The sequence below is a fragment of the Bos grunniens genome, chromosome 23 (assembly GCF_055505025.1).
Source record: "Bos grunniens cultivar Pamir isolate PY7600 chromosome 23, Bosgru_T2T1.0, whole genome shotgun sequence".
In the NCBI taxonomy this organism is placed as follows: Eukaryota; Metazoa; Chordata; class Mammalia; order Artiodactyla; family Bovidae; genus Bos; species Bos grunniens.
In genome coordinates this window covers 20,406,664-20,695,021 of record NC_141187.1, presented here as the reverse complement: position 1 = coordinate 20,695,021, position 288,358 = coordinate 20,406,664, and the positions used below count along the sequence as shown (strand labels likewise).

At 44.1% G+C, this 288,358-nt stretch overlaps 3 protein-coding genes, 2 long non-coding RNA genes and 1 other non-coding gene across 11 annotated transcripts; 3 read left to right on the top strand and 3 right to left on the bottom strand.

The window, feature by feature from the left end:
• The first annotated feature begins 8,163 nt into the window (after positions 1-8,163).
• ENPP5 (ectonucleotide pyrophosphatase/phosphodiesterase family member 5) lies at positions 8,164-19,948 on the top strand. 2 transcript variants are annotated; one of them, XM_086371972.1, is made up of 4 exons: positions 8,164-8,221; positions 11,166-12,029; positions 12,769-12,945; positions 17,311-19,948. In XM_086371972.1, exons 2-4 carry the CDS (start codon positions 11,201-11,203, stop codon positions 17,736-17,738), a joined length of 1,434 nt encoding a protein of 477 aa, XP_086228098.1. In that variant the 5' UTR covers positions 8,164-8,221; positions 11,166-11,200; the 3' UTR covers positions 17,739-19,948. The 2 variants fall into 2 exon arrangements, with proteins under 2 accessions (XP_086228098.1, XP_086228097.1); XM_086371971.1 differs by having other exon boundaries at positions 8,164-8,361.
• A 2,313-nt stretch (positions 19,949-22,261) lies between these two features.
• On the bottom strand, positions 22,262-37,372 carry ENPP4 (ectonucleotide pyrophosphatase/phosphodiesterase 4). Of its 2 annotated transcripts, none has more exons than XM_086371973.1 (4): positions 37,140-37,372; positions 29,603-30,459; positions 28,779-28,949; positions 22,262-25,762 (listed from the first exon to the last, which is right to left on the bottom strand). In XM_086371973.1, the coding sequence occupies exons 2-4, from the start codon at positions 30,426-30,428 to the stop codon at positions 25,398-25,400; spliced, it is 1,362 nt and encodes a 453-aa protein (XP_086228099.1). In that variant the 5' UTR covers positions 30,429-30,459; positions 37,140-37,372; the 3' UTR covers positions 22,262-25,397. The 2 variants fall into 2 exon arrangements, with proteins under 2 accessions (XP_086228099.1, XP_086228100.1); XM_086371974.1 differs by having other exon boundaries at positions 36,979-37,147.
• LOC147346890 (uncharacterized) lies at positions 37,224-38,352 on the top strand. Its single transcript, XR_015153260.1, has 2 exons — positions 37,224-37,487; positions 38,067-38,352. It is a non-coding gene; the product is annotated as an uncharacterized LOC147346890 (long non-coding RNA).
• A 33,435-nt stretch (positions 38,353-71,787) lies between these two features.
• On the top strand, positions 71,788-241,194 carry CLIC5 (CLIC family member 5). Of its 3 annotated transcripts, none has more exons than XM_086370715.1 (6): positions 71,788-72,549; positions 189,454-189,563; positions 193,603-193,728; positions 202,179-202,285; positions 230,159-230,343; positions 236,351-241,194. In XM_086370715.1, exons 1-6 carry the CDS (start codon positions 71,932-71,934, stop codon positions 236,516-236,518), a joined length of 1,314 nt encoding a protein of 437 aa, XP_086226841.1. In that variant the 5' UTR covers positions 71,788-71,931; the 3' UTR covers positions 236,519-241,194. The 3 variants fall into 3 exon arrangements, with proteins under 3 accessions (XP_086226841.1, XP_086226843.1, XP_086226842.1); XM_086370717.1 differs by lacking the exon at positions 71,788-72,549 and adding an exon at positions 126,374-126,438; XM_086370716.1 differs by lacking the exon at positions 71,788-72,549 and adding an exon at positions 126,939-127,072.
• On the bottom strand, positions 123,013-126,904 carry LOC147346888 (uncharacterized). 2 transcript variants are annotated; one of them, XR_015152745.1, is made up of 3 exons: positions 126,769-126,904; positions 125,519-126,012; positions 123,013-124,569 (listed from the first exon to the last, which is right to left on the bottom strand). It is a non-coding gene; the product is annotated as an uncharacterized LOC147346888 (long non-coding RNA). The 2 variants fall into 2 exon arrangements; XR_015152744.1 differs by lacking the exon at positions 123,013-124,569 and having other exon boundaries at positions 124,818-126,012.
• Positions 123,045-123,148, bottom strand: LOC147346889 (U6 spliceosomal RNA). The gene has a single exon (XR_015153335.1). It is a non-coding gene; the product is annotated as a U6 spliceosomal RNA (small nuclear RNA).
• Positions 241,195-288,358: the final 47,164 nt, after the last annotated feature.

The following is a 288,358-nucleotide window of genomic DNA, read 5'->3' as shown; positions in this document are numbered from 1 at the left end:
TTTCTGCTCATTTTTATATCAAGGTAATTCATGATCAGAGCATAAACAGCTCTCCCAATATAGCCATGCAGCCATGATCTAGAAAGCCAGAGGCTTCACTGAACATCATTTATTTAAAAAATGAGAATTTCTTTGGCCAGTTTTGGAAAGCAAAATGCATCAGTGGCTATTCTACTTGATAATGCTGAGATCCCACAGAGGAAATTCAATGTCATGAGATGCTCTTTTTTTCTTTTTTTTTCAGCAGCTATCCCAGTTATCATTTTAATCACCCAGGTAACTCCTATGTTTTATGTCCCCTTGTCAGAATGCCAGTTGTTCATGTTTTCATCCACTGAAATGTTTTTGGTGACTAACCTTCTATCTTGTTTTTGATTACACAGAACTCCTAGAGTTAAGTGTTCTAAAAATAATTCATCAGCTCTGCTCTTTACCCATTATACTGGTCCTGTCTTCTCCCTCCTCTTGCAGGGTGTCTGTGCTCTTCCTGTACAGCTACAGAGATGACTACTCTTAATCATGAGAGTTGGTAAGAGTGTTCTTCACAGAGTACAGGGCAGCATAAAGAGCATCACAGGAGAGCCACGTGAGAGAGAGAAGGGCACACAAAGGGCATGGTCCTGTGGGTAAGGGGAGACCTCCCCCTCGATGCCTCTTGAGTTCTGCAGTTGAACTAATAATAAAATTTGTACACAAGACAAATTAGCAGGAGAAAAAAAATAGTAATTTTAATTCATGCACACAAGGAGGCCCAATCACCTTTCAAAAAAAATACCCATCCACCACTGACCCATTCCTCTAAAGGCCTTTTCAGATAGACTTAGTCACACATACAGGTAAACCAAGGGCTAACAGAGGTAGATCTAGCATCACTCCTGGGAGAAAAGTTTTAATGCAAAGAGATGAATTTCCAGGTACAAAATTGTAGCCATTGAGAAATGGAGCAGGGAGAACTCTCCCATAGTTTTTCCCATTTTTCCACATCAAGAAAACATAAAGCCATAAAAGTAGTTTCTACTTGCTTTGTCTATTCAAAAATTGTAATATTTACCAAAAAAAAAACCAGTGTCCACTCAAACTATAATATATAATAGTGCAAAAGATGTTTGTAGTCCTTGTTTAGTTGCTAAGTTGTGTCTGACTCTTTGCAGACCCCATGGACTATAGCCTGGCAGGCTCCTCTTTCCATGGGATTTCCCAGGCATGAATACTGGAATGAGTTGTTATTTCCTTCTTCAAGGGATCTTTTCAACCCAGGGATTGAACCCATGTTTCCTACTCAGCAGGTGGATTCTTTACCAGTGAGCTATGTGGAAAGCCCTAAAAGATGATTAAGTGTACATTTTAAATATAAATACCTAGGATTTCCCTGATGGTCTAGTGGTTAAGAGTCCAAGCTTCCAATGCAGGGGATGTGGGTTCAACCCCTGGTCAGGAAATTAAGATCCCACATGCTGTGCAGTGAGGCCAAAAAAAGAAAATTAGACAAATAAATATAAGTACCTAGAATAGATAATATGTCTTTTTGGTCTGAGAATAGGACAGTAGGTTTAGATCCTCCTAGACTTGGAATAAATTAGCAAAATTACAATACCCATGGTAAGCCAATACATTTCAAAATAAATAATGAACTTAAACTAAGTAGTACTTAAAGGCTTCTAAATGATATATTCTCCATGAAGAACTGAGACTGTGGTTTCGACTAAAGGTTTTCACCCCAAACACCACAAATATGGGTGCAATTTTCTATTTGACTTCTGAGAACTTCTTCTTTCAAAATAGACCTCAAACCAGATACCAAAAGACAACTCTCCCTCCTGTCTGCATTGCTGCTAAGTAGCTTCAGTCATGTCTGACTCTGTGCGACCCCATAGACGGCAGCCCATCAGGCTCCTCTGTCCATGGGATTCTCCAGGCAAGAACACTGGAGTGGGTTGCCATTTCCTTCTCCAATGCATGAAAGTGAAAAGTGAAAGTGAAGTCGCTCAGTCGTATCCGACTCTTAGCGACCCCATGGACTGCAGCCTACCAGGCTCCTCCATCCATGGAATTTTCCAGGCAAGAGTACTGGAGTGGGGTGCCATTGCCTCCTCCACCTGTCTGTATTAGACACACTCTAAACTGATTTTATTATTCAACAAGTGACATTAAGTTCCACCCTAGTAAATAATAGTTTATGGTTAACTTTGCTGTATAGTTTGCAGACTTTGCTTCATCAGGTGAAAGAACATGAGAACCGGCAAAGCAGGTGGCCCCAAGGAGTCCCCAGACTTGTAAGTTCAAGTTCTTATATGCTGCACACTGAGCTGATTGGCTCATGGCTACACACAGAAATGTGACCACTAAAAGTCAGGCTTCATTAGGCCTCATTCATGAATGTTTGTGGGGAAAAGCACAACGCAGGGCTTATTTTTTATTGCTGTTGTTTTTGAGGTGTAATTTACATACGATAACATTCAGTGTGTGTTTTCAGGTGTATAGTTCTCTGGATTTTGACAAATTTGGTCAGGCAACCACCATCACAGTCAAAAGTCCCTGACATCAGAAAGTTCCCCTGTGCATCTTTGTAGCCAATACCCCCAATCCCTTCATTCCTAGCCCCTGGAAGCCAGCAACCTGGTGTCCGTCCCTATCACTTTGCCTTGTCAAGAATGTCATATAAATGGAAACATGGAATAAATAGGCATTTGTATGTGACTTCTTTCGTTTAACAAAACGCGTTCGGGACTCCTCCAGGCTGTTGCATGTATCAATACTTCATTCCTTCTTATTGGTGAATAATCTTCCATTTATGGACATTCCAGAATTTGCACATCTATGCATTGTTGAGGGATATTTGGGTTGTTTCCAACTTTTATTTTTCCTTTGTCCCCCCCACTTATGTATTTATTTTTTAATTGAAGGATAATTGCTTTACATAATTTTGTGGTTTTCTGTCATACATCAACAAGAATCAACCACAGGCACACCCAAGTTTTTTTTAAAACTTTTTGACCTTGTCTTGCAGCATATGAGATCTTAGCATCTGGATCAGGGATCAAACCCACATCTCCTGCATTGGAAGCACAGAGTCTTCACCGCTGGACAGCCAGGGAAGTCCCATGGTTCTAGTTTTTAATGCTGATTACAGCTATTAAAAATTTGCTTGTAAGTTTGGGAGTAGATATCTTCATTTTTATTGGTTGAATACCTACAAGTGGGATTTCTGAGGTATATGGTAAGTGTGCATGTAATTTTTTTTTTTTTCGTGCATGTAATTTTATAGGAAACTTCCAAACTGTTTTCCAAAGTGGCTGTACCACTCACATCAGCAATGTATCATCACTGCAGTTGCTCTGCATCCTTGTCAGTAATAGACATTGTCAGGACTTTGGATGTAGGCCGAGCTATAAAATTAAACATTCTGCTAGCCACATGTACTGGGTTGAATAGTATTCTCTTCAAATTCACATTCATCTGGAACCTCAGAAGAAGACCTGCTTTGGAATGCAACTGTAACTTTTTTTTGCAGCTGTAACTAGTTAATATTTTTAGTGTTTTATTTATTAAAAAAAATTTTTTTAATTCGTATTAGAATATAGTTGATTGGAAAAGACTCCGATCCTGGGAGGAATTGGGGGCAGGAGGAGAAGGGACGATAGAGGATGAGACGGCTGGATGGCATCACTGACTCAATGGACGTGAGTCTGAGTGAACTCCAGGAGTTGGTGATGGACAGGGAGGCCTGGCGTGCTGTGATTCATGGGGTCGCAAAGAGTCGGACATGACTGAGCGACTTAACTGAACTGAACTGATAGTTGATTTATGACCCGGATTTGATCCCTGGGTCCGGAAGATCCCCTGAAGAAGGGAATGGTCACCCACTCCAGTATTCTTGCCTGGAGAATTCCATAGACAGAGGAGCCTAGCAAGCTACAGTCCATGTGGTCACAAAGAGTTGGACATGACTGAGCACTGAGCAGCAGCATAGTTGATTTACAATGTGTTAGGTTCAGATGTACAGCGAAAGAATAAGTTATACATATACATATATCCACTCTTTTTTAGATTCTTTTCCTATATAGGGCATTACAGTATTGGGTAGAGTTTGTGCTATATAGTAGGTCATTATTAGTTACCTGTTTTATATATAGTAATGTGTATGTGTCAATCCCAGTCTCCCAGTTTATCCCTCCCCACTTACCCCTGGTAACCATAGGTTTGTTTTCTACATCCGCAACTCTATTTCTGTTTGGTAAATAAGTTCATTTGTACCATTTTTTTTAGATTTCACATATAAATGATATCATATGATACTTGTCTTTCTCAGTTAGACTAGTTAAATTTAGATAAGGTCTTACTGGACTAAAGGGGCCTTCATTCCAGTGACTGGTGCCCTCATAACAAGGCCACGTGAAGACATAGAGACTTACAGAGGAAAACAGCATGTGACGATGGGGGCAGTGACTGGAGCTGAGTTGCATCAGGCCCAGGAATGCCAGAACCAGTGGAAGCTGGAAGAGACAAGGCAGTATTCTTCCTTGGAGCCTCTGGAGGAGGGTGGCCTGCCAATATCTGGACTTCAGACTTCAAGCTTCCAAAGCTGTGGGAGAATACATTTCTGTTGACCTAAGCCATCCAGGTGGTGGTGATTTGTTCCAGTAACTCTAGAAAAAATAATATACTATGAATACAATTTGCAAAATCTGGTCATGCAAAGAAGTTTACAAGGTTATATTTGACTTCCATAAAGCTTTCTGAGGGTAAAGCATACTAAATGTGTGGAAATAGAGTCCTATTAGGTACAAATATAGCATTAGCAGCCTAAATTACTGATAAGCATAAAAATACTTGGACTAAATCTTTAAATAGTCTATAATTTAACTTTTCTTTCATTGGGTTGTACTTCTGCTGAGTACAGTGAAGTACTACTATTTATCAAGTGAAAAGTCATCCCTAGAGACAGCGGATAATCAGAAATTAGGGCTAAGTCAGGAATTTGGGATTAACAGATACACATTACTATACATAAAATGGGCTTCCCTGGTAGCTCAGCTGGTAAAGAATCCATCTGCAATGCAGGAGACGCCGGTTCAATTCCTGGGTTGGGAAGATCCCCTGGAGAAGGGAAAGGCTACCCACCCCAGTATTCTGGCCTGGAGAATTCCATGGACTGTATAGTCCATGGGGTCACAAAGAGTCAGACATGACTAAGCAACTTTCACTTACTTATATATAAAATAGATAAACAACAAGGACCTACTGTATATCACAGGGAACTATATTCAGTATCTTTTAATAACCTATAATGGAAGAGAATCTGAAAAAGTATATATATATAACTGAATCGCTCTGCTGTACACCTGAAACACTGTAAATCAGCTATACTTAAATTAAAAAAATAATTAAGGTCAGTTCAGAACCAGAATCCTTATTGTTGTTCAGTCACCAAGTCGTATCCTACTCTTTGTGACTGCATGGACTGCAGCATGCCAGGCTTCCTTGTCCATCCCCATCTCCCAGAGTTTGCCTAAGAGAATCCTTGTGATTCTTAATCTATGGCTGTTCAATATGTGAGACTCATATTTTACAGAATGTTCTATAAAGGCTTAAGAGATAGACTTTGCTTTAATTTATTGTTGTGATGAAGTATATTACAACCCTAAAGATTTTTTAAATTTTTGTAAAATAATTTTCTCATTCACCCTACCATGGTGTATACACTAGTTTTGAAAAGAATACGACTGTTGCAGAACCAGTCTCGGCTATTTCATTAAAAAAAAAAAAAATCCTATTTTAGTTTTAACTCAAACCTCTTCTAGCTCCTCAGAAAGAAAATAATTCTGCTCTCAAACCCCTATTAGACTTCTTTAGATAGGTAGAGGAATCCCCATCTGTACCCCAAAACCCTTGAAAGAAGCTGATTCTTCTGTTATACCATTATGCATAAAAATGTTACTAGCTCAGTCATTATATTAATCAACAATTATATTAATTCAATAATATAAAACAAAGGAATAGCAACAGTCAACCAGTTTGTGGTTTAGGCCAGGGGTCCCCAGCCTCCAGGACCAAATGCCTGATGACCTGAGGTGGAGCTGATGTAATCGTAATAGAAATAAAGTGCACAATAAATGTAATGCATTTGAATCATCCCTAAACCATCCCCACCCCACCCTGAGTCCATGGAAAAATTGTCTTCCACGAAACCTGTCCCCAGTGCCAAAAAAGTTGGGGATCGCTAGCTTAGGTGACCATAATTGGCTGAGTAGTGATGGCAATTGGACAGAGCTCAAGGCAACAGACAGGGCAGAAGGGCTGGTACAGATGTGGAAGCAGGATTTCCATGTTTTTACAATCATTCCTCTATCTCTACTATGTAAGCCAGGTTTTTTCCCTATTAGCAACATGAGTTATATCATTAGCCTGCCAGTTGACTCTAGATGTCATTACATGGAGATCTGGGCAGTGTCTCTGGGCCCCTCGCCGGGCCCCTCATGAGTCATTTTCCGTGCTGTGCATTGTGGTTAACAGCTGCATCATGCCTGTGTCGCAGAGGTGACTTGTGAATACAATCTTGTCTTCGTAAAAAGTTTGCAGAGCCAAGCAGTGCCATCTGAACAGACTCCAACAGTATTCAGCGATCCATGTAAAAGACAAGCCTGTTTTCACTACTCTGCTCTCTAATCAGCATATGCTGTTCTCTGAATGTTTTGGGAGAACATAGGGTTGGTCTATTCTTGGGGGACAAAGACTTATAATATTGGGCCACCCTGTTCCAAGTTGGGGCAATTTCAAAGGACAGGGCTTTGGGGACTTGGAACAACCTGTTCAGCTTCACTGCAACTGAATCTGGCCAAACACAGACATCAGTCTCCCTCTCAATCCCCATCCCACGTGTGGAAAACCATAAACTCAAGTCATTACAAATAAAAGGCTGTGGAAGAGTGCCCAGATCCCCCTGTGGGTGGTATGACGCTGTGGGAAAGGAGCCATTGGGGTAGGGACTGTCCCTCTATGGGAAGTTGAGAGAAGGAGAAAAAACAATGACCAAAATGTTTGCCTTGTTTAATTAACTCTCAGCAAGGCTGTCTATTCATTACAGTTCTGGTGTACCAGGGAAGTGAGCTCCAGGGGACCCAGAACTACTGGTTCTGCTCTCCATTTTAACCGCTAATTAGATATTTACATTTAAGTTGCAACAACCAGCAGATATTATTGCCCATTGCAGGGTGGTTAGAATTAGGTTTGGGAATTGTGTAGATGGACAAATTTTTTCAGGGGAACTGGAAGTCACTGCTATAATTTATGATAAATATAGCTGAGATCATATTGGCAAACTAGGTACCTGTCTGCACTCCTTCCCGCCTAAAAATACCATCCATTACAAAACAAAACAAAACAAGACAAAAAACACTAAAAAATTAATTCATTTCAGAATGGGAATAGAAGAAACAGGGTCAAGAAAGAGGAATCAGATCCAAAGTTCAATCCTGCATATTTAAAAACAAAGCTAGGAGCAGAATCTGGTGCCTGGCATAGCTATTCAGCCTCGCAGCGGGTGCAGATTAACCCGATTCTGAACCTGGCTTGGTGTAATATGTGCATTCTCAGGAACCACACTATTGCAGATTCCTCAGAGACCTGACCTTGCAAAAACCAGGACGGTAAAATTAAATCCTTTTAAATTAGATTTTGCATAGTCCCATTGACCTCCCGGGGTGCTCTGGTGTTCCTCGGAGCAAAGTCCAGAGTATGGTGCTACCCATTTGTGATCAGAAAACAGAAGAAAACTGGAGATGAGAAATCGGGTAAGAGAATAGTAGCTTTTAACGAAAACAGTGTTGAAACACATCAACCACTATTGGGAGTAGAGCCCTATGACCTCTCTGCATCACTGCCCACAGCATAACTGCCCGTCTAGAAAAGGCACAATGCAGAATGTTTCTGTGATCCGGCAGAGGGGGCCTTAGCGAGCCCTGGGGCTCCTTCTCCTTCCTGCCCCCTGGAACCTCCAGGCTGGGTCCAAGTCACCCCTCACTCCCCTGACTCCCGCCGGATCCACCCTTCAAATCCCGCAGTGCCCGCCCCACTGATTGACAGGCGGGGCAGCCACTCCCAGGAGCCCGGCTTTCTCTTTGTCCCGTAGCCAATAGGAGCCAAGAGGCGGGGCCTGCGGCCGGTAGGCGGTGCTGGTCAGGTGCAGTGCTGGTCAGGTGCTCTGCGTTGAGTTGGCGAGCAGGTGAGCAGCTGTGGATTTGGGGGGCACCCTTTGCTCCCGCCGGCTCCTGGCTGTTGCCCCGGGTCTGCGGGAGGGATCCCTTTCCAGGCCTTCCCTCCCATTGCCCCAAACCGATGCGGACTGAGCGGATCGCCGCGAGGGTAAGAGTCGGGGAAAGTGGGAGGCTGGCCTCCTCGAGACCCACCTGCCTCTTTAGGGACCCCCAAACTATCCTTCCTCCCGTTTCCACTGCACACTTGTACAGAGCCCACGTTAGGGCATCTTCTGGCCTCGGTGGGCGGGCTGGAGTTCTACAAATTGGGAACGTACCCTACGCCGAGATCCTTCCCGGAGCTAGGATGAAATCCCGGTGAAAACGATGGGGAGACGCATCACCATCCTCTTGACGTCTGTTCGCTCTACATACACCTTCTCATCCTTCACTTTCTCTCCTCTCCTTTCTTGGCGCCCCTTTCCTCTAGATTTCCAAGGCTGTAGGGGAAGGGCTGGAGGGGCGAGGAATTGGAAAGCAGCCCAGTGAAATCTGGACCCAGAACGAGGGATTCCACAGCGCCATGAAGCACTTTGTGTTGGAAAAGAAAGAAATCAGATTTCTTCCATCCCCACCCCCGCTTCCCTGTTTGTTGCTTTATGTCATCGATGTGATAATGTTGGTTCCTCTTACCAAACATTCCTAAGCTTGAGGCAATGGTTAGCCTTTGTTTATTTGCGTTTGTCCCAGGAAAGCAGTTCGGTCCTGCTTATTACAGTTGCTGAATTAATTTACTACAATAGAGGAGAAATCAGATGTTTCATGTCGTTGATTCATTTTTTAGCTTTAAATTATATTTGGTTCATAGTATCCTTTCTTGTGTTAAGAAAGTGAAGGACAAGAGAGGAAGAGGAAGAATCACCATTCTTAGCTAGAAATGTTAGTAAATATTTTTGCAGTTCCTTATTGGGACTGATTATTCATGTTCCTTCCAGAACTGGGTAGTTTCTTGCCATTTGAAGAATAGTTTTTTAAATTTAATTTTTGAGCCATTGTCTGGAGATCAATACCTACAACAATTTCAGTTTAAGTAATGTTCTGGTATGCTGAAATCATGGTTAAAAAAAACAAACAAAACAAAACAGAAGCAGAATGCTTGCCCCTGGTAGCAAAGCAGGCATGCCAAGCAGTTTTTATTTACCAGCACTTATAAAATAGGAGGGCAAGACAGGTTCTTTTTCTGAGGTTTAAAAATGTTTTCAGCATATTCAAATTAGGAAGGTGTCAAAAACTGAATTCAAGAGATTTCTTGGCACAAAATATAGTTAGATCCAGGTTTGGTGGGCTTATAAATAACTTCATGCAAGAATGAAGAGCAGAGGGAAATCCTTACTGGATTTGCAAACCTAATGAGAACTGACAAAATTTACATATGTATTGTTTTTCGTATTATCTCTTATTAGCTTTCTTGAATAGAATAAAAGCTTTTTAGAAATAGAGGCAGGTGAACAACAGCAATTACAACTGCTTTGATCCCAAGAGATTTATTTAATCCTGGGAAGTGCCTGTTCTACACACACCACTGATAAGATTAAATGTTGATGAATTTTAACATTAGGAAAAATGAAAGTGAAAGTCACTGTCTTGTCTGACTCTTTGTGACCCCATGGACTGTAGCCCACCAGGCTCCTCTGTCCATGGAATTCTCCAGGCAAGAATACTGGAGTGGGTTGCCATTTCCTTCTCCAGGGGATTTTCCCGACCCAGGGATCGAACCCAGGTTTCCTGCATTGCAGGCAGACGCTTTACCAACTGAGCCACCAGGGAAGCCACTAACATTAGGAAGGTCAACATCAAATTTCAGATTTACACTTCTGTTATACTTAGTTCCGAACCTAACTGTTTTATTTAAAGAAGACTATGTTTTGATTGAGGGCAGAAGGAGAAGAGGGCGTCAGAGGATGAGATGGCTAGATGGCATCACTTATGCAATAGACATGAACTTGGGCAAACTTCAGGACATGGTGAGAGACAGAGAGGCCTGGTGTGCTGCAGTCCATGGAGTCTCAAAGAGTCAGACATGACTTGGTGACCAAACAACAACAACAACATGCTTTGATTATTTGGAGAAGGAAATGGCAACCCACTCCAGTATTCTTGCCTGGAAAATCCCATGAACAGAGGAGCCTGGCAGGCTGCAGTTCAGAGGGTTGCATAGAGTCAGACATGACTGAAGCAATTTAGCACACACACATGCTTTGATTATTAATACATGAATACCGATTATGTTTCACAAATATATTAGAATGTCACAGTTTTCATGTCACTTCAAGACACCAAGTTAATCTCTTACTATGATGGACCAAACATAAGGCCTTGCCATTGAAACATGGAGGTTTACCTATGTATTTTTAAACAATATTATTTTTGAATTTGCTAGTGCTAATTCCTGTTGCTAGGTTCCTACAGCATGTCGAACACTAATGATGAATGTGTCCATAGGTATTTCAGTTCAGTTCAGTTGCTCAGTTGTGTCCGACTCTTTGCAACCCCATGGACTGCAGCATGCCAGGTCTCCCTGTGCATCACCAGTTCCCGGAATATTTGGACATGTATAAATGTCCATGAGCAGGAGCCAGAAGTCTAAGTCAACCTGAAAATGTTTCTGAAAAGTTGTATGCAAATTATTTCATCTTTTAAAATAATATTTGGGGATATAATTTACATAATTTCTTTGAGGAAATGTTTTGGTAAGTTCTTAGAAACTAAAACAATTTCTAAAGTGTGAATATATTTCTTAGCTTTGTTATAGAGAGCCCCATGTTTCTTGTTTAAGATGAAATTCTGCAACATAAACCTTCCAGGCTGTGATGTATACTATAACTGGGGTTACTAAGTGCCATCATTCTCTGTTTTGGGTAAAGTATGTAAAACGAAATTATTGCCATTAACTTCTATATTTTTCTTATACAGATTATCTTACACTGAAGCAATCAAGTAGTTTAAAAATGACTTCAAAACTTCTCCGGGTGTCCTTCATGCTTGCTGCATTAACACTTTCAGTTACATTTTCTCTCCAATCAGACCAGCCAAAGGTTCTGCTAGTTTCATTTGACGGATTCCGCTGGGATTATTTATACAGAGTTCCAACACCCCATTTTCACTATATTATGAAATACGGTGTCCAGGTGCAGCAAGTTACTAATATTTTTATTACAAAGACCTACCCTAACCATTATACTTTGGTCACTGGCCTCTTTGCTGAGAATCATGGTATTGTGGCAAATGACATGTATGACCCTATTCTGAACAAATCTTTCTCCTTGGATGACATGGATATTTATGATTCTGAGTTTTGGGAAGAAGCGACACCGATATGGATCACAAATCAGAGGGCAGGACACACGAGTGGTGCGGCCATGTGGCCCGGAACAGACGTCAAAATACATGGAAGTTTTCCCACTCACTACATGCCTTACAATGACTCCGTTTCATTTGAAGACAGAGTTGCCAAAATTATTGAGTGGTTTACGTCAAAAGAGCCCATCAGTCTTGGTCTTCTTTATTGGGAGGAACCTGATGATATGGGCCACCAGTTGGGACCAGACAGTCCGCTCATGGGGCCTGTCATTTCAGATATTGACCACAAGTTAGGATATCTCATACAAATGCTGAAAAAGGCAAAATTGTGGAACGTTCTGAACCTGATCATCACAAGTGACCATGGAATGACTCAGTGTTCCCAGGAGAGGATCATAGAGCTTGACCAATATCTGGATAGAGAGCACTACACCTTGATTGACCAATCGCCAGTGACCGCCATCTTGCCCAGGGAAGGTCAGCCTGAACTGAGTGGTGATCTGGGGCGGGGTGTGGACGTGGGTCTTCATTGCTGTGTGGGCTTTTCTCTAGTTGTGGTGTGAAGGCTTCTCATTGCAGTGCCTTCTCTTGTTGCAGAGCACAGGCTTTAGGGCCTGAAACTTTTTACAAACCTCATCTCAAAGCCTCATACCAACCTGTCATTCATTATTTCTGTTTTAAAGGTAGATTCTGTTTGAGTTTTAAACAAACTCAAAACGTTTAACATGCCCAAAAAGAATTTGAAAGAGAATGGATACCTGTATGTGTATAACTGAAATCACTTTGTTGTGCAACTGAAAAGAATCCAACGTTGTCAATCAACTACACTCCAATATAAAATAAAAAGGCCTTTTTTTTTTTTTTTGTAAGTTTTACATCCCCAGGGTTGCAAAGAGTTGAGCATAACTGAAACAGCTTAGCACACTCATGCACACATGGACATGTGTATTTAAGTCTTTAGAGATTTCTGGTTCAATAAAATGTCTTCTCTGAAGGTGAATTTATTTTAAGAGAAGATTATTTCTCAGTTTCCCCCGTGGGGAGCGGGGGCGGGCAGGGGCTCTAAATTGTCTGGTAAGACTTCATTACCTTGAACTTGCTGACTGTCTACATCAGTAGGATGTCTGCATTGACTGACCTCTGTTACCATGGTTGCTTCTTGGCTGTAGCGGTGAAAGTCTTGTTCTGACTGCTTCTCCTCGTCCTTCTGTTTTAGGCAAATTTGATGAAGTCTATGAAGCACTAGCTCAAGCTCATCCTAATCTGACTGTTTACAAAAAGGAAGAGGTTCCGGAAAGATGGCATTACAAACACAACAGTCGAATTCAGCCCATTCTCGCAGTGGCTGACGACGGCTGGCATATTTTACAGAATAAGTCAGATGACTTCCTGTGTGAGTATGTTACAGTCTTTCTCCCCATTCTGCATCATCTGCTAAAGTGGAGGCCAACTGGGAGTTGTTTCTGCTGTATTCAACATTCTGTTTACCGATTGAATAACTAGGCTAGTGTCATACATTAATAGCTAAATAAAGATCCAATAAATATCCCAATAAAGATTTACTGGGACTTTAAAATGAGGTAACCTACTAAAAGTGAAACATTTACTTCTCTTGAAGTCATCAGACCAAAGATAAGCACTGTGCCCGTTATAACCATTATGTTCCTGAGAAAAACCTGAGTTTTGTAAATTGAATCATTTTCTGCATCTGCTTCATACTCTGGTTTCATAAAAGCGTCATCTCTATTTTTCTCTGCAGTTGTCAGCTTTCTAGTTTCTTTTGCCCTGTGGCTCTACAAAATATAGGCCAGCTTTGCTTTACACCTTGGGAACATTTCTAAAAAGAAGTGCATATTGGCATGGATAAACATATATCAAGATATATTTTCCTAATGAATACCTAGTGGTGTAATTCTGGAGGTGTTTCCATTATATAAATTTAGAAGATGATGGAAATCCCATTGAAAATTCAAGCGTACAAAATAACTTTCTGCCATCCATAATAGAGGCTTCCCTGGTGGCTCAGATGGTAAAGAATTTGTCTGTACTGTAGCAGACCCAGGTTCGATCCCCGGGTTGGAAAGATCCCCTGGAGGAGGGCATGGCAGCCCACTCCAGTATTCTTGCCTGGAAAATTCCATGGACAGAGGAGCCATCCATAACGTGTAGTTTTCCCTTTTCACACAGCTTTTAACAAGTCAGTCAAATGGAAGTCATCCACAGGATGTAACTCATCTTTATCGTGCCTTCCATTTGCATATTTGCTCTCAAACTGACTGCCCACCCTTACCCTGATCTGCTCTGTATCAGCAGTGACAGATCCCTGCTGCTGCTGCTGCTAAGTCGATTCAGTCATGTCCGACTCTGTGCGACCACATAGACGGAAGCCTACGAGGCTCCCCCATCCCTGGGATTCTCCAGGCAAGAACACTGGAGTGGGGTGCCATTTCCTTCTCCAATGCATAAAAGTGAAAAATGAAAAGGAAGTCTCTCAGTCATGTCCGATTCTTAGTGACCCCATAGACTGCAGCCTACTAGGCTCCTCCATCCATGGGATTTTCCAGGCAAGAGTACTGGAGTGGGGTGCCATTGCCTTCTCCGATATCAGCAGTGACAGATCTCTACAGACTAAATTTCCCAAGCTACTTTATAAGCTGGTTTCTGGTTCCATTTGGCCAATAGAGAACCTTGGCAGGAGTATGGAAGGCAGGAGTTTGGCAGAAGCCAGGGTCTGTCCCCCATTCTGTCTGCCCCAGCCTAGGACTTCATGTCCACTGTGATCCCAGCTCTGGAAAACCTCCCTGTCTGTGGCCTCAGCTCCTACTAAGTAGTCCTGCCTTTGGGGCTCTGGTGACTCCGCCTCTTCCTTCTGTCCCTCCAGCTCTGGGGGCCATTGAGGTTGCCACTGGGGACTATTCCCACTGATCTACTCACGGGGTAACCTTGCCATCTCATGTTTACTTCTGATCTTCAACACTAGCCCTCATCTGAAACTCCCTCTCTTAAATTACCTGGCATGGGATCTGCTTCCCTGGCTGATAGAGACATTCACACGCACTACCAACCAATTCACTGGGGGTTGTTTCCGTTGTTACTGAATGTTGAAGCAAGCATATGGTACCGACACTGACTAGAAATGCTCCTTGATATATTTGAGATATTAAAAAAATGTCCCTTTAGGTAGAATTGGGTTCGCATCATGTTTATTGATAAAGAGAAAAGCAGTTACCTGGCAGTGGCATTGATAGAGCATAAATGAGTCATACTGGCAGATGTATATGTGATGGATTCAGATCCTTAAAACAGGTTTTACATACAGATAATAATCTGTAAACCAATAGTTATCAGGCCAGGAGAGCTGTATTAAAGTTTTTAAAAATAATTTCTTTGGCCATGGGAATAGTTGCCAGCTTTATATGTTCAGGCTTTCATGTATTGTGCAGGTGACTCTTATGTGAGAGGAGTTGCTTAGAAAAGAACTGCTGTCTCTGAAGAGACAGAATTACAATTAACAATTAACATAAATGTCAGTGGCTCTCTTGAAACTTTGGTTCAGTGAACTACAATTACATAATAGATGGTCACTCCTATTTTGAATCTAAAACCTTAATGGTGCTCCTGTTTATGTTAATGTTCAACATAATTATTTTTTCAACAAAATAATTAAGTACTGGCTACTACAGTCCTTCTCAGCCTGAGTTCTAGAAGAGAATTCAGCCCTAATGTCCAAAAGCAGCGGTTCTCAAAATGTGTTCCCTGGACCAGCATCATCCAAATCTCCTGGGAACTCATTAGACATGCAGATTCTTGGGCCCAACCCAGATCTACTAAACTGGGAACTGAGAGGGTGGAGCCCAGAGATCTGTGTTTTTACCTGCACCCACCCTCCCTACCCCGGAGTCTCATACACAGTCAAGTTTGAGAACCACTGCCCTTCAGTTCAGTTGAGTTGAGTCGCTCAGTCGTGTCCGACTCTTTGCGACCCCTTGAATCGCAGCACGCCAGGCCTCCCTGTCCATCACCAACTCCCGGAATTCACTCAAACTCACGTCCACTGAGTTGGTGATGCCATCCAGCCATCTCATCCTCTGTTGACCCCACTGCCCTTAGGCATCCATTATTAAATACTGTCTGCTGGATCAAGCGTTTATGGTAGGGGCTACCGCTAGGAAGGGCTTCCTGGGTGGCTCAGTGGTAAGGAGTCTGTCTGCCTGTAATGCTGGAGACCCAGGTTCAATTCCTGGGTTGGGAGGATCCCCTGGAAAAGGAAATGACAACCCACTCCAGTATTCTTGCCTGGAGAATTCCATGGACAGAGGAGCCTGGTGGGCTATGGTCCATGGAGTTGCAAATATTTGGACATAACTGAGTGACTGAGCATTCGCCACTAGGAAAAAAAGTCCCTCTTCATGGGAAAGGTTTTCTAGGTCATAATGAGTTCACTTCAAGTCTGATTTTCTAGTAAGAAGTGTGATAGGATTTACTTTGCCTTCATGGTTAGAGTCTAGATCCAACTTTTCATAGACAGGAGCCCAACAATCATCCAGTTACAAATTATATAATGGCACATTTCCCAATGTTCCTGTTGATTAAGTAGAATAGCACAGCCCCAGTCAGATGATTCCTAGTGATTCATAAATCCAGCATTATTTCCCCTTGAATAAGAAACTCAAAAGAATCATAGCACTAAAAATGACTCCTTTAAAAGATGGATTTTGCCAGGCAGATTTGGAATTACTCTGAGAAGACGACTCTCAGAGGAATTGATTTAGGATTTTTTTTTCAATTCTGTGTTCCCATTGCACATTTCCTAGTAGCAAACACAAGCAGTAGAGGCCAATTTGCCAGTCATTCTCACCACCTTTAAAATACAGCCTTTCAATTCTCTTTGGTTGCCATTTTATTGGCAGTAGAACCCTGATATTATGCTAGAGCCACAAGCCTTTAAAAGGCAGCTTTTATTATGCAGGGGTTTTCATCCTTCAATTTTGTATCTTCTTCTGACTTATCAAGACTCCAAAAGTTTTTAACTTTTATTGTAGCCGTACTAAAGCAGACAGTGCTAAGCTGGATCCTGATCTGAAACACCAAGACAAGATTTTACCCACAAGTTCAGATCTTTATTTTTTGATTGTTGTTCAGTCACTATGTTGTGTTCAACTCTTTGTGACCCTGTGGACTGCAGCACACCAGGCTTCCCTGTTCTTCACTATCGCCCAGAGTTTGCTCAAACTCATGTCCATTGAGTCGGTGATGCCATCCAACCATCTGGTCCTCTGTCACCTTCTTCTCCTCCCGCCCTCAGTCTTTCCCAGCATCAGGGTCTTTTCTAATGAGTCAACCGATAAATTATGAATTATCATAATAATAAATTATGAATTATTGGCTTCATGACTAAGGCACCTTTATCCCTTTATCTTTAGAACAATAACTGGAACATAGTAGGTACCTAACAAGTAATTGCTGAAAATTAGTTTACCTGCCAATAAAAAAAATCACTTTTGTGTTCCCCTGACTTGGCTCAGGGAAGTTTACCCTTCTTCCTGTGGCCTATGGGAAAGATTTATGATCATTTGACTTTTCGTTTCCTGAATTGAATCGTGATGTTGACCACAGCAGAGATGATGTGTAAAGGATTCTTTTACTTAAAAGTCAAATTAGATAAAATTTGCATGTAAGTCCAGCATTCAATGATACAGTTATTTCCATTTTAATACCATCTGGTTGGCTAACTTGTTCATGCATTTTATCTTCACAGTAGGCAACCACGGGTACGACAATGCATTAGCAGAAATGCATCCTATTTTCTTAGCCCACGGTCCTGCCTTCCGAAAGAATTTCACAAAAGCAGCCATGAACTCTACAGATATGTACCCCCTGCTCTGCCACCTGCTCAACATCACTGCCCTGCCTCACAACGGATCACTCAGCAACGTTCAGGATCTGCTCAGTTCACCGACTCCAAGAGCAAGTCCTAATACCCAGACCCCTCCTCTCCTCCATGGTAGTGTGAAACCAAGAGAAAATGAACAAGACGAGTCATATGCTTATTTCATAGGGGTGTCTCTCGGTAGTGTTATAGTTATTGTGTTTTTAATAGTTCTCATTAAACATTTAATTCGAAGTCAAATATCTGCCTTACCAGATTTTCAGGCTGAAATATCTCAACCATTATTACAAGCCTAATGCTTCTGTGATGTGAAGATGGCATAGTTATGTCAGTGTTTAAAGGTTTCAGATTCTAGGGAACTAGCTTCAGACATTTGCACAGACCATTAAGCAGTTATGTAATATACAGGGGCAGTCACACACACATTCACACAAACACACACACACACACGGACCAAAATATACTGACCTGCAAAGGATGAAAGATGGGGAAGTATATTTCCATTGTTCTCTCTGGCTTCCGGTAGACAAGATCCTGCTTTATTTGTACTTGGCACATACAATGTATATATTTAGCAACTTTGCACTATTTGAAGTACCTTACACATTGCACTTTACTCTCCTAATGGTACTTTTATGTGAAATGCACTTTATTGACAATTATGTCTTATCATTCAGTAGAAAAAGACAAATTTTACACCTATGTCCCAGAATACTTGTTATTCCTTGTTCTAATGGAATGAAATTTCTAATAATTCCTGAATAATATAGAAATATATCTCCTTACATTGGGAGAATGGGAAGAAAGTGAAAACTGTTGAAAATGAAATGTGATGACCTTTGAACGTTGGATTTCAGAGAGATGGGTTCCCAAAGCAGGGTGCATCTGTGAGCACTCCTTGTCATATTTCTTTCCATACGACATGGGTTTTCATCTTATTTCCCCCGCAAAACAGAGATCCAGATGCTGCTGGATTCATTCTAGGCATATCATTTCCATCGTGACATTCATTATTGCTACTTCCTGATGTAGTCATTTTACTCTGATTTTGATAAAAAGACACCATGAATATACATTTGCTTCCTCTCAAGTCTAGCCCTGCCCTAGAAGGGTAGAAGGGACCAGGCATCATCTCAGCAGTGTTTTCTCTTGCTCTGTAATTATTTGCTTCCTTGAAAAATAAATCACTAGTAATTGCGTTAAAAATCAGATTAGATCAAAGAGTGTTTTGTTTCTGGTAACCTGTAGTGACGGAGCCTTTAGATTTGAGCATTTGAAGGTCCAGCATTGCAAGAGAGCACAAAATATATTGGGAAAAATGTCAGCGACACAGTCCTTGAAAAGAACTGTGTGGAGCTTGGGGGAAATAATTAGGAGTTTAGGGGGAAAAAATATTAGGCAGGACCAGTGTTTGCAATGTACCCAGGACAGTGCTAAAGGGTGCCTGGTGGCAAAATTTAGTGAGACACTACCTAGAGGTAACAGGTATTGAAATAAGAGTTGAGATTATAGCCTTGTTTCCTTGAAATATTTGAATATCTACTCACATATGCTCAGTGGAATCAAAGATGAATCCAGGTTCACAAACAGACATTACTCCTCAGTAGGACTTTTCATTCACAAAAGACTTTATCTCCTCAGTAGGGTTTTTCACCTGCCTGGTCATCGCAGCTCCTCATTCCCACCATGGAAAGCTGTGCTTTTGGTCTCTTAAGTAGTCTGGTTGGGGAGAGGGTAGTATTACCAGTGGTTTCTTAGAGGAAAGAGGAAGCCCCAGAAGAATAGCTTTCCTTGAAGAAAACAGAAACCAGCTTATAGACATGTGGCCCATAGATACTACTATGCTTTTGTGTATATTTATGTGCCCACCGGCAAAGAAGTAGGTGAAATGGCAGAAGTGTTCAAGAAAGAAACTGTACATTTGAGGTAAAGAACAAAAGTGGCAGAGTGAAAAATAGAAGTGCTTCCTAAAATCAGGTGAATGATTTTTAAATGCTGATGCCAATAAAGTGTTGGGACCTAATTCTTAATACAACCTCTTAATGGGATAGAATGAAATCACTGGAAATGTATCAGTAGCATAGATTAAGAAGCTGAGACATGAGATGGTAGACAGCAAACTCCTCAGCAGGTCTGAACTCTGGATTAGACATTTTAGAATATGCGACTTACTCATATTGGCTTGCTTTATAGTGATCAACTGACCTGTGTGATTCAGATGCCACATCTAATGACCTGAAGATGAAATTGGTCTATTTAAAAGCAGTTACTATTCAAGTGCAATCTGTGTATGTAAATTAATTGTTGTGTTAAATTCATTTTAGAGGGTGCTATGATGACCTTCGTGGTAAGAAGAGAGTAAATTCTCTAACGCTGATGAAATCATTAAAACTCTGAAGATTTGATTATTGAATGGTTCTTTTATTTACAGATACTTATTTTCCTGTAAAATAGCAGCGGAGAGTTTACCTGAAAGAAAATAAAATTTTACACTTTGCTGGGAAAACCTTGTCTCTCATGTTTTGACAGTTTTGTTGTTGTTCTGGTTTTACCTGCATGGTAAACTTTTGTGGCCAAACTCTCTGGCCAAACTTTTGTGTACAGTCAACACAAGTTAGGACACAGAAATAAAATGGAGACCGGCTAATCTTCCTGACTGTAAGTAAAAACTTTTCAAAGGTCAGAAGAATGGAATCCGCCCCCAGCACAACACTGACATCTTTTCTCCCCATCTTATATCAACTGTTTTGAAGTTGATTAATTGATACCATTTTTCCTGTTCAGGGTATGTTTTATAATTTCTTCTGCCTTTGCCACCTGCCATTTAAATTGAAAACTGCTTTGCAAAATGCTTTCTGACCTCTTAATTAGAATTGATCCTGTTATTAGTTTCAGATTCTTACAAGAACCTAGTTATAGAACATCTATTGTTGTTGTTCAGTTGCTAAGTCGCGTCTGTTTGTGATCCCATGGACTGCAGCACACCTGTCCTCTGCGCCCTTCACTATCTCCTGGAGTTTGCTCAAACTTATGTCCATTGAGTCAGTGATGCCATCCAGCCATCTCATCCCGCCCTCCTCCTGCCCTCATTCTTTCCCAGCATCAGGGTCTTTTCCAGTGAGCTGGCTCTTTGCATTAGGGGACCGAAGTACTGGAGCTTCAGTTTCAGCATCAGTCCTTCCAATGAATATTCAGGGTTGATTTCCTTTGGGATTGACTAGTTTGATTTCTGTGCTGTCCAAGGGACTCTCAAGAATCTTCTCCAGCACCACAATTCGAAAATATAAATTCTCTAGCGCTCATCCTTTTTTAGCAGCAGCAGCATCCTTCTTTACGGTCCAACTCTCACATCTGTACATGACTACTGGAAAAAACATAGCTTTGCAAATCTGTAGTTTTCTTTTTTTTATGCTATTTTTTATCATGTTTGATACCAATGTTATATTCACCTTAAAAACTCATGCAGGTTTTTTTCTAAAACACTAGTTTTATGAAGCTAATGTAACATTGATAATCAAAGGCAATGAAGAGGCACTAAGAAAGATGACTGGATTTTGGGCCTGAAACTTTTTTGTAGAACAGTTCATAACTTTCCCAATCTTTAATAAAGAAATTGGTCTTAGTTTTCATTCTCTATTGGAATCAATTTTATTCAATGCATCTGGAATTCAAACTTCAGGAAGCACAAGTCTGGGAACTGGTTCTGGATTCAAGGATCTCAGCCCAAGAGGTAAACCATGAGTGGACAAAAGTATTTTGTTGGTATAAAGGTGTTACCACTTTTGAAATGCCACAGAACTCTTCAAAGTAAAGAAAGTACTTTTTTATTTGTTTTTCCCACAGTCCCTAGCAGTATTCAATGATTGTCAGAAAAAAACACTGCTCTATTAGAGGAAGCTTTGTTGAATATATTTTAGAAAAGACATTAAATACTCTGTTGGTCATTTAGTCATTAAGGTGTGTCAGACTCTTTTGTGATCTCATGGACTTTAGCCCACCAGGTTCCTCTGCCTGTGGGCTTCTCCAGGCAAGAAATACTGGAGTGGGTTGCCATTTCCTTCAGGGGATCTTTCCGACTCAGGGACCAAACCCGGTTTCCTGCATTGGCAGGCAGCTTCTTCACCACTGAGCCACCTGGGAAGCACCTGCTGCTGCTGCTGCTAAGTCACTTCAGTCATGTCCGACTCTGTGCGACCCCATAGACGGCAGCCCACCAGGCTCCCCCGTCCCTGGGATTCTCCAGGCAAGAACACTGGAGTGGGTTGCCATTTCCTTCTCCAATGCATGAAAGTGAAAAGTGAAAGCAAAGTCGCTCAGTCGTGTCCCGACTCCTCGAGATCCCATGGACTGCAGCCCACCAGGCTCCCCAGTCCGTGGGATTTTCCAGGCAAGAGTACTGGAGTGGGTGCCATCGCCTTCTCCACTCTAGTTATGTACAAAACAAAGTTTCAATACTGTCATCACCCTCACCCCTGGTGTTTTGTAACCAGGTTTTGAAACTTCTTCCTTTCTACTGTAAGTCAGTAAATTATAGTTCTAGAAACTGCAAAATTTATCTTGGCTATCTTTCCAATGATGTCCTTATGTTGGATTGCATATTTATACTATATTTATACAGTGTATATTTATACACTGCTTTAAAATATGGTTAATGTTACACACTTAATCCCAGTTTTAAAAAGATTGTAATGAATGCCTAAGTGAATTTTGCAGTATCACTAAGTCATGTTAACATCTATCATAGTATGCATATTTTGAAAGAAGTTGACAAATTAAAAAATCATCAAGGACATCACATATTTAATCATTACAATTAAAATGTTTTGGTAACATTTTATTTTATTCACATAAAATTTTAAAATAATAGGCAAAGTCATAGCTTTGAATTCAAACAATATAGTCAAAATATATTTTAACTTAAGGCACTACACATAAACTTCTTTAAAACACACTCATGTCATTTTATTTACACAGTATTTTAAGAATCTACAATAAATTACAGACTTCTCATGTCATCTTTATCCTTCATTTGTAGCTTTATATATTCACAATGAAGTAAAATCCTTCAAATAAAAGAAATTAAATACAACCATCTTTAAAGTTTACCAGACATGGGCAAGAGAAGAAAAAACACCCAAGAACAAGGCAAAGGCCTTTTTAATCATTTACTGTTCCAAGAATTCATCTTTAAATCCTTACACCAAGCTTAATGGAACAGTAACACAAAGGCAGCGGTACAGAGCACTGAAATACTTTGTATGCTATTGCTCTTTACCAGAAGGACTTGCACATTAATGAGAGCGGCAGAACTGTCCCTACATTATAAGAACATGTACTTATTCTGAACTCATTCACTGAAAAACCGTTATTAAAAAGTTTTCCTATTACCTTTGAGTATGGTTGTCATAAACAGTTAAATCTTTCCTGGAGCCAAATACTTCCTACAACTCAGAAAATAGAGAAGCATGTTAACAATGATTTAACAAAATGCGCAACAAGTGAAGAAGGCTGGCTTTACCGAAATATTTCTCAGTGTATTAGAGGAGATCACTGGCTTTAAGTGATCATTTTTTAAAGATACAGATGAATTAATATAAAGTTCAATACAATAATATATAAACATCTCTTTGATTATTAAATAAATACTCTTTTTGTCCCACCAACATATACATAAAACATCTACAGTTTTAATTCTAGTCCATATTTTCAGAATGGAATGAAGAACAAGACAAATAGGTCTTTTGTTCAGAGGGTTGAGACCCTGAAGGGGCAGCCCTTCCCATTCCATCCTCTATAAAGTCTCCTCACATGCTGGCTGCGATGGGTCCATTTCCACCAATCACACCAATACAGCCAATAAAGCTCACACCACTGCAAGGACCAAGCTCAACTCACTCAGCGCTTGAGACATTTCAAAAAATCCTCACTGCTTTAAATGTGACAGTTCTTCTGTGCTTTTTTTTTTTTTTAATGGGAATTGAAGTAGAAAGAAATTTTTCTATTATTTATTCAGATCAACTATTAACCTTTAGGATAACTTTTATGTGAGGAAAAAACATCAGAAATAAAAATCTGTCAAAAAGCAAAATAAGTCCTGGTGGTTTGGTTTATTTACTATGCTGTTTTTAACACAGTCACTTTATGACTGCATGCCCGGACAATTCATGCAGGGTGTGGAAATGATTCTCAAGAACCCGTGGAACAACAGGCACCAAATACCAGGATCGGGAGATTAGCAAGCAGTGACCAAAGGATGAATTCTGGGTTTGACGACTGGCACCATTGTTCCTGACCACCACAGATCATCAACATTTCACTGGGCTGCAGAGTTACCCTCCATTATTTTTGTATCTGTAAAACTGTTATCCAGCTTATTTTCTGTCGTCAAAACTTTAAATATCACACTAGTAATAAAATTTTAAAGATCACACTAGTGATATTACTTTAAAGATCACACTAGTAATATTAATTGCTTGCCTCAGCTCCTGATGAATGGTTCTTGAACCCAATTTTTCCTCTAGTGTATAAAATCTCATCTGCTACAATTCAGTCTCTTCCTATTGATTTTGATTCTTAGAAGGTACACTTTGCAAAGCTAGGATGGCAGTTATAACAACATATGGTCGGCTCTGAACAAGTATGCTAAAAAAAATTATGAGCAGAGTGGTTACTTTTATGAACCAGATATGGGAGAAAAAAGCAAAGGCAGAATTCAGGCTACTAAAGGTTAACAGAGTTCTGAGAGTTTATTCAGTTACTTAACATATGATTAATATAGAAGATCAAAAGATATTAAATTTCATTTTAAATTTAGCTACACTATTGCCTAAAAAGTAAGGCATAAAATTCCCAAAGGCAAACAGAAAAATCTCATTCTGACCCAATCAGAGCCAGATTTGTAGTCAGGTCATAAATTTCTCTGCAGTACTTGGAGACCTCTGGTTGTAATAGCGTAAGAATGTTAAAAATGCTAACAAAAATTCACAAGGTTTTAAAAATTATGAATTTAACTTGTGAGTTAGAAGGAACTACATGAATGTGAAGTGCAATTATAACCTTTCCTGAGATCTGTGTTTTATGGGTTAGTGAGGGTCTGTCTCCAGGTCACTCACATCTCACCACCTCCTGTAAGTTACACGAAGTCTGTACACCCAAGCAGGCAACACCCTGGCGCACGTGCGCGCGCACACACACACACACACACAAACTAAATAACTTACACAAAGGCATTAAGCATAAAGTGAGAAAAGCACTTTCCTCTATTTTCTTAATTTCCTCTTAGCAATACTCTTCTAAAGATAAACCTTTTGAGGTTTTAATAGCTTAAGGGTCTTAACAGAGACACACAAAGACTCAATCTTGTTATCATGGGGCTTTTGCTTGTTTTTTACAGTAGCTTTTCTTGAAATAGTTTCTTCATATGCTAGATCTTTTCTGCCTCGTAATCCATTTTATTAACCATCACAGAGAATTTTCCTACCTCAAGGGTTTACTTGGGATACAAACTCTATTAAAGGTACATATAAAAATATAGGAAACTTTTCTTCCCTTATACACAAAATCCACACACTTTACAAAGATTTTTGTTGTATAATTTACAAATATAAAAATTTATTTGAAATGCACACGCACTAAATTTTAGTATATTTTCATCTCAAGATGTGTCTAATCTTCATTGCCAAAAAAAAAAAAAAGGGAGGAGGGAGCAAAGGCAGTATTATTCTCAAAACAAGTTTCTTGTCAGAGAAACAGTTGGTGCTAACTAATGATTTACTAGCAATTTTCCCTACGATCAGAATTTTTTTGTATTAGCTAATGCAGCAAAACACAAGAAAAGACAAAATAATTGTAGCATGCCTGGCCCAAGTTCTTTCGAAGCATATGTTTTCATAGTTGTAACACCATTCCTTGGGTGTGCCCTACTTAAAGCCACCTTGTATAAAGCCCGGCACGTGTTACCCAATCAACGGATCATCATCATCTTCTTGGAGCTGAAGTCGGGAAAATGGCCGGGGCCCGGAGACTCTGTTCTGCATGATAATGATGAGGCAGGTCAGCGTGGTCAAGACCAGGAGCGCCCCGATAACAATTCCAATGGCTTCTGGGAGGTCAATGCACCACTGGTCCACTAACAGACACTTGGTGTGACCAAAGGTTCCATTGTTGGGATGTGGCTTCAATCCCAGGATGTGGCACATCATTGGATAAATATCCACTGTATTAATGCTGCTGTGTTTGTAGCCTTTGTGAAATGCAGGACCATGGGCAGCTAGAAACGGATTCATACTAGGCAGAGAATTATCGTAACCGTGGTCACCTACTGGAAAAGAAGATGATGTTAGTAAACAAGATCAGCCCTGCTATTATGAAATAGCCTGTTTCTAGTGTAAATACACTGGATTCTTATCAGTTTAATTCCCATCCATTGAAATTCTGATCAGCTGGGCCAAACAGGGGCTAGAAAAAAAATTATCTATTTTCTTCAATTCAGCCACCTCCTGTATTTTGCACATACACCCCTCCTTTTTCCCAGCTGGTCATGACCTCACATTTTAAAACCTTCTCTCAGACTGATGGGTTTCTCAGTCCTGCTGCTGCTGCTGCTAAGTCGCATCAGTCGTGTCCGACTCTGTGCGACCCCACAGTTCTCAGTCCTAGCCCCAAGCACTTCACCTGTCAGCATCCGACACTGTTTGCAAAAAGCCCCTGCAAAGAGCACCAGTGATTGAGAGAGTGGTTGGGTTGAGGTTCTGAGTAACTAGGGGAGCAGAAGCGAGTAAAGCAGTGAGTGGGGAGGAAGTGAGCCAGCAGCCTGACCTCTGTCAGCTGCCCCTGGACAAGACGCAGAATGTGGAATACATCACGGATGCATGTGTGCTAAGTCACTTCAGCTGTATCCGACTCTGCAACCCTATGGAATGCTGCCCACCAGGCTCCTCTGCCCATGGGATTCTTCAGGCAAGAATACTGGAGTGGACTGCCATGCCCTCCTCCAGGGGATCTTCCCCATCCAGCGATTGAACCCGTGTCTCTTATGTCTCCTGCATTGGCAGGTGGGTTCTTTACCACTAGTACCACCCGGGAAGCCCACACCATTGGTTTACCAACAGCTAAAGGATACCTCAATGTCCAGAGGGTCAGGGGACTGAAAACATTACAGGAGGGATTCTTGCCTTGAATGTGACATCTAACCAGATGACTCCAATGTGTAATTCCAGTAAAAGTCAAAGAAAAACCTGATGGTCCCAGATATCACTCCAAAATAAGACTCTCAACTATCAACTTTATTTTTTTAAAATACTGCCTTTTAATATGCATCAGTTATATTTAACAAGGAGAAAGGAATGGCAACCCACTCCAGTATTCTTGCCTGGAGAATCCCATGGACAGAGGAACGTGGCAGGCATAGTCCATGGGGTCACAAGAGTGGGACATGACTTAGCAATGGTAAAGAATCTGCCTACAATGTGGGAGACCTGGGTTTGATCCCTGGGTTGGGAAGATTCCCTGGAACTCCCTGGAGAAGTGCCTGGCAGCCCACTCCAGTGCTCTTGCCTGGAGAATCCCCATGGACAGTGGTACCTGGTGGGCTACATTCCACGGGGTCACAGAGAGCTGGACACGACCGAACAACAAAGCACACATTTGACAAGCTCCCACTTCCATGCGAGGTTCAGGTGACTGAATGATGACTCTATCAGTGTTTGCTATATCATTCTTTACTTCTTTATTTAATATATCATTCTTTAATTCTATGTTTGAAATATTTCATAATAAAAATAATGCTGTGACCAGTACAAAAAATAGCAGAATATAATGATATATATAGATATTATGATTTCAATAATATAAATGAGTATGATTGTAAATGATACCATAAACCATATGATTTAATAATAAAAATATGCAGTGTATGTAACAGGAAAAGATTAGAGGGGGGCAAACGCCCACAATTAACATCTGTCTATGCTTCTGTATTGAAGAAGTATGAATAGTTTTTGTTTTCTTTTCTGAACTTTTCTGTATTTTACAAGTTTTCAATAATGAGTATATAAGGATAAATATTATGGGCTTCCCTGGTAGCGCAGCTGGTAAGGAATCTGCCTACAATGCAGGAGACCTGAGTTCAATTCCTGGGTTGGGAAGATCCCCTGGAGAAGGGATAGGCTACCCACTCCAGTATTTGTGGGCTTCCCTGGTGACTCAGCTGGTAAAGAATCCGCCTCCAATGCAGGAGACCTGGGTTCCATCCCTGGGTGAGGAAGATCCCCTGGAGAAGGGAATGGCTACTCACTCCAGTATTCTTGCTTGGAGAATTCCATGTACAGAGGAATCTGGTGTGCTACAGTCCATGGGGTCACAAAGAGTGAGAGACGACTGAGTGACTTTCACTTTCAAGGTAAGCATTAATAATACATAAATTCTAACGGCCTTCAGTTTTATCCTTGCCTGACACATCTGAACTGCTATAGATCAGAGATTGGCAGATGACAGAGGCTGGTCAAATGCAGCCCTCTGCCTGTTTCTGTAAAGGGAGTTTCACTGGACACCCTACATCAGTTTATTTAGGTATTGTCTGTGGCTGCTTTCCCACTGTAAGGCAGGACTGAGTAGTTGAGACAGAGACCAGCTGGCCCACAAAGACTGAAATATTTACTATCTGGCCCTTTACAGAAGAATTTTATGACCCCTGCTATGGTCTATAAAATCAGATTTTAAAAAAATGCATTCAAATTGAATTTAACAAAGAAGTAAATAAGCTTCAGTTCAGGGGAGACCTCTTAATTCTCCCTTAAACATTTCCTCAGTTTGAGGCAAGATTCTGCTTTGTTTACTTGGTAGATTTTTGTTTGTATACTTTCTGGTTCTTGCTCGGTGTTCTAAATAGCAGTAGCACTCAGGTATATTATTTCATCATGGGGGAAAACTTGGACACATTTTTTTTAACACTAAAAAAGAAAAAGGAATTTGAACTAGTTAATCTCTCTCCCTTTGTTTCTTGACTTTTCTTTTATTTTCTTTGCTTCTTCCTACTCTCTTATTTTTACAAATCAAGAGAACAATTCCTGAAAGTTACTCACAGTCACTGCAATTTTGGTAACAAAAAAGTAAAACTACTCCTTCACCCTTAAGATCACCCAACCTTCTAATATAAGGATCAAACTATGGTTTCTAAAAATTGTTCTCAAATGGAAACCTGAGAATCATCTAATTGAAAATCAAACTAATTACATTGTGTCAACATCTCTAAATCAAAGTACCTTGTTAGTGGAAGAATGTCACAACATGTGATTTATCCCAAGGACAGAGAAGAAAAATCCTAAATAAATACTTACATTTTAATGATGACTTATTTAGCACAATTGTCCAGCCTTCATCAGCAACCAAAATAATAGGCTGAATTCGATCACTATGTTGATAGTGAAACCTGGCAGGAATGTCTTCTTTGAGATAAACATTCATGTGAGGGTCACAGACTTTCAGTTTGCTATAAACCTTTGTTTTATCTGGAAGAAAAGGAAACAGCAAAGGAAAAAGGTCATGTTGACTGATAAGGAAACAATATTTCTAACTAGAATAACTGGAAATAAGCCCTGAACAATGTTATCTATTAATTCCTATTAATCATTAAAAAAAAAAAACAGGGCAATAATACTAATGTAACAGTGCTGGGTGCACACAAGTGCACGTGCACACCCGCACACACCCCTTTCACGCATTCACATATCTGTCTTTTCATTTTGTGATTATCCCGGGTAGACTTTTATACAAAGGGGGCAAATTTCACATCTAGCTTCCTAAGTAAACATAAACTAATTACATACTACTACTAACTATTAATTCTAAGATCAGTAGATGAAAATTATTAGGTATATCTCACACAAAACTATATATATATATATGAGTCACTTTGATGTACACTTACACTTCAATAAAAAGATAAACATAAAAGAAATATATCAAAAAGCAAAGAAAATATCCTTTTGAACCTAAACGGCCTAAGAAAAACATCACAGGAAAAACACAGTCCTAACTCTGAGTGAGTATAAGAGTGTATGGTGGTGAACCACATAAAATCCAAGCTCCATTCTTTTTACAAAACCCTCCCTCCTCAATCAACTGACCCACTGAAATATTCCTTGGTTAAAAGTTTACTTACTTATTTTGGGAAGTATCGCAGCAACTGGGGTCAAGTCTATAAGAGTGTAGTACGAGGGGTCGAGGCAGCCATCCAAGTTTATCACCCTGTCTTTAGAACACTGGGTCATCCCGTGATCACTTGTAATGATCACATTAAGACTTTCCCACAGTCCTAACACCTTGAGTCTGTGAACCAGCTCACCAATGTGTTCATCTATTTCTTCCAGCACTCGGCGCATGTTTTCTTTATCTTCGGGGCCGTATTTGTGGCCGCTAGCGTCTGGTTCCTCCCAATAGAGTGTCGCAAAGGTCACTGGTGGGTTCGAACTGCTCAGCCATGTGGTGACATTACCGAGCCTTTCCCTAAATGACACCGAGGGGCTGTAGTTCATGAAATAGGACGGCGTGCTATTGTGAATGGGCACGTCGGTACCGGGCCACATAGCAGCAGCACTCGATCTGTTGTCCTGAAGCTGATTGGTCACCCAGATGGGGACTGCCTCATTCCACCAAAACGGGTCCTTGTCATTGTGGTCAGAAAAATGTTTCTTTGTGTTGACGTCATACATGGAATTAGCCACGATGCCATGGCTTTCTTCATACAGGCCCGTCACGATGCTGTAGTGGTTTGGAAACGTTTTCGTGATAAAGACGTTTTTAACCTGCTCTACCAAGACACCTTCTTTGATAAAATTCTGGAGATGAGGAAATTCATAGTTCTGCAGATAGTCAGCTCTGAAGCCATCAAAGGATACCAGCAGTAACTTAGGTGGTGAAGCAGAGGAAGAGTTCCCTCTACAACCAGTCATAAGTCCCGAAAACAAAAGCATCAACAGTAACTTCATAGTGAACGTGCTGAAGCGGGTAGCAGGGTTCCTAAGATAAAAAACAAACAATTCCTAAGTAGTCATGCTGCTTGATTTGGATTCGATTTCCAAAGCTGAGCCATCAGGAAACGAAAACCAACATTTAAAAACTGTTTATACACCAGATTTACATACATCAACTTAAAAATCAAATGCTGTCACTTACTGAAAGGTAACTGAATAAAGCTAAAGTGGGAGAAACAAAATTGCCTTTACTTGTTGAATTATATGTCCTGCCTCATTTTCATGCTCTGAAGGGGGTATGGGCCATTCTTATACTTCACACAAATTTGACTGCCTTGCTTGTCTGCAAGAGCAGAAATTATTCTAAAGGCTTAATAAGAACAAATGAAGAAATAAAAACAATCCTTTTACACAAAACAGAAATAACATTTTCTGCCAAACGTTCAGAAGCTCCAGAGAAGAAGATTATTTTTCTGGTTTAATGGCTAGTACCCTATCGTTCCTTTTAATCCTCAGAAATTAGGGTGTAGAATTTCTATCGTACTGGCTCAACATCAGTTCCTACTGAAAAATATTGGCATGCAAAAGGGGAGTAGGGAGTTTCCATGGTAGCTCAGATGGTAAAGAATCTGCCTGCAAGGCATGAGACCCAGGTTTGACCCCTGGGTTGGGAAGATCCCCTGGAGAAGGAAATGGCAACCCACTCTAGTACTTTTGCCTGGAGAATTTGATGGACAAAAGAGCCTGGTGGGCTACAGTCCATGAGGTCACAAAGAGTTGGATACAACTGAGAAACTAACACTTTCCAAAGAGGAATAAGAAATATATATTATTTGAGAAAAAAGGCCCCACCTCACTCTGAACCTGCTCAGTATTCAGAGGAGGCGAAGAGACAAAGTCTAGGCCCTTGGATGCCACAGTAACTTCGGAAGAAAAGCAACAGCTGTTGAAATGCATTTCATCACCACATCCCTTTTAGACTTCCTTTCTACCGTCAAAGACTTAACAGCTGGCCCTCCATATTCACAGGTTTTTACATGCATGAATCCAACCAGTCATGAATGGAAAACCCAGACGGCCAACTGTATTCACTGCACCAAGCCCTTTTATATAAGAGACTTGAGCATCTGTGGATTTTGGTACCTACTGGGGCTCCCAGATAATCACAATGGTGTGATCACTGACCTAGAGCCAGACATCCTGGAATGTGAAGTCAAGTGGGCCTTAGAAAGCATCACTACAAACAAAGCTAGTGGAGGTGATGGAATTCCAGTTGAGCTATTCCAAATCCTGAAAGATGATGCTGTGAAAGTGCTGCACTCAATATGCCAGCAAATTTGGAAAACTCAGCAGTGGCCACAGGACTGGAAAAGGTCAGTTTTCATTCCAAACCCAAAGAAAGGCAATGCCAAAGAATGCTCAAACTACCGCACCATTGCACTCATCTCACACGCTAGTAAAGTAATGCTCAAAATTCTCCAAGCCAGGCTTCAGCAATACATAAACCGTGAACTTCCTGATGTTCAAGCTGGTTTTGGAAAAGGCAGAGGAACCAGAGATCAAACTGCCAACATCCGCTGGATCATGGAAAAAGCAAGAGAGTTCCAGAAAAACATCTATTTCTGCTTTATTGACTATGCCAAAGCCTTTGACTGTGTGGATCACAATAAACTGGAAAATTCTGAAAGAGATGGGAATACCAGACCACCTGATCTGCCTCTTGAGAAATTTGTATGCAGGTCAGGAAGCAACAGTTAGAACTGGACATGGAACAACAGACTGGTTCCAAATAGGAAAAGGAGTACATCAAGGCTGTATATTGTCACTCTGTTTATTTAACTTCTATGCAGAGTACATCATGAGAAACGCTGGACTGGAAGAAACACAAGCTGGAATCAAGATTGCCGGGAGAAATATCAATAAACCTCAGATATGCAGATGACACCACCCTTATTGCAGAAAGTGAAGAGGAACTAAAAAGCCTCTTGATGAAGGTGAAAGTGGAGAGTGAAAAAGTTGGCTTAAAGCTCAACATTCAGAAAACGAAGATCATGGCATCCGGTCCCATCACTTCATGGGAAATAGATGGGGAAACAGTGGAAACAGTGTCAGACTTTATTTTTCTGGGCTCCAAAATCACTGCAGATGGTGACTGCAGTGGTGAAATTAAAAGATGCTTACTCCTTGGAAGGAATGTTATGACCAACCTAGATAGCATATTGAAAAGCAGAGACATTACTTTGCCAACAAAGGTTCGTCTAGTCAAGGCTATGGTTTTTCCGTGGTCATGTATGGATGTGAGAGTTGGACTGTGAAGAAGGCTGAGCGCCGAAGAATTGATGCTTTTGAACTGTGGTGTTGAAGAAGACTCTTGAGAGTCCCTTGGACTGCAAGGAGATCCAACCAGTCCATTCTGAAGGAGATCAGCCCTGGGATTTCTTTGGAAGGAATGATGCTAAAGCTGAAACTCCAGTACTTTGGCCATCTCATGCAAAGAGTTGACTCATTGGAAAAGACTCTGATGCTGGGAGGGATTGGGGCAAGAGGAGAAGGGGATGACAGAGGATGAGATGGCTGGATGGCATCACTGACTCGATGGACACGTGTCTGAGTGAACTCCGGGAGTTGGTGATGTCCAGGGAGGCCTGGTATGCTGCGATTCATGGGGTCGCAAAGAATCGGACACGACTGAGCGACTGATCTGATCTGATCTGGGGCTCCTAGAACCTATCCCCTTCAGACACCGAGAGGCCACTTAACTGCTTTACCTCATTCCCCAGGCTCAGAGAACTCCCTGACTTTTTATTATTTTTTTAATAATCTACTGATTACAAAAACAGCTCTCCCCAAACAAATCTCCCTGCCTTCAGTCTCTATCTTCTTTGGTCCTAAGAAAATACGGTATGTGATGTAGAGTGACTTTCCACAGATGCTATACTTCTTCAAGTCCTCAACGTCTCTTGTCTGGAGCCCTTCTGCCTCTTAACTGATCTTCCTACCTCAATCATCTTCCTCTTACCCAACATCTGCTGCCAACATAACCTTCCCTGTAGCTCTGTTCATGACATTTCCCTAATAAAATCAGTATTCAAAGTCCCCCTGCCTATATAGAATGTCCCAACACTCACTTCTGCCTGGCATTCAAGTCCTTCCATTATCCAGGCCCAACCCACATGCAAATTACTATGAAAGAGTTACAGAAATCATTGTTGTTGTTGGTTAGTCATTAAGTCGTGTTTGACTCTTTTGCAACCCCATGGACTGTAGCCTGCCAGACTCCTCTGTCCATGGAATTTCCCAGGCAACAACACTGGAGTGGGTTGCCAACCTTAATTCCCTTTTACTGCACAATGCTATCACAATCTGTCTGAGATGTAATATAGAGACAATAATCATTTATGTAGGTGACTTATAACAGTTCTTCAGTAATAACCTGTGTTTCCAAACCTCTTAAAGCTACTTCCTACACATTAAGTCTTTGCCCAAACACTCTTTTAGGTAATTAAAAAAAAAAAATTCAATAAATATCTAATATAACTAAAGTCAACACCACCAAAATTTATGGATGTGCCATATATCAGAGGACAAGAGCTTCCCCACGTGGCTCAGGGTAAAGAATCTGCCTGTCAATGTAGGAGATGTGAGTTCCATTCCTGGCTGGGGAAGAGCCCCTGGAGGAGGAAATGGCAACCCACTCCAATATTCTCACCTGAGAAACTCCATGGACAGAAGGAGCCTGGCGGGCTACAGACCACAGGTTGCAAAAAGAGCTGGATATGACTTTGCAACTAAACACCAACAACACAAGAGCTTACACTTTTCAAATACAAAATACTCAAAATAGGGACAAAACAAGAAAACAATGAACCTGGCTGTCATCTTGGAAGACCAACCAGGAGCTTGAGTGACTTCTGTTCTACAACACCACAGCTTCCTGTAATGGTGTGCTTGAGACCCATACATCATCAAGTATTGTTTTGAAAGCTAAGCCCTTTGAAGAATCACTACAAACGGAATATCACAGGATGTCTAAAATTTTTCCAGTAGGGTTGCTTCTAAGAGTGGAGGGATGCTAAGACAATTCAACAAATGGTGCTGAGACGACTGGATATCCACACGCAAAAGAATAACTCTGTATCCCTCAGCTCATACCCTGCACAAAACTGACTCAACATGGATCACAGACCACAGTTAAGAGCTAAAACTATAAAACTCTTAGAAGAAAATACAGGGATAAATCTTCATGACCTTGAGTTAGGCAAAGCCGTTTTAGATACAGCACCAAAAGCACAAGTGATAATCAAAAATAAATTGAACTTCACCAAAATTAGAAACTTTTACATCTGGAAGGATACCATGAAGCAATGACAACCTAAGGGATAAGAGGAAATATCTGCAAACCACATGTCTGATAAATAATTTGTATCTAGAATATATAAAGAACTGTAACAACTCAACAATAAAAGTTAAATAATCTAATTTTTTAAATGAGCAAAGAAGCTGAAAAGACTTTTTTCCAAAGATATAGAAATGACAAATAAGCACATGAGTATGTTCAACATCAACAGTAATCAGGGAAATACAAAGCAAAACACCACGAGATACCCCTTCATACCCACTAGGATAGATATAAAAAACAGACAGACAGACAGATAATAACAAGTAATGGTGAGGAAATACAGAAACTAGAATTTTTTACACTGCTGATGAAAATGGAAATGGTCCAGGCACTTATAAAACATTCTGGTAGTTCCTCAAAAGTTTAAACAGTTACCATATGACCTGGAAACTCTACTACTAGGCATATGCCTATGAGAAATGAAAATATATGTCCACAATAAAACTTGTACACAAACGGTCACAGCAGCATTATTTGTAAGAGTCACAAAGTGGAAACATCTCAAGTGTCCATAAATGATAAACAGATAAGAAGTGGTATATCCACACGATGGAATGCTATCTGCCAATAAAAAGGAATGCAGTGATAATACATGCTACAATTTGGATAAACCTTTGAAACGCCGTGTTAAGTGAAAGTCACAAAAGGTCACTTATTGTATGATTCTATTTAGATGAAAAGCCTACATATGCAAATCTATACAGACGTAAAGTAGATTTGCCTGGAGCAAACGGGTGAGGAGAAATGGAGAGTAAATGCTAGCGGGTATGGTGTTATTTTGGGGCTTCCCTGGCGACTCAGACAGTGAAGAATCAGCCTGCAATGCAGGAGACCTGGGCTCAATCTCTGGGTTGGGAAGACCCCCTGTAGTAGGAAATGGCAACCCACTCCAGTATTCTTGCCTGGAGAATCCCATGGACAAAAGACCCTGGTAGGTTCCAGTCCACTCCAGTACTCTTGCTTGGAAAACCCCATGGACAGAGTAGCCTGGTGGGCTGTAGTCCATGGGATCACCAACAGTCAGATACGACTGAAGCGACTTGGCAGCAGCAGCAGCAGCCTGTCATCTGCTCCCTAATAAAAAGCCTTACTCTAAATACTTCACAAATAGTATTTATAATCAGTTTTAAAATAAAATGAAAATAGTATTGTCTATGCACATAGATAACTTAGGTGGTTTTCCCTATTATTATTTTCTTGATATTCTAAACAAAAACTAAAGCTACTCACTAAAAGACTTTCTTAGAAACTCTAGGCTTCTAAAGTATTCTTCAATTTTCCAGCACACACACACACATACATACACACACATTTCTGGCATCTTCAAAACAACTCCACTTAATTTTACTTTCTACATAACTCCCCCTGTGTATTCATCAAAATTTCTTCCAAATTGTATTTTGTAGCTAATTTAAAAGCGAAGAGGATATATTTATTGTTATGAGCTCCTTGCAGACCCTAAGGGGCTCATAACATTTATATTTTATGTATTTTAGCTATAAATTATCTTATCCCTGCTTTTAAATACATTTAATTTCCTTAAAAGGGCTCAGAACAACCTCTGGGGGAAAGGAAGAAAGAAAAGAAAACCGGATATTAAAAGGAGCAGTTGACTTAGTACTGGCAAGGTTTCTGGGTTGGGTCACCAGAAGGTCGGGTGGTTAAACAAAAAACCCTAGTGGGGTCAGAGCTGGTATAAAACTGAATCTGTTAGTGGTCACCAGCTGCGCTTCAAGTCTCAGAGCAGGGCTGTCTCCATCTGTACACTGGGATGCTGTGCCCGGAAAAGGAAGCTTAACTGTAAAATGCTTAACACGGTGCCTGGCCGAGAAAAAGCACTTCGATGGGATCTTTCCTGTTAGATTTTCCAGGAAATTCGTTTTTTCAATTTGGCTGTGTCACGACCATTGACTCTCAACGAATACTCAGGCCAGTGCAGGTTGATCTGTGCCTTGGACGGCGTTCGGGTTCAATGAAACGCCCGCCCCGCCAGCCCCCTCGGCCTCCACGGCCTCCACGGCTGTCAGGCCGACCCCCTCCGCCTCTCTCCCCACGGACCCAGCTTCAGCCCTCTCCCCGCTGCCCGCCCGCCCAGGCCGCGCCCACTCGCTCAATTTCCTTTCCGCTTTCCACCCCGCCCTCTGCCGCCCCCAGCCAGCCAGGCACCTCCCGGCCGCTCCGGGGTCCCTCGCGACTGTCCCCTCGGGGCAGGTGTGTGGCTATCAGGGATAAGGGATCTCACGACCACTATTTTCAAAGCCCCCGGCGGGCGGGGGAGGGTCCGGCATTTCTGTCCGGAACGCTGGCTGCGCGAATCTCACACTCACCCGCTGCCGCCGCTTCTCTGCAGCGCGCGGAACCGGGAGCGCGCGGAACCCGACGCTCGTGGGTCTGGGGAGCGACGGAGACCTGAAGGCGCAGGAGCCCGACCGAGTTCTTCCTGAAGCGCCTGCGCAATAGAGGGGCGCCCTCCCCCCACCACAATTAACAGCCCCTTCTCCGCGACACCCGCGCTGCCAGGGACGCTCCTAGGGTTCGTGGCCGTCCCGCGCGCGACTGCGGAACAGGTTTCCAGCCTGCGGGAACCCAGCGGGCGACGGAGCGTGAGACAGGTCCTCGGATTGGATGCCGCAGCCGCGGTCGATGTAACTCCCTTTCCGATTGGTTAGATTCAGGTACCACCTGGGGACAGAGGCTTTGGTGGGGCTGAAAAGGGTCCGGAAGGAGTGGTTCGTTCTTCTCTCCTCCCAAGCCCTTTCCCTAAGCGTCCCAGGGCTGAGTGCCCTTCAGGGGACCTGAAACGCAGCGAGTCCCGGAAAGGGCCTCTGACTATTGCACAGCCCTTGCAGTTCACTCCCAGTTAACTCCAGGCTCCTGCAGGCTTAGGTATCTACTGGAAAAACGGCTTTGGCTGCCTCAGGGCCCAGCACAAGTTTAGAGCAGCTTTAGCCAGTTCCTGTGAGTTGGGATAAATACAGTGTGATACAAAACAGTATAATTCTGTGTTACTGGGGAAGTAAGCACCTTAACAGGTGAATTGACTAGGCAGTTTATGAGTAAGGTTACAAAAAACACAGTCCGTGCAGTAGGGACCTAGGAATGGCTACCAACTGAGAATGGGCATTTCTTTTTGACAGATACATGTGGGTCTGAGTTTTAGTGTACAACCATTACCCAGACTCCAGAGTTCAGAAGCAGCTGCAGAGACAGTTTGGGCTAGATATATTCTGTTGATTATTAGTTTGTACTTTCAGAAGTTAATTCCAGTTTCAAACCTCAAGGCTGGCCTGTGCACCTCTGAATGGAAGCATCTCAGATCCCTGGGCTGTCAGAGCTGGAAGGAATGGCAGAGGCCTTGTTGACCAGTCCCTACAATCTGCCAGATCAGAGTTTGAATCCTCACTCAGTAGCTGAGCAATCTTGGGCCAGTGTCTCAACCTGTTTGAGCTTCTGTGTCCTCATCTCTGAAATGGGCCCTTCTACAGCCTCTTAGGGTCATTGTCAGATAACTGAGATAAAGCAAGTAAAGTACTCAACACACATGGTGTCAGTGATTGTTATTGCTGTGACCAGAACAATATTCAGGGAAGTCTGAGCTCTGGGGGAAATGACATGATGCCCAACTGAGCTGAATTCAGTGCTCTGTCATTTGGGGTGTATGATCCTGCTTGTTCATTCACTGGGTGCTTGACTGCTTAAGGAGTGAACCAAACTGCCTGCCTTAAAGGTCAGATGGTTATGGAGACAGTAGCTGGAAGAGCATCAGGAGAGAAGGACTCCCTTCATCCACTGCCCCTACCACCACCCCTGCCCTTGTGACTGGGTCAGATCAGGGATCCCTGTGCACTCTGCTTTCCTCTGTAAGATAATGTGGTCAAGAACAGAGGGACAAATGTTATCCTACAAATATTTACTATTTCAACTGCAAATGAAAGCCTATTTCAGTTGGGCTTAAATAATAAGGATATTCCTGATCTCACAAAACAGGAAGTTCAGAGGTAGGACAGGCTTCAGAACTGGTTGAATTAGCAGCTCAACAATATCACCATATCTTGAGTTCCTTCCTCACGTGCCTATTAACAGACTTGGCTTCTGGTTCCTCTAGTGGTAAAGATAACAGTGGCAGCAGAGATCATATGGTTCATTTTTCACTTCTACCAAGCAACAGAAGTGACTTCTAGGGGGTTTTTTTGTTTGTTTGTTTTTGTTTTTGGCTCCAGCAACCATCTCCTTCGATCACTTTGATTAGAATTGTTTTATTTGCCCAAACCTAGGCCAGCAAGGAATATGAAATTCCCAGCAGACCAATTCAGTCTGCACTTATGAGCTGAGTTCTCTTTCCCAGTCTGCACCACTTGTGTCAACGGGAGTGAGGTGGAGTGGGTGTTAGAAAGGCCACCAAAAGAGTTCACTATAGGAAAGTTGAAGATCATTTATCATAATAACAGGAAACACAACCGCAACAAATTTTCCATTTCCAATGTGATTTTTTTTAACATATTGCTTTATTTAGGTAGGCAAAAGAATAGCATTCATTTATAATACACTTCCGGGCTTCCCAGGTGGCTCAGTGGTGAAGAATCCACCTGCAAATTCAGGAGATGTAGGAGGCTTGGGTTCCATCTCTGGATCTGGAAGATCCACAAAGGAGGACAGGGCAACCCCCTCCAGTATTCTTGCCTAGAGAGTTCCATGGACAGAGGAGCCTGGCGGGCTAGTCTGTGGGGTTGCAGAGAGTTGGACACCACTAAAGCAACTAAAAACACATGTATAATATTCTTTCAGCTCACCTTTTGAAAAAAGAATTGTATATAAATCTTAGCAATAGGGATACAGTTTAGACCCTTTTTGTGTTGGAGACTGAAATGAGCTAGGAGCTACAGTATACATCCATTGTGTGCAAGTGACTGTGGTGCCCCAAAGAGAACTGACTTGGCTCAATACACACAAAACAATTACAACTAGAGTCTTTGCTTCCATGGCCAATGGCAGGTTTGGAAGCAGCCTGTTAGAGGCAGTATCTCTTTTCCCTCCCATTAACTAGACACCAGATTTATTGTTTATTCATTGCTGTTCATTCTCTCAGTCATATCCGACTCTTTGTAACCCCATGGACTGCAGCACACCAGGCTTCTCTGTCCTTCACCATCTCCCAGAGCTTGCCCAAATTCATGTCTGTTGAGTCCGAGATGCCATCCAACCATCTTATCCTCTGTTGCCCTCTTCTCCCCCTGCCTTCAGTCTTTCCCAGCTTCAGTGTCTTTTCCAGTGAGTTGGCACTTCTTAAGAGGTGGCCAAAGTACTGGAGCTTCAGCATCATTCCTTCCAATAAATGTTCAGTGTTGATTTCCTTTATTCATTAATGCAAAATATTTAAAATAATTTACCCTGTTTTCAAAATCAAAGACATAGCTCTTCATGCAGTTATTTCTCTTTTAAGTTCCTAATAATGGTGCATCACTCATTGCTGGCAGGAAGGGGTCAGAAGTTACAGGGAAAAAAGTTTCAGAAGAAAAACCATACCATCCCCCAAGAAAAAAGTTCCTGTCCACTGCTCGGTCTGATTTAATGACAAAGCTGAAACTGATGAATCAAATTTCAAGTCACTATTTTAAGTTTCACTTGTTAATATACTTTAGATGTTAATGTAAAGACAACATAATACAGTTTTCTCTTAAATATGAGGAGGAAATGACCTTAGAAATCATAGTACTTTAGTAATTTTGAAATTTCGTTTAACGGAATCCCCACACCCCCTCCATCTTCAGCAGGACTGCATTTGAATAATCTCAATCAAGTAAGATTGTAAACTATTTTGAATGCTCCTGTTAAAAGTGATTCTGTCTTATCCATCATGAACTACTTAGTATTAGGCATTCTTCATGCTTTAGGAATTTTTTTAAGTATTTAATAAAGTTATGCAAGAAATAATATAAATTCTTTTGAGGCCCTCCTATGTGGAAGTTAAGTTCAGTTCAGTCACTCAGTGGTGTCTGACTCTTTGTGACCCCATGAACAGCAACATGCCAGGCCTCCCTGTTCATCACCAACTGCTAGAATTTACCATATCTACTGAGTGGAAGGCAATGTGCTAAATTTTAGAAAAGATGCAAAAATAAGTTAGATTTGGTCCCTGTTGCCAAGGTGACCCTAATCCAGAAACGCTTGTGGAGAGGATGTGACTTTTTGGCTGCCCACAACCCATTTCCCCTTCTGGTGGTTCCTCTGGGAAACCATACCATCTTCACTCTTAGTCTTACTGGGGCTGATGACACTCCCTTCTCCAGCATGGACTTCTAGGATGACCAGCTATCCCAATGTGCCCTAAATCCAGGGATTTCCTGGAGCATGAGCCTTATAGCCCTGAAACCAGAAAAGTCCCAGGCAAATTGGGATGAGCTGGTCACACCTTTGCTTTTCGCTTCCCTTCTTTTCACAGCTATTGGTAAGGCCTCCCCAGAAAGCCATTTTGCTTTTTTGCATTTCTTTTCCATGGGGATGGTCTTGATCTCTGTCTCCTGTAAAACGTCACGAACCTCATTCCACAGTTCATCAGGCACTCTATCTATCAGATCTAGGCCCTTAAATCTATTTCTCACTTCCACTGTATAATCATAAGGGATTTGATTTAGGTCATACCTGAATAGTCTAATGGTTTTCCGTACTTTCTTCAATTTAAGTCTGAATTTGGCAATAAGGAGTTCATGGTCTGAGCCACAGTCAGCTCCTGGTCTTGTTTTTGCTGACTGTATAGAGCTTCTCCATCTTTGGCTGCAAAGAATATAATCAATCTGATTTCAGTGTTAACCATCTGGCGATGTCCATGTATAGAGTCTTCTCTTGTGTTGTTGGAAGAGGGTGTTTGTTATGACCAGTGCATTTTCTTGGCAAACCTCAATTAGTCTTTGCCATGCTTCATTCTGTATTCCAAGGCCAAATTTGCCTGTTACTCCAGATGTTTCTTGACTTCCTACTTTTGCATTTCAGTCCCCTATAATGAAAAGGACATCTTTTTTGTGTGTTAGTTCTAAAAGGTCTTGTAGGTCTTCATAAAACCGTTCAGCTTCTTCAGCGTTACTGGTTGGGGCATAGACTTGGATTACTGTGATATTGAATGGTTTGCCTTGGAAATGAACAGAGATCATTCTGTCGTTTTTGAGATTGCATCCAAGTACTGCATTTTGGACTCTTTTGTTGACCATGGTGGCTACTTCATTTCTTCTGAGGGATTCCTGCCCGCAGTAGTAGATACAATGGTCATCTGAGTTAAATTCACCCATTCCAGTCCATTTCAGTTCGCTGATTCCTAGAATGTCGACATTCACTCTTGCCATCTCTTGTTTGACCACTTCCAATTTACCTTGATTCATGGACCTGACATTCCAGGTTCCTATGCAATATTGCTCTTTACAGCATCGGACCTTGCTTCTATCACCAGTCACATCCACAGCTGGGTATTCTTTTTGCTTTGGCTCCATCCCTTCATTCTTTCTGGAGTTATTTCTCCACTGATCTCCAGTAGCATATTGGGCACCTACTGACCTGGGGAGTTTCTCTTTCAGTATCCTATCATTTTGTTTTTTCATACTGTTCATGGGGTTCTCAAGGCAAGAATACTGAAGTGGTTTGCCATTCCCTTCTCCAGCGGACCACATTCTGTCAGATCTCTCCACCATGACCCGCCCATCTTGGGTTGCCCCACGGGCATGGCTTAGTTTCATTGAGTTAGACAAGGCTGTGGTCCTAGTGTGATTAGACTGACTAGTTTTCTGTGAGTATGGTTTCAGTGTGTTTGCCCTCTGATGCCCTCTTGCAACACCTACCGTCTTACTTGGGTTTCTCTTACCTTGGGCATGGGATATCTCTTCACGGCTGCTCCAGCAAAGTGCAGCCAATGCTCCTTACCTTGGATGAGGGGTATCTCCTCACCGCCGCCCTTCCTGACCTTCAACGTGGGATAGCTCCTCTAGGCCCTCCTGTGCCCGCGCAGCCACAGCATGGGGTTGCTCCTCCCAGCCGCTGCCCCTGACCTCGGACGCTGGGTATCTCCTTTCGGCAGCCCCCGCTGACCTCGGACGCAGGGTAGCTCCTCTCGGCCATTCCTGCGCCGTCGCAGGCTGGCACTTTTGGCCGCTGCCCCTGACCTTGGACGTGGGGTAACTCCTCTTGGCTGCCGCCCTTCAGGCATGGGGTCCTCCCGGCTTCTGCCCCTGACCTCGGACGTGGGGTAGCTCCTCTTGGCCACGCTTAGCGCGCCGGTCGCAGCCGCCTGCACTTTAGCGCGCGGTCGCCGGCTTCTCTCTGGATCCTTAACCGGAGGTCTTCTGGAATTTGAGACTGGGCTGAATGAGCTTCAGAATGGGAAAGACTAGAGATCTCTTCAAGAAAATCAGAGATACCAAAGAAACATTTCATGCAAAGATGGGCTCGATAAAGGACAGAAATGGTATGGACCTAACAGAAGCAGAAGATATTAAGAAGAGATGGCAAGAATACACAGAAAAACTGTACAAAAAAGATCTTCACGACCCAGATAATCACGATGGTGTGATCACTCACCTAGAGCCAGACATCCTGGAATGTGAAGTCCAGTGGGCTTTAGAAAGCATCACTATGAACAAAATTGGTGGAGGTGATGGAATTCCAGTTGAGCTATTCCAAATCCTGAAAGATGATGCTGTGAAAGTGCTGCACTCAATATGCCAGCAAATTTGGAAAACTCAGCAGTGGCCACAGGACTGGAAAAGGTCAGTTTTCATTCCAATCCCAAAGAAAGGCAATGCCAAAGAATGCTCAAACTACCGCACCATTGCACTCATCTCACACGCTAGTAAAGTAATGCTCAAAATTCTCCAAGCCAGGCTTCAGCAATACATGAACCGTGAACTTCCTGATGTTCAAGCTGGTTTTGGAAAAGGCAGAGGAATCAGAGATCAAATTGCCAACATCCGCTGGATCATGGAAAAAGCAAGAGAGTTTCAGAAAAACATCCATTTCTGCTTTATTGACTATGCCAAAGCCTTTGACTGTGTGGATCACAATAAACTGGAAAAATTCTGAAAGAGATGGGAATACCAGACCACCTGATCTGCCTCTTGAGAAATTTGTATGCAGGTCAGGAAGCAACAGTTAGAACTGGATATGGAACAACAGACTGGTTCCAAATAGGAAAAGGAGTACGTCAAGGCTGTATATTGTCACCCTGTTTATTTAACTTCTATGCAGAGTACATCATGAGAAACGCTGGGCTGGAAGAAACACAAGCTGGAATCAAGATTGCTGGGAGAAATATCAATAACCTCAGATATGCAGATGACACCACCCTTATTTCAGAAAGTGAAGAGGAACTAAAAAGCCTCTTGATGAAGGTGAAAGTGGAGAGTGAAAAAGTTGGCTTAAAGCTCAACATTGAGAAAACAAAGATCATGGCATCCGGTCCCATCACTTCATGGGAAATAGATGGGGAACAGTGGAAACGGTGTCAGACTTTATTTTTCTGGGCTCCAAAATCACTGCAGATGGTGACTGCAGCCATGAAATTAAAAGACGCTCACTCCTTGGAAGGAAAGTTATGACCAACCTGGATAGCATATTCAAAAGCAGAGACATTACTTTGCCAACAAAGGTTCGTCTAGTCAAGGCTATGGTTTTTCCAGGGGTCATGTATAGATGTGAGAGTTGGACTGTGAAGAAGGCTGAGCACCGAAAAATTGATGCTTTTGAACTGTGGTGTTGGAGAAGACTCTTGAGAGTCCCTTGGACTGCAAGGAGATCCAACCAGTCCATTCTGAAGGAGATCAGCCCTGGGATTTCTTTGGAAGGAATGATGCTAAAGCTGAAACTCCAGTACTTTGGCCACCTCATGCAAAGAGTTGACTCATTGGAAAAGACTCTGATGCTGGGAGGGATTGGGGGTAAGAGGAGAAGGGGATGATGGAGGATGAGATGGCTGGATGGCATCACTAACTCGATGGACATGAGTCTGAGTGAACTCCAGGAGTTGGTGACGGACAGGGAGGCCTGGCATGCTGAGATCCATGGGGTCACAAAGAGTCGGACACGACTGAGTGACTGATCTGATCTGTTCTGATCTGGTCACACCTACTCTGACCCTAGCCTGGCCTATTAGAGCCACTTCTTGTCCCTTGACCACATGACTTCATTCTGTAATGGGGACAGAATGGGACATGCCTTGGGCCAGACTAAAAAGATTCAATCCTGACACATTTGTTAAAGCATCTGAGAAAGAGTCAGTCTTTCAGGAGCAGCTAAATAAGTAGAAAACAAGCATCTCTTGTTTTATTGCCCGTCACAGGTATTACTTTATTTATTTATTTTTTTAAGCAAATTGAAGGTTTGTAGCAGCCCTGTGTTGAGCAAGTCTGCTGCTGCTGCTGCTAAGTCACTTCAGCCGTGTCCGGCTCTGTGCGACCCCATAGATGGCAGCCCACCAGGCTCCCCCGTCCCTGGGATTCTCCAGGCAAGAACACTGGAGTGGGTTGCCATTTCCTTCTCCAATGCATGAAAGGGAAAGGTGAAAGTGAAGTCTATGGGCACCATTTTTCCCACAGCATTTGCTCACTTCATGTCTCTGTGTCTCACAGTATTTCAAATTTTAAAATCATGATTATACTTGTTATGGTTTTCTGTGACCAGTGACCTTTGATGTTACTATTGTAATTGTGTGGGGGCACTGCAGGACCACTCCCATGTAAGACTGCACATTCAGTGGACAAAAGCTGTGTGTGTGTTCTGACTGCCCTGCCCACCAGCTGTTCTCCCATCTCTCTCCCTCTCCTTGGGCCTCCCTGTTCCCTGAGACACAACAATGTTGAAATTAGGCTAAATAGTAACCCCACAATAGCCTCGCTAAGTGTTCAAATAAAAGGAAAATTCTCACTTCTCTCACTTAAAGTCAGAAGCTAAGAAATGATTAAATCCAGTGAGGAAGGCAGGTCGAAGCCAAGATAGGCTAAAAGCTAGGTGCTTACACACAGCCAGGTTGTGAAAGCAAAGGAAAGGTTCTTGAAGGAAATGAAAAGTGCTGCTCCAGTGAGCACACAAATGATAAGAAAGTGAAACAGCCTTTATTGCTGATACGGAGAAACTTGGAGTTCTGGATGGAAGACCAAAGCGGCCACAATATCCCCTTAAACCAAAGCCTGATCCAGAGCAAGGCTGTAACCCTCTTCGAGTCTGTGAAAGCTAAGAGAAGTAAGCAACCTACACCGACAATATTTGAAGCTAGCAAAGCTGGTTCATGAGGTTTAAGGAGAGAAAACTTTTCTGTAATAATGAAGTGCAAGGTAAAGCAGCAAGTGCTGATAAGACACTACTCAAATTACCCAGAAGCTATAGCTGAGATAATTAATAAAGGCAGCTACACTAAACAACAGATTTTCGATGTAGACAATGTGCCCTTCTATTGGGAAGAAGGTGCCGTCTAGGACTTCCGTAACTGGAGAGGAGAAGTCAGTGCCTGGCTTCAGAGCCTCAGAGGACAGGCTGACTTACTTGCTAGGGGCTAATGCTGCTGGTGACTTTAGGTTGAAGCCAGTACTCAGCATTCCAGAAATCGTAGGGCCCTTCAGAATTATGCAAATTCTACTCTGTGTTCTGTAAATGCAGCAACAGGAACTGGAGGATAGCACATCTGTTTTAAAATGTGGTTTACTGAGTATCTTAAGTCAATATTGTTGAGAACCACTGCTCAGAAAAAAAATATTTCTTTCAAAATATTCCTACCATTGATAATGCAGTAGATGAAGGGAGCCCTTCTCTCCTGATGCCGATCCAGCTGCTACCTCCATCTCCATCTGACCTATACAGCAGGCGGTTCTGCCTACTCTTTAAGCAGTAATGCAGTGAACGAACACACAGGACATGCGTAATCTTATGCCTCAAATGCCAGCATGTTGAAATTCAACTCAGTTGGACAACATGTAATTTCTCCAGAGCTCGGCCTCCCCCGACCATTGTTCAAGTTGAGGAACATTGTTCTGGTCACAGCAATAACAATCACTGACATTCAGCACATGTGCTGAGTACTTTACTTGCTTTATCTCATGCATTTGACAATGACCCTAAGAAGGTGGCATTGTAAGAGGGCCCATTTTGCAGGTGAGAACATGCAAGGTCAAATAGGTTGGGACATTGGCCCAAGATCGCTCAGTTACTGAGTGAGGACTCACACTCAGGTCTGGCAGACCTGGTCAACGTGGCCTCTGCCATTCCTTTCAGCTCTTATGGCCCATGGATCTGAGATGCCCCAGTTCACTAGTGCACAGGCCGGCCCTGGGGTGTGAAACTGGAATTAATTTCTGAAGGTACAAACTAGTAATCAACAGACTATATTTAGCCCCAAACTGTCTCTTCAGCTGCTCCACTCTTGGGTTTTGTTAATGGCTATACACTAAAGCTCAGATCCCTGGGGTCAGGGCTGAGCTCTCTTAAATATTGAGGCACATGCTCTAAGAAGACAATTCAGGTGTATTACAGAGAAGGATGGAAAAAATAGCAAGACTTTTTATTATACCAAAGATTTCCATATAATTTCATATTTGCTTTGAGATACTTTGGATTGTTTCAGGCTAATTTTCATTCTTGAAAATACCTATCCTTTCTTCTTTGCCATAAGCAAAACTGGCTGGGCCCTTTCTTATTTCTGACCAGTCGTGAATGTATTTAATAATCCGTCTTGTTTAACCTAAGGCATCTGGATCAGTTATAGTTGGCCTTGTTGGACAGAGGTGAATACGTACCAGAGGGTACGGGAGCCCTGGATATTGTGTTGCTTTACTGGCTCCCCTTAAAATAAAAGATGTACTTGTTTGGTTGGCACAGTTTATTAGAAATAAACAGAAGCCACTTTTCTAGGAGTACAAAATTAGTGAACAGACCTGTATTGGGTTGTGGCTTCCTGAAGATCAAATCATACCAACACAACAAAATGGGATCTTTTAAGAAATGTCGCTATAGTAAAACTCAGAAGTTTAAAAAGAGAAAAGGCCTTTACAAAGCCATAGGGCTGGATGAACACCCAGAGCAGTGCCTCTGTGCTGTGTGCCCAGGCAGAGCCTGAGCCCAGACCGATTCTGCAGACACAGAAATGAGCGAGGGAGCCAGCAAGAGCTAAATACTTGGGAAGAAGAGAAAGTCACTTCTGTGCTCAGTGCCAGCATACCACCTCAGAGAAGAAGTCGGTAGGTTTCTGGCCCCTTTTCCAGAAGCCCGTGGAGTCCTGACTCCTCACCGCTGCCGATGCAGGTGATAATGGTACTGTCGCTGACCCCACCCAGGGCACCCAGACCTACCTCCTTCCCCAGGACACTCAGCATCATGATTTCCAACCACCCACTGAAGCTTCCCAGCCACAGGCCCCAGCGTCCTCAAGGATTACCTCCTGTGGTCCAGCCTCTTGGGATTCAGTAGGGTCACCAACCTGCTCACTGAAATCCCTTATCTTCTTATTTTTCCCTCTCCATGTCACTCGTCTGCAACCCTCAGATGTTCTTGGTGCCATTGAGCTGTTTTGCTCTCATCCTGGATGTTTGCCAGGGACACCCAATGTTTGCCGAATCCCCCAGCAGCTCATGAACTTCAGAGCGCTCCTCTATGTCTTCCGTGTACTCAGACAGGACTCAGACCCATGTCTGAATCTCTCCCAGAGATTCAGGGACGTCAAACCTGTATTCGTTTACTGGGCTGCCTTTGCAAGGTACCACGGACTGGGTGGCTTAAACAACAGAAATTTATTTTCTCATGATTCACTGGCTGTCGGCAGGGTTGATTTCTTAGGAGGGCCTCTGTGTTTGACTTGTAGATGACCACCTTCTCCGTGGTCCTCCTCCTGATCTCCTCTTCTTGTAAGGACACCAGTCATATTTGGATTTGGCTCACCCTTAGGACCGCGTTTGACTTTCATGACGTCTTTAAGGTCCTATCTCCATAGACAGTCACATTCTGAAATACTGGGGATTAGGGCTTCAACCTCTGCACTTGCAAGAGACACAATTCACAACCTACTCAAAGAGGTGGCTGGTCCAGCATGATTTACCTGCTGGCAGGTGCGCCCGTCACCCCAGCTGGTCAGTGTCCCACACTCGCTGGCCAGGGTCACGTGGCGGTCTGCTAACATCACCCACCTGCTTGTGATAGAAGCCACCCCACGCCTGGGTGGCCAGCCTTTTTTACTTTTAGTTTATATTATGCCACCGCAAGTCCTTTGTGGAATAAGGTGAAGTTACATATAAATGCATTTTACAACAGCATTCATTCTTTGTATACTGGAATCATGCTTTTAAAAAAATAATTTAAAAATTCAGCTACACTTTGAGCTCTGTGTTGTATTAGCCCTATCTTTCCAACCTACAATTTGAAGTTGACTGGAGTCATTTTGAAAATCAAGAAGCAAAAACCTAGGATGTGAGTCTATTGTTGCCTCATTCTTCACCCCAGTTTCACACACATTTAAAAAAATTTTTTTTCCATGTGTCTAGAACACACCTGGAAGGAACCTAGAAATATTTCTTCCCTGAGCATGGTATGTAATGTACGAAATGATTATTTCTAGGCTGTTTAAGTTTATGAATGACTGAAGAAAGTTAAAGCCAAAAAGGACCATAGAGACTATTGAATCAAGCCAGTGATTTACATGTAAGTAGCTTTAATTATCTACTTAGTTCTGAATAGCAAATTTGAAGCACTCATATCTTCCCTGAGGACATTGTAAAGCTGTCAGAGTGTATTGTACTCCTTTTAACAGCCTTCTCAGGCGTGTTCATACCTGGTTTGGGTACTTTAGAAGCTCCCTGAGCAGTGGAGCAGTCCTGTAACCTGACTGTCTTCCACGTGGACAGATTCATGTGTCTGTATCTGTTCAGTGAGCAGATTTGCATGGGATGCACGGCAACCCTGGATCAGTTATTTGAGCACAGAGGCTTTTCACCTCTACAAGATGCATTTCAAATCCCAAGGCCTCCATGGGGCATTCTTTATTTTATGGTGGGTTAGGTGGGAAAGGTAGAAGGTCTCAGTTCAACTCTTTTCATTTAGTGCATCTGTGAGGGCCTGCTGTGTGTATCCTCTCTGTTAGCCTATAACAAAGCGTTTGTTGTAGGACCTTGTAATCTAGTTACTTATCAATCTCATCTTCCCTAGTGCCTCAGATGGTAAAGAATCTGCCTGCAATGTGGGAAACTCAGGTTTGATCCCTGGGTCAGAAAGATCCCTTGGAGGAGGTCATGGCAATCCATTCCAGTATTCTTCCCTGGAGAATCCCATGGACAGAGGAGACTGCTGGGCTACAGTCCATGGGGTTTCGAAGAGTCAGACATCAACTAACACTTTGACTTTCACTTTACTCATCAATCCAGTTAGGAGACTGTCACCGAGCAGATGCCTGGGTGGTGGTCAGGTGCACCATCTTGGTTAAACATGGAAATAGGCCATTTCCTGGTCTTAATAATGTGGCAGACTGGCTTTAGTGAGAATGAAACTTAAGTGGCTTCTCCTGTTTCAGTAAAGGAGGTAAGCATAGACTCACAAAGTGTGAAAGTCGGAGAGGACCTTAGGAGGTCTGTGAGTCCATCCTACTTGCTGTCCAGGTGGGGAGGCTGAGGCCCAGAGGGGCAGGTTCAAGATCACAGTCCATTACTGTCCAGCCCAGAACCTCCGCCTCGGTTCTCACTGCAAATCCTGAGCCCTCTTCTCTGTCCACATCCTCAGGACGAGCTCTGTCTTTAAGCAATAGTGCGGTGCCCTGGGGCAATTGTGCTGACGCAGCTAACGTTGAGATCCGGAGAGCAGACCTGTGGGGGACTCTTACCAACACACAGGTGTGCTGGGAAGGTGTAGGGCACGTCTCCTGGCTTGATTCATCTTAAGGCAGAGATTAGGATGGAGGCACTCTGAACTTGCTCCTGAGCTGATAGCTCACCGTGATCCTAGAACGCCACACCCTACTTGTTCCACAGTACTGTGCTGGACTGCAGGGCTCAGGTGGACGGAGAAGAAAGGTACCACCAGCAGCATCGGCGGTCAGCCAGCACTGCCTCTGTCCTGGTGCTGACGCCTGCAGAGTGCACACACAGAAATGGCTGAGAGTGGCCGGTGACCTAAGCTCCTGCCAGCTTTCCTACAAGCGTTCTGGATAGTTCTTCCCTGCCACCCCTGCCTTGTGATGCCCATTGATGTGGCCAAGGTACCTGGAAGCACATATCTTTGCCACCTATCTTTGTCTTGCTTTTGTGACCATTACATATATATGGATATATCTTTATATCCTTTGTGTATATATCTTTATATCCTTTGTGTGTATACACACACACACACACACACACACTATATAAAGAGTTATATATCTTAGAATATAACTCGTTGAATGGACCTGTTCACGATGGGGAGCAAGGTACTAAAGAGATGAGCCAGGCTGCGGATGTCAGGAGGAAATTCATTCTGGCACACAGGGCCCTGTCCTGGGGAGGGCCACTGCAGGCTTTCCAGCTCTGTTGTTGGGCTGGGACTCAAGAGTAGGGGGCATGTGAGGGCAAGGGCAGGCCCCCAAATTAAGGGGATCTGACATGCTGGGCATGTGACGTAGCATGGGCCCACCGACCAGGTCTGTAGTAACACCATCAGGGTTGAGCTCTGGTTGGACCCAGACCAAAAAGCAGAGTTGATGCCAAGGTTTAAAACAGGGCTGGGAAAGAGCTCATTACAACCCTCCTTCTTAAGCCAGCTTTCATTCTAGAGAATGAGAATGGAGGTGTGTTCCAAGGCGGTAAAAGGAGAGACGAGAGGAGGGAGAGGAGGCAGGAATGACGTGATTTCTGACATGCGGAGCCTGAATGAACTCCGTTCACACCTGTGCCTTCGGGTCCATTCCCTTGGCTGGCTGCTGCTCTTGGTCAGACCTGCAGTACCGCTTGCTTACCTTGACTTGCTTACCTTGCATCCCTAGGAGCTATCCCCAGGCCTCGTGCCTAAGGAATGTGAAACTGGAAAGAACTAGAGTGGGAGGCATGTAGCAATCACCACAGCGGGTGTTTTGATGGTGGTTTTGCTGGCCAGAGTGCACCAATGACCTTGCGGTCACCTCTGGTGAGCAAGGGAAGCTTCAAGTATGTGTCTTGAGGCTGGAGGTAGATGAGCACAAGATGGTTAAGAAGGATTTTTCACTTTTTATTTTATATTCTTTGATAGCCTTTGAATTCCTTTATCCTGTGTCTTCTTTTGTATAATTCTTAAGTGAATTAGAAGTGTATAAAATGACTTGTAAAAGTTAGAATAAGATGGAACTATGGACAGCACCAGTCTGCTTGGGCCCCAGTAAAGAGCTGTGGAGCTGGACCACGAGGAAGGGAGAGGCAGGTGAGAGGGGGGTACAGACCTGCAGCCTGTGCCAAGGCAGATGGTGTCATGGGCCAGCCTCCGGTCACACCACAAGGCAGACAGCACGGGAGCAGAGGCAGGGAGCTCGTAACGCGGGGCAAACCCCAGAACCTTGCCACGCCTGTTCCCTCATCTTTAAAACCAGTGTATGGGCGATGAGGTTAGTCCCAACCAACTCAGCAGGATTTGGGTTTTGTTGTTTGTTTTGCTCTTTCCTAGTGACTTGGTATTTCCATGCCTTGTAGGTGTGATGTAGTGATTAGATATTGAAACAAGAGGAAGGGTCAAAGGCAGACAGAAATGACTAGAGGCACGTTGGGATGAGTTGATGACCTGATACATAAGGACCTACTTCCACCTGGCATCTCCAGAAAGCTAGAAACAGGACCTAATAAATACCATGTTTCCAAGAAAAGACAACTACTGGCATTTTGTCGGTGGCAGAAGAGAGGGATCAGCCATGTTTCTGATGGTCTTATGAGTTTTAAATAACCGCAGGAAAGCCTTGGAGACTTTTCTTGAGGTATAAATCTCATTCTCTCCTTTGAAAAAGTCCCATAAACAAAATACTATCAAAATGATTGTTATTCTGCCAGTCATGTTAATGAGAAAATGTGCATTAAAAAAGTTTCTGTTCCCTCTTCTCATCAAGCTAGGCCCAGGGAATGCCAGCTCTAAGGCCAAATTATCCATACATGCATCCATAATTAAATGCCTGAACAAAAGCATACATCTGCAAGTTTGTATTGAAATATAGTTGATTTACAGTGCTTTTTTAGTTCCAGGTATACAACAATTGATATATATATATATATAATATATATATACACACACACACATACATATATTTTTTTCAGATTCTTTTTCCTTATAGGTTATAATAAACTATTGAGTATAGTTCCCTGTACTATACGGGAGGTCTCTGTTGTTTATTTTATACGTAGCAGTGTGTATTTGTTAATCCCAAACTGCTAACTTAACCCTCCCCTCCTAACCTTAACTTTGTTTCCTGTGTCTGTTTCTGTTTTGTAAATAAGTTCCTTTGTGTCAGTTTTTTTAGATGGCACTAAGTGATACCGTATGATATTTGTTTGTCTCGGTCTCACTTTATTGAGTATGACAATCTCTAGATCCATCCATGTTGCTGCAAATAGCATTATTTCATTCTTTTTATGGCTGAGTAACATTCCATTGAGTATATATACCACATCTTGATCCATTCATCTGTCAATGGACACGTTTATTTTCCTGTCTTGGCTCTTGTAAATATACGTGCAATTTTTACACTGATTTTGCTATAGAATTAATTTCATGGTTTTCCTGAGTTTTAGATGTGTGTGGTCTTTGTATAAATAAATAAATGCACACACACATATGTGCACACATAAAGTAAGTAAGGTGTTCTAGCAATGTAGAAAAAAGAGTACAATTCTTCCCTAATCGTACCACCCAGAGATAATCACTCATGACAATTGTGTGTGTGTGTGTTTGTTTTCTTTTGTATATGTTTCCATTTTTTTCCTAGGTCGATACATCAGAAAGACCAAAAGCAAGATTATATCTGTACAGTTTTCACCCTTTCAGCGTGCGGTGATATTGGAGCAAAGCCTCTGTTCTGCTTCCCAGAAAGTCCAGCTTCCGAGGGAGGTGGCCTTATTCACTCTCTCTCTTTTTAATTAAAAAATTTTTTTTCTTTGGCTGCATTGCACGTGAGATCTTAGTTCCCCAATCAGGGATTGAACCTTCATTCCCTGCATTGGAAATGCAGAATCTTAACCACTGGACCTCCAGGGAAGTCCTGTTCGCTATCTCTTATTCACAACCCTGGGGCTGCTGCCCTGCATTTGAAGGGGTTATTCCACAGTGTCTGGGAGGGAGAGCTTGGAAAACTGGGTCTGATCGTTTTTCTGCTCAATCTACTTGCTGTCCATCGGACAGCCTGAAGGCCAAGAAGAATTGACGTTTGGACAAGACCCCAGCTCTAGGGGAGTGTGTGCCCATTTAGTTCAGCGGGACAAACTCTCTACCTTCTTCCTGGAGTTCAGTGTTCTGGCTTGACTGTTACTGACCTGACTTTTGAACCATTTTCTGTCTCTTCCTCTAATAAGAAACTCTGAAATCTGTCAGTTCCACAGAATTTCTGTCTACCTCCCCCATTACAGACCCTGCACCCACCTCTCCCCCCAGCCTCAGGCAGCCAGAGCTAGTTCACCACACCTGGTCACCAGGCTCTGGAAGCTTCTCAGGGCCGGCTCCACGCTGGCACCCAGCCCTGCTCAGCAAACAAAGAACAGTTAGCACATTGTTCTCGGCCGAGTTCACAGTGTAAAACCTTCTGGACCAGGCACAAGCTCCCTCCGCCCCCCTCTCCTGGTCACTTGGACTTTCTCGTTGTCCGGTGCTGACTCCTGGCTGGGGACCGAGGGCGGGCGGAGGCGGGGAGCAGGCTCATCCATCCCCCTGCAGCAGCGCCTTCCACCAGCTCAGCCAGGCTGGGAGCAGCCTCCTCGCCCATAATCCTGACAGAGGCCACGGATTCTCCCAGCCTCTAGCAGATAGAAGAACTGTAGCGAAGGCTAGTATCATTCTAATTGTTTCTTTTCTACCATAATGACTCCTCCCATGCTGCTTTTGAAATCTCAAATGTGAATATTTTGCAAGCATGCATTTTGGCATCTGCCCTAAACCCACACTTAGCCCACCTTAAAGATAATCCACTAGTGCATTCTCCTAGATGGCAGTTTCCATAAAATTAAAATAGCTTCTGCCAATGAAATCTTATTAATTCTGGAAACCTGAAGCTGAAGTTTATTCTGTTTTGATGTGAACTAATCAACCTATCACACTTTGATATATGTCTCTAAGTGGTGGGAGAAGAAGATACCCACAAACCTTAAAAACCTTTGCCTAAAACACCATTTTTTCAAGTAAAATTATATTTTCTTTGCAGTCCCTTTGAAGACTTTTTAACTTTGAAAATTTATGGTCTAGTTATGTGACCCATATTTAACTCACTAAGAGAGCTTTTAAAAAGTACAGATGAGGGACTTCCCTGGCGGGCCAGTGGTTAAGACCTGCACTTCCACTGCAGGAGGCTTAGGTTCAATCCCTGGTCAGAGTACTAAGACCCTATAAGACACATAGCACAGCCAAAATAAATAATAAAAAGTACAGCTGTCTAGGCCACCCTCCTACCCATCATCCTGTTTGGACCCAACTATCCTAGGGAAACCCGGCATCCCTGTGGCTTTAAAAGCTCCCCAGGTGATCCTAGTAGGCAGCCAGCTTTGAGGACCAGTGTTTCAGTCAATGAGAAGAGGTGCCTACACCCCACTGGATGGTCCAGCAATGAATGACATCACTGATACCAACGAACAAGACAATGAGTGACATCACCTGAAATCCATGAACAAAAAAGATTACCATTTCAGATTAACTCAGAGGAAAGATTATGGGTTAAATGAACAAAAAGTACTGAAGAGATATTTATACACAGAATTGCAAACATTTCTAAGTAAACTGTGTCAGCATATGTTGAATTTTAACCACCGAGATGTTTCATTAGGGTACTTGTTAATCATGGATGGCCTGGAATGATGAAATTCAGGTCTCAGATTTTTTCTTTCCGGTTTTCCCAGCCACTCTGGTTGCCCTGGCAGCTTCAGTCTCTTGTTAGTCTTTGTTTCTCAGGAGGCTTAGAGCCTCTATACGTGACTGAAGGTCCCATGTAGACCGACATTTCTAGGCCTTTGCCGGGATGCCTTCTGTCTGTCTGTGCACACACCTGAGTTTTTCTCTCTGCACAGGTGGTAAGCTGCACAGTGCTGTCAGGGCCTCTAAGTAGACGGTAGAGGCGTCGACTCTGAGCTGGGGTCAGGGGTACAGAGAGAAGCAGACATTTCTCCTCACTATTGTTGGTTGTTTTCTTTTAAACATTTTTTCATGAAAAGCTTCAAGCGTTCAGAAAACTTAAAAACACCCATATGCCACTGTCTTGATTCTGTGGTATAGTTGTCCCTTCAGCAGTGAAGCTTTGATCTACATGGATCTGCTTATACACAGACTCCTTTGCAAGACATAGCACTAGGGTACTACACGGTCTGCAGTTGACTGAACCCATGAATACAGTTATAAAGTCATAATCGGATTTTTGACTGCATGGAAGGTTGGCGTCCCTAAGCCTGGGACTGTTCAAGAGTCAGCTATAGACATTTCTGCACTTGCTTTACCCTCACATCTAGCTGTCTGTCCATCCGTCAATCCATCTCATTTTTTGGATGCATTTCAGTGTCAATTGTCATTAGAACACTTCACTTAGAAATTTTAGCAGCAGCATATCAATAATGGCAGTACAGAATTTGTTTAGGGTTATTTTCCTTTTCAAATAAAAACTACAAAGACGAAAATGTACAGATCTCAACTATACGGTTCTGAGCTTTGACAGATACACACACCTCTGTAGTTTAGAGTCCTGCTACAACACACAATGTTTCATTCCTCTGGAAAAAGTCCCTGGTAACCCTTCCTGTCTCCCCCATCCCCAGGCAACCATTGTTCAACTTTTAAAAAGTTATAGATTTGTTTTGCCCTCTGTAACATCACATATTAATAAAAGGAATAAAACCATACAGTAAGTACTCTTTTGTATCCGGTTGTTTCACTAACATAACACATGTAAGATTTACCTCTGTCGCTGTGTGTATCGGTTCATACCTTTTTATTAGGAGCCTTTGGCCCAACTTTGACTGAGAAGCATTGACCTCAAGACAGCTTGGAACCAGGCAAGGCCGCAGCAGGCCTCTCTCGTGGATCACTCGGTGACAGAAGTCAGTGGCCGTGTCAGAAGGACACTCATGCAGCTCCCTGAATGGCACCTCGTGGGAAGGAACTGGGGCTTCCTGCCAACAGTCAGACGAGGGAGCCATCTTGCAAGCAGCTTCTGCAGCCCTAGAGAAGCCTTCTGATGGCTACAACTCTACCTTATGTAACTGTAGCCTCATAGGAGGAGAAGGCAATGGCAACCCACTCCAATAGTACTCTTGCCTGGGAAATCCCATGGACGGAGGAGCCTGGTAGGCTACAGTCCATGGGATCATGAAGAGTCGGACATGACTGAGCGACTTCACTTTCACTTTTCACTTTCATGCACTGGAGAAGGAAATGGCAACCCACTCCAGTGTTCTTGCCTGGAGAATTCCAGGGACAGGAGCCTGGTGGGGCTGTTATCTATGGGGTTGCACAGAGTCGGACACGACTGAAGTGACTTAGCAGTAGCAGCAGCCTCGTGGGAGAGCCCAAGCCAGTATTCCATGACATTGAAATAGTGGCCAGCACTGCACAGGATGGGCTTCCCAGGCGGCACAGTGGCAAAGAATCCCTCTGCCAATGCAGTAGATGCAGGAGACTTGGGTTCAATCCTTGAGTCTGGAAGATTCCCCTGGAGAAGGAATTGGTAACCCCCCCCCCAGTATTCTTGCCTGGAAAATTTCAACAATGAAGGAGCCTGGCGGGCTACAGTCCATGGGGTCACAAAGAGTCGGACACAACTCAGCAGCTGAGCGCACACACGCACACACACACATATGCTGCACAGGGTATATATACCAAGATTTACTTATTCATTTACCAGCTAATGGACACCAGGAATATTTTCAGTGTGGGCCTATTGTGAATAAAGCTGTTTTGAGCATTCTTGTACAGATCTTTTTGTGTTTTCATTTCTCTTTAGTAAATAGATATGAGAGGAACTGCTAGATATAGGGTAAGTATACTTCGAGGAGATCCAACCAGTCCATTCTAAAGGAGATCAGCCCTGGGTGTTCTTTGGAAGGAATGATGCTACAGCTGAAACTCCAGTACTTTGGCCACCTCATGCGAAGAGTTGAGTCATTGGAAAAGACTCTGATGCTGGGAGGGATTGGGGGCAGGAGGAAAAGGGGACGACAGAGGATGAGATGGCTGGATGGCATCACCGACTCAATGGACATGAGTTTGAGTGAACTCCGGGAGTTGGTGATGGACAGGGAGGCCTGGCCTGCTGCGGTTCATGGGGTCGCAAAGAGTCGGACACGACTGAGCAACTGAACTGAACTGAACTGATACATTAATTTTATTTAAAAAAAGACAACCAGTTCTTTCCTTCAAGTAGGTATACTATTTTACATCCTCGAGGATGTTTTTATGAGAATCGAGGCACTCAGACATTCTTGCCAACACTGGTGTTGCCATAGTGTTGATTGTATAGTGCTATCTCATTGTATTTGTACTTATGTTCTAACTTTAGATTTTCTAGTACATGTGAGTTAACACTTGCCATGTGCAAAATATGCAAGGTGTCCAAGAGCCTAGCTCCTGAAAGTGTGGTCCATGAACCCATACTATTAGATTCTCTGGGAAATGCAGAGTCTCAGGCCCCACCCCAGGCCTGTTGTATTAGAATCTGTATTTCAACAAGATCCCTGTATAATTCTTACACATAATCAAGTTTAAGAAGCACAACATTAGGGGATGTAAAGATACATAAGATATGGTTATCTTCCTCATGAAATGAGGCAAGATAAAAAAGGTGTTGGGGGGACCTCCCTGGCAGTCCTGTGGATAAGACTCCGTGCTGCCATGGCAGGGGGCACAAGTTAGATTCCTGGCTGAGGAACTAGATCCCACTTGCTGTGTGGCATGGCCAGAGGATTTAAAGAAAGGGTGTTGGGGAAGGAAGGAAGATGAGGCTGTTACAATAGGCAGAATATGATGCTCACAGCAACAGACATGAAAACAAGTCTGGAGAGATGGGACAGGCTTTCATGGGGAAGGTGTCACTTATCCGGGTCATGAGCAATAGATAAGAAAGAGACAGGAAGACATGTATCCTTAGCTGCACTGTAGGTCAGTTACCCTGGTAAAACCAGGAGTTAGACTGAGAGATAGTGGTAGAAGAGAGAGCAACCTTTGGACTAGAATGACGATCCAAATAAGAAAGATGGAAACTGCAGTGACCCCATGATTCCTAATCCTGTAAGCTGTACATGTACAAGGTCGTGTGTACATGTGTATTCATTCAAGGAGACTTCTTAGCTTTTAGTTTGAGACCTTAGAATGTAGACCTACTAGTACAGATACTATATGCCATGATTTTTAGCAGCGACAGTAGATTTTCTTGAATGATAGTAAGGAAGCTGCAAACATCAGAAATTCAGGACACTAAAAGTGCCACAGAATATTGGTATGGAAGTTGGGTACAAATAGAATTTTACGTATATATAGACAGATGTGTATACACATACACAAAATGAAATCAGATTTTGTTGTGAGCAATCCAGAATTTAGATAGATATCACTACACTTTTTTTTCTATTCAATCTGAACATTATCCATGTTAGGAGCTAAGACGGGGTAAAGTGCTAGCTACTTGGAGTAAAACACATTAAAATTAGTTTGTAGATTGACTCTAGGAAAAAAGAATTACTAAAGAGATAAAAATTTTAAAGGGGCTGCAATGAATTTTTGTAATTGATATTGTTTTAAAATGCTATCCCATTTGTTTTGTTTGTCTAACAAGTCTAGGAAGGCATCATTTGAATTTACTAATAGTCTCAGCTGCTGCTACTGCTGCTAAGTTGCTTCAGTCGTGTCCGACTCTGTGCGACCCCTAAGACGGCAGCCCACCAGGCTCCCCCGTCCCTGGGATTCTCCAGGCAAGAACACTGGAGTGGGTTGCCATTTCCTTCTCCAGTGCATGAAAGTGAAAAGAGAAAGCGAAGTCGCTCAGTCGTGTCCGACTCTGAGTGACCCCACGGACTGCAGCCTACCAGGCTCTTCTGTCCATGGCATTTTCCAGGCAAGAGTATTGGAGTGGGATGCCATCGCCTTCTCCAATAGTCTCAGCTAGGAAACTGAAAAGAACTTGGATTTGGCTTCTCTGCTTAACTGTCTGCCTGACCTTGGACAAGTTCCTTTCTCTGAAATTGTTTCAACGGGTGTAAAATAGAAAGATGAGCTGCCCTCGGGTTGATATGAAGGTCACATGGTCTTCATGATCTCCTTTCTCCTTTAAAATTTAATACTCATTAAATGAATTGTAAGGAATTTTAAAAAGGGAGGGACTTGAGCTCTAATATAACATATATAGATAAAATATTTTAAACATGTTTTGAATTTTAGCACGTTATCCTCAACGAAAAATAATTAAAAAGTGGGAAAAAGCCATCAGACCAGGAATTCTGTCAACTGTAAGGATTATCTAGATTTTTAGCCCGGAAGAAGGTAACAGCTCTTGAGGTGGCGCCAGGTCGGTGCTGAGAGCGGGTAATAGTGCCCCCTAGTGGACTATGAGTGAAAGGAAACATTCAGAGCTGCCAAACCCTGCTGCTTGTTTCTGAACTTGATCCTTGTTACGTACTGGACTTGCCTTTAGTGAAAACATTCATTTTTATTGCATGATCTGTCATTCTGGTTCAGTTACAGACATCTGATATTTTCCCTGACTCTACAGAGACGCATTTACAGAGTTTACATTTTCAACTAATGATCACAGCAATCTTGAGCTGTGGAAAAAGTTCAGCATCAGCTGTGAGGGGACCAGAGCCCTAATCTTAGTGTTATAAACACACACCAGAAAAGCAGCTTGAGCCATGACTTTCAAACCTGTAAAGTGGACTTGGTAATACCTGCTTTACTGCATACTTGGCCAATTGTGCAAAATACTGTCTGTAAATGTCTTTCAGGTTGCACAAAATGCAAAAATGCAAAATATATTTTAAAGGAGGTTATGGAAAGAACATAACTCCAAAAATGCATAATAATAAATATAGTTTGGAGTAGAACTAAGTTCCATTAACATACTAACATGTCATGATGTTACTTTTACTTATTTTTTCCCCTCCAGAATCTCTTCATTATGAGCTCTCAAACCAGTGCAGCTTAGTTGTGGGAGAAGGATTGGAAACTTAACACTGAACACGCTGTCCAATCTGCCAGGCTTTGAGGCTTCACACATATTTTTTTCATTTAAACTTTCCACCAACACTTTGAAGAAGGTGTTATTTCCATTTTTACAAATAAGGAAATCAAGCTTCAGAAAAGGTAAGTGGGAGAGTCGGGTCTATTTGGCACCAATGTTTCCTTTACCCCATGTTGCTGAAACATTCCCCCTTCATCTTCAAAATTTTGGTAAACAAGAAACACTTCGGTAAACCTTCAGATCAGATCAGTCGCTCAGTCATGTCCGACTCTTTGCGACCCCATGAATCCCAGCAGGCCAGGCCTCCCTGTCCATCACCAACTCCCGGAGTTCACTCAGACTCATGTCCATCGAGTCAGTGATGCCATCCAGCCATCTCATCCTCTGTCGTCCCCTTTTCCTCCTGCCCCCAATCCCTCCCAGCATCAGAGTCTTTGCCAATGAGTCAACTCTTTGCATGAGGTGGCCAAAGTACTGGAGTTTCAGCTTTAGCACCATTCCTTCCAAAGAAATCCCAGGGCTGATCTCCTTTAGGATGGACTGGTGGGATCTCCTGTAGTCCAAGGGACTCTCAAGAGTCTTCTCCAACACCACAGTTCAAAAGCATCAATTTTTCGGCCCTCAGCCTTCTTCACAGTCCAACTCTCACATCCACGCATGACCACAGGAAAAACCATAGCCTTGACTAGATGAACTTTTGTTGGCAAAGTAATGTCTCTGCTTTTCAATATGCTATCTAGGTTGGTCATAACTTTCCTTCCAAGGAGCAAGCGTCTTTTAATTTCATGGCTGCAGTCACCATCTGCAGTGATTTTGGAGCCCAGAAAAATAAAGTCTGACACTGTTTCCACTGTTTCCCCATCTATTTCCCATGAAGTGATGGGACCGGATGCCATGATCTTCGTTTTCTGAATGTTGAGCTTTAAGCCAACTTTTTCACTCTCCACTTTCACCTTCATCAAGAGGCTTTTTAGTTCCTCTTCACTTTCTGCCATAAGGGTGGTGTCATCTGCATATCTGAGGTTATTGATATTTCTCCCGGGAATCTTGATTCCAGCTTGTGTTTCTTCCAGCCCAGCATTTCTCATGATGTACTCTGCATAGAAGTTAAACAGGGTGACAATATACAGCCTTGATGTACTCCTTTTCCTATTTGGAACCAGTCTGTTGTTCCATGTCCAGTTCTAACTGTTGCTTCCTGACCTGCATACAAATTTCTCAAGAGGCAGATCAGGTGGTCTGGTATTTCCATCTCTTTCAGAATTGTCCACAGTTTATTGTGATACACACAGTCAAAAGCTTTGGCATAGTCAATAAAGCAGAAATAGATGTTTTTCTGGAACTCTCTTGCTTTTTCCATGATCCAGCGGATGTTGGCAGTTTGATCTCTGGTTCCTCTGCCTTTTCTAAAACCAGCTTGAACATCAGGAAGTTCACGGTTCATGTATTGCTGAAGCCTGGCTTGGAGAATTTTGAGCATTACTTTACTAGCGTGTGAGATGAGTGCAATGGTGCGGTAGTTTGAGCATTCTTTGGCATTGCCTTTCTTTGGGATTGGAATGAAAACTGACCTTTTCCAGTCCTGTGGCCACTGCTGAGTTTTCCACATTTGCTGGCATATTGAGTGCAGCACTTTCATAGCATCATCTTTCAGGATTTGGAATAGCTCAACTGGAATTCCATCACCTCCACTAGCTTTGTTCATAGTGATGCTTTCTAAGGCCCACTTGACGTCAGATTCTAGGATGTCTGGCTCTAGGTCAGTGATCACACCATCGTGATTATCTGGGTCGTGAAGATCTTTTTTGTACAGTTCTTCTGTGTATTCTTCCCATCTCTTCTTAATATCTTCTGCTTCTGTTAGGTCCATACCATTTCTGTCCTTTATCGAGCCCATCTTTGCATGAAATGTTCCTTTGGTATCTCTGATTTTCTTGAAGAGATCTTTAGTCTTTCCCATTCTGTTGTTTTCCTCTATTTCTTTGCATTGATCACTGAAGAAGGCTTTCTTATCTCTTCTTGCTATTCTTTGGAACTCTGCATTCAGATGTTTATATCTTTCCTTTTCTCCTTTGCTTTTCACTTCTCTTCTTTTCACAGCTACTTGTAAGGCCTCCCCAGACAGCCATTTTGCTTTTTTGCATTTCTTTTCCATTGGGATAGTCTTGATCCCTGTCTCCTGTACAATGTCATGAACCTCATTCCATAGTTCATCAGGCACTCTATCTATCAGATCTAGGCCCTTAAATCTATTTCTCTAAAATATAAATATATTTCTCTATAATCCTAAGGGATTTTATTTAGGTCATACCTGAATGGTCTAGTGGTTTTCCCTACTTTCTTCAATTTAAGTCTGAATTTGGCAATAAAGAGTTCATGGTCTGAGCCACAGTCAGCTCCTGGTCTTGTTTTTGCTGACTGTATAGAGCTTTTCCATCTTTGGCTGCAAAGAATATAATCAATCTGATTTTGGTGTTGACCATCTGGTGATGTCCATGTATGAGTCTTCTCTTGTGTTGTTGGAAGAGTGTGTTTGCTATGACCAGTGCATTTTCTTGGCAAAACTCTATTAGTCTTTGCCCTGCTTCATTCCGTATTCCAAGGCCAAAATTGCCTGTTACTCCAGGTGTTTCTTGACTTCCTCCTTTTGCATTCGAGTTGTTTTTTTTTTTCAGCCCACAATTCCATAGTTTCGTTTTTCTGCTTCCCAGGTCTGCCCACTCCTCACCCAAATGTAAATTAAAACCAAAAGGGAATCTAAACATGTAGATACATTGAGTACATTATCTGTAGATAGGGATATTTAAAGGAAATCATAGGCTGTCTTGAGACCCCTTGGATTCAGTGAGCTCCGCGCTGCTGTGAATATCACCTGATGTTGCTACAGAGTCACCATGTGACAACCTGGAAAGTGCACAGAGGCAGGAACGATGAAGGAGCTTCCTGTTCTATTGTCTGGTTAGTTGGGCCCATCACTTATTTAAACAAAACCCTTTGCCTTTTAAAAAGTCATTTGGCTTGACAAAGAAAAAATATCTTTGAATCTTCTACATTGACAAATTATATCAACTAATATTTGAATTGACTGAAAAATAATGCTCTTCTATACATGCACTTAAATTCCTTGTATATATACTGTATAATGTCAATATTTTTAAAGCAGAATACAAAGATAACCATAATTCCAATTAACAATATATGGGTAGAAAAGGAGTAAGAGAAAATTAACATAATTACCTTTGGATAGTGGAATTACAGATGATTCTTAATACCTTTTTTATAATAAGCATGGACTAAACTTATAATGGAAAGAAATCACCTTAATATAAAAGCACAGCCATCTTTGATGCCACAGCAGGAACCTAAGAAGCTCAAAATGACAGCTGTGTACTTATTTCCAGGTAAGTGTGTTTCTTGTGGAATAACCTGAAGGCAGTGGCCTTGGGCGATACAGTTTGGGAAATGTAAGATTGAAGCATGAAAGGATGGTTTACTCAGGCTTTCATCCCCAACCCAGTGGAATCATTCCCCATGTTTCATCTTCAAAGCCCACAGCTCTCTCTTCATCTTCTCTGGATGGTGCAGAGTTACAGTTTGCATTATAGTTGTTACAAAGTCTGCCCTGTGTTTGCTATACAGAACCCAAGGATGTGAGGGCACTTGTACTCTGTTTTACATAAGAGATTGAGCATCCATGGATTGGCATATCCCTGGGGCGTCCTGGAAACAGTACCCCTCAGATTCTGAGTGTAGAGTATCTAGAGAAGTACCCAACGTACAGAGTGATGACTCAGAACGTGACTGAGGTAGATTACTTTTCGTTTTATAATACCCAGCCAAACTTCCCGGATGTCTTTGGAGGAAAAAAAAAACACCCAAATATTAAAACCCCAGAACCCTTCACACCACAAAGTAAAATCCCCAAAGATGGAGAAATGTCGTGGAAGAAGGTGAGTGAGAGCTCAGTGCAGTCAAGTTGTCTGTGGTGGAAAGAATGCACATTCCCTTCAGGCTGAAGAATGCAAAGCAGCCCAGTAATGCTCCACTAAATGCTGAGTAAACTTGGTGTTTCCTCCAGTCCCTTCAGTACGGAGGCAGTGTGCCTGTACCCTTGTCTGCCAAAGCCCAGCGAAGGGCATTGCCATCTCTCCTCGCCTCTCTCTGAAGCTGGCTCTCTGGGCAGTTCTTCGGGCAGCTGCAAGTTCATCTGCTTCCAGTTGCTCTTCTTTTGTACCAAAGATTCTAGAGAAGTGATAGAAGGTTCTAGAGAAGTGACAGCTACTAAGGGGTCAGGCTTCGGTCATGTTGGAGATAGCAGAGGGAGGAAGTGGAGGGAGAAAACAAGACTCAGTCTGAATAAAGAGGAAGGGCAGGGGGAGGACCCGGGGATGTCACTGAGGGCGGGGCTCTGGGGTTCAGGGCGCATTCCCAGCCTGTGTGAGTGAACATGGCCGGGGCAGGGTGAGGATGAAGCAGGAGTGCCCTGCCTGAGGGCTTGAGGGTGTGTGGTTCCTTCTATTTAAAAAATGATGTCATTTCTCCGTGTTCAATTTCTTTATCAAATTTATTTAAACAACCTTATTGTCCCTTCCATTCAAGTTAAATTCAAGTTTGAGCAAAGAGCATTCCATCTCTCATCTTCCTAATATTGAATATTATCCTTCTTCCTATTTTCTTTGTCATTTCCTCTAAGTAATAAAATGTCATAAATGACTTTTACTCAGGCTTCTAGGACCTTTAGGTCTTCTCCCAGATTGTGTGATCTAAAGTAGCGCTGAAGTAGACCAACTAATGTAATGACAAGTCAAGACACGGAAGATTTCACAATTTGAGAAGGAAGAAAGTTTGGTGAAATTTTAAGAGATACCTATGGCGGGCTATGGTGGCAGAGTCAGAATCGTGAGGAATGAAATTCAGAATATTGAAACAACTAGATGAAGGTTACAAAAATAAAGCTATCCAGCGACCGGTGGGAATGGTGTTAGACGGAACTTCAAGGAGGTGAGAGTGCCAGGGGAGTGGGGCACGTTCGCAGTTAGCACAACCATCCCAAGTTCTCAGATGCCTTCTACCCACTCCTGGTGCCCATATTGAAATGTGGTGGTTATATTGTGAAGCGTCAGTAGACCACATTGCCCTAATAAGCAACACCAGCTACGGGGAAGTGGTTTTCTCTGAGCACAGGTCTCTGTCTTAAAGCCAGGTGGAGTGTAAATCATTGTGGAATTGAATGACTTTCTGTGTTATGTGTCTGCTCATCCTCCATATCATCCTGTGAGCATAAAACTCAGATTTCTGATCTTGGCATTCAAGGTTATCCACAATCAACCCCAGTATTGCCAACTTCTCTTATTTTGCCCCCCCAGAATCCACGTACTCCAGCCAGTCTGGTTTATCTCCACCACTGTGAATTCTTGATTCGGCATCACATTTCAAACTTTAATCACCCTTCTCCATTTCATTGTCTGGGCCTCTTCTACCATCTAAGATACTCACTTTCCCTTTTCCATACACTCAACCCGGGGGACCTTGCCCTCTTCTGAAATCCTGCAGCCTTGAGATCACTCCCACTTATCTCAAAACAAATTTCAGTAGATTAAAATCATAACAACAGTTTTGTCTGACTACAGTGAAATTAAGCTAAAAATCAATAGCAAAAATATAACTAGAAAATCTTCAACTGTTCTAAAATAGATCAATACATTTATAAGTAACTCATGGATAAAGGAAAACAATCTAAACAGAAGATGAGGAGTATTTTGAACAGGATGATAAGGAAACTAAATCAAATCAAAACTTGTGAGATGTAGATAAAGCTGTCCTTAGAGGAAATTTTTTTAAATGCATATATTAGAAAAGAAGAAAAGTTAAGTGCCAATGGTATGTGTCCATCACAATTATCTTGGAGTATAAAACAAACAGCAACAAAAAAGTAAATCCAAAAAGGGGATAAGAAAGGAAATAATAAAGATAGGAGCAGAAATGAATGAAATTACAAAGAAATAAACAATAGAGACTATTAATAAAGTCAAATATTTTTTAGAAAGAAATAGACTTGAAAAATTCCTAATAAGACTGATCAGGATAAGAAAAGGCACAAATCACTGATTTGGGTTTTTAAATTAAGGGTATTGTCTCAGATCCTAGAGACGTCATATAAGCATAATGTGAGGATATTACCTTAACTGATTCTCTGTGTAGACTTTGCTACTGTGAAGAGATCGTGCTTATTATCTTGAGCAAATATTCAGGTCGATGGGGCAGTTATGCCTTGAGGGGTAAATTAATAAATTGGCCTTTATGTTGATAAACTGATATTTGTTTTGTTTTTTAGTTTGGTTAAGGTGACTCAGTTCTACAATGTTTGAAAAGACCTGTGTAAACTTACAAATTGAGTCTTTGTACATGCAATGAGGAAGACTAGACACTGGCCCCACAGTTATCTAAGACAATGGGCAGGGCTGCTGTAGTCCCAGTTGGATACTTTCTGTGGAATAGCTAATTTGTAAATTTCCTCAGTTGTGTGTGCACATCCGATCATGTCTTATGTATATTTATATCCTATATCTAGTGGAATGAGTAGCATTTTGCCCAGTGGAGGCACCATATGTGTAAAAGCATAGGGGCAGGAAATAGGATAGTGTATTCAGGGAGGAGCAACGTTTCTGCTGCAGAGTAGGACATTCAGGGGAGTGCTGAGGGAGATGCTGCCTGGACAGACAGACTTGGTTCCATTTGTGAAAAATATTGGAACGGACATCTTCCTGAACATGTTTTCATTGAAGATTTCCAAACATGGGTGTGATATAAGCAAACTTGTATTTCAGAAAGCACACAGGTTCTTTCTTAGAACTTCTCGAGAAAATGAAAGTATGTCTTGTTTCCTTCCCTAGGTTATATGTCACAGTCATAGGGGCCCTCAGAATACTTTCTAATTGATTAATTGACTGAGGGACTCTTTCTTGTACAAGCAAACAAGCCAACTTGTTTTATACAAAGTGCTACAGGAGACCCAGCTTATTCCTGCAGGAGTTTATAATATAGTAACAGAATTGATGCTTTTGAACTGTGGTGTTGGAGAAGACTCTTGAGAGTCCCTTGGACTGCAAGGAGATCCAACCAGTCCATCCTAAAGGAGATCAGTCCTGGGTGTTCATTGGAAGGACTGATACTGAAGCTGAAACTCTAATACTTTGGCCACCTGATGCAAAGAACTGACTCATTAGAAAAGACCCTAATGTTGGGAGGGATTGGGGGCAGGAGAAGAAGGTGATGACAGAGGATGAGATGGCTGGATGGCATCACCGACTCTATGGACATGAGTTTGGATGAACTCCGGAGGTTGGTGATGGACAGGGAGGCCTGGCGTGCTGCGATTCATGGGGTCGCAAGGAATTAGACACAACTGACTGACTGAACTGAACTGAACTGAATGAGATAACACAGGTAGAAAATGGGCCAGGAGTAAAATGGCTTGAATTCTAGATTCATCTTCTCCATTTCAGTTATTTATAAAACAAATATTTAATAAACACCTATCATGTGTCAGATGTCTGTTAGACTTTAGGTATGCACTGATGAGAGAAATAGTCACGGGCTTTGTGTGTCCAGTAGAGGATAAAGATATCAAACAATCACAAAAATAGATGGAACAAATAATGTATAGAATAATATGTGCCAGGCACTGTTCTAGGTGCTTGAAACCATAATGAAAAAGCAGAAGCAGATCTGTGCCCACACAGGACTTATACTCCAGTGGTAGAAGACAGAAAAACAAACGCAAGACATACAGTAAAATTTATCTTATTAGAAGGTGATATGTATTATGGAAAAAAGAAATAGAAAGTCCGGTGAAGGCTTTTAGTAATGGGGAGAGGGCAGAGATAGGAGCTGGGATGGGTCATCATTTTACACAAGACGGTGGAGTGGCCTCATTGAGAAAGGGATGTGTGAGCAGGAACTTAGAAGCGTTTGGAGAGTTGATTATGCAGATATCCAAGGGGAATGTATTCCAGGCAGAGCGAACAGCCAGTGTAAAGATCCAGAGTGTTCCAGGCACAGCAATGAGATCACATCCTCTGCAGCAGGGTAAGCCAGGGGGAGAAGAGTGGGCATAGGAAAGCTGGTGTAGATTTTCTAGGGCTTCGTGGGTCACTATAGGGATTCCCAGGTGACTTAGTGGTAAAGAACCCACCTGCCAATGCAGGAGGCACAGGAGACTTGGGTTTGATCCCTGGGCCTGGAAGATCTCCTGGAGGGGGAAATGGCAACCCCTTCCAGTATTCTTGCCTGGAGAATCTCATGGACAGAAGAGTCTGGCGGGCTACAGTCCGTGGAGTCACAGAAAGCGAAACATGACTGAGCACGCATGAACGCATGTGGGTCACAGCAAGGACTTTGAGGAGCCATTAAATGAGTTTGAGCAGAGAGAGAGATGATCCGATTTATGCTTTAACAGGATGACCAGTTCCATATTGCAACCTATAACAAATCATGATAGATAGGTCCTGAGATGGGCTGACAAGGGGGCTGAATGTATAAAATACCTGTGTGATATTGGGCCCTAAGTTTAACCGGCCTCCTTGGACACACTGAGTCATCTTGCTAAGGACCTGGTAGCATGTGAAGCACATAAGCTCAGGTTGTAGGATACTGTTATTTGGAAATGATGCAGGATGGCACATAATCTAGAAGGGTTCTAGCAGTGTAAGCACATAATTCTCAAAAGAAGCAATACTACATCCAGAAGAGTGAAAACTAGTTCTTCAGTGAAAAAAAAAATCTTACTTTTTTTTTTTGGATGTACAAAGCACAAATGTATATACAGTATGTAAACAGATGTGTCGGAGAAGGCAATGGCACCCCACTCCAGTACTCCTGCCTGGAAAATCCCGTGGATGGAAGAACCCAGAAGGCTGCAGTCCATGGGGTCACTGAGGGTCAGACACGACTAAGCAACTTCACTTTCACTTTTCACTTTCATGCATTGGAGAAGGAAATGGCAACCCACTCCAGTGTTCTTGCCTGGAGAATCCCAGGGGTGGGGGAGCCTGGTGGGCTGCCGTCTATGGGGTCACACAGAGTCGGACATGACTGAAGCGACTTAGCAACAGATATGTAGTATATCAGCAGTATTTTAATTACATGGGAGAAATATCTTAAAAGAATCTTTTAGGTACGGGGTGGGTTGGGAGGTTGTATGATCAGGAAAAAAGGTTGGAAAACACTGACTTAGGAAGGGAGTGAGTGGCAGGAAGATCACTGAGCTGGAGGTTAAGAAATCACAGTTGAAATCAGCTTAGTATTAACTCACTGTGAGAACCTGGACCACTTGCTTCCCCTTTCTAGGTTCCAGGCTGCCTTCAAATGTAAAATCATTTAGAATGAATGACCGTTGAGGTTTTCTCCAGTGCTAAGATTGTGAGAAGGATTTGAACTGGGGCTCCACTGAGTTGTAAACACCTGACTATGGGAACTATGGTAATCAGTCGGGTATTCGGACCTAAACACACTTCGCTTTTCAATAAAATAAAGGGGTAGCATTGATAGACTTTAAAGTCTGTCTCTGGCATCTTTCCTTTGATCTATTTTTATCCACAAAGCTAGATTTCTAGAAATCCTGCTCTAGTTCACTCCAGAAGATTCTTGAAGGCAGCACTGGAGGCAAGGGTACAATGAAGTTTTGTCAATAAGATGCTCATCAAGTGCTTTGAAACCTGTCAACCAGGCAGGTTACTTCTCAATTTGCACATGATTTCTGGACATTAAAAGTCCCTTTACAATCCACCTGGGTTATTATTTGAAAGAGAACGATGTACATGGTGTGCTGAAGGGAAGCAGGAATTAGCAGACTAGAGTACCAGGTTAAAAACCAAAGAGCCTGTGTGTTCGTGGCATCTGTAGATGACATCAACTAGGCAGCTTGTGCATGCAGTACTTTGCTTTAGAAGTCCTTTGAGGAGAGAGAGTGTATCTTCTGACTCAAGCGTTTAGTGCCCAACTAGTATCCTGTACCTAAAAGAGTTGTTGTGAAGGTGTGTTGACTGTGATGATGACATGCAAGTTGAAGAGAAAAAAATAAAACCCACGCCATAAATCTTTGAGTGCCTTAGCTTGGGTGATCTGTACTGATGTGACCATAGAACAGAGCACTTATCTTCTTTTCCTTCTGCCATTGAATCACCTCATGGTGTTTCCAGATAAGAAATATAAATGGCATGCATTACCTAACTGGAACATGTACGGCTCATTTATCACAGGGCATCAATGCTCAAACAGTTGTTTTGAGCAACAAATTCAGCTCTTCACGGATGAGTTATGATTGCACAGAATTGTTTTCCACCGAACAGCAGGGACTTCTTGAATGTTGTCAGCATTTGGAGGTAGTTGGAAGAAGGAGCCCTATTTAATGACAAATGGCTAACTATTCAGAATTTCAATGTGTACTGGGAAGATAATTCAACCTCTAGTTGATCCAAAGAATCTTGGAGCTGCTGGCAATGACAAAAACCACAGTCTGCTTGAAAATACCCTCAGGCATGAAGGAGTTAACTGACTGTGTAAGCTTTATCTTATGTCCAATGGACTTGTGGTTTGCCGACTAAAGTCTCCGGTAAATGATTGTTAGAGACCTGTCACTGATAGCTGTGGCTGGTTGCTGTGTTTCAAAAGCCTGTTGATTCCTCTGCAAGGCGGTGCAGCATCCTCTAGCCCTTTCCTCATCTCAGACCTACTCGGGTCTGCTTGCGAAAGGATCTATCAGATCAATAAACATGAATGACGAAAACTACAGCACCACCATCTACAACAGAGTCCAAACAGAGAGGGTGTATGAGGATTCAGACCCAGCAGAAAACGGAGGTCCCCTTTACGATGAAGTCCATGAAGATGTGAGGAGGGAAGACAACTTATATGTCAATGAGCTGGAAAACCAAGAATATGACTCTGTGGCCGTGTACCCTGTTGGGCGTCAGGGGAGAACCTCGGCCTCTTTACAGCCAGAAACAGGAGAATACGTCCTGCCTGATGAACCATATTCTAAGGCTCAGGACCCCCACCCAGGGGAACCCACAGAGGACGAGGACATCTCCTTGGAAGAATTGCTCTCACCAACCAAGGACCAGGAGTCTGACTCAGAGGAGCCCCAGGTGTCTGACCCAGAGGAGCCCCAGGGGTCTGACCCAGAGGAGCCCCAGGGGCCTGACCCAGAGGAGCCCCAGGAGAATGGAAGCGAGATGGAGGCAGACCTGCCTTCTCCTTCGAGCTTCACCATCCAGAATAGCAGAGCCTTCTCCACCCGCGAGATCTCCCCTACCAGCTATTCCGCTGACGATGTTTCAGAAGGAAACGAGTCGGCTTCCGCAAGCCCCGAGATTAACCTCTTTGTGAAGGTAAGGAATGCCCTGAGACAGGCACAGCTGCACATGCAGATGGCCTGACCGGTGCTTTATTTTGCTCTGAGAGACCAGAGAAAGATGCATGGTGTCATGGTCCTTGGATGTCAGTGTCTATTCAAGAGTAGGGCTGATGAAATGAGTCATTCCACGGTTTACCCAGAACAGCTCAAAATTACAAGAATTGGAAAGTCCATTTAAAGTGTGTGTCTTGTGATCACTTCTCTGTATCACGGGCAAAGCATTTTTTCAGAGATGCCTTTTGAGGGTACTTCCCTGGTGGTCCAAGGGTTGGGACCCCACCCTTCCGTGGCAGGGGGCATGGATTCGATCCCAGGTTGGGGAACTACTACCCTACATGCCGTGGGACTTGGCCAAAAAATAAATTAAAATGTTAAAAATGGATGCCAGAAAACATCCATGATGAGCAAAAAATCAAAACTGAAAAAAAAAGTTCGCTTATGAGTGAACAGAAATTGTTGCTCAAATCCTTTCCTTTGTGTCAAGTACCATTTTCCTGTCTGGTTAAATTTCCTTCATCAACGTGATTTTGTAAAACAAAACTACGGTTTGTGAAAGTCAAGACTACAGTCAGGCACCAGTGTTTCCTCCTGAGTGTTTCTAAGTTCACAGATGCTGCTGCTGCTAAGTCGCTTCAGTCGTGTCCGACTCTGTGCGACCCCATAGATGGCAGCCCACCAGGCTCCCCCGTCCCTGGGATTCTCCAGGCAAGAACACTGGAGTGGGTTGCCATTTCCTTCTCCAGTTCACAGATAGTACTTCATATACATGGTCAATAAATGTTACCTCTGTTACTCAGTTTGCCCTTTTGACACCAATATAACTAAAATATCTGATGAGATAAAACGATTTCACTAGTAGTAAGACACTTAGTGTCAGTGTTAATGTTTAACCCTTGGGATATTTAAACAAAGAACTTTGATGATCTTTGTGTTAGACTGATAATCTAATAAAGATTGCAGTTATGAATATTATCAAGACATAAAAAGCATTTCAGGGCTAAACAGCTCATCTTTATGGATCAAGATGATTTTTCCCCCAACCTCCCCCCACCCAAATTCATACTGACACAGTTCTTTAATGTGAAGACAACATATTTGCAAATCCTGCTACTCCTGGCTAACAAAATTGATTACTCTATGAACCTATGAAAACCCCAGTTTACACTCATTTCTCCCCTTTCTGGTTTCGAATTAACTCCTCTAATGAAATGCATTAATTATATGTATTGCTAATTTAATGTATAATTATTTCCTACTCTGTATTTTTTCCTAGTTGTTTTTGGTGTATAAATTGTGTCTCTTTTATTCGGCCACACAGGTCCTTTTTCAAAAGCACCAAGCAGAGTGTTCAATTTGTATTTAAGTACCTGGCAAACCTTGCCTGGGATTGTGTTGAGCATTTGGGAGGGAGATGGGTCTGTAGACAGAGCCCTTTCTGTCAAGAAATAACAATGGGATACTTGAGACAGACTTGGCAAGTTGTGAATTTTTATGAAATAGAGGAGGTGAGCAAGTAAAGTGCTGTGGGTATCCTGGGAGCACCCGAGGGTGTACGAAAGAGTCAAGAGAGGCTCTACGGAGGAGGCAAAGTTCAAACAGGGGCATTCAAGTCGCCTTCCATCCTTTATATCCACTTACCATTTTGTTAGTTTCAAAAAAGAAAAACGCAACCTTTCAAAAGTGAGGACTGGGTTTATTTTCCTCAAGACTGAGGCATCCATGTAACTCCCTGCAACCATCAGCATCCTGAATCATTGTTGTCCTGATCATTGAAGATGAACTACCATTGTCGTGATCACCATCATTCCAGGCACATCAGACCATTATTTGTATATTTGGCAAAGTGTTGATTTCATCAGAAATTAGCCTGCCACCGTGGTTGAACCAAACAGAAGAAGGAGGAAATAGAAATATTGGCATCTCCAACTGGTGCCAGCCACAGGAAAAACTATTTGATAGTAACAAATGGTTTCTAAGTTCTTAAGATCCGTAGTTCCCTAAAGCAAATATTGGATCTAATTAACTCTAAGTTTGCTAAGAGGTCATACAATACAAAATCAACCTCAGCTCCTATGTGTGAACTCCTTTTAAGAGATGATACTCAGCATCATTCAGTGAGAAGGACTGGCTTAATCTCAGCTTCTCAACCCCCACCCCAGCCCACTGCAGTTCTTTATTCCTTGGAAAGTGGAAATGCATAACATGAGGACAAGGGACTGGTCCTGCCCAGGAATGGAGGGCATAAGGGTGACCAGCTCAAGCTCCATGCTCCTCCCAGCTCCAAGGAGTGGGTGCTGGAACCCCTGCATTGGATGGGGATCACCATTTTCCTAGTGGGCTTGTTGCTGGGGTTCTGGGGTTGATCTCCTCCTGGGCTGCTTTGGGCTGGACCATTTGGGCTGCTGATGTTCCGTTAATGTTCCAGCTACTGTGAACCCAAAAGGCTTTTCCCCCTCTTTTGACTCCCTGTGTGAATTATTCTCGGACTTCCCAGGTGGCTCGGTGGTAAAGAATACACCTGCCGATGCCGGAGACGTGGGTTCCATCCCTGTGTCAGAAAGACACCTTGGAGAAGGAAACAGCAACCCACTCCAGTGTTCTTGCCTAGGAAATCCCATGGACAAAGTCTAAGCCTGGTGGGCTACAGTCCATGGGGTCGCAAAGAGTCGCTTAGCAACTGAATAGCTTGGGCTGCAGCTGTACCAGCACTCATTTGTGTGTGTTTCCACCTGTCTGGACACATCAGAGAAAATGGAATGCAAGTTAATAACTGTGTGTTCAACCAGCCTCGTATTGAGGCTCAGCCACTTCCGGGTGTTGACCAATTAATTAAAATACGTCATTTATTTATTCATTCAACAGATAGTTATTGGGCCGGGTTCTGGGTGTACAACAGGGAAGAAAACAAAGTCCAGGCTCCCCTGCGCTTTGCTTCGTAGCAGGAGAGACAACAGATGGACACATAGAGAAGTAAATGTAAAACATGCCCGGTGGTGCCAGTGCTGTAGAGAAACACAAAACAGAATACCGGGTGTGTTAACTTCCTGCGGCTGCCCTAACAAACGGCTGGAAACACAGTGGCTCCAAACCACATGGGTTTATTCTCCAGCATTCTGGAGATCAGAATCGGGAGTGAGTCTTGCGGGGCTGAAACAAGGAGTCATCAGAGCTGTGTTCCTTTTGGAGATTCCAGGGAGAGTTTGTTCCCATCGACCTCCCCACCACCCAACCTCCTTCCCCCTCTACCCGCCACCCACCCTTGCTCCTAGAGAGGGCTTCCCTGGTGGCTCAGTGGTAAAGAATCTTCCTGCAATGCAGAGATGGAGAAGATGTGGGTTTGACCCATGGGTCCGGAAGATCCCTTGGAGGAGGAAATGGCAACCCACCCCAGTATTCTTGCCTGGAAAATCCCAAGGACAGAAGAGCCAGGTAGACTACAATCCACGGGGTCACAAAGAGTCCAACAGGACTGAGGATCTGAGCACAGCACAGTACTCTTCCAGGGGCAGTGTTCATTTTTCACTCGTGGCCCATGTCACATCTCCGGCCACGCTGTGCAGCATGCAGATTCTTAGTTCCCTGACCACAGATGGAACCTGCGCCCCTTGCAATGGAAGCATGGAGTCCCCAGCTTCCCCTTGCCTTCTAATCTGACTCCTCTGGCACCTCTTATAAGGAAAATTGTTAGTTTGGGCCCGCAGGATAATCCAGGAAAATCTCCTCATATGAAGATCCTTTAATTAATCACTTTTGCTAAGTCCCTTTTGTTATAGAAGTTTCTGGGAATTAGAACATGGGCGTGTTTGGGAGCTGTTGTTCAGCTTCCCACAGTGGGACCATGAATGATGCTGAGTAGGGGAGGGAGGAGGCGGTGTGGCCGGGGTTGGGTGAGCGAAGGAGGAAAAGAGAGGTGGGGTGGGCACAGGTCACCTCCAGGCCTGATGAGCCATAGAAAGAACTTTCACTTTTACTCTGAGTGATAAGTGCAGGGGACGGGGTGGGGAAGGGGGTTGTCATCAAAAGGTTCTGCAAGGAACATTCTGACTGCCTCTTCAATGATAGACTAGAGCAGAGAGAGGAGGGATTCCCTGGTGGCTCAGAGGTTAAAGCGTCTGCCTACAATGCGGGAGACCTGAGTTCTATCCCTGGGTCACGAACAGCAGAGAAAGAGTAGAGGCAGGGAGGACAGGCTGGAGGCAGTTGGAAATCTAGACAAGGAAAGATGGTGGATTGGACAATGCTCACAGCAGGGCAGGGCTGAGATGGTTGGGAAGAGAGAGCCCAGAGGTTTTGCTGGCAGGTCTCACTTGCAGCATGAAAAAAGGAAGGCGCCAAGGCTGACCCTAGAGCCACTGGGTGAATGGGGATGCTATTTCCATTTCACCTGTGAACTCCTCCTCCAGGAACATGTGATCTAGAAAATGTGGATCATGCAGTATTCCATATATTCCTCCCTCACTTCCTCCCTCCTTCCCTTTCTTCCAATCTCCCTCCCGCCTTCCTTCCTATATTTACAACATACTGCATGCCAGACACTGGATATAAGAGATGAAAACAGCACATCCCGAGTGCAACTCTCTGTTCCCAGGGGAAGACAGAGAAATACAATTCTTTTTTTTTTTCCTGGTCTGGACAACTCAGCATGTGGGACTTTAGTCCCTTGAACAGGGACAGAACTCCTGCCCCCTGCAGAGTAAGCCTGGAGTCTTAAAACAATGGACCATCAAGGAAGTCCAGAGAAATACAGTTCTTGAAAATAAGAGGAAAGAAATAATTTCTTCGTGGTCACTGACTGAGATCCAGTGAAAGAAAGGTCTCTAGTGAGAGCTGCAATCCATGTCATAGGCAATTAAGAGAGACTGTCAGTTCAGAATTTGCTGATAGGATTATAAGAATTGTCTGCTGCTTTCTGATAAAATTAAAAGACCTCATAGACATTGTCTTAACTGTGTGTGTGTGTGTGTGTGTGTGTGTGTGTGTGTGTGTGTGTGTGAAAGAGAAAGAAATAGAGGGACAAGAGGGACAGACGGGGGGAGGGAGGAAAGAGATATAGATGGAGATAAGAGATAGACAGGAAGATGGAGAAGGAAAGAGAGAGAAAAAAAATTATGGTATTTAATGCAAAAGAAAAAAAAAGTATTCTGATTATGACAGTTGCAAAGAAAAAGGATACAAATGAACACCATTTGTCCTGCACACTATTGATGTCGTTATCATGGAAGGCAGTATATATGTGTGTGTATGTACATATATATATGTTGTAGAGCAGGTTTTGAAGTCAGGTTGCGTAATTTGAACCCTGGCTTAGCAAATTAATTTCTATTAGGTTATCAGTTTTCTTTTTGGTAAAATCGATGTCATAACGTTATGTTCCTAATAGAGTAGTTATGAAGATTGAATAAGGGAATCCGTGTAAATCACTTAGAATACTATCTGACGTATAGTAAATACTCTATATTTTAGTTCAGTTCAGTTCAGTCACTCAGTTGTGTCCGACTCTTTGTGACCTCATGAACCACAGCACGCCCGGCCTCCCTGTCCATCACCAACTCCCGGAGTCCACCCAAACCCATGTCCACTGAGTCGGTGATGCCATCCAACCATCTCATCCTCTGTCGTCCCCTTCTTATCCTGCCCTCAATCTTTTGCAGCATCAGGGTCTTTGGCTACCAGCTCTTCACATCAGGTGGTCAAAGTATTGGAGTTTCAGCTTCAACATCAGTCCTTCCAATGAACACCCAGGACTGATCTCCTTTAGAATGGACTGGTTGCCAGAGTTATTATCATTTATTGTGATGAATTTGAACCATCATAAAATAATAACTTTTATTTTAGGCACAAAGCCTTGTAGTTAGTAGACATCATAAATACTCTGTTTGCTGATCTTAAGGTGACAGTCTAATATTGTGGAAAGAGTACTGGTCAGGAAATTCTAACACTTTTTGGTCAATGATTCACTATAAAGCATTCCTGGGCCCCAGTTTCCTCACCTCTGAAATGCAGGCCCTTCCAGCTCGTACAGTCTTTGACCAGGACATGTGGCTCCAGCTCTGTATCAGCATCACGTGTCTGGCACATGTGTTATCCTCTCAAGGAGACTGTTTGATAATGATTAGGATCTCCCGATTTGGGTGTGACTGGGAGGGCCAGCAAGAAATCAACATGCCTTTTCAGTCAGCTCACGCGAAGTCTGTTCCTTGGAAAGTGCGTCCTCAGGGTCTGTCTTTGACGAGGCTCTCTCAGGGTCCCCATGCAGGGTTGCATGTCCTGTGCACGGAGCAAAGTTGGGGAGCACCATTCACATAAAATGGTAATGGTGTCCTTCTGGAGTCAGGCAACATACAGGCCCTAGTAAATGTTTCTTAAACTGTAGCCTGGTATCCAGAATATTCAACCTAATCCACGGGCTGTTAGAATACTGTAATTAGGATAAAAAGTATTCGGCAGTATTTCTATTTGAGGTAACCTAGTTTTCTTCAATGTTATTTTATGTATTTCTATGTATTTCATCATGTGCACAGTGTATTCTTGTAGTAGCATACTATAATTATACTACTATAATTATAGTTACTATAATTTGTAAATGAATAAATGCACATACACTGTGGATAAATGGTTAAGTTCTGCATTGATAGATTCGCTCAGTTTTTACAATCTTTTGGACTCACAGGGTTTCCTGTCTTTTCTGTCACTGTCTGGGGTTTGAGACTCTTTCCTCGGCCAAGATCGGGGAGAATAGTTCCCCTCACCTCCCGGTTCCTTCCTGGCAGTTTTCATAAGCAACACACTGAGTCCATTTGCCTTGGAGGCAAACAAAAATTCCCCGTCAGAGTCGAGGAATTTAGAAATCCCACTGAGGAAATGAGGGACATGCAGCTGGATTTGCTTACTGAGATGTGACTCAGGTGAGGTGCCATGGGGATGTGTCGGGCCATGGACTCCGCAGACACAAGGGCACAGCAGATACACACGTGTGTGCGAGGAGGTCTGTGAGGCTGGAGTGGAGGGAAGATGCCCATCGAGGCAGCACAGATGCTGAGGTTGAAGAACCAGGAGTACCCTCTTTTCATTGTTTAATTGTATCTTTTATTCTCCTTCTGTCTTGTTGTTTGTTTGCCTCATTGGAGTGTAGTTGACTTACAATGCATTAGTTTCAGGTATGCAGCCAAGTGATTCATATATATCTAGTTTTTTTCCAGATTCTTTTCCCTTATAAGCTACTACAACATATTAGCATGGTCTTACATGGCACATGGAGCAGCTTGGATTTTATCCTGAAGGCAACTGAAAGTAGCATGATATTGGAGGAGAATACCATGAGCAAAGCAATGTTCAGGGTGATGGATAAGCAAACTAAAAACCATTTCCACTTAACCGTGTAGGACAGGACCAAACAAACATCTACCAAGTTTCATTTCAAAGATTAGGTGAAACTTTTAAATGTAAATATATTGTGTACAATGACTGTCTTCTTTTTTAGTTATTTATTCATTCAGCTGAGAGTCTGGGTCTATCCAAATATTTATATCCTTGATTTCATCCAGTTGAATTTCTGAGAAAAGCGACCAAGCGTGTTGCTGATTTATGTATTATCTAAATGTGTATCTTGGTACTTTATGTTTTGTTAGGGGGAAGTATAACATGGATTCAGCACAAAGTTTTGATTGATGTTGTTTTAGTATAGTTTGAAATTTAAAAAAAAAATGTGTTTGTGAGATCTGTCTTAGCCTGGCTGAACTACTCGGAAGTTTTATATTTAGAACACTGCAAGAGCCTTCCTGTTCACCACCCCTAGGGAGGGCCTGCTCTAATGTCAGTAATCAGGACCCATCAGATATGTCCTTTGAAACATCTGTGACAAAGTGCAAGTCTGAACCTGTTGCATGTACCCAGCTGTCCTTTTATGGAACCCTTGAAACATGAATATGGAACAAGGGGCAGGTTTGAATAAAGATGCCTATTCTTGTCACAACGTCTTCTTAATAAGAGTTCTGGGGACATGTGTTCTGGGGACATAAATCCTGGTCTTATTAAAAATCATCTTCTAGGTGGCCGTGGGAACTAGTTTCCTCTGTGAATCAATGGCATCAATCAAAGAGGGAACAGAATCCTAGTGCTATGACAGGAATATTGAAAACCAGAGGAGCTAAATAACTTACCCAAGCCTGATGGCAAATGAAGAGCAAAGCCAGGGCTTTGACCTCTGTCCTCCCTCACCCTCATCCAGAGCATTTCCTTCTTACCGGCGTTCCTAGCCTGGGGTGCTAGATGTTTTGAATATGCTGGAGGAGGTTCTGTTGTTCAGTTGCCGAGTCATGTCCAACTGTCCGTGACCCCATGGACTGCAGCACACCAGGCTCTCCTGTCCCTAACCATCTCCCAGAGTTTGACCAAGTTTGTGCCCATTGAATTGGTGAGGTGGCCCAGTTGGTAAAGAATCTGCCTACAGTGCAGGAGACCTAGGTTTGGCCCCTAGGTTGGGAAGATCCCCTGGAGAAGGGAATGGCTCCCCACTCCAGTACTCTTGCCTGGAGAATTCTACTGGCAGAGGAGCCTGGCAGGCTACAGTCCATGGAGTTGCAAAGAGTTGGACATGACTGAGCAACTAACACAGGGGGTTCAGGAGCATTCTAAAACTCCGTGTACATTTTTTTGTGAAAGGTGGTCTCAGGAGGGCCCCTTGATGTTGTCTGTCTCTGTGATGCATTCTGCTTCCCTGTCTGGGTCCTCACACCTTGTGTATCCATGTGGGAGGGGGAGAATGACTTTGAGTGGTACAGCTGACTCTGTCCATTCTGTGGAGTTGGCTTCTTGCTCTAAGCCTTTTATAATAGCGTCTCAAGAAATCATGGGACGAAACACTTGCTAAAGAGTCGTAAAGGTGCATTACCTGGGTCATCATAGAGGGATCATGTTAGCTCTGAAAAGGAAGGGGATGTGATATTCTGAAATAAATACCCCCAAATTAGAACCCACCTGTTTTCCAAGAAAAATTTTGGACATTTTTTTCTCCAAAGGGACTGCAAAGTTAATGGCAGTCCCCGCATCCACACCTCATCCCACCACCTTGTGAGCCGTGTCACCAATTGTATGAACTAAAACTTCTGAGTAACTGAGGTTTCTGCTTCTTTACCACCCAACAGTCCAGTCAATTTCACTGCCTAATTGTTCTCTCCTCTCCATCGTGGCCACCACTGGCCACGGTCATCTTGGCCACAGTTATTCAACTGGTCACTCTGCCTCCAGACCCATCTTCCTCCTAAGAAGCCCTGCACGGTCATCAACCTTCTTTTTGGTCCAACTCTCACATCCATACATGACCACAGGAAAAACCATAGCCTTGACTAGATGGACCTTTGTTGGCAAAGGTCTCTGCTTTTGAATATGCTATCTAGGTTGGTCATAACTTTCCTTCCAAGGAGTAAGCGTCTTTTCATTTCATGGCTGCAGTCACCATCTGCAGTGATTTTGGAGCCCCCCAAAATAAAGTCTGACAGTGTTTCCACTGTTTCCCCATCTATTTCCCATGAAGTGATGGGACCGGATGCCATGATCTTCGTTTTCTGAATGTTGAGCTTTAAGCCAACTTTTTCACTCTCCGCTTTCACCTTCATCAAGAGGCTTTTTAGTTCCTCTGCACTTTCTGCCATAAGGGTGGTGTCATCTACATATCTGAGGTTATTGATATTTTTCCCGGCAATCTTGATTCCAGCTTGTGTTTCTTCCAGTCCAGCGTTTCTCATGATGTACTCTGCATAGAAGTTAAATAAACAGGGTGACAATATACAGTTGACAATAAACAACATACTCCTTTTCCTATTTGGAACCAGTCTGTTGTTCCATGCCCAGTTCTGACTGTTGCTTCCTGACCTGCATACAGATTTCAAAAGAGGGAGGTCAAGTGGTCTGGTATTCCCATCTCTTTCAGAATTTCCCACAGTTTATTGTGATCCACACAGTCAAAGGCTTTGGCATAGTCAATAAAGCAGAAATAGATGTTTTTCTAGAACTCTCTTGCTTTTTCCATGATCCAGCGGATGTTGGCAATTTGATCTCTGGTTCCTCTGCCTTTTCTAAAACCAGCTTGAACATCAGGAAGTTCACGGTTCATGTATTGCTGAAGCCTGGCTTGGAGAATTTTGAGCATTACTTTACTAGCATGTGAGATGAGTGCAACTGTGCGGTAGTTTGAGCATTCTTTGACATTGTCTTTCTTTGGGATTGGAATGAAAACTGACCTTTTCCAGTCCTGTGGCCACTGCTGAGTTTTCCACATTTGCTGGCATGTTGAGTGCAGCACTTTCACAGCATCATCTTTCAAAATTTGAAATAGCTCAACTGGAATTCCATCACCTCCACTAGCTTTGTTCATAGTGATGCTTTCTAAGGCCCACTTGACTTCACATTCTAGGATGTCTGGCTCTAGATCAGTGATCACATCATTCGTGATTATCTGGGTCGTGAAGATCTTTTTTGTACAGTTCTTCTGTGTATTCTTGCCACCTCTTCTTAATATCTTCTGCTTCTGTTAGGTCCATACCATTTCTGTGCTTTATCGAGCCCATCTTTGCATGAAATGTTCCTTTGGTATCTCTGATTTTCTTGAAGAGATCTCTAGTCTTTCCCATTCTGTTGTTTTCCTCTATTTCTTTGCATTGATCACTGAGGAAGGCTTTCTTATCTCTTCTTGCTATTCTTTGGAACTCTGTATTCAGATGCTTATATCTTTCCTTTTCTCCTTTGCTTTTTGCTTCTTTTCACAGCTACTTGTAAAGCCTCCCCAGACAGCCATTTTGCTTTTTTGCATTTCTTTTCCATGGGGATGGTCTTGATCCCTGTCTCCTGTACACTGATCCCATTAGGATCACCCTAATGATCACGTTTCGACTGGATTACTTCAGTAAAGACTCTGTCTCCAATATGGTCCCATTCTGAGGCCCTGGGGATTAGGATTCAACATACGAATGTTAGGGAGACGTAATTCAACCCAAAACAATGTGATAATTATCTTTTTACCTCTCTCTCTCACATAGCAACAGGACTTTGATTCAACTCACGTTGAACAGTAACAGGTTTTGGAGCCCAGCTGACTCTTCTCCCCTTTTGAATACATTTACCATTTGCACAGTGCTTCCCAGGTGGCGCTAGTGGTAAAGAACCCACCTGCCAATGCCGGAGACATAGAGATGCTGGATCTCTTTGATACCTGGGTGCGGAAGATCCCCTGGAGGACAGCATGGCAACCCACTCCAGTATTCTTGCCTGGAGAATCCCGTGAACAGAGATGCCTGGAGGGCAATGGTCTTTAGGGCTCTCGAAGAGTCATACATGACTGAGTGACTTAGTGCACACACACACACACACACACACAATTTGCGTGGTTCAAAATTTGAAAGGTATAAAAGATAGTCCCTCTTCTACCTCACTCCCTCAGGCATTCCATTTCCATTTTCTGAGGTGATTTATTCTATTGTGTTTATTCTATTCTTCTATGCTTCCTGAAACATTTTACACAATCCTGTCAAATATATGTATGTTCATATATTTGAAATTATCTTTTTTTTTCTTTTGTTTAGTACAGATGGTACTATACTATATATCCTAGCATGGACCTTCCTTTTTTGAGTGTCGATTTTGTTGGGACATAATTTACATATACTAAATTCAGCAATTTTAAGTGCACTCGTCTTTGAATTTTGAACAAATATATACAGTTGTATAACAGTCATCACAATCATGATAAGGAATATCTCCATGATCTAAGAAAATTCCCTCTTGACCCTTTGCTATGGGGCCCCTCCCAGCCACGCCCTGAATCCTGGAAACCACACATCTTTCTATCATCATAGTTTTGCCTTTTCAAAAGCATTGTATAAATTGAATTAATCTCTGTAACCTTTTGTGTGTGGTTTCTTTCACTTAGCATAATGTTTCTGAATTCACCCATATCAGTACATACATCAGTAGGTGGTTTCTTTTTATTGCTAAGTAATATTCCACTGTGTGACCGTACCACAATTTGTTCATTCATTCAGCAGTTGACGAATACTTGGGTTCTTTCCCAGGTTTTGACTATTATTAATAAAATGGCTATAAGTGTCCACATATAAGCTTTTGTGTTGATTGTGTTTTCATTTCTCTTGGTCAAATACCTAAGGGTGGAATTATTGGGGCATATGGTCAGTGAATGTTTAACCTTATTTAAAAAATCTTTCAAGTTCTTTGCAAGGTGGCTGGGAAAATTTATGAAAGATTTCTAATTTCTTCTTTTCCAGGACTTGGTATTGTCAATCTTTTAAGTTGTAGGTGTACTGATAAATGTATAGTGATCTTTCATGGCAGCTTTGATTTACTTTATTTTTAATGACTTATGATATTAAACATCTTTTCATGTGATTATTAGCCATTGTTGCATCTTCTCTGATGAAGTATCTGTTCAAATATTTTGCTTATTATTGTTATTTTAGCATTGTTATATTAATATTATTGAATTTTAAGAGTTTCTGATATAGTCAAAATACAATTTCTTTATCAGATAAGTATTTTTCACATAGTTTAGAGAGGCTTTTCCTTTTCATAAGTGTGTTTTGAAGACTGAAGGTTGTGATTATGATGAAGTCCATGTATTGATTTCTTTCTTCTATGGTTTGTGCTTTTTCTGTTCTAAGAAATGTTTGTCTACTCCAAGGTCACAAAGATTTTCTCCTATATTTTCTTCTAGAAGTTTTTCAATTTGGGGTTTTATATTTGACTCTAAAATCCATTTTGAGCTAATTTTCCATCAGGTTAAAAATATGGATTGCATCTATCTACCTATGTATCTAGCTCTAATTCTATCACTGTCTCTCTCTCTGCACCTCCATCCTGTCTGTTATTTAGATCTGTGAATTCTAGCTGCCTTGACCTTCTGAAGTATCAGCCTCTGCTGTCTCCTCAACTCAGAGAGAGTCAGCCTGTATTGGGGCTCTATGTTACCTGTCTCCAGTGTCTGAAAACCATCACTCCACATAGTTTGTCTGCTCTACCTGTTGTTTAAAGAAAGTTTCTATTGTTAAATGGAAATCTGTTTCCTTTTCTTCCATCTTGTCCAAAATAGAGATTGTCAAAATTGATTTTAAGATCCTCATTTCACTTGAGTTGCTTCTCCTTTCTTTCAAATATTGGTCCCTTGAAGTCAAGTCTGAATTGGAGTTTGGAATATAGTCATAAAGTTCAACTAGATTAAAGTCTAATGATAATGGCATTAAAGTGATATTGTGGGAGTTAGCTATTGCAGATGGCCTTCAGTCAAAAGCTGCTTGCTGACCTTCCATCTTTCCATTTTCTTTTAAGACTATGTTGTTTTTATTTTGCACTTTAAGTTCTGAGTAATGAGGGGACAGGAAAATAGATGTCCCAGCTAATTATTCATCAACAAAAGTCAAAATACAATGCCATCTTCTCATCGTTTATCTTCTTACCATTCAAGCCTCTGGTGATTCCATGAGTTCCCTTGAAAACCTGGAGGAAAAGAGGACTTCACTACTATTAGAAGGGAATGCTATTTTTAAGCTGTCTTCCAATACCCAGGCCTGAAGAATCCAGGTTGATTTTGTGTATAAATTGTATTGTGTCCATAGGAAAATTCACTGACTGGCAGCTCTTCCACCAAATGACACGCCCTTAAAAATATGAGATGACTCCCTGTGAGTGGAACATGTTTTCAGCCCTGAAACCAAGTGTTCTGTGTAATCTTGTGAGGACAAAGATTAGAAACCTGGGCTTGAAGCCATGCCCCGTGTTTATGCTTTATGAGCAGAGCTCTCTGCATCCCTTCATGAGCCTGTGGGTTTGCAAAAGTGCCAGCTCCTCATTATTGCCCAGCTTGGTGCACAACAGTAACGCAGCAACAGCTTATAAACAAGAGGACACATTGTTTACGAAACCACTAATGTTCTGAGGTTTCAGTGATAACAATTGCAGGGTAAATATGTCAGGTGGTAATGAGTAACTGACATGCAGGCCTTTTGTTAACTGGAGTACAAACTGCATGTTTTTCCCATCTACAGAAGTATTTGTGTCCTGCTCTCTTATGGTGGCAAGAAAGGAAAGGATTTGGTGGATAGTCTTTTTGTATTTACAATAGCAACCCTCTGTTAACTGTCTCGGTTCTTCTAGAACTGTGCTGTTCAAAACACTAGCCATTAGCTCCCTGTGGCGTTTAAATTTAAATTAATTTAACTGAAAAAAAAAATCTTAAAAATTCAGTTCCTTAGTCATGCTATCCACATTTCAAGTGCCAGTCAGACATCTGTGGCTACTGGCCACTATATTGAAAAGTACACCTAGAGAATATTTCTAGCATCTCAGAAAGTTCTGTAAGACAGTACCACTGTAGGGTGATCTGGGCTCAGATGCAGCATGAAGACTCATCAGCTATGTGGTCACAGGCCCTGCCTTGGGTCTTTATTCCCTTGTCTAAAAATAAAAGGTTCAGTGATTGGATTTAGTGAAAAAGAAGAGCGGTCCTACCCCAAAAATAAAGAAATCACCAGTGAAAATTATTCTCCTCAATAAGTAGTATCTGTGCTATCAGTTCATATGAATCAATTGCTTTCAAGTGGCAACTGACTAGCCAAAGCTCTACAGCTCGTTATAGAGCCTGTGAATCTCAGTAAAGCTGTCAGTATCCACTGGCCATGCCCAGGCGCACTGAGGGTCTGTGGTAAGTGTTATCCATCAAAGCAGCAGTAACTTTGAGGACTGAAGATGCTGTCCCATGGGCCACTTGGACCAAACAGCATTAAGTCTGGAAATTAGACACAGAGATCAAGGTCCTTCTCAGTCAAAACAACTTGCCACGTTAAAGCAGAGGGGATTATCTGGGGTGGGGCAAGGGGTCTGCTTACTGAGAAGATATGAGGGTGAAGGTTGAGTGATTTTCTTGTAGGTGTGGTGAACTCTTGATCCATCATAAACAATGTGTAGTTGCAAGAATGAGCTCAGGCCAGTTGCCTGTTCCTCCCTGTGCATGCCTTTAATCCATCTTCAAACAAACAGGCTGATGAGTCTTTTATGAAGCCTGTACTCTGCACTTGGTGTGCAGGTGTTGTGAGCAATAGAAAAGCAGTCTAAGCTGGGGACCTTCACTGGTGAGGCTCTGACCTGCTGGCTAGAAGGAAGGAGTAACACCCACTGTAAAGTATTTAGAACTAACATGAGAGTTGAGACAGAGTCAGTTGCAAGAATACATGATACATGTTGTCAAATAAGCACTGAAGGCATTCAGAAATGGAAGGGGACTGGACTTCTCAGCGAGGGCTTCATGGAAGAGGAAGACTTTAAACTCTGAAGGAAATGTAGGCACACAGGTGGCAGATGGGACCTGGGACCAAGGATGAGATGCTAGGCCTCCGCAATCACATCATCCTTCTAAATCCTATGTCACTGGGAGGCAGGTTGCTTAGTGGTTACAGCAGAAACCCTGGAGCTAGACTGTGTGATTCACATCCTGATCCTGTCTCTTATTAGCTATGTAGACTTAGGCAATTTAATCTTTCACTGGATTATTATGAGGATGAAATAGGTTCATATGCGTAAAACTGAGGGTTTCAACATATGAATGTGGGGAGTATACAAATATGGAGTCCATCACAGGCATGGAGGTGGAAAATACCTTTATAGGGAACATTCAGTGGTATAGTTTGATTGGAGCACAAGAGGAGCTGAAGGTGGAGGCACAGGAGAAGCAAAATTAAACCTTGGGACTGTCCTGGAATACGAAGTTCTAAAATGGCACCTAGGACTTTTTAGATAGTATTTCATCTGTAGCAGGGAGTATCTAGGGTTTTAAAACTAGGAACTTGCAAGGTCAGAACTGTGCTTTGGGACAATGATTTCAACAGCAGTAGGTTTTACAGGCAGCCTTGCCCTTATTATCCTGGAAGAGAAGGAGGTGGCAGATTAAATACCAAGCTCAGAATCTCCCAACCGGACCTTACAAACTGCTTTCCTGAATGCCCGTCAGTGCCTTGTTTTACTGGTAAGAAAAGGACATGCAGTTTGGAACACACACCCTGCTGGGATGCACTCGTGAAAACTCAACATGAGGGGCATCTTCTCCGGACCTGCCCCCAACCAAGACTTTCCAAGTATCAATCAGTCCCAAAGCAAAACAGTCCCTTTTATTTAGCAAAAGATTTTGAATGGGAACTATTACCACCCCATTGACCAAAATAACTTTGACCGGTTTCTTGCTGACTGCTGGGTACAGAGCAGGGCTACCTCATCTTGTATTTCATGAAAGAGGCATCCAGTTCTCAGAGACTGTAAATCCTCACATCTCATTAGAGAGTTCTTCAGGCTAAGATTGCAGAAGGCAATGCCTCTCCCTTGGGTAAAGTTTTCACCAGCCCCTCCTGAAGCAATAGGTCCCAGCAGCCTCTGTGAACAACTAAAAATAGCCCCAGTATAAAACCCCAGCTCTTAGGACCTCTGGGGAGACCATTTGCCAAGAGAAGCAATCCAGCCTGTGATAAAGCATTGCCTCGGTCTCCTAACACATCATCGGACAGACGGGATGTCCCCCGAAGTCACAAATGCCTGGTCTCAACAATTGCAGTGGCTCTTCTGGGTGCGATCGAAGCCTGCTTTCTAATTATGATGGACAGAGCTTGGGGATTACTGAGTGGGACTGCTCAGTTGTAGGTGAGAACAGTGAGGGATGCCTTTCTCAGGGCCGTATCACTCGTCTATCCACATTCTTTCATTCTTTCCTTCATTCAGCAAACATGGATTAAACGAGGCTCAATTCCTTACTTTCTGTGGTGTCGCTTCTCAAATATCATCTTCAGTCTACACAACAGAACTCTACTGCTCTCTTTCCTTATCCCTTGTTTGCATTATGCTCCTGACATTGCACTTTGTTACAGCTGGTCTGCCCTATTATTAACAGAAGGTTGACTGGCTCCCAGGACAGGAACTTCACCTGTTTGGGGTCTGGCTGAATGTGCTGAGTACACCATGTGTCAGGCATGGCCCTGCCCTCTATTTTTTTCTGTAATTCATATTAGTTGGGTGTTGTCCTTCTGGGTTTGACCTCTGCTTCTTGTTACTTCCCTCTTGTTATCTCTCTTTCTTTTTTTAAGTTTTGTCAAGTGAAAAAAGCACAACCTAAAAATTGAGAATTATGTTTTATTCCATGGACTTTCTGAGGACTTTGGCCCAGAAGACAGCCTCTCAGGTAGCTCAGGGGGACTGCTCTGAAAAGATAAGGGAGGAGCCAGAATATACAGTTTTTGCAACAAGAATCAGGTGGTCAGAACATCAAAAATGACCATTAATTAAAATAAAAAAAAACCCAGATACCTCAAGTGAATGAATTTAGTCTTTTTCTCCAGCCAGAAGTTGCAAGAGGCTGGGCTCATTGAAATCATTCCTTTCACATGCCCTTTAGCTCTCTAGGGCCAGTATCTTGCTTTTCTCCATCCTGAGTCTCCTCAGGGCTGCAGTGGCTCATGGAGTGACAGCTTCAACATCCTTTGTTTACTGATATGGCAGGCAGCATTTGAAAGATTTTCTTTGTTTTCCAACCCTTCTGTTACATTTTTCATAGTGACATTCTCAACTCCTCATAACTCTAGTTTTATTTTCTACGTGTGCCTTTTTAGGATCTTTCCATGGTATCCTACGAGGGAAGAGACACAGAGGAAGCCACTTCACAATGAGTAGAAAGGAAATGGATCTCCAAGCGCCCAAAAAGGGAAGGACTGGGGGCACTTCCACATGCACATTGGAAGCACATTTCCCCAGCAACTCAGAGAGCTTCCTGGGGAGAAGAAACTCCCCAGGGAGCTTAGCTCCCCAAGCAGGGATAGAACATGTGCCTCCTGCACTAGAAGCACGAGTCTTAACCTCTGAACCCCCAGGGAAGCCCCAGGGATCTTCCATCTTCAGCCTGGAGGCAAACTCCACTGAGACAGCTGTTCTAAGACAGACGTTTAGTGAGTCACTCCAGTTGAGCCCCATACCACCCCTCCCGCTCCCTGTGGATTGGCCAAGTTCAAGCCTACAGCTTCTCTGGGGTCCTGAAAGTGCATGCCCCCCACCTCCTCTGCAGCCCCCTTGGAGTTTCTTCTGTGCTATAATTTGTTCTGTTCTGTGCTGTCGGTCAGTGTGCCCCCAGCTGCCTTCTCACCTCCAGAAGTTTGTCTAAATTCCATGTTCCTTGGTAGTCTTGTCTCATTTCCCTTATCCTTTTGAGATTATCCCTTCTGTGGATCTATACTGTTATTTCAGCAGGATCTCAGGAAGGTCTGTAGGCAGAAACCTGTCAATAATATTTCATGCACAAAGGTTCTAAATATAGTTTTGAAACTATTGAATTTACAAGTGTTTGAATAGGGCTCTTTACCGCAGAACTGCTCAGCCTTTTCATTTGCAAATACATACTGGAAAAGCTCTAAGAGAGGGTGCAGATGGAGTATTTCGCAATTATTTGACCACAAGATTTTCTTTTTTTCGGGGAAATCACACCATGCTTCATGAAATACACTGTGGAAAGTACTGGATTAATGTACTGGCATTATACCAGCTCTGGGACTGAAATACATGAGACATTAACAATGTTTGCTGATTGGTTCTGCAGAAGGGGGTTGAGAGGATGGGTCCTAAGTATCACCCTCACCCCTCTCCCCCAAGTTACAGATTTACTTCCTGGTCATGATGCCTAAATTCAGAGACTAAGTCCAGGGAAAAAGAACCCCCAGGCTCAATTCAGACCAGCGTAACTACTGCGTGCCTTTAGTCAAATTAACTTCTCTGAGATGCATTTCCATATCTGGGAATAATATCTTCTCTTCCTACTTTGTGAGGCAGTTGTGAGTATCAAAAGATAAAATACACGAGACAGTATTTATAAAATATAAAACACAAAACAAATACAGGAAGTACTGTTGTGGTGGTGAAATTCAGTCACCATGTCACAAGGGTTAGAATGTGAAAAAAAAGTGAAAATGTTAGTCTCTCAGTTGTGTCCAACTCTTAGTGTTCTGCCAGGCTTCTCTGTCCATGAAATTCTCCAGGCAAGAATACCAGAGTGGGTTAGCCATTCCCTTCTCCAGGGGTCTTCCTGACCCAGGGATCAAACCTGGGTCTCCTGCATTGCAGGATTCTTTACCATCTGAGCTACCAGGGAAGGTCAGTTATATGAGCCACCAGGGAAGCCACGAGGGAAGAACATGAAAAGGAACATTTGCACATTCTCTAAACATATCCTAGGGCTGGTGACCTCATCCTACATTTAGAGTCACGGGTCACAGCAAGGAACACTTAGGAAAAGAGGAGAAAACCCTTTCTCATCTGTGCTGTGCTTAGTTGCTCAGTGGTGTCTGACTCTTTGTGACCCCATGAACTGCAGGCTGCCAGGCTCCTCTGTCCTTCCGTGATTCTCCAGGCAAGAATACTGGAGTGGGTTGGCCATGCCCTCCTTCAGGGAATCTTCTCAACCCAGGGATCAAACCCAGGTCTCCCGCATTGCAGGAGGATTCTTTAGCAGCTGAGCCACCAGGGACATCCAAGAATACTGGAGTGGACAGCCTCTCCCTTCTCCAGGGGATCTTCTGGACCCAGGAATTGAAAAAACCGGGGTCTCCTGCATTGTAGGTGGATTCTTTACCAGCTGAGCTACCAGGGAAGCCCCTTCTCTGTCTGTACCCAGAGCTAAATCAGAGATCCTCACTTTGCTGGTGAAGACCTTGAGGTAGAGAAACAGACTTGGGGATATTTAGATCTAGGGAAGATCATGGATGTCATTTGATTCAACTTGCTTGTTTGAGATGCATAGAAACTGTGATCCAGAGAGGTTAAAGAATTTGCCTCCAATCTCATGGAGATAATAGTAGTGAGTGCTAGCAAGCTGGTCTCCAAGTTCAACATGACTTAACGTGACAAACATTTACCCAGCCTCCGGTACAAGCTTGTTGCTGCCCCAGGGGCTGAGGGACCCACAAGTGGGAGCAAGGTTTCCACCCTGAAGGAGCTCACAAGTGCTCAGAGGAGAGAGTACAGCAAACAATAGAGCAGAGGAGGGCTGTTGAGTTAAGTGTTCTAGGAGCTTAAAAAAAGGGCCATTGTTGATGGCTGGGAGAGACACATTTTTTTGTAGTTAGTCTTTTCTATTTTCAGAAATTCTACCCCCTACCTCAAAGATTCCTTAATTGGGGGATTATGTATTATATACATACACACATGCATACATATGCTTTTATTTTATATACATATACAAATATAGATACACATTTTAATTTCATGTACATATATAATATATGTGATTTGGGAAGGCTATTCTTCTTATTTCTCCTTTTTTGGTTATCTTTAGAAAAGTTCCTTTGTGGTTCAGATGGTAAAGAATCTGCCTACAATGCAGGAGACTCAGGTTCAATCCCCAGGTCAGAAAGATCCCCTGGAGAAGGGAATGGCAACCCACTCCAATATTCTGGCCTGGAGAACTCCATGGACAGAGGAACCTGGCAGGCTATAGTCCATGAGGTTGCAAAGAGTCAGACACGACTGAGCGACTCACACACCCTGAATAGTTTGAGATGGATACAGCTGCAAGTTGAAGAATCTGTTGTAAATGTCAAGAGAAGTTTCTTGACCTTAAAAATTTCCAAGAGAAATGGGGACCTGCTGGTGGAATCCATTCTCCCTAAAATATGTTTGTTTCCACCTGAGCCAAAGAGCCCTAGAGCCCATGTTCCTTTTGTGGCAAAGAAATGGAAGAGAAAACACCCCTTTCCCTGGCAACAACGTTTATTTAGTATTGAAATACTATCCCTGTGTTTGGAAAGCCCATGCATCTATTAGTGTTTTAATTTCTAAAGTTAACAGAGCGGCAAATTGGTTTGGCATCGGTTAGTAACTCTGCCCTAAAATGAGATGATTCAATCTCAGCAATTAGCAGGCCCTCTCTCGCATTAGGAGGTATGATGACATGACGTGGTTGAACATCTCAGGATGCCAAGTTTATTCTGTGTTTGGACAAACGGCATATTGTCTTGGTTTCCATTTCTTAAAAAATCTTTTTTTATATAGCCTCCCCCTTTTAAATTTATGTTGGAAAATTCGATTTAACAGAAGAACCAGAACAGGGCCTCTGCATGGGGGTGTGGTACAGGGACTCACAGGGACCCAAAGAAACATGGAGACAGATTAAAGAGCAACTAAATAAACAGCCTGCTGACATCTATATGGCTCAGAGATGGTTTGCTGTTGAGATACGTGTGGGTGAGAGTCACAGTGCGATCTCCCAAGACTGGGGATTCTTTCTGAAAGTATAGCCCATAGAACACACATCCTTGACATACTCCACCCAAAAATAGATCCTATGGCTAAAGAAGTTTGAGGAACATGACCTACTCCTTCCTCCTCTTCCAAACCCACAGTGTGCAGCAGTCTATAAAAGCAGAAAAAAATCAGTCAAGAAAACTTGAACCTTGTTCAACCCATCATTTTCCAATATTTTGGAAATAGAAACTATAACATCCCATATAGTGGAATCAATACATCTTAATCTTTCTGATTAAAGCTATTGATACAGCTCACCAAAACTAATTGATGACAAAGAAAAGAACATTTAGTCTCCATGAAATTTACTTGAGATGATTTAGTCAACGCAATGGCTTGTCTCTTGATGAAATTAGTTATGCCTATTCCTATGTCAGCTTTTGCCTGGATCTGAAGGCTCTGTTGAAAGTGGGTCTCATCCCTGGGTCTGTTGGCTTCCAAAACCCATGCTTTTAACTGTGTGTTATTCTACTAGATATGTGGGTGCATTTAAACCTCTTCTCTCAGAAGACCATGTAATAGTTGGGCACTTTATTTCTCCTACATTATCCAACTTCCCTGCTAGAAATGGGAAAAGAAGAGAGGAAGGAAGGAAAGAAGGGAGGGAGGGAGGATTAAGTTCTTATAGAAGCATGAGTAGGACTTTGCCACAGGACTACCTCTAAGAGCTTGTAACATATATTTCTTTATCACACTTTCCAGCAACTATCAAAATTCCCTGGGAGATGTTATGCTTGGACATAAGTTAAAAACATCATTAGAAAACATCCCCAGGAACGCAAAGATGATTATGAATTGAAATGGTCTACAGTGACTCTTGAAAGACTGTCCTGTGGAGCAGTCCCTAAACCATTCCTCTCAGCCTTCATTTGCAAAGCAAAATAGTATTAATGTAATCAGCCTCTTATCTTTATCAAATCGACCTTACCCTAGGACTTGCAGGGATTATTAATACAGGAGGCCTTTAGGAAAATGCCTTTGAACAACCAGCTTCTTTGTTTTCCTCCCTTGCTTCTGACCACTCCGGTTTTTGAATTCTCAAATCAAATTTTGTATGACTTTTAGTATCATTTGCCAACCAAGAAGAGTCCATTTTTCTTGCTGTTGCAAGGAAAATATTCCCACACCAAGGGTTGGGTTAGGAGCAAGGATAGATCCAGGGTTTGTGAGATCTGAAGCTTATGCAATCAGTGAGCCTCTTCAAACAGATCCATGTTTACAAATATAAAACTAGACACAGAAGCATTTATTTACAATGAGAAAGGAATTCAAAGAAATGAGAAGTTTACAAGAAGCTGTCAGAAAGAGACTCACAGATTTCAAAAACAAACTTATGGTTGCCAGGGGGAAGAATGGGGGAAGGGATAGTTAGGGAGTTTGGGACGGGCATGTACACCCTGCTATATTTAAAACAGATAATCAACAAGGTCCTACCATACAGCACAAGGAACTCTGCTCAATGTTATGTGACAGCCTGGATGAGAAGGCAGTTTGGGGGAGAATGGATCCATGTACATGTATGGCTGAGTCCCTTCTCTGTACACCTGAAACTATCACAGCGTTGTTAATTGGCTATACCCTAACACGAAACAAACATTTTTTTAAAAAGAAGCTGTCAAATACCACCGACATTAAAAAAAATTCAGAAAAGTAATCGTGCATTAGTAAGTCCTTAACACACACGTGCAATACTTTTTTCTTTGCAGTTTGCTGAGTACGCATACTTTGCTTCCTTCTTCCTTTGACAACGACTTTGTAAATATCCTTTTTTATGGGAAGGATAAAAGATAATTTAATCCCTCCACCAGCACAATCAATCAATATTTGATTTTTAGTATTGATAGTTGGGATGCAAAGATGCAACTAGTTGTAGAACTACTGCAGGCTTACATACTACAAATACATAAAGTCTATTTTGGCTATTTCACCTTAAACATGTATAGTGAATTATTGCATCTGCTGCTTTCCTGAGTACATTCCTGATGGGAGAGAACTTCTGTTTGACCAGGCATTGGTGAGAACAAAGTCCTCTGTTTGCAAATTCACACAAGTGATAACTGGGAGAACTTACCAGAGATGAGCTTGTAACTCTGTGTACCTCAAACCTAGATTCTCCTCCATCACCCGAGTACCTCTGATGCCTCCCCAGTTTAACTTTCCACTGAGTGAAGTCCTCAAAATGCCCATGGCCACTTCAGTATCACCTGGTACTAGAGAAAATGTAACAGAGGCAGAGCTGTCATGGCAAAACACTGGTCTCACCCAACTGCAGCTCAAATAAATATCTTATGTTTGCAAATTAAAAAAAAACAACAAACAAGATCAGGTGAACACTCCGGTAGGTCTTTTCAGAGCCTTGGAAGAGAGTAATGTAAGGTGGCAGGGAGGGTGTCAAGGATTTTGAGTTTTGTTAGTGTCACTATATGGGCTTCACTGGTGGCTCCGTGGTAAAGAATCCACCTGTCAATGCAGGAGACTCAGGAAATGCAAGTTCAATCCCTGGATCAGGAAGATCCCCTGAAGAAGGAAGTGCCAACCCTCTTCAGCATTCTTGCCTGGAAAAATCCCATGGACGGAGAATCCTGGTGGGCTATGGTCGATGGGGTCGCCAAAGAGTAGGGCATGACTTAGCTACTAAACAACAACAATATAATAAAACCTGTGTGGGTTAGGTCACGGGGTGCTAAGGTTCTTCCTATACCAACCAAATATATAGACCCAAATTGTCTCTGCCCCGATCTTTCAACAGTCACATACATGAGAGCTGGTCATCACGGACTCCACACTTGGTCCAGACACTCGGTAAGGACGGGGCCCTCCTGCCCGAATCCGTGCTGTCAGTTAGGAAGCAAAGCCTCCTCTATGAGAGATCTCATTGCCATCACACCCCTCTCATCCAGGCTGTCACATAACATGGAGCAGAGTTCCCTGTGCTGCACAGTAGGACCTTGTTGATTATCCATTTTAAATACAGCAGTGAGATCTCTCACTGCTATTTAAGAAAACCGCTGACTAAAACTTGTGTCCGACTCTTTGTGATCCCATGAACTGTCAGGCTGTGAGACTCCTCTGTCCATGGTATTTTCCAGGCAGAAATACTGTAGTGGGTTGCCATTTCCTTCTCCAGGGGATCTTCCCCACCCAAGGATGGAACATTGTCTCTGCGCCTCCTGCATTAGCAGGCAGATTCTTTACCACCGTGCCAAATGGATTTTGCTCCAAATGGCCTTGCCTGGGGAATACACTCAGCTGAAAACAGAAGACACAGTTTTCTGGTGAGCAGTGGGAATCTCTGGTGGTCACACTGACGACCACCCGGGCTGATGTAAAATGTCTAATCTTGGGCCAGGCAGTCAATCCCAGGCGGTCAGACAGTAAAGAGGCTTCTGACCTTCCACTCTCTTGGCAATGTTAGACAAGGGTCACAGGTTGTTTTGTATTAATTCTTCATCCTGTTTCCTTTGCTCCAGGGGTAAAATTTATGAGCCTGTCTTGCTGATAACTTTACCTTGACTAGGAAGGTCTGTAAGTGAGACAGACAAGAAGGCGGCAGAGGCATCAGAGAGAAAGGAGCCTTGGAGATAGTCCTTATGGCACAGTGGAGGGAATCACAGCCCCAACAGGCAAAATTACAAGTCAGAGTGAAGAAAATTGGTACCCTTCTTGGGAAGTGAGGCAAGAGTCCTCTCTGGAAATCAAGTCCACTTTGTTTCTTTACCTTCAATGCAAACTGACGTTCACTCAAAATCTTTATAGAGAAGATAATTCAGGAGACTAAGGAGTAATTCTAGCATCGTCTTCTCAGCCCTATCTCCCATTCCCTACTCCCATGTACCTATCCCATAGTGTCTATACCAGTCTGTACACAGTTAAGGTATAATATTGATAATACCAAACATTTACATTTATTGCACAATTATTCAGAGCTTCCAATGACTAGGGCATGGTAGAAACTTTATGGATATTATTTAATAGGAAAGAAGAAGATGTGGAAGATAGTGGGATCCTGATACATACCAATTGGTAATACAGTATGATTTCAATTTTGCAATTAAAAAGATAAAAAAAAAAAAACTTTGTGTAGAACACAGAGAAGGAAGAGAATTGTTAACAGGGATTATATTTTCATAGTCAACTCATAAGCACTTGCCATTTTTTTCTTCTTTATATCTCTAGTTTTTAGATTATTTCCAATTTATAGATTGTTTACTAACTTTTAAATATTAGATATATTCTTTGAAAAACAAAATAGGATTACCTTAAATTTAAGTAATAATGAAATGAAATACATTTTATTTGGCTTAGGGTTTTTTATTTAGGTTATTTTGTTTGATAAACAGAGAACCATGGACTCAATGGCGTTAGGTAAATGAACACAAAAGATCCCAACATTGAGTGGCAGACTATCTTGTTGCCTAGAAGACTGTTCCTTTCTTGGTGCCCAGAGTCATGGAAAATGGTCCCCTGGAGACCCCAACTCTGTGCGTATTTCATGAGGTCACACTCACTCTGAGTCAGTCCAGGGTGAGTCATGTTTCACATCTGTGAGTGGAAGGAAGGAAAGGAAGCAAGAGAAATAATAATAACATGGTTGTTATTGTATTAAATAAATTTCAGGGTGTCAGGCCAGGTGGTAAAATTATAGAAACCAATGCTTCCTGAAAAGGAAGAACGTTGAATCAAGATTTTTACAACATTTTAACAATATTGTTGTCAAAATTGTTTATTTTCTGACCTCTTGAAATTGCCTATTAAAAAGAGGCAGCTAATTACTCTGGCAAACTTTGTGGAAACTTGACACAGAGTCTTGGGAGTAGCATTAATAATGTAAGAGGGCATTTTGCTCTGAGGAGAGCAGGGGTGGCCGGGTGCGGGGAGGGCAGGCAGCTGCCTCCCAACTGCTCCAGGTCAGCAACCTCGGAGTTACTTATTTATGGAAAGTGTGCTAGGTGCCAGAGGGGTTCTGGGGAAGCTGAAAAGCGAAAGTGAGTCACTCAGTTCTGTTTGAGGAGCCCACCAGGCTCCTCTGTCCATGGAGTTTTCCAGGGAAGAATACTGGAGTAGGTTGCCATTTCCTTCTCCAGGGGATCTTCCCGAGCCAGGGATTGAACCCAGGTCTCCTGCATTGTGAGCAGTCTCTTTATTGACTGAGCCATCAGGGAGTGACTTCTGGGGAAGCTGAGTGCCCAAGAGTGAAGCCGTCAAACTCAGCAGATGAATTCCCACAACCCTGATGATTTAGGAGAGAGCTTTGCATTTGATTTTCATTGTCCAGTGATTTTTTTTCCAGATCCATTTTGAATTCCAGCTGAACATCTCACAGTTTCTTTAGCTTCAATAGGATAAAACTTAGATCATAGCGTTTATTCATTGTGTTGTAACCCTAGGAATGGCTAGAGATGTTCTTTTACACCTTCAGTACCTTTATGGTCCCTCAAAAACAAACCCTGTAGGATATATGGGTGACTGTTTAATGAGAGAATCCAGAATCCAAAACATGCTCACTCAGGTCACCCGAAGGGAACTAGATTCCTAGCACCGACAGATAGGTCTGTTCTCCAGGTGTGCAGTATGTCTCCATTTACATTTTACCTGTGCCCTGAAAGTTCATAACAATGAAGGCAAAGAATTCAGAATCATGGCATGAAATTTCCAAGTTTATGTACATTTCTAGAGAGGTATATACAGCATCTAGCCTGGTAACTGGCACATGGAAGGTGCCCAGTATATGTAAGCCCTCACCACCATCACTGATACTCCCATCACCATCACCATCACCATCACACCCAGTAAACAGCAACCAGCTCTGTTAGTGCTAATGAGGAAAATCATTAGGAGCGATTTGGGGGCTGGCCAGGTAGAGTCACAGGGCAGAAAAATCCTAGTGAATTATACCTTTTAAAATATATTCTTGCCTATCGGTCAGAAACTGTGCTCCTTGGAAAGGAAAACTATAAGGCAAGAGAGATGCGCAACCAGAATTGTGTGTGCAGGTTCCCGCCTGATAGACAATATGTGCTTCCCATCGAAAGGGGCAGGCACCGGAGCTGAAAAGGTCTGGGATTGAGGTCTGGACTCTAGCTTTGTCTCTGCTGCTAACATCTTCGAGACTGAACAACTAACAAATAGCAGAGTGACCTTGGCCAAGCACCTTGTTCCTCTGGGACTTCTGCATCCTTAGCCGGGAAATAGAAACTTAGACTCCACACACTCATTCCCCTTGGGCGTGAACAGGCTCTGTTTTATGATGCACTATCTATTCGATACTTCACGCTTTTCCGCATGGTCCTATTTGTGATAACAAACAAGAGAACAGCGCCCTCTAGGGGTTTTCAGAGGCATGTCTGTTTTGAGGATGGAGAGTAGGAAAAACACCTGGGTGGATATCCAGGCTCTGTCCTTCCTAAGGCCTTTGTTATCTGCCTGCTTCTTAAGTACTCATTTGCACCCTTGTTTCTATCTTGATGGAACTGAAATTGAATTTGTTTTGAAAATTTTGAAAAATTAAAAAGATTAAAACCATATACAAAAAGCCTAGATAAAAATTGGAGGTATAGAAACTCATTAAGCAGGAAATTATTGGGGGAAAAAAAAGTATTAAGTCCAACTTAGAAAAAGAAAATATTATTTATTTCAAAGATAAGTAACATTTCAAAAGGAAATACAGTCTGTTTCGTGTTACCATTGAGTCAGCTAAGAAAATGTTCAGAAAATTTAAGCAAGGTAAATTTTTAGTTCAGTTCAGTTGATCAGATGTGTCCGATTCTTTGTGTCTCCATGGACTGCAGTACACTAGGCCTGCCTGTCCATCACCAACTCCCGGAGATCACTCAAGCTCATGTCTATCAAGTCGGCAATGCCATCCAACTATCTCATCCTCTGACGTCCTCTTCTCCTCCCGTCTTCAATCTTTTCTAGCATCAGGGTCTTTTCCAATGAGTTATTTCTTTGCATCAGGTGGCCAAAGTGTTGGAGTTTCAGCTTCAGCATCAATCCTTTCAGTGAATATTCTGGATTGATTTCCTTTAGGACTGACTGGTTGGACTTGCAGTCCAAGGCACTCTCAAGAGTCTTCTCCAACACTACAGTTCAAAAGCATCAATTCTTTGGTGCTCAGCTTTCTTTATAGTCCAACTCTCACATCATACATGACCGCTGGAAAAACCATAGCTTTGACTAGACGGACCTTTGTTGGCAAAGTAATGTCTCTGCTTTTTAATACTCTATCTAGGTTGCTCATAGCTTTTCTTCCAAGGAGCAAGCATCTTTTAATTTCATGGCTGCAGTCACCATCTTCAGTGATTTTGGACTCCAAAAAAATAAAGTCTCTCACTGTTTCCACTGTTTCTCCATCTATTTCCCATGAAGTGATGGGACTGGATGCCATGATCTTAGTTGTCTGACTGTTGAGTTTTAAGCCAACTTTTTCACTCTCCTCTTTCACTTTTATCAAGCGGCTCTTTAGTTTTTTGCTTTCTGTCATAGAGTGGTGTCATCTGCGTATCTGAGGTTATTGATATTTTTCTAAGGTAAACTTTAGTACTCTATGAAAGCAATATTTAACTTTTTAAAAGTAAGAGTTTAGGTGAAGTTCATTTTCATTTATACTTCTTGAGTTTATTATTCTTCCTGACATGAGGCAAAAAGAAAGAAAACGTTGTTTTTTCCCAAACCACAGAATCATAGACCTAAACTAACCCTCTCATTGTATAAATTAGTTGGTTGCTCAATGCTTCTGTTTCTGGTCTAGAGATTTCCACACTTTCTGGAAGAGTACATACAACTGGAATAGCAATGATTGCATTCAATACAAATAATAATGAGCATTAACACTCTGTGCCAGGCACTCTGCCATGTTTTGCATGGAGCCCCTCACAATCCTTGCAACAGCTCAATGAATTTGCTACTATTTACCATTTGTTACTATTACCAATTTGCTAATGTTGTCATTACTATTTTATAAGTGGAGAAATGGAGGCACAACTCTCAGTTCAGTTAAGTCACTCAGTTGTGTCCGACTCTTTGTGACCCCATGAATCGCAGCACGCCAGGCCTCCCTGTCCATCACCAACTCCCGGAGTTCACTCAGACTCACATCCATCAAGTCAGTGATGCCATCCAGCCATCTCATCCTCTGTCGTCCCCTTCTCCTCCTGCCCCCAATCCCTCCCAGCATCAGAGTCTTTTCCAATGAGTCAACTCTTCACATGAGGTGGCCAAAGTACTGGAGTTTCAGCTTTACCATCATTCCTTCCAAAGAAATCCCAGGGCTGATCTCCTTCAGAATGGACTGGTTGGATCTCCTTGCAGTCCAAGGGACTCTCAAGAGTCTTCTCCAACACCACAGTTCGAAAGCATCAATTCTTTGGCATTCAGCTTTCTTCACAGTCCAACTCCCACATTCACACATGACCACTGGAAAAACCATAGCCTTGACTAGACGGACCTTTGTTGGCAAAGGTCTCTGCTTTTGAATATGCTGTCTAGGTTGGTCATAACTTTCCTTCCAAGGAGTAAGAGTTGCATAATATATTATTCCATCATCTTGATGTATCATTATTTGTTTAGTCATTTCCCTGTTGTTGAGGCTTTGGGTTGTTCACGGTTTTAAATAGCACTGCTATACCACTTCCTTGTGGCTCAGCTGGTAAAGAGTCCGCCTGCAATACAGGAGATCTGGGTTCAATTCCTGGGTTGGGAAGATCTCCTGGAGAAGAGAAAGGATACCCACTCCAGTATTCCGGCCTGGAGAATTCCATGGACTGTATACTCCTTGGAGTTGTAAAGAGTAGGGCCTGACTGGGTGACTTTCACTTTCACACCATTTCCAGATCATTTTTAATTTGGGAGATACTTTTATGATGTATATTCCCAAGAGTTTAATTTCTGTATCAAAGTGTACCATGTATTATATCTTCTACTATATATTGCTAGATTGCTTCCTAGAAAGACTGCAAAATAAATTACAAGGCATTGACATTTTAATACTTAATATTTCTGATTTATCCACAGAAAATGGTAATTTTAACATTTTTTTTACCATGCCACCATCATGACCACCATCCCCAACATCTCAACCACTACCACCATCATCCGATATCCAACACAAGCAAAAACAGAACCATTAGTATCATCAGCTATAATGGTTTTGTCCCACAGTAACTCTAGTAAGTATATGATAGCCTCTTGTTACTGATTAGAAAACTGATGTTGAGAGTTTAGGACCCTTGATCAAAGACACAGCTGAAAAGTGACAAGATCGGGATCCATGTCCATATCTGTCTGGCTCCAAAGCCCGTTCTCTGAACAGCCAATGCCTGTGCTTTGTTTAGTCTGTGTACTGAGGTGTTTCAAAGTTCTTTTGCTTTCATTTCTTCAGTTGCTATGGAGTCTAAACATTTTTCCTTGTTGTGATTTATTGTCTGCATTTCATTGTGTGTAAACCCTCCATTTATTTCCTGTGACTTAACTTTGAATGAAAGCTGAATACTGATCGTAAATAATTGAATCAATTTTCTATTTTCTATGGTAAGGATTTTCCTTCAACATTTATGATGTATAATTTCCTCACTTACATTTTTTTTTATCTTTTAAGCCCTTTTGCTTTTTTATATTTTTGTTGTCCAGTCACTCAGTCATGTCCAACTCTGCAACCTCATGGACTGCTGCAGGATAGGCTTCCCTGTCCTTCACAGTCTCCTGGAGTTTGCTCATACTCACGTCCATTGAATCAGTTATGCCATCCAATCATCTCATCCTCTGTTGTCCCCTTATCCTCCTGGCTTCATCAGGATCTTTTCCAATGAGTTGGCTCTTCAAATCAGGTGGCCAAAGTTTTGGAGCTTCAGCTTCAGCATCAGTCTTTCCAATGAATATTCAGGATTGATTTCCTTTGGGATTGACTAATTTGAACTCCTTGCTGTCCAAGGGACTCTCAAGAGTCTTCTCCAGCACCATGGTTCAAAAATATCAATTCTTCAGCTGTCTAATTATATATTAAGAGTCAAAAATGTTTCTTCCTTTTTTAATTGGAAAGAATATGCTTATTTTCTTCTATTTTTCTTTTTATGTTAATCATTTTACTTCAGCCAAAATTTATTATAAGGTGTGAATCTATTGTGTTCTCTTCACTTGGTTGCCCCATGTAGTAAATAGTAATTATTCCTTGCATTTGTATATTCCATTTGTCCATAGAATAAATTCTTATAATTTTATCTACTTTTGAAATATTTATTCTATACTATATTTTTTTTGCTTTTAACCCAATATCATATAGTTTTGGTAATTTTCACTTGTTTTATAATCTAAAAATGAAATCCGTTATCAATCCTTTAGGAAAAAATAAAATATTTTGATATTTTTCCTCATTGTTCTTCTGAAGGAATCTTAAAACCAGTATTTCAGGTTTTCTAAAATCTAAAACATAAAAAATGTTATGAAGACTTAAGTTATTATCATATGAGTAGAGTTTGTTATCTTAAGGATATTTGGTTTTCCATCTATGAATAAGCTTTAATTTCTTATTTATTCATAATATTCTTTTTTCTAAGATTTTTTCCTTTCAAAGAAATTTTCTCATTTGGAGTGATAATAACGCTTATTATCTAAGCTTTAAGTGGTATTTTTATCACCAGAGTGTGTGTGTGTGTTAGTCACTCAGTCGTGTCCACTCTTTGTGACCCCACGGACTGTAGCCCACCAGGCTTCTCTGTCCGTGGGATTCTCCAGGCAAGAATACTGGAGTGGATTGCCATTCCCTTCTCCAGAGATCACCAGAGTACCTATTTTATAGCATTATTAAGTTATTAATCACCTAAGTTTCAGGATACAACTAACTTTGGTGAATTTTCCTTTTCCCAACTCATCAACTTTTGCTGTAACTGCAAAATCTAGGGAAGTAAATGGTTCAGATTCTGAAACAGTTTTCTTTCTGTATTACTTGAAAAACAGCATTCAAATTAGTAAAAACAATGACATCTTCTTTAAAGCCAAAATATTTCAGAAAGGCAAGACCCCTAGATGAGCCATTCTGGGAGAGGGAGAGAGAAAGAGACTCCTAGCACATGGGTACTCACTCAGGTAAACAGCTCAGCCTGCTGTAGCCACGTTTTTATAACATATAAAATGTGTCGCAAAAGTAAGTGAAAGTCGCTCAGCCAAGTCCAACTCTTTGCGACCCCATGGACTGAAGCCTGCTACGCTCCTCTGTCCATGGAATTCTCCAGGCCAGAATACTGGAGTGGGTAACTGTTCTCTTCTCCAGAAGATCTTCCCAACCCAGGGATCAAATCCAGGTCTCCCACATTGCAGGTGGATTCTGTACCATCTGAACCACCAGGGAAGCCCACAGTGATGTGAAGGGGAATTTTGATGCCAGTAAATTTCCCTTTCTCCAAGCTCCCTTCTTTTGCATTGTCCGGGATGCCTATGAGCTGACGTTGGCAAGGAGTAGCAAGCAAGACTGGGCTGTAAGTTGGAAAAATGGTTCCAGAGAAGGGCTTCTGAGGAGTCAATCCACACCACCCTTGTCTGCCCTCTTTGTCTTAAAGATGGAGCACTGCTCCTGCGTACTAAAGGAACCTGGCAGTATGAGGTCCCACCTGCGTGGGCAGCACCTCTCCTAAAGGCAGGGTCATTAAGTTTGGAGACTAGATTTTGCAGTCACAGCAAAAATAGATGAGTTCAATATCCATTCATGGAGTCAACAAATATTTTGAGTCTAATATTTCCTAACTATGGATCAAATATCTGGGCTTCAATTTTTTTTTTTTTTTTTTGTCATTGATAAAACTGACACGGGGAAAATGAAGGAATTTCACCAGGTGAGTTCCTGGTCCCGTTCACTTTAGAATTAGCATGTCTGATATCTAACTTCATTCCTGGAGGGGGAAATAGCAACTCACTCCAGTATTCTTGCCTGAAAATATTCCCTGGACAGAGAAGTCTGCTGGGCTACAGTTCATGGAGTCACAAAGAATCAGACATAGCTGAGTGACTAAGCACGTGCACACACACACACACACACACACGTCTGATATCACAGAATGGCTACCCCAAGGGGCTGGATCAGTGGGTTCTGCCAAATAAAAAATACTATTATTTGTAAGTGAGCCCTCTGAATACAGTAAATCCCGGACTCCATCTGAAGGTTGATCTCTGTCTCAGGTCTCAGCCTCTAATCCCAAGGTTCATTGTCACTAGCTTAATCTTCTCCATACAATTTCAGTATCTTTCACCCACTCAGCAATCTGCCTTTTGGTGAATTCTTGTCTGTAACCCAGTACCAGTCCTTCCTGTGATTCTCCAGTTATATGGCCCCACTGTGCCATCAGCCACCCACCATGACCCATTCCTAGCACACACCCAAGACGAGCAAGAACTGTTTAGCAAACCGAGGGAGCCCTCGGACAGCTCTGTGGATGGTCCATCCGCTTACTTATTTAGTCCTTGTGTCTTCATTAATTTCTCAGTGAGCACAATCCATGTACCCACGCTCTCAGAACTTTCTGCTCAGTGTTACAACTGAAGTTCTTTGTTCTTTCAAACTGGTCAAGCATGCCACTCAGTCGATAAACTGTGATCAAAAAGCTTGTGTTTTTTATTTTAGAACCAAACTGAGGTTTGGATGTCCATTTGCAATAGGGCTTTTTAGCACTGCTGTGAGTAAGGAATCAGGAAGAATAATTAATAGTTGTCAGTCAGAATGACAGGGCTGTTCTTCTTTTGGGGGAGTCCCTTAAATATTCATGAGGGAAGAAAAGGAGATAAAATATAACATCTGAAAAATATATTAAGATCTTCCCAATATACACAAATATTGAATCATTGTGTTGTACATCAAAATTAAGATGATACATGTTATGTGTAAACTATATCAATAATTTTTTTAATGTTAAGACCTGAGGTTAGAATTGTTATACTAAGAATGGAAATTTTTTTATATTCCCTCCCCACTTGTTCTTCTGTAGGAATCTTAAAATCACTTATTCTGCTTTTATAGAATATACTGTGGAGACTTCAACTGTTGTCTTATTTTTAATTTTAAAGGGTAGGCAGAATTTGGAGGGCAGGGGTTCCTAAGAATATGACTTCCTGTGTTATTTTCAAAACAAGCTATCATAACTCTTGTACTGCAAAACTCATACAGTTTATAAACCTTGAACCTTTGGGAATCCATCAATAAAATACTTGGTTTTCTGCGATGCCACTGAATTTAATCAACATCCATTCATTTATTTAATAAATACTTCCTGAGTATAATTCTAGCACTGGGGGTGCTCCATGGGGAAATAAAAGGAACTGTAAGACATCACTCTAAACTCAACAACATTGCAATCTTGTTGGGGAGGGAGATTTACAGAGCTAAAGGAAAACTAATAATAGAACACAGTTTAGGATTAAACAACACGGGTAAAAATAAATAAATCGCCAAATGCTAAATAAATGCCAAATGAAACAATAAAAGTAACTCTGAGCTTCCAAAAGCATAAATCACCATAGACCTAAAGGGTCAGAGAGGCCTCCTGATGAGGTGGAACTGGAGCAGTTGAACTCAGGGAGGACGTGGGCAAGGCTGTTTGAGTGGAAAGGACTCGTGAAAGTGAAAGTGTTAGTCCCTCAGTCGTGTCTGACTCTTTGCAGCCCATGGAATGTAGCCCGCCAGGCTCTTCTGTCCATGGAATTCTCCAGGCAAGAATACTGGAGTGGATAGCCATTCCCTTCTCTAGGAGATCTTCCCAACCCAGTGACTGACCCGCATTGCAGGCAGATTCTTTACTGTCTGAGCCACTAGGGAAGCTCAAATAAAGGGCTAAAAAAGGAGCTGACTCTGACTGTGACACAACCACCAGGCTGGTTGGCACCCCCATCAGACAAGTGACCCTTAGAGTGACTTAATTAATTGTGCAAACGGCCCAGTTACGTCAGTGAGAATCCCAGGTAGATACAGACAGAGCACAGGCTTGATGTAAGGTAAATCAATACTAGTTGTTCAAACCCAGTTCTGAGAGATTCAATGTCCAGAGGCAAATAGACCCAAAGAATGGTAGAGCTGGAGGCACTGAGAGGGGAGTTTAGGCCGAGTTACATCATTTAAAAGGAACTGAAGCATCAGCCAGGTGGTCATTAAACAGTACATTATTTAAACAATACATCTTAAACCAAATGACTGTACTTGTCACTTAAAGTGCCTTTTACTTGAAAGAAAATATTCTGTTTCATTAGCTTGTCTTTGTTTTTTCTTCTTCTAATATTAGCCAATAAGTTGAAAACTCCTGCTGGCTTTTGAGGAAAAGGTCACAGGTCAATACAAACTGGGAAAAAGGAAGTGACCGCTAGGAGCCAAGAGATCTGAATTCTTGACCTGGTTTTGCCATGGGCGCCCTCTGAAACTCGAGACCTGTCACTTTCTGGATTTGCTTTATACCCCACGAGATGGTGATAACATGGACCACTTTAGTTATCTTCCAGGGTTATTTGGGTTTGAAGTAAGATAAATTTGAAGTAAATTTTTTAATGTGTTGAGGACCTACTTCTAATCAAGTACTTTTACATTCTTTATGTCATTTAATGCTGAAGGACAAGAGTCCACCTTAAACATGACTAGCCCTACTCATAGACAAGGAAACTACAAATTGGAAAGGTTAAATGATTCGCGCAAAGCCTCATAGCCATTGCAACCGCGATTCTCCAAACTTTACTGGTCACTCTTCCCTTTAACCCAAAGGACACAGTTTGAGCCCACACAGCATGCCACACAGGTGGGAGTTCCTCTTGTTCCAAGAAGATCTGAGAGAATGGTGAAAGGTGAAATGCTGAAAGAAGGACCGAGACAATCCTTGAGGTGGGATTGTCTTCACTCTGACCTGTCTGATGAAGCCACAGTAGAAAACGGGGGTGGGTTTCTAGGCTGTGACATGGAGTGCCTCCAGGATGGGCTACAACTACCTTTTTTTAATTCCCAAATATGTTCACCAGCTCAGCCTGAAACACCTGTGTTAGAATTGTCCCCTGGCTCAGGGATACCTGGCCGGGAGGTCTTACCTTCATTCTGTGAGACTACAAAGATTCTCTTAAAAGCAGTTGCTTCAACTTTGGCTGCAGAGTCTTCCCAGGTGGCTCAGTGATAAAGAACCTGCCTGCCAATGCAGGAGACGTAAGAGACGTGGGTTCAGTTCCTGGATCCCATGGACAGAGGAGTCCGGTGAACTACCATCCGTGGGATCACAGAGGGTCAGATACGACTTAGAGACTAAAACAACGACGACTTTGGCTGCATGTTACGTCAGCTGAGGAGCTTTAAGAATAATCCCAGTGCCCCAGACCACAACCTATACCGAGGACTCAGAGTCTCCGGTGATAGGAAATGGGAATAAATATTTTGACAGGCCCTGAATGCAGCCAAATTTTAGAACCACTGACCCAGAGAACAGAAGAAGGCTCTCCCCAAGGGCAAACCTGAGCTTCTAGTATTTTATGATCCAGACTCCCCAGAACAGGGAGAAGTTGCTCTGGCACCATCTCCATTAGTACATTTGATTATTTGTTTTTGTTATATTAGCAAGTGGAGAGTTGCAGTCCCAGGGCTCTATCCTTGGGTCTTCTTACTCTAAGATGCCACTGTAGCTTTTAAAAACTAATACATAGCCTCTTGTGTTGTTGTTGTTATTATTCAACTTCGAAGTCCTGTCTGACTCTTTGTGACCCATGGACTGCAGTACTCCAGGTTCCTCTGTTCTCCAGCATCTCCCAGAGTTTGCTCAAATTCAGGACCATTGAGTCAGTGGTGCTGTCTGTCTCATTCTCTGCTGCCCCCTTATCCTCTTGCTTTCAGTCTTTCCCAGCATCGGGGTCTTTTCCAATGAGTTGGCTCTTTGCATCAGGTGGCCCAAGTATTGGAGCTTCAGCTTCAGCATCAGTCCTTCCAATGAATATTCAGGACTGAATATTTCCTTTAGGATGGACTGGTTTGATCTCCTTGCTTTTCAAGGGACCCTCAAGAGTCATCTCCAGCATCATAGTTCAAAGGTATGTTCAACCTTCTTTTATGGTCCAATTCTCACATCCTCACATGACCACTGGAAAAACCATAGCTTTGACTAGATGGACCTTTGTCAGCAAAGGGATGTGTTAGCCTAGCATTTTATGATCATCCACTGGGCTTATTCTCAAAGCTGGCTCTTCAGATGGTATTTAAGGATCAAATGTTGATTATTTAAAAATTTATTCTTATTAAATATTTGGTGATGATCAGTCCTTCTGGCTATTGTGAGGGAATTCAGCACAGGAAGGACCATTCAGGCAAGGTGCCCCCTAGATGTGGATAAATCTACAGAGTAATGCATCCATGGATAGAAATTTAACTTTACAAAGAGAAGCTAGTTTTCTACGCTTTGGCATTTCTTTTCTCTTCTCTCTCCAGGGTCTGTGTGGGACTCTCAGAGTCCAGACTTGAAGCTTCCTGGGCTGACACTGTCAGGACATAGGGTGGGTCTTCCTGCGTGTTCAGAATAAAGACAGGAAGCTGGGAGGGGAGCTGGAAAGTTCCAGTCCCCACACTCTCCTCTCCTCTCCCCTTCTGCTGTGGGGGCTCCAGAGCTTCAGTGGGCAGGAGAATCACAAGGGGAGATGGGGAGAGCTTATAAAACAGAGGTCCTACCCTTGGATTCAGTGTTTGCGGGAAGGGCTCAGAGGAACCCCTGCCCCCCGCCTTTCCCTCCCTGCAGAAGCTCCCTGAGTGATTCTGGAACAGACTGTCCTAAGAAACTCTGTTGGCCCTACGCCCTTCTTGGAATCCTAGCCTTTGTGCTATTTATTGCCATCAACCTGCATTGTCCTTTGAAAATGCAAATGTGATGGGACTGGGCCATTGGCTAAGTTCCTTTGTTCTGCGTGCTGATGTGCTAAGAAGGGCAGTGGGAGGGTCTCCAGATGTGTTTATCCAGTGACCAAAGGGAAGTAGGATCGGCCAGTGTGATGCTGTCTGTGGGGGACGAGGGTCCCGAATCCAGGGCAAGGCTGTAAAAGAGGGAATTGGCTTCTCAAAGACAAACGTGAGGGACAAGGGACCCACAGGGCCAGAGGGAGCTCTGACAGTCTCCTGACATGCCTGAAAAAAAAAAAATTTTTTAAGCAATGTACAAAGCAAAAACTGTAAAAAGTGAAAATGAAAAATTTCTCCCTCATCCCACTGTTCTGAAATAATCACTTTAGTTTTGTGTGCAGCCTTCCAGACAATAATGTAATACAAAATGACATATATTTTTACAAAACCAAAACAAATACATGCACTCTTCCACAATTTGTTATCTTTTTCTGTTTAACAACATATCCTGGATATCATTCCCTGTCACACTATCTAACTATCTACGTCTTTTCTGTGCTAGCCTTCATTATGTGGACGCAGCAAAATGTAGCCAATCTCCTTCTGGTGGACAGTTAGTTTGCTTCCAGTTTTTCCTTATTTCAGATAATGATGCAATGAACATCTTTGAATCAACACTGTTTACTCACGTAAGAATTTCCTATCAGTGGCCCTGTTGGGTCTTTATATGACTCAAATTTGTTTTCAAGTTTGATGGATAACAGGCCCACCAAAAAAGACTGTATCAGTTTATACTCCCTCCTCAGATTGCATATTTATCAACAATTTTTACTGTGAGTTTTAAAAACATTTTATTAACTGAATAAGAGAAAAAAATCACTTGGTGCAATTTCCATTTCTCAGCAAAGTCGTAGGCCTTTTCTTGTATTTATTAGTTCCTGGGTTCCTGTTTTTGTGAGCTGCTGCTGCTAAGTAGCTTCAGTTGTGTCCGACTCTGTGTGACCCAATGGACGGCAGCCCACCAGGCTCCCCTGTCCCTGGGATTCTCCAGGCAAGAACACTGGAGTGGGTTGCCATTTCCTTCTCCAATGCATGAAAGTGAAAAGTGAAAGTGAAGTCGCTCAGTCGTGTCTGACTCTTAGCGACCTCATAGACTGCAGCCTACCAGGCTCCTCCATCCATGGGATTTTCCAGGTAAGAGTACTGGAGTGGGGTGCCATTGCCTTCTCTGTTTGTGAGCTAACTGTTCATATTTTCTACCCAGAGTCAAGGCTCACGTCTGTTTTCACACATTGTGTTTTCTTATTTTCACTGTTGCATCTGTTGGCAAAGAGTAAATACTCACGTGTTGAAAAGAGTACATGTCATGGGGAAGGTGAGGGGCAAGGGAGCCCTTTTCCACTTAATCAAGATGTCAGGGACTTCCCTGGAAGTCCAGTGGGAAAGAATCCACCTGCCAATGCAGGGGACATGGGTTCAGTCCCTGGTGTGGAAAGATTCCACGTGCGAGGGAACAACTAGGTCTGTGCCCCACAACTACTGCGGCTTCGCTCTAGAGCCCACGCTCCGCAGCAAGAGAAGCTGCTGCGTTGAGAAACCTGCACACCGCAGCTCGGGAGTAGCCTCTGCTTGCACTGCAACTAGAGAAAACCTGTGTGCGGCAACGAAGGCTCGGCACGGAGCAGCCAAAAATAAACAAACACAAATCAGAACCACAGCTCAGTATTTAAAAAGCACTGTTTATATTACTTAAGGTGTAAGGCCATTAAGAACCAGAGGAACATCTTATATTCTGCAGAGCGCGGTGATGCCAGAAATTACAATCTAATGAGGATGTGTTGAACAAATGGATGGATAGATCCAGACATAAGCCACATGCTGGGCATGAGGAAACAAAAATAAGAAACAAGGAAACAGAGATAAGAAATATCACCCTGCTTTCTGAAAACCTGAAGATTTGCTGGGACCGTGCATGTGTAAGGTGCTAAGTAAGATGATGAGAACAATGCAAAACGTGATCAACAGAGGGATGAGATTTTTCCTGTACTTGAAGATCTTAGCTCTAGGGGGCAACAGACGCATAAATAGTTTCAATGGAGTAGAACTAGAAGAGAGATATGCATAATCGGTCAGAGAAGCACAGAAGTTGAAGGATGAGAAAGAGTTTGCTGAGTGAAGAAATGTACAAAAGTATTAAGGAATGCTGCTGCTGCTACTGCTAAGTTGCTTCAGTTGTGTCCGACTCTGTGCGACCCCATAAATGGCAGCCCACTAGGCTTCTCTGTCCCTGGGATTCTCCAGGCAAGAGTACTGGAGTGGGGTGCCATTGCCTTCTCCGATGGGAGACAGGAAATAGCAGCGTGTGTATGTAGGAAATCAACCATCGTAGGCTTCCCAGAATCTTTAGGGCCTGAGGCCAGTTGAGTCCAGATGGGCAGGCAGGTCATAATCCATTGCATTCTGGCCCACACCGAGCCCCTGGAGGGTTTGGGGCAAAGGCTGGTGTGACCCTATAGGTCTTGTAGATGGCTTACTCCAGCACTGGAAGGAGGATGGACTTGACGGCAAGGCGGGTGACTGGCCAAGGTGGAGTGCACTTAGGAATATTCTATAGCTGTTCAGGCAGGAGGCAATGCAGCTGTGGCCATGTAAATGAAAAGTGGAGATATTTGAGAGTAGGGATTTGGTGACTAATTGGATTTGAGATGATGCAGGAATTAAACAAAAATATGGGCTTGGTTTCTGGTTTGGGTGACTGGATAGATGATGATGTCACCAGCGGGGAAAGAAAATACAGGATAAGGAGAGGCTTGGGGGAAGATTATTTGTGTGGTGTTTTGGAAATGTTGACTTTAAGGAAACTGGGACGCCCATGGGATTTACGCAGCAGTTACATGTCAGCACGAGGCTGTCAGGGATGAGATAAAGGCAGAGAGCTCAGATCTGGGAATGAATGAAGGAACCGTGGATGGATAGGATGGGTAGCCTTGGGGTTCACACTAGGGACCCTCACCACCTTCACCCATGATTCACCCATAACCAGGCATCACTCCTGGAAGTTCATTGTCCCTCTAACAGCCCATCACACTGCAGATCTAAAGTGAATTTTGTTCCAGATCCTTGAAGCTCTTTTCCTTTCTAAAAAGAGTGGAGGAAGCTTAGTGGCTCATTCTTTGCTGTTAAAGAGAATGAGCTGCTCATGGATCCTTGTTCAAGTTTCCTTCCCCAGAGCTCAATTCTGCAGCCCAGCAGCAGGTTGCTCCTGGTGAAAGGAAAATTGGGGTTCTCTTTTTTGTGTGAAGATGGGCTCCCCTGAGTAACAGGATTGGAAATGGGTGGCTTTTAGCCCTCGCCTGTCAACTGTATCCACATGAATTAATTTCTTGTTGAATATTTGCTAGTTTGAATGACCCAGAGACTGACTTCAGGGGAGACATTGTATGGAATGAAGACCTCAGAGTACATCAGAGAGTTTCAGGGGCCAGTGCTGTCTCTGGCACTCTGAAGTGCAGGCAATTTGCATGACTTATCTTACCTGTCTGGATCTGAGTTTCCTGATCATGTTAAAATGAGGATAATAAGAGACACACCTATTCTGCTTTTCCTGACTGCTGGTATGATAAAATAAGAAATGTTTTTGGAGGACCCATGCAAATGTTATCATTGTTTGACGATGCCTGAGGGACAGCCAGCACTGAGTAGGTCTCCATCCACAGTCACCAAATAAACTGCAGGAACTACACTCATTCATTTGCTCCTAAATCAATTCATTTACTCAACAAATACCATTTGAGTACCTGTTCTGTGTGAGGCTCTGTGCTCATTGCTGGTGAAAAGAAGAGAATGAATGCCATGAAAAGATATGGATAACATTCAGTATAAGAAGCCAATCTGAAAAGGCCGATGTGTATTGTGTGATTCCATCTACATGACATTTCTGGAAAATGCAAAACGATGGAGACAGTCAAAAGATCCAGAGGCTCAGGAGGAGGAAGGGATGAATAGGCGGAGCACAGAGGATGCTTAGGGCAATGAGACGATTCTGTATGATACTACAGTGGTGGATACATGTCTTCATATGCTTGTTAAAACCAATAGAATGTACCATACCAGGAATGCACCCTAATGGCAGCTATGGGCTCTGGGTGATAATGATGATCCATGTAGCATCTCTGATTGTAACAAATGCACCACTGGCACGGGATGCTGACAGTGAGGAAGGCTGTGTGTGAGTATATGGGGCAGGGAGTATATGGAAACTATACTTAGTGCTCAGTTTTTTAGTGAACATAAAAGTGTTTTTAAAAAGTCAGTTCAGTTGCTCAGTCCTGTTTGACTCTGTGACCCTATGGACTGCAGCACGCCACGCTTCCCTGTCCATCACCAACTCCCAGAATCTACTCAAACTCATGCCATCCAACCATCTCATCCTCTGTCATCCCCTTCTCCTCCTGCCATCAATCTTTCCCAGCATTAGGGTCTTTTCCAACGAGTCAGTTCTTCACATTAGATGGCTAAAGTATTGGAGTTTCAGCTCCAGCATCAGTCCTTCCAATGAATATTCAGGATTGATTTCTTTTAGGATGGACTGGTTGGATCTCCTTGCAGTCCAAGGGACTCTCAAAAGTCTTCTCCAACCAGTTCAAAAGCATCAATTCTTCGGTACTCAGCTTTCTTTATAGTCCAACTCTCACATCCATACATGACTACTGGAAAAACCATAGCTTTGACTAGATGGACCTTTGTTGGCAAAGTATTATCTCTGCTTTTTAATATGCTGTCTAGGTCAGTCAAAACTTTTCTTCCAAGGAGCAAGCATTTAATTTCATGACTGCAGTCACCATCTGCAGTGATTATGGAGCCCCCAAGAATAAAGTCTGTCACTGTTTCCATTGTTTCCCATCTATTTGCAAACAGATCTTCAAATGTCAGCAAATGAGAGGTGTAGATATGTGAGCAAGTTCCTTCCCTTTATATTGTTCTGATATTTTGTCTTCAATAGTGACAGGTGCATGCAGAGGGCCAGTACTATTCATTATGCAGACAGAACCCCCTTCAGCCTTATTCACCGCAGGGTAACTGATCACCCAGTGGTGAGCAGCTCTGCCTGCCGGGAGCCTCCCAGGATGGGGGTGAGGAGTGCTGATCGGTTTCAGCATCCATTTGGCTGGATCCACACCATCCCTGAAACCAGATGGAAGGAGCAGAGGAGTTGGCCTTGACTGGTGAACATGGCCAGACCATTTTGGTGTGGCTGTTTTGCATCCCTCTGCCCTTTAATTTGATGACTTCCCATGGGGAGCCGGGTGCGGTGAGGAAGACAGAAGTTAGGTCAGCGTTTGTCCCTTTGGGCCCTAAACATTGGGAGGCTCAGTTAAGGGTATTAATTCTGGTGTCTAGTGATGTAATAACCCTGTGCAGTGTTGATGGAGGACCAGTGACTGGGTCCATATTCAGCTCTGTTTACTCAGAGACTTGATTTTATGAGAGGAAGAAGTAACAATGGTTGAGTTTACAAGATTCCAAAAGAGCAAGGTAAAAAAAAAAAAGAATGAGTTTCACTGTAATTAAATCAATTTCAATGCATTTTTAAAAAACATAACATCAGTTAGATAAAATGTCAGCCTTTAGAAGTGGGTTTACCATCTTCCCCATGGTGTGCATATGTGCATGCTAAGTCACTTCATCGTGACTGCAATGGAAGTCTGCAACCCTACAGACTATAGCCTGCCAGGCTTCTCTGTCCATGAGATTCTCCAGGCAAGAATACTGGAGTAGGTTGCCATGTCCTCCTCCAAGGGATCTTTGAGACCCAGGGATCGAACCCGTGTCTCTTATACCTCTTTCGTTGGCAGCTGGGTTCTTTGCCACTAGGGCCACCCGAGAAGCCCCCTTGCCTAGTAGAGATGCAGCCAGTGAGCAGAACCAAGTAGGAGGGATCTTGAGGTGAAAAATGGATATTGCAAAGGAGTCTTAAATTAATGTCTGTCTTTCATATGGAGGTGTATTTCAAACCTTTCCAAAGTGTATTTAACTGAGGAAATTATTCATCATTACAGAGCAATACAGATAGTGATTGGCTGCAAATTCTATATACAGTCGATGGAGCTGTCATTATTTCTTCATGCTAGAACTTCGCACTGAATGAAAATCTCTGGGCAGAGTTTCTACTGCAAGGCATTGAAATTACAAAGGTTACATAATGTAATTACTAGGAAAAGATGAAAATGTGACCCCACCATATTACACAGGGCATAGCATGGAGAATTTCAAGCTAGACCTTCAGTTCCTCGACATTAAATGCTTTGTTTTCTCTACCTCAGGGCCCTCACACATTCTGTTCCTTTCTCTCTTCCCTTCAGTCTTCACATGACTGGCCCCTTTTTATCAATCACATCTGAGTTTAATATCACCTCCCATAGAGGCCTACCTCAGGGACACCTTACAAAAGAGACTCCCTCACTCCTCACTGTGATTCTTCAGCATTGTAACCCAGATAATATTGATCATTTTTTATAACTATACATCTATTTATTGTTTATATGTTTATTCCATTTCCCACCATGAATTGCAAGACCCACCAGGCGAGGGCTATGATCAACTGTTCTGTTCCCCAAGGTATATCCAGTGTTTCCAAGAGTATTTGGTGTCTAATAAGTAGTCAATAGATAAAGGAATATGAACATGAAGTAACCCTGGCTGTGACTATTTCAGTGGAAGAGGACTCATTTATGAATCAACTGGTAAAGATTCAAGTGCTGTCTGGTCACAAAAAATGTAGGCAATGAGCATCTTTTCTCAATATTATCAGATCTACTTCAATTCTATGTTCCTTGGGTTCCCTGGTGACTCAACAGTAAAGAATCCACCTGCCAGTGAAGGAGAGATGGGTCCGATTCCTGGGTCAGGAAGATCTCCTGGAAGAGGAAATGACAATCCACTCCAGTATTCTTGCTTAGAAAATCCCACGGACAAAGAAACCTAGCCAGTAGTCACGAAAGAGTCAGACACAAACTTAGCAACTGAACAACAACAAACACATTCTATCCACTCAACTGGAAGGGCTGAAGAATGGGAGCATCCCCTACACACACATACACTTGTTTTAGGCGCTGTGAGTTCTCTGGGACAGAGGCTGGGTCTTTTTCAAAAATTTAGCCTCAGTATTAAAGGCAGTGCCTGGCACAGAAAGGCCAACAAGGGCGTATTTGCTAAATTTAACTAAAGTGAGATATTTGAAGTGCTTTTTCTGTCTTCTCCCTGGAAGAAGGAAATTGAAACAATTCAAGGTAATACTCTCGGATTTTTCTGTCCAAGCTTTGTGGGAGTAGGGTTAATCTTCCCGGCAGATTATAAAAGATTGCACAAGATTGGAGAAAATACATGACAAAAATAGAATTAAATCTTCCCCTCTGAATATAGATTAAAGAGAATCACTTACTACTGTGCTGCAGAAATAAATTTCTTCTGTACCTGCTTAGTTGTGACCAGGTAATTATGTACAGAAATATTATGTTTTATTTCTCTGAGTTCCTAAAGTAGAGAAAGAGATATATAAGGAAATATATGGGAAGAAAGAAAATACTCACATATACATACATTCCTAGAATTCTAAGAGAGGAACTGACTTTTATTGCTGCTCCCACTTTTAAGACAGATGATGTTTAAAATAATAGTGTTATTTGTTCAGTCATGTCTGACTCTTTGTGACTCCATAGATTATAGCCCACCAGGATCCTCTGTCCATGGGATTTTCCAGGCAAGAATACTGGAGTGGGTTGCCATGCACTTCTCCAGGGGATCTTCACGACCCAGGGATTGAACCTGGATCTCCCAAGAATCCTGGAGTGGGTTGCCATTTCTGCCTCTGGGGCATCTTCTCAACCCAGGGATGGAACCCACAACTCCTGCATCTCCTGCATTGTAGGCAAATTCTTTACCTGCAAAGCCATCAGGGAAATCCTTAAAGATAATAATAGCAATTCAATTTGATCAATTCTGCTTATTTCCAAGAGAGAATTGATAATTTTCTCAATAATATACTTTGCCTTTCAGAAAATAATTCTTCATTTTGATATTTGGCAAAACTAATACAATTATGTAAAGTTTAAAAATAAAATAAAATAAAAAAAAAGAAAATAATTCTTTATGTAGCTTAAAGAGCTGATACGATGACAAGGAGACAATCAGATAAAGGATGAAGGCCATCAAACATGGGTCAGGGTAATTACAGGGTACAAATTCCATTCTTTACCTGGGAGCATTGCTTTTTGAATGTTCTAGTAGCTGATCTTCAGCCTTCACTTCTAAATTGGGCATTTACTTCCTTTTTCTGTCTCTGTTTCTCTCTTCCTCTCTCACGTTTCTATGCATTTAAATACAGTAATAAAATAATTAAATAGTGCTTAGTTATTGAGGTCACTAAAAGTAGACTTTTGGGAGTCAAGCAGATCTAGATTCAAACCCCAGCTCTAGAGGTTTTTGGTTGGTTTCCTGACTAACCTATGTGAATCTGCTTCCTCTTCTGCAAAATGGAACACTGATAGTAGCTATCTTGTTAAGTGAAAGATCAAGTGAGAAATTGACTGTGAAATGTAGCACTGCCTTATAGACAAAAGGGCTCTTTTGTCCTTTGTTTATGCATCAGTCAGTATGTTGGTTGCATTATGTATATTCATAAATAGTATTATTTAAACTTTGCATCAGGGTCTTTTCCAAGGAGTTGGTGCTTTGCATCAGGTGGTCAAAATATTGGAGTTTCAGCATCAGTCCTTCCAATGAATGGGTATTTTTTGTTCTTGGTCACTTCTTGGTCCCTATTTCTTTTTTCAGCTTATGTCTGTGTGTCTCTTACGGTTCCAGAGACCCCAAATCTAGTCATTTCTTATCTAAGATCAGCCAGTCACTGATCCTACCAATTCAATGCCATTTCTAAATCTCTATCAGCATTTCAACCTCGTCCAACAACATCATACTTCACATACTTAGTAAATCCTGGTGGTTAAGAAAATAGGCTTTAATAATGGAGAGACCTGGGTCAGAGTACCAGCTATGTTGTTTATAATTATTTATGTGACCTTGGACAAGTTCCTCACCTCTTTAAGTCTTTGCTTCCTCATTTGTGAAATGAGACTAATTGCACTGCCTTGGGTTATTATGAAGACAAAGTGAGCTGATAAGAGATTTAGCGTTCTCACACATGGTGGTCTCTTAGTACTGTTACAGAATCCTTTCCTGTGTTTCAGCTAAGAATTAGAATAATTATAAAGTCTCCACACAGTAAGGCCCATTTCACTTAAGTTAGCCTTTGCATGATATGAACAGAAGTCCAAGAGGAGGAGGAGGATGTGAATAAAAGAGGTGCCAGTTGTTTATTCGGGCTTCCCTGGTGGCTCAGGTGGTAAAGAATCTGTCTGCAATGCAAGAGACCCGGATTTGATCCCTGGGTTGGGAAGATCCCCTGGAGAAGGGAATGGAAACCCACTCCAATATTCTTGTCTGGAGAATCCCATGGACAGAGGAGCCTGGCAAACTACAGTCCATTTGGTTGCAAAGAGTCAGACACAACTGAGCAGCTAAGAGAACAACACAGTTGTTTATTAACTGATTCCATCGACCATTATTTAATGAGCACATACACTGTACTGGGAATATTATCAGTTTGTTTGCAAGTTTATAACAAGGGCCCATTATGTTCTATGGGTAGTGCAAAAGAGACAAAAAGGATTCTTGTCTTCAAGGAGCTTTTATTGTTATGAGAAAGACATGATTCAACCCTTGAAGGAATTCCATGGAGGGATAGTGCAAGCGCTAAGACTGCTCATTGCTCACCTACCCTGCATTTTTTCAAAGGATTCTAGAAAGAGCATGGCATCCCCAAAACCCTGGTGGAAGGATGAGTAATGAGTGAACCAACGGGATAAATGACAGTTGTTGACAAGGACTCTTGGCTTCAGGCCAGCCTACTCCCTGGCCTCTCCCTTTGCTGAGCACAGGTAGGCAGACTGCTGTGAGGACAAAGATCACTGGCAATGTGGGGCACACCCAAATGTTAGTTTATAAAGGAACAGAACTAGGAACCCACCCGGTCCTCCTCGCAGCCCAACCTGTGACCTCATGCAAGTGGAAGGACTCACCTCTCTCTGGCTACACTCACGTGGTCCTCCCACAAAGACACAACATGACTGATGCTTTTAGCAGCTGCCATCAAAATCTGCCAGTCCCCTCAGCTTGAAACCGAAGCCCTTGAGATTGTCCAAAAGATCCTCTGTAGAGAATGTAAGGGTGAAAGAAACCAATTCCTATTAAATAGCTACCTTGGGCAGAAAGAGTGGATTCAACTAAATATCATTAGGTACCTAAAGGTTTGAGCTTGAAACTAATGATATACCTGGCATTCAGTAAGATATTGATATCCTTATAAAGATGATCGGTGTTTCATAATAATTTATACACTTTTTATCTTGTAAATATAGCTAGAAGTTTATTAACTGTGTTGATCTTTTATGACATTTTTGGTACCAGGGACCGGCTTCATGGAGGACAATTTTTCCATGGATCAGGGGTGGAGGTGGGGTTCCTGGATTTTCTTGCTTTGTGTTTAGCTGGCTATTCTTTTTCTAATTTTTTAAGATAGAAGTTTAGATTATTGATTTGAAATCTTTATTCTTTTCTAAAAAGAACACTTCTTATATAAATTTCTTCCTAAATACTGAATTACCTGGATCTCACAAATTTTGATAGATTCTATATTTATTTGTGACCTTTCCCTGGTGGCTCAGTGGTGAAGAACCCACCTCCCAATGCAGGAGACCCAGGTTCGATTCCTGGGTCGGGAAGATCCCCTGGAGGAGGAGATGGCAACCCACTCCATTATTCTTGCCTGGAAAATCCCATGGGCAGAGAAGCCTGGTGGGCTACAGTCCATAGAGTCACAAAGAGTCTGACCTGACTTGAGCAACTGAGCAGCAGCAGTGTCCATTTGTATTTAGTTCCAAATATTTTCTAATTATTTTTGAGGCTTCTTAACCAGTGAATTTCTTAAAGTGTATTGCTTAATTTTCAAAGATTTAAGGGCTTTCCCTATATCTTCAGTATTGGTCTAATTGATTATTTTATGGCCAGAGAATATATGTGGTAAGATTTCAGTCTTTTAAAAAGATTAAGGTTTGTTTTGTAACCCAGAATATGGTCTATTAGGGTGACTGTCCATGTGTACTTGCAAATGGCGTGTGTTCTGTTGTGTGGGAATGTTTATTAGGTCAAATTTTTTGATTGTTATTTTTAGGTCTTCTATACTCTTGCTGACTTTTTGTCTTCTTCTGCTATCAGTTTCTAACAGAGGAGGGTTTTGGTCTCCAAATGCGATCCCATGTTTGTCTTTTTCCTCTTTCAGTTTTATCACTTTTGTTTCATGTATCTTGAAGCTCTGTTATTAGGTACATACACACTTACGGTTGTTATAGATTTTGATGACTTGACTCTTTTATCATTATGTAATATTCCTCTTTATCCATGATGAGTTCCTTTTTCTGGAGTCTATTTTGTTTGGTGTTTTCTTCTGACTAGCTGCATGGTATTTTTTCCCCATCTGCTTACATTTGAAGTGAGATTCTGTGACAGCACATAGTTGGATCTTGGTTGGTTTGTTTTTAATCCAATCCAAAAATCTCCAGCTTTTAAAAGTATTTATTTATTTGGCTGTATTGTCAGGTGTTAGTTGCAGCACGTGGGATCTTTCTTGTGTCGTGTGGGATCTTTCCTTGCAGCGTACAGATTCTCTAGTTGTGGTGTGTGGGCCCCAGGGTCCATGTACTGCCATACACATGCCCAGCTGCCTGCGGCACATGGGATCCTCCCAGACCAGGGATCAAACCCACATCTCCTGCATTGCAAGACAGACTCTTAACCTCTGGACCACCAGGGAAATCCCTGATCTCCAACTTTTAGTTGTGTTTAGACCATTTAAATTGAATTGAAATGGTTACATTTAAGTGTGCTGTTGTATGATTAGTTTTCTGTTTGCTTTCTTTTTCTTTCCTCTTAGATTATTTGAGAATTTCTTGCCATTACACTTTAACTTACTTTTTTTTTTTTAAACCATATCTCTTCGTGTAAGTTTTATAGCTGTTGTTTAGGAGTGGTTACCATATGCATACCTGACTTTTCTTAATCTGCTTAGAGTTCATACTTTGCCACTTCAAATGATGTATAGAAATATTACAGCTATATAAATTCCTTTGCCTTCACGTTTATGTCGTATCATTGAATATGAATATATTGAAAACTCAGTCAGATAAATTTTTTTATTTCAACAATCATACAAAAATATGAGTGTCATACAGATATGCACATCATCCTTTCATTGGGGCCATTCTCATCTTTATTGTGTTATTCCAGTTTTAGTATATGTGCTGCTAAAGTGAACATTGAATATGTTTTTGAAGTGCTTGCCTAATAAGGATTTATCCAAAACTTCAAACAAGTTTGTGAAACTATGATTATTAGAAGTACAGTCTATATGATCAGAGAAGTGCTTTTCTCTGATGAAAGTTCGAATTGCCTAACCAATTATACTTTGATGTAAAAGGGTAGTCATTTTATATATAAAAAAAGAAGTCTTTTTATTGTGAAATGAAGCAGAATGTGGAGTTAAAAACTAGAAATAGGCCAGAAGTATTTTATAACCAGAGCAGAATTTTTTTTTTATTAAATGAAAGTTTATAATATCAAAACTATCAGTTATCTATAGGGATGTCCATGTGGGAGGTATCTAGAAATTAAAAGGGAATTGTTCCATTTTTCAGTAGGTGGTAGATATTTGGAGAAGATGAAATAAAAGCTAACTCTCAGACTTCCTTGGCGGTCCAGTGGAGGAGAATTTGCCTGCCAATGCAGGGGGACACAAGCTCGATCCCTGGCCCAAGAAGGTCTCACCTGTCTCGGGGCAACTAAGCCGGTGGGCCACAGCTTCTGAGCCCGCGTGCTGCAACCACTGAAGCCTAGAGCCTGTGCTCGAGGGCAACAAGGAAGCCACCACAATGAGAAGCCCGTGCAGCGCAAGGAAGAGTAACCCCCGCTCATCACAACTAAAGGAAGCCCGTGTGCAGCAACAAAGACTCAGTGCAGTCAAAAATAAAATAAGTAAATAATGTTTTTTTTTAAAAAGCTAACTCTGCTAGGTTTGGGATTAGGGGAAAATAGAGGTCATACCACATATTGTTAAGCTCATAGCCAAGAAACTAACCACATGTGTAAAGCATCTTCATTCAGGGGGAAAAAAAAAAAAGCCCTCAAAGGCACTTTAGCATAAAATTTCATTTACCTCTGTCAATTACTATTGCAAATATTGTCCACAGGCCAGAATAGGAAAGTGATGAGTCTGTGCGGCATGCAGTGAAGGTAGCTGTCTCCCTCTGTAACCTTGTCTTTCCCAGAGTATGCAGTCACTGGCTTGGAATGTACAGCTGTGAAGGTGAGAGCTAAAGGCGTTGGTGATGTAAGCCTGAAACTGAGGAGGAGAGCAATTAAGCCTCACCTTGATTAAGCTGTAGGGTACCATGAGGGTTGTAAGTTGGGCTTGGTGACTGTTTCCTTCGGTGAGCAGGAGACATTTGCACTTGAAGTTTATGGGGAAACAACCTGTCATAAACAGTGGTCAGGACACCTTGCCATCTTCTCTGTCGATCAGATGCCTGCCATTCAGGAAGTTGCTTCTGCTCTGTGAGATCTCTCTTTCCGGCTACTCCAACGATGATGAATAATCTCTCAGCAAGCTGACTTACACAGCCCGTTCATCTACCCAATTTGTATGGCAGTCTGAGTTTTTCTTTACATGGGCATATTCTCCTGAAATAGATTTTAATCTCCATGAAGTCCAGCACAGTGCCTTTTTTTCCCAAAGTGCCTTACGATGAGAGTAGTTGAGAGCATAGGCTTAGTCTGTCTGGGTTCAAATCCTGATTCCACCATTTCCTAACTGAATGACTAGGGGCAAAATACTTAAATATTAATAAATATGCCTCAGATTCCCCACTTGTAAAATTGGGACAATAACACTATCTATAAAGATGAAATAAGTTAAGACATGTAGAGTGTTTAGCATTTTTTGCCTGGTACCTAATAAGTACTGTTACTTATTTTTATTAAGTGATTATTTTTTTCTTAGAAAGTCATGGAACAAATATGTATTTATAAGTCAGGCAGGACAGAGCATAGACAGGATCAGCTAGAGAAGGCAAAGAACACAAACAGAAGTTGACCAGATTCCAGATACAAAAGACTTAGCACCTGTTTTTAAAAGAAATGGAGGATGGGAATGTAAATTGGTACAGCCACATTGGAAAACCCGCTGGCAGTGCTTACTCGAGAACATTCTAATGCTCTAGCAACAAGCAATCCCATTCCTGAGTATATATCCAACAAAAAGTGTCCACGTATTGTGAAAGGATGTTTCATAGAATGTTCATAGCAGCCCCATGGAAGTCATTAACTGAAAGCTATGCAAATATCCATCAGAGGGAGAATGGATAAATAACTTGTGGCAACAAAAATGGGTGGTTTCCAACTACACACTGTAGGATGGATAAATCTCACCAATGCAGTGGTGAACACAAAGGAAGCCAGACACCAAGGAGTATATACTACGCTTATTGTAAGATTCCAGGCAAAACTAACCTGTGCTGTTATTACAAGTAGGGGTAATAAGTTAACCCCAGGTGGGTGACAGCCATGAGAGGGAGGAGAGCTAGAGAGGAGAGACCGGGATGAGCTTCTGGAAGAGCAGCTAGCATTTTACCTCTTTCTCTGATGTTGGTGTCATGGATGAGTTCAGACTGTGCAAATATATTGAACTGTCCATTTATGATATGCATATTTTTCCATAGGCATATTCAGTTCAGTTCAGTCGCTCAGTCGTGTCGGACTCTGTGACCCCAAGGACTGCAGCACTCCAGGCTTCCCTGTCCATCACCCATTCTTGGAGCTTCCTCAAACTCATGCCCATCGAGTTGGTGATGCCGTCCAACCATCTCATCCTCTGTCATCCCCTTCTCCTCCTGCCTTCAATCTCTCCCAGCATCAGGGTCTTTTCCATTGAGTCAGTTCTTCGCATCAGGTGGCCAAAGTATATGGACTGTATATAGTCCATGGAATTCTCCAGGCCAGAATACTGGAGTGGGTAGCCTTTCCCTTCTTCAGGGATCTTCCCAACCCGGGGATCGAACCCAGGTCTCCTGTATTGCAGGCGGATTCTTTACCAGCTGAGCCACAAGGGAAGCCCGTATGAGTATTCTATGTCATTAAAAAAAGAAGAAGAAAAATAAAATAAAAATAGAAAACAAAGAAGAAAAAAAAAAAGAGGAGAAAGCCAAAGGGAAAAAACAAACAAACAAAAAACCAAAAAAAAAAAAAAAAAATGAAAGAAGGGGAAAGCAAAACAGCCCAGAGGTTAAAGGACACGGATCCTGACCTGGCAGACTCACCTCTCTACCTTACACAGCACCCTGCCCTTCCCTGCCTCCTCCTCTCCCAGCCCTACTCTAACCTATCCCGCACGAGGATGGCAAATGCACAGTTTTCAGGGTCCTTGCGTTCTCTTCCCGGCTCCCCGTAGCTCCTCCCCACTCTGAGCATCCCTAAGGCAGGAAGGGAGTTTCCTAGTGGAAAGGGCTGGTAGGAGAGTTAACTTGGAGGAGCTGATGCTTCGTTAAATGAAAGGTAAGGCTTAAAGCCATCTCTTTTTCTCTCTCATCCTCCCCCGCTTCCTCTCACACTTCCTCCCCCTTTATCTTTCCCAGAACATCCTCCTATCCCAGCGGCGGTGTAGCGGCGCTGGTCCGCGGCGCGCCCCGCGGGGCCTGGGATGCCGGGCGGGGGCCGAGCTCGCCCGGAGCCCCTCCCGCCCGCCGGGTTGACCCCGCCCCGCGGCGCCGGCTATTTTGGGCGCAGGCGGCGGCAGCAGGATCGCCGCCCCCCGCGGATCCTGTGACACCTCCCAGCGCGCGGCACTTGTTGCTCCCGGGACCTGCAGCCCATCCCCGAGCCCACCTTTTCTGCCTCGTCCTCTGCCCTCTCCTGGCTTCTGTCTTTCCGTGCGATCGCCCGGAACTCCGATCCCTCAGGCACCGCTGTCACCGGCTGGGGAAATAGATTAAAGAAACTAGATAAATAAACGCCCTCCGTAGGGGCCCTCCCGGGCAGCAGCAGCAGCAGCGGCAGGAGCGCTGGCCCCGGCGCCGCAGAGGTGGCGCCTCCCCGGCCCGGGACGCTGGCCCCGGGCGCCGACGGCATGACGGACGCGGCGACGGCTAACGGGGACGACCGGGACCCCGAGATCGAGCTCTTCGTGAAGGTAGGTCGGCGTCCTAGCGCCGCCGCACCTGCTGCGCCTCCAGCCGGGATCGCGGCTCACTTGCCACGGCGCCGAGCGCTCTAGGACGCCCGACCATCCCCAGGGAGCGCAGCCTCGCCCTGGCGGTCCCTGGGGTGGCCTTTCTGCAAACCCGAGCCTCGCTTCGGGGCTCCCGGGCGAGATGGAGTCAGGTGCATTCTGGCAGGTGGCTGTCTTCTCCGAGAGTTTGTCAAACCTGCCGCAGGACCGGCGATCACCCTGCTTAGGCGCGATTTTGGTTTGTCCTGAAGGGCATCTTCGGGTGCAGGGTGAGGGCAGGAACCTGGCTGGACACATGAAGCTTTCTTCTAAAAAGGCGGGGGGAAGGAAGAGGGAGAAAAGAAAGCATTACTAATAATATGATTTTTGGCAAAGTAGAAATAACATTTCTTAAAACCTCCGTTCTCTCTTTTACTCTATTAAAAGAAAAGCAAAAGGGAACAAAGATGTGTTCTTGTTCTGTGATCTGCAAAGCGGAAAGCAAACACTCCACTCGCCTACATTATTATTAGTGTCATAATCATGTTTCCGCGGGGTTGTATCAGGAAATGCACAGGGTGACCTGAGGCAGACTTGGAGGAGGGGACACGGGGCGGGGGGAATTCATTAAGTCCCCTCGCTCCCCGCGCCGAAACAGTCTAACGTCAAAAGCTGCTACACTTCCTTTGCAACCTGGAGGAGGAAGGATGAAGGCTGATGCACCGTTTCCCGGTCCTCCAGTGTAATAAGAAAGAAACATTTGATAGGTCCTCCAGAAGCCGAGAAACCTGAGAGCAGGAGAGTTGTCTCCAGGGCGGTGCGGAGTCGCCAGGACTTGGGGGAGGGGCAGCCGCCGGCAGGCTGCCTGAGTGCTGAGAACTTTCACAAAAGGGGGGAAAAAATAAACAAAAAAAACCCCAAACATCTTAGAATGCAGTTTCCCTAGAAATATACAGGTAACTGAGAAGGGAAGAGAACTTGGTGCCTGTTCTGGCTGAATTTAAAAGACGTGTATATTTTCCTTTATACATGGGGAAATGTATGGAAATATACATGCCTTTTAAATTTGTTTTGGTTAGAGGATCCTTATCTACAAACTAAATACACAAATAGATTTTCACAGGAAGTGTAAGATCTATATGACACTGATAGCAGCCTTTTGGTCTTCGGTAATTTTTATTTATTTTATTAAAAAATAATAAACAAGCTGTGACTTATCTTACACTTGAAAAGTACTCTCAGTTGGCCCAGCCTCCCACAAAGTTTTGTTAAAAATTTCGGCTGGGCTTTACATTTAGGGGGTTATTTTGCAAAATTATGCATAGAGATTACATTTGGTTTTTAGTGAGACAACTTTCCTGGACCTATTTCTCTTCCCCCAAATGTGGCTTCCATCACCGTCACCCTCATTTAGTTCTGGGACCCCTCTGGGAAGGATTTTCAGGCTCTCTGGCAGACCCAGGTAATGAAAGAGGTCATGTCCTCCCAGGCTGAGCAGTGTTGGACTCAGAGCTGGCCAGGGCTGCCCTGACCCCCGGCATCCAGGCCTGCGGTCTAGGGAGCGAATACGGAGAGCTTTCACAGAGCAAGGAGTCTTGCTGTTCTTCTTGAAGAAAGCTATTCTAGGACTTTCTCAGATTCCCTGGGAGCAGGTAGTTTCACAGTGTCAAGTTCCTGAAAGCTATTTGAAACACAAATTGACTCTTTTAGAACCAAAAGAGCCCTTTGCCCTGCTCCTAAGTGAGAAGCCCATTCTACCCGCACCTTCTGAGTTTCAGGTTGGCAACTTGGAGGTTTTCTCCATTTGTATAAAAAGCTCACTTAGCAGCCCCCAGTGCCCACAAGAATTCTAAAGTACCTGTGTTGTCTTTTTTTTTTAATTTTTTTCTTCCTAAAGGAAAGCAATCCATGAGAGCCAGGCAGGCCTTCTTGGTCAGCACAGAAACCAAGTTGATGGGGAACAAAAAATCAGATAGGAAAGCTCTTTTGATCCCCCCACCCCCTTTTTGAGCTTCTGGTTAGTAGTGATCATTTACAAGGGCAAGTAAAGGCTAAAAATAATTGTGAAATAAAGACACTGCCCAGGCAGCCAGCCATGTCCTGATTTATAGAATCAGGTATTTCCATGGTTTATCATGTCTCATAGCTGTAGGATTCCCATCAGAAGAAAGGCCCTGTGGAAGGTCTCAGGTATCCGAGGTGATTTCTACAGGCCCAGCAAGGTTGGTTTCTAGGAAACCTTCCAGGGAGGCTCTCCTCATCCAGTAAGTATTGTGATGTGGTCATCTTCAACAATCCCTCGAAGAGACCCACCCACCTCCAAACCTGGCCTGTCCCCTGGGAAAAGTGAAAGCCAAAGTTAGTAACTCACTTGTGTCTGACTCTTTATGACCCCATGGACTCTAGCCCACCAGTCTCCTCTGTCCATGTAATTCTCCAGGCAAGAATTCTGGAGTGGGTTGTCATTTCCTTCTGCAGGGAATCTTCCCAACCCAGGGATCAAACCCAGGTCACCCACATTGCGGGCAGACTTTTTACCAACTGAGCCACCAGGAAAGCCTTCTGTGTGTCACTTAAAACCTTCATTATCATGAGAGTTTCAAAGACATACAATAGATTTTATGCCAGATGGATTGGTGATCATTATCTGTTACCACTGCTGCTGCTTATTAATAATACTAAACGGTGGCATTTTAGGACTTAGGAAGCACATTCAAATACCTTATCTCATTGGATCCCCGGCTTCGTTAATCCATGAGCCTTGATTCACAGGTAAAAAGTGATGAAAACAAATGACATGTGGCTCCCAGGGACCTCTTGAGACATGATGCTAGAGAGTACTTTGCCAACTGCAGTTTGCTCTCCCTGTAACAACCTCGGGAACTAAGGATGATGGTTCATCCCATTTTATGGTTGAAAAACTCAGGTGCTCAAAGAGCGTCAGTGAAATATTCAGAAGTAGATAGCAGTAAATAACATTCAAATGCAGCCCTCAACTAGCAGTTTAGACTCTAAATTCTTTACTCTTTCTCAAATACCCATATGTCAGGCTTTGTACCTTCTTTTGCCAAGTCTGCCTTTCAAGTGTTTCTAAGATGACACTTACTGGCAACTTACGAATTCATTCCAATGTGTTAGTCACTCAGTCGTGTCCAACTCTTTGTGACTGTAGCCCACCAGGGATTTTGTAGATCTCCACCCATGGGATTTTCCAGGCAAGAATACTGGAGTGGGTTGCCATTTCCATTTCCAGTCCATTCTAATATGGTCATGGAACGCTATCAAGGCTCCCACCCATCCCTGCTCTGTACTCCAAGTCTTTCCCTTCCAGGGAACATTCTAATGGAGATTTTTTTTTAAAGATTTATTTATTTAATTAAAAAGTTTTTTGTTTTTTTTTTCCCCTGGCTTTGGTGTGTCTTTGATGCTGCACGAGGGCTCTCTCTAGCTTCGGGAGTGGGGACCGCTCTTCATTGCCACACGAGGGCTTCTCATTGCAGTGGCTTCTCTTGTTGCAGAGCACAGGCTCCAGTAGCTGCCGCACTGGGCTCAGAAGTTGTGGTTGCCAGGCTCTAGAGCACAGGCTCAGTAGTTGTGGCACATGGATCTGGCTGCTCTGAGGCATGTGAGCATATGTGATCCTCCTGGACCAGGGATTGAACTGGTGTCCCCTGTACTGCAAGGCAGATTCCCAGTCACTGAATCGACCACCGGGGAAGCCATCTCATGGGGATGTTTAAGAGATCATTGACCCAACGTTTTTAATTTCTTCATCTATAATAAGAAAGGTTTGAATTGAGTCTGTCAGCTCTCATTCTCATTTCCCAACAAATATGAATGGGGCAGAGGGGACAGAGAAATGGGTTCAAATCTTGTCTCTGCCTCTTATTGGCCAAGTGACTCTGAACAAGTTCCGTAACTTCTATGAATCTCAACATCCCCACTCTTAAAACAAGCGGGTGATTATAAATAAAGTGCCCTTATCTTTTATCATCCAAACTCCTGAGAGAGAAAGGAGGTACTTCCAGTAGTTAGGTTGGGACAGCAGGTGTCACCTGGGGTTGATGAGAACGTGTGGTCACCCTGGTTATGAAAATACTGTCACCACAGACTGGCTGTGAGGATGCCACGGGAACAAATAGAGGAAAACATTGTGTAAGTTGAAAATTGCTGAGAACACATTGACTTCGATAAGGATATGAGTCCCGTGGCAGATAGAACCTTTCTTGATCTGCAGGTCCCTGATTTGCCTTAGGGAACAATGGCCTGGCTGCTTCCTCACTCGCAGGGCTATTTTGAGAATAAATGAGATCATACACAGCTGGGACTTTGATCACAAAGGGAGGACAACAGGTTAGAGTTGATAGAGGCAGTGAGCGTGGTTTGTTGAAAGAAAAAAGAACAAGGAAATAAAAGCAAAACAGAAAGTGATTTGGGAAGACAAACACAGGATGTGCTGTGTAGTTAGATCAAGGCATTCATTCCTCCTTCCGTATCGACACCTCCACCTTCAGTCCCCGCCCTAGACCCCAGAGGTAGAAAGTCACCAAAGCCACCCAACTTGAAACAAATGTCTCTTGAGTTTCAAAAGAAACCAGTGGTTCTCAAATTTGGCTACAGCATCAAATAATTTGGGGGAGATTTTTAAAACTTCTGATGTCAGGCTTCTCCCTGGTTAGTTACATCACAATTTCTGTAGGTGGGACCCAGAAGCGGTGTTTTTACCCCCACCCCCAGGCAACTCTGGAGTGGAGCTCTTGGGCAGAGCCACTGAGTCCTGATCAGAGGCAGGTCTCTCGGCAGGCAGCTTTGCCACTACTGAGCTCGGTGGCTTTGCTAGTGTGGATAAATGTCTAGAATATCTAACAGCCTCAGGTCATCCTGATCATTCTCATTAGGAGTGCTGTTGATAGAAAGCTCACAGCCAACAGTGCTGCAGTGAACAGATGCTGACAGACCATAAAGCCCTTATCTGCAGGACTCCAGAACCGTCTGTGTGTGGGGTCGGTCTAGTAAATAATGATCAATTCAGCCCCCGGGGGAAACAGAACGGAGGCCTGCTGATTGTCTGATGGAAATGGCTAGTCATTTCATTTATGGAGTGATCCAGAAGGCTCTGACAGTGGTGCAGAGCACAAGTCAAGTCATGGCGACCCGTGGCGTGGTCATCTGACTTCCAGAACAGACGGGATCAAATTTTGTTGTGTTACCTCTCAGACCCCAGCTGGCCACTGGCTGCTTGGTCACCTGGCCAGTCATGGGTTTATCAGGTTTTGAAGTTCCTTTTATCACATTATGCCACTGTTTTCTCCTGTTTTGCTCTTTGGTCAGTAATGCAACACGCAAATCCATCTGCCCTGCTGTGTCAGCAGTGCATCCTTACCTGGTAACACATCCCTGGGAGTACCGATGTCAAAGGTCAACTCATACAAGTCTCAGGTACCCTGGCAGGTGGTGACAGTGAGGACTGGGGGTCTGAAGATGTTAAAGCCCACGGCCAGTGGTGTCAGTCCCTGCCTCCCTGCTTACCTGAGCTGTGTCTCTGGAGTGTTTGGTAGCTTTCTCCACCCAGGGCAAAGAGCCCATGGGTTCAGATAAGTCAGAAGCTTTTAATTCTTGGTTTCTTTTGAAATTCAGATGCTGAGCCCATGGTAGTGGTGATGGAAGATGCATTAGAAGAATGCAGTTTCTGGTGCCCCGAAGGTCACCTGCTGTGTGAGCTAGGACAGGCTGCCTGACGTCTCTGGGCCACAGTTGTCTTGCCTGTGCAATGCTGATAATGGCAATGTCTGTTTCCTGGGGTTGCTGTGAGCATTGAACGAGATGTGTAGAATCTGGGTAAAGCCTCCTTGGCAGGCCTAGGATAGCCCAAAAAGTGAGAAGCCAAGCCCTCGCACGTTCCTTCCTTAATATGTCCCAGAAGTCGCTGGTGCAGAGACACAGAGTGATGGGAGCTGGAGCACAGTGGTCTCTGGATCTGATCGCCTCTGATGGGGCTGCTGCTCCAAGAGCTGGAGGCCCCCACCAACCACTGTCTGGAGGAATGTAACCCCAGGAGAGGGTAGATCACTGACCAATGGTCAGATTCTTCCAGCTCAAAGGGTGTTGATTCCTCTGGTAGCTGCTCCCACTCTGGTAGCTGCTCTAGGGGCTGGACTAGGATGCATCAAATCACTGGGAGTGCTACGCTGGCCCCTCCCTTTTCAGCTCCATGGGGGTATTACTTCCAGGGTTTCATCCCCTTCTTGTCCCTGGGTTCCAGGTGGAGCCTCCCGGGCTCATCCGCAGGTGCTACAATTTTGACTCTTCAGTAGGAAAGAAGCTTCTGGAGTTTCAGGTCCTTTAGTTCCAAGAGGACCCCTGAAATCTCTATGCAGTGTTCCCATTTGTTTGCAACCTTCAAGCTCTGCCTAGCCATGGCTACTGTCCTAGGAAACACATACACACGTATGCATGTTACCTATCTAGACTATTGGGAAAATGTAATAGACTCTTAATATCTGGTACCTTTAAAAACTATTACCCAGGAGCCATCCCCAAGTGTCTTTTTTATGAAGATGCAAAGTGGTTAATCATGGGTTTCCTGAAGGTGAGTCTCCACCCAGGGCATCTTAGATCTGACCCTGCTGGCATTCTGAGGGGTCAGCTCCAACTACCGGGGAAGTGTCTGCCAGCTCCCTGAGTGACAACCTACTTTGGAAATTCATATATTTATTCAAGGAATGTCTTAGATCTGAGACGTGAAATACTTAAGGGTAAATAAGATAGATAATCTGCTGTCAGAACTAAAATGAGCTCTTTCTGGTAAAAAGCAATGGAGTTATTAACCTCTGGAAAGAGGTCCCCTCTGGCTCTGTTAGCACAGAGAGGTTCTTTGAGTTATATTTCTTGCACTGCTCGTGGTGAACAATGGCTAGGCCACTGGCACTCAGCCTTTGGGGCACAAAACAAGTCACTGCAAAGCTTCTTCATACAGGTTTGCCCATCCCTGTCCCTAGGGATTCAGATTCAAGAGGTTGGGGTGAATCCCAGACATCTCCCACCGGCGATCCTCGGATTCATCAAAGATTGAGAACAGCTGGCCCAGCTTGTGGGTAAATAGGGTTGAACCTACCGAGGGGAGGATCCAAAGGGCAAGAGAAAGTTGACTCCCTACTGGAAGTATGCGTTTCTTGGGATGGAGGCAGTTGAGGCAAATATGTTTCTTCACATGAGTCATCCAGGATTGACCCTAAATAAACCAGAAAAGGAGGAAAGGAATGCTTTTGACCTCTCTTTTAAACTTGCTTCTCTTCCTCTGTAATTTTTTTTTTTTTATGATATAGGAGTGACAAGTCATTTAAAAAGCTGGGTGTGAAGGAAATATTAGTAAGATAAAGAATGTGGGGAGTTAAGAGATTGAAAACAATCCATCAATCAATTAACCAATTAACAAACATGTTTGTGGAGCCAGGCTACTCTGTGCCAGGCTCTGTGACAGCTGAAAGCTGGGAGGGGAGATCAGAGATGACGGCATCTTAGCAGCCCGTGAACTAGAAGCTGAGGAGTAAAAATGTCAACATCATGCCACATGCTTGGTAGGCAATGAAATGAGGAATGCATGTGGCTCAAATGAGGTCTCCAGGTCTAGTCTTGGGGAGATAGGACCTGAGTTGAACTTTCCAAAAAATATACATACATATATACATTTATTTATTTATTTGACTGCGTGGGGTCTCAGAGAAGGCAATGACACCCCATTCCAGTACTCTTGCCTGGAAAATCCCATGGACGGAGGAGCCTGGTAGGCTGCAGTCCTTGGGGTCGCTAGGAGTCGGACACGACTGAGTGACTTCACTTTCACTTTTAGGCACTGGAGAAGGAAATGGCAACCCACTCCAGTGTTCTTGCCTGGAGAATCCCAGGGACTGGGGAGCCTGGTAGGCTGCCATCTCTGGGGTTGCACAGAGTCAGACATGACTGAGGCGACTTAGCAGCAGCAGCAGCAGCGTGGGGTCTTAGTTATGGCATGCAGGATCTTCAGTGCAGCACACAGACTCTCTAGTTGTGGCTCAAGGGCTTAGTTGTTCCGCAGCATGTGGGATCTTATTTCCCCGACCAGGGATCAACCCCCCATCCCCTGCATTGCAAGGTGCATTCTTAGCCCCTGAACCACCAGGGAAGTCCCTGAGTTGTGCTCTAAAGAGTGATGAGAAGTCACTGAGTGCCTGGAAGTGGGGTATTCAAGGTTGGCCAAAAAGAGTGGCATATGGAAGGACACAGTTGGAAATAAGAGAAAGAAACACAATGGTGAGAAAGGGCTTTGAATGGCAGCTAAGTGATTTTTGACCCCTTGTGAGTAATGCGGAGTAACCAGAGGGTTCTACCCAGAATAGGAGCTTGATTTGGTCCCTGCTTTGTTAGAATGGTTCCTATACTGTTTTGCACAATGTGGTGGGAAGACTAATGAGTTCAAAGTTCAAATATCTGGATTCTAGGTCTGGCTGCACTATGCTGGTTGTGTGACTTTCTTTAAGGCCAAACTTTCTCTTCTGTAAGATGGGCTCAACGATCACAAAATCACAGAATTTTTGATTGGGAAAAACCTCTGTGGAGTCATCTGGTCTGACGCCCTCTTATCAGATAAACTCAGAGTCTAATATTTTGGGTTATGTGTGCTTTATGGGCTTAAGGAAAAGACGTGAGAAGACACATGAGCTGCTGCTCTTTTTGCCTTTGCTCTTATGACTGTGTTCAAGGTGGTTATGAATAAGGAGAGCCTTGAGAGGCCGGGAGGAGGCTTCTCCAGTGTTGCTTGTGGGGAGGCCATCATGAACCCAAGCCAGAGCTAAAAGGAGGACCATACTGGGGAAGTGTGATGTGGCTACAGAATGAGTGCAGGCCCTGGAAGAAGCTTGTGCAAACACAGGAGGGAGGCCCAAGCTTTAGATTCATGGTCGGTTCTCCTCTGGAGAGGCTGGTTTCCATGTCCAGAATGATGGATGCTAGTGGTGGGCTTGACCATTATTATCTAAGTTGTTGTAAGTGGATTGAGTGCAGATGAATGAATTGAGCTTCACGGTTCCTTTGAACTCAGAAACCCGATGGATCTAGGGTAGAAACAGAGCCATGAGGAATGGAGCGGAGAGCAATCTTGGTAATGAGAGCAATCTTCAGGTTTTAGAACTGTTCTGTTTGAGATGACAGCAGGCCAGAGTGGAGGGCACGTGGCCATTGGAGTGCTGGACAATGAGAGCTAAGAATGAGATAAGGTCGGACTTGAACTTGTGCTTCCTTCCTACTGTTGAAAGAATGGGTTCCCTGAAGGTGGGAGCTTGGGGAAGTGGGTAAAGGCTGTGCTTTAGCAAATGCCCATGTGAGAGGGAAAAACGAGGCACAGGAGGGTTTAGCAAAGATGATGACGAAGCAGAGAGGAAATGAACGTGACATCTCAGAGAGAGGAAACCACATCAGTGATGGCTGTAGAGGCAAGAAGGGGTTACGAAGTGTCTAGAAGAGTTCAGTGTTCTGCTGGGCTGTGGCAAAGCCTGTGAAGAGATGCGGGGAGGGTAGACAGTTTGAGTCGGATCATGGGGCAAACTGAGTGATTTGGGTTTTTATCTAAAATGCAAAAGATTGCATGTGTTAACCTCCTGTTTGTGGGACAACTGTATTTTAAAAGAGGAAGTACTTAATTTTCTGTAGGTGGCATGGCTGGCCCCAGAGAGGTATTCTGATATGGGAGTTCATCTCCCTGTGCTTGGGTGTGTAACAGTTTGGTACTGGTTACCCTATACCCCATACCAACCTCCATGGAGCTCAAGGTGATGTGTTCCACTTCTATTTATCATTATTCTGCAGTAAGCGGGTAAGAATCAAGTATAAGACTAGAGATAACCCAGAAAATGTAGGAGGGAGTGTGTGTAGTGAATGGACTCCAACTGGGAACCCATTAGCTAGAACACAGAGGAAGTGAAAACCATGTCCCAGTTACTATTGCTTAAAAACTCAGTTTGGGAGGTTGGCATGGCAACTGATAAAGACTTCTTGACTCAACCAAAGCTCCCCTCCCCTCCCTGCCCACCTCTGCTTCCGAAAGCTGACAGGGAGCAGAGGGCCAGGAAACACCGCAGGTGGGTGGTTGGGGGGAGGGACAACCTCACCTGCCTTTTATTCATTTTCACTTTTGAGTTCTTGTCATTTTATAGTCATATCATAAAATCTAGCATCCACTGTGTCTTTGTTTTTTTGCCTTGGAAACCAAAGGAGCCATATGTCTGTGGTCCTTTATCACGAATGCCTCAGATTTTTCCTGTGGAGATAAAGGGTTCTGGGCAGGGCTGCACCACAGGACTTTGGGGAGAGAGAGATGCCACGTGGGGAAGGTCATGTGACCTCTTCTCCCAGGAGTACTGTAGGAGCACAGCAGAGATACGGTCTGTCTGATGGGATTTCTGTAAGGATCAAATGAAATCAGAACATGAGCTCCTTTCATAAATTAGAACTTTCATTGTTTAAGACATTGTGTTATTGGTCAGTATGCACCCATCACCTTGTTCACAGAATAGCTCAGTGCAGAGTTTGGTGAATGACCTCCCCTCCTCTGGCTCCTTCTTCTCTGTGATCCTGCCCTCCCCTAAGGCTGCCAACTCCTCTGCTGGACTCTGCACTGGATCAACATAGAGGAAACGATGGAGCATCACAGGGAAGAATGGAGGATCACACACAGAGTTTGCATGGTCCCTGCCTAGAAGTGGCAGAATCACTTCCACCCACTTTCCCTGGGCTGGAGCGTGAATGTTATCCACTGTGTTTTCAGGAAAAGGTGAAGTAGGTTTGACAAACAACAAGCCCATCTCTACCATAGAAATGATTTATTTCCTTGTTTCCTACTGCTGCATCATCTCATCAGCCCCTAAGGTGGCATCCTGTCAGCAGCCTCGCTCTCCTCCTGCCCACCACAGTTGATTGTTGTTGTTGCTTTTTAGTCTCAAAGTCATGTCTGACTCTTTTGCAACCCCATGGACTGAAGCCTGCCAGACTCCTCTGTCCATGGGATTTCCCAGGCAAGAATACTGTCATAGGTTGCCATTTCCTTCTCCAGGGGTCTTCCTGACCCAGGGATTGAACCTGTGCCCTCTGCATTGGCAGGTGGATTCTTTACCACTGAGCCACGTGGTAAGCCCACCATGTTTGAAAGGCTGAGCTTACTCTTCCTGGAATACTCTGTCATATCCACTCCTCTTCCGGCTATATCAAGTTCACCTGCTTCTACCTGACATTGATGATATTCCAACCAAGCCTTCATTCCCTCTCCTGGCTTGATTTCCTAGACTCTCCTAAAATGGTTCCTTTTGTGTTCATGCAGTTTCAGAAGCATTTTTGAGTCTCTCATCTGATATCTCAGAGATGCAGATGATGCCACTCTAATGGCAGAAAGGTGAAGAGGAACTAAAGAGCCTCTTGATAAGGGTGAAAAAGGAGAGTGGAAAAGCTGGCTTAAATCTCAACATTCAAAAAACTAAGATCATGGCATCCAGTCCCATCACTTCATAGCAGATAGATAGGGAAAAAGTGGAAACAGTGGCAGATTTTCTTTTCGTAGGCTCCAAAATCACTGCAGATGGTGACTGCAGCCTTGAAACTAAAAGACACGTGCTCCTTGGAAGAAAAGCTATGACAAACCTAGAGATTGTGTTAAGAAGCAGAGACATCACTTTGCTGACAAAGTCCATATAGTCAAAGCTATGGTTTTTCCAGTAGTCATGTGCAGATGTGAGAGTTGGACCATAAGGAAGGCAGTTGGACCATAAGGAAGGACTAAGGAGTGCTGAAGAACTGATGCTTTTGAACTGTGGTGCTGGAGAAGACTCTTTAGAGTCCCTTGAACAGTAAGGAGATCAAACCAGTCGATCCTAAAAGAAATCAACCCTGAATATTCATTGGAAGGGCTGATGCTGAAACTGAAGCTCCAGTATTTGGCCATCCTATGCGAAGAGCCAACTCATTGGAAAAGACCCTGATGCTGGGAAAGATTGAGGGCAGGAGGAGAAGGGGGTGACAAAGGATGAGATAGTTGGATAGTGTCACTGACTCAATGGACATGAGTTTGAATAAACTCTGGGAGATAGTGATGGACAGAGAAGCCTGGCATGCTGCAGTCCATGGGATCACAAAGAGTCAGACATGACTGAGAGCCTGAACAAGAACAGTGTATGATTTTATCCTCAAGCAGACCCTTGGAGAAAGGAAGATATTTAATCCCAATGAGAGACAAGGTGACTTTCTGGGGCCTGTACTCCACATTCTTCTGCAGGAGCTGAGGGAGAAACCTGGAGGTCCTGACCCCAGACTAGAGTGATCTCGACCAGAACAGGGTGTCCCAGCCTTGCATGATTACATAGTTCACTTGGGACACTTTCCAAATTCCAGCACACACTTAGGAATCAGGGTCTTCAGAGGTGGAGGTCCTGGACATCTGTAGCTGGCTAGTGCCCCAGGATTCCAATGCATAGTCCATGATGGGAACACTGCCCATGACAAGGGTCCCTATGGACACCCTGGATCCAGAGAAGGGAGTCTAACAGTGGGAATGTGAAGGATTGGGATAGGCACTGGAGAGAAATTTGAGGGGCAAGTGAGTCTACCAGCTGTTCCTAGGTCTCCTCAATGTACATTATATTCCAGTCATCTTAAATATTGACCTTTGACTTTAGAACCTGCTCCATGGCCTATGGAATTAAGCAGTCATGGGTTTGTGGTTTTGTTTTGTTTTTGTTTTGTTTTGTTTGGTACAGCTGTTCATCTCCATGCCCAGAATATAATGCACTTGAAGTGAAAAATGTCAGGAATTCATGGGGGGCCAGATGTCAAGGGGGGAAAGTGGGAGAAACAGAGGGGAGCTGACTTGATTTATGGAGAAAAGTCAGCCCTCATTCCCCAGTCCTCTTTGGTCACATGGTTGTCTCTGCATTTTCAAAAGTCAGAGAATACGCTTGGAAACTGAATAATGATAACCATGGCTGTGCACTGTTCTGATTGTGTGACAGTGTTGGTCACTCAGTTGTGTCTGACTCTTTGTGACCCCATGGACTGTAGCCCATCAGGCTCCTGTGTCCATGGAATTCTCCAGGCAAGAATATTCGAGTGGGCTACCATTTCCTTCTCCTAGGGATCTTCTTGACCCAAGCATTGAACCCGGGCCTCCCACATTACAGGTAGATTCTTTACTGTCTGAGCCACCAGGGAAGCCCATGCTGTTCTTAAGCCCTTGCTTATTTAGCTCCTTGAATCCCATGGGGAAGAGGATGCTATTATTGCTGTTATTACTCTCAAATTAGAGATGAGGAAAGTGAAGCTCAGAAAGACTGATCCCCTGTCCAAGGCCTCAGAGCTAGGACCCATCCTGAAGCAATGGGACTTGTGCCCCCTGCCGCCTCATCGCACTCAGACCCTCTCAGCTGTGTGAAGAGAATGTGCTTGTGCTGAGTCAAGAGATGCTTTTTTAATGGCAGCTGGAGTAGGATGCCCATGACTTTGCCTTCCCTTAACTCTCCATAGGTCACAATGAATAGTCCAAAGCCAAATCAGATTTCGACATTAGAAACCGGGCAGTGATCACACAGGGAAGTCAGAGCTGCCTAGAGACCCACTGGTTCTCAAATCGTCTTCCTGTTTCTGCTGTCAATCAACTCCTACCTTTTGATGTCAATCAGTTCCCACCCTTCCATTGACCTCTTTGCTTTAAGGTCTGTCCCCAGAGGTCCTATTTAAAATGTGTTACCCTGCATGGGCTCTATCTGGACACTGTAGCCCTTGCTGCCACAATGGTTCTTATTGCTTTATCAAATCAGGAGGCAGGAGGAAGAGGATCAGAAGGAGGGGCAGAGAGACACGAGGAGAGCAGCATGTGCACTGAGCTTGTTACCCATCAGGCCAGGAGGAGAGGTAGTACCTGCTGTGTGATACGTGTGGGTGGCTATCCAAGCAGACTCTGCCCGCCTTGCCAACAGATGGCCATTGGCCAAAGTGCCTCAGGATTCTAGGGTAAGCTTTGAAACTCATCTCTGCAAGGAGGGACCCCTTGCTTGAGGTAAAACTATGTTTATTCCAGTTACTCTGCCCTTACATTACTAAGAACTAGACTCATTTATTGGAGAAGGAAATGGCAACCCAGTCCAGTATTCTTGCCTGGAGAATCCCAGGGATACAGATGCCTAGCAGGCTACAGTCCATGGGGTCACAAAGAATCAGACACGACTTAGCAACTAAACCAGACTCATTTATAGAGCTCCAGTAGAGTCCTATAATGAAAATAATTGCAGACAATTTACCAGGGCACTCTAAACATGAACAATATTACATCAAAAGAAAGTTAACAGTGTTCCTCCTGGAATTCAGTGGGCTCCACTGAGTCCTCAGGAGATTCCAGCAGCTTCTGAGAAGCCTGACGGTGCTTTTGATAAGAGGACACTGAGGCCCAGAGAGGGTAGGCTGTTACATTGCCATGTAGCAATCTGAAGTGAGGAGGAAGAAATGAGCTACTCACTGCAGTTTACTCCATGGGGGCCCAGCCTCACAGATGCTCAGCCCTTTCTGAGTCATTCTGAGACACGTGACATAGTCAAAAGCAGCAAGATGGTGGGAAGCTTTGATAATAAACTCAATTGTTTGAGCATCTCCTGTGCTCCAGACATTGTGCGCACCACTCCATTTATTTCAGTATTTCTAATGCAGCAAAGCCATGGGGTAGGTACATTGTGACTGATTTACCAGTGGGAAACCTAGGGCTTAGAAATGTTAAGGCTTAACTTGGGGTCCCATGGAAAGTGGTGGAGTTGAAATTCAGACCCAGGTCTGACTGACTACAAAACCACATCTTGTATGTTAGTAAGGAAAAGTAACAAAATTAAAGTCAAACATGCTCACAATGCACTTTTCCATGTGGCAGCTGTTGCGTGAGGTTGACCTGGTGCCTGGCCCTGAGTCTGGAAGAGAGTAAAATACACAAGGCAGATACCATCAGGCACAGATAGAACTTGAAGTCTGGGATAGAAGGGCGGGCAGGGCAGCCACTGGACACGCAGGAGAACCAGAACCAAGGGCAAGTGCAGGCTATGGGAGCTGGAATCAAGGGGGCTCGAAGGCACTGAGCTGAGTTTTGGGGCACAAGCAGATGAGGGCTTGGGTTTAAGTTCAGGTCTGGATAATGAGGTGGAGAAGGGAGAAGAAGCCATCCTCATCTCCTCCCAGCAGACCTGTTGCCAGGGCAGATTCTGAGGAGCTAGTGATGAAAGCCCCCTGTTTTCCACCCCATCAGGACCCCAGGAGCTTCTCTTGACCAGGAGAACAAGGGCACACTGGAGAGAGCCCAAGGCCTATCCCTCTGGCCCTGCTCCCACTTTAGGTCACTGTAAAGGGCAATTGGAGCTTATCAAGGCCTGATGCTCTTCAGAAAACATTTTTTGACGTGTGTGCCAAGAACTACATTATCAAGGGTGAGGCACCTTTCATTCCAGAGTGGAGATAAAGGGTCCTCAGAGGGAACGCCTGGCTGGTTAACACTTTGGGGTGAAGGAGTACCTCCCAATGTGTGATCGGACATCAGCCGAGGAGGACAAAGGAGCAGTTATCAGATGCACCTCATGGATGAAGGGCTTGTGACATGGGGGAGGATGGTCTGCAAGGAGCTAGAAAAAGAAGCCAGGGATGGAAGACAACTATCACTCATGACATGGCTGTCCCCTGAACTGGTGCTGATTTCCTTCAGTTGGGTTCAAACAAGGAGGACAGTATCCAACTGTCATGGTTACCTTGAAGTCACAGATTAGATAGAGCCTTTCCTCATAGCTGGCTGTTTCCTACAAAGGAGCATGTGCACCATAATTTTATTATTGCTTTACACACATACACACAGGGTTCCCTGGTGGCTCAGATGGTAAAGCGTCTGCCTGCAATGCGGGAGACCTGGGTTTGATCCCTGGATCAGGAAGATCCCCTGGAGAAGGGAATGGCAACCCATTCCATTACTCTTGCCTGGACAATCCCACGGACAGAGGAGCCTGGTAGGTTATAGTCCATAGAGTTGCAAAGAGTTGGACATTACTGAGAGACTTCACTTTCCTTTTGCTTTATACATACACACGTATACACATGTACATACATTATCATAATATTTATACATAATATATAATGTACATACACATTTTTATATATCCACTTTACTCCCAAGGTTTGAGGTCCAAGACTGAAATGCGTATATCCATATGGTGTTGACATACACCATATGCTCAACTACTGATACTGCTATATAGATCTGTATGTATCTTTGCACTTATTCCATATTTACTGGATATACACTGAGTTTCAGCAATACAGTGGAATTCAGGAAGGGTTCTGTTTGCTTCTGCTTTCTGTCACTCTAGGCTTTTGGCCTGGTCATTAGGGTTTTTTCATCTCTAAAATAAGAGGATTGGATGACATGATAGTCAAGGTCCCTTTCAGCTCATTGATTCTTGGATAGATTCTTGGATAGATTGATTCTTAGATAGATTCTCTGCATACTGAGCATAGCAGGAGGCCTGATGGAAAATTTCCAAGGGACCCTCTCAAGCAGTTTACTGTCTACTTGGTGAGGGGTCTTCAGTTCAGTTCATTTCAGTCGTTCAGTCGTGTCCAACTCTTTGCAACCCCGTGAATCGCAGCACGCCAGGCCTCCCTGTCCATCACTAACTCCCGGAGTTCACTCAGACTGACATCCATTGAGTCAGTGATGCCATCCAGCCATCTCATCCTCTGCTGTCCCCTTCTCCTCCTGCCCCCAATCCCTCCCAGCATCAGAGTCTTTTCCAATGAGTCAACTCTTCGCATGAGGTGGCCAAAGTACAATGTACAGCCTTGATGTACTCCTTTTCCTATTTGGAACCAGTCTGTTGTTCCATGTCTAGTTCTAACTGTTGCTTCCTGACCTATATAGGGTCTTAGAGCCCCCTTAACCTAGATTGAGGTCAGCAAGCCTTTTCCATAAAGAGTCACATAGTAAATATTTTTGGCCTTGAAGTCCATGCAGTCTCCCTCACAACTATGCAACATTGTCACTGTAGCAAGAAAGCAGCCATGGACAATATGTAGTTGATGGGCATGCCTGTGTTTTAATAAAACTTTATTTATAAAAACAGGTGGTAGGCTGACCCCTGACCTAGGAGCCAGGCTGACAAGGAAATGAACTGCCCAAGGTGTATTGTCCAGAGTAGAGGTCTTGGCCTTTGGTGTCACAAAGTGAAGTTGGAGGGGCTGCCTTCCAGGGAGGTGCCCACACTCACCTGTCACTCTCCTTGCCACTAAGCCTTGACATCTGGCCATCCAGGGTGGAACTGTAAGATGACACACACACACACAGGGTTCCCTGGTGGCTCAGATGGTAAAGTGTCTGCCTGCAATGCGGGAGACCTGGGTTTGATCCCTGGATCAGGAAGATCCCCTGGAGAAGGGAATGGCAACCCATTCCATTACTCTTGCCTGGACAATCCCACGGACAGAGGAGCCTGGTAGGTTATAGTCCATAGAGTTGCAAAGAGTTGGACATTACTGAGAGACTTCATTTTCCTTTTGCTTTATACATACACATGTATACACATGTACGTGTGAATTTCTTGGAGGATGTTTCCGGGTGAATCCACATTAGTAATATCTATTCTGCATGTGATGAAATATTCCTGGAAACTGAGGCTCTAGACTTTGGTACCAGACCCAGGAAGAGTTTTCTGTGATTGTGGACTTGAGTCCTTGTGCAGGAGAGTCATGTGGAAAGAGAGCCCTTTCCTCGTTCCTGCCAGCGTGCATTGTGTCTCATGCCCTGCTCTTGGGGTGTTGCTCTGTCAAATGATCCCCTTGACGTTTACCGCTTGGCCTGCCTTCCACCAAGCCCCGTGCTGCTGACACACACTGCTTCTCCGGGCAGTGCTGTGACATCTGTGAGCTGGGACGCAGCCACCTGGCAATGAGCAGGTGCTACAGGGTCTGCCCAGGCACATCACCAGGTAAAAATACAATCATGACCGCATTTCCCAACCGATTCTGTGCACCATGTGAGACAGGCAAGCAGTTCAAACAGGCACGCCGATTGACAAGGCCTCGTACCACTGCTCCAGGAAGTGAATCTCCTGAGAAAGGAGAATGTTGTTTTATAAGGCTAGCATTCCTAACAGTAAACACTTGGAATGGTTTCTGCCCTTGACTCCCCTGGGCCCTTGACCAAGACACTTGGCCTTTCTGGGGAATTTTTCAACTATGAAATAGATGGAACCGCATTCCGGGGCTGGCTGGATCCTGGCCTCAGTTCAGGTTGTGTAAATTCATGGAATCCACTTATGGTCTCTGGCTACTGTTGACTCATTTTGATAACTTTCACATTGGCCAGTTTCCCCATGTGTGTTTGTGTGTCTGTATATGTCTATGTATCTTTATGTGTGTGTGCATCTGTGTGTCTGTGTGTGAGTCTGTGCGTATCTGTGTGTGTATCTGTGTGTATCTATGTGTGTGTATGCCTTATTTCCTCAAATTCAAGGACTTCTTTTTCATCAATTTCAGATACCATGGTTTGGCAGAAAATTGGTTCTTTCAAATGCTGACAGAGTAATAACAAAGACTACTTTTGCTCACTGTTCATATGTGTGTATTTTGGAGAGTATTTTCAGCGATTTCAGTATTGACGTGCGTAGGGGACATTTGTCTTACTTTGTGGTGACTCTGCACCCTTGAGTATGCTTTTTCTGGGCCCTGCTTCTTTAAGGCAGAAGTCAGGAATTGACTTTCTAGCCTGTTTCCTTTTCTGCTTAAATTAGCTACAGTGAGCCCTGTGGTTTGCTACCAAGAGCCCTTATCAGTATTTCCTTAGGAAAGATTGTGCAACAGAGTCTTCTTTTATATCCTAATGATTTTATGACATTAATTATAATACCCAGTTTAAGTGCTTAGACTCTGCTGTTAGAATATTTAACACCAAATATTCTTTGATAAGTTCAGTGATTTCTTTGGGATGATTTTAACAGAAACCGACAAAAACGTAGATCTGGATCCTATGAAGTTCTTGTCATGAGTGTGGAAGCATCTGACTCACTGGAGAAGACCGGGGTCAAGTAGATCATAAGCAGATCATGCTATGATTTCCTCCTCCCTCTTCATCCTTCTTTGTACTACCAAAGTACAGCCTTTTCACTGAGTGGAAACAGGTTACAGTAATTCCTGAGAGCCTTCTTACTCCTCAGATATTGTATGTGGTTTTGTTGTTGTTCAGTTGCTCACTTGTATCTGATTCTTTGTGACCCCATGGACTGCAGCATGCCAGGCTTCCCTGTCCTTCACTATCTCCAGGAATTTGCTCAAACGCACATCCATTGAGTCAGTGATGCCAACACGTGGTTTAAGTTACAACAAAACTGGGCTATAAGACATTTGAAGGCAGAGTCATTGACCTTTACTTCCACACTCCCTGCAAGTCTTTGCACAGAATTAAAATGTTAGATACTTAGAGACTGATTTATTGTTCAATAAAATCTTGCCTCCTCTGGTGACCATACCTATAAAATGATAAATATGCTAATGGTTCTTTTTTGTCCCAAATGTGTTTTGTTTCCCTTTAAAGTAGATGTGTGAATATAGTGGTTTGCAATGGTAATGTAAAAATTAGAATTTTAGGTATTTTCTTTTTATAAACAATCAGATTTGGAGAAGGCAATGGCAACCCACTCCAGTACTCTGGCCTGGAGAATTCCATAGACAGAGGAGCCTGGCAGGCTACAGTCTATGGGGCCACAAAGAATCAGATACGACTCAGCAACTAACACACACGGATATTTTCTGCTTGTGTGGTCTGTAAAATCTCTTCCAGCTCTAAAGATTTGGAGATCTAGGGATCAGGTCATGCCCAGGGAGCTTCAGAACTTGCTAGAGTTCCCTAGTTTTCTGATGGCTGGTATCCGTTTCCTATGAGAACCCCTGCACCAGGGCTGCTGTCTGCTTTGGCTGTGATTGGTTAGGAGCGTCCTCTCTAAGTGCTCAAAATGCTTTGCAGGTTTCTCCCCCAGGAGCCAGCTATCTTGTGTGTGTGTGTGTGTGTGTGTGTGTGTGTGTGCGTGCGTGCGCATGCATGCGCATGGATGCACGTATAGGCCATGCATTCTTAGTGAGGGCCATATCTCCCCAAGGAGTATAAAATTGGTTCTTCAGGGGTGAAAAATCTTCCTCTTATGTACAGCACAGATACGCGCAGCATATAAACAGATAGCATATCTGTGGTATTAAATTTTCATGGGGAGGAGGTTAGTGAGGAAAACGTCTCTAAGAAGTCTCCTTAGAGGAGGTGACAGTGAAAAGCAGAGTTGAGAAATACGGAAATAGAGCAGATTTACTGACACATGGACGTGGACATCCACATGTATACTACACCCACACGTGTGACTATCAGGGGTAACACATACTACAGCAGATTGACCCAGAAATTTGACTTGGTGGCAGGAGCAGGACTGAATTCTGTGTTCTTTGTGACATTTTCTGCAACTAAGAGTCTTCCTGCCTGAATGGCCATTCTCATTTTAACTAGCAGACATTGCAGTTAACACGCCATACAGTCTTCACATGCAGATAATCCATATTCTCTGTCATTCTCTGGAAAAGCTGCCTGTTAGGAATGAGCTGGGTCAACAATTCATTTCACCAAGATCTGCTGACCCCTCCTCTGTGGGAGGGTTGCAGTGTCTCCCATGGGGTGTGCAAAGATGGAGGACCAACCAAGGCCCTGAGTCAGGGACCCCCAAGTCAGGGTCAGAGTGAGGGATGGAACTTACAAGCAGCCTATATCCTGTGGAAGGATGGCTGATGACTTGAATAGCCCAAGACAGGGGAAGAGGCTTGCCTCACATCCTCTGAAACCCTGAATGCAATTTTCTCTTCCATCACTACATTTTATCAACCTTGTAATGAGGTCTGTCTTCCCTCTTGTTAATTATTTTTGTTATGATCATACCTTTTTTGGAAGTAGGTGATATATGCAAAATCCATAAAATAAAAGTCAAATTTTTAAAAATCTTGTTAAAAAAATCACACAATTTCAGTTAATACTTGTATTTGACCAGGCTGTCAAGTGTCTGTACTGAATCCCTCACACTCCATCTCATGAACCTCCTTTGCCGTTATCCTGACCCTCTGTTCATCTTCATCACTGCCTGCTATCTGGATACTGTATTCCTAACCCTCCTTAGAAAACCTCTGAGCCTATCAGGCTCCTCCGTACATGGAATTTTCCAGGCAAGAGTGCTGGAGTGGATTGCCATTTCCTTCTCCAGGGGATCTTCCCGACCCAGGAATTGAACCCTGGTCTCCCGCATTGCAGGCAGACGCTTTACTGTCTGAGCCACCAGAGAAAAGTAAACCTCTGGGAGGCCTCAACAAATCCCAGTGCCTGGCCTCACTCTGGACCAATTAAATCAGAATCTCTGTGGGTGGGGCTTGAACTTCAGTGTTGCTTTCATGCTTCCTGGGAGATTCCAAATGCAGCCAGAACTGGGCATCCCTGGTTTAATCCAGTGAATCCTCAAATGACTGCACGTGGGAACCTTCCAGGGAGCTTCTGAAAAATACAAGCCCCTAGGCTCCACCCAGGAACTCTGGTGTTGAAATAAATCTGAATTTATTGCTGCCTTCATACTAGACTTTCCCATGACGGCCTCAGCCCCCGATGCACCCTGTTCTTTGCTTGAAATGCTCTTCTTCTTTCCCCTTCCCCTTCTTAGAAACCAGCTCAGGATTATGTTATTTTAAAGAAACCCCCTTTTGATTGACACAGACTCTCCTGCATCCCGAGGGCTCTTGCAGCCTCTTTCTCAGTTAATAGAATATGGATTTGCAGTACTAGCTTTATGTGTGATTAAAACAGGTGTGATTTCAGGGACACAAAGAAAAATCTTTGCGTTTTTCCAAGTGGTGCCGCTGCCCCTGGGAGACTTAAATGGTTTTCATATTTTAGTGTGAGTGAAGCATCTGAGTCAGATGTGGGGGGAGGGTGGGGGAGAAGCAGAAGAAGACAGGACCCCAAAGGTGGGGTGAGGGAGGTGCTGTGATGGTGAAACAGACATGCCTGTGTTGGGCACATCTCAGGGCAGCTGAGCATGAAGGTGGTCCCTGCTTGCTCCCTGTGAGGTGTTCAGTAGATGAGCCACAATTTCAGCAACCCCCTCACGGGGCTGCTGCAAGGATAACATGAGTTCAAGTTTGCCAAGTGCTTCAAACAGTGTCTGGCACGTGGTAAATGCTGAACAGAGCTGGACTATTATTAGTGTGTGGCTTTGTCCATGACCCTGTGCAGCTCTCCTGTCTGCAAAGCCCCATGGCATTTCTCACTGAAATCATCTGGCCTTTACTCCTTCAACAGACGCTTCTCTCCACGTTTCATCTTATGTCAACAAAGCTTCACTGAGCACTTTCAGCCTCCCGGATGGTTGCCACGCTGGGCTCAGAAATGACAAAATGAATCAGGGTATCTGCCCTTGATCAGACGGGAAATGCTAGACCTCTTCTATACCTGCAGGACGCTGGGAGATGGAGGGAGCCGGGGCCAGAAGGAAGGCTGAAGGAGTGGGTCACAGAGGTTCTGAGGGGAAAGCCGCTGCTTCAAGCCAAAGGGGGTTGGGGGAAGGCTTCATGTGTGCCTGTATTTGAGGAGAAGTCATGGGAAGAGCAGGGCTGGTAATATTAATACCAAGAGGCCGTGCTCTGTCTCTTTGCACCTAGAACTATGCTCAGGCATCACCTGCACTGCGGGTCCCCTTGGAAGCCCCACTTTATGGAGGCGGACACTGAGGCTTAGAGAGGGTGGTCACCAACACTCAGTGTCTTAGAGCCATATTCCTATATGGTCTGCAGAGAGCAGTGAGGGATGGAGAAGACGCTCCAGGCAGAGGGGGCAGCGGAAAATGTGACAAAGCACGAGAGTGTAGGGCATGGGGTGAGGGTGGGGTTGCAAAGGGAGAAACACATTTTGGTTATGCCCGGGAGATGAGGAACATCTCCACTTAGAAAGCTTGGTTGTCTGGATAATAGATGTTCTAAGCTTAGGTGTCAGTTACAGTGCTCGGGCAAGATGTGGGCTATCCCATGCCATGTCTGCCATTAATCCACTCATGCTGGGGGCTGGGGAATCAGGAGGGTTCTGAGTTGGGTGGTGGCATGGTGGTGAGGTACTCTACAATGATGCCTGACCCACCAGTGCAGACAGGTCAATACTTGAACAACTGGTGTGGCCTGAATATTTGCTGTGTTTGCAACCAAGTCATGATAGTTCTTGAATATAAGAAAGAGTTATTATTTTTGTTAATTATTTTTGTTATAATCATCACTAGTTTTGAGTGTCCTTAAAACTTTTGGGGGGAGTTGGTGGGAACAGACTCAGTAATATGAAATTAAGGGCTCATTTTAAAAGCCTTTCTAAACAATTAACAGCTACTATCTCTGCTTAGCCTTGAATTACTGAGACCTCAGAGCTGTAGACCCTGACTCTCCCCTGTGGATGGGAGCAGGGGCTGCTTGCAGGTTGCATTAGAAGCCCACCCTTTAAGGGGTCAGAAGTTGTCCCTCCCCCTTCTTCTGAAGGATGATGCTGTCGTTCTTTTTTATTTTAATTTTACAGAACCCATTTCTACAGTGCCTACTTTATGTTATCCTTACAACATCCTTCAGATCCATTTTGCAGATGTAGAAACTAAGACTTCCCCCACACAGCTGAGAATTAACTTCATAGGGTAGGTCAGCAAACCAGAGCCAGGTGGCCACTGGGCAGCTCGATGGAGACCTGGGTGTGACCAGAGGGGCAGGGGTCAGCTTGGGGTCTGGAGTGTTGAAGTCTTCCCAGAGGCTACACCAGACACAGCCCTTGAAAAAGGAACTGATGTGTCTGGGGAAGCTTCCTTTTCTTTCCTTCATCCCTGTACCCAACAGTTCTATAGATGGAGAAAAGTAAACGCTTTCCTCCTTCCATCCAGGTCGGTCTCTGGCAGTGACTTCCAGAAGCAGTGGTGTATTCGTTTTCTATTGCTGTGTACCAAGTTACCACGAACTTAAGTGGTTTAAACCAATACATTTTTTTTTGGTATCAGTTTCTGTGGATCAGGAGTCTGGCTGCTTCACTGGATCCTCTTTTCAGCATCTCACCTGGGGCTCAGAGTCCTTCCCAAGCCCTCACGGGGGTTGACGGAAATAGGACTGAGGCTCCCAGCCCCTTGGGGTGCCTCATGGTTCCCTGCCACATGGGCTCCACATAAGCACTTCACATCACAACAGCCTGCTCCTCCAAGGCCAGCAAGGCAGCCTCTCTTCCATGAGTTTTTTTTTTTTTTTTTCCTGATGAACTGAGGTCTGCTTACAAGTCTCTTTTGATGTGTAGTGTGGTGTAAATGTTGTTATTCAAATTTTCCCTATGAGAAAACTGCCCTGCAGTCTCAGGTGGGTTCTGTTACACTCCACATACAGTAGTTGGGAGAGAGATGTTAAACCCGCCATTATTCTATCAAACTTCATTCCATCGAACACTCGTGGACCAACTCACATGGTGTTCTAAAACAGAAAGGGAGCAAAAGTCAAGATGGAAGTTTCCTTTTGTTTGCTTTAGACAGTTATATTTTTAGCCACTTCTTTAACTTGCTGACCCATTTGCTGGGATGGAAACTGGTAACTTAAGCACCAATGGAAACCACTTTAAAAAATAATAGCCCAACACTGGTACCGCCTGCAAGGACACAAGAGAGTGAGGTTTTTAGAGGGCTGCAAAGACTACCTGGTTTTGCTTGATCTTCATCATATCTTTTGTTTGTAAAACAGACTGCCACCTATAAAGGATGTTTGTATTATTTTATCATTGAATTGTCCTAACAACTCTATTTTCAACCCCCAACTTTCCAGATGGGGGATGTGTTCAGGAAGAAACTCTGGGTCTTGACCAAGATCACAGAGTATGTACAAAGGAGAACTGGGCCTTCTCCTTAGGCATTTATAGCCAAGTTCTCCACCTCCACTGCCCTCTCAGGAACAAAGATGGATATATTGGGGGGCGGTGTCATTGATGAAAGCTTGCAGATGTGAAATAAATCCCGTCCGGATCCACAGAAACATCCAAGACTTGACCCCAGAACTCAGCCATCATCCTGTTGGTGAAACTCCTCAAACACTAGCCAAGGGTGTTACTTTGCTACTGGCTTCAATCCTGAAGGCTATTGTGACTTGCCCTGGGGGATCCTTGGAGAATCTGGGTATCTTTAATGAGATGCTCAGCTTGCTCAAGCTGTTTTTGTGTATTTAACATCCCTCATTTACGGAACAGGGCCAGGGCAGAGAATCCTTGTAGAGAGCAAGAATGACCTTTCTCATATTCCCATTCACTGAAGGCAGCACCCAAAATACTGGTCCAACAGTGATGTTAGGCACAGAAAAGGGATGGATCTGGAAAACTAATTCCATTGATCTACAGCTTAATCAGGTCATTTTTTCTAACACAGTTTCCAAAATCTCAAAGGAGCCCTGACTTTTTCTAGCCAAAATGATTCATTTTTCACAGAGGCAGTGTCAGGAATTAGGATATTTACAGAACAGTACACCTTCAACAGGATTCAGCAGGATGTTGGGGGCTAAGTATAGGAGAACGTGGAAGGGGTTCTGAGGTCTTATGATGACAAGCAGAAGGGGGAACACAGTTCATGTAAAATGACACCTGGAAATCATCCTTGGTGGCAGGGAGAGTATTCAGAGTTCAAGCTAATTATACTTCTCAAGGTATGTGGGATCTTAGTTCTCCTACCAGGGATCAAACCCAGGCCCTCAGCAGTGAAAGTGCAGAGTCCTAACCACTGGACTGCCAGGGAATTCTCCCAATCATCCTTGTATTGCCTCTTCCTCCCAAGATTTTGACAAGAAAGAAACAAGTTCAAATGGATGTCCAGTGTAGCCTAGGAGGGCAGACCAAGTCCTCCACCTACATCAATACCTCCAGATGGAAGAGCATTTCTAACCAGGTGGGCAAGAGATTAACACTGCTGCCTGGGAGGGGGAGCCTCGGCCCTCGATACCAACCCCCTGAACTCACAGCTGGAGCCCTGTAGACTGAGACTGGCCTTTAGCTTTCTCCCCAAGTCACTGCAGGTCAGACAGCCTCCGACCAGAGTTGGGGGGGTGAAAGCACCCTGTAGAGCCTTGGAAGGGAGGACCCAGAGCTGCGGGACATCAAGCCAAGAGGTTTACTTCTGAGACTTCACATCTAGTTGAATTTCCTTTGCTAGGTTGGGGATATTTTGGGGACCCATCATCCTTTCTTCTTTTATATTTCTCCCTTTCTGACACAGGAATGTCTATCCTATGCCTGTCCCACTCCTGTATTTTGGAAGCACATAATTTTCCTGGTTTTACAGATTCACAGCTGGATAAAATTTTGCTTTAGAATGAATCCTACCTGGAGTTGCTCTCATATCTGATTTAGATGATATTTAGATGAGACTTTGGACTTTAAACTTCAGAGTTGATGCTGCAAAAAGTTAAGACTTTTGGAGCTGTCGGGGTGGAATGAATGTATTTTGCATGTGAGAAGAACATGCATTTTGGGGAGCCAGGTGTAGAGTGTTATGGAGTAAATTGTGCTGCCCCCCCTCAATTCATAGTGTGAAGCACTAACCCCTAACATGACTGTAATTGGAGATAGGACTGTTAGGAGGTAATTATGGTGAAGTGAGGTCATAAGTGCGGGTCACAAGTCCAATAGAATTGGTAGCCTTACAAAATGAGAAAGAGATCTCTGCACCATATAAGGACACAGTTAGAAGACGGCTACCTACAAGCCAAGAAAAGAGCCCTTACCAGGAACCGAATCAGCTGGCATCTTCATCTTGGGCGTCTCAAACTCCAGAACTATGAGAAACAGGCTTCTTTTGTTTACACCACACAGTCTACGATCTTTTGTATAACAGTCCAAACAAAACAGAAGCATTCTGTGAATCCTCATCTGGTCAACTTTTACCATCATGTAATAAATCAGTAAATACTGTAGAGACTATAGAAATGTGTGCAACATGTTGCTTTCTCCAGTGGAGACTCAGTTCAGCAGAAGAATGAAGTGTGGACACGTATACCCACAGCATCTAACTTTAAAGGGCAGTAGACGATGATGCTAACTGTTGATGGATGAACAATGACTGCTGTCTGTCAGGGGCATTATCAGGACAAGTTTTGTAGAGTGAGAAGTGATGTTAGTAAAGGTCTTCAGGATGCAAACTTTTTGCAGAGCTTCCTACATACCGGCTAGGTTAATGGGGTCACATGCTTGGGTGAAGTCCACAGCACCACTCGTGTTGCTATTCTCAGCATCTGCCACTGGCTGCCAGTGGCAGAGTATCAGGTCTCCAGTTTCATGGCATCACTGGAGCCACACTGACTTTCAAGTAAGACACGACTGCCACTGATACAAATGAGTAGTTCATGGAAAATGACTCAAGTTGATGCTGTTCTGGAATTGTGCACCAGCAACATGGCTCCAGATTGTCTGTCTCTGCACAGGCCTCCTTACAATTACTGTCTCTTTGAAATTGGCACAATTAAGGGATGCCACCCATGCTTGAGCTCCCTGCCACCATACCTGTGGACTGTAGAGGAGATAGCATCCTTATAAGGTTCTGTACCCAATGAGTGAGCAGAGGGGAAAAATCTCAGCTCTAAAAATCAGAAAAGACCTCATGGCTCCAAGTATTTTCAGGTAGCAAGGAATTCGTTTTTGGATTCTATTTTTTGGAATTCACTAAATCATATGTGGAACCTCATACATAAAAAAAAAAGATAAAAGGAGGGGAGCTCTGACTCACCCCCAACCCCGGGGTCTCTGAAGCACATGCATAGAACACTCAAACTCCAGGGACCATGGGCCCAAATCTTCAGTTCAGTGTCTACTCTTTCTCACTGCAGATACCATTGCCCTCTAAGGCAGCAAAGTCCTTTCATCAGAATTGATGCTGAGCAGGATCTGTACTTGCCTGAGGTCACCCAGCAACTCATGGGCCAAGATGAGACTGGAACCTGGGTTTCCTGACTCCCAGCCAGTGCTCTTCATCCTCTGGGTGGCTTTGTTCAATGCTCACAAAGACTGAATGTTCTGTGTCTGCCCTTGAGACAGTCATGGGGTCAAGGTTGGCGATTACTGACCTTACTGCCCTCGTATTATGACAGTGCCTGAGCCACAGCTGCAGGGAACATTTGTAGGAATTAGAAGGAAAGGATTTCTTGCACCCCAGTCTTCTAATCATTGAAAACAAGGTATCATGGAAAACTCATTGAATTCTTCATAAGTGGCTTTGAGTGAAGACTGGAAACAGAGGCACTCACCTCATGATTTTTTTCCTTAAAAGTCCATTCTTAGAATCCCATTGTGTGGGTAACCAACCCCACTGAAGGCAACAGGCCCCTGCAAGCCTCACCTGTAGTGAGTCCCAGGGGGAGGCCTCTTGGTGATAGTCGAATTGTGATTGGCTACACATGACATCACAGTTTATGGAGCACACACGCTTCTTTATCTAATATGTAGCCTTGAAACAAAAATGTGTGTGTTTGGGAGGAGGGGGCGTACTTAGTCCAAATGTCATTATTCCCATTTATCTGACAGAGGAAAACTCCAGAGTCACACATCTTGCCCAGAGTCACATAACCAGTTATGAGTGGAGGCAGGGCTGGGCTCCCTGATTTCTACCCAGTTTCCTTTCTGCTTGAGTACAGTGAGTCTAAGGACAGGCTGGGCCACGTGGAAGAGCGTTGGCATCCTGTAGCTGAAGGTGGTGGAATCACAGGCCGGGAGGCCTGGAAGGTAAGGAACCAATACATTAATGATTTGTCTGTTTTGGCTTTTTTTGATGCCAAGAAAAAAAAAAAAAACTTAAATTTGGTGAGGGCTGTGCCATTCAATTTCTGTTCTAGTTTCCCCCTTCCTGTACTGCTTGTCCATACTCTTTTAGAATCTCTTCTTGAAGGACAAGGTTTTGTTCCTCTCTGTGAGTCAGTCATTCAAAAGACAGTTTTTTGAGGGCCTGTGATATGACTGGCACTGTTTCAGGTGCCAGAGTACAGCAGTGAGCAAAGCAGGCAGGGTTCCAGGCTTCACGAGGCTTATGTTCCAGTGAATGAGACAAGACAGAAAGAAAGAGATTACACGTTAGAGTCCATTTATATTATTGCAAAATGCTTGCTATATTCCCCGTGTTGTACAAAATATCCTTGTAGCTTATTTTATACCTAATAGCTTGTACCTGTTAATCCCTGACTCCTATATCTCCCTCCTCCCCTCTTTGTCCTAGAAATGGAGTATAACCTTTAAAAGTTGTGAATCACTATATTGTACACCTGTTATTTACATGATATTGTACATCAACTAATACTTAAATGGAGGAAATAAGTAGGGGACTAATTTAGAGGAAGCAGGGGCGTAGAAGAGCATCTAGGAAAGGCTGTATTTTAGCTCCAAACAAAGGGCTTAGCCCTTATTAGGTGCTGAGGAGACATTTGGTAAATGAATGCATGTGTATGTATATAGATGAAAATCAATAAGTGAATGGATGTATTCTCTTTTAAATAAGACATGCCCTCAACCCACCTTGACCTCCCCGTTGCCTCTGGGCCCCAGCTGGTCCATACCTAACTCTGCCATGTGGCTCTTCACCCTCCCACTGCCCTGTCATGCCATACCTCCCTGTGGAGAGCTGAGTACGGGAGCAGTGTGACCCCCGGCTACCTCTGGGGAATGCCACCGTCACCCTCCCAGCAGGCTGTGATGAAAGTTACCTGGACAGACCACGTGCTGTGCATGAATGCTTCCTGACTTGACCTCACGTATCAACTCCACCCCTACTCAGAAGTATAAGGGACATCACTCTTTCAGTAACACTTAGGTGGCTTGGAGCATGACTGACTGGATGTCCCCTTTACCAGGAGGTGTGGCCTTTCACAGCTTCTCAGTAAGAATGCCAGTAAAGCCCTACCCAGCGATTCCCTTCACTCCTCCCTTCCTGCACTGCTATAGGAATTTTCCACTAGGTGAGGCTGGGCTGAGAGAGTCCCTGGGTAGAGGTCTGAGGATTTAACAGATTTACAGAGAATTATGGACTCTCACTGAATATATGCTCAGCTCCTCTCTTGTATTGCTTTTTCATATTTCTCTCTGTCCCAGAATGTGCAGGCTTTCCCCTGGACAGTCCATAAAATTAGCCAACCAGCCTCAGCAATTCACCTTATCCTCAAATTATTTCTCGGTTTTTCCCAAGGCTGATTCCATTTCTGGATGTGTCGTTATCCTTTGCAGTTCTTCCCAACTCCAATGGCTTGTCACTCAGACCAACTCCCAGATGAGAAATAAAAGTGTTAATCAGTGCAGAAAGCTAATCATTGATGTCTTAAATGTCCCTTATTGAAACCACTCAATCTACACGGCCAGGCAACCTGAGACAGAGTGGACCCGGGTCTGCATCTCCACGTGTGAAATCTCTCCTGAGCTTTTGTGGATATAATGTTGTACACTCATCCATTGAAAGAACTGGAAAAGCCTTAGAGATGGACTAGCTCAGCTCATAAGGAAACTGAGTCCCGGGTAGGGGCAGGAGGGGCTTCCCCCAAGCCACCCAGATGGATAGAATGGGGCTGGGACAAGAACAAAAGCCCCTGCTGGGTCTGTGGTCTGGCTTTCATTGTTCCAAGCTGCTACTTATGCGGCCACCTCATCTCACATTTGAACTTTCCCCCTAAAACTCCCTGTCATTGGCTTTGCCATCTCCCAGGGTCCTAGATCAAAGCCTCAGACTCATCCTCGACTGCTCTCAGTGTTCCATCAGATAGCAAGGTTTCCTTCAGAGTGGTCCCCTTTCCTGACACCCATCAAAGCTGAACAGGCAGGACTTCCCTGTGGTCCAGTGGCTAAGACTCTGCGCTCCCAATGCAGAGGGCCTGGGTTCGATACCTGGTCAGGAAACTAGGTCCCACAAGCTGCAACAAAAGCTTCCTTCCGCATGCTGCAACTAAGACTCAGCGAAGCCAAGTAAATAAATAAATAATTTAAAAGAAAAAAGCTGAACAGCTATAGTGAGGTACAGCCCCCCACAGTCCATGGTCAGAGAAACCTCACTGTATTGCGCCTGAGTGTCACCTGCATTCAGAGGACAAATGTCCTACATGGTGCGGCCTCTGACAAACAAAAACATTGCCTCAGATTTGCCCACTGCTTCAGATTCTCCCTGGTTGTAAACATACACCTTTAAGAAATGAGTGTTTATAATAGAAGCTGCAGTATTTAATTTGTTGAATTAAATGTTTCACCTGCTGTGGCTCCCTACTGCATTTTTTGAAGTCCAGAGTATTTTTAGAAATTTCAGAAATTGCATAGAATAAAAAGGTTCTACTTGTCTAATAAGTAAAAGCTTATAGTAGGAAACTGCAATAAAATTGAAAATGAAAATGACTCTCAAGAACGTAAGATCAAGGAGTGTGTGTTTCAAATATGATTTTGAGATTCTTGGAAAGCAAGGGGAAAAAAAAAGAAAGCAACATCGGTTATAGAATTCTCTTTTTGAAAGCGGAAGAAGCCATCTAAATAAAATTCCCTAACACTGAATTACCTTGAAAAATAATTTAACTTTTTCTTATTTATGAAAGTAATTGATGTTCTCTGTAGAAAATTTGGAACAGATAAATATATAGACTTTCACTCATAATCCACCACCCAAAGATAATTTCTGATAGCTTCTTTTTTCTTTTTCTCTCTCTTTTTTTTTTTAAATATTAGGATCATATAGCCCAGTGGTCCCCAACATTTTTGACACCAGGGATGAGTTTTGTGAAAGACAGTTTTCCAGGGACCAGGGCAGGAAGTGGGGATGGTTTTGGGATGATTCAAGTGCATTACCTTTTTTGTGTACTTTATTTCTGTTATTATTTCATCAGCTCCCCCTCAGATGACCAGGCATTAGATCCTGGAGGTTGTTATTTAGTTGCTCAGTCGTGTCCGGCTCTTCTGTGACCCTGTGGACTATAGCCTGCTAGGCTCCTCTGTCCATGGTATTTTCCAGGCAAGACTACTGGAGTGGGCTGCCATTTCCTTCTCCAGGGGATCTTCTCAACCCAGGGACTGAAGCCTCCTCTCCTGCATCTCCTGCACTGCAGGAAGATTCTTTACTGTTGAGCCATCGGGGAAGCCCTGGAGGCTAGGGACCCTTGATACAGCCTATACATTAACAGTGTGCTTCAGTCACAGCATTATATCACCTGAATTTTCCTTCAACATTAAGTATCCTTAGTGGCACTGGGTCCTAAGGCCATTTCTCAAACGATACTTTATGTGGTGTGTGGGGAAACACTGAAGAATATAATAATATCATCAACTTTAAAAATAGTAAATGCAGCAGAAAGCTTTGTATGGTGATGTCTTCCAGTGACAGCTGGCAAAGACTGAGGCCATGACATTAAAATAGGCTTTAGTGAGGGTGATTTTTACCAGTGCTAATCTTGTGTGGTAGAAGTGTTTAATTAACTCTTGGCAATGCACGGTGATTCCAGACCAGGCAGAAAGCTGGAGGGGTAGACAGATGGCATACAGCCCTGAGCATGTCTTCCCTAAATACCCCTTTCCAGAGGGACTCTGGATTCAAAGCTTCTTCAAGGTTTTGAGTCAGGGAATTGGGACTTTAAGATACTAAACAATGCTTCAGTGAACTGGGAAAGAATGTGACTTGCTTAGAGGAATCTCTTCCATTCAAAGGGTCATTTTGGACTGGGAAAGGGGGTGAATACAACTCCTCAAAATATTGGCTATACTCTCCACGTCGTACATACCATGCATCCTTGTAGTCTGTCTTACACCGACTAGTTTGCACCGCACTCTCCCTGGCTTTTAGTCCCCCCTCCCCCTTTCTTCTCCCTGCTGGTAACCACTACTTTATTCTCTGTGAGTCTGCTTCTTTCATGGAATGGTCACTAGTTTGTTGTAATTTTTTAGATCCTACCTATAAGAGATATCATACTATATTTGTTTTTCTCTTTCTGTCTAATATCACTTAATGCCCTCTCCTCCAAGTCCATTGTGTTGTTGCAAATGGCCAAATTGCATTTCTTTTGATGGCTGAGTAGTACTCCATTGTATATACATACCACATCTTAATCCAGTCATCTGCTGATGGGCACTTAGACTGCTTCCCTGTCTTGGCAATTGTAAATAATGCTTCTGTGAACACTGAGGTGCATTTTTTTTTTGAATTAGGGTTTTTCTTTTCCCCCCAGGAACGGGATTGCTGGATCATATGATAGTTCTATTTTCAGTTTTTTGAGGACCCTCAAAAATTTGCCCAAGATTACAAAACTAGTAACTGGCAAAGCCAAGTAAGATTCCTAAGACCAGGAGCTGACCTTCTGTTGTATGTAACCTTCCCATGCTCTGCATCTTCCTGAGAACATCAGAGCTGTGGCAAATCCCAAGGAGAAATGCTGAGTGGAGACTCAGAAGACAACTCTTGTACCCAGAACAGTACCTGCTGCTGCTGCTGAGTCGCTTCAGTTGTGTCCGACTCTGTGGGACCCCATAGATGGCAGCCCACCAGGCTCCCCCATCCCTGGGATTCTCCAGGCAAGAACACCGGAGTGGGTTGCCATTTCCTTCTCCAATGCATGAAAGTGAAGTCTCTCAGCCATGTCTGACTCTTCGAGACTCCATGGACTGCAGCCTACCAGGCTCCTCCGTCCATGGGATTTTCCAGGCAAGAGTACTGGAGTGGGTTGTCATTGCCTTCTCTGAGAACAGTACCTAATTCATTGTCAATACTTATTGTGTGTTTAGTGAGTGAATGAAATGAACTATCCACAAAATAATTCTAATAAGAATGGCCATAAAAGGTTTTCCAGGGAAGGTGGGATCTGAGTTGGTATTTGAGAGTGAAGACCTAGGGAAAATGCCATCTAGAAGACCCACAGGGTACAGATAACAGGACAGATAGAGCAAAGCAAGTTCACTTGGTGGGCAAGTGATTTGCCTGAAGGAGTGAGGAGGCAAGGACAGGTCCTGAAAGGGGACTACTGATAAAACTGAGAAGAGAGGGCCTTCTTTGGCAGTCCAGTGGTTGAGGCTTCCGTTGCAGAGTGCACGGGTTCGATTCCTGGTCCAGGAACTAAGATCCTGTATGCTTCGAGGCACAGCCCAAAAACAGAAGAAAAAAGTGTAAGTTAAATCCCTACCTTGTACAAAAGCAAATGCAAAAAATAAAGTTGTAAAAGTACTAGAGAGGAAAATCCAGAAAATTTAAAAAAGTATTCCCTTAAAAAAAAAAAAAACTAAGGAGAGAGTGTGGGGCCCCTGAGAAGCAACCCACTGGATTTTATCCTATTGTCAGTGAAAGGTCATCAGGGGGTTTGAATACAGCTTCCGAAGGGCCAAGGGAACAACTTAGAACATTCCAACGTATCTGTCCGTTGTTTGTAATGTTACAGATGACAGAAGAAATGAACCACAGCTGGACTGCAAATCTGGGGGAGTTTGCTGGCTTGGCAGCAAGAAAGTCATCTTTCCAAAAGTCACACAGCCACTCTGATTCATTATAACTTGCATGCAGTGATAGCAATGACAGTATGCCTGTCCGTAAAACTCGCAGCGGCATTTGATAAAAATGAGGTTTACAGTTCATTGATGAAGCCTGAAGGGCTGTCCAAGAAAAGAGGCATGCAAAATCCGAAAAACCACAGGGTCAGAAATAAAGAATGGAGACAATGCTCTAACCCCTGCTATTCAAGGGCAGAATAAAAGCAATTATCCAATCTGTTTATTTGAAGTAAATATTTATTACAGATGTTTATTATTAATCATCGTATTGCTTAAGCACAGCTTCCTTGCAAAAGACAAAGCTCTGAGAGGAAGTAGCTTCCTCTTTTGATGTGTGGGCAGATGTATTTAAACTACACTGCCCATTCAGTCAAAAGTCAAGTGAGCATGGTAGTACCATAGGTACCTCGCATGCACATGGCACGCTTATAATTAATGCCCCTTTGTTATTGCTGTTTTCCTAACTGCCTTTCATTTCTTCTGGTTATTTTAGGAAAACTCAGAGGTCTGAGCCACTACCATGTCCATCATTCATTTAAATAGAGTCACTTAAAAAGTGATTCTTATTTTCATTTTTGTATTTTCAATTTCTGGTTTTTTTTGGAGTATAGTTGATTAACAGCATTGTGTTAGTTTCAGGTGTACAGCAAAGTAATTCAGTTATACATTTACATGTATCTATTCAAGTTCTTTTCCCATTTAGGTTACTATGGAATATGGAGCAGAGTTCCCTGTGCTATACGGTAGGCCCTGTTGGTTATCTATTTTATTTATTTTTTTGGTCATGCTGTGTGGCATGTGGGATCTTAGTTCCCCAACCAGGGATCAAACCTGTACCCCCTGCATTGGAAGCACAGAGTGTTAACCACTGGACCACCAAGGGAGTTATCTGTTTTAAATATGCTGCTGCTACTGCTGCTAAGTCGCTTCAGTCGTGTCCGACTCTGTGCGACCCCATAGACGGCAGCCTACCAGGCTCTCCCGTCCCTGGGATTCTCCAGGCAAGAACACTGGAGTGGGTTGCCTTTTCCTTCTCCAAATACAGCAGTGTGCAAACTCCCAATCTCAATACTGAGTATCACTAGATTTGATCCCGTAAAGGATAAAATTGTAAGATGATGAACCAAAAGTACTAAGGAGGGATTATTTGAAATTTCCAAGCTGCTTGATATGAATGAATTCTTTCCACATGCATGAATTTCTTTTTTTATTTTTTAATGTTTTAAAGTTTATTTATTTTAATTGAAGGATAATTGCTTTACAAGATTCGTTTGATTTCTACCATACATCGGCATGAATCAGCCATAGGTGTACATATGTTCCCTCCCTCTTATGCCTCCCTCCCCCTTCCCACCATTTCCCACCCCTCTAGGTTGTTACAGAGCCCTGGTTTGAGGTTCCTGAGTCATACAGCCAATTTCCATTGGCTATCTGTTTTGCTTATGGTAGTGTATATGCTTCCGTGCTACAGTCTCCATTCATCTCACCCTTATCTTCCTCCCCACTGCCCTTGTCCACAAATCTGTTCTCTACATCTGTGTCGATGTTGCTTCTGCTGCTGCTAAGTTGCTTCAGTCGTGTCCGACTCTGTGCGACCCCATACATGGCAGCCCACCAGGCTCCCCTGTCCTTGGGATTCTCCAGGCAAGAACACTGGTGTGGGTTGCCATTTCCTTTTCCAGTGCATGAAAGTGAAAAGTGAAAGTGAAGTTGGTCAGTCGTGTCCGACTCTTTGTGACCCCATGGACTGCAGCCTACCAGGCTCCTCTGTCCATGGGATTTTCCAGGCAAGAGCACTGGAGTGGGGTGCCATCACCTTCTCCGGTGTTCAGTTCAGTTCAGTTCAGTTCAGTCGCTCAGTCGTGTCTGACTCTTCACGACCCCATGAACTGCAGCACGCCAGACCTCCCTGTCCATTACCATCTCCTGGAGTTCACGTCCATTGAGTCGGTGATGCCATCCAGCCATCTCATCCTCTGTCGTCCCCTTTTCCTCCTGCCCCCAATCCCTCCCAGCATCAGAGTCTTTTCCAATGAGTCAACTCTTCACATGAGGTGGCCAAAGTACTGGAGTTTCAGCTTTAGCATCATTCCTTCCAAAGAAATCCCAGGGCTGATCTCCTTTAGAATGCACTGGTTGGATCTCCTTGCAGTCCAAGGGACTCTCAAGAGTCTTCTCCAACACCACAGTTCAAAAGCATCAATTCTTCAGCACTCAGCCTTCTTCACAGTCCAACTCTCACATCCATACATGACCACAGGAAAAGCCATAGCCTTGACTAGACAAACCTTTGTTGGCAAAGTAATGTCTCTGCTTTTGAATATGCTATCTAGGTTGGTCATAACTTTCCTTCCAAGGAGTAAGCGTCTTTTAATTTCATGGCTGCAGTCACCATCTGTAGTGATTTTGGAGCCCAGAAAAATAAAGTCTGACACTGTTTCCACTGTTTCCCCATCTATTTCCCATGAAGTGATGGGACCAGATGCCATGATCTTCGTTTTCTGAATGTTGAGCTTTAAGCCAACTTTTTCACTCTCCTCTTTCACTTTCATCAAGAGGCTTTTTAGTTCCTCTTCACTTTCTGCCATAAGGGTGGTGTCATCTGCATATCTGAGGTTATTGATATTTCTCCCGGCAATCTTGATTCCAGCTTGTGTTTATCCAGCCCAGCGTTTCTCATGATGTACTCTGCATATAAGCTAAATAAGCAGGGTGACAATATACAGCCTTGACATACTCCTTTTCCTATTTGGAACTAGTCTGTTGTTCCATGTCCAGTTCTAACTGTTGCTTCCTGACCTGCATACAGGTTTCTCAAGAGGCAGGTTCATCAGTTCCATCTCTCTAGGTTCTGTATATATTGTTTAATATACTGTACTTGTCTTTTTCTTTCTGACTTACTTCACTCTGTATAACAGACTCTAGGTTCATCCACCTCATTAGAACTGACTCAAAAGTGTTCCTTTTTATGGCTGAATAATATTCTATCATATGTATGTACCATAGCTTCTTTATCCATTCATCTGTTGATGGACATCTAGGTTGCTTCTGTGTCTTAGCTATTGTAAATAGTGCTACAGTGAACATTGGGGTACACCCACATGCATGAGTTTCTTAAATGTAAGCATCTATGTTTCATGTTCCTTTAAATCCTATTTTGAAAGTAGAAATGACATATATAGTTTTACCAACTTATCTGAGTTTGCCCAGGACTTTCCCAGTTTTAAGCTGTGAAGGCTCTGGAATACCCTCAGTGATACACAAGCTGGGATAGCTGGTCAGCCTATACATTCAATAAGCAAGTGTACAAAAAATAAATCCAGATGGGAGATGGTGAGAATGGAAGGATGCTGTCCTAATCTCCCACCCAGAAGTAAGCACTGCTTCCCTGGACACGTAGACACATCAGTGGGACAGTATTTACTGTTTATTCATTCTTCCTTATATATAATTTATGATTATTTTTAATAATAGCAATTTATTATATATTAAACATAGTAGTGATGATGATTATTATATTCATTTATTCACAGGTAGCTAGAAGCTGGAACCACTTCTGTTGATCAGAGCCCTTCTCACACACATGGTCTCATTTGAACTCTAGTCATCACGCTGAAAGGTGGACAGGGCGGAGGTCGGGTGCAAAGGCAGCTCCCACTTTTAAGGGAACATCTAGACCAGAGTCTAGGATTTCTGATTCACTGTCCAGTGATTTCTACTGGTCATTTTTATTCCCTTTGGGATATCCAGGCACTGACCCTTCACTTCCATAATGTAGAGAAATAGGTCATTTATCACCTACAACCTACATTAATCCAAAGACTTTGAAGCACCTTTTAGTTTGACTGATTACCTTCTGGGTGAAGGTGTTAATGGTACTAGGCCCCATTTCACAGGAAGAGAAATGAAGGCTCCAGCTGCCCTGGTTTAGATTGTCCAGCACTTAGAACTTGGAGACTGACAGTTAAAATACTATCTTGTTCTTTTTGATTTGGTGTAATTGGACATTTGGTACCTTTGAAGATATTTTATAGGTCAACAGCATGACTCTATATATATGTAAAAGAAATGTCTAGGGACTTCCCTAGTGGTGAGACTTCCCAGTGGCTGAGACTCCATGCTCCCGATCAGGCAGCCTGGGTTCAATGCCCAACCAGGGAACTAGATCCCACATGCCACGACTAAGACTGGGCACAGCCCAATAAATAAATAAATTAAATGTCTGGATTTCTGGAGACCCACAAAAAGCAAAAGCTTACCTGTCCAGTGAGAATCCAAGATCATCACCGAAGAAGCTGATGGTGCACTGGGGCTGCCAGTGGTGTGTGTTGGCCACTCCCGTTGACCTCACACAGAATGCATCTTAACTTTGGCACAAAGCCTTTGGTTTCAGTTGCACACGGAATAACAGGAACCACATCTTAGGAGCTGGTTCGTCCCTAGCACCTAAGTTGTTTTCTGTTTTGTTAAAATTGTTTTCTTTCATCTTTCGTGTTCTCCTGTGTCTGCTTCGCAACAGGCCAGTGGGCTTGAATTTGCTAACATCTCAGATGCACATGTCAGCCTGCTCTCTGCGTGTGTGTCTCCAAAGCTGTGTCCTTGGTCACTCTCACGTCCCAAGTCAGAGCCTTTTGGAGGCACAAGTGCAAGTATCCAAGGGTACATCAGAGGGCTTCCCTTGACTTTTCCTTTCTCTTTTGTCCCTTCTCTTTTATTTTACCCTGTCGGTTTAAATTATAAGTAGATGATCAGTGTGACAAGTCAGACCCTGAAGATATATATAGATCCAGATCTCTTGGCCAGAATCTTGAAATTCAAAAATCTCTGACACCTGAAAGTTCCTTTGTAAATTTGTGGCTAATTAATTTGGAGGCAGAACTGACCTAAATTTTTGGAGGCTGTTGGTGGTCTGTGTGTGTCCCACTTCTTGCTGCAGGAGGGTTAATGGGCTTGATTACAGGGTGGTGCCCAGAGGCTGCGGAGGATGGGATGGCGTGCATCTTGTCACCTTTCTGCACGCCAGAATACTAAAAATGTTGAAACATACCTGGCCGAAGGGTTGCAGTCTGAGACCCCTATATAAAGAAACTCTGAAGACTCCACTCTCCTTATCCCTCCTATGCCTCCTACTGGAGAAAAGCTGATGTTATCAGTGTTAAGGTGGGGCTTCCCAGGCGACACTAGCGGTAGAGAACCCGCTTGCCAGTGCAGGAGCCGTAAGAGACACGGGTTGATCCCTGGGTTGGGAAGATCCCCGGGAGGAGGGCATGGCAACCCACTCCAGTATTCTTGCCTGGAGAATCCCATGGACAGAGGAGCCTGGGGGGCTATCGTCCGTAGGGTCACAAAGAGTTGGACACAACTGAAGTGTCTGAGCACACATTGCAAACATCAGTGTTAAGGGCTGCCCCTTCTCTTTCTCTCTCTCTCTCTCTCACACACACACATTTTTCTTTCAAAAACAAAGCCCTGTAATATGTGTTTTTATGTATCACAGGGTTGTTTTTTTTTTTAACATAAAAAAGGATCATACTACTCATGTCACTTTGTGACTTGCATTTTTTCCCACCATGAAATTCTTTGCAGGATAAGACATAAGACTCCAATTCACTCTCTTTACTAGCTGTAGACTGGCATTAAATATGATCGTATTGCCCTCTAGTCAACAATTCTGCTTTCAATGGGCATGTTGTTAGCAGTAGTTTGCTTTTGGGGATAAGTATTCATGATTATTGGAGAAGGCAATGGCACCCCACTCCAGTACTCTTGCCTGGAAAATTCCATGGACCGAGGAGCCTGGAAGGCTGAAGTCCATGGGGTTGGTGAGGGTCAGACACGACTGAGCGACTTCACTTTCACTTTTCACTTTCATGCATTGAAGAAGGAAATGGCAACCCACTCCAGTGTTCTTGCCTGTAGAATCCCAGAGACGGGGGAGCCTGGTGAGCTGCCATCTATGGGGTTGCACAGAGTCGGACACAACTGAAGTGACTTAGCTTAGCTTAGCTTAGCTATTCATGATTATAAAAGGACAACCTACCGACAGAAATTAATTCATTTTCTATACGTTGATATGTTGGTTGGCCAAGAAAGCTTTTCTTTCCATTATGCAGTAGAAACCTTGTTAGGTGGCTCAGTTGTGTCCAACTCTTTGCGATTCCATGGATTGGGGCCCACCAGGCTCCTCCATCCATGGGATTTTCCAGGCAAGAATACTGGAGTGGGTTGCTATTCCCTTCTCCAAAGGACTTTCAGGAAAAAATCTGTGTTTGTTTGGTTAAAAAAATTTTTTTTGATATAGTTTTTAAAGCTTCAGCATGTTGGCTTTCTTGTTTTTCTGCACTTCTCTGTGTAAGCTTTCTATGTCCCAAGGGTTGCAGGCAGGCAGGTGGCCTGCTCTACACAGCAATGGGCACCAATGTGGCACCTTCAGAAAGCTGAGGTCACCCCCCCAAGACTTGTTAGGTTTCCATAACTTCACCTCTCAGGAGAGGGTCCAACCTCTGACCAGCACCTGTCCCACTCCAGGCAAAGAGGCAGGGGGCTCTAGGGGAATCAGGCCTGCACGGGATGATATGTTCAGTGACTCTAGGCTCTGCCGGCTCCTGCTGGACAAGCCACATCATGGAATTTCAATCAATAATTTAACCCCAGCTCCAGTTTCAGCTGTGAGGTTTGCTTTCAGCACCAGGCTGCCTTTATTGTATGCATGCAGGGCCCTCTCCTCTGCTCAAGGTCTGGAAATTTGGCTGAGATTCACTCACATTTCTAGAACCCAGTAGGGCCAGATTCCTAGGTACAAGAGTAGAGTTTTGTTTTGTTTTTGTAAGAAGTTATGAGAAATCCGGATGTGCAAAAATGTACTTTTTTTAAGCTTAAAAAGGAAAGCTGGACCTCACTGCTCCAGTGCATGGGCCGTGAAGGTCTTTGCACTGTTGCTGTATGAGGCCTTTATACATCCAAAGATTCTGAAGACCAGCCTTCTCCAACACCGGGAGACATGAATCACCTGGAGTTTTTGCTGGAAATGGAGTCTGGGGTTAGGAGGTCTGGGATAGTTTCTCAGAATCTACATGCCTCCCAAGCTCCTGGAGGAAGCTGATGTTGCTGGTTCGGGGACCTAACTGTGAGTTAGGCTGTAGGCAACCTAGAATTTCCTCTTGTGAAGACAGTTGTTCCCTTGAGGGCCACTGCTGGGAAAGACAAGCCATTCTTAACGGGACTCAGTTGAGGGTTGGGTGCACGTTCATTCCCCTGCTGTCGAGCTGTCAGGCACCTTAAAAGTGAAAGTCACTCAGTCATGTCCAGCTCTTTCCTACCCCATGGACTGTAGCCTCTGTCCATGGAATTCTCCAGGCAAGAGTACTGGAGTGGGTTGCCATTCCCTTCTCCAGGAGATCTTCCCAACCCAGGGATTGAACCCAGGTCTCCTGCATTGCTGGCAAATTCTTTACCAGCACCGTATTCTAGCTGTAATTTTGTAACTGAACAGGACCCAATGGGGCCTTCCCAGGACAGGCCTTCCCTCACATCCTCTGTTTTAGCTCCTCTCTGAAGTACCTAGATAGCAGTACTTGAGGCACATTTCCTGAGTTGTTTTGCAGATGTGAAAACACCCTCCCCACCAACAAAAGGAAGAGGTTAACTACTCGATAACCACAACCACATAGCCCCAGGCCTCCTAGAACCTAAGGACTGATAATATTCACCCTTGTTACACCACTCTGTTACCTCACCATCAGCCAGTTAGAGAATTATGCACGAGCTGATCACAGACCCTGCAACAGTCCCTGCCCCACCCTGGCCCTTAAAAGCGCTTTGCTAAAACCCTTAGGGGGCTCAGAGCTTTTGAGGGCCTGAGTCACTTGGTCTCTGTGTGTGGCCCTGCAGGAAACCTTTCTCTGCTCCAGACTCCATCCTGTCCATTTGTTTGGCCTCATAGTACCTGGGGCACATGCACTTCCATTAGCGATTTCTGGAGAAGGACCAGATGTGGAGTCATATGTTAGTCTTATTATCCGTCTTTTCAGGGCACTTGGATGTACAATACCTCATTTGATCTTCTCAGAGAACTTGAATCAGGTGAGCAGCTGTTATTTTCCCAAGTTACACTTGAGGAGGAGAGACCTTTGAGGCCAGTTCAAGCCATCTTTTATTCCCCTTTGGATGAAACAATTGAGAGAAGAAATGCCATGCTCAGAGCTAATTCCAGAGCTGCAAATGGGACAGAGCGAGAAAGTCTTGGATAATCACATCCTCTGCTCACATCACATTGTTCCTAAGATCTTGTTTCTCTTCATCCCTACCTTATGTCTCCAAGACTGTGGTCTTTGCATATAAACTATATTTTTGAACAACTAGAATGTTATATCTGGCCCTGAACTATGTCACGAAACTGAGAAGAGAAAAATAGTCATTCTACTGTGACTTAGTAAAAAGAAATCCTGTTAAAGAGAGATGTGATAAAAGCCACTTGGGAGAACATAGAGGAAAGTGATGCTTCTTATTTTAGCTTTGGGCTTCCCCGGTCAGTGACTCAGCGGTAAAGAATCTGCCTACAATGCAGGAGACGCAGGAGATGCCAGTTCGATCCTTGGGTCAGGAAGATCCCCTGGAGGAGGGCCCAGCAAGCCATTCCAGTATTCTTGCTGGGAAAATCACATGGACAAAGAAGTCTGATGGGCTACAGTCCAAACGGTTTCAAAGAGTCGGACCTGACTGAAGCGACTGAGCACATTTTAACTTTGCCGCATTTCTTCTACCTCTCCATCAAAAGGTTGTTTGAAGGGGTTGATTCTAAACATTAGATAAGATCCAGCAGTCTATCTGCTGTAAATTGTTGAAGGCCATTGCTTAACATCATCTAGTCTAAACATAGCCCAACAATAGCAGGTTTCCTTCCTTAGATAGGTTTTACAAGTAAAGGGAAGCTATTGTGACTTTAGCTTGTCTTGGCTTATAACGGTGGATATTGGGGGTTGGGGTGTGGAAGACATGGCATTAGTACAATTTTTAACACACAGGTGCAACAGTTCTATGCGATACCTTCAAACTAAATGGAAATACAAATGATAGGCTTTGGTGACTGTCTACAGTGACATAAAAGTCCATGGATTGAGTGATCTCTGTTAGAGCTGAAAATGCTTCTTCTCGTCCAAATGGCTGATTTGAAAGAGTGTCTCTGTGGATCTCCGTTGTTGTTGTTGTTCAGTCACTAAGTTGAGTCTGACTCTTAGTGACCCCCATGGACTGTAGCGTGCCAGGCTTCCCTATCTTTCACCGTCTCCCGGAGTTTGCTCAAACTCATGTCCAGTGAGTCGGTGATGCCATCCAGCCATCTCATCCTCTGTTGCCCTCTTCTCCTTTTGCCCTCAGTCTTTCCTAGAATCAGGGTCTTTTCCAATAAGGCAGGTCTCAGTGTTAGGATGCAGAAGCCAAAACCTGGGGTTTGTGGTACTTGTGGATTTGAGTACCGAGAAGCATCACACCCAATTCTGAGATGCACAGAAAAGATCCAGTAAAGGAGAAGAAAAACGTCTGCTTTTACGGAAAGAAAAGCTCCTGCACCTCACTTATTTCAGAGTTATTTGGGAGCACTTTTGTATCTTTATCATGGCCACTATCAATATTTTCTGCTAGGCACGTAGTGGAGAATTTGCATTACAGTTCTTCACAAGCAAGGGTCAATTATAATTTATAATCGGTGCCCAATTAATACTGCTGAACAAGTGAGCATGGAGAGAAACAAAGAATTCAGGACTAGACATTGTCCAGTTATCCCTTCATCTAATGGGCGAGGTTGCAGAAGGTGACACTAAGGCAATGACGTTCTCAAAGGCATGTTACCCTGCAGAACATCTGGCACCAGCCCAGGGATTCTTGTGACTCCCATCGGCCAGGCAGAAGGTAGGATGGGCAATCTGTCTCTTGTAGCTAGAATTTGGGATGGAAAATATGATGGGTCTTGGAACGGTTCCCTTTTGGGGGAGAAACGCAGATCCCCATCTCAGATTGTGGCTTCCTGGGTGATGACCTGGACTCTTGTGTGTGTGGTATAATTACTGGGGTCAATTTTTTTTTTATGGGAATACAATAAATAGAACATTTCCTGCCTTAGGCTGCCATTTGGAAAAGCTTTTCATTTCCCCTTTGGGCCTCAGGGATTACAAAAGACAGACTTCTTTTCAATTATAGCTTGGCCTGAGCTTGAACGTGTAACTCAGCCATGAGCCAGCTCAGACGGACGATTTTCAAGGCAGAGAAAATGAAATGAGGTCTCCTCGATGCAAAACCTGGCTGGAAGGCTGTTTGTAAACCACCCCCCCACCCCCATCTGCTTTGAAGCAGGACATATAATCATCTAAAATGACAGTCTTTACAATAAGTTCTGCGGGAGCTGGGAGCTTATGGGACAGAAGGTACTTGGTGAACATTTTTCTCCAGCATGGTGGCAGAGAAGACCCTCCATCTGGGGCCATCGCTCCTTCCTGCTTCCACTCCACCCAGCTTCTATCATTCTTGCACTCCACATATGACCAGGGCATCATCTCTTGAACTTTTGCTACCTCCATGTGGGACAGGGTCTCGTTCAGCACTGCCCTGCCAGACCCAGCACCCAAGAGGCCCCCAGTGACGATGCTGGTCCCGCTCCCCACATGGCCAGGTGACTGCACTTGCTTGGAGGTAGAGCTAAAGCCTCCTATGTGGCCAGGAAATCCAGGAAAGCCAGACATGGGACTTGATGGAATTCTGTGTTGCAGAAGAAGTAAAGTTTCCAGCCACTGTTGGCTAGAGGATGGTAGAGAATAGTGTCTGGGGAGAGGAAGGCAGCTGAGCACATCTGATCATGGGAGAGCTTCCGCCAAGAAGCAGGATTTCTGGACCCAGTCAGAGTGCTGTCACCTTCAGGGAGGACCTACCTGCAGAGCTCTGCGTGGATGGGTGACTGGGAAGACATCCGTTGGCGAGTGGAGCTCCTGTTTGTGTCTGTGTTGACTTTAGATTCTGCAGACATCCTCATCCAAAGTGTGTTCCGCATTCCTTGAATGACTCAAGATGGTGCCCTTCTTCCGGGACAAGGACTGACGATGGGGAGGGACAGCAGTAGCAGTGGCATGAGGGGGAGAGGGTGGCTCTGATCCTAAGGAGTGTCCAGGTTAGCTAAGCAAAGGGAGCCAGCAGAGCAGGGAGGGCACCTCAAGTGTCTCCTGAGACTCTGGTTCCTGCATCTCATGTGGGTTCAGGGAGCTCTTTTGTCAGTTTTCTCTTTTACCATGTTTCTTAGAGGAGTGTATTGTCCATCCCTAATTTTAAGCACCAACAAGCCAGCCCTGGTTAAACATTAGAATCACTTTGAGAGTTAAAAAAAAAAAAGAAAAATCACTTGAGTTCTCTATGTGTGCTAAGTCGCTTCGGTTCGTGTCGGTGTCTAGCCTGCCAGGCTCCTCTGTCCATGGGATTCTCCAGGCAAGAAGACTGGAGTGGGTTGCCGGACTTGAGTTCTATCCCAGATTAATTATTCAGAATATCTGAGTGTGGGACCTGGATGTGGCATGATTAAATGAATTTTAGGATAGACTTTTCAAGCTTTATAAATCCTAATTTACTGAGATAAAACACTAATTTTGCAAAGAATGTTCCAGAAGGGTCCTGGATTTACATGACCCTGTTTAGTAAATCTCATGATTCAGATTTGATTGTAGTGCCACAAGGCTTTTAACCTGTCTGATTTGAGAGGTTTGGATAGATGAGAGCTCACTGAACCCAACGGAGAGGCCTGGTGACAGATTTTGTGATTTCTCTAAAGTCTTTGCAGACCAGTTTGTGATATGAAGATGCTCAATTTAAAACCTTCACTCAGGGACTTCCCTGGTGGTCCAGTGGTTAAGACTCCATGCTTCCACTGAGGGGGTCCCAGTTCAGTCCCCATGCTACGCAGCATGGCCAAATAAATAAGTAAATAATATTTTAAAAAGATAATTGGCAAAATAATTGAAATTTAAAACAAAGTAAAAAAAAACCCCACATGCGGACAACCAGAGCAGAGGGCAGGATGCGGAACAGTGGCAGAATCTCTGTTGTCACAGGATTCCAAACACCATTCTTTTTGTCAGAGAATCAGTATTGAGATATACCCTCATTCTGTATGAGGATCATAGGCATTGTGGGTTCATTCCATGAATGAAGGGGGAATGGATGCATGATCAAAAGCTGGAACTAATTCCTACAGCATCTTGAATAATAATTTAAAAAATGTCAAGGGAGGAAAGCAAAACTTTGACAGTGGTCTAATTAAGTTGAAGGCATGTTTCCTCCATTTGGACTGGTATCCTCTGGAGGAGGCTTAAGTGAGAAGACGTCTTCAAATTAAACCCATGTGGGAAGGAGTTCTGTTTATTTGAGACGGTGGATTTGTATTGCTCTCTGGTTTTCTGCGCTGTGGTGCATTTCTGAGGTGGAAGAATTCCAGCGTTCAGATCTTGTGATCCAAGCACGGAGAGCCGTAATCAGGCCTAAAGAATAGCATAAGGGTCCCATCAATATTTGTGGCCAAGGTTCCCGGATATTCAGAGAACACAAAGGCTTCCACTGGGCTTCAGCAGAAAACTGCCAGGAATCTGTCAGAGACCTGATCCCTCGCTTCATCCATCCATCTTCCTGGAGTTACAAACCTTTGAGTCTGGTTCCTGGGCTGCTTGAATACGTTGTTTGGTGGTGGAGTGTTACTGTGCGTGTGTCCGTGGTTGTACCAACAGCTAACCAAATACAAATCACTTTCCGTTTTCCCCTTCATGGTCAACGTGATCCTTCCCTGGCTTAGGAATACACATCTCCGGTCAGTGGACAGTAGCCACAGTTGTTCCTGTGTTTGCTTTCTCCATTGAATATATTGCTCCACACCCGAAACCCTGGACCGGAGGTATTGTTGAATTTTTGTGGCATCAAAGAGAGATCTCCTGACTCTTTACCAAGGCATAGCATTTCACAAATAGCGATGTTTAATAAGCTCTTCCTAAATGTCTGTCTTCTGTGCTCATGACAATAGCAAGCATCATGTTTTATACATATTATCATCGAGTCATGAAACAGCCCTGCAGGGTAGATGTTTCTTGCCCCCAGTTTGTAGATAAGGAGCCTGAGGGTAAGCGTGTTATGAGAGTTATCTGCTGGATAATAAGCCACCCTAACTCAGTGCCTTTAAACAATGAAAGCATTTATTTTGTTCATGAACTTGCAGTTTGGCCAGGGCTTGGTGGGAATAACCCACTGGTTGTCATTTGGGACAGCTCAAAGCCTGGGAACTAGAATTATCTGAAATCTCACTCATTCACGTGTCTGGTGGTTGAGGGCACTTGTCAGCTGAAAACTTAGCTGGCGATGTCAGCCGGAATACTCCATGGTGCCTCTTCATGGGCTCTGGGCTTCCTCACAACATGAGGGCTGAGTTCCCAAAGAAGACACAGGGAGCCAGGCAGAGTCTGGGTCACCTTAAATGACCCGGTCTCAGAAGTCACATACTGTGACATTCTTCTGTTCGTCTAAGCTGGCACAAAGGTCCACCCAATTTCAAGAAGGAAAATACAGACTTTCCCACTGGAGAGCCCATGGGACTGAAAATTGTACTATAGCCACTTTGGAAAAATAAAATCTGCCACGGTAGCTGTTTGATATCAGGGCTGGAATCTGAACCCAAATCTGTCCAGCTCTACAACCAGCCCTTCACACTGCACCACAGCAGTCTGTGAAGTTAAGGACACAAGCCTACCTCTAGGGCAGTAGAATGTAATTGTGTTAAATATTACACCTGGGGTCAATGTAGCAGAAAGAGTCAAACTCAGAAGCAGAGGATTTGGACCTTGGGACCTTCTAAGGCTTGGTATTGCCTGGAGAATCCCAGGGACAGGGAAGCCTGGTGGGCTGCCGTCTATGGGGTCGCACAGAGTCGGACACGACTGAAGCGACTTAGCAGCAGCAAGGCTTGTATAGGTTTATGATATGAATGAGAATCATTCTGTCTTCTGAGGCATGCTGGAGTCACTAGGAAGACTTATCAGGGCAATCAAGCTTGCATTTCTTTTTTTAAAAATTAATTTTTATTGGAGTATAGTTGCTTTACAATGTTGTGTTAGTTTCTACTGTACAACAAAATGAACCATATATATATATACATATATACACACACACACATATATCTCCTCTGTTTTTTGGATTTCCTTCCCTGCTGGGGTCCAGCCCCGGTGGATCCAGGGAATTTGAAGTGGGGATGGCGTTGGCGAGGATCAGGAAACAACTGCTTAATTAAACGTTAATTAAGGATATAAAGAGTAATAGAGTAAGGATAGCTCAGTGAGGAAATTCAGTGGAGAAAAGAGGCTGAAATAAGGATAGCTCAGTGAGGAAATTCAGTGGAGAAAAGAGGCTGAATAATTCAGCCAGAAGGTGAGAGAAAGAACGACATGGGGAGACCAAGTTTGGGTGAACAAGGCCCGCACTTTATTTTCCAAAGTAGTTTTTATACCTTAAGTTATGCATAGAGGATAATGGGGGAAGGGGTAGAGTCATGCAGTAAGCCAGGCTTTCTTCCTGCAAACTTATCATATGCAAAAGTTTAGGTGATTTGCATCATATTCTGTCCTGGAGGCCTGTTAACATTTTAAGACCCTTTCTTCAGAAAACTTATTTTTCTCTAAAGGTGATTAGTCAGGCGCCACCCTCCAAAAGCATTAAAGTTGTATTCCTATAGGGCAAAGGTGTGATGGGCTATAACAAGAAAAAGAATTAACTCAAGAGTCCAAGATTACAAACATTAAAGCTACTACTTACACCAATTATATTAATCAATACACTGCCAGGGACACAGCAGATAAGGGATATGGAAACTTAGCAGCAAACATTGGCCCAACAAGTGAAAAACTCTTCACCAATACAATTTCTAATCAATCTTTTAACTGCTCAAAGGAATCTGTATTCAGACAGTTTAGAACATCTCATGCCTCTCACAGTTGGGAGGCTCTGAACAATCACATGTGGCCTGAAAAACCTATTCAGGCAGGCTAGAGGACTTCCAAAGGAGTTTGTAGGTTGAAACACTGTCACACCCAGGAATTATTAACTGGAGCTGTAAATTAATTCTTTTTTCAGAGAGAGGTAGTGGGGGACAGCCTCCTGTAAAGTCAGAGGTGTAGGTGAGAGCACAAAGCAGAAAGTAGGCAGACTCTGGTTTTGGGGGGTAGATGCTCGAGAATTTCCAGGGGGACTCCCAAGGCTCGATCCCGCCTTTGCGTATGCCGAGCCTCCTTCCTCATGACCTTTGCCAGGGGCAGAGCTCCTGCTCCCGGCACTTCCCATCAAACTTAGATTTCTTGTGTCCTTCCTGGGTCCCTAGGGTTTCATAAAATGAGAACCCCAAATAAGTCACCAAGTCACATCCGTGCTAGTTGAAGTCTTACCAGTTAGATTATTAGAAGGACAGATCATTTGATATTAAAAAAAGCAATAGTAAGAATATTATTAAATGCTTACTAATTAGTAAGTCTGATTTACTAATAAGAAAACCTCAGGTATCTAATAACTGGAAAACTATTTAATTGAAATGAGGTGAATTTTATGGTACTACGTTAACAATGGACTGAGACAGGACAAGAGACAGAAGTAACAAGGAAGGATTAAACCAAGCAAGCTCTGCAGCATTTCAACATTCTTCCTTTTCTTTCCTTCTCCTTTTTTAAAAGCTCAGAGTAAACTGTATGTTTATGGGCCTAAAAGCCAGAGTTCTTGCTGTCTCGGGGAGGATAATCATGTTCTCAGGACTAGACGAGTTCTCAAAAGTGTACAAATGTAGTAGGGGATGAACTATCAGCTGAGAGGGCAAAAGTTAGGAAGAGGAAGGTTTCAGCAAAGGATTAGATGAGTCACGTGTCGGACCGGCTGTCAACCCGTGGGGCCCCCTGCAACGTGAAGGGGTGGCATCCTTCATTCAAAATGATTAAAAGGATTTCGAGACAGCAACCACAGAGCGTTAAGCCAAGTGCGGGGCTCTTCTGAGCGCAGGGTCTCGTGCACCTTTCCCAGTGGCATGTGTGTGAGGCAGCAGGTGACAAGGCAGGTGGCAGAGGGCTGAGTTTTAAGAGGAGGAGATAGACAACAGCTCTAGTGACAAGAGAGCAGTCAAGTAGGGCTAAGTCAGAGAGGCAAGGAGGAAGGAACGCAAGGAGAGAGGAACGGAAAGAGGAAGGGAAGGAGGGCGGAAGGAAAGGAGGAAACACGGGAGGGAGGAGAGTGCTTAGTCCTAGAAAGTGACTGAAAGAGAACTGTTTCATAAGAAGGAGTTAAAGGACTTCCCTGGTGGTCCAGAGGTTAAGATTCCACGCTCCCAGTGCAGCTGGTCCAGGTTTGATCCCTGGTCAGGAAACTAGAGCCTGCATGCTGCAGCTAAAACCTGATTTTTAAAAAAGAAAAGAGCATGTTAAGTAGAAGCAGGACTGGCAAGAATTTTGAGAAACCAAGTCACTTGTTCGAATAGTTTGGACATGGAACAGTAGGAAGGAAAACACATGGAAATGGAAAGAAGGGGCTGGAAAAGGGGGGCATTGGCGTGGTGTTGGGCTGGAGGGGGTGGTTCTTTCTTGGAGGGTATGTGGACAAGCAGGAGGGTGAGTACAAGCTCTCTGCAGAAGCCATAAAGCTCAGGGCAGGCTGAAGGTCGCTCCCGAGAGGCCTTGAGCCCAGTGATATTACTCAGCTCCTTGAGTTATAGGCAGCCTTGGGCCCAAAGCCATTATCAGAACAGACTGGTAACTCAGGTCCAGGGTATCTCTGGACCCTGCTCTCCTAGTCAGAAACTTGAGCCAAGTAGCCTTCTGGGCATGGAGCCTACAAGTTCCTTTGGGAGGGGATATTTACATAACTATGTTCAGCTGTTTATAAAAACCATCTGGTGAGCTAAGGTGTTGATGACACATACTAAATTGATGGGTTACCTGTCTCAAGTAATATTTTTAAATTCACCTGTTGTGATGTTTAATTTGCATGTGTCAACTTGGCTAGGCTGTCATGCCCAGGTATTTGGGCAAATATTATGCTGACTGCTTCCAGGCAGATTTTTTTTTTTTTTTTTTTTTGCGGGGGCAGGGCGGGGATAAGATGCACATTTAAATGAGTAGACTTTGAGTAAAGCAGATGACCTTCTATCTTGTGTGCAGGCCTCATCCAGTCAGTAGAAGGCCTTAATAGAAATATGGCTGACAATGTCTGAAGAAGAGGGAATTCTGCCAACAGATTGTCTTTGAACTTGAACTGCGACTTTTCCCTAAGTCTCCAACTTGATGACATAGCCCACAAGGTTTTAGACGCACCTTCCTCCGCAATCAGATGGAGACAATTCTATCTCTATCTTTATCTCTATCTCTATCTTTATCCCTAGCTCTCTCCACACACAAATCCTGTTGGTTCTATTTCTCTGCAGAACCCTGACCAATACACCTGAAATTCTTCATATGACATTGTACAGGCAGCCTTCTGCATAGAGCTTATTCAGCCTTTGTAATCAACTTCAGATAAATGCTGACAATCTCTGAAGCCTCAAATGTATACTTATTACCTGTTTAGGAGATCAAACCAGTCAATTCTAAAGGAAATCAACCCTGATTATTTCTTGAAAGGACTGATTCTGAAGCTGAAGCTCCAATACTTTGGCCACCTGATGTGAAGAGCTGACTCATTGGAAAAGACCCTGATGCTGGGATGAGGGCAGGAGGAGAAGATTGAGGGCAAGAGGAGAAGGGGGCAACAGAGAATGAGATGGTTGGATGTCATCACCAACTCAAGGACATGAGTTTGAGCAAACTCTGAGAGATAGTTAGGGACAGGGAAGCCTGGAGTGCTGAAGTCCATGTGGTCGCAAAGAGTCAGACATAAGTTAGCGACTAAACACAGAACAACAATTGAATGAAAAATGCCCAGAGTGACCCCAGTGAGTTAAGCCTTATGTGACTGCTGAGAAAAAGAATGTTGTTTCTTTAAGGGTAGAACTTACCTTCTTCAAGTGGACCACAAATCACCAAATCTCATCTCTATTCATGAGGGGCTGACCAACCAAATGATTGGAATGACAGATCATTTGGTATTAAAAAGATGATCATACTAAGGCATATCATCTGACTTATATGAAGAAAGCGGGCAGATCCAAATACTATATAGAAAGTACATACTATAAAGAAAAGTTCTTTCTCTTCCATTTGGTATGAATCATTTTAGTGCTATATAGATGAATTGTTTTATATAAAAAGAAAGTCCTCTTCTTGTTGTCTTTGTCACTTCAACATTCTTTCCTGTAAGAGAATAACTAGCCTAGAGAAAAGTTAGGAATCAAGAATTATATCCCTGGGAGTTCCCTGGTTGCCTAGTGGCAGGCTTTTACTGCTGTGGCCTGGGTTCAATTCCTGGTCAAAGAACTGAGATCTTGCAAGTCGCATGGCACAGCAAAAAAAAAATTATGTCCTTGATTCTGCCATGGGCCCAGGCTGTGCAACCATAGGCAAGACATCTAGCCTTTCTGGGACTATTTCCTTACAACTAAAAAGAAAGAGCTAGATCATATTGTGTCTGAAGTCAACTCCAACCCCACTGCTGTAGAATTTTTATCTGAAACTCGAAAAGAATGTTTAACCACTTAAGTCCTGAGGGACAGTTTTCATAGGCTGAAGCAACAGAAAGTTGAAACGTGACATTTAATTTCTTTGGAGAAAATTCAGGCTTCTTTCTTGACCTCATTTAGAACTTAATTTTGTGGGATTATTTTTTTTTTTAAAGAATAGTTAAATAGCCTAAAAATCTTCGAATTTGAGCTATCAGACATTTAAGCGTCTGTTGTAGTCTGGGTCCAATCAGAAGAGAGAAGCCACATAGTGGTTTTAGCGGGAGAAGTGTAACATAAGCGATAATTAATGATACCTGAGTAACCATTACATATAAGGACACTCTATATGGTATACTCTCGGAGAAGGCAATGGCACCCCACTCCAGTACTCTTGCCTGGAAAATCCCATGGACGGAAGAGCCTGGTGGGCTGCAGTCCATGGGATTGCTAAGAGTCGGACACGACTGAGCGACTTCACTTTCATTTTTTCACTTTCATGCATTGGAGAAGGAAATGGCAACCCACTCCAGTGTTCTTGCCTGGAGAATCCCAGGGGCAGGAGAGCTGCCATCTATGGGGTCACACAGAGTCGGACACGACTGAAGTGAATTAGCAGCAGTATATGGTATACTCTAGAGCTGAAGGAGAATAGCCAAGGGGTGGCAGACTTGGAAGGGGTGCAAATCTCACTGGAGAAGGTGTGGTCAGGCCCGCAGAAAGCAAAGAAGTTCACTCTTCTGGCGAGGCCAGAGCTGTTTTGGAATTGCTAGCCAAGCAATGGGCCACCCTCCTGAGTTCAAAGCAGATGATCAGCACTGCGAGCCTAGGTGAGCAGAAGGATCCAGGGGCTGGTGGGTACAAGGGACCCTCAGGCCACATGGGGCTTGCAGAGTAAGTAGCAGATCTGTGAGGCCGCCTAGACCACAGGCAGGCTGTATGCAGGCGACATGGGGGCTTTCACTTCTGTGTTCAGAGGGCTGCAGAAAGGTTATCAGCAGGTGAGGCTGCAGGGGCCAGAGCGATCCCTTCCTGGCTTGAGGCTGGAGACCTGACCCCCCAGCCCACACCAGAGGCATCAGGAGAGCCCCTTCTTTCTGCAGGGGCCCTCCCATGCTCTCTCCTGGGAAACCCTACCTCCACGCTCCACTTTAGAAATGCTGAAAGGAATCCCCACCGTTTCTCCCCCAACATTTATTGAAGGGTGCCTTTGGAGCTGGGAAACAATAAACTGATAAGTGACATGACATCTGTCCAGCTTAAATGTCATCTCTCCTCATCCTGCTATTTCTTTTGGGGTTCTCTCTGAGTCATTCTTCTCTCTTCTGGACCTTGGTGCCAGCAAATGACTTTTGGGCAATTATCAGCGTCCCTTTATTGTCTGGAGACGAAGCTCTATGTACCTTGGTCTGTTTGTGGAATGTCTTAGTCCAACGGGTCTGGGTCTCAAATGTTGTTCACCGACTCCTGGGTCCCCGAGATCCTTTCAGAGATCCTGGGAGGTCATAATATTTTCAAAGTCATTGTTTCTCCCTCAGGTTGCTATTTTGTGGTAAAATCTGCTGGGGTTTTAGTGCAAATAAAGGAAGTGGTATAGAGTTGTCATACACGAAGAGTAAAAAAAAGAGCCGGTCTCATTTATGAATGATTGTGACGAAGCTGTTAAAGTCATCTAATGTAATTAAAATCTCAGCCCGTGAGTACGTATCTTTTAAACATTCTGGTGGATGAAATGGGAAATGCACATTTAGCCCTTCGACCGCATTGCCAAGCACAGTGATTGTCTCAGGAGAAGTACTTGTGCAAATGGGCTGACCAGCAGCTTCTCTCACAGAACAGTTTTTGCCTGAAAGACAACCAGCAGACAAATCATGGTTTTTCCAGACATTTCCTGGAAAATGAAGGAAATGAGCTTGTCATTTCAAGGCTAACAGCTGGCGGTATCCGTTGCCAATAATAAAAGACAAACTTTGAAGAGAAAATGAGAATATTAGAAAATAGGCATTTGCCACTAGGAGTTTGACAGCTTCTCCTTGCTTAAATTTTTCTGATGAACTTGGTGGTGATATTTCTGAATGAGATATTTTGCTATCATATGAGAAAATGTATGACCATTTGGAAGACTTAAGTCTGTGAAATGTTATTTTCAAAATGATGAATTTGTGATGTGACAAAACCATTCATGAGTAAACAATCCATGCAAAGTGCGAGATAGATGATTTTTTTTTTCTTTTTAGTCGAATGGAAGAATTTCATTGATAGGGTTTCAAATTCCACCTATCAACTAACTTTTAAGAAACTACCACTTGTTGAGTTTTGGTATGGTATAAAAGAAAAATACTTGCAATTATCTGAAATTATCTGAAAAGGCTATTAAATTGCTCCTTCCTTTTCCAACTATGTATCTGGGTAAGGCCAGATTTTTTTCATAGACTCCAAACAAATAGGAAAATACTAAATGCAGAAGCTGACTTCTCCTAAGTCAGTCAAAGATTTTGTAAAACTATAACAATGCCACTCTTCTTACTAAATTTTTTCTAAATATATGGTTTCTTTATATTAAAATATGCTGTTTGTGTTAACATGTAATATATTTGTCATTATTATTATATTTTAATGGATGAGGAAATAAATATGTTTTAGCCTTAATTATAATACAGTAAATATCGATAGCTATAACCCACATGAACGAAAGCTCTTTAGTATCCTCAACAATCTTAAAAGGCACAAAAGGATTCTGAAACCAAAAGAGCTGGAAAACTGCTGTCTTAAGCTGATAATTTTCCATTAGCTGCTTGATTTTAGAAAATTGCTGAAAGTTATAAGTGCAAAGATTGAGACTTAAGGTCACGGGGTGAATCAGAGGCAGAGGTGGGTCTAGTACCATAATCCTCTGCTATAATGCCTTCAGCAACCCAAGCTTCTTTCTCAGGATGCTCTTTAGAGGGCCAACATCGAAATTTTGAGATACTCAAGTTATAAAAATGGAGCAATATCATCCTGTCCTCAACATGCATGCTTTCTAACAGGCACTCAGTTTTAGGTACCTGGGCTTGTTGCTGCTGAAGGCAACTTGAATAAAACATCAGCCAAGCTTACCATATAGCGTGAGAGACTACGTCATAGCATATAACATGACTTAGTTGGCATACAGCATATAATGTGTAATCATACAACCTATATAATTGCATCCTGCCATTACTATTATATGTACTATTACATAGCGTATAATGGTTTATGTTTTTTATTTATATATATTTATTTTTATTTGTTTGACTGCACTGGGTCTTGGTTGTGGCATGCTTCTGTCTTCTTTAGGGCATGCTGGATCTTTAGCTGTGCAATGTGGGATCTAATTCCCCGATCAGGGATTGAACCCAGGCCCCCTGCATTAGGAATGCTAAGTCTTAGCCACTGGGGTACAAAGTTTATGTGTTATTACAGCTTAGATGATGTAGAATGTATTAATAATACACTATAATATAGCAAAGTATAGTATAGCATATACATGTTCTAGTCAATACATTTACTATACCTAGGGAAGAGACAGTACTTTGGGGTCAGAGCTGGCTGGCAGTTGTGTGCACGTGAGGCCCATGGAAAAGTGAATGATGAACTGGGGGAGTTTGCCAGCCTCTGTTTGCCAGCCATTCTCCTTTGACCCCACCGTTGGCATTCATTGCCTAGTGCTGCCAAAATAAATGACCATAAACTGGGCGGCTTATAACAACAGAAATGTGTTCTCTCACAGTTCTGGAGGCTGGCAGTTTGCAATCAAGTTGGCAGCAGGGCCATGCTCTCTCTGAAATCTCTAGAGAAGACCCCGCCCTAATCTCCTCCAGCTTCTGGGGTCTGCTGACCTTGGTTTGCCAGATACATCAATCCAATCTCTGCCTGCATCTCAATACGACATTTGTGTCTGTGCCCAAATGTTTAGGGCCCACTTGAATCCAACATGACCTCATCTTGACTCGATTTTATCTGTAAAATTTTGCTTCCAAATAAGGTGACACTCACAGGTTCCGCGTGGACGTGCATTTGGGAGGGGATGTTATTCAACCCAGTTCACCATGTCTCTGACCACCCCAGCCCCCATTGCTCAGAGCCTCTTTGGACCACAGTCCATCTGGATTTTTCCTCATACTTTCCAGGGCCTGGGGTCCCCCTGAGTCCCCCCAAGTTCTTGGTTGATGTTTCAAGTGGCTGCCACAAGCATACCACATTTAACCCATGAGTTTATCAAATGGTTTATATGGGGGCACAGGACTGGTTAGTTGGGAAGGAGAAAAAGAGGAAAATGAACAACTCAATACCAAAAAAATAATAACCCAATTAAAATACGGGCTAAGGACTTGAATAGATGTTTCTCCAAAGAAGACATACAAATATCCAACAAAAAAGAATTCTTAATATCAGTAATTACGAGAGGAATGCAAATCAAAACCACAATGAGATCTCACCTCAGGATAGCTATTCTAGAAAAAACAAATGACAAGTCTTGGCCAGGATGAAATTAGCACCCTCACACACTGTTGGTGAAAATACCAAGTGGAGCAGTGACTATGGAAAACAGTGTCGTGACTCCTCAAAAAAATAAAAAATAGATCTACCATATGACCCAGTAATCCGACTTCTGGGGAGTCAGCTAAAATAACTGAAATCAGAATCTGAACGATAGTAGCACTCCTGTGTTCATTATGACAGTGTATGTCCTAAGTTGCATCAGTTGTGTCCAACTATTTATGGCCCTGTGGATAGTCCACCAGGCTCCTCTGTCCATGGGATTCTCCAGGCAAGAATACTGGAGTGGGTTGCCATATCCTCCTCCAGGGGATCTTCCTGACCTAAGAATCAAACCCATGTCTCTTATATCTCTTGCATTGGCAGGGGGGTTCTTTACCACTAGCAGTGCCTGGGAAGCCCTGTGTTCATTATAGCACTGTTTAAATAGCCGAGATATGAAAACAGCCTAAATGCTCATTGATAGATGAATGGATAAAAAAAACTGATGTATACACACATGGAATACTGCTGCTGCTAAGGCGCTTCAGTCGTGTCCAACTCTGTGCGACCCCATAGATGGCAGCCCACCAGGCTCCCCTGTCCCTGGGATTCTCCAGGCAAGAACACTGGAGTGGGTTGCCATTTCCTTCTCTAATGCATAAAAGTGAAAAGTGAAAGTAAAGTCGCTCAGTTGTGTCTGACTCTTTGCGACCCAATGGACTGCAGCCTACCAGGCTTCTCCGTCCATGGGATTTTCCAGGCAAGAGTACTGGAGTGGGTTGCCATTTCCTTCTCTAATGCATAAAAGTGAAAAGTGAAAGTGAAGTAGCTCAGTTGTGTCCGACTGTGTGCGACCCCATGGACTGTAGCCCACCAGGCTCCTCCATCCATGGGATTTTCCAGGCATGGAATATTATGCAGCCTTAAAAAAGAAGGGAATTCTAAAATGTGTAACAACATGGATGAATCTCAAGGACCTACGGTGAATGAATTAAACTTATCACAGAAAGACAAATACTGCATGATGATTATATGAAGTAACTAAAATAACGACTGAACTGAACTGAAAAATAGCAAAAGTCATAATATCGAAAAGTGGAAAGGCGGTTGCCAGGGGCAAGGAGAGGGGAAAGCGGGGAGTTCCTAATAACAGAAATACAGTTTAATTTGAGCAAAGTGAGTAAGCGCTGGAGAGCCGCTTACAACACTGGATAGTCGACAGTACTGCCTTGCACACTGAAACATGTCTTAAGAGGGTAGATCTCATGTTAAGTGTTCCCAGCACAAGAAAAGGGAAGGGAAGGGACGGTGAAGCTGAAAGAGAGATGCAGAGACAGTAAGACAGACCCCTTGTGTCTTGTTTCTCTTGGTCTTTTGGCAATTTTTTTTTACTACATCTAGAATCCTAAGACAGTAGTAGACATGGGGGGAACGGTGACTGCCACCAGCCTCTACAGCTCGCAGAGCTGTGGCATATGGACTGCAGTCTGGGATGTATCCAGACATCCCCAGCGCCCTCACCTCCTGTTCCATGACTTTGGGTGACCGTGCTACCTGTCTGGGCTGGGTCCTCAGGATGGAGTCTGCGCATGGCAGTTAAGAGCTCTGGGTCTGGAACCAGATTGCCTGGGTCCATCCCAGGGGCTCTCAGGCCAGTGATGTCCCCTCTCTGTAATTTCCCTTCAGCTCCCATGTCTGTAAAAGGATGACACTATCTCACTACACAGGTTTCACATGAGGAATAAATGCATTAAAAATGTTATGTAAAGAAAGAGTTGCTTGGCAGTCTAGTGGTTAAGACTCTGTGCTTCCAATCCAGGGGCTTCAGGTTCAATCCCTGGTTGGGGAACTAATCCCACATGCCAGGTGATGTGACCAAAAATACATAAATAAAAATAAAAGATTTGAATTGAACAGACAGCTTCTTATTCATGATAATGCAATTAAATAAAAAGCAATATATGGAAAGCACTTAGAACAATGCCTCACAATATAGATATTCATTGGTATTATTAACATTATTATATGAATTTTGGGTCCAGCTAATAAGAATTCCAATATTTCTGTAGTTCCTACTTCGAGTCTCTTATGAGTATCCCCACTCCCACCCCCACCACCAGAGGTAAAAACAGATAAGAGTGTGTGGCTTTTGTTTTTGAATTCTCGGCTTGTCACTTACATCATAACTGACCCTGGGGAAAAATTCCTTTGTCAGGATGTATTAAGGGACCAAGAACCTGTCAAAAGGGTGCTTCTTGAGAAAGATACTTTTAGGAACTGATGTCATCAACTCAAGTTTTGCACCAGTCATTATTAAATCCATGGTTGCCTGTCTGAGTGTGGCTTTATCGGTAACGTTAGCCCTGTGGTCAGGGTGGCGCCTGCCCTATGCCCTCCACCTTTCTGATTTTCTATAACCAAGCCCGTGGTGTCTGAAACACTCAGAGTGGATCTGTTTCCAGTACCAAGGAAAGTGAGACCTGAATAAGGATGGAGTTCCAGGTAGAGTTAAGAGAAAGGTGAAATAACTGTAATTTCATAGCAATTACCAACAAACAACACCAGCAAAGGCACCAGTTTTCCATTATAAACCTGAACCTCTGCTGGGAGTGATGGGCCAGCTAGAAATAAGCACACACTGAGGCTCTCCTGTATGAAAGAAGACATCCGCACCAGTCCCCACCCCAACCCCACAGCAAACAAAGCTGCAGGGGAAAAATAACGTGCTGAGCTTGGAGGGCAGTTTTTTCTCCTTCTCTTTCAAAAAAAAAGAAAGAAAGAAAAGAAGTCTTAGTAAGCCCCCATTCCAGGATGTTGGTTGGATTGTTGTCAGCTTTTCAAGCCAGGCTATGGGCCTTTCCTCCAGGGATCCTCCTTGTGAGTGGAGCCTGGTCCTGATGAGGCCACAGTTGCCAGGGTCACCAAGGACAAACTAGAGTGAGTGGGTGGGACTTCCCTGGCAGTCAAGAAGTTAAGACTGAGCTTCCACTGCAGGAGGCACAGGTTCGATCCCTGGTCAGGGAGCTAAGATCCCACATGCCTTGAGGCCAATACAAAGAAAGACATCTGCCCCCCTCCCCCAAAAAAACACCCTAAAACAACAACAACAAAAACTAGAGTGAATGGGTGATTTCTCCCTCCAAGTACCATTTTGGGGCCAGTAAACCAGGCTCCTTTGTCCATGGACATCTCCAGGCAAGAATACTGGAGTGGGTTGCCATTTCCTTCTCCAGGGGATCATCTCAACCCAGGGATTGAACCCAGGTCTCCTGCATTGCAGGTGGATTTTTTACCATCTGAGCCACCAGGGAAGCCCCAAACAGAGTGAGTAGGTGGTTTCTCCCTCCAGGTACCATTTTGGAGCCAATAAACCACTCAGTGGAAATAAATCACACAGAAATCGGTTCTCCAACCTTTTTCTTCCCATGTTTGCTGAAAATACACTATAAAATTCACATCTGCAGCCCACTCAGAGGTAAAAGCGGACTTGACTTTCAGAGAAAAAAAATTCTGTTTTGAGGAGGGTAGTGAGAGGGGAAAGTTGGGGAGCAGGAGTGTGCAGGTCCTCAATAATGCTGTCTGCAGTGATTATCTGTGTGTACCTGTCTCATCCCCTGGTCCACACCAAGGAGGGTCCTAAGCGCCTGAGTAAATGCTGTTTTGAAAAACCTGTGTACAGTGCTTTGCACATGATCAATATGTATTCACTGTTCAAAAGAATAATTTAACAAATGAATAGGTTATTGACACAAGGTCCAGTCGTAGAACTAAGTGGGACATTGATTAAAGTCTTGAGCCTGCAGATTAGGTAGAAAAAGGTCAAAATCTGAGGATCCGTACTCATGACATCCTCACGAAGCGAGGACTAAAGGGTAGAGGATAAACGATAGAGGAACATACTTGGGTGAGGTTATTAATATAACTGAAGGAAAGCATTTCAGATGGTTAGAACTGTCCTCAGAATGGACTGGTTTGAGAGATATAAATTGCTGGTGAGTGGAGCTCTTCAAGCATAGACGAGATGATTACTCAGGAGTATAGAAGTTGGTCCAACATTCTTGGTGTCAGATTATATGATGTTAAGGGGTTTCCTGGTGGCTCAGATGGTAAAGAATCTGCCTGCAAAGTGGGAGACGCGGGTTCGATCCCTGGATCGAGAAGATCCTCCAGAGAAAGGAATGGCAACCCACTCCAGTATTCTTGCCTGCAGAATCCCATGGACAGAGCAGCCTGGCAGGCTACAGTCCGTGGGGTCTCAAAGAGTCAGACATGACTGAGCAACCAACGCTTGTACAACACTTTTCCTGTGATGTTAAAGGTCTCTTTTTACTCTAAGATGCTAGGGTTCAATGGTTTCAGAAAGTTATGGGTCTGCATAATCACCATGCTGGAAACTCACATTCAGTTCCACAGTTTATTGAGCCCTTACTCTGTGCCAGGCGTCACCGTACATTAGGAAGACAATGACAAATATTAAAAGGCAGCTTTAAAGGAAGGCTGGAGCATGGACTTAGGTCTCCTCAAACTGGCATCTAGCTGTTAGATTCCTATATGCCTTCTTGCTAATGTGCACAAGCCGACTCAGGATTCTCGTGCTTTTCTTTTTAGGCTGGAATCGATGGTGAAAGCATTGGCAACTGTCCCTTCTCTCAGCGTCTCTTTATGATCCTCTGGCTGAAAGGAGTTGTGTTCAATGTCACCACGGTGGATCTGAAAAGGTAAAGGATGGTGCATTCGTGAGCAGTAGATTTCGCTGCAGGAACAGGGGATCATCCATGAAGGAGGGCGAAAACCTTCTCTCGGCTCCTAGCTGCCTCCTGCTCACACCTCTTTGGCCAGACCCCTAGTTAAAAGGGAGGCGGAGAAAACAAGCATCACCCCTGGGACAGAGCAAGTCCCAGTTTGCAAGGAAGAAGGAGGGACTGGGCACTGGGTATCACGACTGAGTGTCTGGCACAGAGATGGGCATGGACATCTGAAAATCCAGGGTGAGCCATTCCCATCATACTATTGCCCTCATCCTGGGGGACCCCAGCCAGACTCCAGGTGTGGGAGGTTGAGTTTCCAAGGAGCTGAAATCCAGACCATTTCTCCCACTATGTTCCCATCTTTAGAAGTCCTTAGTGTGAAAGCTCTGGATTAGAGACTGGGATGGAGTGTTACTAGTGTTCTGCTTCTAAAGTGCAGTTTTAATGACTGTTTGAAATTCCGGCATCGTTCACCATCACGAGCCACATGCTTTCCTTCTTGCTTCTCTCCTCTCTCCTCTGCTTCCCCTTTAAATGGGGACTGGCTCAGATGCATTCTCCCGGTGTGCATCTTCCTCCTCGGTGAGCTTAGCACACTCCCTGCCACCTTCATGTCAGTTATTCTGTACCTAGACCCCTGCTCTCCTCTTGCTGTTTCCACTTACATTTTCTGTTATCACTTTAAAATATCTGTTTTGAAACTTGTACCTTCATTTTCCCTTTGAGTTGAGTCCCCTCCCCCCGAAAAAAACCCTGAATTCCTTTGTTCTTTCATTTTTACAGGTATTGAACCATTTCCAGCTTCCTCCTCTTGCTGCCCTCGTTGTCCATCAGTAGCCAAGCATCCTCTCCCCATGCTGTTTCTTACTTCCGAGCTCTCTCATCTGTTCTCAAAGCCCACACTTGGTCCAAGTCCCACCACTGGTAGTTAAGACAGACAGTCTCTTTGTTCTTCAAGCTGGTCTTCATCCATCCAGGTTCTCTCTGTCTGTCTCTCCTCATCTTTTATATTACCATAAGGATAGTCTTCCTGAAACAATCCTTTAGGATATTTTCCCTAAAATAATCCTTTAACCATGTGGAGAGATGGTACCCAATTCCCAGGACCAAGCCCATCTCCTGGGAAGCCTCCCCCTCCCACCCACCACTTTCAGGCACATCTATCCCTCAGCCTCCCCCAGACTCACCCAGCCTCTATGGTCCCTGCTGCCAGGCTCCATCAGTTTGCATCTCACCAGGTTATGATATCTACAGTCCCGATACAATTAGCCTTGCTTTCCCATTTTTTCATTCTTTATGTGATTTTTTTTTCTTCCTTCTATTCAAGGAAACCTAGACACATTTAAATGGCTTGTTTAAGGTGCCCATCTAGAGTTGGAGGGGCTGTCACCAAAAACCCCATCTCCTCGGTTCAGATACCATGCTCTTCAGGACTCATCAGTTATGAAGTTTGTTTTGTCATTCACGTGAGACCTTGAATCCCTCAAGGGCAGGTTGAGATCATGTTTAAGTTTCTTTGTATCCATCACAGCAGCTAATTCATTCATTCAGGGGCCCAACTAACCTCTGTCAAATGAATGAACACACACATGCAATGCAGACAGTGTCTGCGAGAGCTGACTTTCGTCCAGTTGGGAAGATTGGCTTCCTTTAGTGGAGAAGAGGAGGTCTTTGGAGTATCATTTGTTGAACGTGGACTGGTGTTTGGCTGTGGATCAGCTACCCCAGCATTCCTCAGATCCTTACAAGGCTCTTTCCTTTCTGTTATCACATCTGATCCTGCCAATGCCCTTCAAGTAGGCCAGTCAAGTATCAGGACTCTAGTTTTATAGATAAGGAGACTTTCTTACTGAAAAAAAAAAATAATATATATATACATATATATATGAATTAAGGAAATTTTAAAATGCTTGATACAGTGAAGCTTAGCAATTCCCAGCAAAACTAATTTCCGATCCTGGCTCCACCATGAATTGAGTGTCCTTGAACCAGCAGGCTCTCTTTCCGGAGCCGCTTCCTTACGGGTACAATGGGCATAGCAGTGGTGCCTTGTTTCTGTTGTGAGGATCTGGGGAGGCAGGCCATGGACCACTTGCATTCACTCACTGTTGTGCTGGCTGGTAGCAAGAACACCACCCATGTAGGCTCTTCTTAGCATCATCTTGACCTCCAGTCAGGGAAGGAGGACTGATGTATATTAAATAATCCGTAAGTCAGACTTGGCAATAGGTAATTAAGTCCTAACTATATAATTTCATAACTGCTGAAGAGAGTCAACAAAGAGATGGGGCCTGCCCTGACCAGCGTCCCTGGGCAACATGAGCTGGGCTCCAGCAGCTGTAGGCAGTACCTCAGAAGGACGCCAGACTCCAGAGGCCATTGTTCTGCTGAGTCTTAGAAAAAAAAAGTCATCCTTAATAATTTCACCAGGGCTTCCCTGGTGGCTCAGATGGTAAAGAATCTGCCTGCAATGCAGGAGACCCAGGTTTGATCCCTGGGTTCAGAAGGTCCCCTGAAGGAGGAAATGGCAACCCACTCCAGTATTCTTGCCTGGAGAATCCCCATGGACCGAGGAGCCTGGCGGGCTACAGTCCATGAAGTCACAAAGAGTCAGACATAACTGAGCGACTAACACTGTCATAATTTCCAGATCTTTAAGCCACAGAGAAGTCATTGCTGAAATATAAAATCAGTATGTATTTTTCCCACCCTGCTGGGAACCCAAGCATCATTGCCTTGTGTGTGTGTGTGTGTGTGTGTGTGTGTGTGTGTATGCAGGCTCAGTCATGTCTGACTCTTTGTGATCCCCCTAGACTGTAGCCCTCCAGGCTCCTCTATCCATGGGATTTCCCAGGCAAGAGTTCTGGAGTGGGTTGCCATTTCCTACTCCAGGGGATCTTCCCAACTCAGGGATTGAACCAACATCTCTTGAGTATCCTACATTGGCAGGTGGATTCTTTACCACTGAGCCACCTGGGAAGCCCATCACTGCCTTAGGTGAGCTCATATGAGCTACCAGGGAAGCCCTTAAAACACAGGAAGAGAAGGTAAAGAATGGCCTTCCATTGTCTGAAAGGAGGAACACATATAAAGTAAACACAGGGACTAAGGAAATTAAATTTTACAAGTGCTTTCAGTGTCAATTGTCTGAGGAGTTCCAAGTGCCCCAGAAGGCAGCTGGAGAGTGTGTGAGTTTGGGCACGGACGCGGGAGGGACCCCTTAATTGAAATTCCTGTCTTCCCCTCCCAGGCTGATTACGCCAGGAATGTGTTTCATTGCAGACTCCTCTTCCCCCTTGTTTACTCTCTTGGTTCCTCTCTCTACTGTTTCCACCCACGCCTGCCTCCCACAAGGAGTGTGCATTCTCAGAGAGAGGGTTTGGGGTGACTCTGATGTCCCAGCCCTGCCCCGGGAAGCTTCCACCATGATGTCTCCTCCTCCCTCTGTGCTCTGCATAGTCTACTCCCTCCGCAGGTCCTCCATCTGTCTGCTGGCCCTTCTTCCCCTTCTTTGCTCCATCCCGCTCCCGCCTTCTGACTTGAATAAGGACCCATGTCAAACATGTCACTTCCTTCCTCCTGTGCATACCTTGAAGAACACAGAAGATCATTCTTAGTGGAAAAGCATGCCTGAATTCGTGAATATTCAAAGTTCAGGATTCTGCCTAATAGATTTTTGTTAAGGGAATAAGTGAAGGACCTTTTGAAAGCAAACCCCAACTTCTGCCCTGGGTATTGGACTCTTGGCTCTAGCTTAGATAGTCACCTGTGATCAGGCTCTGCTTTTTTCACAGGCCATCTTGTCTTGCTCCTATTACTGAATTCCACTGGCCAGATTTCCTATATCACACCACATTCATCCAGAACTTCCACCCTTCTGTGCCCTACGTCCCATTCCAAGTCTGTTTTTGCTAACGGGCATATAATGAACGATCCACCCCAGGTCTCCGTGTCCATGAAGCGCCCTGGTGTAAGCTGCCTCCTGAACCTTGCTCTCTCCTCTCCACAGAAAGCCAGCTGACCTGCACAACCTTGCCCCTGGCACTCATCCACCCTTCCTGACCTTCAACGGGGATGTGAAGACAGACGTCAATAAGATCGAGGAGTTCCTGGAGGAGACTTTGACCCCTGAAAAGTAATGCGCTGCTTCTTTCTGGAGCTAATGACGGGGAGGGTACTTCTCTAGACCCTGGGAGTAGATTTCCAAAAACGCTCAGAGCTCAGGACCCTCTTTGCAAAGAGAGAGTCTTGTATGGCCCTCCTCACCCCCAAAGGGCTGCCTGTCTCCAGCCTGCTCCACAAAGCCCAGCCCCCAAGAGCTGATGCCCCCTAAACATGTCCTCTCTCCCGGCCCCTCTGCCTGAGTGGGGGCAGAGGCGCCTTCATGGCAGAACAAGAGCTGAAAGAAGTGAAAAGTCAGCCAGGAGACAGGTAATCCCATGACTTAAAACCACACCGACGTATGAATAAGATCCATAAATCTGACCCCGTCTGGTCAGAACCCATAATTAAATATGAAAAAAAAAAAATGAACTGAAAGCACTTTGACTTCTGGAAATGAGGTCAGGAAGGGGAGAGACCAGAGCGTTGTGGGTTCTTGTTCTGTAGATAAGTTGCTCCTAACAGGAAAGAGGAGAGAAGAGCCCTGAAATCCTAAAAGCTGCTGGAAACAAGATGTGTGTGCATTGTACCTAGACTGAAATCAGAGATTCAAACAATCACCTTTAGAAAAACTAGAGCAATAATATTATTAATACATACAGAGGAAGACGTGCAGAAACTTAATCCTGCAGGCTTGTCCCTGAAAAGCTTTAAGTGAAGTTGTTGTGGAGTCCGTTTTCAGGTTCTTTTGGGATGGGGGAATATAGGGAGAGCAGAGGATGGAAGCTCCTAGAAATCAACTAGGAGGAGCCAGTCGGTGACATTCCAGGTAAGACAGAGTAGAGAGCTGGGCTCAGGCAGTGACAGTGAGATGGGAGCAGAGAGGCAGGAAGGATTTTAGAACATACTTAGTAGGTGAAATTCTGGCCTGGAGAACTCCATGGACTGTACAGTCCATGGGGTCACACAGAGTTGGACATGATTGAGCGACTTTCGTTTTAGTAGGTGAAATAAGTGGACTGACAAGAAAGATGACCATCTTGCATTGATTTAAAATTTTTATTTTTTACAGATATAGCCCTCACTTGAAACTGAAACATTCTCTCAGTCGTGTCCCACTCTTTGTGACCCCATGGACTGTAGCCCGCCAGGCTCCTCTGTCCATGGGATTCTCCAGGCAAGAACACTGGAGTGGTTAGCCATGCTCTCCTCCAGGGGATTTTCCAGACCCAGGGAGCAGACCTGGGTCTCCTGCACTGTGGTCAGATTCTTTACCATCTGAGCCACCAGGGAAGCCTGTATCATACTATTCCAGGTGAGACTAGAACCAGCAACCCCTGGCTCAGAAGGCCAGTGCCTTATCCACGAGGCCACTGGGGCTGCTCTAGCCCTCACTTGCTGTGCCCTAGAAGGTAGGGCTGTCAGTATCCTAATTTTACAGCTGGAGAAGCTGAGGCTTGGAGAGGTTAAGTTACACACCCAAGGTCACACATCTATCAAATCACTGTTAAGTTTTAACTCCTCATTGTGATCTCATTAAGCCTCGACCATTTGCACATCCTTCCTAAAAGTGTTTTCTTTGTCATCCACATTGAGGGTCTCCACTAGTCGCTCAGATGGTAAAGAATCTGCCTGCAATGCAGGAGACCTGGGTTCAGTCCCTGGGTCAGGAAGATCCCCTGGAGAAGGAAATGGCAACCTACTCAGTATTCTTGCCTGGAGAATCCCATGGACAGAGGAGCCTGGCAGGCTATAGTCCATGATATCACAAAAAGTTGGACATGACTGAGTGGCTTAACACTTTCAACCATTGTGATCTAATTAAGCCTCAACCATTTGTACATTCGTCCTGAAAGTGTATTCTTGGTTATCCCTGTTAGGACAGTTTATTTCCATACTGAGCATGGAAAGCTGCCTCAAATCCAAATGTCTTGAAAAAGAAATGGATTGATGAAATCAGCCCGTCAGCCCCACCTGGAACACTCAGCTTAGCCACACACGTCTCTGAATGGGACACCAGCCAGCCGCTGTGCTGAAAGGACCCGCAGAGGGCTCAGGCGCCATCTTCCATCCCTTGGGACTTAACCTCATGGCTGGCGCTGGTTTGAAATGCAACAACAGAAAATAAATGCTGTTTTCGATAACTACATAGAGTTTTGACTTTGCCCGGGAGACCCAGAGGGGAATGTCCACCATGAAGTTAGCATTTTCCCTTCTAGAAGTAACACCTGCTCGTAGGAGTGCCTGCTTCTGTCAAGGCCAGTAGAGAATGGGGAATTAGAATAGTTCGGAGGATGGATAGCCAGCCCAGTGGAAGGAAGTGTGCGCGGCTGGGCTGAGTCTGGAGGGTGAGGTCCACTCCTGGCTCTGCCAGTCATGCCCTGTGACCCCTCTCTCTCAGTGTCCATTCTCTCCCCTGGGAAAGGATGACCCTCACGCCCATCTTATCCAGGCTCCCTCACCCCCATCCAGCAATGCCTTTGGGGGACTCTCCAGTCTACATCCCCAACAGGACCAAGGGGGCCCATGAGACCCGCCGAGAATCATATGCCCGTGTGTACAGGCAGATTCTTCCAGAGGAGGGCCATCATCAGATTCATCACCATATCATCAGCTACTGGAAATTTTCCATGGTCCAAATCGGGCTAAGCAGGGCAGGACATAGACGCTGCCTCCTCCCCTCCCTCTCCACCTGTCCTGAGCTCTGCTTCCTCTGGTCCAGGTGCCCCTGGACTGCAGTGTGTGGAGGAGCTTTTTACTAAGTCCATTCCTGACATATCAGAGACCCTATAATCCACCAAGCCCAGGCAGCAGAACCTCAAAACTGTTAAAATGCACAACTCCAGAAGGCTACCAAGGTGGGGTCTTAGGGATGAGACCATCAACCATTGCGGAGCCCTCCGGAGTGTCCCTTAGGTGCCTTTGAGTGGGTCAGACTGGGGCAGGTGCCTTAATTACCTCCCAGAAATGTCAGCAAGCCAGTTGTTCAGCCTCACAAGGAGAGAGCCTCACAAGGCTGTTGGGCCTGCAGCAAGTCACCCGCCTCGGCTGCCTTCCCACCGCCTCTAACTGGGAGGTCGACTGGGCGGCCCGTGTCCCAAGGCCCCGGAGGAGGGAAGGCTGGCCTTCTGGTTCTCTAGGGGGCGGCAAACACCCCTTTTCTGTTCCGCAAACGCCGGTCGGCATGTGTTTCTCATCACACCACTGTTTGTTAAAGCTGCCAGAGAGCCAAGAACTTGTGGGAGCCTTTTTCCCCTTAGTTTTATGTTTTAAAGGAAAAAAAAAAACACATACAAACACTCCAACAATCTTTTTAAAAGATTACATTTGGCCCTACAAAGCATTTGGTGTCAAAATGAGGAATCCAGGAGGTCTCAAGTAGTTTCTAAATGAGACTCGCTTCCATCCCCCTGGTTAGACTGGCCCAGTTAATGCTCCACAGGGAAGCCCCGGGATTATAGTTGATGTGCTGGCCTTTGCCATTCATCCTGGTGGAATGGCCCGAGTTAACGGGATCCTTAAGGGAGAGTCAGGACGCCAGACTCCGGCCACCCTTCTACCCAGAGCTTATTGTATGACCCTGGGCAAGCCTCGCCCCCTCTCAGACCTTCCCCATTCCTTTATCTCTGAAGATGCCTTTCAGCAGAAGTTCTGTGAATTCTTGAGTTTTTCAAAGCACTTTCCCGGACCTAGTTGTTGTTTGAAATAAACAGAGATAAAAATTCAGGAGCGTGAACTAGTGGGCTAGTTACATGTCTTGTCATTTAGTCAGTCAGCTGTCACGCAAGTTTTAACAGGGCTCAGAGCCAAAGTGGAACACACTTGGAGTTCATTCTTTTAAGACATGTCTACGGATATTTCACAGTAGTAATAATCACGAAGGTTCTTGTTGGTTCTCTGGGATGTGGAGCAGCAGCCTCAGTACAAGGGTGGGATGGCATAGTGGTTGAAAGTACAGTTCGTTCCCTACATACGAATGAGTTGCTTTCTGAGAGTGCTGTGCACAAGTCCAATTTGTTCTTAAGTCGGACAAAGTTAGCCTAGGAATGAAACTGACACAACTGGCAATATAGTACTGTACTGTAGAAGGTCTGTAATGCTTTATACACAAAGAATGCATAAAAAACAAATACAAAATAGTAAGACATCTTTATTCTTATAATACAGGACCTTGAAAAGTGCAGTAGTACGATACAACAGCTGGCCCTTGCTAGCAGGACCAGCTACACCACTGCTGCTTTTATGCTTACTTCCAGACATTCTGGGCTTTAAATACAGATACTCTCCTCTGTACACTGCTGTAGAGTAAAGTGCACAAAAGCACAGCCACTTATAGAGGGTACATGCACATGACCATTTGTGCCAGACACGTGAACTGATTTCAGTTCAGTTCAGTCACTCAGTCATGTCCGACTCTTTGCGACCCCATGGACTGCAGCATGCCAGGCCTCCCTGTCCATCATCAACTCCCGGAGTTCACTCAAACTCATGTCCATTGAGTCGGTGATGCCATCCAGCCATCTCATCCTCTGTTGTCCCCTTCTCCTCCTGCCTTCAATCTTTCCCAGCATCAGGGTCCTTTCAAATGAGTCAGCGCTTTGCATCAGGTGGCCAAAGTATTGGATTTTCAACTTCAACATCAGTCCTTCCAATGAACACTCAGGATTGATCTCCTTTAAGGATGGACAGGTTGGATCTCCTTGCAGTCCAAAGGACTCTCAATTCTCCAACACCAGAGTTCAAAAGCATCAGTTCTTTGGTGCCTAGCTTTCTTTATAGTCCAACTCTCACATCCATACATGACCACTGGAAAAACCATAGCCTTGACTAGATGGACCTTTGTTGGCAAAGTAATGTCTTTGCTTTTCAATATGCTGGCTAAGTTGGCCATAACTTTCCTTCCAAGGAGTAAGCGTCTTTTAATTTCATGGCTGTGAACTAACTTACATGAGTGGATATGTGAACACAGTTTTGCATCTTTGAAAGTTTGCAACTGGCAGGTTCATATGTAGGGGGCTTACTGTATGGACTTTGAAGTCAGGGAGAGAGGGGACATCCTTCCACTTTTCAGCTCATTAGGAAATGCGAGGTCAACACTCAGGCTGCCAGGAGAGGCCCTGGAATCAGCAGAGGTCACCCCATGAGGATGAGATGACTGTCTCCTCTTTTTCTCCAGTGTATCCCCAATGCCAGGGACAGGGCCTACCCCCTGGCCTGACTGCATGTTGGTTTAGTTACATGCTGTTCTTTTGTTCGGGGGTGTGGGGCTATGGTGAGTCAGTGAGACGTCCGTTGGAACTCTCAGCCAATCAGAGCATTTCCATCTGCAATCATATCTTTTCTTTTGCCACTATTTATAAAAAAAAAAAAATTGTTTTGATGAGTGGCCAACTGTTTCGCTTCCCAGAATGAAGCTTAAGTGTGTATCTAAAATGCATGCATTGGAAATAAGAGATCTCAGAAACAGAGTGGAGAGAAATTTCCATGAGTGAGGTTGCCCAACCTTTCTGGAAAAAATACTGGAGTGGGCTGCCATTTCCTTCTCCAGGGAATTCTTCCTGACCCAGGGATTGAACCTGAGTCTCCTGCATTGGCAGGTGGATTCTGTACCAGCTGAGGCACCAGGGGAGCCAAAAGCAGCCATTGACAATATATACATAAATGGGTGTGGCTGTGTTTTATTTGTGAATGCTGAAATTGGAATTTCTTATTATTTTCACACATCACAAAATAATATCCCTCTTTTGATTTTTCAAAAGTATATATACTATTTTTAGCTCCTGGGAGCCACATAAACAAATGTTGGGCTGGGTTTGGCCCACCGGCCATAGTTGGCTCACCCCTGAGTTAGAGAAATTGCCCATCTCTTTGACTGTCACCAGATCACATCACAATCTTATTTCAAAGATGTTTCTATAGATAAAGCACTATTTGTTAGCCTTTTAGAGAAACAAAAGGTACCCTGGAACCCACTCATCTGCATATTTAAGATACAGTGTAAATATTGAGCTAAAATAAAAGCACTTAACATCCTGAACAGTAATTGCCCCAAGTCTAGTTACCAAAATCTGTTGAGGTTAATATTTGAAGACACATTTCCTACCAGGACAATCTTCAAGGGGGACATTATGCTATAAAGTCATCTCAATGACTCATACTGTTTAGAACACAGGCTGGAACTAGCATAGTCTCCCTGGACATGTGGTCCTCTGTCACCCAACCTGGGTTTGGTACCACCCACTCATGTTAAAGCTGAAACTCCAGTACTTTGGCCACCTCATGCGAAGAGTTGACTCATTGGAAAAGACTCTGATGCTGGGAGGGATTGGGGGCAGGAGGAGAAGGGGATGACAGAGGATGAGATGGCTGGATGGCATCTTTGACTCGATGGACGTGAGTCTGAGTGAACTCCGGGAGTTGGTGATGGACAGGGAGGCCTGGCGTGCTGCGATTCATGGGGTCGCAGAGTCGGACACGACTGAGCAACTGAACTGAACTGAACTCATGTTTGGCCCACACTGATCATGAAGAAATGGTTGGATAAGTGGAAGTCTGATCAAATGATGGCAGAAAAAACAACAACAGCAACAACAAACCCAAATATAAAATGCATTATCTAGTCCCTTCTGTTTTTATTATTTATCAAGCAAAAACAAGGAGTACTTTATATGTATTGATAATAATTTAAGACATTCAGTTTTAAGAACACGTCTGATTCTATGTGGGAAAGCCAAAATAGGAACGGATAATATTAAATTCGCTCATCTTGGAAGGTTACCTAGCATCTTGTAGGGACAATCGCTTTGTGTTCGCAGTCAGAGCAGATGAATTGGTAATTCCCAGTGTATTCGGGGAGATATGTGTGCAGAACCAGCGCAGAGCGCCCCCTGGTGGCTGACGGCAGTCCTTCATGGTGCCCAGCCCAGCTCCCAGGAGTGTTTGGTGGCTTGGAGGGTAAATAGCAGAATGCAGGAGAGGCCACAGGACGTGGAACTTGAGAGCTGGGCTTCTAAGGTGAAACTGCCTGGTTGGATTCTTGCCTCTGACGCCTGGTCTCCTGAGCTTAGACAAATTGCTTAGCTTCTCTGCACCTTTTTGTCTCCTGTGGGAAAGAAAGCTAATGACAATAACAGTGAAATTTTGAGGAATAAATGATGAATCTGGCAAGGCTTTAGGATAGTGCCTGGCCCAGAGTGGACACTCAGTACAAGTAAGCTTTTACTGATATCAGAGAAGAGATGTGAGGAAGTGAGAGGATCGCTGCTCCAGGGCCCAGAAACCAGGCTCTCATGGCCCCTCCACTATTTATTATCCATGATAATAAATAATGACCCCAAATGGCCTAAATAATAAATGACTTCAAATGGTCATTTAACTTCTCTGGTCTCCAATTGCTTCCCTGTAAAATTAGATGATAACGCCTCATATCTGCCCAAGGGCAGAGGGCTGGACCCAGTGACTTTTGGAAGACTCGTCCAATGGCAGTATCTGAAATTAAACAGCCACTCAACATGGTCCAGGAGTAGGTGGCCCTAGCTAATGGGTCAGTGAAGGAACAAAAAAAAAAAAATGAAAGAAAAACAAATACTTGTTAAAGGTGTTTTGCTTCAAGTTATTTAAAACATTAAGCCAAAAAAAAAAAAAAAAAGGATTTTGCATTTTAAACATAAAGTAGCCAAACAGCTGGCAATCCACTCTTCACCGGAAGATCATAAAGGTCCACGTACTTAGTGATGATGCTGGTGAAGCAGTTGCCCCTGCCCCAGCTTCCATCCACTCTTGCCTGGCCATTCATGTAAAATGTTCATGAAATAATATCTTTTGCAAATTAGAATGGCTTGTTTTGATGGCACCAATGGGGTCAAAGCCATGGATTCCTCTACAACCAATTTTGCCTTCTTCAGTCTCACATGCCCCCTCCTCCCACCCCAACTTTGTGTGTCTGCTTTTTTTTTATGACGACACCAATCATTGGATTTAGGGACCACACTAAATCAGTACTATCTCGCCGTGAGACTCTTAACTAATTACATCTGCAAGGACTCTATTTCCAAATAAGGTCACATTCTGAGGTCCTGGGTGGACACGGATTGTAGAGATAACACTCAACACATTACAGGCTCCAAACAGCAAGTAAGCAAGATCACTGAGGATGTTTAAATGTTCCCCATGTGCTTCTCCTCTTTCTTATCCCTAAAAGGCCGCCCTCCCTATGGGCGTCTTCACGTACCTCTAACGACTGCCTTGCCCACGGGATAAAATGCAGCCCCCTCACTGGCACTACTGTTGAACCAAGGGTACAAATGCCCACCCTCCCTACAGATCCTGTTGGGGATCTGTTGGGGATCCTGTTGGGGAAACCTCAAAAGACTTATAGATCTTGCTGGAGACAAGAATGTTGTTCATCATGAGGTGACTGAAAGAGGCTCTCTCTTAAAGGACCTCCGAGTTCTCACTCACCTGAGAGCACGTCTTGCCTTCCAGGTACCCCAGACTGGCTGCGAAACATCGGGAATCCAACACGGCAGGCATCGACATCTTCGCCAAGTTCTCCGCCTACATCAAAAACACGAAGCAGCAGAGCAACGCTGGTGAGTGGCCCCCTGCCACCCAGCCCCCCACCCCTGGTGCTGTCCCGTGCCCAGGGCATCTTCAGATACTCACCAGAGTAGCACCTGGAGCCAGTGCTTTTATTTGTTCCTCCTGAGGCCCCTTGATGCAGGGGAGAGGGTGATGTTGCTTTCTGGCCAGCGCAGGAAAAGAGGCCGGTGGTCCTCGTTGTGGAATCAGAAGAGGGACGCTGTTTGCGTTCCGAGCCTGCCTTAGTGCACATCATGATACACTGCACGCAGGGTCCTGCCTTGGCCATGCGTGGCTCAGTCGCTAAGTTGTGTCTGACTCTTTGTGACCCTCTGTCCAGGCTGCTCTGTCCATGAGATTTCCCAGGCAAGAATACTGGAGTGGGTTGCCATTTCCTCCTCCAAGATATCTTCCTGGCCCAGGGATCAAACTGGCATCTCTTGCATATCCTGCATTGGTAGGCAGATTCTTTACCTCGGCACTACCTAGGAAGCCTGCTGTCCGTTTATTCCCGGTTCATAACCCTGCTCTATTCACAGGAAGTCCTGGTTGGAAGAACACATTGCAGCTGCCTTCTGGTCCCTGAAAGACTTCTCAGGGGGTTGACCAGAGGCCATGGTGGGACAGGGCTATCACCACTAATGTGCACACTCAAGGCAGAGCCTGACCCTCTGCACCCTCCGCACCAGCCCCCCCAACCCCGCCCCACCACCACCACTACGGCCAGTGCAGAGAATGATAGGAGCCTGTTCTCAAAGCCTGGCTCATCTTCCTGCTGCTTAGTCACTCAATTGTGTCCGACTCTTTGCGATCCCATGGACTGTAGCCCATCAGGCACCTCTGTCCATGGGGATTCTCCAGGCAAGAAGACTGGAGTGGGTTACCCTTCCCTCCTCCAGGGGATCTCCCCAACCCAGGGGTCGAACCCAGGTCTCCTGCATCGCAGGCGGATTGTGTACCATCCGAGCCACCAGCCACCAGGGAAGGGCTCATCCCCCACTCGTCCCTTAACTTCAGGCACTGGCCACAGAGCTCAGGCTTGGTGGCCTCCAGTGCCTTCTCAGAGGGTTTGGAGCCCCTCGTTTAAGTTGATAGGATTTACTTATTTATTTTTGTCTGCACTGGATCTTCGTTGCTTTTAGAGACAGAGATTTATTTATGGTTGCGTCAGGCCTTGCTGTGGCATGCGGGATCTTCGTTGCAGGGCACAGGCTTCTCTCTAGTTGTGGCATGTGGGTTCAGTATTTGCAACTCTCCGGTGTAGTTGCCCCGAGGCATGTGGGATCTTAGTTCCCCAACCAGGCTTCGGACCCTTGTCCACTGCACTGGAAGGCACATTCTTAACCACTGGACTGCCAGGGAAGTCGCATAAGTTGATAGCATTTTTATTCCCTCATTTGACCTGGTCCTTTAGCATGAGTTAAAGTGATTTGAATAGCACTGTCCCATTGAGAACGTGTGACCCTTGAAGAACTGTGTTAGTCGCTGGGAGGAGAAGGAAGAAGGATGAGGAAGTTTGCTGGCCCCCCTGAATAGAAGGATGGAGCCTAGCCCTGAGCCAGGCAGGGCAAGGGTGTCACGAAAACTTTGTGAATGGATGAGTGACTGAATAGTGATTGGTTGAACAGCACTCCCGGCATCTTCATGAATGAGTTAGAAATTGACTATATAACAGGTGATCATACAATGGATCCCGAAACCAGGTGGCCCATTGTCTTGGACCACCTTGGAGCTAACTGCTCCAGGAGCCCCGAGGAGAAAGGCACCTCTTTGGACCAAGGTGACAGGAAAGACAGCCATGCACGAGATGAAAGAGAAGAACTTTTGGCAGGAACTGTTGGTGCAGTGGGAAAGTAAGGGGTTCAGTGACAGCTCCTGCAGCCCTGGGGGTGCCAGGCACAAAACTAGGTTCTAGAAAAAGAAGCTAACCCAGTCTTCGAGGCCTGACTCGTGCAGAAGAAAAGGCTTACGTTCATAAAGATAACAAGACAAAAGGTGGGTGATGACTTCATCAAAGGGAGTTTGAAGGGCTGATTAGCTGGCCTGTGAACAGAGAAAAGAGTATCTCCCAAGGGATTCAGAGCAGCAAGGATTCACCTCTGGGTCGTCTGAGAAAGTTTCCTAAGGGATTTCAACCGGGTCATAAAGATTCAGGGGGATTCATTTGACTGGGAACACAGGGTGGAGGATGTGGGGAGGGTGAGAAGACTCCAGTGACAGAGACCCTCTGGAATCCAGAGACCACCAACTCCAGAGAAGCATCAGGAGTTGGCAGTGGCAGCCGGGGTGGAAGGGGAGGTGGGGAGGGCGTTGGATTTTACCCTGTGGGCAAGGTAGTCATTAGAGGTACATGAAGAGGTACCATAGGGAGGCCGGCCTTTTAGGGACGAGAAAAAGGAGAAACGTGGGAAATAATTTAAATATACTCAGTGCTCTTGCTTTGTTGCTATTTGGAGCCTTTAATGTGTTGAGTGTGGTCCCCACAGTCCATGTCCACCCGGGACCTCAGAGGGTGACCTTATTTGGAAATAGAGTCTTTGCAGATGTAAGTAGTTAAGAGTCTCAAGGTGAGAGAGTACTGATTTAGTGTGGTCCCTAAATCCAGTGATGGGGTCCTTCCTTGTATGAAGAAAAGAGGACACAGAGATGGGCGGCGGGCAGGGAGGGAGCGGGGAACGTGTGAAGACAGACAGGGAGTACAGAGCCTCTTTCTGCATCTGTTAAAACACAGATAGTGATGCTTTCAATTTCACCATCTGCCAAACAGGGTCATGAAGAGCATATCCAGGGTTTGTCATGCAGAGTCCTGTTATTTATAATTAGATGCTTGTAAATCCTTTAGCACACTGCCTGACTCATTGTAAATGCTCTTTAAATGTTAACTTTGATTATTCCTAGAGCAAAAATGAGATAAACATGAATACTGGCATCAGAAACTGCTGCTTAAGCTCTTACTTCATGAGCCCTAATGAGCACTTTCAAATCTCCCAAATAAGTCTCTCTTTGACTTATTTAATTCTGTTTCCCATTTCCTGGGTGCATTTCCTTCCTCTCCAAGGTAGACAGTTGCTCTCTTGGTCCGCAGATGTGCAACCTGCAGATGTGAAGGGACTTGAGTGACTGTGGATTTCTGGTACCCGAGGGAGTCCATGAGTGAGGAGAGGAGCACTTTAGGGACAGCACCCAAGGATCACCCACATAAGTGTGATCAGAGGGACTGGAGGAAGGAGCCAGGGAGGACGATTAAGAAGGAATAGCAAGTGAGGAAAGGGGCCCAGCGGTGGGGGGATCATGAAGATGAGGAAGAAAAACATTACGAAAAAGTTTGATCTGTGATATGAAATACCACACAGCTCATGCTAGACTTTGCTTCTTGTGTTCAGTTTTCTGGACGCGTCCTCAGGCACCCTTCTCTGACTGTTTCTCTCATCTGCATCAGCCGGTTATTCAGACCCTACTCAAAAGACTGGCCAGGCAGACCAGGAGCACAGGCCCTTCTCCCTTGGAAAGTGGAGGTGCAGCAGGAGATTGAGAACCCACGTGGCCCAAGGAAGGGCATCTTTGAAACAGGAGAGAGTGGCCCTGCATTTAGATTTGGTTGCAGGAGTCCCTACTCTGGGCCCTACACATTTGTCTTTCAACCTTGCAAGGAAAAGTTATGTGATTTGTTCAGCCTTGCAAGTTTATGGAGTGCTGCAGCAGAAGGATGGTGGGGAAGGGCGGGGAAGGCACGAGCTTCGTCCGTCTCAGCTTTGGCAAGCCCGGTAACAAGCCTGGCGCTCGCTGCACTCAGCTCCATCCTCACCTTGCATGCTGCCTCCCTCCGCCCGCCCGGCAAAGGCCACTTCCATCCACGCTGCTGATTCTGTGCCTAATGGCCTTGCCTCTCTTCGAGTCCCCCTCCTGGCCCTTCTCTGTTCACCTTCCTCATAGATACAGCCGTGGCACACCGACCTCAGTGACCCGAGACGGGTGGCAACCCTCAGACCGAGCAGCTCCAAGTCCCCTCTCCTGGAGCCCACGTTGGCTCAGTGTTCTGCCCACTGGGATGTCAGTTTGGCTTCTTGGGTGTCTCCCTTCCCTCAAGGGGTTTCTTTGACACCTTGCTTTACCTGCTCACCCCCACTTTTATCTGTTATCTCATAAGAGGACCTGGGCTTCTCTCTTTGAATATCCATCTTGCATTTTGCATTTCTTACCCTCAAACTGCTGTTTGAACATACTCTGCCAAACCCCTTGGCTATCAAGGAACTCATTTTAGCTTTATTTATTGTAATCCAGGCATAAATACTGTATTTTACTTTCTTTTCCCCCAACCTCTCTTTTCCTTTCTGCTTTAGTCCTATCCATCTACTGGTTTATTTCACTTTTCGTACCTACTGCAGGTTCCAGACAATCAACAAAGGGATTGTTTTGCGTTCTTTATTCCTCTTCACTCTAATTAAAGTCCTTTGTTAATTCCTCCAGCCCTATCACGTGTCCCTAGATGTATTAATATCTGTGCCCCTATGATGGTCTCATTTTTGGCTTGCGGTGCATCCTTATGTACTTTTCTCCATTTCCTTCTTGGTTGGAGGGTAAGTGGACATGTACGTACCTGTGGACTGAGGACAAAAATCCAGTTGTCGTTTCTCCTGGCCTGTTCATGTTTGCGTCTTCCTTCCTTTATCCTTGTGCACAAGTCCACATCCACGGCGCTCTCTTCCTCTGCTAAGAGGTCTAAGAGTCCCAAACCTACCTGTTTGTGTCTAATCCAAGCAGATCCTGTGCTTTCCTCCCCACCTTTGCATATTCCTTTTTCACATATCTGACACAGACTGCGGAGCCCACCTCTTTCTCTGCTAAGTGCTGTTTTTCCAACTTGGATGATTTTGGTCTTTCAAGACTCCCTTGGAGTTCCCTCACCTTCTGCCGCCTCAAGTCTGGCTTTCTGTCTTATTTCCGTCTCTGTTTCCATCTATCCTGGGGGCTTTCTTTCTATTTTAAAATGTATACTCCACTCAAACCAGACAGGCTTTATAGCCACTCACAGGGGGACGAAAAACACTGCAAAGCAGCATATTCTAGAAGGAGGTGAGAAAGAAAAACAAGGCTGGAGGAAGAGGGGGCCATGAAACAAGCCCAGGGCAAGAGAGACAGGAAAATCAACTCCTAGAGCCCTGTGCTGGAAGCGATGACAGACCACAGCCCCTGGGCGAGATGAAGGCAAACCTGCCCCCAGGAGAGTGACAAGTGTTCCTGACGTGGGGCTGGAGCTGCAGTCACAGAAAAGCTGTTACTGTCCTTCTCTTCGTCCATCCGTCTCTGTGACTCCCCTTCACGCTGTCCTGGAGTCCAGGCCGGGTGGCGTCGTGGCAGTGTGACTTCTCTGTCTTCACCCCCCGCTTTGGCTGCACCCCTCTCACCAGTCTCCTCTTCACCCGCCCTTGCTACACCTGATGTCCATCTTCTTTTTCTTCATCATCTTCTCTAGAAGACCCGGGAGAGCTCCCTGGAGCCTCTGGCCTGTGCCACCAACTTTCTTGCTTCTCTCCATTACTTCCAAGACTTGGAGTGTCCTGTTGATGCCTGTCACTCTCTCTCTTTTTAGTCTCCTTCCCAGATGGATTCTCTCTCTCTCTTTTTCCCCCTTGGCCACACTGTGGGGCACGTGGAATCTTAGTGCCTCAACCAGGTATTGAACCCCTGCATTGGAGGGGCAGAGTCTTAACCCTTGGACCACCCAGGAAGTCCCAAGGGCAGAATTTTAAATCACTCTGTGTCTCCATTTGTGCAGTTTCCATGCAACCCAATCAAGCATGGCCTAGACCAACCTTCATAAATGTCATCAGTGGGGCTAAATGAAATAGGCATTTAATTAATTCACTCATAATTTAATAGTTTATTGTTTAGTAGAGTTGATTTACAATGTTGTATTAGTTTCAGGTATACAGCAAAGTGATTCAGACATAGATATAGATATATATAATATATATACATAAAGAATATATGTATAGATTCTTTTTCAGATCCTTTTTCGTTATAGGTTATTCTTTTTCATATTCTTTTCCGTCATAAGGTTATTATCAAGATACTGACTATAGTTCTCTGTGCTATACAGTAGGTCTTGCTGTTTTATATATTTTATATATAGCAAATCTGTTAATCCTGAACTCCCAATTTATCCCTCGCCCCTCGTTTTTTAAATTGAGGTGTAATTGGGGCTTCCCTGGTGGCTCAAACAGTAAAGAATGTGCCTACAATGCAGAAGATCCAGGTTTGATCTCTGGGTCTGGAAGATCCTCTGGAGGAGGGCATGGTAACCCATGCCAGTGTTCTTGCCTGGAGAATTCCATGGATAGAGGAGCCTGGCAAACTACAGTCCATGGGGTCACAAAGAGTCAGACACGACTGAGCGACTAACACTGTCTTTGACACAGAACCTCGTATTAGTTTCAGGTGGACAACATGGTTTTGTGGAACACAATATTTGTATTCGTTGCAAAATGATCATCACAATAAGCCTAGTTAACACCACCATTATACATTACGAAGCAGATTTTTTTCTTGTGATGAGAACCTTTAAGATTTACTCTGTTAGCAACTTTCAAACATGCAGTACAGCATTATTAAGTACAGTTGCCATGCTGTTGGAGAAGGCGATGGCACCTCACTCCAGTACTCTTGCCTGGAGAATCCTATGGATGGAGGAGCCTGGTGGGCTGCAGTCCATGGGGTCGCTAAGGGTCGGACACGACCGGGCGACTTCCCTTTCACTTTTCACTTTCATGCATTGGAGAAGGAAATGGCAACCCACTCCAGTGTTCTTGCCTGGAGAATCCCAGGGACAGAGGAGCCTGGTGGGCTGCCGTCTATGGGGTCGCCAGAGTCGGACACGACTGAAGCGACTTAGCAGCAGCAGCGGCAGCCATGCTGTGCATTATATGCCCAGGGCTTATTTACTTTAAACCAGAAGTTTATAACTTTTGACCTCCTCTGCCCATTTTGCTTGCTCCCTACCCCTGGCCTTGGGCAGCTGCCAATCTATTTTCTGTTATTTATGAGCTCTTCTTTTTTGGGTTTGGTTTTGTGTTTAGATCCCACAGTAAGTGAGATCATACACTGCTTGTCTGTCTCTGGCATTTCACTCAGCATAATGCCCTCCAGGTCCATCCATGTTGTTGCAAATGGCAAGATTTCCTTCTTTTTGCCACTGAATAATATTCCAGAGTGAGTGTGTCTATACAAACATATGTCACATTTTCTTTATCCATTCATCCATTGATGGACACCTCGGTTGCGTCCAAAGTGAAAATGAAAGTCACTCAGTCATGTCTGACTCTTTGTGACCCCATGGACAGTCCATGGAATTCTCCAGGCCAGAATACTGGAGTGGGTAGCCTTTCCCTTCACCAGGGGATCTTCCCAACCCCCGGATCAAACCCAGGTCTCCTGCATTGCAGGCAGATCCTTTACCAACTGAGTCACAAGAGAAGCCTAAGAATACTGGAATGGGTAGCCTATCCCTTCTCCAGCAGATCTTCCCAACCCAGGAATCGAACTGGGGTCTCCTGCATTGCAGGCAGATCCTTTACCAACTGAGCTATCAGGGAAGCCCATGGACATAGTCTGTGTCTTGGCTATTATGGATCATGCTGCAATATACAGGAGGATGAAGATATCTTTTTGAGTTAGTATTTTTGTTTTCTTTGGCTAAATACTCAGGAGTGGAATTGCTGGATCATGCTTATCCCTTTTTTATGAAGACTGATGGGCCTCTTTGCTGAGTTTACAAAGATGTACTCCTTCCTAACTATGGAAGACAGTGGGATAGTGTAACATACACTTGTTAAAATATTTGTCCTGATAAGATAATTCTAACTTCCTAAGTAGAGTCCTAAGATCCCTCTCTTGGGTACCGATGATGTGCTGGCCCCAGGGCTGTGTGTTTAGAGTCCCAGCCTTGGACTGAGTCATCTCTCTAGCTTTTGCCCTTCATTAGTTGTAAGTATAATAGCTGTATTTTCCAATAAGAAACAAAAAAATGCCTTCACGCTTTCACTTAAACTCTTGTTAAGATTTTGATGGTAAGACACAGTCTGATTTCAAAAATGTGAAGTGTGAAAAAAGTGTGTATCTTAGTCTTGATGAAATATGGAAGGTGGTTCCCATAGTTCTTTTAAAATCTAACATTCTGTTACTTCCTAGAGGCTGTGCGTGAGAAATGTCAAACCCTCCTTTCTGCTTGACCTTGGGCTACCCTATTGGAAAGAAGTGAATTGAGGTCAATATTGCTTCCAGATCCCTCTGGGATGGCTGTCCTAACCCCATATCCAATAAAGGGTCAGTTCTGCCCTCTGTCTTTCCTGCCTGGAAACAAGTAGTGCTTATCTCTTAGCTTGAGGGCTTCCCTGGTGGCTCAGACAGTAAAGAATCTACTTGCAATGCAGAAGACCTAAGTTCGACCCCTGGGTCGGGAAGATCCCCTGGAGAAGGAAATGCAATCCACTCCAGTATTCTTGCCTGGAGAATCCCATGGACAGAGGAGCCTGGTGGGCTTTGCAGACCATGGGGTCTGCAAAGAGTCAGACACGACTGAGCAACTAACGCTCTCTTTCTTAGCTCCAAGGGTTGGCAAACTTTTAGACCTTTTGGGCTATCTAGGATGTGTTCTTGCCTGGAGAATCCCAGGGACAGGGGAGCCTCATGGGCTGCTGTCTATGGGGTCACACAGAGTCAGACATGACTGAAGTGACTTAGCAGCAGCAGCAGCAGCAGCAGGATGTCACTGCTGCTCAGCTCCCCTGCTGGAACACTACAGCAGCCACAGACAATATGGAAACACATGGGCATGGCTGTGTTCCAATACACTTCATTTATGGACACTGAAATTTGAATTTCACGTCATTTTCAGGGTCACAAAGTATTATTCTATTTTGACTTTTTTCCCTAACCATCCAAAAACATAAAACTCATTCCTAGCTTGAGGGCAGTGCAGAAATAGGCAATGGGCTGGATCTCGATTTGGTCCTTGGACTATAATTTTTTAGTCCAAAAAGTTTGGACTAAAATTATAATTTTATAACAGTCCAAGCTCTGTTTTAGGTAGTCTCAGGCTACAATAGCAAGTTCTCTTAATTTCTATACCTCTCAGCTGCCTTGTCTCTAATATGGAGATTATAACAGTGTCTTATCCTGCACTGTCGTGTTGATTAAATGAATGAATGAATTGAAGCACTTCAGACAACACTGTTAAGTCGCTTCAGTTGTGTCTAACTCTTTGCGACCCTATGGACCATAGCGCACCTGGCTCCTCTGTCCATCAGCTCCTTTGTTCACTGGAGTAGGTTATCATGCCCTCCTCCAGGGAATCTTCCCTACCCAGGGATCAAACCCTCCTTTGTTAAGTCTCCTGCATTGGCAGGTGTGTTCTTTACCACCAGTGCCACCTGGGAAGCCCCTTCAGACAGTAGGCACCAATATGCCATGGCTGTTACTGCTTCTGCTATTCATTTCAAGAGTTCACCCCAGATTCAGGAGTACCTTCCCTCTGGACTGGGCAGCCCAGCTTTCTGGGTAATGCAGAAGTGTGTGCTGCCCTCTTCTGGCAGGTGGAGGAATCCGCCCTAGAGACGGATAATCATGCTTCAATATAGGGAGACCGGTGGACTTTGAAGCATCTTCTCTGTGTTCTGGGACTCGGTTAAGCCTCGGCTTTAGCTGGGGGTTCCAGAAGAGGCTCGGTTTCATTCGGGGGCTCGAAGCCACCTTGGTTTATCTGTGCCCCGCACCCAGAGTTGGGCAAGTGCCCCAGACCCCACAGATCCTCCAGAGGTCGCTGGCTGCCTGCTGATAAGCTCTTCGCCATCCACTGCTTCTTTCTCCCTTGCTCTCCCCCTCCCATCACCTCTAGTCTTTGCTTTTATGAACTTCCTTGACCTAAAATAGGAAAGTGTTTGCAAGGAGTCAGAGCGGCCTGGGAGGGCTGTTAGCCCAGAACTAACAAGCCCGTTACTATCAAAGCCCCCGTGCTGTCTCCCGCAGCCTCGTGAAAGCCAACTTCTGTCGGGGGTGGGGGTGGAGGGGGTGGCAGGAGGCGGGGTGGAGCGTTTTTCCAGATTCCCCAGGATGTGGTGAGCCGCGTTCAGAAGCCAGTGTGTGCATTTATTATTCCCAACCAGCCATTTCCCGCGCGGGCCCTTCTTTCCTGCGCCTCTTCCTCCCGCCCTCGGCCCCAGGTCACGGAGGCCCAGGCTGGAGGCCAGGCCTTCCCAAGGGAATGGGTACGACCTCCCGCATTCAGCCTCCCGCTCGGAGGTGAAAGCGAAGGCAATATGTCAGCAGTATTGGGAGTAGGAAAGTGCGTCGTAATCAGCCTGCTGCAAGACAGAGATCTTGAGGTGGCCGAGGGCTCCCAGATCTATTCTACAGGGGACCCTGAGCTGTTCTTTTGGAGGAAGATAGCTGGGTCCAACTCAAGACAGACGGTTACTGGGAAGAAGGCCTGAGCCCAGGCTGTTATCACAGGGCAGCTCTGGGGTGGTCCCCGGACCACCGCAGGGCTGAGGATAAGGAAGGGGCTGTCTCCACACTTCCTCACAAAGCAGTCTCTGCTGTCTCATTTCAAAAACCGCCTCTGGTCATAAAGGAACCCTTCAGGCTGCCTTCCCTGGCCACCCTTGAATGCACAGGGCCAACTAGGGGTCTTTTGTTTGTTTGTTTGTTGGGTTAACGTTTTGCTTTGATTAACATTCTTACAAGGAAAAACAACCTAGGCTCTGTGGGACTCACCTCCGAGGTGTGGAGGCTCTGAAGAGGTGCTTAGCTGTCTTCTTACCCTTGGGGGGCAGGTGGGGCGGGTCCTAGAAGCTAAGAGCTGGAGGGCGGGGAGAGGGCGAGGAGCTCCTGTGGACTCTTGCCCAGAGCATCCCTTCCAGAGACGGTCTCGGACTTGGCTCATGATCAAGGCCGATGTGGCCACGTCTAATTTCAGAGGTGCTGCACCCCAAACAAATGGGGAAGGCGGTTGGGGCGTCGGGCTGTTGAAGCGGGCAGGCCCGGGGAGGGAGGAGGGAGAAGGGGGCGGGAGGGGAGGGTCCTGCGTGGGTGGGCGCATTCATTAGTGGAGGGAGCGTGTTAGCTGTGTGGGCTCCCGGCAGCAGAGCCGAGACCACCAACACCATTCCATGTGCTGGAATTTCCCGCCGTCTGACCAGAACGAGCTCGCCTGGCCTGGCCTGGCCTCGGATCAAGGCCTGGGGAATAAAGGAACATTAAACGACTAATTCGAACATGAGTTCAGTGCTCTTTCACCTTTGGCTACCGTTACTTTATCCTGTGCGCTGGATACCGCCTGTGCAGTCTGCACGTGGGAACTCAAGCTGTCGCTCTGTCTCTCCCCTTCCATGTATACACATGCACACGCGCGCGCACGCGCACACCCAGCTTGTGTGTGCGCTTATATCTCTATGCACCAGTAGAAGCCATTACAGGAAGTCCCCTACGTAGGAACCTTTAATTTAACAAACTTTCAAAGATGTGAATCTGTGTTTGCACGTCCAGTCACATAAGTTAGTTCATGTGTTGGGGTACCTGGTCACGTGCATGCATCCCCTACAGTGGCTGTGCTTCTGTGTACTTTGCTGTACAGTACTGTATAGACTACAGTATCTTTATTTCAAGCCCAGAATGTCAGGAAGCAAGCATAAAAGCAGTGGTATGCAGCCAGTTGTGTTAGCTGAGTACCTAGGCAAATTGGACTTACGAAGCACTCTCCGGAGAGATGGGAATACCAGACCACCTTACCTGCTTCCTGAGAAATCTGTATGCAGGTCAAGAAGCAACAGTTAGAACCAGACATGGAACAACGGACTGGTTCCAAATTGGGAAAGGAGTATGTCAAGGCTGTGTATTGTCACCCTGTTTATGTAACTTATATGCAAAGTACATTATGTGAGATGCCGGGCTGGATGAAGCACAAGCTGGAATCAAGATTGCCAGGAGAAATATCAATAACCTCAGATATGCAGATGACACCACCCTTATGCCAGAAATCGAAGAGGAACTGAAGAGCCTCTTGATAAAAGTGAAAGAGGAGAGTGGAGTGAAAAAGCTGGCTTAAAACTCAACATTCAAAAAACTAAGATCATGGCATCTGGTCCCATCACTTCATGGCAAATAGATGGCGAAACGATGGAAACAGTGAGAGACTTTATTTTCTTGGGCTCCAAAATCATTGCAGATGGTGACTGCAGCCTGAAATTAAAAGATGTTTGCTCCTTGGAAGAAAAGCTATGACCAACCTAAAGAGCATATTAAACAGCAGAGACATTACTTTGCTGACAAAGGTCCATCTAGTCAAAGCTATGGTTTTCCCAGTAGTCATGTATGGATGTAAGAGTTGGACCATAAAGAAAGCTGAGCACTGAAGAATTGGTGCTTTTGAGCTGTGCGTTTGGAGAAGAGTCTTGAGAGTCCCTTGGATTGCAAGGTGGTCAAACCAGTCAGTCCTAAAGGAAATCAGCTCTGAATATTCATTGGAAGGACTGATGCTGAAGCTGAAGCTCCAATACTTTGGCCACCTGATGTAAAGAACCGACTCATTGGAAATGATCCTGATGCTGGGAAAGACTGAAGACAGGAGGAGGAGGGGATGACAGAGGATGAGATGGTTGGATTGCATCACTGACTTGATGGACATGAGTTTGAGCAAGCTCCAGGAGTTGGTCATGGACAGGGAAGCCTGGCGTGCTGCAGTCCATGGGGTCACAAAGAGTCAGACATGACTGAGTGACTGAACTGACTGGCTGACTCCGAATGGAACTCTTTTGTATGTAGGGGACTTACTGTACATAGCACCTTAAATACACAGGGTCACAGATCAATTAACCTGAAAAAGAATGTGCTTGCATGTAAAGTTGTATTAGCCACAAGACATGATGGGGGTCTCCCAGCGTACCGGTCGGGGGCGTTGTATAGGTTTATATGGTGACTTCACTCGTTGTCCCCTCTCTGTGGTTGGAACATGGCTTTGAGAGAAAAGTCCCCGTCTTCTCTGTTGACTCTTGGTGGGGAATCGCCCTGGGGAGGTGAACCTGTGGAATGGCCCTGGGGAGATGAGCCTGTAGAATGGGTTCCCCATTTGTGGTAGAGCTGGGGCTGAAAATGACAAGATGTAAAATCCAGGTGGTGGGCCAGACCTTCTAACCAAAACTTCAAACACCCCAACTATGAACCCTGCTTGTCAAATCTGTCTCAGTCTTAACCAGGCAGGATTCTGGGCATCATTCTATCCATTTCACGCAAAGAAAGCTGAAGGGTGGATAAACTGTTCAGAAGACATGATGGAGCCAGGGACAGAGGCAGGGCCAGGCATTCTCAGCTTTAAATTCTTTTGCTATAAATGAGTGATACTAAAACTTAAGAATTGAAGCCAGAGGTGAAATTCAGTGTGGTATTTATCAGTAGTTAGATAGGATAATTTATTAAAACAAAACAATGTTTCCACATAGAAATTTGACTTTAAAACCTTTAGCTTTCTTGAAAACTCTGCTCTTGAACTGCCTTTCCGAAAGGTTTCCCAGCCCAACTCCAGCCTATTGGTGAATTTAGCCTGAGATGCCTCATCAGCTAAATAGATGCATATGTTTAAGACTTAAGAGATAAATAGCACTTCATTTTGTTTGCCTCATTACCTGGACCATCTTCCGAGCTGAATGGACATCTGAATCCCCTAGGGGTCTTGTGACAATGCAGATATTGATGCAGCAGGTCTAGGGTGGGGCCTGAGAACTCCCAGGTGGTCCTGATGTCCAGGAGGGAGCTTTGAGAAGTAGGGTGTAGGCAGCAGTCTCCATGGAGATGGGCTGCCTGTATCTCATTCATCATCATTATCTCCAGAGCCCAGCTCAGCCTCTAGTCCAGAGCAGGTGCTCAATAAACACTTGCTGAATGAATCAATAAACTGTACCTTAAGCACCCTGAGATGCTCTGACCCTGCCTGCTTGTTTACTGAGAGAGGATGAAAGGGCTGACCCTGCCTTATGTGTCAGGAGCATCTCCTCCAGGCTGCTTCCTGCCCCAGCCCATCCAACACTCACCTTTAAAGCCTGTCCCATTCTCCTGATCACCCTGACACTTCCCAGTTTCCATTTAAATGTGATGATGCTCTATGGCTAGAACTGTCGCTCAGCTGAGAACATGTAAGGCTTATATAACCTCTGTCGTATTAAATCCAGTCAAATGGTAGGGGGAAAAAAGAACTGCATTTAAAACTAATCAATAAGAGTGTAAAAATCTGAACAGTTCCCCTCACGAAGACTGTCAGTGTGAAGGTGGCGGTGGTAGTGTTGGCTTAAATGATATTTTTCTTGTCACTCTCAGTTTTGTAACTACATTCAAGGAACATTATATTTGGTGTTAAAGGTGAAACGTCATGAAGAATCAGAAGAGTAAACACACCAGACTGAATTCTAGTGTTCTTCCAGCCAGAAACCAGGGGACACCTTATTTTTCTAGGAACCTGTAGTCGAAGAAGCATTTAGTGATCTGGATCATAGTAAGTCATGAGTTTACCTGTGCCCCTGTCCAGAACCCCTTCCACTCCTGAAAGTTCCATGGGAGAGCATCCCACTTCATGATTTCTCAGGCCCCCGCACCCAGGTCTGACTCTGATGGTCACATGCCCATTGGTGTTTGCGTCCAGTTATCCATGTTTTGTTTCCGTGGTGGGGATGGCAAAGCAAGCTTTCTCGGCACTCTGCCCAGGTCTGGCCCTGGTCTCCGTTCTGCCTGTGTCACTTGGCAGAGGGGTGCAGGTTGGTGGTGGCCTCTGCTTCTCATTTGGCTCTGATGATGTTGCAGGAGGGCACGCCAGGCCAAACAAATGGAATCCCTGCATCCATCCTCCAGAAACCAAGCGCTCTCATCACGCAGAGAAAGCAACCATCATAGGTTCTCTGAGGACAGGAGGCCCGTTGCATAAGCATAGGGAGATGTATAGAGTTACATTTTAGGGCCTCTCATCTTTCCTCAAACCCCACTGAAGAGTTTGTTCTTACAATGAACACATGTTCAGTACCAGGCACTGCCCAGGTGCTAAAATAATAATGTAATAATGAAATATTGGCAATATGTGTGCTGGCAAAGGTTGTATTTGGCTGCATATAATAGAAACCTGATCACAGAAGCTTATCAAATATTTATGCCATTTTTACATAGTGAAAAAACCTATGTAGCATTTTCCTATATGCCATGCTCTGCTCTAATCTAAGCAATATTTATAAATGTTTACTTTTTAATAGGTGTTTGCCTTTCTCACATCACAAAAAATCCAGAGAGGAGAGAGTTCCAGGCAGTTGTAGTTCTTTAAGAAATCATGGATCCAGCTCCTTGGAGCATCTGATTCTCCATCTTGAGTGTGTGACTCACATCCTCATGTCACAAGATAGTTGCTCCACTTCCAGACATTACATCTGAGTTCCAGGCAGTGCCAGCTGTGTCTTGTCTTTTCTTTCTCAGAAGCATATCCGTCAATTTCCACTTGTATATCATTGGGAAGAACTTGATCATTTGGCTTCCCCTAGTCTGGGGGTCTGGAAAAAAATAATTGTGACCCAGCTTGTTGCTACTCTGAACAAATCTGGGTTCTCTTGGTAACAAAGACGGTAAAAGTGAACTCTTGCATATAATCTACTTTCAACTTAAGATGATTTGAAAAAAAAAAAAAAAAAACGGCAGTGAAAATATCTGATCTAGCCGTGCCAAAAAAAGGCATACTATTTCAAATTCTCCCTTGGGCTTGGCTTGACTAAATCTGAATCATTACCCCACTTAGATTTTAGGAAACAGAAGTATAAAATTGCACACTTAATCTGAGACACTCTTGGTTCAAACTTTAGAAGATGTAAGACTCATGTAGTAAAAGCTGTTTAGTAAAAGTTATAATGCCCAGGGGAGAGTTTCTCCCCCTAATGTAATCCATATTGGGGGACAGCAGTGGGCACCCAGAGATCTTCTCTGAGTAAGGGAGGGGAGGGTGTCATTGTGCAGAATCTGGGAACTTCTGCAAAAGTGTCGGTCATCCGCAACCCCCGCCCAACTTAAGCTCTTAAGTTTGCCCCATTGCATGACTGCTAAGGAGAAGGCTTACTCTGGTGCAACTGTGGTCATGGCAGCAGAGTCAGAGTGAAAGGATCAGCTGAACACACAGAAAGGAACTCTACCTGATTCATCCGGTGGGACTTCCTCAGGGCAAAGGACCGGTCAAGCACAATATTTATCTGGCAGTCCTTTTCCTTGCAACTCTAAGAATTTATTAGGTGTTTTGTGGCTTTGGTCCTTATATATCAGCATTATCACACATGGTACGTAACAACCATTGACTGCATGCCGAGCACCAGCCCGAGACTTCTGCAGGTGTTATTCATGGCCACCCTGTAAGGTGTACCATGCTGTGATCTGTTTTGCAGATGAGGAAACTGAGACACAAGAGGTTAAGCTAGTACGTGGCCAATCCGGGATACCAACCTAGGCAACTGGTCCTGTGGTCTGTGCACAGGATCTTTAATATAGTCTGTTATGGAAAACGTTCAACTGGGTTATTGAACAAGGGTTTCTACTTTTTTCAGACTGAGTTGTTGAATAAGGGTTGGGTAGGTCATTTAGGAAACTGGGATCAAATCAACTCATAAAACAACAAATACTGATTGAACAACTACCGCATATTATATGTCGCTGTAAATGCCCAACAATCCCAGCTTTACAGCTGAAGTCCTAATTCAGCAATCCTTGGGGGACTAGGAGTTCCAAACCTTGCCCATAGAGGGCGCTCCATAGAAACCTATTTGACAAATCAAAGACTGGACCAACTATATAACCTATTATAGGATAGTCACAAAATGACTAGAACCAACAAATATTTAAATAGAGAGCTATGATAGCACTCTGGCCGTTTTTTAAATTGCTAATGGCTCTTACGTAAAAGATGTTGCTATTTGAGGATGAAGAAGGCAGAGGGCGGTTAAATAATTTCAGCCTGTTTGGAGGGGTTTGAAAGTTGAAAAACAAAGTCTCTAGGTCTAAACTCTGGAACAGATGACCGAGAAAGTTAGACTCCCCCTTGAGAAGTTCATTCCAAATGTCTGAACATCAGCACCCCACCGAATCTATGGCCTGATACTTAAAAATAACCTGTTAGAAAGTCACCGTAAAAATACTCCCCGTTTTCAGCCTGATTCAATCCACCGCATAAACTACAACCAGCATTAATAGCTTCAGTCAGCATTTATGTTGCTCTTCCTATTAGCACAATGGGGTTTACAACCATTTATGAGTTTCTGGAAAGCCTAATAGAAAACAGGAGTTTTCTGCGGGAGTTTTCTTTGCTGAAGGAGCGGCCAGAAGGGGGCGCCACATCCCCATCGCAAACGTCTGGGCCAGGCTCCCTAATGGGGACCACATTCTCTGCGGGCGGCTCCAGCTCGTTTTTTCCCCTCCCTGGTGAATTCCCGCAGTTTTCCTCTTCGGCTGGCTCTCTCTTTATTCAGTGTTTCTCTGTCTCTCTCCTCCTGTTCATAAATAAACATCTGGGGTGTTTACATGGTGCAGACTGTGTTCACACAAGGAAACCTATATGTGAAGAGCTAAGTGATAATCCTTCTCTTCAAATTTACTGTGGCTTTTAGGAGATGCAGCAGATGATTTGAATCTGGAATTGTCTCTGTGATCCATACCTCCCTTCGTACTTTTAAATCATAGCTTATGAAAGGCATGTTGGATTGTCCTAAATGCTCTACCACTCCTGTGTTTTAAACACAGCCTAATAAATAATTTGTTTGAGCTAACTCCAGGAGATACTGAAGGACAGGGAAGCCTGGCATGCTGTAGTCCACGAGGTCTCTAAGAGTCGGATACGACTTAGCAACTGAACAATGAACAGTAATTGGCAAAGACTTGTATTTCTTAAAGAAAAATATTTGTTGTCTTTGTTTATTGTTATTGGGAATAATACTTCAGAACAAAAGGCAAACATAAAGTTGATTTGTGGAGCTATATAAATCACAATGATCCCCTACAGGGCTTGAGGAGGAAGCTATACGGAGGGGCTGTCTCTTCTCAAGGACAATCCTTTGGCATTCTTTAGAAATCTATCAGAAAATGCCCGGTTCACTAGGTGATTCTCTCCACCAAAGGGAGCTAGGAAGCCTGCAATGATGTCCTAGATCCCAATCCACCATCGTGATTAGAGCTGAATCCTGCCTTGGGGGTAGAGAGTTATTTACTGGCCTTTTATTGGAAGAACCATAGGAGTCTGTCATTTCAACTCTCTCCCATTCAAGGCCCCAATCCTTCCTAGAACCGGCAAATAATACTCATGGCAGCCTGAGCCGCAGACTCTTCCCAAACCCAGCTGATGCCACACGAGAGGACGGCAGGGGTCTGCTGAAGTTGCTGGTGCTTTCTCGTAAACCACTATCTTTTTGCCTTTCCTATTTTCACCAGCACCTAAAGACGAGGGCCCGGGAACTGTTTCCCACCTATGAGCCTGTCACAGACGGAGCCAATTTGACAGCGTCTTCCTCCCCATGAGGCCAAGTCCACTCTTCCCTGGTCTGATGCCAAAGTAAACGTGGATTCTCCAAACTATCAGACCAAGAAAATTTGACACCCGGAGAGAACAAAGCTAAATCCAAGGAGATGATCCTAGGCGACTTGGGGTCCTGAGCATGTAGGGGCATGTGGGAGTCGGCTTCACCCTCCAGGCTCCCCTCATTCTCCTTGGACCTGGGAAGTTCTGGGGTGATTGGATGAGCATCACTTCAGACACCCCGCTTCTGCCTCGAGCTGATCTGTTGCTCTTAATCTTTCACTCAGCCTCTCCTTGCTCCATGTTTTCATAAACTTACGTTCTATAGCCGTAATAATGTAATAATAATAGTGATGATCTCTAAGTCCCACCATGCACTGGATTCTGCAGAACCAGTGGCAGGAGTCAAACCTGCTCAGGTCTCCTGAACACTAGAATTGCTGGGCATCCTGCTTCTGCCTGTTATGGCAAGCCTTCTTGGGGAGACTGGCGTGGGGCTGTCTGACACCCTCTGACCCAGACTCTGTCTGTCCCTTCCCTGATGACACCAGTGACCTGCCAACAGTCAGCCCAGGCACAGCAGAGAGGGGCCCAGCAAGCATGAAGGAAAGCCAGCCCTGATGCCATTTCTAGCTCAGTGTGGCCTAGGGATCCTCCGTAGATACACCTAATAAATACATGCCAGTGCCCAGCCACTTCAGTCGTGTCTTACTCTTTGTGACACTATGGACTGCAGCCCGCCAGGCTCCTCTGTCCGTGGGATTCTCCAGGCAAGAATGCTGGAGTGGGCTGCCTTGCCCTCCTGTAGGGGATCTTCCGGACCCAGGGATCGAACTCATGTCTCTTCAGTTTCCTGCATTGGCAGGCGAGTTCTATACCACTAGTACCACCTGGAAAGCCTTATATATATATACCTATAGATGAATATGTATGACTGTGCCGGGTCTTAGTTGGGGCACACGGGATCTTCAGTCTTTGTTGTGGCATGTGGGATCTATTTCTTGACCAAGGATGGAACCAGGACCCCTGCGTTGGGAATGCGGAGTCTTAGCCACAGGACCACCAGGGAAGTCCCAGAGATACAGCTTTAAGAGACAAGAGAATGTGGGGATCAGCCACCTCTTAACTGCTCTGTGTTCTAGAAAGGTCACTGTGGATCAGAGGGTATGGCCCCCAGTTTCTGCCTGTTTTATAATTTTACCTCTATGGGGTCATCCATACTCATGTAACCCCAATATAACTGGGCAGTCTTACTCTCTTTAAGAACTTTTGCAACAGAAACAAGCTACGTGATTCTAATCCCCAAACCTGGAAAATGAATGTGGATCCTTACATAGGATATTTTTAGTTGGGAGGGAATTACACTGTCCATCACAAAGCTGAAAGTCCTAAACACCCCTTAGAATATCTTTGTCTGTCCTCAAAATTGCATTCTTTATGATAGCATCCACGTTTCTGCACATCTGGCCTGTACCTCCTCTTCCCCCACCCCTCACAACTCTCCTGGACCATTCTGCTGTTCCAGCCTCCTCCTCTCTCCTTGATCTTTGGCCCTTGGGCATCTCATAGGAGCAATCTGACCTCTCTCAGTTTCTAAAGAAAACCTGCTTCTTCCAAAAGGCAAGGGAGAAGTGATAGAACAGTCTATTTGATTTTTTTTTTCTTGTTCCCACCACGTTTTCATTCATGCTTAAAACTATCAACAAGGTGTCACCATCTTTGTATTTTCTCTCCAAAAATATGTGATAGCCAGAAGCATCTCTGCTGTGGTGTGCCTCAAACCACAGCTGCATATTTCTTTTTGCATCCTTTATATCAACATGCTCTCAAATGATAAGATGAAAAGTAAAACCTTCATTCAGGCTTAGATGGTAAAGAATCTGCCTGCAATGTGGGAGATACGGGTTCAACCTGGGTTGGGAAGATACCCTGGAGAAGGGAATGGCTACTGACTCCAGTATTCTGGCCTGGAGAATTCCATGGACTGGCAGGCTACAGTCGATGGGGTTGCAGAGTCAGACGTGACTGAGTGACTCACACGTTCACTTTCACTTTTCTCAATCCTCCAGGTATTTCTCAATATCTAGATATGTCATCCTTCATAGGCAAAACCCAAATGGACTTCTCTTTCCACCCAGACGTTTTGCTCTTACTCAGGCAATGGGACAGCACTGGCCCTGAGCACAGGCAGAGTTGCTATTGTTAATGAGGAATGAAGTGAAGAATCCTGGTAGGCTCCATCTTCAGAGATAACTCCTTCTAGATTCAATCATGGTAGCTGAGAGCACCAACGATTATAGCTAACATCAAGCCATTAATAGCAGAGTGCAAATATGGTATCAATTAGCTGGGCTTCCCAGGTGGCGCCAGTGGTAAAGAATCTGCCTGCCAGTGCAGGAGACACAAGAGACATAGGTTTGATCCCTGGGTTGGGAAGATCCCCTGGAGTAGTAAATGGCAAACCACTCTAGTATTTTTGCTTGGAAAATTCCATGGACAGAGGAGCCTGGCGGGCTACAGTCCATGGGGTCACATGAGAGTTAGACAGGACTGAGCGTACACACAGTCAGTGTGTATGCTGAAGCTAGGACATGAGGAATGATATCCTGACAGCCATGCTCTTGTCAGGGATAAGGGGATATGAGAATGGCCTGCAGCATAGTGGGAAGATGCAAGTCTGAATGGACCCCCAACAGCCGTGGGCCCATCCTTGGCACCCAGAGATGGCCTTGCAGAGTAGAAGAAGTTTAAGTTTTGGAGTCCAACAGCCCCTGTTTTAAATCCTGGTTTTGCTCCTAAGTCATATAATAAGACTACTATTTTGAAAACATTTTTCTTTTTGTCTTCCTGGGTACATGATTCTAATATGTCCTAGCCATCAGCTTCAAGAGAGATTAGGGTTCTATAGAAGGAATTCTAAGAAAGAGAAAAAAAATTCAGTATTTAGCTTCTGTTACTCAAAATAGCATTTGTAAAAGACAGTAGCCTTGTAAGCCAAGCTATTGTCTTAAAACATTCTAAATGGCCTTTATTTCTCAAAGTTAGCACGTTAAGAATTAGGCCTGGAGGAATCAACACTCACGGGGGCTTGCTGCTCTGTGGTTGATGGAATCTCTGACAGAGGAAATGGAAATGAGACAGGGGTTTGGGGGATGAAGGAGGAGAGGGAGCTAGAGATGTGTCTGGAGAGCCTCGCAGGGTGCTATGCTTGGATATCCTTCTCAAGGAAAGTTCTGGACAGAGGCTAGCATCCCATCTGTTACCACCACTGGAAGGTCGATATCCCCATGGTAAGTCTGGAAGGATGTGAAGGGGCAGCATCACTGAGAAGAGCCCCAGGCCCGGTGGTAGCCTTCCACACAGCAGACCCCAGGACTTCTGTCGCCCTTGTGCTGGGAGGTCCCAGGAGCCTCCTCCCCCACCCTCCTCATTAACTCAGGGGGACGAGCCAGGGAGAGGAAGGCTGTCTGAGAAACTGAGCATTTTTATGCAAAAGAGGGACTATTTTATGCTCTAGAGGGACTATTTTGATTATTACATCTACTAGGTTCTAATCCAGAATGGACTAAATTAGTGCTGTGGTTTTCCCATGACCCAAGGGTTGGGAGCTTGTAAGGAAGACCAGAGTGGTTAAAAACAAAACCAGGTATGTTCTTCATGGTACATCCCGGGAGTTGTTTGAACAACCTGCTGGCACAGGCCTGTGTGCCTTGGATGAGACTGAGACTCAATTTCTTTATCTGTTCAATGGGAATGAATAACAGCTCTCATCTCAGTAGCTTCGCTGTGTACTTAAATGGTCGGTGGTGTAAACAGCCCTGTTCCACTTCAGAACAGCAGTGTTTTTCTTACTGGTGCTGGGGAGTAGGCTTCGAGCAGTGAAAGGTGCGCAGTAGGGCGCAGGTACCGGGACGTGGGACCAGCTCCCAGTGAGCATCGTCTTCTCCACGGCAGAGGTGAACAGACCCCCATTCAGGCTGCAGACGACGGTCAGAGGTGGACCCCTGGCTCTCCTCTATCTGCAAGCTCGCATGCCAGAGAAAATCCGCATATGAGAGACTGAGAACAGAGCAATCCGGGCCCACAGTCCTTTCACCTGCGACGTCTGCGTGGCTCCAGGTGAATTTTGAGCCCCCAGGGGTCTGCACGGCCCTTTTTGCTCCTCGGTACCCCTGCTGCATAAAGCATGTCAGCAAAGCATGCCTCAAAGCAGGGCTGAGCCACACTTGCAAGAGCTCGTTGGAGGCTGAGTCTTGGCTCCCTGGTCTCCATTCAGCCTCCATGCCCGGGTAAGAGTATATTATTTTCTTAGCTCAAATTGCAGTTTCCAAGTCATTATTTCTCTACAACGAGAAAACAATATTGGGTCTTATGTAATATCAACCTCAATGAATCTGGAAGTGATCATGGAATGGGTGGATTTTTTTCCCCCTCCTTAAGAAAGAGAAAAATAAATTTGAGATTGTTTGCATATGGCTGAGAATATTTATGAACTATTCCCCTTGTTTCCTCATCACATATTTTATGCAGTGCGTTTGTGTGTGGTACGGAATAAATCTTACAGGAAGGGCGGGGTGGAGAGGGGAAGAAAGCCGTTCAAGGACTGGAGATCCATCAAGTGCCTGGGACGTTAGTGGTCGGGGGTCTTGGGGTCTCCTGGCTTTAGGCTGGCTTGCTGCTGTCGAAGGGATCCCCCCTCCTCCCTTCTGCTCCTCCTTTCCTCCTCTCAGAGAAAGTCTCTTGGAGGGAGAGTTTCAGATGCCAACACGGAAGGAATTAACATCATCTTGTCGCTCTGCTTTCTTTCACATCCCCTTCACTCTCACCAGAGCAGAAAGTTCAACAGCAACAGTTTCACAACCTGGGTGCCGTCAGCCAAAAAAGATCATTAAACTCTATAGAGGCCAGATTGAGCCAGAGTCAGGGGAATGAATGAGTTGGCAGGTAGAAGAGCAAAGAACTGGCAGAGAGCATATCAGTGCTGGCCTTTGTCATTCGGTAACACAGCACCATGTTGGCATGCAAGCATGTGAGTCTAGCTCCCCCCAGCCCTGCCTCTCAACATGGCTTGTCACCGAGAAGGATCCCAAGGGAGGCTAAGGGACAGGACCGTGGCTGGACATTTGGTCAGTAAGAGAAGCCAGGCTCCAAACTGTCGATTTCTTCCTTTCAGTACTGGGGTTCAGAATTGGAGCTTAGGCTGTCTCGAGCTCTGGTGCACCTTGGATTGTTGAGGGATATACTGACCAATAGCTCAGTTGGTAAAGAATCTGCCTCCAATTCCTGGGTCAGGAAGATCCTCTGGAGAAGGGATAGGCTGCCCACTCCAGTATTCTGGCCTGGAGAATTCCATGGACTGTATAGTCCATGGGGTCGCAAAGAGTCGGACACAACAGAGTGACTTTCACTTCACCACTTCACTTCATACTGACCAAGGGTGTGGCCTGAGGGACAGAGAGCAGGATGATTGCCCGGTTTGCTAACACAACAGCAGTAGCTGTCAGTAACTGATATCCTAATAGGAGCCTGGTATCGGATGGTGCACTTTCCCTGCATTGGCCGAGTTAATCCTCGCACTGGCCTTATAAGAGATCTTTAGTCCCATAGTTGAGATGAGAAAAGTGATACTCAGAGGGGTTGAGGAACTTGCCCACTCTCACACTTCAAAAGTGCCAGGATCAGGGACATTTCCAGAGTTTGTGGAGTAGAAAGTCAATACAATAAATAGGGAATTTGAAAAGTCATGTTCAGAGCCTTGGAGTGTTTGCCTCAGCAGCAGCACAGTAAACTCACCCTTAGGTGTGTGTGCTCAGTCGTTTGTCTGACTCTGAGACCCCATGAGGTGAAGCCTGCCAGGCTCCTCTGTCCATGGAATTCTCCAGTCAAGAATACTGGAGTGGGTTGTCATTTCCTTCCCCTGGGAAACTTCCCAACCCAGGGGTTGAACCCACGTCTCCCGTGTCTCCTACCACTGTGCCACCTGGAAAGCCCTACAACTTACCCTGGGTGGGGTCAGAATTTAAATGCAAGAATAGTTCTGTCACATGGGCCCTCTCTGCAGCTTCATCTCCTCTTCTTTCTACCATGATTGTCTCCAATTCTGACCTTCACATTCCTGATCAAAACGCACAAACAGGAGTGATGCACTGATACACATAGCACGTCCTCAGAGCATCCGGACGTGGTGTGTTACACGGTGGGTCATGGCTGTGACGTAAGGCAATGAGGTCATAGCTGTGACGTAAGGAGGAGAAGGGGACGACAGAGGATGAGACGGTTGCATGGTATTACTGACCTGATGGACATCAGCTCAAGGAGTTGGTGAGGGACGGGAAGCCTGGTGTGCTGCAGGCCATGGGGTTGCAAAGAGTCAGACATGACTGAGCGACTGAACTGAACTGAAGGCAATGACCCTGGCTGTTCTCAAACTTTACCCGTCCACCTTGAGAAATTGCTGGAGAGAGAGTTTAAATTTCTCCAGAATCATCCCCCTAATGAGCTTCAGTTGCTGTTCTAAGACTCTCTTACCAAATTTCACAATGTTTCCAAGCCTGGGCACTCGGGCAGGTACCAGCTCAGGGGTCCGGGGGGCTTTTGGAGTTAGAACCTGCAACGTCTCCTACCCTATCCGTGCCTCGTTCCCTCAGATGGTATCAGCTCATCACAGTTCAACAGGAATTCAATTTGATTGTTCCTTTCTCCGTTAGAAGCAAGATTTTGTTATCATCTCCGTAACTGAAAGGGGCAGCAGGGTTTGTGGAAGCAAACAGACCCGACATAAACCACAGCTGTTTGGGTGGGGGTGGGGTGGGGTGCTAAGAAGTCCTGTTGAGCATCCACCCTCTGCTGGTGCGCTTCAATAGGCCTGCAGTCCCATCCCAGTCTAGACAATTACTAAGGGGAATACAAGCATTTTTCCCAGCCCTGCTCAGTCTTTTCTCCCAAACTGGAAACACAAAGCAGATGATGAAGTCCAAGTTCAAATGCCACGCCAGGGAGAAGGAAGTGTTGAGAAACCACGTCCAACCTCCAGCCTGTTTTCAAACATTCCAGTAAGTGTTCAATGGCCATATCTTGGGCTGGTGTCATTTCATTGTCTCAGACAAAGGTTCTGACAAACATGGATTATGTGAGGAGGGGCTGACAGAAGGCACATTTGGGAAAAATCTGAACAGGAGCACAACCCTCTGGGCTCTTCTTCTGGGGGCAACTCCTCCCTTTCATCTGCTGGAATTAACATCCAGCCTGATTCCCATCATCTCAGTGTCATGCTCTAAACCAGAGTCTGGAAAGAACAGCCCTGGGGGTGGGTGCGGGGCCGGGGGGGGCGGTGGGTGGTGCGGAGTGCTGGGACTGATAACGCAGATGCAGTGACTTGGCTGGCCGTCTCCTCTGGCTTTGTTCTCGGAGCCTAGGTAGACAGTTTCTAGGCTAGAGAATGACTCTGAGTGATGGTGACATCCTACAACTGCTCCTTTGAGTATTTTGCTCTGTTCTTTAATATATTTATATAATTTTTAAGTTGATATGTTGTGTTTTCCTTTTTATTCAGTTCAGAAATTTTCTTCCAGGGAAGTCTCTGTTCTGCTGTTATATGTGAATGAATTATTGGCCAGATAATCCCTGGGACAAGGCTGGAAAAGCCTTCTGCCGTATTATCTTCCCTTGGATGTTCCCTCCTTGAGGGACAGGTTTCCATGCATCCAGGGTTGCACATTTCTGGGGGAGCCCACTGCCTGTTTTATTTGCCCTTCCGTTTTAGACTGCTCTGGGCTTCCCTGGTGGCTCAGACAGTAAAGAATCCACCTGCAATGCAGGAGCCCTGGGTTCCATCCCTGGGTCAGGAAAATCCCTTGGAGAAGGGAATGGCTACCCATTCCAGTATTCTTGCTTGGAGAGTTCCACGGACAGAGAAGCCTGGAGAGCTACAGTCTATGGCGTTGCAACGAGTCAGCCACAACTCAGTGACTAACACTTTAGAACAGCCCCTCTAAATTAAACTCAAGGATGCCTCCTTGATATCCACTGGTTCTCTGGGGCAACCCTGGACATGGGTACTCACTGTCTTATGTCCTGTCTTCCTGGAAGCTTTGACCCCTCTCCTTCTCAGGTTGGGTTAGCCAAGGCTAAGGCTTCCCCCAAATCTGGTGCCTATCTCTGTTCTAGGATGTCTATATAGCTATTATTTCCTTATTTAATAGCCTTTTCTTCCTACAAAATTAGTATGTGGATTAATTGCAGAATATTGGCAAAATTTGGTTAAGCAAAACAAGAAAATGAAAGTTGATAATTATTATGGTATCTGCTGGAGATGAGAACTATAATGGCTTTGATAGATATCCTGATGCTTGTATTTCTGTATTTATGTTATCTTTTAAAAAAATGGATTAGCAAGTGTTTACTGTTTGGTTAAGTTTCACTTTTTCAGGCTGTTTAATACTCCCCTATGGCGTGGTGTACTGGCTGTCAGATTCTCTCTGGTGTGTGTTCAGTTCAGTTCAGTCGCTTAGTCATGTCTGACTCTTTTTAACTCCATGGACTGCAGCATGCCAGGCTTCCCTGTCCATCACCAACTCTCGGAGCTTGCTCAAACTCATGTCCGTTGAGTCGGTGATGCCATCCAACCATCTCATCCTCTGTCGTCCTGTTCTCCTCCCTCCTTCAATCACTCCCAGCATCAGGGTTTTTTCAAATGAGTCAGTTCTTCACATCAGGTGGCCAAAGTGTTGGAGTTTCAGCTTCAGCATCAGTCTTTCCAATGAATATTCAGGACTGCTTTCCTTTAGGATGGACTGGTTGGATCTCCTTGCAGTCCAAGGGACTCTCAAGAGTCTTCTCCAACACTGCAGTTCAAAAGCATCAATTCTTCGGTGCTCAGCTTTAAAGATAGTCCAACTCTCACATCCGTACATGACTACTGGAAAAACCATAGCCTTGACTAGACGGACCTTTGTTGGCAAAGTAATGTCTCTGCTTTTTAATATGCTGTCTAAGCGTCTTTTAATTTCATGGCTGCAGTCACCATCTGCAGTGATTTTGAAGCCCCCCCAAAAATAAAGTCTCTCACTGTTTCCATTGTTTCCCCATCTATTTGCCATGAAGTGATGGGACCGGATGCCATGATCTTAGTTTTCTGACTGTTGAGTTTTAAGCCAGCCTTTTCACTCTCCTCTTTCACTTTCATCAAGAGGCTCTTTAGTGTGTGGGGAGCACTAATAAGACAGGGTTCTGGATAAGCTCCTTTACCCTGAAGTCCCCGTGACTGCATCCAGTGGCAAGGAGGTTGACTAAAGACACTTCCCTTGCTGTTCCATGCCAGCCCTTGAGCGAGGCCTGACCAAGGCTCTGAAGAAGCTGGATGACTATCTGAACACCCCTCTGCCGGAGGAGATCGATGCTGACACTCGCGGGGATGATGAAAAGGGCTCCCGGCGCAAGTTCCTGGATGGGGACGAGTTGACCCTGGCCGACTGCAACCTGTTGCCCAAGCTCCATGTGGTCAAGGTAAGAGCGCTCTACCTGTGGGTGCCCCCCAGATCCACTTCATCGAAGGCCCGGGTCTCTTGCGAGGATGAGACAAGGACAGGGCCGCCTGCTGATGGAGAATCGGAGTTTGAAAATCTCGTGAACAGGGACCCAAAGTCAACCTCTGCTGCATGCTGGCTGTGTAGCCCCTCTGAGCTCCAGTTACACAGGCATGTGTTGCTTAACCAGGGCTGTTGGGAGACTAAATGTGGCCTGAAAATGCCTGCCATGTTGTAAGGGCTTCTCTGGTGGCTCAGTGGTAGAGAATCTGCTGCCAATGCAAGAGACGTGGGTTCGATCCTGGGGCCAGAAGATCCCCTGGAGAAGGAAATGGCAACCCACTCCAGTACTCTTGCATGGGAAATCCCATGGACAGAAGACTCTGGTGGGCTACAGTCCTTGGAGTCACAAAAGAGTGGGATATGAGTTAGTGATGAAACAACAGCAAGCCTATTATATGTAGTTACGTATAGTCTTATGACTCCAAAGACCTCTTCCTTACCTTTTCATCATAGGTTTTCACTGGCTACCCACTACCTTATGATCTCTATTAAGCGTGATCTCATATACGTGTTTTCTTTGTGGGCAGACCCACCTTTTGATTTCCTATAGCCACTCCTTGGGGCAGGCAGACAGCATCTTCCTCTTCTACTAGTTAAAAAGCTGGAGGTTGCAAGAAATGATAATTATTTTTGCTACCATTGCTTCCCAATCATGGTCGATACAGAGAGTAATCTTTCCTATCCAGCCTTAGGATCCAAGAAATGGAAAGAAGAGGGGAATTCTGAGTCATCCCAATCTCCCATCCCAAAGTGGACCCCTTCCTGTGTGTCTGTGACAGGCTTCAGTGAAGCTGTGACTGCATGTTTCTGATGACACAGAGCCCTCTGCCTACCAAGCCAGCCCTACCATTTTGGACGGCTCTAGTTATTAAGAGCCATCTTTCCTTACATGGAGCCCAAACCTGCCTCCCTGCTTGCTTGGTTCTCTGGAACAACACAGAACAGGGCTGCTCTCTTCATCTCATTTGAAGACAGCAGTTTTGTCCCCTGAATTTCTCTGAACTGGGGTTCCGTGGTGGCAATGCAGGAGACCTGGGTTCAATCCCTGGGTTGGGAAGATCCTCTGGAGGAGGAGATGGCCACCCACTCCAGTATTCTTGCCTGGGAAATCCCATGGACAGAGGAGCCTGGTGGGCTACAGTCCATGGGGTCACAAAGAGTCAGACACGACTGAGCAACTAAATAATAGCAACTATAACATATACATGTATATATGTTGTTTTTCAGATTCTTTTCCATTATAGGTTAGTATAAGATATTATAGTTCCCTGTGCTATACAGTAGGGCCTTATTGTTTAGATATGTTATTAATATATATAGTAGTGTGTATAAGTTAATTCCAAACTCCTAATTTATCTCCCCTACCCCCACTATCCCTTTTGATAACCATAAGTTTGTTTTCTAGCACATCCTTTTCTGACCCTCATCAGTCCAGAGAAAAAGACAGTGGGATCATAGAGCTAGACTGCTCTCTTTTTCTACATCTGTTGATCTCTTACAGTCTCAGTCAGACAAAAGCTCTGTGAGGATAGGTCTTGTCCAAGCCTAATGGTGGGTACATGGTAGCCCTTTAATTAACACTCATTGGTTGACCATTTGATCACCCAGCTTGTGACACTCAGTTTCTTTCCACCTGTCACTAAGGAGAATCAGATGCAGTCATTTATCAGTTGGATATCTGCCTGTTGGTTTTCGGCTGATGTCCTGAGCTGGAAATCAGAACCCTTCATTCAGAGCACACACCAAGTGGAGTTGAAACATAAGCTGAGCTTGCCCTGGTGCTCCCAAGGGATGCATCAGGGCTGGATCCTGGGAGGGAATCATGCTTGCCAGGGCTGATGGGCAGAGAAAATGCAATTCATTCATATGAAGACACTGGGGTTCAGGGCCAAGCCAATGGTGATTGGTAAGTCTGTCCAAGCTGTTTGTCTTTGAAGTTATTAATAACTGCATGGTCACCCCACCTTCAAAACATCCTTTATTCTCTTTCCTTGAGGACGAAGTGGCACCATTATGGGTGATATGATTCTATCAGTAACACTATTAGAGGTCATGGGAAGAACACCATTCTAGAAGTCCAGAAACTCAAGTTCTGTTGTCGTTGAGTCGCTCAGTCATGTTTGACTCTTTGCAACCCCATGGACTGCAGCATGCCGAACTTCCCTGTCCTTTACTATCTCCTGGTATTTCCTCAAAGTCGTGTCCATTGAGTCGGTGGTGTCATCCAACCATCCCATCCTCTGTTGTTCCCTTCTCCTCCTGCCCTCGATCTTTCCCAGCACCAGGGTCTTTTCCAATGGGTCGGCTGTTCGCATTAGGTGACCAAATTATTGGCACTTCAGCATCAGTCCTTCCAATGAATATTCAGGATTGATTTCCTTTAAGAATGACTGGCTTGATCTTCTTGCTGTCCAAGAGACACCACCAACCAGCAGCAGGAGCTGGGACAAGTCGTTTACTCTTTGGGGAAGTCGTTTTTCTCATGTCTGAAAGAAGAGGTGTGGATGATTATTTTCCTTCTCGCCTCTTCCCCTCTCTTCCTCCCCGTCTCTCAGTCACACATGGTTGGACCACCCACTCAAGAATCACGTGTCCAATTAGGTGGACAAATGGGCCTCCCAGGCCCCATGCTTCATCCTCCGGTTCCTCCAGTTCCTTCCAGCACTAGACTCCCGGTTACGCCCATCCTTGGATGATGTTCAGTGCATCATTCACTTGGAGGAGCTGGAGTTCGGAAGGAGGATGACCCACAAAAGGACAAAGGCTGGACCTCGCTTCCCATCTCCTTGGATTTCTGCTGATCCAGCTTATCAGAGCCCAGAGCCCTGGCAAGCCTCTAAAGTGCAGAAAGCATGAAAGGAGAGCCAAGTCAGACCTCCAGTTTGGCTTCAGATGCCAAGACTTAATCTGGGCTGGGGGAGCTAACTGTTTTCATATGAAAGCAAATTCAGAACATGAGCATGGAGGTTCCTGCTGACGTCAGAGCTTCTCCCGCGCGCGTTCCCTCCCTCTCTCTCATTGGCTTTCCTTCAGCTTTATCTGCATCCTTGGAGGCCAAGTTGCTCCAGCCCCACTGCTCGCTGACAGCCTGGTTTGAACTTTCATTGTCTGGCTGCCTCCTATTCTCATCTCCCAACTCGAGCCAATATGTGAGGAAAGAACCAGCTCTGGTCAAGCTCAGGGTGTATGGATCCGGGCAGGGAGGGGCATGTGGGACTCTTGTCGTCTCCCGCAAGACCCTTGTTCTCCACCACCCCCCAGACCCTCACGTGGCACAGGGTCCTGTTTAGCCCCTGCAGCAAACAGGAAGGGAGCTATACATATAAACACAAATATAAATTCATATGTTGAGTCTCTGTTGTTTCCCAGTTCAAATTATATCCTTTAAAAACCTGAAAATAAATTCCAGCAGCGAAAGACTCAAGGCCACCCCATGGATTAGTTTTTTTTAATGGATGTCTTGACCTTATTATGGCTCTTTTTCTTTCCTTTTCTCCATTTAAAAAATTGGAGTATAGTTCATGTACAATATAAGTTACAGGGGTACAACAGTAATTCACAGTTTTTAAAGGCTATACTCCATGTATGGTGGTATGGAAGTCACTCGGTCGTGTCCAACTCTTTGTGACCCCATGGACTATAGCCCACCAGGCTCCTCTCTCTGTCCATGGAATTCTCCAGGCAAGAATACTGGAGTGGGTTGCCATTCCCTTCTCCAAGGTATCTTCCCTACCCAGGGATCAAACCTGCATTGCAGGCAGATTCTTTACCATCTGAACCACCAGGGAAGCCTATACTCCACGTGTAGCTACTATAAAATACTGACTATATTCTCTGTATTATACAATACACACTTAGAGCTTATGTTATACATAGTAGCTGGTGCCTCCTAATCCCCTACCTCTGTTTTGCCCTTCCCTTCTGGTAACCACTAGTCTGTTCTCTGTATCTAGTTTTCTCTTTTAGATTCCACATATAAATTGTAACATACATTATTTGTCTCTCTCTGTCTGACTTATTTCATTTAGCAAAATGCTCTCTAAGTCCATCCATGTTGTCGCAAATGGCAGAATTTCATTCTTTATCATGCCTGAGTAGTATTCCATGGTGTATATGTATCACATCTTCTTTATCCATTCATCTGTTGATAGACATTTAGGTTGCTCCCATGTCTTGACTACTGTAAATAGTACTTCTATGAACATTGGGGTGCATGTATCTTTTCAAATTAGTATTCTTCTTTTTTTTTTTTAAAGATATGTACTCAGAAGTGGAATTACCAAATCATATGGGGGTTCTGTTTTTAGTTTTTTGAGAAACTTTCATATGTTTTCCACAGTGGCTGCACCGATTTATATTCTGTGGGCTTTTTTCATTCTCTCTGGCAGTTTCAAGCTGCTTCCCTCATTGGAGCCTCCACCCCTGCATAGATTTGCTCCTGACCCAAGACAGCCTCTTCTTAAGGCTGTGGGCAGCCCCAGGGCCCCTTCCTCTTGCAGTGAAGACAGGGCTTTGTCCAAGGACCCTGAACCCATCTCTTGTGCTCATTGGCCACACCTATCCTGGATGGACAGACACTGCCAGGTGGCTTCGGTACTGACCTCCCCAAACCAGTTATATTAACCGAAAGAATTTAATATGAAGAAGTGCTAAGTACCTAAGAACTAGGGAGGCGATATGTACCTTGTGGTTCCTTCTTCAGGGCAGGGGGCAAAGGGAAGAGTTTGGAATGATCAAAACTTGAACTATACAATAGCCAAGACATGGAAACAAACCGAATGTCCATTGACAGATGACGGATAAAGAAGATGTGGTGGGTCTCAATGAATTCTGACATTAGATGATGTTTCTTGAGCACTTAAAGCCAGCACCTCCCCCAGATGACTTTTATGTATATTAAATAACTTACTACTCCAAGGTAGGTCATCTTATTATTTCCATTTTAGAGAAAAAGAATTTGGGGCTCAGAGAAGTTAAGTAGCTCGTCCAAGATCACACCATTGTCAAGTAATGGGGTCAGGATTACAGATCTAGTCATCTGGGATCCAGAGCCCACACTTTTAACCACTATGCTATTGTCTTTCAATACAAACACCACTTCCCCAGAAGGCTCAGGTCCACAGCCCCGAGTGTGGCAGACGAGGGAGAGAACAGGAATCACCGTCTGTTCACCTCCACATACCCTGAAGCTCCATATGCATTCCGGCATCTAACTTGCATGTTTTTTTGCTTTGCATTCCCTTCTGTAGATACGGCTGGATGGGGGAAGAAAATAGTTGTCTATAATTCTATCAGTCAGACGTATCTTCTGCTAACAGATTGGTGTATATACTTCTGCTCATCATACATATTCCTCCTAATGCTTTATACTGTACTTCCAACTGAACAGCCTCTTGAAGCGTTCTTCAAGTCCCTGGAATTTTCTCTGCAACCTCATTTTTCATGGCTCTCCAGTATGCCACTGCATGTATATATGACAACGTATTTATTCATTCATGTGTTGTTGGACATTTGTGTTGGGTACCTTTTTTTTTTTTTTGCTATTTCCAAATAGTCCTGCAGTCCTATTTACAAGAAACTAAATCTTCTTATACACTCACGATATTTCCTAGGAAAGGAATACCTAGAAGCAGAATTACTAGATCAGAGGACAAATTATACTTGCTTGGGAAAATATAATACAACAAAAATAAAAAAAATAGCATATGATAATTAAATCAAATAGTGTTGCATTAAAAAGGCGGCACCATCACCTTGCATGACAAGTGTCTTGCTGTTGGCCCCTGGGGGACACATGGAGGGTCTTCCCGCTGTGCACACACAGGGCCACATCACTGATCCTTCCCGGTGATCTATTTCACGCTGCCACATCACCAACACTTCCTGGTGATCTATTTCACGCTTTAACGCCATCTCTATTGCAGATTGTGGCCAAGAAATACCGCAACTACGATTTCCCGGCTGAGATGACGGGTCTGTGGCGGTACCTCAAGAACGCCTACGCCCGGGACGAGTTCACCAACACCTGCGCGGCCGACAGCGAGATCGAGCTGGCCTATGCGGACGTGGCCAAGCGCCTCAGCCGATCCTGAACTTGGCCGTCTCGCCCCATCGCTGCTGCAGAAGGACTCCACCGTCTCCCCAAGGACTCTGGCTTCACACACTTCTCTTCCACGCCACCTCTGGAAACTTCTGTCTCTATCAGGCCACATCTCTCTGGCATCCTTGGAACCCCCCCGCCTGCTGGCTTTGACCAAAGTCAGCGCCATCTCCCTCTGGTCAGGCAGGAATCCCGCAAGCAGAAAAGAGAGAAACGGTCAAGCTGTCAGCCTTTCGGACCTGGACTGGGTTCCGTGTGTTTGGGGGTCGGTGCCGGGGGGAACCCTGTCTGTGGGATTGTCACTGGCCCCTTTTGCCAATATTGAAATATCTCCTGAGATGCATTAGAAACCTACAACATGCTGTCCTTATCCACCCCTCCTCTTTGTCAGTAACTCCAAGGCCAAACGCCCTCTTCGTTCTTGTTAGAAAGAGGTGCATGGCTGTGTTAGTGGAAACAGAGAGTGGATGGGGCAGACGTGGGTCTGGGCACGTGGCAGACACACCTCTAGTCACTCAGCACTTTCTAGCATTGTCACTTCGGGCACTGAAGGCCAGATTGGAAAACAACTTCAGACAGTCTCAGTTTTCTGCAGTGCTGGGCACAGTCTGATGTGATTCCATACCTGGCTTGATGCTGATCTCTATTATCTGTCTAGGCCTTGCCAGGAAGGGAAATTGGCATGCCATTCCAAACTGGGGTACCTGGGGAGGGGAGGGGAGGGGAGGAGTGTTGATGCCAAAAGGCCCGTGGGGTCTACCAGCCATGGGGTTTGCTTGCTTATGGGAGTGGTTTCATTGGGGATTACATGCCTGGGTTTGACTATGTTTATCCACGGTTGAATTTTGGTCTCTGAGAAAGCAGATGGGAGTGTGGGGGGTGGGGGGATGGATGCAGGAGGCTAAGAAGACCTTTGTATGAGGCTCAGTGTTCCCTGGGAATCTTCTAGATAGATCTTTTCTCTTATGATCTAAGTCTCGAACCAGTGATGTCATGTAGCTGCCATCTTCATAGCAAAATACCAACAATTGACCAAAAATGACTCTCCAGCTTCTTCAAGTTGTTCCTGGATGTGGGTCTGTGAGCTGGGTGCTCTCTGATTCAGCTGCAGCCTCTGATGTGTGAGAGATACATTTAGGAGGTGGCTTGATCGTGGAACCTTAGGAAGAAAGTCCATGGGCCTTTCTGATTGGGAAACCATGTGGTTTAAACTCAAAGAAAAAATACACGTGCATCTGGGTAAATTTTCCTACCGTCTGATTCCAATGCCCGATGAAAAAGAGGAAGCTGTTTTTTAGCTAGCATTTCACTCTGTAGTCATTCTCCTTGAGTTTCACCTCCTTAAACGCTTACCCTGCCTGAGCACAGGAAACTGTGCAGAGGAAACGAAGAAAAATGAACTAGTCATGAGCTCCCTCTTGCCATGAATGCCCTGGGAGAAAGTCCACCCGCCGCAGACCCTTACCTTCAACAATCCTCCCTTCTGTGTTACCTGTTGATGGAGGCTGAGGCTCCCAAGTGCCCGAAAGCCCCAGGACTTGGCTCGCTGCTCAGTGAGGGCAGGACAGCACGGGGCCTTCTTGTAGAAACATCACGAGGTTCTAACCCAAGCAATATCTGGACCTACCTGCCTCCAGGGATCTCTGGAGAGAAAGGGGACCCAGTGATCAGAGCAGAGGGGAAGAAGCAGAGGGTCCCCTTTAGCCCAGGGAGGAAGATGCCATTTCTCAGTGGGGCATCCTATAAGCCTGAGACCTTTCATTCAAAAGCAGAAAGAATGGATTCATTTCCTCCTCTAAGGGAACCTTTGCAGGACTCCCTGCTAACTTTGTCCCTGGAGATGTTTGAAAAGGCGAACTGATGAGGAAACAATCCTTCTGACAATAGGGAAAAGCCCCATGTTGGTCTCATGGGAGATGAAAGCTTAAATGATCCCAAAGGCCTTTTCATTAGTGTGAAATTCTGTTGTCCTCAGAGATCCTTCCCTGAACATCACAGCATAAGTACGATGATCTAAGAAGCAGTTTACTTTCCCGAGATCCAGAGAGGTACTGTTCTTGAGATATACCTGAGAGGCACAGCCAGTGAGCCACGGTGAAAATGGCAGGATGCCCAGGCAGAGAAGCTCCCCCAGGCAGAGTAGCACCCCAGGCAGAGTGCCCCTACAGAGGAGTTTTTGAACCCTGAGGACACTGGATATTCAGAATTCAGCAATTGGCAAGTCTTTAAACACAGCCTTTAAAAACAAACAAGCCAAACTAAATCAATACTGTTGGTTCTAGCTGTTCCTTCTGTGGTTGACTTAGTTTTATATCAGTAACCATATTAGGGCCAGGGGTGGGGTTGGAGCAGTTATATGACCCCACCGTAATCATTTAACAGAGGGAGAGGAGTTGTAGATGGATGACATTTCCTGGTACTCAATCCAGGAATATTTATTTATTGCAGCAGCAGATTATCATATGATGCAACCAACTATTGATTTAAAGCTTTAACATCTATGACGAGGTTTATCAGAGTATTTTTAAATAATATTGCCTTATGATGATTCTTTTCCAAAGAGATTTTTCTCCACATCCTTCAGTTTCCCTGGGTTTTGGCCATAACCTTGTCCTGTACACAGCATATCATCTCCCAGCCACAGTGTGGAAAGGTCCTCAGATGTCCTCAGAATCAACTCAGGGAGTATTGAAGGTCTGCAATTTGACCCTGAACTCCAGAGTGTTGAGATGGGAAGTGACCCTTGTTATTGGTCTGGCATGCATATCAATATCTCAAAAAGCATCTCAGTGGCAGTAAGAGGGGATTTACTTGGGTTGAGATTCTATTTTACTCTAGATTTATTTCTCTCCTTTGGTTTTCACATCACTTTTTTTTTTTTTTTTTTGGTGGGTTAGCATAGTGTGAGGCAGAGGGAGAAATAAGAATCATATTCAGAACAATTGTGTTGAATTTACCCATCTTCTCAGTCCTGCCGGCCTCTCAGCTTGCCCTGAGAGAGTGTATTGGATAAGATTTTAACAGCTATAAAAGATGAGCTGGATCAGTAAAATCTAGACTGGTCCAGCACATAGTTCCTTCTATTGCACAGCTTCATTACCTGACACTTCAGAGTTACCAGTATGAGTGTGGCTGTCTTGTTTTGAACAAACGATACAGTTACCTGGCACCAAGCTCATGAGTTGAAAAGTGAAACCCACGCTCCAGTGGGTTGTTTGACCACAGGTCTCCAAACTAGTTTCATCTTCCCAAGAAATGATACTGTCTTCAGTGTTCACTTATCTTGCTGGTGGGGCCATGGAAATGCTTGATCTTTTGATTAGAAAGAGGCCATGCCAAGAATGAGTTTTCCTGGGCTGAATTTTCTAGCATTTGTCAAATGATACAACAGAAACTCTTTGTAACACCTGTACCCCCTGGCCACTCTGCAGAAAGACAAGATCAAGCATCTTAGAATGGTTGTAGAATGGCTCACATCTGGAATGGACCCTGAAGATCTAAGATCCTAGAAATCAGCAAGGTCTGGACAAACAGAATGAAAAAGGAGGCAGTGTCAGGAAGATACAGGTCTCAGTTCAGTTCAGTCGCTCAGTCGTGTCCAGTTTTCCATCAGGAGAAAACGGTGAGAGTTGGTGTCTGAAATTAAGTTGGTCTTGGGGCAGGGGACATCCAGTAGGTAGGTCTGTGACTCCTATTTCCAAGGGCCAGGAGGCCAGTTCAGCAGCAGAGGGAACCAAGATGCTGGTGACTTCTCCTTGGAATGAGCAGCATTAACTCATGGTTAAAATAAGTTCAATGATTCCCAAGGGATCACTTCCTTATTTTAAAAAATAACACTTAAAAGCCTCAGGAACATTAGAAAAAGAAGTGTGCATGGGAAGCATCCTGGTTCTGATGTGAGGACTGAAGTGTTCACATCTTGGCTTTGGGACCCTCCTAGCACACACGGCCCATTGGTTTCTATCCACGGCTCTTGGCATGTAATCCAAACAACACATGCCCTCCTATGAATACATCATCCTCTCCCTTTGTCAATATTCTCCTCCCAGCTTAGTTTCAGGATCCTTTCATTATGTGACATGGTATGACCCAAAATGTGCATAGTCTTACTTAATGTTACTTAAGGAAATGGATCCAACGTTCCCCTCCTCAACCAAAACAAAAATTAAAAATTGCCTCACTGTAGAGCTTGGGTTAATCTATTTCTATGAAAGCAATCTTTTTTGGCAAAATATAATTTTAAGGATACAGTCATCTATGGTATTTATGTATAAAGATTTTGCAATATTGACTATGTATATGCTTAAAATATAAAATATCTGACTGATGTTTGAACTTGTCTTTCTTTCCTGACCACCTGGCTATCCCATTTTATAAGCTGGAGAGTTAACTAATTTAGCAAAGAAGCCTAGCTTTTATAGAAGATCAAACATTTCACTTTATAAAAACACTCCCAGTGATGGTCACTTGACTTTCCTCAAGACCTTTAGCTGTGGTGATAAAACAACAGGACTTGCTTTCAAGCCTTAATAATGTAAAATTCCTTTTTAATGAAGACATTGCTAAGTGTTTTCCTCATGAATCTGAACCAGTTATAAATTTGTTTTCTGGTCTTGATTGGTATTGACTAACTCAAATAAAGTTGGTTTATTTTCAAATAGTACAAAATCGACCATCAGACGTCTTATTGAAGGTGGGGATTTCCTATGCTGTTTGAAATGAGTATGAAATACTTCTTTTTTCCAAACGTTATTTGGTTTTCCCATTACAAAAGAAAAGATGTTCATTCTTCTTAAAAATCAAAAGCAAATAAAAAAAAAAGAAATAGGGAATTATCTGGCTGTCCAGGTGTTAGGCCTTGATGTTTTCATTGCCATGGTCCGTGTTCAATCCCTTGTAGGGGAATGAAGGTCCCACAAGCCACGTGGCGCAGCCAAAAAATATGTAATAAAAAGAATGAAACAATGTCATTTGCAGCAACATGTGTAGACTAGAAATGATTATACTAAGTGAAATAAGTCCAGCCAAAGACAAATGTCATGTGATATCACTTATATGTGGAATCTGAGAAAAAAAAAAATACAGATACAAATAACTTATTTACAAAACAGAAATAGACCCACAGGCATAGAAACAGACCCACAGAAAACAAGCTTATGATTACCGAAAGTGTAAGGAAGAGGTATAAATTAGAAGGATGGGATTAGTAGATACACTGTGCTGTGCGGTGTTTAGTCCGATGCTTTGCGACCCAGTGGACTGTGGCCCACCAGGCTCCTCTGTCCATGGGGCTTCTCCAGGCAAGAATACTGGAGTGGGTTGCCATGCCCTCCTCCACGGAGCAGATACACTAGTGTAATAGATTACCAGCCAGGACCTGTGTATAGCATAGGAAACTCTACTCAGTATATTGTAATAACCTATAAGGGAAAAGAATCTGAAAAAGAACGTATATATAACTGAAGTACTGGGCTGCACACTTGAAACTGACACAACCTTGTAAATCAACTATGCTCGGAAAACTGTGTGCACTCAGTCATGTCCGACTCTTTGTAACCCTGTGGATTGTACCCCACCAGACTCCAAGGGATTTTCTAGGCAAGAATACTGGAGTGGGTTCTATTTCCTTCTCCAGGGGATCTTTGCAATATAGGGATTGAACCATTGTCTCTTGCCTCTCCTGCATTGGCAGGCAGATTCTTTACCCAATGAGCCTCTGGGGAAGGACATAATCAACTACATTTCAATTAAGAAAAAAAAAAGAAAAAATAATAGAGGAATAACAGAAGGAAAAGCAAAAAGCATTTGACCCAGCCATCTAAAAATGGATTTTTATTTTAGCAAGGCTAGAAATCCTATCCTAGTCCATGAGTCAGGGGAAAAGAATATACTGATGTTCCTTCATGGGTCTCATTTCAGTTTCCTACCTGTATTGTACCTGGGGGTGGGTCAGCAGTGACAGCGCAGGTGTGATTAGCACCTTAGAATACTGGCTTCCCTGCACTGGAAGGACTCTCTTGGCTCTCAATGGCCTCACCCTATCAGCCTTCCTGACCTGAAAGTCCCACCCTTACCATCATGTCACTGACTGTGGATTAAGGTCTTCAGAATCCTGAGGAAGATTCACCTGCAGTCAACATAGTGCCCGAGGAATGCCTCTGTGAGCATTTGCGTTGCTGAATGGTGCAGTGTTCTTAGCAGTACCCTGAGCTCTCCGTGCTGCCACAAAGTCTTCTCATCACTTTGGAAGAGATCAGACCCTTGCCTCAGGGGATGAGTCCTGGCAGGAGAGGCAGCCTGGAGCTCAGAGAAGATGCTGTTGGTGGTCATCTCTCCACCCCGACCACCCCCGTCTTCCTCTGGCCGATCTGATGGGCTCAGGAGTCTACTTCCCCATCCCTCCCTCCACCCCACCCGTCCACTCCCTCCTCATCTTTCTGTGACTCGGGTGAGAATGGTTTGAACCTCAGGTTCAAGGGTGAATCATGAATGGTCTGAGTCTGTCCTCCTGGCTGTGGTTGGCTTCAGAATGGGCTGTTGACCAAGTTTCCCCCAGTATTGTGAGAGGAGGTTTGTTCAGGAGATTCTTAGAAACATTCTTTAGGAAGTGACTCCCCAAGTCACTGCCTCTGGTGCTGGGATGTGGGTGTGCAGTCTGGAAGGGCTGCAGCTCTCTGGTGACCATGAGGGGCAAGCCTCAGGCAAAGGCAATAGGACACTGAAATGGGGCAACAGTGGAGACAGCCCGGGTCCCTGATGTGCCCAGAGCTGCTGAATTGTTAAACCCTAACGTTGGTTCCGATCTTACATTTCCTGTCCTATAACACATCCGAGACTGTCTGAAGGTGTTTGTTGCTTATTGTGTTGAGTGGCCAAAAACAACCTACACGATACATTAGCCAAGTTTGTTGCTGTTGTTCATAGCCAGTCAGATCAATAGCTGGCTCACCCATTGTTTGAATGCAGAGGGTCTACTCTACAGGTTGACCAAGAGCTGGGAGCATGGGTCTTCACCTCTCTGTACCTTGTTTCCTTCCCCATTTGCTATGATGAGACCAAGGGGCATGCAAGTGGCGGCCACTGTGCTTGGCATTGAGGAGAATGGAGCTCTGCTCCAGAGAGATTTCCAAAAGGCGGACTTGAAATGAGAGCATCTCGTACACTTCAAAGATGTTGTGCGCTGTGTCTGTCTTGCTTTTATGTCTAGTAGCTAAGACCCCCAGAGTCCTCAGTAAGTTTTGCCTTGTGGGAAAAGATACGGGTATCAGTTTGGAGAGGTAAGAAGCTGTGGATTAAAAACCAAAGTCAGAATTTTAATCATAGGTCCATCACTAATTTACTATGTGATTTGATGCAAGGCCCCTTTTGAGTCTCAATTTCCTCTTGGTGGCATTGGGAGTAGGTTACTAAATCCTCTTGCCTATGAGACTAAACAAATCCAAACGATGAAACTTGGAGCAGAGAAAGGTTTATTGAAGGGGCAAAGCATTTTTAAAAGTCAGGTGGTGGCAGGTGGTGGTGGGAGGGTAGCAGGGTATGTGATCGACTTGTGCCCAGTTCTCTGATTGGCTGATGGTGAGTTAACAGGGTGGGGTCACAGGGTTAACTTTATCAACCCTTAGGCTTCCGGAGGCTTGGAGTTCTGTGCTCAGGGTCATCAAATAGTTAATATCTTCCATTTGGTGGTGCGGGGCTTGGGGAGGGGGAAGGTTTCACATCTGCAAAACAACTCAGGAAATTTGCATCAAATACTATTGTCTATTCAATAGGTTCTTCCCCAGTGGCTCAGTGGTAAAGAATCCACCGGCCAATGCAGGAAAGCCAGGTTTGATCCCTGGGCTGGGAAGATCCCTGCAGAAGGAAATGGCAACCCACACCAGTTTTCATGCCTGGGAAATCCCAGGGTCAGAGGAGCCTAGCAGGCTACAGTCCATGGGGTCACAAAAGAGTTGGACACGACTTACTGACTAAACAACAATGACAGCAACAACGCAACAGGTACTTCAGAAAGAAGCTAAAGCAGAGGACACAAGGAAGGCTTGTCCTGGGGAAGTCCCATAGGGTCCTGCTCTGTTACAAGAGGATGAAATCCCTGATGAAGAGTATTTATGAATAATAAAGTGCTATTTCAAGTGGAATGACACTTCAGCCAATTGGTATCTTCAGTCTATTTGAAGGTTTCACTGTGGTTGTTTATAGAAAGAGAGGATCACCAGAAAGCACATAGATACTAGGAATTCATGTGTGGAGTCGAGAGAGCAGGGCTCCTTTAAAGTTGTGTGTGTGTGTTAGTTGCTCATTTTCAACCCCATGAACTGACGCTCACCAGGATCCTTTGTCCACGGGATTCTCCAGGCAAGGATACTGAAGTGGGTTGCCATTCCCTTCTCCAGGGGATCTTCTCAATCCAGGGATCAAACCTGGATCTCCCACATTGCAGGCAGATTCTTTACCATTTGAGCCACCAGGGAAATTTCAGGCTATCCTGGAGTTCATATCCATACCAGTCTTCTATCTTTCTTATCTATATTGAATGAAATCTACTTCTAAATGCAGAGTAAATTATTGTGGGCCCTGCAGTTAGTTTCATTGAGCTGCATTTATTTACCCAGAAAGTAAAGCAGACTGAAGTTTTGGAAAGATTTTCAATATAAAGTATGGAAATTTTTTAAAGCTTGAGCTTAATCCATCTTTAACTCGAATATCTCAATATCCCAAGCCTTCAAATCAGTGAATTTGTTATAGGACTTGGAGTCTAGATCACACAAGATGCATAATACAAATATAATAGAGACAAGTGTAAAATCAAGCCCAGGTCCACCTGGGGCTTGGTTATATGCCATTTTGTAGCTACTTCAAATTGTTTCCTGTGTGTCAACCACTCCTCCATAGCTCCCACTGAAAACTAAGCTCTCTCAGGGACTGGAACATAGGTTATTCAATTTTTATGCCATGCCTCTCCTGTCCAGCACTCAGCAAATATTAGATGCGCCAAAAAATCAACTATACTCCAATAAATTTTTTTTAATTTATCAGTGGTTGATTGGAGACTCATGAGACATATTCTAGACTTCTTGTTCACCTTGGATCTTACTTTTCAATTCCTTGGAGCCCCTGACCCCTCACTTTATCAGCCTTCTGAAAATGGAGTGATAACAGAGTCTAGGTCAGAAATGCATGTCTAGGTTTGTTAAAATATGCTTTCAATATACATCTGAAAAATGGATCCTTCTAATACAGTCTGTATAGCACTATCTGTCTGTCTGAAAAGATTAAAAGTTGTCTAATGCATATTGAATTGCATGGTTGTGATTAGATAGTGATTTAACCATTTTCTCCAGTCGGCAATACAATTCTGCCTTGATTTGGTGTTATGTTTAGAAATACATTAGAAGCTTTGACATGAAGGCAATACTAGATACTATAGTCCTCAATTACCCAGCTCAATATGAGTTAAACATATACTTTTTTTATGAGTATATGTTCATTGATAAAATTTAGAAAATACAGATAAACAAAATAAAAGAAACTAGAAGAACACCTGTAAACTCCTCCACCCAGAGACAACCACCTGTAGTTAATATGTAATTATCTTCCTAGACTTTTTCTAGTGAGAATGAAACATAAATATGAATAACATTTCTAACAAAAAGAGAGCTGCTATTGACAGCTGAAAGTAATGTACTTTGTTGTCTCTAGGATAAACAATGATGGGTACAACATATTTTCCTGTTTCTGTGCCAAACCATACTGGGACGAGGCAAAAATAAACTGCTATTTGCTCCAGAAAATACTGGCTTACTTATCAAGATCAACAGTTTGCTCAACAGTGCTTGCTTCAAGAACTTACTGTGCCCATGAATACAAAGCTGTTATAAATCATTCAGTCCCCACCAGCTCCCTACCTGGTAAGACCCATCTTGTAATCAATCACTCAGCTCTGACTTAAAGCACTTAAATTTCTTCCTCTAGCTTCCCCTTCCTGCTATATTACCAAGACTCTGTATTCATCTTTATTGAAATAAATCTAATAAACTTAGCTTTTCCTGATCAACAAGTTTTTCCATTGTTTGTTTTGGCTTGCTTTTTTAGTGTGTATTATGGACTATAGCCTGCTAGGCTCCTCTGTCCAAGTGATTCTCCAGGCAACAATACTGGAGTGGGTTGCCATGCCTTCCTCCAGGGGATCTTTCCGACCCAGGGATTGAACCCACATCTCTTTCATCTGCTGCATTGGCAGGCGAGTTCTTTACCACTAACACTACCTGGAAAGTACTTTGCTTTTTTTTTTTTTTTTTTCCCCCCGGGGGGTTGGGGGTGGGGATTGTGATATTGTCAGCTAATACTCTTTGTACAGTTTTTTTTTTTCAGTGTTTTTCTTATATATCAAGAACATCTTTCTAAGCCCCTTTTCATCTACAACATCATTCTTACGAATCATAATCTATTTAACCAGTTTCCTATATTTGATTTCTAAGGTATCACTAATTTTTTTACTCAGACTCAATGTTATCATGAAGTTCCAAAAGGGGAGATTCTCTGTTAGCTCTATTTTTTCCCCTTAAAATAGATTTCTGAAGGTGAAATTGCTAAATCAAGTTTTGATTGCAGATCTTAAGACTTCTGATATATACTATTGCTAACTTTGCCTTCAGACTGTTTCAACTTACTCTCTCATGGGAAGAATGTGAGTACTTCTAATTTTACATCATCGCCAGTACTGAATTATATAATTTTTCAATTTCTTAGTTTGAGAGGTGAAATATACCTGACTGCTATCTGTTTTTTCACTTGTTGAAGATCTCTCCTAAGTGCACAATTCCACTTTCTTTACTGACATTAGGTTTTCTCTCTTCCAGAGGGAAATCTGCTTATTTCCTCCTCTGCAATTCATCTGCTGTGTATCCATGAGGCTGCCGCTTCATGGAATGAGTTGAGTATAAGCTGGTTCTTGGGGAAGTTGTTGATCCCCTTGGGATTTCTTGGTGTATTTTTAAAGTAGAAAGAGAAAAAGGGTGTAGAATTCCTCTTTTAAGTAAAGCACACAAAAGTTTTAAAAAAAGATCTTTACTTTAGGCCACATAAGATTAAGCCTAGTGTACACCCTGCCAGAATAGTCTTAAAGATATTGGGGACATAACATGGAAAAGTGTGTGTGTGTGTTGATGGTGGGTAAAGACAGGGTCCTCTCTTACTTACAGCTTCAGAAGCATTAATATTGGACATGTGAAGTGCTATTTTCTACTAGGAATATTCCACCAGAAATTCTCACTATTCATTGAACTTCTGGCTTCAGAATAAAGTTGGGGCCATCCTGAGGGAAGATGAGTGCGGATAAAGTGAAGAGGGAGAAAAAGGCAAGTTGGCAGGTCCCCGACTGAGATTTATAAAAGTGTGGTAGGAAAGTGGCGAGAGAGAACCGGAAACCCAAGTCTGTATTTCTATAATGCGTGCATGCTCAGTCACTAAGTCGTGTCCAGCTCTTTGCAACCCCGAGGACTGTAGCCCACCAGGCTCCTCTGTCCATGGGATTTTTCAGATAAGAATCCTGGAATGAGTTGCCATTTCCTCCTCCAGGGGACCTTCATGATCCAGTGATTGAACTTGTGTCTCCTGCATTGGCAGGCAAATTCTTTACCACTGAGCCACCTAGAAAGCTGTATCTCTAGGGTAATGATCTCCAAAGCATTGTGACCTCGAAAATAAAACCCAAGCGGTAGACAAATCTTCAGTCTTAAATCCTGGATTAGTTAATGGAGACTTTTTTTTCACTCCTACCACATTCTCACGACTCCTTGAGCACAGTAAAGACCAAGATGACACTATCTGGCCCTTGATTTATCAAGATGCCATATAACCTGAAAACACAAACTAGGAGAAAGACGAGGATGAAGAATGGGAACGATCATGAAATTCTAGCTGAGTCACTATATAAATAAAGACCAAAACAGGGCCAAGTTCAACATCTGAAAGAGACATGGAGCCCAAAAGCTATCATGTGGTTATTTAATTCTAGAAAAGGGAACTATATGAGAGTGTTGAGGGGGGTAATGAAAGAGCAGTTAAAATGTAAATTGCCCTCTAGAGACTATTTTAAAATGCTTTTTTGGAGTACCTTACAAGGAGCTCCAAAGTCAATAATAAAAGACCCTATAAATGCATCAAGGCAGAAAGCCAGCTAGATAATCAGTGAGACCAATTAACCCAGAGCTGCACCGGGAGATGAAACAGAGAGAACACGGAGAGGCAGCTCTTTTCCTTTTAAAGACTGAAAAAGTGAGGAAAGACATGGGCATCCTCACTTCCTCTTTTGAAAAACAGTGTTATAAATAGAGATAAACATAAATAAGCCTAGTGGACTGAGGGCAGCAGATGGCAACCAGAGGCATCTTGGTGGGGAGAGGGGGAGTCAGTAGACAAAATTTATGCTTAAAAATGAGAATAAGCTTCCCTAAGAGGAGCTGCACCCAGAAAATATTGAATTCTGAATGATTGTTAGTAGCTGCTTCTCTGAAATATAGACCCAAGGCTATTGTGGCCCAAAAGACCAGCCAAACACTGGTCTTCACCACAGCAGTCTTGGGTCCTTGGAACAGCCTTGGCCATGACACACAAAGCCTTGCTTCTCCTGGTGGAAAACCAGGGTGTGGTTCCTCCTGTTTACAGTTCCCACTGCCACACCTCATGGACTATAATGATGGTAACAGCCACCATCTTGAAAAATGCCTACTCTTGGGTCCGCAGGTGCTGGTTATTTCAAACTCTTACAGCATCATTGTAATGTGTTCTATTTTTCTTTTATGGATGGGGAATATGAGGCCCAAAGCAGTTAAGTCGCTCATGTTCCCAAGTCAGTAGGAGCTAGGATTTCAACCCAAAGACTAATATCAAGTCTTAGAGGTGGGGAAAGAAAGTCGTGTCTGACTCTTTGCAACCCCAGGAACTGCAGCCTTCCAGGCTCCTCTGTCCTTGGGATTTTCCAGGCAAGAACACTGGAGTGGCTTGCCATTTTCTTCACCAGGGGATATTCCCAACCCAGGGGTCGAACCCAGGTCTCCCACATTGCTGGTGGATTCTTTTACTAGGTGAGCCACAAGGGAAAACAGGGAAAGACAGAACAGAACAAAAAACAGGCATCCTTGATTTGAAAGGCAGGGGTGTGACATGTTCAAGCCCAAAGTAATGAAAATTGGTATGGGTTGATCACCAAGTAGAAGTGATAGGTAACACAAAGTATGGGAAACCCTGAAGCAGTTAAAATTTAAACTACATGGTTTAACAACGTATCTTGGAAACTTCTGTTTAAGTACATAAAAAGCTTTCTCAGTGGTTTGTTTTATAGTTGCAATGTTTTTTTTTGTACAAATATGCTTTTGTTTGTTGGTTCATTTTAAAATATTTTTAATTTAAACAATGCACATAGCAGAAGTCATGTAGTTCAAAAGTCATTACAATGAAAAATAGATGATCTTCCTTCTCCAAATATTCTCACCTCCTTCCCAGAAGCCACTACCATGAGCAACTTCTTATATTTCTGCTTCTAGGAATTTTCCATGTGTACACACACACACACACACGCACACACAACATAGAACATCAAGTTCCTTTTAATAAAAATACAGGATACCTGGGAAGATGTGTGTATATCAAATTTATTTTACCAAAAATTGGAACACAATGCTTTTTTATATCACATTTTTTACTTTATATATCTTGGAGAGTTTTCCATATCAATAAATGTTTCACACTCTCTGGAATATCTGCATAATATTTCATTATTTGAATGTAACTTAATTCACTTAACTAGTTTACATTTAATAGCCATTTAGGTCACTTCCAGCCTTTTGCTGTTGAAATTATCCTATAGTGAATGAACTTCTTTGCAGGTATCTTTGAACATGTGTGAGAAATATTTGTAGGGTAATTCCTTGCAGTATAATTATCAGATGCTAGGGATGTGCATCTAATTAATTTAATTGTATTTCTTATTTTAAAGAGAAAACACATTTGCATGATTCAAAAATTAAAATACTGTAACAATAAATGTTGGAAAGTTTTGTTCCCTTCCCTGTCTCTGATCATTATACTTCCTTCAACATCTGTGAGTAAAGACTTTATTAGTTTCTAGTGAATCCTTCCAGATTATTTTTTATTCTGATGCAAAAATACAAATATATATCATTTTGTTTCCTTTTTTCTTACCCTGAATACATACTACATATATTGTTTGTATCTTAAATTATTTACTTAATATATCCTATAGATCTTTCCATGTAAATACATATGTTTTTTAATACAACTATGCATTACTTCATAGTGGAGATATTCCATCATTTAACTAGTCCCCATTTGAAGGATACTGGAGTTATTTCCAAATTTTTGCTTTTGCAAACAATACCGTAATGAATAAGCTTGTATATACCCCACTTTGCCAAGTCACTTTAGTCGTGTCTGACTCTTTGCCACCCTATGGACCATAGCCTGCCAGGCTTCTCTCTTGGGGTTCTCCAAGCAAGAATACTGGAGTGGTTTGCCATGCCTTTCTCTAGGGGATCTTCCTGACCCAGGGATTGCACCCATGTCTCATGTTTCTTGCATTGGCAGGTGGTTTCTTTGCCACTAGAGCCACCTGGGGAATCCCATATACCCCATTTTATACCCATACAAATGGTTGTAGGAAAAAGCATAGAGCATGCCATATGGTGTGTTAGTCAGTCATGTCCGACTCTTTGCAACCTCATGGGCTGTAGCCCGCCAGGCACCTCTGTCCATGGCATTCTCCAGGCAAGAATACTAGAATGAGTAGCCATTCCCTTCTCTGGGGGATCTTCCCAACCCAGGAATTGAACCCAGGTCTCCTGCATTGCAGGAAGATTCCTTACCGTTTGAGCTACCAGGGAAGCCCATATAGCATGCTACTTTGATGTAAAAAAATAAAGGAAAACAGAATTGTGTATCTATGTTAGCTGGAAAATTTGTAAGAATTCTGTGGAAGAATAAATAAAAAACTACTAACAATGTTCCTTGCTGGGAAGGATAAGAATTTACCAGAAAAGCAAAAGGTAGGAAGGATATTTTTTTCTCTGTACAGCTTTTCATGTTTTATTAATTGGATTATGTGACTATCCTACAGTGCTGAATACCAACTTTGAAAATTATGTAATATGTGTCAAAATCTGTTTCTGGTAGGTTCAGATGAGCTCACAGGGTTTATTTTTGAAAGCAGACCATTCATGGCATCTTTAGGCTTCTGAAGCAAGCTTATAGATAGCCATGATACTTCTCTTCCAGATTCATCCCTTAGTGCTCAACCTGGCTTGTAGAATCACCATCCATATTGATTTTCATGTGCTTTCTCCTCCAGGTGGTTAATTCAATATTACTAGCATTAGCCCCTTTTCCTGAAACCTTAGGAACATTACAAATGCCAGCTAAGAGAGCCTTCTACAGAGTTCAATGAAGAACTGTAATCAATAGAACTTTATCACATGTAGAGCAGATCCAAGGGCAGGTGAAGAGAGGATGCATGGCTGTGATGAATCCCTGGGAAACTTGGTTTACATGGTCCTGCCTCCTTAGCCTATATGTGATGTGCACCCAGGCACTACTTTGGTAGTGCCCCTCCAAGGGTGTCCCTGGGGAGAACCCCACGGACCTACTCTCACCTTAATCCTCTTCTCAGCACCCCTAGTTCTGTAAGCACCCAACATTCTCCCATCACAAGGATCTTCTGGAAATGTTAGGACCACACACTCTAAACTGGCTCAGCTGGTAAAGAATCCACCAGCAATGCACGAGATGTGGGTTTGATCCCTGGAAGATCCCCTGGAGAAGGGAATGGCTACCCACTCCAGTGTTCTTGCCTGGAGAATTCCACCGACAGAGCAGCCTGATGGGCTACAGTCCACAGGGTCGCGAAGAGTCGGACACTACTGAGCTACGAATCACGCATGCGCTATAAACTGGTGCTGCCCTGTTAGTTTTTCTCCAACCATGCTGCCTCATCAACAAGTCATGCTACGATCTGCCCAAGGTTTTGGGGGATTGCAATTCATTAAGCTTCACTGATTAGTTTTCTCCCTCTTCCCAATCCTCTCCCACTTCTCAGAACACTTCCTGTGACAGTTAAGTCCTCAGCAGCTTCCCTGCCCCTCAGACGGACAGCCGCCTTCTCAGCTTGTATTATAATTTCATTATGCCTGAGTTTACTATACATTATATTACATTATACCAGATAATCTCCTTTTAGAATTAAAGCCGAAAATAAAAAAGTCGTTGCCTCTGTTAGAGGATGAACCCAAACTTGAAATGACAATCAGTTCAGTTCAGCTCAGTTCAGTCGCTCAGTCGTGTCCGACTCTTTGCGACCCCATGAATCACAGCACGCCAGGCCTCGCTGTCCATCACCAACTCCCGGAGTTCACTCAGACTCACGTCCATCGAGACAGTGTTGCCATCCAGCCATCTCATCCTCTGTCGTCCCCTTCTCCTCCTGCCCCCAATCCCTCCCAGCATCAGAGTCTTTGCCAATGAGTCAACTCTTCGCATGAGGTGGCCAAAGTACTGGAGTTTCAGCTTTAGCATCATTCCTTCCAAAGAAATCCCAGGGCTGATCTCCTTCAGAATGGACTGGTTGGATATCCTTGCAGTCCACGGGACTCTCAAGAGTCTTCTCCAACACCACAGTTCAAAGGCATCAATTCTTTGGCACTCAGCCTTCTTCACAGTCCAACTCTCACATCCATACATGACCACAGGAAAAACCATAGCCTTGACTAGACGGACCTTTGTTGGTAAAGTAATGTCTCTGCTTTTGAATATGCTATCTAGGTTGGTCATAACTTTCTTTCCAAGGAGTAAGAGTCTTTTAATTTCATGGCTGCAGTCACCATCTGCAGTGATTTTGGAGCCCAGAAAAATAAAGTCTGACACTGTTTCCACTGTTTCCCCATCTATTTCCCATGAAGTGATGGGACCGGATGCCATGATCTTCGTTTTCTGAATGTTGAGCTTTAAGCCAACTTTTTCACTCTCCACTTTCACTTTCATCAAGAGGCTTTTTAGTTCCTCTTCACTTTCTGCCATAAGGGTGGTGTCATCTGCATATCTGAGGTTATTGATATTTCTCCTGGCAATCTTGATTCCAGATTGTGTTTCTTCCAGTCCAGCATTTCTCATGATGTACTCTTAAATTCAATAAATCATGTGAATAGCAACTTTGCTTTTTCACAAATCCATGAGGTATGGGTTAATTATGCTCCCCCAAGAGACATGCTGGAATCCTAACCCCAGTACCTGTGAATGTGACTTTATTTGGAAACGGGGTCTTTGCAGATGTAATCAGGTTAAGGTGAGGTCATTAAGGTGAGGATTAAGATGGACCCTAAGGCAAGATGATCACCAACCTTATAAGAAGATGAAAATTTGAATGCAGACCAACATACTGGGAACACAGTCGTGGAAAGACAGAGGCAGAAGCTGGAGAGATGCTGCCACAAGCCAAGGAACATCTGGAGCCACCAGGAGCTGGAAGAGGCAAGGAACGATTCTCTCTTACAGGTTCTGGAGAAGCAAGGTCCTGCCAAGGCTTTGATTTTGGACTTCTGGCCCCCAGAACTTTGAGGGCATAAGGTTCTGTTGTTTGAAGTCACCCAGACTGTGGTACTTAATTGCAGAAACCCCAGGAAATGAAGAGATCATGTATTTGCTCATTTCTGAACACATCCTACATGTCCCCCTTTCTGTTTCCATATATTCCAGCCAAAACGGGATGCCACTTAAGCATCTCAAGCATCAGCTAAGAGCATTTTCAAGCATCACTCAAGCATCTTCAGAGAGGCTATCTGCTGCACCAAAGATGTTTGCATCCGGTGCCCTGAAGTCTGAGACCAAGTGGCTTGTTTGCACCACCTCGCTGGAACCCACCTTATAAGCACTGGAAGGTGTCTGCATAAACAGGGCACTGGTAATGTCCCAGGAACTCTCAGGAGATCAGAGGTGTGGCTCCACGTAGTTATTTCATGCATCATCCCACATCCAAAGGGCTTCCCAACCTGGTTGTGCCTTGACTCCAGGCAATTTGGAAAACACGCCTTCCTTTGCTTCCCTCAAACTCCTCCCACAAGGATGCACCCTGCAGCTTTGTCCACCCCAAATACCCTTGAGTTCTGCAATAACAAAGGGCAGAAAAGACCCATTTCAAATCCATTTGCCTGCAGAGCACCTGTAAGATTTATTTGGCAGGTTCTTCCTTAGATTTCCTTTCAGGGGATCAAAGATTTAGCCCTTGTGGGGCCCTTGGTGAATCCTCAAAGACAAATCAAGATGCACCATTCTCCTGCCCCATAATTGTTATCCAGTCACTCCCTGTGAGCCGAGATAAAAGGAAATCTACTTAGTGGGTGCTTGACAGGTGGCCTTAAAAGGTTTAAATTGCCACCTGAAGCTGGGCTGTTGAAAGGGGTCTGTGCAGGTGTGACTTGGGCAGAGGAGGACAGGACACAGTTATCAGGGTGGGGCCTCTCAGAGGGGCCATGGAGGGGATGGACAAGTGTCCTCGCTGGGTTCACCTTCATTACTGACCTGGATGCTGAGGCTAAAGCTTGTGCAGCATTAGAGCAATGGGAGGCACCTGGGAGAGGCACTGGGGACTCTGCTTCCTTTGGTCATGTGGTACCACCTCGAACCACAGACCAATCCACGTCAGGACTTCTTCTGATGAGACCCCAAAGAGCCCTTTATGATGGCTTTAGAATGTCAAAAGGCTCAGCTCAGGTGGGACTTAATCTTGTGGATTCCAGCCAACTGGTCCCACTCCTAAGCAACCATCTTCAGTAATGTCCTACTTTCATTCCGTGGAAATTTGCAGCCATTCTTGTACTATGTTGGTTTCTTTAAGTGGGGACCTTATCCCTCCCAAAGCTCATGTTTTTATTATGTTTTCAGAATTTTGAGGCTCTCTCATCCCTCTTGGGCTGTCTTCGCATTTGAAGCTTCTGGACACAGCATCTGATTTGTTTTTCTCTGAGCTCCGTGGCTCTATCTTCCTAACGTCTACTGCCAGCATCCAAGAACCCAGTGTTCCCTTGGCTTTCAGGGGCTCTGGAGTGGGAGAGACACTTTCTCCCTGGGTTTTCATGAGTTTCATTTTATCAGCCTTCCTTTGGTATGAAATTAGTTTCTGGGGATGTCCAGAAAGTGGCAGTTCCCCACCTTTTCATGTTTTCTTTGTCAAGTTTGTATCCCCAATGGAACATCTTCCACACGCGTCAATTTTGAGGGGCTGAATACTCCCCAGCCTTTCAATCACAGCTGTTTCTTGGAGAAAAATGATCGTCTGTTGACCTCCTGGGTATAACATGAGTGAAATATTTAGGGGAGGGTGATCCTTCTTGGTAGTGGGCAGGGGTGGGGTGGGAAGTCTCTTAGTAAATCTTTCAACTGAATTGTCTTTTTTTCCCACCCTTGATGAAAATTTTGTTTGTTTTTTTAACTTATTTCGTGAGACACTCAGCATTTTTTTGTGTGCTTTCGACAGTTTATCACATACGAGCAGATATAAGTCATTATTAATCTCTAGAGAGATGAAAGACTGAGTTTCATCAGTAATTGCCAATATGCCCTCTCTTCCAAAAATTGCCATGGTTGAGCCTTAAATCTCATTCCTCACCCATGAGGCTATTTTGTCTTCCCTAGTTACTGGGCATTGGGGTCCACGTGTACCAGAAAAGGGATCCAACTGTGGCCATTAAAAACCACCATATCTCTCGGCTCAATGACATAAAAGACTGATATTCCACTGAGGACACAGCCCAGCTCAAGTGGCTAAATCCTGAGTAGCTTCATGACGATTGCCTTCTCCTTCGCCAGACACTCAGTATCTCTGCCTTGCTTGTGCTGGGGGTGGCCACGTGCCTAAATTTACAACTAGAGGGAAGGCAAGTCTTTGGGGGCTGCCTGGGAGAATTGTCTTCCATGAAAAATGGAATGCACTTTTTCAAGAGCTCCTTTCTGCCAAGTCTTGCTAGGAATCTGGTGTCTATACCTGTTAGATAATTTTAATTCTAGACCATCTGCTGCCTCTGGTCTCTCTTATCCCACTCTTGCCTTTACGTTGCAGCCCAGTAACCTTATAAAAAAGACTTATGGATCATATCACTTCTTTCTGTAAAAAAAAAAAAAAAAAATGCCTGGCTTCCTTTGCTTATTGGATATCTTCAAATGCCCGTGTTCAAGGATAAAGCATATCACCCGTGAGAAATATGCCTGGTTCATGGATACCATCTACTGACATGAGGCAATAGCTTAAGGATGAGAAGCCAGCATGACAGGGAATAGCCAAGCAGAGGAACAGAAGGAGTCAACTTCTTATTACGAGAGATAATTAAGTCACCTCTTTCCATTGTTGCTGTGGCTACTGCTGAGTTAGACCCTTCATGGTTTGGTCCCAACCTAACTCATTAATCTTCGTTTCCTCCCTTCATCATGACGTGTCTTGCCCTCTAGCCACTACAAGCTACTTGTGCACTCCCATGCTGTTTCCTCTTTATTCATGCTCTTTTTCCTTTCCAGAATGTTCTCCTTCTGCTTCTGTTCCAGGCACTTGGATATTCACACCTCTCCTTCACAGCACATGAAACTCAAGATCTGTGTCTGATGGTTCCTCTGTGGGAAGCCTTCAACGCCATGCACGATCTCCTTGGGGTACTTTTTTTCTACTTCAGTGACCAGCCGTTTTACTGCATCTGTTTGTTAACACCCAGTCTTCTCTGTAGGTCTTCCCGGTAGCTCAAATGGTAGATCCCCTGGAGAAGGGATAGGCTACCCACTCCAGTATTCTTGGGCTTCCCTGGTGGCTTAGATGGTAAAGAATCTGCCTGCAATGTGGGAGACCTGGGTTCAGTCCCTGGGTTAGGAAGATCCCCTGGAGGAGGGCATAGCAACCCATTCCAGAATTCTTGCCTGGAGAATCCCCATGGATTGGGGAGCTTGGTGGGCTACAGTCCATGGAGTCACAAAGAGTTAAACACAACTGAGCGACTAAGCACAGCAGAGCACATGAAACTACTAAGTACACTAGAGGTACTTAATGTTTCTTTTTATACAAGTAACATTTGTTTTTTGTTTTGTTTTATTGAAGGATTTACATTTGTTTCAGGTGTACAGCACTGTGATTCACTATTTTTGCAGATTACACTCCATTTGAGTATTATAAGATAATGGCTACCCTTCCCTGTGCTACACAAGAAATTCTTATTGTATATCTATTTTTATATGTAGTAGTTTTTATCTTATTACTTATCTATTTTTATATGTACTATTAATCCTGTATCTCTACTTGGTCCTTCTTTCCTCCTCTCTCCCTACTGGTAAACCACCAGCTTGTTTTTGATATCTTCAGGTCAGCTTCTGTGTTACATATCCATTCAGTTGTGTTGTCTTTTAGATTCAACATATTGAGTAAATGTTTCTTGTTTGATCAATTGGTAAAGGCATTCCTCTCAGCGATGACACTCTACACCCAAGGAGTGTGACACCTCACACCACATGATGACACACCACAGCCAAGAGCCAGAAGCCCTCCCCTCTCACATCACATCTCAGAGGCTTTCTTCTCCCATGGGCTCTGGCTCCACATTGGCTCGTGACTCCCTGGAATGTTGGAAGAGAACCTACAGTTTTACTAAGGTTTATTACAGCAGTAGCAGCTACTGACTGAAAGAAAGGATCCAAGGAACAAATATATTTGGAAAACACTGATGAAAGCCTCTTCATGAAAGTGAAAGAGGAGAGTGAAAAAGTGGGCTTAAAACTCAACATTCAGAAAACTAAGATCATGGCATATGGTCCCATCACTTTATGGCAAATAGATGGGGAAACAGTGGAAACAGTGACCAACTTTATTTTGGGGGAGTCCAAAATCACTGCAGATGGTGACTGCAGACATGACATTAAAAGATGCTTGCTCCTTGGAAGAAAAGCTATGGCCAACCTAGACAGCATATTAAAAAGCAGAGACATTACTTTGCCAACAAAGGTCTGTCTAGTCAAAGCTATGGTTTTTCCAGTAGTCACGTATAGATGTGAGAGTTGGACTATAAAGAAAGCTGAGGGCTGAAGAATTGATGCTTTTGAATGGTCGTGTTGGAGAAGACTCTTGAGAGTCCCTTGAACTGCAAGGAGATTCAACCAGTCCATCCTAAAGGAAATCAGTCCTAAATATTCATTGGAAGAACTGATGCTGAAGTTGAAACTCCAATACTTTGGCCATCTGATGCAAAGAACTGACTCATTTGAAAAGACCCTGATGCTAGGAACGATTGAAGATAGGAGGAGAAGGGGATGACAGAGAATGAGATGGTTGGATGGCATTACCAACTCAACGGACATGAGTTTTGAGTAAGCTCCAGGAGTTGGTGACGGACATGCTGCACTCCCTGGGGTCACAAAGAGTTGGACACAAACTGAGAGACTGAACTTCACTGATGAAAGAGAATCTGAATAACTCCTTCACCTGTGGTCATGTGTGGATGTGAGAGTTGGACTGTGAAGAAGGCTGAGCACTGAAGAATTGATGCTTTTGAACTGTGGTGTTGGAGAAGACTCTTGAGAGTCCCTTGGACTGCAAGGAGATCCAACCAGTCCATTCTGAAGGAGATCAGCCCTGGGATTTCTTTGGAGGGAATGATGCTAAAGCTGAAACTCCAGTACTTTGGCCACCTCATGCGAAGAGTTGACTCATTGGCAAAGACTCTGATGCTGGGAGGGATTGGGGGCAGGAGGAGAAGGGGACGACAGAGGATGAGATGGCTGGATGGCATCACTGACTCGATGGACGTGAGTCTGAGTGAACTCTGGGAGTTGGTGATGGACAGGGAGGCCTGGTGTGCTGCGATTCATGGGGTCGCAAAGAGTCGGACACGACTGAATGACTGTACTGAACTGAACTGTAGAACTTCTCTGTTGGGAACTTCTTTTTAAAATTTTTATATTGGTGTAGAGCCAATTAATGCTTCCCTGGTGGTTTAGTGGTAAAGAATCTATCTGCCAATGCAGGAGACTCAGATTCGAACCCTGGGTCAGGGAAATCACCTGGAGGAGGAAACGGCAACCCACTCCAGTATTCTTGCCTGGGAGATCCCACGGACAGAGCAGCCTGGCGGGCTAGAGTCCACAAAGTTGCATGAGAACCAGACACGGCTTCGTGACTAAGCAAGATCACAGCCGATTAACAATGTTGTAATAGTTTCAGGTGGGCAGCGAAGGGACTCAGCCATACATATGCATGTATCCTTTCTCCCTCAAACTCCTCTCCCATCCAGGCTGCCGAATAACTTTGAGCAGAGTTCCCTGTGCTGTACAGTAGGTCCTGGTTGGTTACCCATTTTAAATATAGCAGCATGTACATGTCAATTCCAAACTCCCTATCTCTTCATCCCATTCCTACCCCCTGGCAACCAGAAGTTTGTCCCGTAAGTCTGTGAGTCTGTTTCTGCAGTGAACTAATTTTACATTAGCCTATGATGTTGTAAGCTGTGTTAGGAATCTTTGAGAAAGGAATATAGTGACATTTCTCAATGCCCTGCTTCCCATTCCACCCCTTGCTGTGGAACCCTTTTCTCTTGACACTTCCCTTTGGATTCGGATCTTGGAGCACACCATGGCTTACTCTGATGCACCACAGGCCCCTCATGCTGCAGATGGGAATGCACTTACTTGGGTCATTGTGCCAAACCAGCAATGAGGCTGTCTGCCTCCCGGCTCTGTTCCTCCATTCCACTTGATGGCTCCATCTTGATTTTCTCCACCACTTCTGGCCTCACCACTAATTTAGCACTTTGCATGGTTGGTTGTGTATGCACTTCTGTCTGGAACTAAATTATAACTTTCCAAAAAGGAGGGGCCCTTTCAACACTCTTCTTATCTCCTCCCGATTGTGTGGAGAATCAGGCATGAGGCCCAGATGCTCTTACTGAAGAATGAATGGCGGGGAAATGAGTGAGAGAGGTAAAAGTTTAGCACAGTATTTGAAAAGTGAGCATATGTTTCTCTGGGGACTAGGATAGATGCACTAGCATTCTTTTTTCTTTTTCTTTTAGCCACACGAAGGGGTTTGCAGATGTTAGTTTCCCAACCAGGGATTGAACCCAGGTCCTCTGCAGTGAAAGCATCTAACCACTAGACTGCCAGAAAATTCCTGATGCACCATTACTCCATGTACCACTGAAAAGGGAAGTGCTTTCTGTCACTTCACCAAATTGCTTTACCATTATCGATTGTAAGCAGTATCCTAATTTCAGGGATGTTAAAAACAAGCCTGTATCTGAAAATTAACAAAGTCAGGACTTCCCAGTGGTTAAGGCTTCACTTTCCAGTGCAGGGGATGTGCTTTTGTTCCCCGCTTGGGGAGTGAAGATTCCACATGCCTCGCAGCTCAAAAAAGGCATAACATAAAACAGAAACAATATTGTGTTAAATTCAATAAAGACCTTTAAAATGGCCCACATTAAAAAAATTTTTTTTAATTAATGAGCAAAGACATTTACTCAAGGCAAAACTCAGTTCTACAGATAACCTCATTCCACTGGAAACACATTTCAAAATTTCCTCAAGCCTCAGAGTGGGAGAGGAGTGGGCAGGGAGTGGGAGAAAGGAAGGTCTGGAGTCACAGGGCTAAAGAAGGACAGTGGAGGGAATTCTGCCAAAGGCCAAGGTTGTGAGTGCCTTGAGGTTTCAAGGGTGGTGGCCATCACCATTGGGTGGGCTCCAGCTGAAACCCAACAGTCAGGGCACACAACTGGCATCAATTAATCTGAGATCGGTAATGACATGTTTGTTTTGGATGGAAGGGATGCTATTGTGGCTTTCGTGCAGTGGTTGAGTTGCTGTGGACGGAGGGAGGGGAAATGTGTATTCTGGGTACAGCTGTGCCATGGCCCTTGAAAGCTAGCCAAGAGGGCTGAAGTGAAGAAGTGACGTGAAAGTCACTCAGTTGTGTCCGACTCTTTGCGACCCCATGGATAGCCCATGGAATTCTCCAGGCCAGAATACTGGAGTGGGTAGCTGTTCTCTTCTCCAGGAGATCTTCCCAACCCAGGGATAGAACCCAGGTCTCCCACATTGCAGGCAGATTCTTTACCTGAGCCACCAGGGAAGCCCAAGAATACTGGAGTGGGTAGCCTATCCCTTCCTTCTCCAGCAGATCTTCCCAACCTGGGAATCAAACCGGAGTCTCCTGCATTGCAGGCAGATTCTTTACCAGCCAAAAGGGTTACTGGGTGGTTTTTTGTTTTTTGGTAGTTGGGAATCTCTGGGTTAAAAGCATTTTCTTTTAACCCAAAGAACCTCAAAAAACAAACAAACAAAAAATCCCAAAAGCAGTAATCGCTCATTCTAAACCTGTGAATCGGAAGATAAGGCTGACATGCCAATGGCCACAAGGTAATACCCTAGAGTTGATCTGAACATCTTCACTTTTTTTTTTTTTTTTAATGGAAGTCTTCTTTCTCTGGCTGTATAAACACTGGGACCGGGAGAAGTCATTTCCCCATTGGCAGAACACTGTTCAAATTCACGAGTTTGACATTTCAAACCAGACCCATGCCCTCAGCGGTCAGGTTGGTTTTCCTTTGGCCAAACACGACCTTCTGCACTTGGACGGGGCAGCCTGGGGTAGAAGGGCACTGACAGGGCTTCTTAAAAAGGGCACCAGAATCTGCTGGGAGAGAAAAGAACTCGTTCCAGAGGGGTATTCATGATGAAGTGCGAATGAATCTGAAACACATGGATCAAATTTCCCTGTAATTACACACAGTTTTAAAAATTAAAGGGGGGAAAGGGAATGGTTTTCCCAGTAACCCCAAAACATCTGAAGAAGAAGCACACACACTCGAGCACAGGAAAACAAACCCAGTGATGGTGTCTGAGGCCTCCTATAAATGCAGGCTCCAGCTGAACTCATGTTTCCTTGGTGAGTGAGGCTAACATCAGCTCAAGGGGAGACCCTGGGGCTGGGAGCCCATCTGCTGCTGAAATGCCCTACAGTTTTGAAGAGGGAGGCAGGGCAGCCTGGGCAAAAGCCCATTTTCTGTCGGTTAAGCCTCTCCATTAGTTACCTTTACCTTTATGAATGCTGCTAAGATTCGGGCTTTAACATACATAACTTTAAATCAGTAATATCCTTCATGGTCCCATGATTTGTTGACTCCATATGTAACCTCTTGGCCCATTCAATTGGCTCCAACTCAAACCCTATAGTTCCTTTACTTTGAGCTCTCTTTGTGTTGGGAAGGGGCATGGAACAGAGGAAGGAGCCGGCAGGAGAAAGGAGGAGCTAGAGAAAGAAGGACAAAACGGAATTCTTTCTACTGAAATGTCTCAATGTGGAACTCATTGTCTGTACTGGCTTTGAGGTAGAAAAAAAAAAAAAAAGCTAAGAGTTTAAATATTTGGTGAAGTCTAGATTTCTCCCTGTACCCGTCCCCCTCCTCCCCCCCACCATTCCCTCTTGTAAAATTAAAGCTGAAGCCAGCAGTTCACATCTCGCTCTTGAAATGTCATCAGCAACGCTGCTATTATTCTGATGTTCTGGGCAACGCCCGTCGGTTCCCGGCTGCAGCTCAATTAAGCGGACTCTGCTTCTCTCGGATCTGGCCTGACAGCTGCATTGAATTTGGGTTCTTGGGGTGATTTATCGGGCCTGCTGATGTACAGCCGCCTGATTTAGGAGTGCAAAAAACCCTGGAATGCACCAAAAAGCAATATATGCATTATTAATAATAATAATAATAAAGATAAATGTCAGCCCCAAGTGACTCTGGTGGCCCTTGCCACTCCATTTAACATTTTAACGGTGGCATGTGGCCCCTGCGTGGCACTTGGTTCTGTCTGGTGCCTTCAAGGAGACTCAGGAAAGGTTATTTGTCAAATGCTGGGTCAGAGCTGGGAGGCGGGGTGGGTATTTTTAAAGCTCTAGGTCAGCCCAGCCCAGCTGCATTCCTGTCCCTGTCATTGAAGGAGCTGAACTTTGTCACATTATTAAGCTGTCAGCAACACCAGGGCGTTGTTTAGATTTCTGGTGGGAACTCCTCACACATGCTCCAGGGCTCCATGGGGATTTTATCAACACTATTGTAAAACATGCACAAATGAGCTGTGCTGGAATTGCCCTGGGAAGACCAGGCTCCCTTGGCCTTGTCAGGCGGCAGTACTAGAGCCAGGCTCTCGTGCCACCCACTGCACCCTTTCCCAGTGCCCTTGGCAAACACCCACGCACGGTGGGTCCCTTGACTTATCTGGGTCCTTCCTCCCCGAGGACTGATGGCTGAGAGCCCTGCTGTGGCCTCGGCCAGACTGGAGGCTGAGAAGCTCTGGGTTCAGATTCAAGCAGATAGCTGAATTCCACCATATTCATCCAATATGGCTGTGGTTCAGGTCCAAGTTCAGCCTCCCTGTTTATCCCTCTTTCCCCACCACGGGTCGGTCCCCCCTCATCTCTGAGAGCCAAACGTTCCCATATAGTTCATCTTCCAGACTGGGAGTTGGAAACCTCCAGATACAAACTAGGGAGGCTGAACAATCAAGAATTATGGGGTGCACTGTCTCAGTAAGGTAGGGATGCATTCACAGGGGGCTGGAATCCAGAGCCCGGCTTCACATTTTAGCTCTCAGCGGTCAGACCCCAGGGAGGGGACTCAGGGCTGGGGGTTTCCAGCAGCCCTCAAATCACATCACTGCACGCAGCCCACACGTCATGTCTGCACAGAGCTGCCTCCAAAGAGTGCATGAGGGGGTGGGGAGAGGGGCATGGGAAAATCTGAACAGTGGTGGGGACCCCTGCGAGGATGCTCTAGGATCCCTGAGGTCTTTATACAGCTAGGAAAAAGCATTGTCCCACCACAGTCAACCCCACTACTGGAAAGGAAGAGGGGAGGATAGCCCAGGACTCTTGGGATCCATTCACATAGCAGACTAGTCTTGCATGCATGCTCAGCGGTTCAGTTGTGTCCTACTCTTTGCAAACCCATGAATTGTAGCCCACCAGGCTCCTCCGTCCATGGGATTGTCCAGACAAGAATACTGGAGTGGGTTGCCATGACTTCCTCCAGGGGACCTTCCTGACCCAGGGAATGAACCTGAGTCTCCTTCGTCTCCTACATCAGCAGGCGAATTCTTTACCACTGAGTCACCAGGGAAGTCCCCACTCCAGTCTCGAGCAGGGTGAAAATACCCTGTTCCCTACTGCCCCTGTGACCTTGGGTCACGACATCTATACAGCAGATATAGCAGCAGCATGTGCCTTGTGCGCTGATGTGAGGACCAAACGAGATAATGCAAATCACAATGCTGATTGCTCTCCAGAACTTACCAGGCAGCTCTGCCAGGCTGATTTTTCTAAAGAAGGCAGAACGTGGTCCCTGGTGCTCCTTGGTGAGTCTGTTTATTTCTGCTCTGACTTGTGGCTGCTGCAGATCCTGGGCCTGGCTATGTTGCTATCCGGCTGCGTGAACTTGGAAAGTGACCCTCTGGTCAGTAAGTTAGGTACACTCATGACTCAGTCCTCCTATGATTCTTTCTCAACTTACATGATCAAAACCAGAGCGAGGGAGCCAGAGCCACTGTTCAGAACCCCCGGGGCCACATGGGGCCGAAACCATGTAGGCAGTGACACTTGCACAACCGAGCACCTCACACCTAAGTGAAAACACATGGCCGCTTCCCCGCCTGTTTCCAGGGCACACACCACGTGGGTGGTCTCCACAAGGAAGTGGAAAAGATCGTGTACCTGCTCAGAGGGTTGTTTTTTTTTTTCCCATATAAGAGGAGCCCTAGATTTTTCTCCTGACCGCCCACTGCTGGTAACGTGGTCCATCACCTAGCAAAGAGCTCCCCAGGGACGGGAAATTTCTCCTAACAAGGTCCCTTGTGACCACCCTTGTTAACAACCTCATTAGACTGGGTTTGTCCAGGCCTTCAGATGGATGCTCTGGGCACATCAGGTAGAAGCCACAGGCCTCTCCCGAGACACAGAAGGCATTGCGATTTCCCCTCCTTCTGAATCTGTGGTGGTGGATATTGTTAATGACAATCACAGATGGTACCACATTGATTAGCAAGCAAGGCCAGCAAAAGACAAATCGTCACCTGTGGACACGAGACCCCAGGATGCTGGGACAGGTCACTGATGCATCATGATTCAGACTTAAGATTTATTTATTTTTGGCTGTGCTGGGTCTTCGTTGCTATGCATGGTCTCTCTAGTTGTGGCGAGTAAGGGTTACTCTCTAGCTGCAGAGCATGGGCTTCTCATTTTGGTGGCTTCTCTTATTGTGTAGCATGGGCTCTAGGACAAGTGGGCTCAGTAGCTGTGGCTCATGGGCTTAGTTGCCTCAGTGAATGTGGAATCTTCTCGGACCAGGGGTCAAACCCATGTCCCTTGCATTGGCAGGCGGATTCTTAACCACTGGACTACCAGCGAAGTCCCAGATCTAGGATTCAGATGGAGGGACACAGAGCTACTCCTGGTTCTGCCAACACATGACCCTCAGCAAGCTACTTCTCACCATGCCACCTCCTCAATCTAGAATGGAAAGAATGAAGATGTACCTGCTCTCCTTAAAAGGTTCAGGAGATTAGGAATAAGTGGAAGTGAGCTTTTAACAATACCCATCTCCAAGAGGATTTCATAAAACAATACACCTCAAGTTCTTAATACTGAGGTGGGCATGCTGTAGGAATTCAGTAATTATTGGCCATTGTTACCATCATTAATCTGTCTCCTTTCTAGATGTACTTAGTGTTGGAAGCTGAGCTGGATGCCATGAAAATACTACTTCACTTCATCCTCACACCTGACCATGCCAGTAGTCTTTTGCACATTTTACAAGTGAGGAAGCTGAGGCTCAAGAAGATGCTTTTTCCCCCCATCAGGGCTTCTAGATGGAGCAGGAAGTCATACCTAGGCCCTCTAACTCCAAGGCTGGTGCTTTTTCATTTCTAACTAAATGAAATAACCTAACACTAACTGATATTTTCAAGGTCACAAGAGCAATTACATACTGCTGGCAGGTAACTGACATATAGACATTTTGGTGCCAAGGGTGCTCTTTGGGAAACTTTGTAAAATGTTTTGGAACCTATGGACCTGGGTTTCTCAAAGCCTGGGACTTTACCACCTTCAAAATCTGCATCAGAATCTCCTGGGTGCTTACTAAAAGTAATGACTCCTGGACCCCATTTCAGATTCCCTGAATAAGAATCTCTCTGAGTTAGGACCACATCTGCTATTTGAACAAACTGTCCAGATGTTTTATGAACCAAAGATTGGTACCTGCTGCCAGAGGGGCTGGCATTTCCTCCAGAGAAGGCTCACATGGGCAAGCTCTAGGGCAGGGAGAAGGATTCACTAAAGACCCAAGCAGACCTCCATGAGGACAGGAGAACAGAGAGGAAGCACAGGGTAAGAACCTCTTGGATCTATTTAATCCCTGATAGTCAGAGCTCTGAAGGATTGTAGAGGTTGAGAAATTTGTTCAACGTTGTGAATTTTCTCAAAGGAGTCATGTTGGGGAAGGAGATAAAGTGAGAAGGAACCACTTTCCTGAGACTTGGCTTATACTCATCTCTCAGTCTTGGGCATTGTTTTCAAGATTAATTCCATTGAAAATGTCACTGGGGAAGTCTGATAACTTGGAGGACAAATGGGCTAAAGACCTTTTATTTGTTTTCATTGATGCATAATAGATTACCAAAAGTTTGAAGCTTAAAAAAATCAAACTTTTATTATTTCATGGCTCCTGTGGGTTGGGAGGCTGGTCACAGCTCAGCTGGATCATCTGCTTCAGAAATTCTCACAAGGCTGCAGGTAAGATGTCATCTGGGGCTGTGGTCTAATCTGAAGGTTTAACTGGGGAAGAATCTGCTTCCAAGCTTATGTCGTTGTTGACAACATTTAGTTCCTTACAACTTGTTGGATGAGGATCTTCGTTCCTTGTCAGCTATTATGGAAGACTTACAAGAATTTCTGATCATATGAACAGTTTACTTCAGCAAAGCCCACAAAGGTGTCTGCTACCAAGAAATGACAATCTTTGTAATCTAATTATAGAAATACACTGAGATCATATAATCTAATCAACATTGCTGTATTCTATTGACCTGAAGCAGTTCACTCAAGGGAAGGGGATTATGGAAGGCTCTGAATATCAAGGGATATTGATCCCTTGGGGATCATTGGAACCACCATATTGAAAATTTTCTCTCTCAACCAAAGTGGGTGAAACCACTGTAGAGAATCATGGATAATGCAAATCATGATGTGGGCAGGATTATATTAATCCCTATATATATCATCTCTCAAGTTACTTGCTATATTCGCTAGTCACCTCATACTTATTCATGAAATATTATTGATGACAGTCTAGAGGTAGGTGTTTCCAGGCAGACTCAATGTATAAAACAGGGGCCTTCCCCCAAGAGGACTTTAATCCAAGAGGAGAGATAAATTATTATAATACTTGTTGTTAAAATTCTTCTTGCTGAAATCCTCACTCTGAAGCCACTTCAGGGAGTGGGAGCACAGGACCTTCTAAAGGTTCCTATTAAATGCAAATATATTATCCCCAGACAGAGAACACAAGTGATATATTTCAGCGAGATTTGGCTGACAGTCACAGAACAGGTGGAAGCAGAAACACCAGCTCAGACATGGTGACAGACTGATGAGGGTCAGGCCTTGGGGGCTACAGAAGGGCCCCCTTCTTGACTGGGGAGGGGGCTGTGGTAGCAAACCCTGGAAAGGTGTAGGCAGGCACTACCAAAGGGACATTCTTCACTGACAGTTCTGTTAGCAGTCGACTCCAGTTTCAGCCAACAAAAAGTTAGCAAAGAAAGGTGCTTGGTAAAATGTAAAATCATTTAACCAATACTCTCCGCTTCCAAGAATTATTAATGTGAAAGGAAGGATAAAAATAGGGTCATTCATTACTTTCATGCATTTTATTTCATTTTATTTATTTTTGGCTGAGTGGAATCTTTGCTCCTGAGTGTGGACTTTCTCTAGTTGCCAGCGGGGGCTATTCATCATTGTGGTACATGGGCTTCTCATTGCAGTGGCTTCTCTTACTGTGGAGCATGGGTTCTAGGGTGCTTGAACCTAAAACTACTGAACTAACTTCAGTAGTTGTGGCCTACAGGCTTAGTTGCTCTGAAGCACATGGGATCTTCCCAGACCAGGGATCAAACTCGTGTTCCCTGCATTGGCAGGTGGATTCTTAACCACTAGACCACCAGGGAAGTCCTACACCCAATATCATTGTATTGAATTCTTTCTCTGGGCAAAGCATGGGGCCTTGTCTCTGCTCCCATGCAACTTTTTGTGGGACCACAAGTTAGATAACTCCGTGGTTCATGGTAATAGACAGGGAGAGTTACTCTATGGCTCCCATGGGAGTCTTGCCAAGCAGGATAAAATATGACCTCAGCCCTCCTTTCATGAAGCTCTCCAGGAGAGAACGATGAGAGAAGCCAGCCTGACATTTATAAGGTGGGAGCCTCAAGTGAAAAGCGTGTCTTGGAAAGACAGCAGGAAGACAGGGGCACAGAGGTTTGGAGATGGTGTTTGATAACAATGGCAAAAGGGCATCTTTTGAGGGATTTTCACATGTGCACTCAACTCTAGTGGCAGGCGGAGATACTGGGATGAAGACATGAATGAACTGTCTATTGGAAGGAGGCCCAAAGCCAGGCCAGGGACAGGGTATCAGGCTCACTCCAGGCCAGAGCGGCAAGAGGGGCAGGTCTCCAGCCAAGGCTCCTGAGCAGAGTCCACTGCTTTGTGATCAAAAATCACTGTTGGAGGAAGAGAGAAGAGACTATTTGCAATGCAAACACCTGATTCTTCTTCTATTATATGTCTGAATTTCTTTGTTAACACTTCAAGATACATACCGCCTACCTAATCATGTTTCTGTTTTGCTTTTATTTTTAAAGACTTTTTTTAAACTAAATGTGGACAATTTTTTTTAAGTCTTTATTGAATTTGTTACAATACTGTTTCTGCTTCATCTTTCGCTTTTTTGGCCCTAAGACATGTGGGATCTTAGCTTCCCGACCAGGGATCGAACTTACATCTCCTGTGTTGGAAGGTGAAAGTTTAACCACTGGACTGCCAGGAAAGTCCCCAGTCATGTTTTAACCTTGCCTAGTGAACTGTAGTGTTGGAGAAGACTCTTGAGAGTCCCTTGGACTACAAGGAGATCCAAAAAGTCCATTCTGAAGGAGATCAGCCCTGGGTGTTCTTTGGAAGGAATGATGCTAAAGCTAAAACTCCAGTACTTTGGCCACCTCATGCGAAGAGTTGACTCATTGGAAAAGACTCTGATACTAGGAGGGATTGGGGGCAGGAGGAAAAGGGGACGACAGAGGAAGAGATTGCTGGATGGCATGACTGACTCAATGGACTTGAGTTTGAGTGAACTCCAAGAGTTTGTGGTGGACAGGGAGGCCTGGGGTGCTGCAATTCATGGGGTCGCAAAGAGTCGGACACGATTGAGCGACTGAACTGAACTGAACTAAATTGATCCTGGGCCCTCAAGTTCATGACAGCTCATGGAAACCCCTCATGTCAAAGAAAAGTGCTGGAACCAATGTCTCTGACCTAGTCTAGCTTTACGAGTTTGGGGCCATTGTCTCAGTGTTCAAGGGCTCTTGACATTCAGCTCATTCTGTGCAGCAGGCATAGGGAAGCTTCTCAAAGACGGACATTTAGAAGCTTTGGCATCTAGAATGGACATCTAAGCCCAAGGGCTCTAGAGGGAAGAATTGGAAACTTCAACAGAGCCTAGAAACCTTGAGACTCTAACCACAAAATGAAACTCAGGGCCAAATGAGGTAAGAGGGTGTTTCTCTGTTAGCAACAGAATAACTTGTCTCTTTTAGAACACATCTTACCATCTTCCATAGATGCTGAGTGAGAAAAATGCATGGCAGCTGGAGAGGACAGACAATCTAAATTGGTGGTAGGTCTTTCCTGAGACTGTGTTCATGGCCTTCCTTTATATTTTAGTTTCTCTCCTGATTTTAATATGTGTGATCTTTATACTGTCAGAGAACAGAGAAGTACATAAAATCATCACAATTTACTATGTTGAGTTTATATAATATTATGATTTGCTTCTTTCGCATTTCTAACATTTACTCCTTTCCTCCCAATTGTTTTTCTTCTAATGCATGAGGACAATACATTAAGAATCTCCAGGGTGACACATATCTGAACAAAACTATAATTCAAAAAGATACGTACCCCTATTTTTCATAGCAACACTATTCACAATAGCCAAGGCATGGAAACAACCTAAATATCCACTGACAGATGAGTGGATAAGAAGATGTGAGACATAAATATCAGTTCAGTTCAGCCACTCAGGTGTGTCCGGCTCTTTGCGACCCCATGAGCTGCAGCACGCCAGGCCTCCCTATCCAACACCAACTCCTGGAGCCCACCCAAACTCATGTCCATTGAGTCAGTGATGCCATCCAACCACCTCATCCTCTGTCGTCCCCTTCTCCTCCTGCCCTCAATCTTTCCCAGCATCAGGGTCTTTTCAAGTGAGTCAGCTCTTTGCATCAGGTGGCCAAAGTATTGGAGTTTCAGCTTTAACATCAGACCTTCCAATGAACACCCAGGACTGATCTCTTTTAGGATGGACTGGTTGGATCTCCTTGCAGTCCAAGGGATTCTCAAGAGTCTTCTCCAACACCACAGTTTGAAAGCACCAATTCTTCGGCACTCAGCTTTCTTTACAGTCCAACTCTCACATCCATACATTACTTCTAGAAAAACCATAGCATATTCTATTGGTAAAGAATCTGCCTGCAAGGCAGGAGACCTGCATTCGATTCCTGGTTCAGGAAGATCCCCTGGAGAAGGAAACAACAACCCACTGCAGTATTCTTACCTGGGGAATATCAGACAGAGGAGCCTGGAGGACTATAGTCCACAGGGTCGCAAGAGTCGAACACGACCAAGCGACTGCACACACACACCACCACCACCAAACACATGTATGTATATATTCACTTATATACACTTATATATGTATTTACTTAAACACACAGTGGAATCCTACTCAGCCATACAAAAGAATGAAATAATTCCATCTGGAGCAATATGAATGGACCTAGAGATGATCGTACTAAATGAAGTTAAGTCAGACAGAGAAAGACAAATACCATATGATATCACTGATGTGTGGAATCTAAAATATGGTACAAACGAACTTATTTATGAAACAGAAACAGAGTCACAGACATAGAGAACAGACTGTGGTTACCAAGGGGGAGAAAGCGTGGGAGAGGGGTGGGCTGGGAGTTTGGGATTAGCAGGTGCAAACTATTGTACAGAGGCTGGATAAACAGCAAGATCCTACTATACAGTACAGGGAAGTATACTCAATATCCTGATTAAAATATAATGAAAAGGAATATGAAAAAAATATGTATATGGGTAACTGAATCACTGTGCTGTACAGCAGAAATTAACACAACGTTGTAAATCAACTATACGTCAATAAAATAAGTTTAAGAAAAAAGAATCACCAGGGTGGTAAGCTGTGATATGTGAGTACCAGGAGGGAGAACAGGGAAGTGAAGATGGAAAGGGATTCTCACCCATGTCAAGTCTCTCCTGCTCCCTTGAAGGGGACAAGCTGGAGACCCTGGGCTGGGTAGCTCTGCCCACCAGGCCTGGGCTAGAATGGGTTTACCTTCAAATGGTTGGGAAAAAAAGTACACAAAGAGTAATACTTTATGCCACATGAAAATCACAAGAGTCACATCACACTTTCGAAACTGATCTGGGAGCAGCTTTTGCCCCCTGGAGGGTGCTGGCCCTCCAGCAATGCGGGCAGGATTGGTCCTACTTATGAGTTGGAGCAAATCTATCAGACTGGCAGAAAAGTTATTAGAAAATGAGGAATTGTTGTGTCTCTTCCCTGGTGTTCACCCCACCTCCAACCCCCGCCTCGCATATCCAGTCATTCTCTGGACCCCAGTACACAGAAGAGGCTTGTCCAGTTGAATTGAATACCATGGTGGCCAAGGATCTACCCACCTCTCTTTTGTAAATTCCTTGAGGCTAATTTTATCATAAGATCTTCCCTGTGGCTCAGTGGTAAGGAATCCGGCTGCCAACATAGGAGATGTAGGTTTGATCCCTGGATCGGGAAGAAGCCCTGGAGAAGGAAGCAGCAACCCACTCCAATATTCTTGCCTGGCAAATCCCATGGACAGAGAAGCCTGGCGGGCTAGGGTCCACAGTGTCGCAAAGAGTCAGGCACAGCAACTAAACACTCACACACACAATCTTAGTACTACTTACACAGAAATGAACAATGGTTAACAAGCAGAATCTCAGTCAAGGGATAAGTGAATATTTAAAAAGCAAAGAATATCTTTCAGCTCATACAGCAGGGCTGTTCTGGAAATAATCTGGTTTCGATATGCCTCTCACGTAACCCTTAAAAAATATAAGACCCTTGCAGAACCCCCTGTCTTTAATTTCTTTTGTTGCAATTTTCCAATAAAATCTGGCCAGGGCCCAAGTTCTCAGAGGACTAATAAGGATAAGAATGTCCCTGATTTTCCTTCAAAATGAGAAATCATCTCAACGTGAGGAGTCCAGCCACAGTGGGCACAATCCCCCTGGGTCTCTGGATTTCAGGAAAATGGACCTGGGCCTCTTTCTCTCTGGTCATCCCAGCAACCTTCCAGACTTATAATTATTCAGTCAGCAGCCCAGAATTGTGGCCTACTTAGTTTTCTCTGAAAGCACTTAAGGACAGTTTAATGAAAGGAAAGAGCAGCAAAGAAGGTGGTGGGGGGGGGGGGGATGCTTTTTTTAGGAACAGGACAAAATATCATGTTTTCTCTCTCTCTCTTTTTTTTTTTCCCCTTTTTGCAATATTTCTCCTCAGAGAAAATTATAGTCCTGAAAGCCAGCAATGTGCTCTGTATGTTTTGCTTATTACAGTGGTTAAAATGAGAACCATGGGTGATGGAGTATCATTATAACATTCTTGATACCCCTGATATATTTGCGCAAACATAGCTGTGGGAGAGGCCTGCCCAGCGATGAGCCTGTGCTGTCCAGAGAAGTCTTCTCTCCCCGCCTTTGTTCATTCACACAGCCTTCCGCCTGTCTCTGGAATCCATCCTTTGTATTCCTTTTTTCAGTTTCTGCCCCTTTGATCTCCCTGTTTCTTGGCCTTACCTTCTTTCCCACCTCCCCTGAGGGGCATCGCAATGTTTCTGTACCAAACAATTTGCAAAGGAAATGGTTCAAGTTTAAATGGAGTAAAATGGAGGCTGTAATCACCAATGTAGGATTCGGGTGGTGACCCCTTCATTTCCTTTCGTTTGCATCTGTATCTTTCTTGATTTTCTGTTTCTGTCAGTAGGATCCCAGCAGGATGCCTCCACCTCTTCTAGCCAGGGGGGTGGGGGTGGTCTAAAAGTCAAAACATGGAAAAATTAAGTCATAATACCATTCACAGGCAATATTGCAGAGCACCCTGTGTGTGTGTGTGTGTGTGTGTGGTGTCACTCAGTCATGTCTGACTCTTTGTGACCCCATGGACTATAGCCCACCAGGCTCCTCTGCCCATGGAATTTTCCAGACAAGAATACTGGAGTGGGTTGCCAGTTCCTTCTCCAGGGGATCTTCCTGACCCAGGGGTTGAGCCCATGTCTCCTGCATTGGCAGGCGGATGGATTCTTTACCACCAGTGCTACCTGGGGAGCCAAACACTGAGTCGAGTGCTATCGGGGCAACGAGGAATAATACCCTTCTCTGGTCCATTCCTTGTTCTAAAAGTATCTGCAGTGCACAGAAATGAAAGATATGAACCCTCAATAAGGCCAGACAGGTCAAGGGCCATAACAGTTCAGAAGATGAGGGCCCTCTGCGGGCTGGAGGGTTCAAGGAGGGCTCTATGTAATAGCTGAGCCCTGAAGGATGGATGGGGAAACGTGGTGAGAAGTCACAGAACTTTTCAAACAGGAGAGGCTGTAAACCTTAAAGTCAGCCACTCATGCTTCCCAATCCAACTTGGGAAGGCTGGTGGGACGTCTCATAAGAACACTGTCTAAGTTATATTCTAGATGTATTTATTCTAGATGGACTATATTCTAGATGGACTAATGTGCTCACTTTGTTGGACTCTGGTGCTAATAATGCGAATTTTATGAGTTTCAGCCTCTTCTTAAAATCTAGTGTCAGCCTAGTTATTCAATTCTGGCCGTTTGGGACACAAGCACCTTGGGATTCTAACAAAAGTTATGTGCTGTCTCCTTAGAAAAATTCACATAAACACCAAATGATGCTTGTAATTGCAGAGGTTTCCAGAAGCCTCTTTATGAAACCCAGGTTAAGATGCTTTGACTAAACCATCCCCGAGATAGAGATTGACTTTAATTTATCCTGCTGGAAGCCCAGTGAGAGGAGTCAGAAGCCCAGTGAGCTGTTTTTTTGAACAGACTTTGAAAAAAAAAAAAAGGAAAGAAAGATGATCCAAAATTTGGAAATAACACAAAAGGCAACTGAGTTCCCTTTTGGAGTCATACCAGAACACTTCCCCACAGCCTTTTTAAGAGTGAGCTGATTTTGTCCTGGGGATCAGGACTTATTATTTAATATTGACTTATTTAATATTAAGAGCCAGACTTTGTAAAGTTAGATGTTAACTTATAGAAGATTGATAAATGACATATAATTTTTATCTGGTAAAGTTGTAAGTAAAGTCTAATAGAAAAGGTAACTTCAAGGGATATGGTTTTATGGTCCTGGAGGACATTACCGAATTTTGTATTTAAAGTTTCTATCTTATTCCATCGATCTGTCTTTTATTGACTATATATACTGCAATCTCTTTCATTCTCTTGGAAAATAGTTTTAGCATCCTGTAACTTTCTTGATTAATGAGTTCAGTGAATCTATGAACTCACTCTAAAGTTGTATGGGAATTTAGAGTTTAATTTTTTGTAGACTATCTTCTCAATAACCTCAAATATGCAGACGACACCACCCTTATGGCAGAAAGCAAAAAAGAACTAAAGAGCCTCTTGATGAAAGTGAAAGAAGAGAGTGAAAAACCTGGCTTAAAACTCAGCATTCAAAAAACGAAGATCATGGCATCTGGTCCCATCACTTCATGGCAAATAGATGGGGAAACAATGGAAACAGTGACAGACTTTATTTTCTTGGGCTCCAAAATCACTGCAGATGGTGACTGCACCCATGAAATTAAAAGACACTTGCTCCTTGGAAGAAAAGCTATGATCAACCTAGACAGCATATTAAAAAGCAGAGACATTATTTTGCCAACAAAGGTCCATCTAGTCAAAGCTATGGTTTTCCCAGTAGTCATGTATGGATGTGAGAGTTGGATTATAAAGAAAGCTGAGCGCCAAAGAATTGATGCTTTTGAACTGTGGCGTAGGAGAAGACTCTTGAGAGTCCCTTGGACTGCAAGGAGATCCAACCAGTCAATCCTAAAGGAGATCAGTCCTGAATATTCATTGGAAGGACTGATGCTGAAGCTGAAACTCCAATACTTTGGCCACCCAATGTGAAGAACCAACTCATTCAAAAAGATCCTGATGTGGGGAAAGACTGAAGGCGGGAGGAGAAGGGAATGACAGAGAATGAGATGCTTGGATGACATCACTGACTCGATGGATAAGTGTTTGAGCAAGCTCCAGGAGTTAGTGATGGACAGGGAAGCCTGACGTGCTGCAGTCCATGGGGTCGCAAAGAGTCAGACACGACTGAGTGACTGAACTGAACTGACCAGCTACATTTCAGCTGTGGGCAGAGGCCAATGTCAGAGGTATTTTAAGACCCAGAGAGCTGTAAGGTAGCACTTCTCAGACTCTAGTGGACACACGAATCACCTGGGAACCTTTTAGGATGCAGATCCTGATTTGATGGTTCAGGAGCAGGGCACTTCTTACAAGCCTCCCAGCGATGCCTGCTATGCTGGTCCATGGCCAAAACATCAGTGAGGCTGTAGAAGGTAAGCAGTCTTCACTAAGGACTAGCTGGATCTGTAAATCTGTGTCCCCCTCTTCCCAACTTACACCACTGCCTCTGCCCTGTGAAAGTCACAGCAGAACCAACCAAGAGACAGCCCCAGTTGCAAAGACCTGGGCCTGGTGGAGGATTTCTGGAAACTTTGGGGGGGATATCCAAGTGTTGTATAGAGGGGAGTGGGTAGGAGGGTGGGGCCACTAAAAGGAAATGATGTTATTCATGTTCAACTGTGATTGCATGAGCATTAAATACAATCAGAGGGAAACCCAATCTCCCCAATGCAAAGGGCAACGTCCAACTTGGAGTACGGCTCTCCAAGCAATACAGCCTCCTCCCTCTCCTGACAGACCCACCCAGCCTCTTCCCCAAGGAGCCCCGAGGCAGTGCTCAGGCTTTGTGTTTTCCATGGCAGTTGAGCTCTTTGTACCTCCTTTGGGAAGAGGAGAGGTGGGTCCCTTTTGTTTTCAGTGGGCACATTTCAATTCGTTGGTGGCCCGCCTCCACTCTGCTACACACTCTTACATCATGGTGCACTCATATTTTTAATCCTGTACATTTCTTGGAAACACAAAGATCTCGGAGACTCCAAGAAACACACAACTGGTTTAGTTCACTCTTACCCCAGGGCCTCTACCAAACCAAAGAAGGATCTGTTCCCAGAGAAAATGGAAAGCTTCATTTCTACAGCTCAAAGACCTGCTCGTGGACTGCAGTGTACTGTGATGAGAAGGAGAGAGAGAGAGACAAGGGAGGAGGAGGAGGAGGAAGGGGAGAGAAGAAGGAAGGAAGCCAGGGAGGAGAGGAGGGAGGGAATTGCTCACAAACCTAGATTTATTCCATGAAAGAGCTGTCCTTCATTCTGAGAGTATGTTTGCTTTATCTTTTTTGGAGGTCATGTTAGATATTTTCACTGAGATGATACTTGTAGTAGATGACTGATTTTGAGTTGTTTTGTTTTTACTTTTGTTTTTTATGTCCATGTTCAGTAAAATTTAAACGTTGGCAATCCCATGTTAGTCCTCCAATGTGGGGGGAAATTACCCTGCTCTGCCAAGCTACCCACTAAAGAACCACTCGACTGGTGCTCTCAGACTACAGATAGGAGAGCCCTGAATAACTGAGTCCCTTCTTCCATCTTTCTGGAAAGTCAGCCTTTGATTTCCGGGGCTGGCAGCATGGGAGTAGATACCCTTTTTCCAGACATGGGAGCCCTTCTGTTCCTCCCATCACCTGTCTGCATACAGGGCAGAAACACTGGACAAAGCGGACAACGGAGTATCTTCTACAGTGATTTAACATGAAGTTTGGAGACTGGATATGAGTTGGAGTTTGAATATCTGGGAGTGAGTCTTGGTCCCTCCACTTGAAAGCTGTGAACTTTTGCAAGTGGTGTAATAATTCTGAAGCTGAAAAAACTTTCAGAGTTGCCAAGAGAATAAAATTTGTAATATATATGAAGAGCTCTTTAAAACATAATATAAAAGAGCTGTGAAAATATAATCTATTGTTACAAGACACCTCCCTTCTACCAAATTTCCCCACACAAATGAAACATTGTTGGGTTGATAGCTAAGATTTCTGGCTCCCTTGTGCCCACTTTTGGTGTGGGGACAATTAAATGATCTCAGAGACAAGCAGTCTGATTTTCAATTATTTATTAGATTTTTATTATCTGGGGTTTGTCAAGGCATCAAGAGCTATCTGGGTAATTCAAACATGTATCCAAGGTCAATAACCACTGTTTACAGAAACTGGGGAAGAGAAAAAAGGATAACCTAACCTAACTAATGACTCGATGGAGATGAGTTTGAGTAAGCTCTGGGAATTTGTGATGGACAGGGAAGCCTGGTGTGCTGCAGTCCATGGGGTCACAAAGAGTCGGACTTGACTCAGTGACTGAACTGAACTGAACCTAAGTTGCAGCTTATCAAATGCTCTGACATAACCATCTCATTTAAGCCTAAAAAAGATGAATTTTACTGTTCCCAGTCACACATGAAATACAGAGGTTCTAGTGACTAAATTATTGCCCAAATGCACACCATCAGAGCGGCAAGGTCAGGATGCTAATATATTTCAGGGTGACTCAGAAACCCTGCTCTTTACCCATCACTACCCCACGCTATCAGAAAGTCAACATTGAAGCCTAACTCACTTACCATGGGGGAATATTTTGGACAGGGTACCAACTTGGAGAAATAGTCCCAACTTGACCATCTTCCTTGGTGGCTCAGACACTAAAGAATCTGTCTGTAATGTGGGAGACCTAGGTTTGATCCCTGGGTCGGGAAGATCACTTGGAGGAGGAAATGGCAGCCCACTCCAGGATTCTTGCCTGGAAAATCCCAAGGACGGAGGCCTGCCAAGTTACAGCCCGTGGAGTTTCAAAGACTCAGACATGACTGAGCAACTAACACAACACTGATCATTTATCAAAAGTGTAACTGTGGACCCATTTCTTTTGATAGATTCTGTACCATTCATATAAGAAATATAGTTTCTTCTCAAATAATTTCCAGGAAGTGATTTAAAAAAAAAACAACCCAAATCAAAGTACTTTGCAATTGTGAAAGTTATCATCATTAACTTTCTCTAATGAACTAACTTACCATTAGCCAAGACTTGCTGTTTTTGCCATAAATGAAATGTCATTCATTTCTTCTTAGTGGGGCTGGTAAACAGAACCACTCATATCTGAAGGGTTAAATAAAATATTTTATACTATTTACATTGAAAGTTAGTTAACTCTCTGGGCTAATATTGGATATTATCCCATAAAAGTACATTAGATGTAGCATAGGCATCTGTTACTGATGCTAAACATCTAATTGGGGGAGTGGAAATATAATATAATAAGGAGACTGTATATATGAGGAAAACTGAATTCCAAAATGCTTCAGATTACAACATGATGCCTTCCACTTTATTTAATCAAGTCCTTTCTTATAACTTGGTTAAAATGAGAAGGAAGAGAAGAAAGAGGGAAAGATATACTGAAATTTATTCCTAATTTTAACTCTGAAGTATACAATAATCATAGTGATTTGGTGAAATAGTTTGAAGTTTCCAAAGCAAAAAAAAAAAGAGGAAGAAGAATAGTTCTGTGTTTTTCCTTTAAGGAGTCTCCTCAAGAAGATAATTACAGAAACTTTACTTTAATCATTCTAATATTCTGATCAGTTTAATTTTGGCTCAGACAGTAAAGCATCTGCCCACAATGTGGGAGACCCAGGTTCAATCCCTGGGTTGGGAAGATCCCCTGGAGAAGGAAATGGCACCCCACTCCAGTACTCTTGCCTAGAAAATTCCATGGATGGAGGAGCCTGGTGGGCTACAGTCCATGGGGTCGCACAGAGTCGGACACGACTGAGCGACTTCACTTCACTTCACTTCACTTCAATGTTAACACAGGGGCTTCCCTCACTTGCACAGGGGTTTAGATCATAAAAAAAATCTGCCTGCAATGCAGGAGACCAGGGTTCAATCCCTGGGTTGGGATGATCCCCTGAAGGATATCATGGCAACCCACTCCAGTATTTTTGCCTGGAGAATTCCATGGACAAATTCTCTGAGCCTGGTGAGCTACAGTCCATGGGGTCACGAAGAGTCAGATGACTGAAGGACTAACACACACCCATGCAATGTTGACACAGATGCTGTGGAAATAGACACAGACCAACAGCGGTGGGTCTGGGTGATAAGGTTCTGTGCCGGAGGGTTCTTGGGGCCCTTTAAACCTCAAAAAAAAAAAAAAAAAAAGACAAAACCATATTTAACCAAGTATTTCAGTTAAATCTGGAGAGGCGACCCAAGTTAACCTTGAGAACTACAAGTCTGCTTCTGTGAGTTAAGAGTATGTTTGACTTTAAAATGGCAGGAGGAAGCAGAAAATCAAATCTGTGTCCCTAAAATGTGCTTAATCTTGTCCCTCTAACCAGTCATCTTTCTTTCTTCCTTCCAATGCTTCCTGTCCTAAAGTCACCAGAAGATGCGAACACCATGAAGACATAGCAGCGTGGTAAGGCACACATGTGCCTTAAGGGTGCTGCGCTACTAAGGGTCAGCAAACTGCTCCTTTTTTTTTTTTAATAAAGTTTTATTGGAACAAAGCCATACTATTATATATATATTATAGAGGACTGCTTTTACACTAGGAAGACAGAGTTAAGTTGTTGTTGTTGAGATTGCATGGCCCACAAAGGGTAAAATATTTACTACCTTTACAGAAAAGGTTAGACAACTCTTGTACTAAAAAGAACACCAGCTACAGAGCACCAAGATTGGTATTTTATCAAGTCCCAAACTCTAGTTCTCAATCTTTCTGTAACCTTAGCACATCTTAGGGGGAAAAGCATATATCCATCAGTAATAACATTCTCCTCCTCTACGGAGGAAAGATTGTCCATGAAGCTAGTGCCACTTAAGCCGCATGTCAGTCACTTGCACAAGACCTTCGGAGGGGCCCTAGTGGTGTGTTCACATGGCTAGATGTTTTTATAACATTTGTAAAAATAAGAGATAGAAGCTATTGTGTCTTTCCATTCCAGTTTTCCTTCTTTCTAATCTCCATATCTTGGGTAGTGATGGAAGGCAAGTGGGCATCTTATGGATCAAATTAAGTAGAAGCTGAGATACAGGGTTGGGGATATAGTTAGTTCTGTTTAATGAGAACATGGATAGAGAGACAGACAGATGCTACCTCATAGCTGCTTCTCTTTAGGTTAAGTGTTTGCCAGTCAGTCCTCCCAAGACAGGTATAACTCTCAGGGTTTTTCCAGCTGCCCATAGCACCAGCTCATTGTAGGCATGACATAAAAGTACTGCCTTAGCTGTCCTAGGACAGTACAGATGCGTCCTATGGCCCCCATCATTGAAAGTGTGTGGTTGTAGGGGAGAAAAAGTTTTGAAATGAGTGAAACCAGAAGCTAGTCTATGGGAAAGTTACCCAGGCTTACAGTACATATATGAAAACAGTCTTAATATCAAATGACAATTTGATCAAATATCAAATGACAGTTACAAGTTGTGATGCTACAAAAAAATTTTTCTGTCAATATTAATTTTTTATAATCAACCACACTAAAAAAGGGCAAAATATCTATTTCTCTTATAATAACCTATAATGGAAAATAATTTGAAAATAATGTATGTATATGTAACGGAATCACTTTGCTGTACACTTGAAATTTATGTGTATGTGTGCTCAGCTGTGTTCAACTCTTTGTGACCCCATGGACTTTAGTCTGCCAGGCTTCCCTATCCATGGAATTTTCCAGGCAAGAATACTAGACTGGATTGCTATGGGTTGCTATTTTCTTCTCTACGGGATCTTCACAACCCAGGGATTGAACCTGCATTTCTTGTGTCTTGGGCATTGGCAGGCAGATTCTTTACCACTGGGCCACCTGGAAAGCCTGCTGAGGTTTATACAGCATTGTAAATTATACTTCAAAAGAAAGAAAGAAAATATCTCTTTTTGTAGAAAATAATATTACAACAAAACAATTATATAAAGAAATGACCAAAGAGCATGCAGCCAACACATATAGGAAAATTCGTATTAAAAAACACATCAAACAATTAATTAACAAAAATACCATGTTGTCTTCTAGATTTTGTGATGCTTGTGATCAGCTTTTTAAAATTAGTAACTCATTCGTAATAAATTGTATATCCTTTTTCATATATAGGGGCCTCTAAATCAATTCTGCTTTAGGCCCATAAATGCACACTTGTGTGTAGCTAAAACACAGATTTTCTTTCATTTCTCTCTTAATGCCAGTCATTATAACACACTACATTGACGGCATGAGCTATTAATACATTATGATTCTCAGGTGAAAAAAATTTCCTTTAAAATCTATACAAATAATCACTTCAAGTGAATCTCTGTTACGTTATGGATGCCACATGTCTCATCTCAAGCTACCTTGCTGCAATGGTCTAAATGGGATGAAAGTGAAGGTCGCTCAGTCATATCCAACTCTTTGCAATCCGATGGACTACACAGTCCATGGATTGCTCTAAGCCAGAATACTGGAGTGGGTAGCCTTTCCCTTCACCAGGGGATCTTCCTAACCCAGGGATCAAACCCAACTCTCTTGCATTGTGGGTGGATTCTTTACCAACTGAGCCACAAGGGAAGCCCAAGAATACTGGAGTGGGTAGCCTATCCCTTCTCCAGGGGATCTTCCCAACCCAGGAATCAAACCAGGGTCTCCTGCATTGCAGGCGGATTCTTTACCAACTGAGCTATGGATGGAAGGACATAAATTGCAGAGTTTGCTTGACCTGGATCTGAATCCTGACATCACTATTTTGCCCTGTGTGCTCCTGAACAGAATACTGAATGTCCCTGAGATTCAGTTTTGTTTTGTTTTTTAATCTGTCAAACAGGGAAATTGGTGCCAACTTCATAGGGTCCTCACGAAGGTGAAATGAAGGAACCAGTATTAAAGATGCAACTCAAAACCTGGCCAACAGCAGGTCCTCCACTCAGCGGCTACTTCCCTTCACCATCAACATCTCTCTGGAAGCCCCCAGTGGCTCCCGAGCAGCGAACACAGCTGGCAAAGAGACACACAGAGGAAAGCCTCTGTAATTAATGTCATATTCACTCAATTTCAGGTCTAGACAATATTTTTCTAAAACAATTGCTTCCAAGGGCCAGTAATAAAAACAGAACAATGTCAGTCATCAGAACTCAGAAAGGGGAGGATAAATACTGCCTGACGGGTCCATTCTAACTTTGATCCAAAGTTCTGCATTCCTCTGGGAGACTTGTAGTAAATGATTTCCACACTTCTCCACGGCTGTTGGTCCTTGCTGTGCACGGCCCTGTGTCTCAGGAACAAAAGACAGGAATGCAGAGAGAAGACGGGTTTAAGACCCTTTTAAGGGATTCAGAAGGCTCAGCGACTGGGGTGGCAGATGCTAATTGTCCTCCAGAGATCACTGTCCTATATATAGTGTAAGAGAGGTCCCCCCAAAACTATGAGTGTGTTAGTTGCTCAGTTGTATCCGACTCTTTATGACTCCATAGACTGTAGACTGCCAGGCTCCTCTGTCCACGGGATTCTCCAGTCAAGAATACTGGAGTGGATAGCCATTCCCTTTTCCAGGGGATCTTCCTAACCCGGGGATAGAATCTGGCAGATTCTTTACATCTAAGCCACCAGGGAAGCCATGGGTAGCCCCAAATCTTTGACCTCGACTATTTCCCCAACCAGCGTGCCAGGGTCCGAAATCCCGTCTGCTATTTAGAATAGCTGCCTGTTGCCCTGAAGAAGCAGAAAATGAGATGAAAAGGAACTGGAACTGTCCCTGGTATTGGGCCTGTTGAAGGGGGTCTCTACTCTTCCTTGGCCCACCCCTATGCTCACCCCATCCTCATTGTCCCTAGCTAGTCAGGTGCAGGGACTCTGGAAGGCTCTGACCAGAGTCCCCATAGTATCTCGACTCTGAGAAGGCACCATTTTGGCGGAATTCTCTGCAAATGGCACCTCCTGGAAATGGGCCCGGTTGTAGTCCAGATGCTGGCAATTTATATCTTCAGTCCAGAGAAGTTTCTTCACATCTCCCTTCATGAGATTAGAAACAGAGAGAAAGGGAGAGGAGGACCAGAAGAAAAAAAGGCGTTTCAGAGGGAGACACAGAGCGAGGACACTGGAGCAGAGGCTGCGTGGCCTTTGATACAGTCCAAGGAAATAAAGCCAAGGCTCTTCAGTAAATAGAATTCAGCAAAGCCAACAGACATCCCCACGAACACAGGGCACAGACCACCCAGCACTCAGACTCCTTCACCAGATCCTGGGGTGTTGCTCTGAATGAGTGTCTTTCTCTGCAAGGGCCCAAGCAGTCAATCCTATCTACCCCTAGACCTTAGACTCCCATATTTGAATGAGGACATGCCTTTGTGATTCAAAAGGAAAATCTGCATCTTTCCCCCTCCCTCCCCCAACCCAGGTTCAGTAGCTCCTCACTGCAAGAAGGAGCATACTGAGTCATTTCAGTGAGAGTCTGACTCTTTGCAACCCTATGGGCTGTTGCCTGCCAGGCTCCTTTGTCCATGGGACTCTTCAGGCAAGAATACTGGAGTGGGTTGCCATGCCCTCCTCCAAGAAGGAACAGCTCTGCCCAAAACTGCACATGGCCTCCGGGGCATGTTCACTAACCAGGCACCAGCAACCCATTTTAAAGTTCACCTTCCCTCCTTTAAAATAGGGCTTCCTCCTGTAATTTCTCCAAACGAATAAAAAATCCCCTTACTCTGATGAAAGTATTCCCCACCAAGTCAAAGGGGAGCCTGAATTAATTAAACCTTATGTCTGAGTGACTGATGATCTTCCTCAATCTTTCCTGGAGCATTTACAATATCAAAAAGCAATTTATGACAAAAAGAAGCAAAGAACCGTGGTGATGAATCTCCCATTGGTAGGGTTGAAGGGGCGGGTGAAGGGAAGGATGAAGTTCAGGGAAAGTGGAGTCTTTGTGGACGCATGAGCTGGTCTGCCAGGGCCTCTAAGCCACAAGTCACAAGGGCAAATGTTTGCTCTATCTAGGTCAAAAGCTGCTTCAACATCCAGAAAGTCACACCTCTCCTCAGATGAGAAAGCAGGTACATCTGTTTTCTGTCGTAGCATCTAACACAGCCAGGGAGTATGAAGTAGAGGTTCTTCAAGTGAGATCCCCACACCAACAATGTGGGCATCACCTAGGATTCTATGAGAAATGCAAACAATCAAGCCCTTCCCTAGACCTACTGAATCAAAAACTCTGGGGTGGGACCCAGGAATCTGTTTCTACAAGCCCTCTAGGGAAAGCTGATGTACCTCAAGTTTGAGAGCCTTCTATGGAGTATGATAAACCAGGAGCCTATGTCTTCCTCCAACCAGTCTGAAACCCTAAGTAACTCACTGAACTTCTGGAAACCTCAGTTTCCTCCAATATAAAATAATATGATGTGTTTTAATAAGTGTCCTAGGGAAAAAAAGCTATCTCAAACCTAGACAGTATATTGAAAAGCAGTTACATCACTCTGCGTACAAAGGTCCTTAGAGTCAAAGCTATGGTTTTTCCAGTAGTCATGTATGGATACGAGAGTTGGACCATAAGGAAGGCTGAGCCCCAAAGAAGTGATGCTTTCAAACTGTGGTGTTGGAGAAGGGTCTTGAGAGTCTCTGGATCTGCAAGGAGATCAAACCAATCAATCCTAAAGGAAATCAACCCTGAATATTCATTGGAAGGACTGATGCTAAAGCGTCAATACTTTGGCCACCTGATGGGAGGGGCCTACTCATTGGAAAAGACCCTGATGTTGGGAAAGATTGAGAGCAGGAGGAGAAGGGGGCGACAGAGTATGAGACGGTTGGATGGCATCACCAACTCCTGGGACGTGAGTTTGAGCAAACTCTGGGAGATAGTGAAGGACAGGGAAGCCTGGTGTGCTGCAGTCTGTGGAGTCACAAAGAATAGGACATGACTTAGTGACTAAACAACAACAACAACAAGGGAAAACTGATTTCATCAAATGCTCCATGAAAAAAAAATGTATAGCCAGGAAATCACACCTTATTCTGGGAAATCACACCTTAGACATCCATAATATGTATTAGTCTATTAAAGACTTCAAAAATCCAACCATGAATAAAGAAGCTTGTTTACCTCCATGTTTGGGGACCATATTTGAGTATGGATTGAGTGTGAATCAGCAAATACTAGGTACCGTTTTGGGCTTCCCTGATGATTCAGAAAACTAAGATCATGGCATCTGGTCCCATCATTTCATGGGAAATAGATGGGGAAACCGTGGCTGACTTTATTTTTGGGGGCTCCAAAATCACTGCAGATGGTGACTGCAGCCATGAAATTAAAAGACGCTAACTCCTTGGAAGGAAAGTTATGACCAACCTAGACAGCATATTCAAAAGCAGAGATATTACTTTGCCAACAAAGGTCCATCTAGTCAAGGCTATGGTTTTTCCAGTGGTCATGTATGGATATGAGAGTTGGACTGTGAAGAAAGCTGAGCGCCAAAGAATTGATGCTTTTGAACTGTGGTGTTGGATAAGACTCTTGAGAGTCCCTTGGACAGCAAGGAGATCCAAACAGTCCATCCTGAAGGAGATCAGTCCTGGGTATTCATTGGAAGGACTGATGCTGAAGCTGAAACTCCAGTCCTTTGCCTCATGAGAAGAGTTGACTCATTGGAAAAGACCCTGATGCTGGTAGGGATTTGGGGCAGGAGGAGAAGGGGAGGACAGAGGATGAGATGGCTGGATGGCATCACCAACTCGATGGACATGAGTTTGGGTAAACTCCAGGAGTTGGTGATGGACAGGGAGGCCTGGTGTGCTGCGATTCATGGGGTCTCAAAGAGTCGGACACAACTGAGCGACTGAATTGGACACAACTGAATTGAACTGAACTGAACTGATGACTCAGTGGTAAAGAATCTGCCTGCCAATGCAGAAGACACAGGTTCAATCTCTGGGTTGGGAAGATCCCCTGGAGAAAGAAATGGCAACCCACTTCAGTATTCTTGCCTGGGAAATCCCAAGGACAGAGGAACATGATAGGCTGCAGTCCATGGGGTCACAAAAGAGTCGTACATGACTTTGTGGCTAAAAACAAACAAACCTCTTTCTTAGTCATCACGTCCATTAACATCGGGAATATAAAGGTTTAGGAGACTGCCAGGGTCTTTTCCAAATACAATATATTGTGGGTCTATATCATCCTGCTCCAGGGAGGCTGGCTCTCTCTGGTCTGGCCCATATCTGCTGCAGCACGAATAAAATCAGCTCCAATAAGCAAACGCTTGGCTTATACAGGACCTGGGCCATCTACAGCAGTTTATCTACATTATGATTTATGTGCATTCAGTAATTTTGTTAGTGTCATTTACAATCTTACCCGTCTCTGCCACCTACTTGAAAAACCACATGATGGAGAGGGGCATTAAATAATTCTGAGGGCAAGAGGTGAGGCATGTGGGGAACAGCAGGAGAGGTGTGGAAGACATCCCAGGAGGACGGGAAGGGTGGTGGAGGGTGACTTACAGAGAAGAGCGCAGCCCTGGGGAAAGATGAAGCTGACTGTCCCCAGCTATCTGCAAGACTGCCAGTAGCTCGCCACAGTTCTCTTTTTTCCAAGTTATCTTATTTTAGGGCTTCCCAGGTGATGATAGTGGTAAAGAATCTGCCTGCAAATGCAGGAGATGTGGGTTCAATCCCCAGTTCTGGAAGATCTCCTGGAGTAGGAAGTGGCAACCCACTCCAGTGTACTTGCTTTGGATAATCCCATGGCGGGTCCCTGCCAGGCTCCTCTGTCCATGTGGTCACAAAGAGTGGGACACAACTGAGCAACTGAGCATGCACACATATTTTATTTTAACTTTTTACTTTATATTGGAGTATTGTTAATTAACAATGTTGTGATAGTTTCAGGTGGACAGCAAAGAGACTCAACCATACATATCACAGTTCTCATCTCTTAACCCCTCATCCATCTCAGAGGGCAGAGATGAGTCGTGTGCATGGAACACCCTGCCCTCTGAAAGCAGTGATACCAAGAATCATGATTACTAGCCAATAATCATCAGAATGTTCTACAATTTACAGGGTATTTCTGTTTAGATTCTTCCTTAATCTTGGCAATAACAAAGTTTTGATATAGGAATTACCTTTTATTCCCATTTTGCCAATAAGAAGACTGAGGCTCAGGTGGAATTTTTTCCCCCAAGGT

Bases quoted from the DNA above. Each gene is read 5' to 3' on its own strand.
- ENPP5 (XM_086371972.1), top strand. From the start codon at position 11,201: ATGACTTCAAAACTTCTCCGGGTGTCCTTCATGCTTGCTGCATTAACA. The intron at 12,030-12,768 runs GTCAGCCTGAAC...CTTCTGTTTTAG, and splicing joins CGCCATCTTGCCCAGGGAAG to GCAAATTTGATGAAGTCTAT. The intron at 12,946-17,310 runs GTGAGTATGTTA...TTATCTTCACAG, and splicing joins TAAGTCAGATGACTTCCTGT to TAGGCAACCACGGGTACGAC.
- ENPP4 (XM_086371973.1), bottom strand. From the start codon at position 30,428: ATGAAGTTACTGTTGATGCTTTTGTTTTCGGGACTTATGACTGGTTGT. The intron at 28,950-29,602 runs GTAAGTAAACTT...CTTTTCTTCCAG, and splicing joins TGCGATACTTCCCAAAATAA to ATAAAACAAAGGTTTATAGC. The intron at 25,763-28,778 runs GTAAGTATTTAT...CTTCTTTTCCAG, and splicing joins AAATAAGTCATCATTAAAAT to TAGGTGACCACGGTTACGAT.
- CLIC5 (XM_086370715.1), top strand. From the start codon at position 71,932: ATGAATGACGAAAACTACAGCACCACCATCTACAACAGAGTCCAAACA. The intron at 189,564-193,602 runs GTAAAGGATGGT...TCCTCTCCACAG, and splicing joins ACCACGGTGGATCTGAAAAG to AAAGCCAGCTGACCTGCACA. The intron at 193,729-202,178 runs GTAATGCGCTGC...CTTGCCTTCCAG, and splicing joins GAGACTTTGACCCCTGAAAA to GTACCCCAGACTGGCTGCGA.